The sequence below is a fragment of the Rhinolophus hipposideros genome, assembly GCF_964194185.1.
Source record: "Rhinolophus hipposideros genome assembly, chromosome: 1".
Classification (NCBI taxonomy): domain Eukaryota; kingdom Metazoa; phylum Chordata; class Mammalia; order Chiroptera; family Rhinolophidae; genus Rhinolophus; species Rhinolophus hipposideros.
In genome coordinates this window covers 58,061,099-58,349,456 of record NC_138047.1, presented here as the reverse complement: position 1 = coordinate 58,349,456, position 288,358 = coordinate 58,061,099, and the positions used below count along the sequence as shown (strand labels likewise).

The window sequence follows — 288,358 nt, the reverse complement described above, 5'->3', positions numbered from 1 at the left end:
GGAAACATTTCACAATTCATTTTATGAGACCAGAGAAGAAAAAGCGAATACAGTAAAAAAAAATCAACAGGTCAATATCCTTTATGAACATCAACACAACATCCCCAGTAAAATATTAGCAAATTCAATCAACCAATATATAAAATGAAAGTGACACTAAAGAAAAATGGATTTTAGCCAAGAAATGCAAAGCTAGTGCAGTATTTGCAAATGAATCAGTGTGCTCTACCATGTTAACATGGTTTTTTGAAGAAGAAAAACCCACATGATCATATGAATTGATTCTGAAATAGTATTTGACAAAATTCAACATCTATTCTTGATAAAAGCTCTCAGCAAACTAGGAATAGAGAGGCCTTCTTCAACCTGATAAAGGTTATCTACAAATAATCTTCGGCTATCATTGTACTTTTTGGTGTTAGAATGAATGTTTCTCTCCTAGGAATGGAAAAAGTCAAGAATGTCTGTTCTCAGTGTTACTATTGAACATCAGCCTAGAAGTTCTAGCCATTTTAATATGGCAAGAAAAAGAAATAAAAGTATATTGGGGGAGTGGAAAACAGAAGAGATAAAAGATGTATGGGGTGGAAATGAAGATGTATAGGGTAAAAAATGAAGAAATACAATTTAAAAAATATTTGTAGATGATATGATTTCCAACATGAAAAAATGCTGAGGAATTTACATTTAAAATACTAGTACAAAAATGTGAGTTAAACAAGGTCACTGAACACAGGTGAATACGCAAAACAGTCATTTTTACTACTAGCAATGAACAATTGGATACCAAAAAAATTCTTTTTAAATTACAAGTTCCCCACAAAAAAGGAAATACCTAGGAATACAGGTCTGAAAATTAAGTTCACGAACTCATCCTAGAAAAAGTGCTACATACCTCATTGCTGAATATCACTATGGTCACCTTTGAAATATTCCCCTTCAGAAGCTATGCACTGATGCCAGTGTCTACTCCACCCTTCAAAGCAATTTTGGAACTCTTTTTCTGGAATGGCCATCAGAACTGTCATCGTGATGTCTTGAATGTCATCCAAATGTCTTCTTTTCAACATTTCCTTTATCTTCAGGTAAAGAAAGAAGTCATAGGAGGCCAGATCAGGTGAGTAGGGAGGTGTTCCAATACAATTATTTGTTTACTGGCTCAAAACTCCCTCACAAACAGTGCCGTATGAGCTGGTGCTTTGTCGTGATGCAAGAGCCATGAATTGTTGGCGAAAAGTTCAGCTTGTTTTCGTCTAACTTTTTCATGCAGCCTTTTCAGCACTTCCAAATAGTAAATTTGGTTAACTGTTTGGTACAAATTCATAATGAATAATCCCTCTCATATCAAAAAAGGTTAGCAACATTGTTGCAATAAGTTCGCAAATTTAATTGTCAGACCTTGTAGATCAAATCAAACTTGCATTATCTATATGCTGAAAACTAGAAAATGCTGATGAAAGAAGTCAAAGAAAATTTAAATAATGGAGAAATATGCCTTGTTCATGAGTTGGAATACACGGTATACGAAAGTTGTTAATTTTTCCTAAATTAATCTATAGACCTAGCGTAATTACAATAAAAATACAGAGGCATATTTTGTAGATATAGACAAGAAGATTCTAAAATTTATATGGAAAGACAAAAGAAATAGAATAGCTAAAACAATTTTAAAAAAGAAGAATAAATACCTAGAATTTATAGTACCTGACTTCTAGACTTACTATAAATCTACAGTAATCAAGACAGTGTGGTATTGGCAAAGTAATAGACAAACAGATCATTGGATGGAGAGTTCAGAAATAGATTCATACAAATAAAAGCACTTGATTTCTGACAAAGGTACAAAATAATTAAATAGGGAACGAATAGTTTTTCCCCCCCCAATAAGTGGTCTTGGAACAATCCATATGCAAAAACCCAAACAGCTAAAGCTCATACTTTATTCCAATATTAATGAAAAATGCACTGTAGATCTAAATGTAAAACCTAAAACTATAAAACTTTTATAAGGAAATAAAGGAGAAAATCTACATGACCTGGGGTTAGGCGAAGAGTTCTTAGGCATGGTATCAAAAGAATGATTTATAAAAGAAAAAATGATAGATTGGACTTATAGATTTAAAACTTTTTCTCTATGAAAGGCACTGTTAAAAGAATGAAATGACAAACTATAGATCAAGAGAAAATATTTGCACATCACATATCGAACAAAGGACTTATATCCAAAATTGAAAAAAAACCTCTTAAAACTCAAGAAAACAAAGAGCCCAGTTAAAACATGGGTGAATGATTTGAAGAGATACTCACCCATGAAAATGTATAGATGGCAAATGAGTACATGAAATGATATTCAACATCTTTAGTCTGTACAGATATGAAAATCAAAACCACAATGATTTTCAATATTAGTATGGTTAAATAAAAAATACTGATAATGCCAGGTACTAGTGTATTAGTATTGGACTGCTATAATATTATTAAAAATACCATAGACTGGGTGGCTTAAAAATCAGAAATTTATTTTTCACAGCTCTGGATGCTGGAAGTCCAGCATGATCAGGTTCTGGTGAGGGCTGTCTTGCTGGTTTGCAGACAGCCACCTCTTGCTATATTCTCATATGGCAGAGATGGCAGGTGGTGGTGGTGGTGGTGGAGGGGGATATCTGTATCCTGTCTCTTCTTACAAGGGCACTAATCCTATTCGAGAGGGCCACTCTCATGAACTGATCACCTCCCAAAGGCCCCACCTCCAAATACCATCACATTGGGGATTCAGCATATGAATTTTGGATGGAACACAGACATTTAATTCATAGCAGCTGATGAGGATGCAGAGGAATTAGACCTCTCATATATTGCTCGTGGCAATGTGAAATTGTCCAGCCACTCTGGAAAAGTTTGACAGTTTTTAAAATAAAGTTCAATGTATACTTATTTGACCCAGCAATCCTATTGTTTGCCTATTTACCCTAGAGAAACGAAACTGATATTCACAAAATCTTATTCACTAACATTCATAACAGTTCTGGCAATGGGCATAATTGCCCAAAGCTTGAAACACCCAAAAGGTCTTTCAATGGGGAATGGATAAGCCACTTTGGTACATACATAAAATGGAATACTACTCAGCAAGAAAAAGGAACAAACTATTGATATATAAAAAAACGTGGATGATTCGATTTGCAGAGGAAGTAAACTGAGTTGAAAGAAGCTAATCTGAAAAGGTTACATACTGTTGTTTTTATTTATATGACATTATCAAAAAGACAAAACTGTACTACTGAGGAGTATTATTCACAGGCCTTAAAACTTAGTGGAATTTTTCTGTGTGTATTTCAAATTTACCTGGAACTTGTGACCCCTTTATTCTTTGCAATTTCTCCCGTTGGAATGAGAATGTTTATTCTGTGTATGTCTAATATCTGTGCTTATCCCACTATTATATTTTGGAAGCAGATAACTTGTTCTCTTGTTTTACATGTCCACAGAAAGAAAACTTTTGTTCCAGGATGGATTATATGATACTCAGTCTAACCCATACCTGATGTAGATGATGAGATTTGGGACTTTTCAGTTGATGATATTTAGATGAGATTTGGACTTAGAGGTGATGGCGTAATGAGTTGAGACTTTGGACAATGTTGTGATAATATGAATATACTTTACATGTAAGGCAAATGTAAATGTTGGGGGGCCAGGGAGTGGATTGTAGTGGGTTGAAAGGTGTCACCTTCCAAAAGATATGTCCACATGCTAATCCCTAGAATCTGAGAATGTGATCTTGTTTGAAAACAAGGGTCTTTGCAGATGTAATTAAGTTAAAAATCTTAAAGGTAAGACCACCCTAGATTACCTGAATGGATTCTTTTTTTTAAAGATTTTATTGGGGGAACAGGACTTTATTGGGGAACAGTGTGTAGTTCTAGGCCTTTTTTCCAAATCAAGTTGTTGTCCTTTCAATCTTAGTTGTGGAGGGTGCCGTTCAGCTTCAAGTTGTCCTTTCCGTCTTAGTTGTGGAGGACACAGCTCAGCTCCAGGTCCAGTTGCTATTTTCTAGTTGCAGGGGGCACAGCCCACCTTCCCTTGCGGGAGTCAAACCTGCAACCTTGTGGTTGATAGGATGCATTCCAACCAACTGAGCCATCCGGGAGCTCAGCTCAAGGTGCCATGTTCAATTTTAGTTGTAGGGGGCGCTGCCCACCATCCCTTGCAGGAGTCAAGGAATCAAACTGGCAACCTTGTGGTTGAGAGGATGAGCTCCAACCAACTGAGCCATCCAGGAGCTCAGTAGCAGCTCAGCTCAAGGTGCAGTGTTCAATATTAGTTGCAGGGGGAGGAGCCCACCATCCCTTGCGGGACTTGAGGAATTGAACTGACAACCTTGTGGGCAACTTTGTGGTTGAGAGCCCACTGGCCCATGTGGGAATCGAACCGGCAGCCTTTGGAGTTAGGAGCATGGAGCTCTAACCGCCTGAGCCACCGGGCCGGCCCCTGAATGGATTCTAAATCTAATGACAAGTGTTCTTAGAAGAGACACACAGAAGTATGATGTATAGGACAATAAAGAAAAGGCCTTGGGAAGATGGAGGCAGAGATTGGAGTTCTGCAGCCAGAAACTAGGGAATGCCTGGAATCATCAGAAGGTGGAAGAGGCAGGATGTTTTCCTTCCTAGATCTTCAGAGACAGCAACACTTTCATTTTATGCTTCTGGCCTCCAGACTATGAGAGAACTCATTTCTGTTGTTTTATTTAATTTAATTTTAATTTTTTTTTAAATTGGGGAACAGTGTGTTTCTCCAGGGCCCATCAGCTCCAAGTCATTGTCCTTCCATCTAGTTGTGGAGGGTGCAGCTCAGCTCCAAGTCCAGTCGCCATTTTCAATCTTTAGTTGCAGGGGGCACAGCCCACCATCCCATGAGGGAATTGAACCAGCAACCTTGTTGTTGAGAGTTCATGCTCTAACAAACTGAGCCATCCGGCCACCCCTCCAGGAACTCAGCGGCAGCTCAGTTGTCTTCAAGATAGTTATGGAGGGCGTAGCTCACTGGCCCATGTGGTAATGAAACCGGAAACCCTGTTGTTCAGAGCTTGCGCTCTAACCAACTGAGCCATCCGGTCATCCCCATTTCTGTTGTTTTAAGTCAGAGAGTTTGTAATAATTACTATGGCATCTCTAGGAAACAAATAAACCTGCCTTTTAATGTTTTTAAACTTAGAGCTCTGTCAAAGAAGGATCACACTAGCATTATAGAAGAGCCCTCATATATGTTTGGTTTCTTTAGGAGGTTAGAATTGTTGGTTCTGGAGTGATTGGGACATGGAAAATATAGCACCAAGTTTGCATAGACCTCTTCATATCCTCTGTGCAGAGCAAATTCTTAGGAAAAGCTTAAGATTCTGTGTCATACAATTTTGCATCGTATTGAACAATTCCTGTGACAAAGATATTTTGTTTTTAATCTCCTTTCAATTTGTGGTTGAATTACTTTTAGAATAGGATATAATTTTAATATATAGTTGAGACTTAATGACAAGGGGACAACCTTTCTGAGCTGGTTTTCTCATCTGTGAAATGGGAAAGCACCAATATCCAATTGTAGAATTGTTTATTTATTTATTTTTATGAGAAAGAATGTGAATGTGTTTTCAAAGTTGTAAAGCACTACTTGTGATGGTAGATTTTATGTGTCAATTTGACTGGGCCATGGGGTGCCCAGATTAAACATTACTTCTGGGTGTGTCTGTGACAGTCTTTCTGGATGAGATTAGCATTTGAATCGATGCACTCAGTAAAGTAGATATGACTCCCCAGTGTGGGTGGGCAGCATCCAATCTGTTGAGGGCCTGAACAGGACAAAAAGCAGAGGATGGGAGAAGCCTGCCTGCTTCGGCTGGGATAATTTGTTTTTTTCAGCCCTTGGATTAGGATGTACATCATTGGGTTCTCTGTTTCTCAGGCCTTCAGACTTGGATTGGTTTTCTTGGTCTCCAGTCTGCAGATGGCAGACTGTGGGACTTCTTAGTTACCATAATAAGGAGCCAATTCCTCATTGCCTGTCTATCTATCTATCTATCTATCTATCTATCTATCTATCTATCTAATCTATCTATCTATCTATCTATCTATCTATCTATCTATCTATCTATCTATCTATCTAATCTATCTATCATCTATCTATCTATCTATCTATCTATCTATCTATCTATCTATCTATCATCATCTATCTTGGTTCTGTGTTGGCTCTGTTTCTCTGGAGAACCCTGACTGGTACACTACACAAATCTAATTTAAATATATTAATATTGTTAGATGATTTTGAGCCAAAATATTACAACTTTTATGCTTTAATATTTTTGACGATTTACCTATTCAAGGCCAAATTCAGGCTAAGAACTTCCTGTTCAGTTTTTGAGACTATTAAAAAGAGTAAACTGCCTTTGGAAAAATTTGAATAAGCAGTTCTCTCCTGCAGTTAATATATTCATCAAGTCATTCCCAGTGGGCTATCAGTTACCTGTCACATACCAGAACCATCCAGTTATTTTTATGTTTATCTTATCGGTAAAATGTTGCTACGGGATTTTGTTTGTTTCTCTGCTTTGAGAAAACTAACTATTCATTTATGTTGATTTTTATTTTAGAGGCTTCCTGTGTCTAAGAATAAAAACAGAAAATGTAGATACTAGCTGAAAATCTCAACAAAAATCTAAATAATATTGCAAAATAATTTTTCTGTTTTAACCTGGATTTTTCCGTCACTGACTGTAGCCTTCATGTTAATTAAGTTAAATCAAATGGAGACTATGATTGTAATAAGAAATTTCAGAAAGAATAAGGTAAAAAAAATATGTCAACACTCACTATTCATGTTGCAGCCTTTAGCTCCAAAATAATAGAATGAAAGGCTATCTAAATTTATTTATGCAAAAACAATTACTTCTGATATCTGATTCATTACTATGTAGCCATGTTAACTCATGGTAGATTCATTTCCTTTATTTGCTTTCTCTGAAGGCATTTTTTTTTCACTTTACTGTTTACTGCTTGTCCAATATTTTGTTTTTTCTACTATTCTTTGTTCAAACTGCAAAAATCTGAAATAAAAATATAATATAGAAGTATAGGCATCAGCTAACATTTTCTATGGCATATGGTACTTCAGATGCCATATGTACCAGTGTTTAGTGATTCTGGCAAAGAGGCATAGAATGGTGAAATCCAACTGCCAGGATTGCTGAAAACAAATATGTAAATGCTCCAGGGCTTTTGTTATTCATAACATACCTCTAACACAGCACATACAATATGCTGTTCATTCTGTAACTAGTATAACTAATAAACCACATTTTCCTGTCTTATTTTTTGAAGACTTCTCCAAGTGTGTGTGGTCTTTTGCCTCTAACCTTGAACCCCAATACTGAACTCTGCATTTCATGAAGCTCGTATTAATGAAAGAGGCCTAGGGGAATACATCCATCCTTTTTCAAGGTTATTTATTTATTTATTTCAAATTCAAATTAAAAAGTCTTCTGCAGGCCTCTTCTTGAAACAAAGAAAATGCACTGGGCATGTTCTCTAGACATACGTAGTCATTGGGGGAAAGCAGCAAACATCAGAAAAGGCCAATTTGGGTGCAGAGCAGGAAAACGTTCTTCACTGTGAGGCTGTTCAGTGGTCTTCCCAACAGTAAAGTTCTGTAGGATGTAAAGTGAGAGGAGGTCTGTGGATAAAACTACTTCCAAAAAGGGAAATACTGATAATTTAATTACTTTTCAGCTGCTACAAGCCTTCAAGCCCAGGTAAAATGATCACAATTTAGAGAATAAAAATTGACCTTGTTTTGTTGTGTTGTGTTTTTTTCTACTGATTTAGACATAGCTGATGTGAAGCACTCCTAATTTCTCCTTTCTGTTTCATAGATGGGCAACCCACAAAAAGTGGAGAAAAGAGCAGACTAGTAACCAGCATACTTAGAGGTCAGTACTTTCCATTTGTCATCAGACAAGCCAATGAACCTCTTTGAGCCTGTTTCCCTATGTACAATGAGGATAATATATTCCCTGGGGCTATTACTGTGAGGATAATATGATATAATCTTTGTGGAAGTGCACTTATCTAGCATTATTATTATTATTAAAAACAAAGCATCTGTAGATTTGCTAGTAGTTCATAAACCTAAGGAGGCTTGTACTACTTACCACTGAGTACTTTCCTGTACACACAAAAACCTAGAAGGAATATTGGAAATGGAAACTTGTGAACTTGACAATAAGATGGTCAGCAATGAAAATGACTCCTTCTGGGCTTAATTCTTTTAGGATGAATCAAGTGAAATTGCCATTTTTATAAGTCAAAAGTGGTCTAACGTAAGAAATATCATTTGTTTCTTCGTAGCTGTTTTGATGGGTTCCCCATGATAACATAACATCACACACACACACACACACACACACACACACACACACACACACACCCTTTCCTTTCAAGCAGTACCTAGTAACTAGAAGAGCAGTATGATTTCTATTTCTGTTTAATAGCTTCTTCCCTTTCTATTCCCACCCCCCAATTAGTACCAAGTTATTTTGATTATAACTCTGAAATGCCTCTCAAATGTGAACCCTTTATTTCCACTGCTAAGCCTCAGTCCGGGTCTTCATTCTTATTTAGATTATTGAAATATTCTTCTATCCAATATTTACCATTGCTGTGGTAGCAGCAATGGTAATTTGAGGACATTGGGAAAGGTAGTGGGAATGTAGTCTGCAGGATCAGGAACCTGTCTCCAGGTTTAATCTGAGATCCAAGGTAGAATTATGAAGAGATGAGAAGGGCATTAACAGAAGGTTGGGAGGAGAAACTGAATGCTTAGGAGAGCTGTTCCAAAGAGGAAGATAAGATCAAGGAATCGGGGAGCTCTAGGATATGGTAACAGAACTTGCATTACAAGAGTTATTAAAACTATCTATGCTGTAGTCTCACTGTCAGACGTTGGGATTGGGCAATAAACCTCTTCTTACCTATAGGTGAAAAGCATCTGGAAGAATTGTTTCTCTGGGAAACGTGAGAACTTAGACTTCCTATAGGAAAAAATAGAGTTGTGTTACAGAGAACCCTATAGAAAAATTCCCAGATGCGGCCTAAAGTCCCTGGAATGCTATCATGTAATAATAACTTTTCCTTCCCAAGGGTACAGATAACACTGGCAAATTATGACTTTTTATTATTTTTAAAGCAAGATGGCTTAATGTTGCTGAGCTCTTTTTTTGAAAGTTATATCACTGAATTAAAAGAAAAAAAATGAGTAAAACCCCCCTTTAAAAGCTGTTTTTGTTTAGACATTATATTTGATTAGTATTTTGATAAGTATATATTCACATATAAAATAGGGAAAACCTTGTCTCTGAATACCAAAGAAGACAAAAGGAAGTTACAGTTGAGTCACCAGTGAAATAATTCCAAATTTCTACCTGGAAAAAAATTAATAAAAAATTCTAAGCATAAGTGTCTCTTTTCTCCTTCCTGGTATGGCATATTGGACAAACATGCAGAGAATCAGCAATTAGGAACAAGTAATCCTCTATCATTGAGTTCCAATTACCGAGGAAATAATGCCAATTCTGGGACCGTGAACAATTAAAATTTTGTGTTTTCAGATAGAGATGTATGACTTAGAGGAGAAAGCATCCTCAAATTCAGCAGAAATTACAACACATTGTCATCCTAATTTTATCATTGACTTAGGACTTGTTAGACATATCTGCTCTCCTAGAGAAGTCCTACAATCAGAAAAAGGTAATAGTGCTAATAGAAGCTCAAAATAGCTTACCTCTGATCATTAGAAGGAACCACTATAATGCAGACATACTGCAGAGAATAGCATCATCCATATTGATGCTAACAATTCTCAAGTGAGACTAGGTCATGATACTTGCTTAGATCTTAGTTAAAGAAGTCAGACTTCAAAAGAAGTTCAAACTACCTTCATGAACTTCTACTAAACACATTTTGAAAAATTCAGAAAGGACAGAGAAAAATGCTTCATTACAAAGTAGAGCTCCCAAGAACAGCAGGCACATTAACCCAGGACAGACACATTACTCACTGGATCAGTCAATCAGTCAATTAATTCAACACCCTAGGACTAGATTGTATAAGAGACACTAATGATAGAGTATAAATAGGACCTCATCTTAACCCTCAAGGAGTTTATAATCTAATAGAAGAGGAGGAAGAGAATGACCAAAAGACTATGCTAGTCTCATCGCCACAGTATAAGGCAGGAAATGACTGATTCTGTTTGTGTTGGCTAGAGAAGGCTTCACAAAAGAATTAACTGAGATTGATCTTGAGAGATGAATAGGAGCCTGCCAGAGCGAGGGAGGGAAGGCATTACAGTCAGAATGAACAGCACATAGTAGATTTAGAAGGCCTGAAAGAATCAGATGGGAAAAAGTAGGAAATAAAAGACTGGGATTGGCAAATATGGGTTATAGCACTAGGGAGATGAAGAAAAAAATAGAGATTTGGGAACTTGGCAATGCAGTAACAAGATTTTATTAGTAATTCACAGAATAAGGAATTTATTGATGGTCCAGTTATTGTGATCTGTCAACTAGTAGGTGCAAAGCATAAATGGGCTTAAAATTGGCATAAACTGGACACACTCTCAAATGGCAACAGGTAGTCACATATCTGTAATTCCGGATTATCCCGACCTTCGGATCCTTTCATTCCTTTTATCCCCTCACTCTCACCTCACTAAATGTAGCTAATCTACATCAATATGTATATTTAACCACTGTGGAATGGTTAACAGCTGAGGGTTTGAAAGCAACTAATTTTACCACAGACTGTTGTGTATCCCTCCAGTGGTTACACCAAGGACATTTCTTGGATGTCCCAGTGTTGCTAGTCATGTCCTTACTTCAGCCTGATTTTGCCCATTCTTGAAATGACCAAAGGGAACAAATCTGCTGATGAATTCTGGTCAAGGGAATATCTGAAGAACAAAGGCAATGGTAACGTTTCTCCTTCAGATGCAGAGAGAGAAATGAATTGAGTCAACCTTTTTGTTCATCCTCTGGACCAACAGAGGCTTATTTATATTTTTATATTTTAAGACATATTTTCTGTTTACACTACGACTATACCTATTCTTGTGGATCATCTTCTGAGACGCGCAGAGTTGCTGCTGGAAAGTACATTTTATTTTTACTGATTGATTTATTTTTAAATTTATGTTTCAATTATAGTTGACATAGAATATTTTATTTGTTTCAGGTGTACGACATAGTGATTAGACATTTATATTGCCAGACGGGAGGAAAGTTGGGGGGATGGGTGAAAAAGCTGAAAGGGATTAAGAAGTACAAATTGCCAGTTATGAAGAGTGGATTTTAAATAGAGATAAACACTGTACTGAGGACATAGGATCTTATTGCTTTTCCATTAACAGGATGTATTTTCTAAGTAAATAATTATTTATCATTATAATGGCATTATAATAACTCAGGTACGAATGTTACTATTAAGGAATTAAGAAAATATTTCTATATATCCATCTCTATATATTTTATAGAATATTTAGGTATGCATACATGTGTGCGTGCACATACACACACAAAATGTACTTTAGAAAAGAGCCCAACCCAAACTCCTTTATGACAAATTTGCCAAAGGAATAAACAATCTTGACTATAATGCAAAGCTTGCCAAGTCCTGTCAGAAAGCTCTTGTGTCTCAATGCAATTCTCGGATGGCAAGGAACCACTAAAATAACCCTTTCACTCAGACGCCTGTGATTCCCTGCAGGGAGCTTTCATTGCAGTTGTCACTGTGGAAAAGCAATAAAATTTAACATATAGATACAGGGAGTGAAGGCGTGTGTGTGTGTGTGTGTGTGTGTGCACGCACGCGTGCGAGCGCTGTCACGTGCATGTGTGTATGTATGTATGTATATAAAGGAACAACTGAGGTCTTTGCTCTAATAAAATATATAAGAATAATGGGCAGAAGGGGTATGTTTGGATTTCAATGTCTGTTTTTTTTTCACTCAATCGAGTTCAAATTTTATTAAAGCTAATAGAGATTTTCATTCATGTGTACAACATATTGATGGAGTTTTTAATCCACACCCCATAGGACAAAATAGTCACATAGAATAGTACTTTTCAAATCATAGGTTGTGATCCATTAGGAGATTATGAAATAAATTAAGAGAGCTGTGACCAGCATTTACAGAATACAAAACTACAAGAGGGTGCATTTAGTGTATAGTAAGTGTAAATGTTTTTTTGTGTGTGTGAAACCATTATGTGTGTGTGTGTGTGTGTGTGTGTGTGTGTGTGTATTGGATCACAACTTCCACTTTAAAATGTGGTTTTTAAAATGTTGAAGTTTGCTGGCTGTATTAGTCTTCCCAGGTTTTCTTAACAAAATACCATCAACTAGATGTCTTAAACACAGAAATTTATTTTCTGACAGTTCCATAGGCTGGAGGTCGGCCATCAGGGTGCCAGCGTAGTTGGATTCTGGTGAGAATTCTCTCCTTGGCTTGCAAACAGCTGCCTTCCTCACATAGTGGGGGAGAGAGAGTAAGCTCTTTTTAGAAGGGCACACTAATCCCATCGTGAGAATTCCAACCTCATGACCTTATCCAAATCTCATTATCTCCCAAAGGCCTCTTCTCTAAATACCATCATATTGCAGGTTAGGGATTCAACATATGAATTTTGGGGGTACACAATTCAGTTCATAGCGCTAACATAGAGTGTATATCTTAATTTTATGTTTAGTTTATAGTATTTTCATGCTGGAGACTGTAAAGTGCCTGAAAGCAAGTGTTGGATGTATGTCATCTTTGTACCCTCTACAGTCCTAGGAGTGTCATGTGCTTACTGGAAGATCACAAAATAGTTATCAAACAAATGTGGAGAGCTCCAGATGCCTGTACTTGAAAGAGTAATAAAGATAATAGTTTACATTGATAGGGCACTTACTACTTTTCAGAGTGCTTTCCATCAACGATCTCATTGATAATTCAGAACTATTCTGTTGTAAGGAAGCATGTAGAATGTTGCATTAATAAGTTTAATTATCTCCAAAGAGTATTCCACATTACAGAGATCTACAATAAGACTTTATTTACGTAGGCTCTAAAATTTGTGTTAGGGAAAGACCCAGGTTTTGTGGGGCGTGAAGCTTGTAGAGTTTTGGAGAACTTCATTAAGAACAAGAATAAAATATAATGAGTAGAAAATTAAGTACAGCAGTGAACATTTGTTTAGAAGGAAAAACAGAAATTGCAAAAAATTTTAAAGTTGACAAGTACCTAATTTTAATTTCCAAATGTGTATTCTTAGGCTATAGAAATACAGTGGATATTTTTGATTGACTTTGTATCTTGTGACTTTGCTTAGTTCATTTATTAGAACTAGTAGCTTTTTTGTAGATTCCTTAGGATTTTCTACAAAGACTATGTCTTCTATGAAACAAAGAAACATTTAAAATTTCTTCCTTTCCAACAAGAGTCCATTTTATTTATTTTTATTGCCTTACTTCCCTGGCTAGGGTCTCCAGGGCATTGTGGACTAAAAGTGTCAAGAGTGATTGTCTTTGTGTTACTCTGAATCCTACAGGTAAAGTAACCAGTTATTCACCACTAAGTATTCTACTGATGATAGACTTTTTCATAGATATCTTTTAGGTTGAGGAAGTTCCTTCCTATCTGTAGTTTACAGAGAGTTTCATCACAAATGGTGTTGAAGTTAGAAAAACATTTTTAATTTTTGCTTCTACTGAAATGATTATTATGTATCTTGGCATATTTTTCTTCAAGTTTGTACTACTTGGGGTTTATTGAGTTTGTTAGATTTGTGGGTTTAGTATTTTAATCAAATTTGGAAACTTTTCTTCCATTATTTTTTCAAATATTATTCTGTGTCTCTACCTCCTTCTCTCCTTTGGGGCTTTAAGCAATTGTATGTTTGACCACATTACTAATGCATTACCTGCTTATTTTAAAATATTTTTCCCCTTTGTCTTTCATTTCAGAAAGTCAATTATGTTTTCACATTCACTGATATTTTCTTCTCTAATGTCTAATCTGCAGTTCTTCCCCTTCCATGACTGTTTTTTTCCTTTTCAGATATGATATTTTTACACCTCTAGAATATATGTGTATATCTCCATCCTCCATTTCTCTCCCCTGGTCATGTTTTCCTTTACCTTCTTAAATATATGGAGCTTATTCATATTAATGGTTTTAATATTCCTGTCTGCTAGTTCCATCATTTATGTCATTTCTCTCTGTGTTTCTACAGTTTGACTTTTATTCTGGTTAATATGTTATATTTTTCCTGTTTATGTGAATATATTGTAATTTTTGATTAGATTCAGATATTGTGAATTTATGTTGTTGGTGGATGGATTTTTTTTTTTTAAATTAAATTTATTGGAGTGACAACTGTTAGTAAATTTACATAGATTTCAGGTGTACAATTCTGTATTACATCATCTATAAATCCCATTGTGTGTTCACCACCCAGAGTCAGTTCTCCTTCCATCACCATATATTTGATCCCCCTTACCCTCATCTCCCACCCCCCACCCCCTTACCCTCTGGTAACCACTAAATTACTGTCTGTGTCTATGAGTTTTTGTTTCTCATTTGTTTGTCTTGTTCTTTTGTTGTTTTTGGTTTATATACCACATATCAGTGAAATCATAGGGTTCTCTGCTTTTTCTGTCTGACTTATTTCACTTAGCATTATACGCTCAAGATCCATCCATGTTGTCACAAATGCTCCTATATCATCTTTCCTTAACGCTGAATAGTATTCCATTGTGTATATATACCACAACTTCTTTATCCATTCATCTATCGAAGGACATTTTGGTTGTTTCCATGTCTTGGCCACCGTAAACAAAGCTGCAATGACCATTGGAGTACACGTGTCTCTATAGAGAAATGCTTTCAGATTTTTTGGGTAGATACCCAGGAGAGCGATTGCTGGGTCATATGGTAATTCTATTCGTAATTTCTTGAGAAACCTGGTGGATGGATTTTGATTTATTCTTTCTTTTAAGTAATGTTAAATTTTGTTCAGGTATACAGTTAATCAGTTGTATTGTTTAAAGGTTTAATCTTTGTTTATAAGTGTAGAAAACCCTTTAGTCTGGAACTAATTTAGCCTCACTATTAAGTGATGCCATTAAAAGAATTTCATCTGATGACCATGTGTTATGAGATCTTTTCACTTTGACTGGAGGGAAGACAAACTATTCCCAGCCTGGTGTCAGTTCCAGAATTGTTTTGTCTATTCCTCTTTGGTACTCCCCCTGTCCCCCCACCCTGACCTTGCCTAGTTTTCTCTTACACATGTGGAGATCGGTACCTAGCTAAAGACTCAGTGTGATCCATGTACAGAGTTATGGGGCTCTTTCTGTATAGATCTCCCTCCTCTTCATAACTCTGCTCTGCAAATTATAACTGCCTTGAACTCTATCTCTGTCTCCTCAATTAGGCAATATGAATGGTCTTTACTTGGGTTCTTCCTTCTTGTTCTGTGGACTGGAAACTGTCTCTGAGCAGTAAGCTGGTGAAAATGTAGTGGTCAATTTGTTTGTTTCCCATCTCTCAGGGATCACAGTCCTGTGCTACATGCTACCCCATGTCTGAAAATTACTTTTTCATATATTTTCCCATGATTTCAGTTATTTAAAGTGGCAGAGTAAATCTGGGCTCTGTTATTTTTTTCTGGTCAGAATTTAAAGTCTAGAATATTTTTAATGTCTGCATGGTATCCCATTTTATATATGTATCATAATTGAACTAGTTACCCGTTCTTGGATACTTACATTTTTCCAATCATAGAAATTCTTATTCATAAATATTATGAAAATTATTATGCATACATATTTCTACACTTCTTTAAAGTTTTTAGATAAAATGTCTGAGTCAAAGAGTATAAAACCTGATACATTTTTTTGTATGGCTATTAGTTACCCCTTTTAAAATAAGTGCTGGGATTTCTTAGGAACTCACTAAATAGCAGTCTTCTTTACTACCCAATTTTCAAACAAACTGGCACATAATACAAAGGAATGCAGTTAGGCCAAAATAGAACCTTGTTGCCTAGAGAAAGTAAGTTAGATTGTGTGAAAGCTAAATGCACCTGCGAAATGAGCCCAAGGTGAATAGACTTGCCCAATTACAGATAATGCTGGACCGGGGTGGGACCTTCACTATAGGGATAGAGTCTATATCTGGAGGAGTAATGGGTGGTGTGTTCCCAGTGGAAGGCCACTGGCAACGGGTTTCCCGGAGGAAATGGGAAAGAGCTAATAACACTCCAGTTTATTATTCCCAAATCTACCAGTCAGATAAGTCATTCCACTTCCTGGGGCAGATAGAATAAAGTCGTGTAAAAGACACCAGTAGTTACACTAATTAAGATCTCTCAATATGGAAGAACATATCAGGAGGGAGGAAGAAATGTTTCTCTGCTAATAAATAATAGTTATTGATAACTTACTGTAACATGTGTTATTTCATTAAATCCTTACCTTATCCCTATGAAGTAGGTACCATTTTATAGCAGAGGCTGAAGATCTGCTGAGGGGACTGAGAATTCAGTAGAATTCACAGCGTTTGTCAGAGTGTGGTTTGTAGGCCACTGCATCAGAAGAACTTAGAGAGCTTTTTAAACTGCAGTGGGTAGCACAATTTCCAAAATATGTGGCAAAGTATAACTTTTATAAAATTTTCATATAACTGGATTTAATTTCTGCCTAGAGCCACTGTTCTCAATTGATGACAGAAAAATTAATCTACTGGCATTCAGTCAAACCCAGGAATTCATGGATTATTCTGTCATCATAGGTTTAAATTTATTCATATTCAGAGTTCTGTTCCACCCCGTCTTCTAGACGTTGTATGTTAAGTTCCAAAGTTAATTTTTAATGGTTCCACAGCATCAGAAGTTCGGTGTTAACTGTTCTCTAAGCTTCTTGGTGTTTGCTGGCCAGGAATTTCACATTACACACAATTCTATTCTTCCCTCTGCATGGTTCCTTTTCCTCTACTTGGGCCAACTCCATCTCTTCTTGGACTGGGTATGGATGGGGAAATGGGGTGTTATCTGACTGTTCTTCAAATCTATTGTCTGTGGTATAATCTTTGGATTTTGCTGTTCAAAATAAACTCCTATTTCCCTTTTAAAATTGTATGCTCTGTAGAACTAAAATTTCTGTTGAACACTGATAATTAGATTCTTCTTATTTTTGTCTAAGGTAATGCTGCTTCTGACTGACCAGGGGAAGAGAAATAAGAAAATTTAGTAATTGGGCGATAAATAGATAGAGAAACCTTAGTAGTTGTTACCTCAAAATGTTAGCCTCTTTTGTGAACATGCAGAAGGATATTTTGAATCATACCCATCATTTTTCTAAAATGAATTCCTAGGGAATCATCCTTTTACAGGGTTATCCAATTTGAACACTGATCTCAGATGGATTCCTCAGAGGATTTTGAGGATACTGGAGATGACCTGGTTGGTGTGATAATAATGTGAATACTTGGCTGCTCAGACAAGGCTGAATTTATCACGATGCATATGCTAGTAAATCAAGGAGCCTTTCATAACGTATTTTGTCTTTCAATCTTTTTCTTTCTCCTGGATTTCTGCTTTTTTTATCCACGGTACATTCAGTCTCATTTACCCAAGGTTTCATTCCTTCCCTTCCTAAATGTGGTGGAGTGTATGTGTTTGGATGGGGTGGGAAGATTAATAGTTATCTGGGCATCTATGATGTTCCTGAAATTTTTTATGATCTCACTTAATCTATACAACATCCAGCTAATTCTCAGAAGGGTTAAATAAATTGCTGAAGATTGCATAGGTAGCAGGGAGCAGAGCTGGGCTTCAAATCCAAGCCCATCTGGTGTCAAAGCGAGGCTGTAATTACTTTACTTTGCTGCTCTCCTTGGCAGAGGCTTTAGTGAAACCCTGATTCCCTCATCATCAACATCTCCCCTTCCCGGCCACATGGAAGACCTGATCCTCACTTGTTCTTTTTCCCATACTCATGATCAGACTGAGTCTGTAAAATACATTTTATATGCTGCTGTATTGCTTTTTCTGTTTTAGATTTTCAATAATAGTACTCTTGTTTTATGGCACTCCACAAAGTACTAAATGAAGTCATGATTTAAGGCATTTTAATTAATACTGGCATAGGTTTGAAGCTCAGACTGACAGTGGTATGGGCAAGTTAACCTCTGTGATCCCCATATTTCTTTTTTTCTCTTTTTTTTTTGTTTCTGTGTTAGGAATACACACACACACACACACACACACACACACACATATATTTTCAGGTCTGAGGTGTTTAAAGATTCCCTTTGTTTGTGATTATCTGTCTTAATGACATTTTGGTTCAGAGTGGTTGAATTACAGATTGTTTAGAGAAGATATAGGACAGGTATAGGAGTAGTGAGAGGACAAGAGTTTACAGAGAGAAGGAGAAGGGACAGGGACAGTTGTGATTTGCTGTTTGCCCTGTGGTCCTTCCAGGTTCTCTGAGGTCCAGCATTGTTTAGTATACAGCCTTATCATTTTCTTGGTCTCAGGTGGTGCGGCTGGCTGCATCCAGGGACACTCCTGTCTGTGCAGCCTGCTGTGCTATGCCCTTGCCTTTCTCTTTGTCTGCGTCTCTGAAATATGTAAGTATGACATCTTAGGAAAGTGTGTGTTCATAGACTTCTTAATGTTTCCAGGATGCATATTTTAAAAACTAGATATCAAAAGTATTTTCCCTTAATAAATAAGGAAAAGTGTGGATTCATTTACACGGGGAAGACATTAAATCTATATAGTGGGGGTAACATTAACATACAATTCCTCCTCGTGAGCCCCCCCTTTGCTGGATCGTGTGTGCTGTGCTACGGCAGCATTTACACTTGCCAGTTAAAATAATTTCAGTCACTTGGTTTAAAACAGTCCCATGTTATACAAATATTCAGACATCCCAAAGTTCAGCTTTCTAGGACTCCTCGTCTCCTATCCTACTTGAAAGATGCTCTCTGGATTCAAGAGGGCTTATGTGGCATGGTCATGGGAAAAGAAGAGATTGATGTATGTGGGGTTTGTATTCTCCCTCTCGTCTGCATCATGGCACCCCATGGAATCACCTGCAGAAGTCCGAGGCTAATGACCCCTGATGTCTGGTCTCTTGGTATGGCCAGGGCACAGTCACTTGCGGAAGTGGCTCCCCCTTCACTCTTGGTGGCATTGCTGATCCTCAGCAGCTTCAGCAATGATGCCATCTCATTTCTCATCTCCCTCTACCAGGTCTTCTGGCTCTTGGCTCAGTGATATTTCATTGAAGTTTCTAAATCTCTCATAAACCTCATAGAGAAAGACTCAGAAGGTGCTATTTCTTGTCCCCCTTTTTATTTGTGCCAAAGTGTCACATGAGAGTTTCTAATCTCTATCAGACATTCTGTGTTGATGATGATCAACTTAGGTGATGATCTGCTAGAATTCCAAGTGAGAAAAGGAAGAAACTTCTTACTTGCAATTCTCCTTACTTGTATATCTTAATATGTATTCCTCGCCAGAAGCAGCCCCAGAAGCAAATATTTGGATTCACATATTTGGGAGAGGATTTCTGCAAACACCAATAGGGGAGAGGGGAAGCAGGACCAGGAGGGGGAAACGGCTAATAAAGAGTGCATTATGAAGTAACTTATGATGTGGTTTGAAACAGCATAGAATGTATGCTTCAGAGTTATCTCGTTCAAAGGAGAAATGAGTTGACGTATTTCTATACCAGTCATTGGTTGAGGGTTGATCTTGGGGTCATTCATATTCACCAATTCTCTGTCTGTTTTGTGTGGAGGCAGAGCAGGCTTTGGTGGCCAGAGGAAGCCATCAGGCAAAGAGATGAAGGTACTATAGTTGGAAGTCAGGCTGGCATGCACAGATGGTAAGGGCTGAGGGGATATGGCATCTGCAACAGTCCACTCCTGGCACCACTTAGCTACACTCATGACCCGTGATGAGTTTGCTCTGTTCTGTCACCAATTCTTCAAATTTGTGGCTGGTCACTGTGTCAAAAACAAAGACACAAAAAACAATAGTAAAACCCCAAATAAACTATTTAACACAGGGGGGTAAGTGGGAAAATTATAGACCCCACTTCTATAGTTAGCACGGTGGTTATAACTGCAATTCATGTATTTCCCTCCTTTATTACACATTGTAGATTCTCCTCACCCATGGACAGCACTTCTGCTTCTTTAGATTGCTCACTCAGATATCCCAAACCTTCGCTCCTGAGGGGTCTGACGCCCTGGTTACTATGCATTTGTCTGGCTATGGTTCCTGTAATTTTTTACTTATTCAATTTGTGGTTACCATCAGGTGTGTAGGTACTAAGAGGCGCTTCAGTGAATTCCCTGAATTCCACATATACCTCTTCCTATTTTATATCTGTCAATATAGTGATTGATAATGATGATGATAATATAATGATGATCAGGTAGTAATAATGACTTTTTTTGAAACAACAATAGTGTCATTTCTCTGCAACAACTAGGTGTCAGCTGCAACTTTAGGTTCATTGGAAAACTTATTATATCTCCTGCTAGAAGGATTCACCTCAGGGAATCATGAACTCTAGTTCTGCAGAGTTTAAAATTATTGAATGGGAAGCATCAATTCCCTCCAGTGAGTCACTAGGAATAACGGTGTGAGAGACCCTTCCTACTTCCACCTCTTGGTGGCCACTGTTTCAAAGTATATATAGCCCATCTTGAAGGACAGGACCTAGTGCTCCAGTATGTGAACCCTAACTAGAAATTGCCTTCTCCCTTAAGAGGTCATTCCAACGTTCTGTCAGGCTTGCAGATTCTGGATGATGCTGTGTACAGTAGGTTAAGGGATCCATTGGTCACACGTCTTACTTCCTTCACTACAAATATTTGCATTGTATTCATATTATCTCAATCTTTGTATCCAATAGCCCTGTAAATATTTGGATTTTCCATATTTATCAGTGTAAAATTTCTCTTGAAAGTGGTTATAGGTCACTCTGGGAAAGAATAAGGGGGATCATTACTGTCTGTACTTACAGTGTGCAGGCTCCTTCCTCAAGGAAATTGGGTTCCCCTTTGATCAGGAAGCTCTAGGTCTGAGAACTGGCTGAGATTTGGAAACTGGGTGAAGAGTCATGACATTTCATTTCAGTGGCTAACACCAACCTGTTGCTTGCTTCCTCTTGATGTTTTTTGATTATAACATGAAACAATACACACCTTGTCAAGTTTGCCTCTTGGAACTCCAAGGTCTATTGCCATATGGTTTCTTTGGGTGAGGACCCGTCATGGTCATTCCAGTTTTTCTGCCTATGTTCATCTTGCTTCAGGAAGTTAAGTGCTACCACCTGGTCTCTGCTATTTTGGAATCCTTTCTTTTCCATTGAAACTAGGGGACCCAGTTCCATAAGAGCAAGTCCTGTGGTCATCTCTGACTTAAAGAAGACTGTCACCTCGGTTAGCGATGCTGGTGTCTTCCTTGGTACTTTAATGAAGGGGGCAGCCTTTGCGCCCTCCTAGGAACATAGCTGATGAGTTCTCTGGTCATATGCAATAAATCCACTTTAACGTGTTCACTTCTCTGAGCCTTTAGACTCGATCATCAATAGTTTGCCAAGGCAATCCTATCTCATTTACTGTAGACCACTATCATTCCACTTTTCAGTGAGCTACCCCAGCAGCATGTTTGGATTGGCTCAAAGCATTGTTTTTGTTCTCAGTATCCTGGGTCATGTGATAGTGGCTGCAGATCAACAAACTCAAACTGCTTTGTATCTGCTCCTCCCCCATCCTCTACTCTCAGATTCTTGGGCATGCTTTCTTGGTTCTTACTGGTACAAATTAGTCAGTTTCTGTGGCTTTTTTTGATTAATCACTTCTTTTTTCCCAGCAGAGACAGACAATACTTCCCTAATCTGGGCTGGGCTGAGAGTTGTTTCCAATTACTGTTCTAACACAGTGGTTCTGCAAGTGTGGTCTCCAGACAAGCAGCATTAGCATACCATGGGAATTTGTTAGAAATGCAGATTCCAAAGTCCCATCCTAGACCTACGGAACCAGAAGCTTTGGGGGTGGTGACTCAATAATCTGTGATTTAACAAGCACTCCAGGTGATGCTGATGCATGTTAAAGGTTGAGAACCACTTATCAAAAGCCATGAGCAGAAGTGAGGGCAGACGTTGAGAGATGCAGACATCATCTTGTGGGTCATCTACCTTCAGTGAGGACTTTTCATGCAGTGATCCTCTCACAAAGAGAGAGTTGCTTTTGCTACAGAGTTTTAGAGGACTGGGTGGTTCAATATTCTTATGTGTATACATCCAGATATTCTTATTCTGGATTTTAGGTCCCCTTCTTCCCTATCAGGGCCAGGAATTTAGCAGAGGGTCTTGCCAGGACACTGGAAAGTCAGCTCTTATTTGTAACTGCTACTTTTCTCATAAGATACATAGGCTGGTTTTCAGAGCAGTCTGCCTTCTGGCTGCTGAAGATGAGGGTCTCTTTAAATATTGCCATCACAGGCCAATGGTTTTCATATTCTGTTTTGAGTTCATAGTTCCCTGATAGGACCTTATGACTTGCTTCTTTTACCACTTGGATGGAACAACAACACCCAAACATCTCCACAGGTCTTATCCTTACCACTGTCTCCTGGCCTCTCAAAACCCAGCGATGTTGCATAAACCAGTTCTCCTCTTCTACGTGAATCTCATCCCAATTCACCAGAGGTGAGACTCTTCTTATGTTGCTGCAGTATTATCAGAGTTACCTCCGTTGCTGTCTTAGTTTGGGTTCCTCTAGAAGAATGTTCTAAGACAAGGATTCAGTTGTGTGTAGATTTAGCAACTCCCATCTCATTGCCCAGGATCGTGGCAAATGGTCTAATTGTATTGACGATGATTCAAGTGAGTATTTAGTTTCCCTACCTGCTGTAATGGGCAACAGCAAAAGAGGAGGGGGCTAGAAGTGGATATTGACTCAGCCAAACAACAGTGTTTGCCCCAGGAAATAGGTAAGAAGTATTACACACAAACACGCGCATGTCGGCTACCCTTGGGGATCTTGCACTTCTGGCTACCCAGGAACTCCAATTCGAATGCATGCAAGGAACTCAAATTCAAATGAAAGAATTCAGAGTAACTCATTCTTTAGTAACTTTTAAGGTAGATAATAGTGGCCTGTATTTACCTTGTAACCCACTCTGTTGTATTCACATTTACTTTGACAAATAAATATTTTCTTTCCTCACAGGAACTGGATGTAGACAATGGCAAGGGTTGTAAACGATTGTGTGATATTTCAGATAGTGACAGATCCAGAGAAACTTCTTCCCAATTTGTTTAGGGTGGTTATTTTGCTGCCCCGCAGTTCTGAATTCGAGTTCCAAGTGGAAGGTATTTAATTAGTGTGACATTCATGCCCTCTGCCCATGCTCTTACTCTTCCCTTAGAGAGGAAAGAGCAACTTATCTGATAGTTGGATTTTGCAATTTATCTGATAATTTATTCCTCTTATCTCCCATTTTTCTTGGAATCTAGCTGTATAGTTAAAACACATATATAACTTAATTTCTCCTGTCCTAAGATTTACAGGAGCATGCCTCTCCATTCAGGGATGGACGTCTGCAGTAGTAAATTATGATTGAGTAAGTATGAAGAAAGCCCCTGGCCTGTAAGTAAGTCTTAAGTAATCAAAGTGGTATTTTGTTTTTGTCTGCTTGATTCCTTTTTTCTCTTAATTAATCCAAAATGTGGTTATAAAATGAAGGGTGTTATCTATTATTCCCACCCAACATTGTCCTGCCTTCAAGTCATAGAAACAGTTTGAAATTTCCTGACAGACTTTTACTTTTTGTGTATAGTTTCTTAGAAATGACAATGATTATAATATTATGAAACTTCTTGTAATGAATGTCGTTATTCTTCCACAAATCTCACATCTACAGTTCGATTTGCATTTTTTTTTTTTTAGCAAATCAGGCATATATTTCCGCAACTTTTTTAGAGCTGTGATATACTTTTCGTCATTCTTCCATGATTTTACTTCACAAAATTGTTCTTAATAGATAAAAGCTATTTTTCTTTTATTTGTTCATGGCATTCATGTTATGACAGATTACCTTTTTTCAGGACGGTTCGATGACAAGACAAATGTATTGATAAATATGATATACAGATACTATACCAGCTTGAGTTCACTTGAAGCAGAGACTGAGACAAGCACTTTAGATGTTGCTAATTTATTTGGCTGTGGGTGCAGAGGCATTCTGGTTAGATGGTAGGGGAGGGAGGCAGGGAAGGAGGGAAAGTCCATAAGGGACATTTTACTGAGTTGACTTCTGCTGTGTGCAATAGGGGCTCAATCCTACTGGGATCCTCTGACGACTCATGTGGGATGCACTCAGAATTGTCCCTCCAAAGGATGGGAGACCAGGAGGCCACGTCATTTGTCTACTCTCTTCTTCAGTTGATTGAGGGTTGTTCTTGGGATAGTGAACTACTCCTAATTTCTGGGTCACCCCTGTGCAAGCAGAATGAGGAAAGGTGGAGTAATACAGCAGGGACATGGGTGGGGGTGGCACGGAAACTTGCAGCTTGCACAGGATCTGTCTACCACAGCTACGGCTGAGGCTCAAGATGAACTAAAGAGTTGTGGCACAGGGCTCTAAAAGTGTCTGCTTGCATTATTATTCAGACAATGTTCAAAAGACAGCAACCATTTGCTAAATTCATCCCATCAATATGGACCTGGTGTGACTAAACAATTGTTTGCTTTTTCGCAAATTCAATTTAAGTTGCTTTGAGACCTTCCAAATTCCAGAGCAGTCAGATACATCTCTATCTCTATCTCTATCTCTATCTCTATCTCTATCTCTATCTCTATCTCTATCTCTATCTCTATCTCTACATCTACATCTACATCTGTATCTGTATCTATATCTTCTATATCTACATCTATATCTACATCTATATCTATATCTATATCTATATCTATATCTATATCTATATCTATATCTATATCTATATCTATCTATATCATCTATCTCTCCACTGATCCAGTCAAGACTTCCTTTATCTTGCACTGACTTTGAGTTAATGATGTGTATTATTGGAATAATGTTTATGTTTTGATATTAATACTTAAATAACGTTAATTGACAGTTGATTAATTGGTCCTGGTAAGAAAATTGCTCCTCTTTACTCTTCTATGTGTGTATCTCTGGGTCAAAAGTTGGGATTGTCTTGTGATTTCAAGATGATGATTATCCTGTTGTGACTTACTTTACAAAACTAAAATCAGGGCTTCATAGTCACCAAGTGCTGTTGATTGATGCTGTTGACAGGGAGAGAAGGCAGACCCCAGGGAGGGAACTAAAAGTGAAAGCTTAGGTTATTGAATGGTGGGTGCCAAAGGAACCTATCTTTTGGAAGCCAGCCAGAAACTTAAGCTCCAGAAAAAAAAAAAAATATAGTTTATAGTCCAGCTTCTCTAGATTCAATTTCTTTCTATGTATACGAGACCTGACAATTAAGTTCGTGAACTTGTTGCAACGATGTTGCTATCCTTTTTTGATATCAGAAGGATTATTCATTATGAATTTGTACCAATAGAACAAACAGTTAACCCAGTTTACTATTTGGAAGTGCTGAAAAGGCTGTGTGCAAAAGTTAGGCGACCTGAATTTTTTCCAACAATTAATGGCTCTGCATCACAACAATGCACCAGCTCACACGGCACTGTCTGTGAGGGAGTTTTTAGCCAGTAAACAAATAACTGTACTGGAACACCCTCCCTACTCACCTGATCTGGCCCCCAATGACTTCTGTCTTTACCCTGAGATAAAGGAAATATTGAAAGGAAGACGTTTTGATGACATTCAGGACATCAAGGGTAATATGACGACAGCTCTGACGGCCATTCCAGAAAAAGAGTTCTAAACTTGCTTTGAAGGGTGGACTAGGTGCTGGCATCAGAGTATAGCTTCCCAAGGTGAGTACTTCAAAGGTGACCATAGTGATATTCAGCAATGAGGTATTTTCTAGGATGAGTCTGTGAACCTAATTGTCAGACCTTGTGTGTTTCTTTTGTTTTCCTATGGCATTAAGTATAAAACCTTGTTAATATGTTTAAGTCCATTCTCCATAGAGCTCATGGGTATTAAATAAAAGATTTGGTGCTCACAATTGGCCCTTAGTGTTAAGGGGCAATAACATCCACATCTTGTGTCCTGGTGATGGTTTATGGGAATCTCTAAGAGGAATGTCCAGTTCACATTTGCGGAGTAGTTTCCTACAGGGTCTCTCACTTTGAATGGTTAAGGGTCTCCTTAGCTATTATTGCACCTTCTATAATAGTTGATTTAATTCATTTCTGAATCATATAGATTCAAAACTGTCCCTTGCATTGTAATAAAAAATTTAGGCATTAATTCTTCTCCATAAATTGTTTTATTTTATGATCTGTTCAACCACTTAACATTAGGGATTGACTCTGGGGTGGCTCTTATTAACATCTTTGTAACTGATGTGGAAAAGGAAATGTTCACAATGAAAGTCCCAAGTTCGCCAATGACTCTAAACTCTTCTTGTTAATGAAATGCCACGCTGATGGGGGTAAACTGCAGGATGACTTCATGAAGCTGTGTTGGTGGGCAGAAAATTGACATATGACCCTCAGAGAGGACAAGGATAAGATAATGAGCCAATGTAGTTAGGAAAAACGTCCAAACTCTACTTGCAGAGTAATGGGCTTGGAATTATCCATTGCAACTCAGGGATCATTGTACACTCTTCTCTCAGTATAGTGATGAGTCTGTTAAAGGCTGATAAAATTCTGACAATCACCAGGAACTAAAGGCAAGGGAAACAAAATAAAACACAGAAAGTCATAGTGCAGATGTGTCTCTTATTTATAGGTCTGATCACTGTATTCAAGAATATGATGAAAAAGAAAGCACTAAAGGGTAAGATCTATGAAGCAACCAAGGAAAATGACAATGCTGCCATGTAAATGTAGACTAAAAAGATAGAAACTCCAATATAGATTGGCAAAGTTTGAGAGGAAATAGAGCTCAAACCTTCAAAATCCTTAAGGGGTTTATTTTGTATATGAACATTAGGTAACTCTCTTAAAAGAGCTAAAACAAAGACAAAAAAAAAAAAACAAGGGAATTTTTAAATGGACAGATTCAGCAGAGAGTGGATTTATGAAACTCATTCCCTGGAGAGATTGTTCCTGATGAAAGTAAAATTTCCAAAAAGAATTTAATAAGCTCTTGTGGTATACAGTTAAGTTGTTATTTAAGGGGAAAAATAACAATTATAGATTTATTTCTAGCTCTTTAAGCTTAATATTCTTATGACCTATCCTTTGGTGTCCATCAGAGACAGAAAAAAAAAAAAGCAGCTAATCAGGACCAGTAGTTTTATGAGTTGAAAAGTTAAAAGTGGGGACGTATAATTAGTACATGAGTTTCTGAAACATCTGTCACATCATATTGTTTAGTTACAACTGAGACAAGGCAGTGAACATCTAACAGATTTAATCTTGGTAAAACAGAAACACTTCTCAACATTTTTCTTTCTTAAACAAATTAATGAATTCTCATTTGGGGATAACTAACCAACATTAGTAAAATTCCTAATTTTACTGGAAACTGGAACAACTGGAACAACCTGGAAACTCAGGATTTCTTTATGATTTGAGTTTATGGTTTAAAAATAACTAGACCATAACCTTAATTGTTTCAGTACTGTTGATTTTCAATAACTACTTAAGAGTACCCTAGGGTAAAATCAGTCAACAATAGTGTGACTGACACTTGATGTTATTCAGAAACAAGCTTAGAATGGTTCTTTGACAGCCACGCATAGACACAGTCCAATTCAAAGGCAATTATACTTTGGTGGCTATGATCTCTTCTCATTTGGTAAAGATTTTTAAGGATGAACAATAGTAAAAAATGAACTAAGGCAGGGTCAACAAACATTTTTTGAAAGTTCCAGATAACAAACATTTCAGGCTCTCGACCATATGGTCCCTGTTGCAATTACTCAACTCTGCCACTGTAGCACAAAGACAGCCCTACACAATACATAGACAAATAAATAAGTGAGGCTATTTGTTCCAATAAAACTTTGCTTCCAGTAACCAGCACTACACCTGATTTGACTTGTAGGTCAGCTGACATCTAAACTAAGGGGTAGCTGATATTAATGAAATATGACTTATATAAGGTTTCCAAAGAAAAGACATTAAATTAAAGCCTATATTTCACAGGACTCCTCTTTAGTTTAATTGGTGTGTATAGTAGGCCTTTACTTTTAAGACCTGTTCTGCTCTGCCCAGGGTTTTATGTTGAAAAGAGTACGGGATTTGCCGTCAGGGGGCCTGGGGGCGGGTCCTGTTCTTCCACTTGCTACTTGTGTGACCTTGAGCAAGGGGCTTGACTTTTCTAAGGCTTGGTTCTTTCTTGATAAAAATGATACTATAATGTTTAGTTATGAGAATTTGAGATAATATTAATGAGAAGGACTTTGTAAACATCACCTATAAATACTTAAATACAGTAACAGATAGTTACTATTACCACTAGCCTGGGTCATTGGTTAACAAGTGCCATTTTCCTCTCTGTCATTATCTTCATAGGCCAATTAGTCTGTGTCTTCCCTACATGAGAAGTAGACCAATCCAAGGAGCATCTGGCAATATAATCTACTTCACTAAAATAATTAAGTTACCCATTAATCATAAGGTTTTAAGAAATGTACATTTATAGAGAAAAAGACACTCTAACATTTGTAAAAAGAAAATATAAAGGGAAGTTGTCATCGCTGATATAAATGATAATATGAACTTAAGAAGAATGTTAGCAGGCAAGAAATTAGAGAAAATAAAAGAAATGGAAGATGAAAATTAAGTCAAAGGTCAAAACCAAAATATGGCCAACAATGGGAATTTAGTAGAGAAAAGAATTAAAAAAGCAAAGTTAATGAAAGTAGGTCTAATTCAGGGTAAATATCAGAGTCTGCAGGCAAAGCACTGAATAGAAAGCTTGCAGCTCTGGGCTTATCTGTCCTCATTACCAGTGTGACCATTTTGCTTTCTACATTTTGTTTTAGTTATTACACTTGAGACCTTCCCATTTGTATCTGTATTTTATGACAGACATCCAAAGATAAGGACCAGGGAAGCATTTCAAATAATAGCCCACAGTTCTATTGGTTCTGCATTTCTAATCAGAGAAAGCTTCCTTGAAAAAATGACACCCATGTGCCCTGACTACAAAATGAGTTAAGATAAATGAAGATTAAATAACAGACTTGTTAATCAGGATTTGGGGTAGACTTAAATTTTCACAGTCCATTTTCTCGCTCTCACTTTCTCGCTCTCTCAAGCCTGTATTCCTGCTTATACATTCTCACAAAACACATCCACACCCACGCACGCCTGTCATACTTTTCTCTACCCAGATGGATAAAATGGATTGAAGTTGGGTGCACCAATGTGTCTTTTATAATAAGTATTCACTGTCTCCGAGTCAAACAAATGAGGAGAAAATAAAAAGCATACTTTTTTTTTGAAAGCATAAAGAAATGACATTCCTGGGTTTTTTTTCCCTATTATGACTCAAACTAATCCATTTAGGTACCACGTTCATATTAAGTAGGTAGGTATTCAGTTCCGCCATCTGGCAAACAAAAGGTTAAAAGTATGACTGTTTAAAGAGAAACAAATAATTCAAGAGGATTTTATTTTCATCTCAAAAAAGAAGTATTTAAAATATATCTCTTCATCCCCAAACATAGTTATTTTCAGCCACTGGATTATATGTGGACTTGGCTATACAAGCAAAAATATATATATAAAAAAAACACTGAAGAATTGTGTCTTTTATTATTTTGAAGTTGTAGTGGAGTTGGAAGTTTGGGCTAACTGGAAAAAGAAAAACAATTAGATATTGGTAAAAAAGAAGAATGGGAGTGGTTTGATATGTGAGAGAAAGGAATTCATTGCTTTGAGGAAAAACACTGAAAATTCTATGAAATATTTTCTAGGGGTCCTCAAAGATGAAAATCTTTTCAGAAAAAAAATAAGGTCAAAATATTAATGGCATTTTTATATTTTTTTAATGAGCTTAAGAATGGAGGAAAACGTGTTTTGGATACTTCCTAAATACCAATGGAGAAAATGCATATTCTGATGGTAGCACCATCTCTCTGTTTCATTTCCACCAATTTAGGTATTATTCTGTAATGAGAAGAATTTAATAGTGATTTCCTCAGGCCCCAAATCCCCCATCTTTAATAAGATAAATCATTTTGTATTCTTCTGTTACAGAACTTTCTTTTTCTGATTCCAAATTTACTTAAGCCCCAAATTTACTTTACTTAAGATTCCTAGGACTATGCTTTCAGTATATGTTCTTCCAAAAGGACTGAAATAGTCCATATAAATTCTTTTATTTTTAACCCAGTGATAGAGAAAGCAAGAAGACATAGTGCTAATGGTTTCCCCCAGAACTCTCCTCACGCCTGGTCAATTGTGGTTGCTACCACTAACTAGAAGTAGATAGCACAGGTATATACTCTGACTTTAAAATTTTATTTTTCTGATAGATCTTAATCTATCTCTATCACCCCAACTCACTCATAAAACAGTAATTTTCAAGCATAACAAGATCATTATTTTAATCAGTAAGTAGAGGCAGGAAGACTTGAAGGAATTACCTGAACTGAATTGAAATTGCTTAACTCAAAATTGCTTTTTATATAATTATATATACCTGAAGTAATAAAGAACGTGCACATACGCTTTGCAGAGCAGCTTGTCAAAGTCTGTTTGCTTAAGAATATCCTGTTTTTGCTCTTTTTTTTAATGCATTACAGAATAAACACTCCACTATGGTAACATATGATGGAAGTGACACTGATTTGGAATGTAAATATATGCAGGGTGTTTTAAACTGACAGTATTTTGTATGTAAAAATACTTTATATACATACATATATATATATATATATATATATATATATATATATATATACATACATATATTTAAAGTTAAATTGACAGAGAAGAAAACAATAACAATCATTCTATTCTAATTTTTAAAGTATATGTTGGAAGAGGATAGATACTCAAGGATATAATTTTTTACTTTGTTGGAAAAGAGTGACTATCTTACTCATTTTAAATACTTAGCTACGAAGTGGAGCTGGTTGAAAAATTGGCTTTTCATTAGATTGAATCACATGAAATTGCTGATGTTCAAAAATTATTTTTTAACCCACATAGAGAGTAATTTCACAGGATTCAACCTAAAATACAGGGCTGCCTCAAAGGAATAACATCTTCCAAAAAAAGGATACTTTTAAGACAGAAGTTCTTTCATGTTTTATATATTTTGATTAGTATCTTGAGTTTTGTGATTATGCCACTTGTCATTTTTCAGATAAATATTTGTTCATGTAACTTTCCGGTGTTATTTTTCTGGAAATCAAGTGGAAACATTTGGAATCCACATGGATTTAAGGCTCGAATCTAGACTCATATTTTTAATGTCTTGAATATAACCATTGGTTTGTCAGGACAATTTAATGAGATGTGTTACTTTTACACCCCTGTGTATGCACCACCAAAGTCAAAATATAAAACATTACCCCACCTTATGCTCTTTTATAGGCAATGCCTCGACATCCCCAGACAGCCACTGACCTGATTTCTATCACTATAGATTAATTTTACCTTTTATAGAACTTACAAAAGTGAAGCTATATAGTATGTCCTTTTCTGTTCCTGGCTTCAGCCAGCATAATGTTTTAGAGATTCATCCACGTTTTTGTATCAGTAGTTCATTTCTTTTATTGCTATGTTGTAGTATTCGACTGTATGAATATATCATAATTTTGGTTATTCACCTGCTGAAGGACTGCTATCAGTTTTCGGCTATTATGAATAAAGATGCTATGAATACTGTGTACAAGTCTCTATTTTTCATTTCTCTTGGGCAGCTACCTAGCAGTGGAATTGCTAGTTCATGTAGTAAATGTGTGTTTAACTTTTTAATGGATTACCAAATTTAGTTTCTCTTTCTTTCTTTCTTTCTTTCTTTCTTTCTTTCTTTCTTTCTTTCTTTCTTTCTTTCTTTCTTTCTTTCTTTCTTTCTTTCTTTCTTTCTTTCTTTCGTTCTTTCTTTCTGTCTCTCTCTCTCTCTCTCTCTCTCTCTCTCTCTCTCTCTCTCTCTCTCTCCCCCTCCCTCCCTCCCTCCCTCCCTCCCTCCCTCCCTCCCTCCCTCCCTTCCTTCCTTCTTTCTTTCTTTCAGGTGTACAAAGCAATGCAATAGTTAGACATTTACACCCCTCACAAAGTGATAACCCCCCCAATCTACTACCGCTTGACACCGTATATAGCTGTTATAATACCATTGACTATATTCCCTATGCTGTACTTTATATTATGTGTGTGTGTGTATGTGTGTGTGTGTGTGTGTGTGTGTAATTATAGTTGACATTCAATATTATTCTACTTCAGCTTCAGGTATATAGACCAAATTGTTTTTCAAAGTGTAAGACATTGAGTTTTGTCTCATAGCCTCTTTACTAATTTTCTTGTTGCTTCTATAACAAATTATAAATTTTGTGCTTTAAAACATTTATTATCTTACCGTCCTGAAGGTCCGAAGCATAAAATGAGTCTTCTGGGGCTAAGTCAAGGCGTTTGGTAGCGCTGATTCCTTATGGAGACTCTGAGGGGAGAATCTGTTTCCTTGCCTTTGTTAGCTTCTAATTGCTGCCTGCATGCATTGATTCATAATTACTGTCCTGTTTCAGTCTTCATATCTACTGTCTCTTTGATCTCCTGTCTCCATTTTGTAAGGAATCCCATTATTACATTAGACCTACCTGGATAATCTGAGATTGACCTCTTATGTCAAGATCCTTCACTTAATCATACATGCAAAATGCCTTTTGATATATAAAGTAACAGTCACAGGCTCTAGGGATAAGGACCTGGATATCTTGGTGAGCTATTATTCAGCTTACTACACCCTCTAACCTACAAGTGAGTCTCTTATAGGCAGCATATGTAAGGGTCTTGTTTTCTTATCCATTCAGCCACCCTATCTTTCGATTGGAGCATTTAATCCATTTACATTTAAAGTAATTATTAATATACATGTAGTTATTGCCATTTCATTATTCATATTTTTGATCTTTGTTTTCTTTTTTTTGTTGTTGTTCTTAAAAATGTCCCTCGAAGATTGCTTGTAATAATGGTTTGGTGTTGATGTCCTTCAATTCCAAATGATAGCTTTTCTAGGTAGAGTAATCTTGATTAGATCTCGCTTTTCATCACTTTGCATATTTTTTGCCAATCCTTTTTGGCCTGCAAAATTTCTGTTGAGAAATCAGCTGGCAGTCTTATGGGAGCTCCCTTGTAGTTAACTAACTGCTTTTCTCTTGATGCTTTTAAGATTCTCTCTTTGTGTTTAACCTTTGGCATTTTAATTATGATGTGTAGGCCTCTTTGGGTTCATCTTGCTTGGGACTGTCATGGGCTTGTATATTTATTTCCTTCAACAGATTAGGGAAGTTTTCCATCATTATTTCTTTAAATAGGTTTTCAATTTCCTGCTCTCTTTCTTCTTCTGGTACCCTAATGATACAAATGTTGATACATCTGATGTTGTTCCAGAGGCCCCTTAAACTCTCCTCATATTTTTGGATTCTTTTTTTCTTTTTGCTGTTCTGATTGGGTTTTTTCTGCTACCTCATCTTTTAAATCACTTATTCGATCCTCTGCTTCATCCAATCTACTCTTGATTCCCTCATGTAGTCTTCATTTCAGTTATTGTATTTTTTATTTCTGGCTGGTTCTTTTTAATGTTTTCTGTCTCCATTTTTATGTTTCCTATTTCTTTGATGAAGTTCTCCCTGAGACCATTGAGCATCCTAATAACTAGTGTTTAGAACTTTGAATCGGGTAGATTTCTTGTCTCCATTTTATTTATTTTCCTGGAGTTATGTTCTGTTCTTTTATTTGGGACATGTTTCTTTGTCTCCCCATTTCGGCTGCCTCCCTGTGTTTGTTTCTATGTATTAGGTAGAGCTGCTATGCCTCCCAATCTTAGTAGAGTGGCCTTATGTAGTAGGTGTCCTGTGGAACCTAGTGGTGCAATCCCCCTAATCACCTGAGCGGGGTGCTCCAGGTGTGTCCCGTGTATGGGTTGTGTGTGCCGTCCTGTTGTAGTTGAGCTTTGGTTGCTGTTTGCATGTCAACAGGAGGGATTGACTCTCGGGCCCATTGGTTGTGAGGAGTGTCCTTGATTATAGTGGAGGAGCTGTGGTACAAGGGCTGACCCTATAGAGCAGGGTTTGCTTTAGCAGGGCTCTGGTGCCTATCCAGTCTGCCTTTTGGGTATGTCATCCTTGTAGGTGGCCTGGTGATGGTCCAGCTTTGTCTGAAGGTGTGCCAACCCTGCACCCTCCTGGGAGGGGACTCACTGCAGGCCAAGTTTAGCTGCAGCCTGTGCTCTGCCCAGGGCCACTTGGTATAAGCCACAAAGCAATCTGTAGATGGTTACCACCCACACTGGGCTGAGAGGTGCCTCAGGAGGCCAATCTGTGACCTGAGTTTGACTGTTGCTAATGCCACGCTTAGGGCTGCTCAGCCAGAGGTGCCAGACATGCCAAAGCCAGATGCTGCTTGTTTGGGTTTCATGAATCTTTGAGAAATGTTATGAAAGTCCACAGCTTGAGCTAAGACAGATTGCTTGTATGGAAAAGCCACTGGAAGCAGCTTGAATGTGCCTGAAAGTTGGGTGGGATGTAGTCTCTGGGAATCACTAGGGCAGGGCAGAGGGAAGGTGATAGCCAGTTTTATGGAGACTCAGATACGGCATCTACGTCTACCTGCGTGTGTACGCAGGGAGTGGGGAAGGCAGGCAGGAAGGGGCAAGGGCTCAACAAAGAAACAATGGCTTCCGCCAGCTCCCTAAACCAGGAGAAAGCCTCCTCTCCAGCTCTCACCCTGAGCCCTACAACTCAGTTCTCCCCCAGCATGTCTACGGCACCCCTTGAGCTGAGCCACTGCCCCAGCGCTGGAGCCCAGAGAAAGTGTCAGTGAGTAAGTCCATGCTCAGTCCTTTAAGTGCCTGGTACTCCAGCTTCTCTCGGTCTCACTCAGCTACAATCCACACTGGTTTTCACAGCCAGAAGTTATGGGGACTTCTCTCCCTGGCACTGGAACGTTTGGCTGTGGAGCCTGATGTGGGTCTGGGACCCCGTGCTCCTCAAGGGGAACCTCTGCAGCCGACATATTCCTCCCACTTTTTAGTGGTCACACATGGGGGTGGGATCAGTCTGTTCCGTGTCTCTATCCCTCCTACCAGTCTCAAAGTGATGTCTCGCGGGGTGGCCTGCAGGGTCTCAGCTCCTGCTCCCCACATAAGAACGCAGGATATGGTGAGGCCAAAAAGGAACACCCACGGAGCCATAAGTAGGGGAATCATACCACTATATTCTCGCTGGTGGCTGGGTTGGAGACACAGGAAGCAGGAGCCACACTGTCTGCAACCCGCCGTCCTAACTGCAATCCACACTTGCCAGCCACCATCTTCTTGCTAGCCCCCATTTTTCTGCTAGAGTAGCCACAGCAGTTATATTAGTGGCCAATGGCTCACTGGTTACAGCTAATGGCCAACTAGCCACAGTTGATAGCCATTTACTACCTGAGCCAGCACCTTTCCATGTGAGGCCGAGAGCCTGGAAACTGCACTCCTGGCTCTGTCCGCACAGTGGCTTCTTCTGTATGTCCATAATTGTAGGGCTTTGGTTCAGCTAGACTTCAAGTAATTCTCAGTAATGGTTGTTTTGTAGTTTAGTTGTAATTTATGTGGTCCTGAGAGGAGGTGAGCACAGCATTTACCTACTCTGCCATCTTGACTATAAAATAGGTTCTTCAGTCTCTAAGTCACACAAGCAAGGCATTATTAGGTGTCTGACTAGTTGCTAATAACAGCTTGGAAATGTGAGTATCACTGGGCTGTGAGTATTTTCTGAAGTCCATCACTCTACTATTTTAATGTGAAATATTTTATAGGGGAGGAGAAGATGCAGATCTAGCTTCAATCTCCTGTTGATTGCAATCACGTTTGTCATTCACCTGCTTGAACTGCTAAAAACCTTGAGGAGCCTGATTGTAGAAGCCTCCTGTTAAGTGGAAAAAAGTCTCCCTTGCCTCTTAGCAAATCATGGAAAACATGTTAAGGGATGTGGTAAACTTTTGAATATGTGAACATCTGATGAGGAGATCTTTTTGATCGGAACTTTTATGTTGGTTCAATAGGCAGGACTGGTTATCCACTTTGTTAACTTTCAGGTGTCTGAGACAGTTATATACACATGCTGGGATTTGGGGTCAGCTCTCTGTGAAATGTATGGACACATTTAATGCATGGGCTTTTGAGTCTTCCTTGACCCCCACCCCCCGCCTTGGTATTTTAAAACAGGAGGTTCTGCCTCTAGGATAGTGATTAGATATTCTAAAATAAATATATTAAATCCCATATCAAATGTAGTTAGATTTTTTTTCCTGGGTGTTTGCAGCACATTTGTACAAGTTGTTAAAAGACTTGTTTTGCTAAATTTTCATTAGAACATTAATGCGAGATAGTAACATTCACTATCACTGACAAATATATTGGGCATCGCTAGTAGGACTTTTTCTTATTCCTGGATTTGTAAATACTCAGGAGTTGGCAGAAACTCTAAATACTGGTAATTTAAGGAATCCAACAGTTATTCTAATCACCTTAGTATTCCAACTAATAATTACCACAGCTGTACTTTTTGAGCACTTATTATATCCCAGGCATTGTTCATAGTGCTTTCCATGTGTTACTTTATTAATCACAACAACCCTATTAGATAGGTACTACTATTATCCCCATTTTAAAGATGAGAAAACTGAGGCACTAAGAGGTAAACTACTCTTTTCGAGGTTACGTAGCTGGTGAGTGGTAAAGCTGTAATGTGAACAGAGTCAGTCCAGCTACACAAATAGTACTGTTAATTTTGATGTTAGTAATTTGTGTCTTCTCTCTGTCTCTGTCTCTCTTTAAGTAGCCTGGAGAGAGGCTCATTGCTTTTATTGATCTTTTCACTGAACTGGCTTTTGGTTTTGTTGATTTTTCTCTGTTGATTTCCTGTTCTCAGTTTCATTGATTTCTGCTCTAATTCTTATTATTTTTGCCTTCTACTTACTTTGGATTTAATTTGCTTTTCTTTTTATAGTTTCCTAGATGGAAACTTAGATTATTGATTTTATATTTTTCTTCTTTTGGAATATATTAACTCCATGCTATAAATTTCCATCTAAGAAAGTGTTTGTTACATCACACACATTTTAATGTTTTATTTTAATTTTAATTCAGTTAAAAATTTAAAATATCTCTTGATATTTCTTCTTTGATCCACGTGTTATTTAGAAGTGTGTTGTTTATTCTCCATATATTTTGGGATTTTCTAGTTATCCTTTTGTAATTGATTTCTAGCTTGATTCCACTGTGGTCTGAGAAGAGACACTGTGTGATTTCTGTTCTTTTAAATTTGTTAAGTTTGGTTTTGTTGCCCAGAATGTGATCTATCTTGGTGAATGTTCCATGTGATCTTGAGAAGAATGTGTAGTCTGCTCTTGCTGAATAAACTAGTCTGTAGATGTCTATTGATTGATGGTGTTGTTGAGTTCAACTATGTCCTTACTGATTTTCTGCCAGGTGGATCTGTCCATTTGGGTAAAGGGGTATTGAAGACTCCAGTTGTGGTGGAGGTGGTTATGGCATGACTGTGGCTTCCATCCAACTCAGCCCTTCATGATTTTATGTAGTGAAAAGATAAAAGGATCTTAGTCTTCCAAAAACCCAGAGGACTAGAGGCCAAAGGCAATGTGCTGGAAGTTGAAACAAGATGGGTAAGAGCAAAACAGTCTGAGATTAAACTTCTTAGTCCAGACTAAGGCCTATCCCTTGAAAGAGCAGTAAACTCAGTGGGGACTGAAGAATTCTCTGAATCCTTGAAGAAGCTCGGGCAATGTGGAGTGGTTTGCATGTGAAATGATTGGTTACTCAGGATCCCAATGATGGATACTTTCAGGAGAAGTTATTATCATGTGTCAGCAACATTAATTCACTTGCTCAACAAATATTTGCACTGTTACACTGGCAATAATGAGAAAGACAGACTGACGGGGGTCAGACCAGACACTAGAGGACCAAATGTCAAGATTAAAACTGAAGATAAAGATCTTTGTTTTTGTCAGCATTATAGGTAATTTAATGATAAAAAGTTTTATCCTCAATTTTTTGCTGTTTGCCTAATTTGGGCCTTATTTTTAAAGAACCAACTTTAACATTGCTGATGCTCCTTATTGCGTGTTTATTTTCCATTTTATTAATTTTTTCTTATATATTTTCTTTTTCTACTTTCTTTGACTGTTTATTAAAATTGAAATAGGTGTTTAGATAATTGAATTTCAGCCTTGCTTTCTGTTGTATGTTCATTTAGTATTATAATCTGAGCTTTAGCTGCATCCCACAAATTTTGATAAGTAGCATTTTCACTATTGTTTATTTAAAATATTTTTACTTCAAGATTCTCATTTCTTCTTTGACCCTTTGATTATTTAGAACTGTATACATTAATTTTCAAACATGTTTTTTTTTGTTATTGGTTTTAGTTTATTTTTATTGGGGTTATACCTTATATATACATTGTATGCAATTTCAATTAATGGCCCAGTATATGTGAGTTTTTGGTAGTGTTCTGTGGGAATTCAAAAATAGTGTGTATTTTACAATTGTTGGATTCAGTGTCTGTTACATGACAATAGATTATATTTGTTAATCATATTGATAAAATCTTCCATAGCTTTACTAATCTTTTGCTTATTTATTCTATCAATATCTGAGAGAAGTATGTTATAGTATCCTATTATGGTTGTCGATTTATTTATTTCGTCTTTAGGTTCTCTCAATTTTTGTTTTCCATGTTTAGAATTGTTATCTTTCTGGTGAATTGAGACTTTTATAATTATGAAATGTTCTTGTCAGTCCTAATAATGCCTTTTGCCTTAAAATCTACTTGGTTTGATATTAATTTGGCTATACCAGCTTTCTTTTGGTTAATATTTGCAGTATATATCATTTTTAAAATTAAAAAAAATTAAATTAAATTTATTGGGGTGACATTGGTTAATAAAATTATATAGGTTTCAAGTGTATAATTTTATAATACATCACCTATATATTGCATTGTGTGTTCACCACACAAAGTTAAATCTCCTTATGTCACCATGTATTTGACCCCCTTTACTCTCTTCTGCTTCCCCTCACCTTACCCTCTGGCAACCACTAAACTGTTGTCTGTGTCTATGAGTTTATGTTTGTTTGTTTTTCTTGTTTGTTTGTTGCTTTCAGTTTATATCCCATATATGAGTGAAATCATATGGTTTTCTATATTTTCTTTCTGATTTATTTCATTTAGTATGATAATTTCAAGATCCATTCATGTTGTCACAAATGGCAGTATTCATATTTTCTTATGGCTGAGTAATATTCCATTGTATATAAGTACCACATCTTCTTTATCCAATCATCAATTGAAGGGCACTTGGGTTATTTCTTTGTTTTGGCCACCGTGAATAATGCTGCAGTGAACAACAGGGGAACATATATCTTTATGGATAAATGTTTTCCATTTTTTTTGGCAGATAACCAGAAGAGGGATTGCTGGGTCATATGGTAATTCCATTCTTAATTTTTGAGGAACCTCTGTACTGTTTTCCATAGTGGCTATACCAATTTACATTTACACCAGCTGTGTATGAGGGTTTCTTTTTATCCACAGCCTCTCCAACACTTTCTATTATTTGTCTTGTTGATAATAGCCATTCTAACAGATTTGAGGTGGTATCTCATTGTGGTTTTGATTTGCAGTTTCCTAATACCTAGTGAAGTTGAGCATTTTTAAATATGTCTGTTGGCTGTTTGTATGTCTTTCTGGGAGAAATTTCTATTCAAGTCCTCTGCCCATTATTCAGTTGGATTGTATGTTGTTGAGTTGTATGAGTTCTTTATATATTTTGGAAGTTAGCCCCTTATCAGAGGTTTTGTTTGCAAATATCTTCTCCCATTCAGTTGGTTGCCTCTTTGTTTTGTTGATGGTTTCTTTTGCTGTGCAGAAGCTTTTTAGTTTGATATAGTCCCATTCATTTATTTTTGCTTTTACTTCCCTTGCCTTTTGAAGTCAAATTCATAAAATCCTCTCTAAGACCAAGGTCCATAAGTTTAGTACCTATGTTTTCTTCTATGCAATTTATTATTTCAGATCTTATATTTAGGTCATTGATCCATTTTGAGTTAATTTTGGTGTACGGTTCTAAACAACAGGTTAGTTTTATTGTTTTGCATGTGGCTTTCCAGTTTTACCAGTACATTTATTGTAGAGGCATTCTTTTCTCCACCGTATACTTTTGGCTCCTTTGTTGAAAATCATTTCCCCATATATATGTGGGTGTATTTCTGGGTTCTCAATTCTGTTCCATTGGTCTGTATGTCTGTTTTTCTGACAATGCTATGCTATTTTGATCATGGTCACTTGGTAGAATAATTTGAAGTCAGTATGATACCTCCTGCCTTCTCCTTCTTTCTCAGGATTGCTTTGGCTATTCAGGGTCTTTTTGTGGTTTCATATAAATCTGATGATTTTTTTTGTTCTATTTCTTTAAAAAATGCCACTGGAATTTTGATGGGAATTGCATAAAATTTGTATATTGCTTTGTGTAATATGGCCATTTAAACTCTGTTGATTCTTCCAATCCATGAACAAGGAATATCTTTCCTTTCTTTGTGTCTTTTTCAATTTCTTTTAATAATGTCTTATAGTTTTCAGTATATAGGTCCTTCACATCCTATAGTAAGTTATTCCTACGTATTTTATTTTTTTGTTGTAATTGCAAAAGAAATTGTTTTTATAAATTTCTTTTTTCTGAAGTTTCATTGTTAGTATATAGGAATGCAATGGATTTTTGTGCATTGATTTTGTATCCTTTACTGTATTTGTTTATTGTTTCTAATAGTTTTTCTTTGGTAGAGTCTTTAGGGTTTTCTATGTAAAGATTCATGTCATCTGCATAAAGTGACAATTTGACTTCTTCATTCCCAATTTGGATGCCTTTTGTTTCTTTCTCTTGCCTGACTGCTCTGGCGAGGACTTCCAGTATTATGTTGATTAACAGTGGTGATAGGGGACATCATTGTGTTGTTCCTGATCATAGCGGAAAAGCTTTCCTTTTTCACACCATTAAGTGTGATATTATAATAACTGTGACTTTGTCATGTATGTCCATATATGTATTATGTTGAGATACCTTTCTTCTATACTTATTTTATTAAGCATTTTAATTATAAATGGATATTATATCATATCAAATGCTTTTTCTGCATCTATTAATATGATGATATGATTTTGATCCTTTATTTTGTTTATGCGGTGTATCACATTGATGGATTTGCATATATTGAACCATCCTGTGCCCCGGGGATGAACCCCACTTGGTTGCGATGTATACTCTTTTTAATGTATTGTTATATTCAATTTGCTAGTATTTTGTTTAGGATTTTTGCATCTGTGTTCATCAGAGACATTGGTCTGCAGTTTTCTTTTTTTATGTTATCTTTACCAGGTTCTGGTATCAGGTGGATGTTGGCCTCATAAAATGAGTTAGGAAGTATTGCTTCTTCAATGTTTTGAAAGTGTTTGAGAAAGAGAGGTATTAAATCATCTTTGAATGTTTGGTAGAATTCACTAGTGAAGCTATCTGGTCCTGGACTTTTTCTTTTTTCTTTTTCTTTAAAGTTTATTGGGGTGATAATTGTTAGTAAAGTTACATAGATTTCAGGTGTACAATTCTGTAATACATTATCTATATCTCACATTGTGTGTTCACCTTCCAGAGTCAGTTCTCTTTCCATCACCATATATTAGACCCCGTTTACCCTCTTCTAGAGCCCCGCTCTCCCTTCTCCCCTCGTCCTCTGGTAACCCCTAAACTATTGTCTATGTCTATGAGTTTTTGTTCTTTCAGTTGTTTGTCTTGTTCTTCTGTTGTTTTCGGTTTATATACCACATACCAGTGAAATCATATTATTCTCTCCTTTTCTGTCTGACTTATTTCGCTTAGCATTATAAGCTCAAGATCCATCCATGTTGTCACAAATGGTACTTTGGGAGGTTTTTGATGATTGTTTCAATTTCTTTGCTGTTGATTAGTCAGTCTATTTAGATTTTCCAGTTCTTTGTGATTCAATCTAGGAAGGTTATATATTTTTAAGAACATGTCCATTTCTTCTAGGTTATTGAATTTGGTGGCATATAATCTTCATAGTGTTCTTGTATGATCCTTGGTATTTCTGTGGTAACTGTCATTACTTCTCTTTCGTTTTAGTTGAGTCTAGCCAGCAATTTCTTTAATCTTTTCAAAGAACCAGCTCTTTGTTGCATTAATGTTTTTCTATTGTCTTTCTGTTCTTTATTTCATTTAATTCTACTCTAATTTTTATTATTCCCTTCCTTCTGCTGACTTTGGGCTTCATTTGTTCTTTTCTTTCTAGTTCTTTAAATTGTAATGTTAGGTTGTTTATTTGGAATTTTTCTTGTTTTTTGAGATAGGCCTGTAATGATATAAACTTCCCACTTATTACTACTTTGACTGCATCCCAAAAGTTTTGATAACATGCATTTTCATTTTCATTTGTTTCTGCATATCGTTTGATCTCTCCTTTTATTTCTTCTTTGACCCAGTTTTTCTTTAGCAGCAAGTTGTTTAATTTCCACATATTTGTGTTTTTTTCTGCTTTTTTGCAATTGATCTCCAATTTCAAAGCATTGTGGTTGGAGAATATGCTTGGTATGATTTCAATATTAAATTTGTTGAGGCTAATTTTGTGTCCCAACATATGGTCTGTCCTTGAGAATAGTCCATGTGCACTAGAAAAGAATTTGTAATCTTGTATTCTGGAATGAAAGGGTCTGTAAATGTTGATTATATCTTTTTGGTCTAACATGTCATTAAAAGCTGATGTTTATTTATTGATTTTCTGTTTGGATGATGTATCCATAGCTATCCATGAGGTATTTAGGTTCCCTACTACAATTGTATTTATGTCAGTTTCTCCCTTTAGTTCTGTTAATAGTTGCTTTATATATTTTGGTGCTCCCTCATTGGGAGCATATATATATATTTTTGGGGAGCATATATATTGATAAGTGTTATGTTTTCTTGAAGTATTCTCCCCTTTATCATTATTAAATGTCCATCTTTGTCTCTTGTTACCTTTTTTATCTTGAGATCTATTTCATAAGTTATAAGTATGGATACACCTACATTTCTCTGGATACCAGTTGCTTGGAGTATTGTTTTCACTTTGAGTCTGCATTTGTCCTTGCAGGAGAGATATGTCTCTTGAAGGCAGCATATGGTTTTGTTTTGTTATTTTGATCCAATCTTCTACTCTGTTCCTTTTTATTGGTGAATTTAGACCATTTACATTTCGGGTGATTATTGATATATTATATGAGGATTTCCTATAGCCATTTTATCTTTTGTTTTCTGGTAGCTTGGTGTCCCCATTGTTTCTTTGTCTTTATGTTTCTGTTATTTTAGTTTGGCAGTATTCTATGATTTTTTTCTTCTGTTTCTTCTTTTTTGTTATGTGTCTCAGTTCTGGATTGTTTTATTTTTTTGAGTGGTTACCTTTAAATTTATGTAAAAGAAAGTTTCACATATACCATAGTTTTTTTTTCTTCTGCATGCATCTTATCTGTATTCCCTTTTGCAAATTCAGACCTTTATCTCCTCCCATTTTATGTTTTTGTTGTCACAAATTCCCTAATTTATGCTGTTACTTCATTTCCAAGTTGCAGTAGCAATTATCTTCTTCTCTTTTGCATATATATATATATATATATATTTTTTTTTTTTTTTAATCTCTTTTAACTTTTATGTTATATTTAAGTGTATATTGTGCCCTATTCTGAATTGGGTTTGCCAGTTCCTGCTCCTGTCTGTTACTCTTCTTACTAATATACATACACACACACATATATATATATATATATATATATATATATATATATATGTATGTATATGTATATATACATATATAATATATATAATTTTATCTTTTTGTTTCAGGTAGAATAAATCCCTTCAGTATTTCCTATAATGCAGCTCTTGTGGTGGAAAATGCCCTCAGCTTCTGTATATCTGGAAAGGTCTTTATTAATCCTTCATATCTAAAGGATAATTTTGCTGGACATATTTTTCTTCAGTGGTTATTTCTCTCTTTCAATAGTATGAATATTCAATTCCACTCCCTCCTGGTTTGTAGTTTCTGCTGAAAAATCTGATGATAACCTAATGGGCTTTCTTTTATAGGTTACCATCTTCTTTTCCCCAGCTGCCTTGAGAAATCTTCCTTTGTCGTTAATTTTTGACAGTTTCAATATGATGTGCCTTGTTGATGGCCTTTTTGTTTTGTTTTGTTTTTGTGGACCACTTTGTTTGTTTTTTAAACTTATTTATTTTAAGTGTGTTTTTCCAGAACTCATCAGCTCTGAGTCAAGTATTCATTTCAGTCTAGTTGTGGAGAGCACAGCTCACATTGGCCCATGCAGAGGTCAAAGTGGTGACTTTGGTGTTATAAGCATCACACTCTAACTAACTGAGCTAACTGGCCACCCCTTGAAGGCCTTTTTGGATTGAGATAATTAGGTGTTCTGTTTGCTTCTTGGGTTTGAGAATCTAGTTATTTCCATAGATTTGGGACTTTTTTTGTTGACTATTTGTTTGAATGGGCTTTCTGTTCCCTTCTCCCTCTCTTCTCCTTCTGGTATACCCATTATTCTTATATTGCTCTTTCTAATGAAGTCAGATAGTTCATGTAGAGTTCTTTCATTTCTTTTACTCTCAAATCTCTGTCTTCCATCTGCATCATTTCCGGATTTCTATCTTTGCTATTACTAATTCTTTCTTCCATTTGGCCAGCTCTATTTCCTAAGCTCACTATTTCATTCTTCATATCCTTTATTGAATTATTCAGCTCCAGAATTTCTATTTGGTTCTTTTTTAAAATTACAGTCTCTTCAGTAGAGTATTCATTTTGGTCATTGATTTTATTTGTGAGTTTGTTAAACTGCCTATCTGAGTTTTCTTGCATCTTGTTATTTTCAGAAGTGCAATCTTGAATTCTCTGTCATTTAAGTCACATATTTCCTTGTCTTTAAGTTTATTTCCTGGAGATTTTTCATTTTCTTTTTGAGCTGCTGTGTTACCTTGGTTGTTCATGGTATTTGATGATTATTTCTCCTCCTAGGCATGTATGGGAATGAGTTTAGCGGCAGGTTGGTATGAAGAGGTATTTCTTTTGTTTTCCAGTAGGTGGCGCTGGAGCCTTTTACTTTTTTATTGCCTCTGTCTGGCTTCTGTTGGTGGAAGATTCCCTGGGGAGGTGGGTGTCTCCTCTGTGACCAGGTCTTCTCCATCTCAGGGCACCACCCCCCCGCCATGGGAGAGTATGGTGGGTGATAGAGCTCTGAGCCCCTGGAATCCCAGTGCTGCCCCTGCAGCCAGATGCAGTGCTGTGGTGCCTCAGCTGTCCCAGGTACCCTCACTGGGACCAGCTGTAAAAGGTGGGGACAGGGTGGGCTGGGAGAGGCCCCTGGTGTGTTTGTGGCTTTGTTCTCCTCTGAGTAATGGCTCTGCCACACCATAGCTGCTTTCTTTGCCTCTGTATCTCCACCCTTGTCACAAGGATTAGGGGCAGTTTGCATCTGCTGCTCAGGAACCCTCTCCAGTTTTCAGGGCTGGAGATATTCTACTCTTTAACCCAACACTCACTGTTACCGTTTCTTCTGGGGTGTGAGAAGGTGGGGAGAGGTGGCCAGGCTTTGTAGCTTTGGTTTCTGCCTAGCAGTGAGGGCTGTTAGAGCACTGCTGTCACACTTCTGTATTCGGTCTTTGCCCTGAGGTCTCTGGCCTGACAGCTGGGTTCAGCCATATTACATGCTGATACCTCAGGCAGAAATGCTGAGGCCAGCAAAGAGTGCACCTGCAGCGTGAATCCTCCCCTCTCTTGCAACCCACAGTGAGCTGCAGCCTGCGTCCATGGCACCTGCCTCTGCTCTTCTTCCTTTCCTCTTCCCCTGTTCACCCCGATTTGCCCGCCTTTACATGTTTTGATGTGGGGATCTCTCAGACCTGTTTGTGTGTTGCACAAGGGATCCTTTGTTGACTCATAACTATTCAACTTGCTGTAACTTTAAGAGGAGGAATCCAGGGGGACTTCTCACGCCTCCATGTTTCTGACGTCTGCAGTTATATCTTTTTTCTTTCTTCTTTTTACTTTCAATCTTTCTGTGTCCTTGTAATTGCTTATTTCTCTTGTATTTAGCAAAGAGATTTTTTTGTTTGGTTGGTTTTTTTGTTTGTTTTTTTGTTTTGTTTTATTTTTAAATTCTGTCTGGCCAATCTTCATCTTTTAATTGGAACACTTAAGCCATTTATATTTAATGCAGTTACTGGTATTTTTGGATTTAAATCTATCATGTTTCTATGTACTTTCTATTCATCCCAAATCATCTATTTTTTCCTTTTCATCTCGTTTCTTTCCTTCTTTGGATGGAGTCAGTGTTTTTCAAATTTTTCTAATTTCTCTAGTGTCTTGGTAATCAGACATTCTTCTATTCTTCCAGTGGTTGCACTAGAGATTAATACATCTATCCTTGAATTCTCAAAGTAATGTAAATTAATGTTATTTTCTTTTTCTGATGATACAAGGACCTTAGCACACATTAATTCCACCCCCGTCACAATTTTAATGCCATTGTTGCCATCTATTTTAATGCTCAGTAAATTTTAAAGTTTAAAAGATATTATTGTTATTTTTTAAACATATTTGTGTAGAATTGCACACATAATTACCTTTTTTTTTCCTCTCTCATTTCCTTCTTGAATCTCAGGACTTTTATGTGGGATCATATAGTCCCCCAGCTAAAACAATATGCTTTAGAATTTCCTTTATTGTGGGTTTGAAATCAACAATTCTCTGTTTATATTTGTGTTCAAATAATTTTATTTTTTCTTAGTTTTTGGAAGATATTTTTTTCTTAGTGGTAAATTCCAGATTGGCAGTTATTTTCTTTCAGCAATTTGAAGTTATTTCATGGTCTTCTATCTTCTATCATTTATATCCATCCTTCTCAATTCTCTCTCTTTCTGCCTTCTTGGTTCTTCAGTTACAAATGTTAGATTTTTTTCTTCAGTATATATTCTATGTCTTTAACATGTTTTTTTTTATTTTCCATACTTTTGTCTCTCTATACTTTGTGTGAATCTTCTGACTCTCTTTTGAGTTCATTAATTATCTCTTTACCTTATCTAATCTGCTCACAAACCCCTACATTGAGTTCTTAATTTTGGTTATTGCATTTTCACTTTCTAAACTGTAGTTTATTTAGTTCTTTTCAAAATTCTTTTTATTTCCTTTAATATTTCAATCATAATTATTTTAAAGTTACTCTTGACATCCCTGTGTCTCTTTTTTATTTTCTCACATTTTTCTTAGGTTTGATCAGATTGTTTTGTCTTCTCTGTTTCTCCTTAATTTGGATTGCATGTCTGACATTGGGTATGGAACATTGTAGAGAAAATTTGAGGCCTAAGAGATAATATATTTTTCTAGACATATTTTCCATTGGCTTCTCAGATTTAGGGACAATCTTCTATACCTTTAATTCCATCAGGGGTTGGGGTAATTTGAAGATGGACTACAAAAAATTTTATTTCCCTTCAGCCATCACTGATATTGTTCTAGTATTCTGAAAACAATCCTTTAACCCTCACTCTATCACCTGTCCCAAATCTTCAGAGCTTAAGATTTCAAATTAGTGTCTACATTCACAGTTCTCTTAAAAATGACTCCTGTCTACCTTTTCAGTCTATCTTCCATTATTTCTCAAAATTTATATCTATTTTGTGAAAATAATTTATCTAGAACCTCATATATAATCTTCCACTTTATCATTTCTGTGGCAGCATTTTCCTGACTGAAAAGCTCTCCTCTGTCTTCCAAATCCGTATCCCTTTCACCTTCTGGGCCTACTCCAAATTTTATCTTTATGAAGCCACTTTTTATAACAAGCTCATACCACTATTTGCCTCACCTTTTATTTAGCAAGTATGACATACCGACTGTAGTGCTAGTTATGATAACAAGTGATTTATTTTCCCAGCTAGGTGTAACCTTCCTTACAATAGATACTTTGACTCTCTGACCTCATTATTTCTGCAGCAGCCAAAAATTTTATATCTAATACTTAGGTGTATAGTAGTTGCTTGAACAATACAAATCTATTTTAAGCCTCCATTGTTTTCTTAAAATCTGGAAGGGCCATTGTCTAGGGTGCATATTACAGCCTGAAACAACCTTTCTGAGATTTAAGTAATGTGGGAATTCCTTCTAAAAGGGCTCTGATGGACCCTGAGAGACAAGTTAAATTATTTTATTATAATGATCTTTAGCTAATTAAAACAAAAATGTTGGGGATAAATTTTCTATGCTTATGGTTTTTATGTTAATAAAAACAAATTTGCCCATCAAATCTGAACAAAATTAGAAAACTAATAACGTTAATTTAATATAACAGATGACATTGTTTTACTAAGATTGAGCCACTGTTTGGTACAGATGATCTATAGATCAGGTTTTCCAGAGTTCAGAGTCCGTATACTGCAACGTATGTGGAATGGCTCAATCTTCCATCACTTTTCTCTATTCGAACACCACAAACAGTTTTAGAGCATGTGTGACATAACATGACTTTCTTGTCATAACATGAGTTTTTTTTGTCAAAATAATTAAGGTATTCATTTCATTTATTTATTTTTTTTAGCTTAATACTTATTCAGATAGGATTTGTACAAAGCCAATTTTAAATATGAAAGAAAATTCTACATTTTGGGCATCTATCACAAAGTGGTTATCAAGATGATCCATAATTAACTTACTACATATATATATATATAAGATGCTATATATATATAGCATCTTAGTTATTTGTAAATTCCTATTTCAGTCTTCAGGTAGAAGTTAATTTAACAGTATACTCTGGGATTACATAAAACTAAGAAGTTTTTTAACAACAAAGGAAACCATCAATAAAACAAAAAGGCAGCCTACTGAATGGGAGAAGATATTTGTCAATGATACATCTGATAAGGGGTTAATATCCAAAATTTATAAAATGCTCGTTCAACTCAACACCTAAAAAACAAACAACCCAATTAAAAAATGGGCAGAGGACATGAAGAGACATTTCTCTAAAGCAGACATACAGATGGCAAACAGACATGTGAAAAGATGCTTAACATCACTAATCATCAGAGAAATGAAAATAAAACCCACTCTGAGATACGACCTCACTCTGGTCAGAATGGCTATCATCAATAAATCAACAAACAAGTGCTGGTGAGGATGTAGAGAAAAGGGAGCCCTCGTGCACTCTTGGTAGGATTGCAGATTGGTGCAGCCACTATGGAAATCAGTATGGAGGTTTCTCAAAAAACTGAAATGGAACTACTTTATGACCTAGCAATTCCACTCTTAGGTACCTATCCAGAGAAATCCAAGATGCTAATTTGAAAAAATGCATGCACCCCTATGTTTATTGTAGCTCTATTCACAATGGCCAAGATGTGGAAACAACCGAAATGCCCATTAGTAGACAACTGGATTAAGAAACTGTGGTACAATTATACAATGGAGTATTACGCGGACATAAAGAATAATAGAATTTTACCATTTGGAACAATATGGATGGACCTAGAGAACATTATGCTAAGTGAAATAAGTCAGACAGAGTAAGACAAATACCATATGATCTCACTTATTTGTGGGATCTAAACAATAGAATAAATGAACAAACTAATCAGAAACAGTTTCAGAGATATAGAGAAAAACAGCATTGCTAGGTGGGAGGGAGCAGGGGATGAAGGAGAAGGTGAGGGGATTAGAAAGCACAATTAGTAACCACAAGATTACCACAGGAATACAAAGGACAGTTTGGCGAATGTAATGAATAATGTAAGGATTTTGTATGGTATCCGATGGACATTAGGGAGACCACCTCAGGGACGGTGTAGATGACTGGCCACTGCACTGTACACCTGAAGCTGAAGATGAATAATAATGAATATCAACTATAATTTAATATATATATATATATAGTCACAGGATGTGGAGTACAGCATAGGGAATAGTCAGTGGAACTGTAACAGCTATATACAATGTCAGAAGGGTAGTAGATTGGGTGTGGAGGGTTATCACTTTGTGAGGGGTGTAAATGTCTAACTATTACATTGTTTTATACCCATGAAACTAATAAAAGAAAACAATTTACTCTGGACTTCTTTTTCTTTTTTTGAGCATATGGTTTAAGAATGTTACTCAGATTGTGGCATCTTTATATGTTTGCACTGATTTTTAGGTGCCTTTCAATTTTGTTGAATAACTGAAAGAAAAGTTGCAATACTTGAGATATTTGATTTTTAGTCATCAGAAGATTATTTTCGTCCTGAATTTCCAAAATTACAGACATTCTCCTAGTTTCAGTAATTGGAAAAATAAGAACCACAATTATCTCTTTATTTTCTTATGTGTTGAGCAGATGCTTTAGTTCTTTGTTTCATATCCTCTCTGCCTGCTAATTTTAGCATGTTCTACCATATTTAGTTATGAGTAAACTCAGACTTACGTTGACAGCATCTACTATTCTGTGTCTATTTGCTTTCTTCCTTGGGCCTTCTCCAAAGTTCTGGGAATCTACTTGTACTTCTTGGAAGTGTGGGGATAAAAATGCTCCCAGCGTGGCCCTCAATCATCAGAGCCCACAGATAAATGCTCCTGCCTCCTGTTTCTCAAGTGGACAGTTCTACGAGTGTGCTGTACATAGCTCAGAGGTTCCAGGGGAATTGAGCTCCTATTACCTAGTAAGCATCCTTCATTATGAACCCTTATATTGGCTTTTACTCCTGTGCTAATTCATTCCCCCATTCCATCTTTCCTGCTTCCAGAGATCATCTTCCATATAAACGACCACAATTATCTTCCATATAAACTACCACAATTAAGTTCTTGTCTGATGCTATGCTCTTGGGGAACCCAAATTAAGCCAGTTAGATCATTCCTTTATGAGTTTAAGGATGGACTACAACTATATTTATTTAACAAATATTTACTGAGACCTACCATGTTCCAGGCACCACTCAAGATTCTCCTGGAAATGCAGAACGAAGAAAACAGACAAAGAATCTCTGTTATCAAGTTTATATTGTAGTACAAATCACAACCAAGTCCTCAAAGTTTTCCCGTAGTGAATGAATCTGGATTGGGTTTGTAAAGAGGCAAAGTAGGTAGGATTTGAGGTATGATTGGAGAGAAAGACCCAGAGCCTGAGGTAGAGGAGCTGATGTCCGTTCCTCATACAGAGAGAAGCAGGAAGCCACTAGATTCCTGGAGAGAGAGACACATACAATTACGGTTTGTTAAAAGTTTGAGATGGAAGGGGGCCAAACTAGAGCTTTGCCTATATCACTGTTTTTCATAAGGATTAAGCTTAGTTAATAAATAGGTACTTATGTTTTTAATTAAGCAAATACTTAATTTATTAGTTATATATTTAGTTATCTTTTATTGGCTTTAAGAAGAAAGACTATGCACTAAATAAAACTTTTTTTGATCTGACAAAAAAAAAATAAAATAAATAAATAGGTACTTAATAAATAATTGTTGATTTACGTACAAGTTGGAGGTTAAGTCCTGATTCTACTGCGTACTTTGAATATGTAATTTAACCTCACTATACTGATTTCTCCATCTATAAATAAGGATAATAACAATATTGACCTCATAGGATTACAGTACATATAAATAAAAGATTATAAGTAAAAATCACATTTTAAATTATAAAGCAAATATGAATATCATTTGTGGGGTCAGAAAGGCAAAAGAGTATGCAGGTTAGTGAATGCTCCTTTAGGTGCCAGAGAAGTTCAGAGCTCATCTAGAAGGTTCTGTGACTGTTGAATGAGTCATATTTAGATTTTTCCCCCTCAAAAATCATACAGTAGGTTTAAGCACCTCAGTGGTCAAGCTATTTGTTAGTTTTGACATCTGATATAGGTATTAGTTTGCTCTGGCTTATAGTCCATGCCTAATCACAAATGGTGCTGAATTTTTTTGTTGAAAATGACATTGTAAATGTAAACACAAGTAAAGCAAGAAAGCTGCCCTTTCAAGAACAACCATATAATGGCATTCTTTTCATTTGTAGACCTTGGTAGAAAAAGCCCAAGCCTCATTGATGTTAAATAGCATGGCTCTATCACTATGCATATTTTCTTCCTTTTCCTCCCTGTGTGCTTGAGATGTCAAATTAATGAAGAAAACAGCATCCATGTGAGCCATTGTTCTCAGAACTATTAGGCAAACGAATGAGTATTTCATAGACTTAACGTGACAATGAATTACACATCCAAAACAGGTTGTGTGTGTGGTTTAGCAAAACACAATTAAGAATCATTCTAGGGAAGGACATTGCCACAGCTTTGGCATAATTAGGAATCATCATAATCAAATATAGGAAATTGGCACATCTGCTTTTCAGGCTGTTGATCCAACTGTGAGGCTGCCTGTGTGCTCTGGTACAAGCGGTTCTGATGCAGCTTGATGTGTTCTGCAAAGCTGTCTTTGCATAAATATTTACATAATTTTCTCCAAATACCGCTATCAGCAGTTATTTTTATAACTTTTTCTCCTTTGGCTTATTCTTTCTTTCCATCCCTACTCCTGGTGAAGGAATGATCACTTGGTATTCTAAGGATTTCTCTTTCTTCAAGAGAAGCGTAGAGGCAAATCTTGTAACCTGATACTTTTATAAAATGAGTGAAGGGATACCTTTCATTTGGTATGTTTTTCTTAACATACAAAAAGAACTCAATCCAACCGAGCTGTGGGGAATGCAAATTAGAGGGACATGAGAGAAGCTGGAGAGAGAATCCACTCAGGGTTTGAGATGGATAAAGAACAGAAGGTCACATTAGGTGAAGTCGAATAGCGTGGACTTAAAGCAGTGATTTCCCTACACCCTCCATTTTCTCTAGTTATTAAAAGTTTAATAAGTCTTCTAAAGAAACATTGGTTGAGAAGTTCTTTTTTTTTTCAATTACAGTTGACATTCAATATTATTTTTTATTAGTTTCCAGTGTATAGAATAATGGTTAGACATTTATATAATTTACAAAGTGATCCCCCCAATCAGTCTAGTACCCATGGTTGAGGAATTCTTTCACTTTCAGTTGCTTAATAATTTTGATAGTTCTCTTTTCCTTAATGTGATCTAAAGGATCTCTCTTGTCTCCCCCAATTTGGATGCTTTGTTTTATATTGTTGAACTATGCATATTTTAAAATGACATATATTTTATACGTTTAAAAATCCAATTAAAAAAATCTATCATCTTCTGTTTTCCACATTGTTTTGCTTACCAATGTGCATGTGTCCTATTTTTACTGTAAGTTGTATTAATGACATCTAAATTGCAACAGAATATTTGATGATATTCTAAATATTTATAAGGAATCTCCAGTGTGGAAGGCAGAGTTGGCCTCTGTTAATATGAGCCCTTTGCCTTTGATGCAGATGTATTGGCATATCCCAGTGCTTGTGGGATTTGTACATTTCAGGGAGACATCGGATACATTTTATAACAAAATAATTAAAGGGTTTACATGGGTGGGGAAAGGTATGTTTATTTTTCCTCCTAAAGCATTAGAAAGAAGTAACTTTTCAACAATTTGCAAATTAAAAAAGAGAAAGGATTCAAACTAGGAAAAGTCAAGATATCTCCCTTAATCATTTCCCCCACTTCGACTTACATTAATATATAAATTATGAATTATTGGCAGTTATCAGTTGTGTGGTTTCTTACATGTATATACAAATGCTAGAATGTGAATGGAGTTGTCTGTGTAAGGTGCTTATTTTAAACGTTTTAAAATGAGCTTTATTTACATAGTTTCATTACAGAGTCACTTCTTTTCAATGAATTCTTAAATTATATTAAACCATAGTGAATGATAAGAATTTCTTCAAGTAATATTGTATTTTGCCATGTATAATGTGTACCCATATTTTTGGCCTAAATTTTCAGGGGGGGGAAATCTTTCGTTTTAATTTTTTAATTCAAATTTTTATTTGTTTACATTTAGGTACTTGTTTTTTTTTTTGTATTATAAAGGAATTTTAACATTTATTTTTTAACATATGGTACAAGAAATTTTATGTAACAAATAACTACAAAATACAAGAACAGATACAAGGTACAAGAAATTTTATGGACCGGTGACAAATTTAGTGACAAATTTACAATATTTACGCATCATAGAAGGCCAAGTTCATTGTAAGTTCGTTGTTAAGTTCAACAAAACCGATTATTGTATTGCAGATGGATATTGTTATTGATTTCTAGAGTTACAATTTGTAACATAAGCATAAATAAAAGAATTAAAAAATGTTTATATAGATACAGAATTAGTACTACCCATGTATAATGTGCATCCTTATTTTTCCCTCACAAACTTGGGCAAAAATGTGCACATTACACATGGCAAAATAGGGTATTTACAAAGGCTTTTTCCTGTTTTCCCTCTACTGTCCTTAGAGCATTGTTTTTTGTTCTCTTGCTTGTTTTTCTGTGCACCTCAGGTAACTGCTATGACACCAAAACACAAGTTAGGCAAAGGGTGAGAAGTGGGCTTTTTGATGGCTCCTTCTGCTGGGGATCCGTTTCTGCTGTCTTTTACTTTCTTTTCTCAGGGTGTCTGTCTTAGGCTTCGCATCCACACCCCGGGATGTTCTCCAGTTTTTCAGATTATTTTAAATTTCATGTCATATTTTTCTTCTTCAAGAGTTCTATTTTAGGCTTGCTGGTTCAGAAAAGGAATATTCATAATTTGAGCTGCATAACTGAAGTAATAGAATGTTCGAACTGGAAAGAACCTGTGTGTTTGTTCAATTCAGGCCTCTTCATTTGCCGAATGCATCTTTAAGGCATAGAGACTAAGAAACACACACTAAGTTATCATAGCTGGTTAGTGGTTGAGTTTGCACTAAATGTACTTTCTGATCCTGGTTTAGTGATTGTTCAGGGATTTCAGGCTGTCTTTTCATAACATGAGGATAAAGAAATGTACATTTTCATAGTATTTCATATCCAACTATCAGGAGAATAAATTTTTTTTAAAAAAAGAATGGAGGCAAAATGGAATAGGATAGTTTGTTTTGTTTATTTGTTTTGTTTTGGTTCTAGTTAGTGGTTTCACCATTGCGATAGTTATGAATGTTTCTCGAGTTAAAAACATAGACATATTCGCTCTTGCTTTCTTCAGGATACATTTTGATATTAATTATATATCTGTGCTAGTATTTTAATTGAGAAATAAATATTGTTTTAAGCTAATATGAGTCTGAATTTCTCTTTTTCCTAATGACATTTAATTTTCTGGTACTGTCTTTTAAGTTACAGATTAAAATTCTTATATCAGTTTGGTTGGCTTAGTTCTTAACTATGATTAAGAATTAAGGTTCTGGTTTAATTCTTGGTTAATTCTGGATTCAGTATTTATAAGTTATGTGACCTTCGGCAAGTAATGTAACTACTTTCTATAATTCTATTTCTTTACCCGTAAAAAGGAGATGAGGTTGTGATGAGGATTTAGTGAGATAGTTTATGTAAAACATTTAGCCTAAGCCTAGAAAAGGTTCACTGTATGTCAGTTGTTATTATAGTTATGAGTCATGAAAAGTTAAGTTCTCAGTAAAAATAATGGTTGGAGGTGGTCTCCAGAAACACTGCTTGCAGGAGTATTTGTCAAAGCCAATAAAAAACCAAATTTTTACATTTGTGGAATGGACCGAAGCAGTTTTGATATTGTTGTTACCACTGCTGTTGCTAGAAACCAGATTTAGTTTATGGGTCTTGGCTTCCAGATGAATGAAGCAGAGAGCCAATTTTTTATAAGTGGGCCCCTTGATTCCTGGGAGTGTCCGGAATGTGAGGAAGGCGCAATGTGTGTTTCTGTAGCAAATCTCTCTTCCTGCCAGGAGTGACATTATCCGGATAGCTTGGCTCAGCCTGGTTATCCCACCCTGTTGGCAGCAGGACAACTGTGAGACAGAAACAAACAGCCCAGGACAGGAGAAATAAACCACTGGGGAATGTAGGAAGGGGGTGCAGAGAGCTTGTGGAAAGACCACAATAAGGAAGAAGTTTGGGCAAGGATGTGATAAAATAAAGGCTGAAGTATATCAACCCCTTGGGATTTCAATTGGAAAAGGTGGGGCAATATTTTTGAGATATTAATCAAGTTTTTCTTATCATTTTCCATTCCCACTGTCTTTCCTCCTAAGCTGATCCTCCATTCCCTCCCCATGTGCAGACTGAAGCTGGTTGGCACATGCCATATGGACAGACAACCCTGAGGACCAGATTCTACCTGTCCTTTCTACACTCCTTCCATATATGTAAACACCTTGCCACTGAAGAAGCCCCTCTGATTGTAAATGCACCCTGAAAAAGGGAGTGGGGAGTCGCTGGGATTGACCGAGATTGCTTAATTACGTCAGGGGCTTATTATCCCAGTCAAAATTTAGTAGTTAGAACAAAGGAAATAATATACAATTTTTGAACATCTGGATTTGCAGATGAGATACAAATGTGAAACATACATACATTACATATATTTTTCCCCTTGAATTTCCCGTTTCTCTCCAAAGTAGACATTAGGTAGAATATTTTAAGAAAGAGTCATATTCTTGCAATACTCGTGAACAAAGAAGTACTAGGACATTTCTCATGAAGATTTTACTGCTGTTGTTCTCTATATTCATGGAGCCAGTATCGACACATTATAGCTGCATTTGAAAACAATGCTGACAATAAACTTTAAAACTTTCTTGCTGACATAAACTGAACCTATACCTGAGGGATGGGTCTTTGTGTTAATTCTTTCAACAGACGTTTTATTGAACACCAGTTATAAGTCAGGCGGCATGCTTGGCACTGGGGATATGCTGACAAGAAGCACACATGGTCCAAAGAGAGGGACCTTGCTTGTATGCAAGCAGACAAGCGAAGATTCTATGGGAAGTAGAAGGGATGGGGTTATGGTTCTTACAAGTAATTTTCACATACGGTTATTTAATCATAAACTCAAATGGAAATTGAATAATCTGTAATTTCCTCTCTCAAACCAACACTCTCATTCCCTAAATACCTTTGGAGAAGGCGAGGATACTGAGAACACTGTGGGCAAGTGTGTTCTCATTGGTGTATCTGGCTTGCTAATTCAAAGTATAAGACCTCACCTCTCAATTACTCACTTAACATTCCAGTACATTTTTGGAACAATGGATAATTTTAGAAGCTGCCAAGCAGATGGATGAGTGCTAACTGACTTAGCAGATCTAGAAAAGCTGAAACCTAAGCTTACGAGTGAGCTAATTAAACTGCTGAACCCTGAAAATGCTCCCAAAAGGGCTTTTGGAGGTGAGAATACAGGATGGGGCTGAAAGCAGGGGAATAATTGACAGTGTTACAAGAAGGAGTTTCCATTCTTCTTTATCCCCTCTCCTCCCTAAGCAGAAACCTAGAGTTTAACTGGCTGAACCAAGGATGTTTTGCTCTTGGAGATATACCAGCTACAGTTCGGAGTGGATATGGAGGGTAAATACCATAACAAAAATGGGGAAAATGTGCAAGTCTACATTCTGAAAAATGAGACCCTCAGCACCCCTTTACATGGGGCTCTTAACATCCAAAATACTGGAGGTCAAATTTATACTCCTCAGACAGGAAATTGTAGGATTCTTCTCTGTGGAAACAGCCCATAAAAAAAGACCTATCGATATTGTCAGTAATACAGCTCTTCTGGGAAGATGAGGGGAGGGAAACGTGTACACGTGAGGCAGGGGTATAAGGGACTTAAATCTTATCTTTTATAAGATGTAGTCATTAGTGAAAAATCAAGATACATCACAGCAAGCATGTTATTTGTTATTCCATAGTATTAGAACTACAGAGATAATACCAGAAGATGCTGCTAAAGTATTTGAAAATAGATTTATTTGTTTTGCTCTTCCTATCAAGGATTAGTAGTGGGGTAAAAAAAAAAAAAGAGAAATGTGTTACTTTACAAAAATGTAAAAACTATAAACACAATCAATAGAGTTCCATGGATTCAAATTTTAGCTTCTTCACCTGTGAGCTCTGTGATCTTGGTCATGCTGGATGTTTGCTGAACTTCAGTTCTCTCCTTGGAAAATGAATGAAAATGTAGAGCCAAGCACACAGTAAGCCCCATAAATAATATCTATATTTTAGGGTTATTTTGAATATTAAATAAGATTATATTTAAACACTTATAGTACAGAGTAAAATTTAACTAATACTAGTATGATAATGCTCTGTGAAAGAAGAGAAGAAAAATCAACTCAGATTAAGGAGAGGAGTAAATATTTGACTCTGAGAATACACAGAAGCACACACAATGTACGAGGTGTGATCAAATAATATGGTGAATGTTTAAATTAAAAAGTGTATTATAGTAAAGGACACATTGCCATTAATTTCCCTCAAAATACTCCCCCTCGCTTCGAACACACTTATCCCATCGTTCTTGCCACTTTCTGAAGCAGTTCTGGAAGTCCTCTTTCGTGAGTGTTTTTAGTTGTGCTGTCGTGGCTGCCTCAATGCCCTGAATTGATTTAAAACACTTTCCTTTCATGGTTTCTTTGACTTTGGGGAAGAGCCAGAAGTCACGTGGCACCAGATCCGGTGAATAAGGTGGATGAGGACACAACATAATGTTTTTATTTGACAGAAATTGCCATACTAGAAGCAATGTGTGACATTGCTTTGTGTGAGCATTGTCATAATGGAGGATGAAATAAAGACACTCACGAAAGAGGACGTTCAGAACTGCTTCAGAAAGTGGCAAGAATGATGGGATAAGTGCGTTTGAAGTGAGGGGGCATATTTTGAGGGGGATTAATGGCAATGTGTCTTTTACTGTAATACATTTTTTAAATTTAAACATTCACTGTACCTTTTGATCACACCTCGTGTGTGTGTGTGTGTGTGTGTGTGTGTGTGTATAGAGGGTGACAAAAAATGTATGCACATTTTAAGAAAAGAAAAAACTTATACATTTTTTTGGCAGCCCCGTTACGTATATATGTACACACACACACACATACACACTCACACACACACTCACACACACACTCACACACACACACAGAGGTGAATGAGGTATAGGAACAGTAAAACTTATAAGGGACAGTTATATTTGTTCTTTATGTTTAAGTTAAAAGAACCAGATTAAAAGGAACAATGTCAATTCTAGTAAGAAGGACATAGAGAGAAAAAGAAGTTCCTAAATAATCTTTTGTTGACTCATCTAAACTCCTTTGTCCAGAAAGTAACATATAAATAAATCCAAAGGATTAGTTGAGTACCTACAATGTGCAAGGTACTAATTCCAATTATAAAATTACATAGTTATTATACTTAATAAAAGTACTTTCACTTTTATTTTTATCATTTCCTGTGAAATAGGTGGGATAACACTTTCCAGTTGGTTTTGTTAGGAGGTAAGCATTGGGGAAGAGTGGTAAAAAGGAAAGGAAACTATAAAAAGGGAACTATGCTAGACATTAGCATAGCCGTGGAAGCAAGATAGAGGTAATCATTTTGTTATAGGTACTTGTTTTTATAACTCCGTGTGGCAATTTGTTTATTAATTTTCCACGAGAAGTACAACTGCCAAATGAACTAAAATACTGATGTCACCTGGTTTGCACATTTTCTGCCCTGTAAAAAAAATGTTTCTATGGAAATTCAAATTGGTTGGTAGAAATGCCATCAGAGCACAGGTATGGGATGAATGTAATGGGTAATGTCATCAAATTCTGACACATGATGTCCCCCAACACACTCTAAGTCCATATTTGCTAAGCAACCAGAATGTCCACATTAGCTGGCCAAATCACCTCCATGTCTGGGTGGTGTGGAAACTACACAGACAGAACTGTGTTCTTTGACTAACTTCATGCAGACCATCTGGTGACACTTATTCTTCAGATATATTTCAGTACAGTTGGTTAGGTTAAAGCCTTCTCTTATATCAAGGTACATTCCAGGCGTGCCATCTTGATGAATATTACATATTTTAAATTACAATTAGAAAATTCAGTTTCTCTAGGGATTAAAAATGAGTACGGTATCCATATGGTTTTCTAACATTCTTTAAGTGCATTAAAAGAAAACCCAACATTGAACTAAAATGAACTTCAGTTCATTCTGATAAGAATGAAGCTAAAGATGATTAATCTGTTGGACTAAACAAATATGCCATTAGAAGCATGGGCCCTGGTGTCAGAAAATAGAATGCACAGTCTGTGATATTCTTTATATTGTGTGTACATTTAAGATACTATCAAACTCTTTTAATCACTACCCTTATGTTGGAAGCTTTGTTTGTCTAAACTAGTGAAATGTCACTTCAACAAAACCAAAAGAATTAAAAAAAAAAAAAAACACCCACATGCTTGGAAAGCAGAAAATAGCAAAATGTGGGAAAAAAGTCATCTTTGCAAGGAAAGGTCAGCAGAAACATATGGATCCCAAGTGAAATTAAAATAAGGTTTCTGTACAGACTAGATACTGTGGCAGATAACGGTGTCACAGGCCAGACAGAAGGTTGCCAAGGCCCCAGGCTGCTTTCTTACTCCTGCTCTGCTCAAGACTTTATCCAACGTTGTTTTGGTGATAACACTTGTTATACTTCCGCTGGATCCTCAGATGCTAAATCCTCCTGGAATAGACTTCATCCAGGAAACCTAAAGGCCAGCCATATTTCATCATTTCTTAAGTTTCAGTGATTATAAAACAGCCATCTGTACATGTCTGGAAGCATATTTTTATTTGGGTTATTATTTGATAATGTACCGACAATCCTATCTCCAATCCTCTTGAATGTGTCTGTTAAAAAAAAGTCCATAGGAAATTTTTAAATGGTTACGTTTTATAAATTTGTATTCTATTTAGTTGAAATGCACATAAGACTTCTTGCATCCATATTAAATAGGAAGAGGAGAAGTAATTACATGGATAACAAAGAATATGTTCATTGAAAAATATTTGACTATATTATGTCATCGAGGTTTTCTTTTGTTTCTTTTTAAATTAAGCAAACTGCCATGTGCTTAGAGTTGGAGATCATACATAAGCAACCTATATAGAAAGCCCTCCTGGAACTCTCCGTTAAAGCATCTTCTTTTACTTTTGTTTCATATTACTGTGTTAACTATCGATTTTTATCTGTTAGATGCTTTTATCACCAACCAGATTCATAGTAGGGAGTGAGTTAGATGCTTTAAAATAGCTTTCACCTTCACTCCCTCCCCTTCACTACAGACCTTTGAGCCTACTTGGTCAAAAACACCTGACCGTAAGCCTCCTGCAACAGATGCCTGGCATTCTGCCATTACATGTTTATTCTTTGAGATTAAGGCAAATATGCAAATACTGTTGGTCAGCTTGGAGATGGAGTAGAAGGAAAGGTAATACATTAAATATTTATTAGTGATGCATATATTACTGTGAGGTTTTTTTTTTCAGATTTCTTTCAGTTTTCTTTTTATGAGGAAAACTTGAAGAGCTTGTTTGTCTAGAGCAAGAACTGAAAGAATGATACTTTAATGGGAGGAAGGGGGAGAGTAGTTGAGATGGAGCATGGTAGATATGGGAAGTGGGATTGGACGTTAGTAGGGAGTTGGAGAATGCTGTTTAGGGGTGGGCCGTACCACTGGAAAACATTCAAATTGGATAATCTAATGGAGAGGTGATGTATAAGGGACGGGGTAGGAATAGGTCAGGAAGGAGTAGAGAAGGAGACAGCTGTGTAGAAAGGACTGCCTGATTGAAGCTGTGCCCTTTGAGGAGAAGACTCTGCAGAACAAGAGCTAAGGCATGGTGGAAAGATACACTGGTTGTGCATTGGAAGACTTGAACTTAAATTTCTCCTCTGTGATGTGCTAGTTAAATCTGGATTCTCTGTGCCTCACTTTTCTCATCCAGAAGATATATTTTCCAGAAAGCAACTGTGAGTGTCAGATGACACCATTTATATGAAAGCTCCAAACAGAGCTCTACAGAGAAGGAAGGTCAGAAAAAAATGACCGTTTAATCTCAGGAGGATGCAAAAATGAAAAGCACAAGTAAAATGAAAGGAAGATCTCTTTACCTGAAACAGATCTTAAGGCTAATACACAGGAGATGTTAATCTACATGTATGTGCTCACAGGCAAATATTTCAGAGGCGTATGTGTATAAATATGGGATAAAGTCAGCAAAGTTAGGAAGAGAGGGGGACTGAGGGAAAATACCAAAAAACAACAACAATAACAAAAAAAAACAAACCCCAAAAAACCCCTCAAAACATTTTCCTGAATCATTAGGATCAAGAATATTAAATAACTGTGTTGCCAGTGGAGGTCTGACTACAGAGACAGCCAATCAACAATGTAGATGCAATTACCAGGTCCATCTCCCTCCCATACTGAAAATGGAATAGCTTGTAGTTTTTGGCAAAGGGATGATTGCAAATCTTTTTTCATAATTCTTTAGAACTTTATTTTATACCATCCTATACATTTTCAGTCTGCACTGTTAGCTTTCTTATTAAGCCATAGCAAAAGGACTTAAAAATACTTTTTTTTTTTTTGCCTTGTTTCCCTGTGGAACTAGCTTTCAGTTTAAATTCCCACATATAGTAATACATGAAGACTGTCAATGCACTTTATCTCTTGCAAGATGCTCTTGTAAGAAAAATTACTAGTTAAAAGGGATGATACACTTCTTAAGTCTACATCAGGGAAAAGAGAAATTATTTGTTTGATCTCATGAGTTTGGTATTGTGTTACGATACCACCTAACACGAATGCAGTTTAAAATTCTATGTGAAGTCCCTCTGTTTTGACTGTCAATTCAAGGTGGGAAACCATTTTGTTAGAAGTGTCAAGGATATGATGAATGGTGAAGATATCAATTTTGTTAGCTGATTTTTTTGACTGCCACATGATTCTTCTTGTACCATATCATGTATGAAGAAAAAAGGCATTAATTCAAAGACCAGAAATTCAATGAGTTTTAAACTGATCACCTCAAGGTGCAATGAATTTATCTGCGGGATCTTTTACATATTGATGTTTGTGCCTACTTTGCTCCCTTGGTTTATATCCAGTATTTGTGCTACAGAAGGGAAATCATTAATGAATGCTTTTAAAATGCAAATTTGTCAAGGTGAGAGTTTCAAAAACAGGAAGTTTTGTTGAACCATGCACTGCATTTTATTTCTCTTTAATCGTTGGTGAGATTATCAATCAAAATGTTCACTATAATTCTTAAAAATTAATTTATAAAAGCCATTATCAGCTTTTTCTTTGTCTAATTGAGCTTCATGTGAGAGAGAAACCTTTTGAACAGAGAGGAGATGCGAATATGATTGGTCTAAACAATACAGAGGTTGCAATCTATGGAATTGTGGTATCCTATAGAACTTGGGTATAAGCAGAATTTTTGCAAAGTGAATCTTGCTCCCTTGATGACTCTCTTTATAAAAGAGGGGCTATACTTCTTGTGGAGGACACCTTTTGAGGTATCTTCCTAGCACCCCATCTCTAGGAAAAGTCCTCTCGTCACCAGGGATGGGGCCCTGTCTGCCATGCTTTGGTTACATGTTCATGCCTTTGAACTTGAGCTGCAATCAAAGGTGGACACCACTTACAAACTAATTCAATACAACAAATCTTCTTTCCTGGGAATTTGAAATTGGGACCTGGGCTTTCCCAGTTAGGCTCTAGTCACATCCATAAGTTCTGTAACAGTCCTCGCTTTAGTTTCTATGAGATACTCTATAGCTTAATAATGCTTCCTGTTGTCTTTACCTCGTACACATTGTATCTGTTACTATAACCAAATTTACTTCTTCCTTGGGGTAAACCCTATGGATTGGATTGAAGACTTTGGTTTAGAAGTGGCAGGCTTACTATTGTCAAGACCTTGTGGGACCCTATTCCAACAATGAGATTACCCATGTGCTATTTCCTTCCTCTGAGCCTTCCCACCTACAGTCTCATGCACAGCTGCCCAGTCTCCAGCTTTTTTCCAGGCATATCTTACCTCCAGACGGCACGTATTTCCCTGAGGCATAGAAATTCCCTTACCTTCCCACTCTTAAGAGAGTCATTCTTCTGATTTACTGTTAAATTTACAGTTTTGAATCAATCTCGGCTTTAGGAGTTCATTGGATACAAGATATAAAGCAATAACATAATAGTAAATTTTGTCTATTTTGACAATAGTTTTAAGTGCTCTCAGCTCCTGTGTATCTTTCCTCTTCAACTTGTCTTGCCACAGTGCCTGATTATCCTTCTAAAAGCATAACTCTGTTCTTACCCTTCTGATGTTTAAATTTTATTATTGTCTTCATTTTATCTACTCAAAAATGTTCATACACTGAACGATTTTTATCTAAGGCAGAGTTTGGCAAACTTTTTCATTGAAGGCCACATACTAAATACTTTAGGCTTGTGAGCCATCTGGCTTCTGTCTCAACTACTCCGCTCTCCTATTATAGTACAAAAGTAGCTAAGGACAATATATAAGCAAATGGGCATGGCTGTGTCCAATAAAACTTTATTTACAAAACAGATGCTAGGCAGGACCCAAAGCCTTCTACGTATTGGACTTCACCCAGCTCTGTCACTTTACTTTCCCCTCCCTCCCTTCACACACTCAGTGCTCCACTGAAATTAAGTTTCTTTCTGTGCCCATTAGGTATTCTGTATATTCAATACTCTATGCTTCTGTTCCCTTGGATAGTGGCTGGAGTACGGCATAGAGAGACTCTTGTTTCTCCAAGTACATATTTCATAAGAGGTGCCTTTACATCAACTTTAAGGCAATGTGTTGTCTTATCACTTGTTAATAGGATGATAATATTCTGGAGAAAACATAATAAAATATATGACTAAAACTCAATACTAATACTATGAAACAGGTATTACTATTATACAGGTAAGGAAGGTAGTCAAAGGGTCATGACTTTTTAAAAAAATATATATAGTTCTTCTTCTCCCACCTTAATTAATGATGCCATCCTTTCACCAGCCCCTATCCTCAGATATGGGAGCTGGTTACGCCTTTCCTTTCTGCAATGTTTTTCCCTTCATCTGTGCTAATCTTAAAAGCATTACCCATCCTTCAAAATGCAGGTTAAATGCTCTGTCCTTTATCAACCCTGATCTTTCCAACTAGAAGTAATTTCTCCTTCTTCAGGATTCCTATTGCACTCCATCACATCATTTTGATCTTGACATTATGGTAATTTATTTAAGTATCTTAGTTGAATGGCTAGAATATCTCACTAGAGCACCTCTCTTAATGGACTCTATGAATCCCAAAGTACACAGATCAGTGCTCTGCAGAGAGTAGACAATAAATAATTATTTGATGAATACATTTTAAAAACTTGTAAAAATGGATTTCTTCAAATTGAAGCTCCCATTATTTGATGAAGAAGTATTAACTCTGTATAAAGATCAAGGTCAAAAACAAACCTCTGGTTTACTCATCTTTAAAAAATGTCCTCAGGCACTTGTGGTCCAGTGTTGTTGAACTTAAGGTGGTATTTTTTCAGCCATATTTGCTACGTATGAAACCCATTGGCCATTTGGGGATTGACAACTTTCCTACTGCTCCTTTCAAAGAACTCCCTAAGAAAACTGGGATAATCTATGTGCCATATGTGCTGTTAAAATAAAGTTGGATATGCACTAATCAAGCGGTTTCCATGAGAAACACTAGGCCTCCAAAAAACAAAAAATCTTTTTAATTGTAGTTCTTATTGTTGGCACTCCAAATAGCAAAATTACATTTCAAACTTTTTTAATCTAAAAAAAAAAAGAAATTTATACCAAAGCTTAAATATCCTGGAGCAGAAACACTATTATGGCTGTTTAAAATGTTATAAAACAAGTTTGAAACAACCAAAAGAAAGTTTTTTTCTTTCAGGCTGCCTGCAAAATCTTTAGTGCTTAGCTTAAGAGATTTTATTTTCTTTTTGAAAAGGCTGGAGACACAGGTGTAGACTATCTTTCCCACAGCAGATTGCAGGCAAGAGAGCAAGAATAGCCACATTTGAATTCCCTTCGCTGAAAGGATTGGCTGAGAACATCCTGATTTAGGTATCACACCTAGGATAAGCCAAGCTTTTTGTTTGTTTCTTGTAAGGAAGCTGATAGATTAAAAGGCATTGAGATTGAATACTGTTAATTTTTAATGCATACAGCGTCTAAAGCCAGCTGGTTGAAAACTGAAATTGCTGATCAAAAAGACAATATAGTAGAAAACACTGTAAAAATTATAAACGGTTATCCAAATTTGTTTCCATTATTATTTTCCAAGTTTTATATTATCATAACATATTGTAAAATAGATACTACTATGACAACTTAAATTCTTCTAAGGTATTCTATATTGTAACCTCTTGGACATAGACATAAACATGTAATTTATTTGTTTAAAGTTATCTGGAAGAGGCAGATTGAAAGATTATTTATGCCCTTTGTAATTTCAATTAATTTTGGCTGTAACTTGTTTCATCTCCCTTCTGAGTTTTCTGTTTCTACCTATAGTCACTCCTTTTCTTTGACTTTCATTATTTAAAATTCCTACCTCTCTGTCTGTAGGTAACTAAAATGATTTGTACTTGTCTTGCAATATTCTCAAAGAAGCAGATTGGATTTTGGTTTTTCTCAATCTAATTCTCTTTTTCCTCCCGGGTATCTGAGTTTACAAGGAGAGGAATTGTCGTGCGGGGTGTCCGGTGGGGCGGCCTGTGGGGTCTCTGTTCCCGCTCCCCACATAAGAACGCAGGACATGGTGAGGCCAAAAAGGAACACCCACGGAGCCATAGATAGGGGAGTCAAACCAATATATTCTCGCTGTCGGCTAGGCTGGAGACACAGGAAGCAGGATCTACATAATCTGCCTAACAGCAGTCCGCGCTTGCCAGCCACCATCTTCTTGCTAGCCCCCATTCTCCTTCTCTGCTAGCATAGCCACAGCTGTTATATTAGTGGTCAATGGCTTACGGGTTACAGCTGACGGCCAACTAGCCACAGCTGCTGGCATCTGATCACAGTTGATGGCCATTTACTACCCGAGCCAGCACCTTTCTATGTGAGGCCGAGAGCCTGGAAACTGTTTTTTGGGGTTTTGTCCCCACAGGAATGATTATCAAATGAGTGCAATGGATAATGTAAAAATTCACAATTTCTTATCTTTTTTCTTTCGTTTATAACCTTTTGTCATAATTATAAATGTCAGCAACATGAGTAATTTAAGGTTCATAGAGATTATAGAATGTTTGGACTTGTTAATGTCTTTGAAAACACAATGTACTCTAGCTTCTTTAAATGAAAGGGGCTTATTAAGATTGTAAATAGCTCACAGTCTTTTGGGTTGCTGAAGAAGAGTGAAGGCTGAGCTTTCAGTAACAGCTCCCAAAGTATACTCCAGCACTGAGCTGCAAAGGAGCTGCCCTCTCAGCTGTGATCAGGGAGGAAGAGGTGAACCACGAAGCCATCTAATGAGCAGCAGCTACTGCCTCCTGCACGCTGCCTCTGGCATGACCCACACCCGCAAAAAGGGCACCCCACATCCTTTCCTCCCGTAACTTAGTTCTGATTCAAAGTCTGACGTGAACAATATGGGTGGATTCTAAATCATGAGGAAACCTATCTGTAGGGGAGTCTAGGAAATGTCCATTTTAAGCTTTTTCTAGCATGCAGAAAGACATGTTAGAAGAGAGTTGGATCAGTGTTGAGTTCATCCACATGGCTGCCATTTCAGGCAACATTTATTTCCTCTTTTCTTTGATTCCCCCCCCCCATGTTGGGATGCAGATAAACAGCAAAATGACTAGAATATGAATCAATCAAGTTGTATCAACATGCATCAAAGACCTATGAGAAGAATAACTAATTTCCCGTTTCCTTCTGTAGAACTTCCTTCTCTGATGGTGAAAATGTGGCTCCCATTATCTACATTTACTTATCAATCCCCCCCGGTTTTTCCTCAGCACGGTTAGCCCCCCCAACATTGATTCCCTCAGCCTGTAGGGCTTCTGACATTGTCACCACCCTGCACCCCCACTCAGCTTCTGACAGTCTGTACATCGCTACCACTTTGCCTGGGCACTTTCTACAACCCATGTCTGGATTTTTCTGACACCTGATAGGGGCGAATGATCCCGGACAAAAAGCCTCCCGAGCGCGTTACGTGGGTTTGCCTCCCATGCCCCGCTGCCCCTTGTGCTGAAGCTCCGCACACCCTTCTTAGGTGCAGCCTCACACCAGCCCTCCTTCCTTGCACAGAATCCCCCTCGTACTGCTCTGCTCCAGCTCTTAGGCCTGCCCGGTGCTGCCCTGGCCCCTCTTCGCCCCCCTCATGCCCCAGCATTCTGAACAGCTCATCTTCCCTCCCTGCTCATGCTCTGACACCCTGCTGTGGGGTGGCCCCCGGCACAGAAGTCTAGACTTGGAGTCCAACTACTCCTCTGTGAGCTTCCTCCCATACAGAAGTCCTCCTCCCCTCACTTAGGTACAGAAACCACATTGGGCAGTGCCACCTCCACACACACATATCTTCCTCATATGGCTGGTTTTTGGACTCCTCACGCTGGGCCACTGCCCTCCCGTGTGAACATCTCTCACCCTTTGCGCGTTCCAATGCTCCATGCCAGGCTGCCTCTCCCTGCTCCAGGGGGATACTCCTCAGTCTGCTTGGTCTCTGAGGCCCGGTGCCAGACCACGATAGCTCCTCTCCACCCTGACACCATTGCTTGGCCTCACCTAGTGGTGTAGGATCTGAGTTGTTCATTACAGGAATGAAAGAGAAGAGAAATAGGAGATAGACATTGACACTTGGAACACCGTGTCAGGGAAATGGGGTTACAAAATGAGGTAAGACCCAAAGGTGTAATTGTGTATGTATATGAGGGACACAGTGACTGTCCTGGTTTCTCTGGAACATAGAGTACACGAGGTGACTTAATTTGTTAGCAGGGAGGATATAGAACTAATTTGTGATGCTATTGTGGAGAGCTTTAAATTGTTAGGAAATGATATCTCATTGGCAGTTATTAGGTTGGTGATTAATGTGATTGGCTTTACAGTTCAGAAAAATATATCACACTGAAGTGTGGAGGAGGTGTGAGGAGACAGAATACTATTAGAATAATTCCACTGAGAATTGAGAAAGTGACCGACCAGATCTATGATAAAAGGCATGAGAGGAAGGGATGCTGTTACAGGACTTTATCATTCTGAGATGTCATTCTGAGACTGACCAGGTTTGTGAAGGTCTGACATTGCCTGTGAGATGAATTTCATCAAATAAGCCCCCAGGTGTCTTGGCTTTTGTGGACATTCTAGATGCTGTAGTGGCGTCACCTAGATCCCTCCGTCAGGACTGACACACTCCTTCCCCACAGCCAGGAGTCTGGCTGCTGACAGCTCACCACTGAGTTCCTCATTGTAATTGCCCTAACCAAAGGGAGCCACCTTGACCCCAGGTTATGCTCCCTCTAAAGGGACAGACCACATTTTCATGACTGACCGATGAGGGGACACAAAAGCCTGGCCCCACTGCCGCAATCAAATCAGAACAACTGAAATACCATTCCAACTCCAAAGCTACCACTGGGGGTGGCTGAGGCCTCTCCTGTTATTGCATCACGTTCAGCTTCCCCTCTGAATGTGACGCAATAACAATTTCTGCTCACCCCTCCGTGTTTGCTCCTGAGAGCAAGCTCCAGTGTATCTCCTGTGTGCAAATCTCAGAGTCTCGGATTTGTTTTGGGACTCTGGATTTAAAACACACTGATTTCCAAATGCAGATGTGATTGACATTTTCTGTCATTGGGTGACATCCCCTCTTGTCATACACAGAGATACTAATTTAGAAGTAACTGCGCCTTCCAAAAGCATTTTGTTCACTCTCAGGAACTAGTTTAGACATTGAGGAAATCTAGTTCTTTAATGACAATACCTGATAAAAGTTTAAATAAGCTTTGTCATCCACGGGTACCAAAGATTTATTTTCTTTCTCTGAATCACTATAGATATCACATAATGAATCACTCCACATGTAATGTGAACATGAATCACTTCCAGTGTGGTACTTTCCAGGAGAGTCATATTTGTCATTATGGATGCCATACAAGTAGATATATACAAATATATCTACATGTATAGATTATATGATTTTTTACACATAAAGGATACATTTATTTCATTTTATTTTCCTATATTTATTGTTGTCGCTTATTTGCCCCTCCTATTTGTTGTTTGTTGGGATGAGGGAGAGATAGAAATAAATTAAGATAGGATGTTGGAAAGGTGAACTCCTGAGAGGAGAGGGTATAAGATTTGTGCTTAGAACATTACCAGATACATAGGAGGCATCCATACTTGTTAAATAAACGTCAGTAAAGAAATAATTAAATAAAATTTAACAAAAAGTCCATAGGAGCCTGGCAGGCCAAGGAGATAGTGATAGAGGGCCTAGTGAACACTTTTAGTCATCAGTTGTCATTCTCCACCTATTCTAACTGCACTAAACTAAGTTTAAAATGGTTTTAAATGGATTTACTAGCATATTTTATGCACTGAGGTGATAAATTCTATCACTGAATTCAAAGTTTTGTTTGATAGAAAATATGATTTTCAGAGAGTAGGGGCTTGCATGGATTGTGAAGCAAAATACTTTAGCAGAAATCTAGATAATTTGATGAAAGACAAATATTATAGATTTATTTATCTAAATAATTCCATCTAGCCCCTCTCTCTCCCTCCCTCACCCCCAACCCCTTCTTTCTCTCTCTGCTTAAAAATCTGCATTCCCTATTCCATTCTTGATTTAAAATGGAAAGAAACAGAGTTCCAGCATGTCTGTCAGGTGCAAAAGTAAGCTTGAAACCTTACCTGGCTAGCATCCCGCTGTCACAATGCCCCGTCCTCCCACCTGATAGAGGGGAAGAAAAAGTTTTCCTATTGTTGCTGCTCCTTCTTCATGGCTTGGTGAGATTCCCAGTTCTGCCCTCGTTATTGGAAAGTGGGAATAGTGACCAACAGCCCCCCTCATCAGGGACTGTCCTAGGGACTGCCCCATTTTAGGAGCACTGAAAGTCCCCTGTCCCTGGACATCCTCCATCTGGGACAAATCAGGACAGTTGTTTGCAACTGTCAGGACAGTAATTAATGACTTTCTCACTGACTTTTATTAGATGAAATTGATTCTGATAATTGTATAATTATTGGTCTGTGCCAGGTTAAGCCACTTCCCTGCTTTGCTGCGGATCTTATATGAGCAAGTGAGTGAAATGAAAAGAATTCCAGAACTGGGCTGAATGAATTACACAAAGAAACAAACAAAAGAATAGTGATGTGCTTTAGTATGTCAATCACCTCTGCTGGCTTTGTAGTCAGGAAAGAAGAACTGAGTGGGATGACTTGAGGAGGGCCTGGGAATTTTGAGGAAGAACATATTTTTTTTTCCATACAAAACCTCACTTTAATTGTTCCTCAATATGCTCTTATAATTCAGCTAAAAGGTGAGATTTTATTTATTTATTTATTTATTTACTTAGACGTTTATCATTTATATCCCTCACACTGTGAACCCCCCTCCCCCCATCCATTATCCCTCCGACCTCACACCGAGCCATCACATTATATATATAAAATTATAGTTGGCATTCATTAATGTTTAGCTTCTGGTGTACAATGCCATGGTCAGGCATCCACATTATCTCTGAGGTGGTCTCCCAAATAGGACGCATGTCCATCAGATACCCAACAAAATCTTTACAACATTATTGAATAAGTTCCTCAAATTAATTTTCAGAAAACCCTGAGGCCATCTTGTGGTTACCAGCTGCTTCCTAATCCCTTCACCTTTCCCCTTATCCCCCCCTCCGCCCCCGCCCATCTAACAACTCTCGGTTTTTTCTTTGTGTCCTCAAAACTGTCTCTGCTCAGTTCATTCACATGTTCTTTTTTTTAGATTCCGCATATAAGTGAAATCATATGGTACTTGTCTTTCTCTTTCTGACTTATTTCACTTAACATAATGTTCTCTAGATCCATCCATGTTGTCGCAAATGATAAGATTTCTTTCTTCTTTATGGCTGCATAATACTCCATTGTATAAATGTACGACAGCTTCTTAATCCAGTCATCTACCGATGGGCATTTCGGTTGTTTCCATGTCTTAGCTATTGTGTAAAGTGCTGCAATAAACATAGGAGTGCATACTGATTTTTGAATTGGAGTTTTGGATTTCTCCGGGTAGATGCCTAGGAGTGGAATTACTGGATCATAGGGTAGTTCCATTTTCAGATTCCTGAGATACCTCCATACTGGAGGAAGAACATATTTTAAGTTCAAGGTATTTTGCTTTAGGTTGGGCCTAAGGCAAGAGAGTTTCCTAGCCCAGTTTGTGGAGTTCCAGAAGATGAGCAGACAGTGAGTCAAGAAGCTTGGGAAAAGGAAGCCAATAAATCTAAGTTTAAAATACTTCCTGAGGATAGAGTACGACGTGGTAGTATCGCGTTTCACAATTCATTACCTTCTGTCCCCTTCTAACTTAACACCAGTTGTCATTATTTTTTGGTCCTTCCCCCCCCCTCAGCTTTTATTCAGTCATATACTAATAAGGTATTGCTAAATGCATATGATATCTTTGATTCTATCTTGATTAAAACTAAAGTTGAAAATGAAGACATTTTAACCAATAATAAATGATAAAAACCTTGAAAAGAAACTTTAACAAGCTGTTGATACAAGTTTCCTAAAAAAGTCAGTCTGTCTCAGCTTTGTTAGGAGAAGTCAAGCAGTTTAATGTATCCATGCTGGGCCCAAACTTGAACTGAGAGGTGGCAGCACATCCCAGGAAGCTTGATGGCTGCAGAGGAATCAGAATTTTAGAACCTCGAGCAAAGATGAAGCCAAGGAGGACAGAATTAGGATGATTTTAATATAGCCATCCCTCTGCTCCAATTTCCTTCTAGAGGTCAATTACTTGAAAACAATGGAGGGTTTGTGTTTCTTTCTAACAAAAGTATAAGTTATCTTCCATTCAATCAACCACTTGTCCCATTAGTACCTTCCCTACCCCTTCAGGTGGATCCAGTGGATGGTACTGGAATTTCCATCCCCGGGTGGCAGATATTTCCCAACTGAGGGTCCATCTGCATTTATTGAAGCTCTCACCCATTCATTCTCTCGGTTTAGCTGCTATAGGGATGATGGTCCAAGGTACCATTTTATTGTGCCCTGATATTCTAAGTCTCCTAACTGGTCTTCCTGCTCTCATTGTTGCTGCCTCCAAGTCCATTGTATCATGTCAGCTGAATGATGTTTAAAAAACATAGATCGCTATCCCCTACCCAACCCTCAGGGTTAAACTCCACTGGGCTCCTATCAGATTTAAAGTAAAAAATCTGAATTCTTTATCACAGTTTATAAAGCATCACATAATGTGGCCTCTGCCTACCTCTCTTACTTTATCTTACTGAAAAAGATCCAGCCACACTGTTTCTCTTTCTGTTTCTTGAGTGTGCTAAATTAATTGCTGAGGGGAGTTGCAGGAGTTAGGAATGTTTCCTCTTTTAGCTCCTGGAATAACTGCCTTCTTTTTGTTACCTGTCTACTCAGTCATTCTCTTTCATATTAGCATATTTTAAATCTCTGCAAACCACCTTCTAATCTGGATATGTATGTATGTATGTATGTATGTATGTATATATATGTGTGTGTGTGTGTGTGTGTGTATATATGTATGTATTTCTTCTTCAACCAGACGCCAAGCTTCATGAAAACAGGGGCTTGTCATCTTGTTCTGTGCATCAACTGTAAGTCCTAGAGCAATGCCTGATAGATAGTTGATAATACGTTTTTGTTAGGGTGACTGGTTTCTATACTCAGAACGCTTACAAATATGATTGTATGTCAACCATAATGTAAATGAAAAGTTGTATGTACATGACAACAAACAGAAGAGATACTATTAGGTTGGTGCAAAAGTCATGCGGTTTAAAAGGTTAAAAATAACCGCAAAACAGCAACTACTTTTGCACCAACCTAATAAAAGGCAACATGTGATTAAATACTAGATGAACATTTTATTATAAATCATTGATTTAAAGACAAAGGAGGAGGTGATACCTCATATTACTGTTAATTATTGTAAGTTCTAAAAGCCGGTTTCAACAAGGGGAAGGCAGAGGTCATAGGTGGAGGAGCTCAGGAGGAGAGAGGAGAAGAGTGGAGGATGGAGTGTAGAATGAGTACTCCTAGAATTTGAGTGCATGCGACTTTCAGCTTTGGCACAAGTTTGGTATCTGCTGCCTAGCTTGCCCCAAGATGAAGTTCTTAATATCTGGAGCTTGTGGTGAATGACAGTGGGATTAAATATTTGGTAGTACAATTCAATTTGCCACTCCTGAAGAGTTGTCTCCCCTTTCCCGCCCCCCCCCTTTCTTGGATTGGCGAGATGAAACTACAAAGTAGGCTTATAATAAAAGAGGAAGTTGCCTTCGTAGGTAGTGGTTCCCAAAGTAAAGAGGATGTGGGCTTATGCTAGTGGGGGTGGGGCAGAGCGAGGAGACCAGTCACCTCCGTTGGAATTGCTAGTCTTAGGTCTCCCAGCCACACAGAGGACTGTTCTGCACCGCTGCTAAAACAGGCCCAGCCTGCAGGATACGGTATATGGGTATTGTTTAGTTGCTACAGGACATTTGTTTTGTTAAACTAATTCTCCCCTTTCCAAAATTTGGCAAGCGTTAGTCATTTTCAACTCTGGCAAGAACCCCCAAGCGTGCGTGTGGCTCTTGGGCTTCAGCTCAGGCCCCGCCCTCGCCCTCAGGCTCACACTGACACACTTCGACAACACTTAGCCATTTCGCCGTTGGCCCAGATTGGAGTGGCTCGTCCGAGCCTCTAGCCCAGAGCCCGCTCGGCCTCCTCCCCTCAAAGGGACCGCCCGGCTGCGCAGAGCCAGAGCGGAGCACCGGGCAGAAAGTTTGGATGCGGAGGGGAGTTGGGCCGCGAGCGAGGGAACCAGAAGACAGGGGTCTCCACCGCGACTTTGTGCGCTGTCGCCGCGTCCCGGGAGTGCCCGCCCCGCAGCCCAGTGCAGCAGCCGGACTTGAGCCCCCTCCGGAGGAACGGCGCTCGCGGTTCGGGTCCGAGGCTGGCGCTAGGGGCTCGGCCAGAGGCTGAGGAGGAACTTCTCTTGCGCGCTGTCGCCGTGGGCCCTCATTGTCTGCAGGAACCCTGCGGAATCCGGAGGGGAAGGGCTGGATCGCTCTTCCACTGGGATTCGTCAAGAGTTCCGGCGGCAGCTGCTGTGGTCGGCTGCAGAGGCTCCCTTTGTCCTCCTAGGACCTCCCTCCCTCATTTTCCCCCTCCCTCTGTCACTTGGTGGATTCCGCTACCCCAGGCCCCGGTGCCCCAGCTGCCCGCTGTCCCGCACCCCAGGGGCCCTGGTAACTTCTACCACCGTGGCATCCCCGCCGAGTGGAGCCCAGGCGGCTGCGAGCACCACGGAGTCGCAGGCCCCTGGCCGCAGGATGGTGGCGGGGCTGTCCCTGGCTCGCAGTCCTGGGAGCTGGCTGGTCCCTGGGCTATGGCTGCTGGCGCTCAGCGGTCCTGGGGGGCTGCTGAGAGCCCAGGAGCAGCCCTCCTGCAGAGGAGCCTTTGATCTGTACTTCGTCCTGGACAAGTGAGTGCCAGAGGGAGGTCCAGGTTCTTCTGGTGCGGGTGGCAATGGCTGAGCTGTGGCTGGGAAGCTGAGATGCCAGCGCACCCTGGGGAGGGGTTTCAGGAACCCGCTGATGAGTGCCCCGTTGCTGTCTCGGTGCCGAGGGCAAGCACTTGGGGATCTGTGCGGGCTTGGGGGGAGGAGGGGAGAGGAGGAGCCCCGAGCTTCTTGACTCTCAGGGGAGGTGGGGTAGTCACTGCTTGCCTGTCAAGGGGCCTCTTGGGAAATGGGAGTGAGGCCACTGGGGGGTCCCAGGAACCCAGAATTTCTCGGCCTCTCAGTCCTCACCCCGTCCTGCTCGCTAAAGTTGGCCAGGTGTTATCCTCGTTTTCGCCTAGGGTTTGCATTTCCTGTGGAGAAGGCTGTGTTTGTTTTAAAGACCTTGGGATCTTACTCCAAACGATTAGCAGGCAGGTGGTCCTGGAAGATGGATTGGCTTCCTTTATCTCCCTGATTCTTGCAGCACCTAAGTTTAAGCTACTGATATTGTCACTTTGCTTTTAGAAGAGGCCAGGCTCCCCCCCATGTACATGTTTGTTTTTCTGATCAGTTCAATTTCATTTTTCAGGTCTGGGAGTGTGGCAAATAACTGGATTGAAATTTACAATTTTGTCCAGCAACTTACAGAGAGATTTGTGAGGTATTTCTCTCCCTTTACTTTTCTAAGCAGGGGAGTATGAGGTGGCGGGAAATAGACCAAATGTAGGGTATCCCTTTTCTGAAACCTTTTGCAGGAAGAGGATGCACTGAAATGTTGATTTTTAAGTGGCTCAAAATCGATGTTATACACATGCTGTTATTAGGACAGGCTTTCAGTTGTTGAGGGTTTATTTCATCTGGATCCCAGAAAGTTGGCCCAGGCGCTGGGGAAGTATCTTCAAATACTATTCCAAATGTCTTTTCCTTTCTGAGTTTTCATCTGTTTTGAATTTCAGTTATGCTTTCTCATAATTTATCACCTTAGAATTTTTTATGCTAATAGTATCCATAATATATTTTGCTTTCCACACAATTCTTAGCATTGTAGAGGTCATCATTAAAAACAGAACAAAACACACACACAAAAAAAACTGTTGGTAAACTTAAAATAAACATGTTAATAACCCACTACCAGGAAAGGCACTTGCATGTATGTGTAAAGAAATGACTTGTGTTTACACAATGTGTGGGTGTGTGACTGGTTTAAAATTTAACTGTTCTATATATGCAATAAACCTTACTAGGAAAAACTGGTTTCTCCTCCCATATAAAGCATAACTGCTATGAAATCCAGCTTAGTCTCTTATTTAGAGGTAACTAACAATTAGTGGCATCCCTATTTAAAAATAGCCCCAGGACACCAGGCTTTTGAGGTGTTTCTCCCCCTCCTTTTTCTTTTTTAAAGAAAAAAAATGCCACGAGCAAATGCAAGTTTATCAAGATAATGGAAAGGACATGAAAAGGAGCTGTATCATTAAATATTGCTTCTTTCAGTCTTGTTAGCCCAAATGTTTTCTGTAAAACAGCATTGGATGATCAAAACATTTTGAAAGTCATGTTGCAAGTAACTTCAACAATCTGTAGAGGCCTAGGCAATCCTTGCTTTCAGTTATTGGCAGCAGTAAACTTATCCCTATAAAAATGTATGCTTGTCCATGTTCAATCATCAGTCTCCTGTTTAAGAAGCCAAGCATAACACTCTCATTTCTGGACAGGGTCTGAGGTAAAACTGTCTAGGAAAGAAAAATAAACAAGGCCCTATGTCCTTAAATGTCAAAGGCAGAAGAGAGAGTTTTTATGAAATTTTCTGATTTAATCCAAGAGTGTGCAGAGAGTCTTTCTTATGTAGCTTTTGATCGAAAGCAATGGATCGTTTCAGTACAACATTTTCAAGAAGTGGGGCTCTTATTTATTTGGCCTGGTTTGAAAGTTGGAATTCTTTAATGCACAGTTCTCAGGCTCAAGTTTAGTTGCTCTGTTACTACAATACATTGTAGTAAGTCAGTAAAGGGTGACCATTGAAGGTAATTACTTTCAAGATATGTATTATGAGCCTTTGAGATCATTCTGATCGTCAGCTTAAAGATCTTCATTTCATATCATCAGTTTTAATTCTCAGTATTAGTTGCAAAGAATGTCTTAGAAACAAGAACCATTTTATGAGATAAATGCCTAAAGCTTAAAAGATGTAGCTAACTAGGGCAGCTGTTGACAATTGAAAGACTTGGAAAATTGAAAATGCCTAATTAAAATGCAATTTTTTTTTAAAGTCTCTTTCATGTTGTCCATGGCACTTTTTAGGTATTCTTACTTCAGGACAACTTCTGTGTGAAATCATATCATAATTGTGGTAATTAAATCACACTGAGGGTTCTATAGTCCTAAGTATGGCTATACTAAAGGGTCTGATTTCCTTCAAGGAGATGAGGTAGAACGCTAGCATTTTCTTTAAAAAAATTTTACACTGGCCTAGAATTTATCTTTCTAGTTGGTTTCTTCCTAAATGTCCCTATGGGTCGTGGAGGAGTGCTTGAGTGCTGAGAAGCTCTGACTAAATCCAAAATGACTTATGCAGTAATGTTAAGCAGAGTTAGTGTATCTACTTAGGGAGTTCCATTTAAAAGAAGCCTGGACCATTCAGTGAGACCTATTTTAAATGAGACTCTCTAGCTGTACATCTGTATTGTATCAATCTTTCTTTTAAAAATGTTTTAACTGCCTCTGTTCTTATTTTGCAGCCCTCAAATGAGATTATCTTTCATTGTGTTTTCTTCCCAAGCAACCATTATTTTGCCATTAACTGGAGACAGGTTAGTGCATTATCATTTCACTGCAGGCTTTTAGTAGAGACTAATCTTAAAAGAATGATTGATATTCCAATTGGTGATTCAGGCCTCTCAGTGGAATCAAGCAAATGCACAGACAATTTAGTTCTTTTCACTAATAGAGGGGAAAGGAGGGGTATGAGTAATATAAAAGAGCAGATAATCTGAAAATCAATATCATTCGGATTGGCTGTGGAATGTGCAATGAAACCAAGAACTCTGCCTTAGTCGTATGTTCACTACTTCCCACCTTTTCCGTCTCTGTTACTGTAAGTAGTTCTATTATCTTTCTTGTTGAGATGTAATATATTAATCAACTAGGAATTTGAAGAGCATTAGGGAGGAGAAAGACATGGATCTATATGGATAATTTACTAGATTCAGTAGACATCCTGGATTTCCAGTCCTACTCTGAGGTCTACACTGCTGAATATATTTACCTTTATAAAGGAACTTGCTTTCTATTCTATTCCATACACACACACACACACACACACACACACACACATACACACACACACACATCTCATATAATACACATATATCACATCTTTTGTAAAAGGTGTGGTTTTTTTTTACCAAGCCAATGTCACAATATTTCATATGACTATTTCTATGTCATTGAACCCATTGTGCCAAGTTGGAAGTAGTCATTGCCATATTTTAAAGAATATCTGCTTTCTATGGGATTAGTTTTATTTACTAGACTCTGAGTTCCATAGTGGAAGGGAGATTTTCTTCTTCATTTTTATACATCATTTAACACAAAGTATGCAAGATAGTTCTTGCTCAGTTCTTGTGGAATCAACCAATGATGTATTAGCATGATTTTGAAATCAAGTTTCTCCAAACTGTAGTTTTATCAGGGGAGGCTGGTGTCCTTTGTTTTGCATAATATGTGGATTTCTCAAAAGTCATGTATGAATACAGTTTTGTTATAAATTGATTTTTTCTTTTAAAAAATGTTAAGAAAGCATACTATTTAAAGGGACTCAGAACTTATGTAAACTTTTAATTTATTTGTGTTTTAAGTGTTACTTTTGGAGATGAAATCTCTCTGTAGGTGGGGAGTCCAGCTTACAACTTCAGTCTTCTCATTGATACTTCCCTTCCATACTTTCTTATGTGCATCTGGGTTTCTTCAAGGGCAGAGCGATAACAGACTCTTATAACCCCCATATACAATAGCTTCTATACCCAGTGATATGACAGTCCTTGCCTCCGTGAAAAGACATTTTCTCCACTGGACAGCTTAATTTCCAAAGAAACAGCTGTGGATCCAGCTTATATGTTAGGAGAAACAAACAAACAACGTTAACATTTATGGAGTGCATACATAGAGAAAAGCACTCAGCATAATGCCAGACACACAGTAGACTCTCAGTAATTGTCACCTGCAAGTGCTGTGCCAAGTTCTCTGTCAGACACTTTTCATATGGGTCCTCCAGCACTTTGAAGATGAAGTGTAGTCACTGGTGACAAGACGGATATTGCTTAGACACGCATATAAAAAGTTTAAATTGTTAATCTAAAGTAGGGATTCTTCCCTTATCATTGGTTGAATCTAATAGGGAAAAGGTTGGAATGGGATAGAGGCTTCTATTTTAAAAGGCAGCATAATGTTGCTGTTAAGAGTCACTGAACCAATTTACTAACTAAATGGTGATGGACAAGTTACTTAACTTCTTTGTGCTTCCGTTTTTTCCATCTATATAATGATGACAATGATGATGATGATTATAATACCTACCTCATAAGATTGTCGTAAGAGTTGAAGTCAATCAATGTAGAGACTGCAGGGCAGAGTCTGGCACATAATGTATTCAAAAGATGAAACTTTGTTGTGGTTATTACTAGCTAGAGCTAGGGAATGTGTAGTGTTTTAATGATCAGGGAGGAATTGTGCTGATATAAAGAGATTATTGTCTTAATTGAAAAGATTTATAATATTCCAGGTGGAATTTTGATAATGTTACTTGCAACTTCTTTTATATATAGTTTGCTTACCTGTCTCTTTAAATAGAAATACATTCAGTTTTAATGAATTACATTATTTGTGGCATGTTGAATTAATTTGGTGGGGGGGAAGAGAGGAAGGCAGAAAGCACACTAAAAATGCCTGAGTTAGAGTTCCAGTTTGACTACTTACTGATTTAGAGACTATTCAATTTATCTATTCAATTTTACTGTGTTAGATTTTTTATACCTATAAACTGCAGATTTATAAACTAGCAGTTTTTTTTTTAAGAGAGATGTTGTAAAGATCGAAATAAGATAATGCATGGAGAAGTACTTTCTATATCACAGAATAGTCTCCACTAAAGGATATTGTTTTCTGCTCCTAGTTGTTCTTTTACTAATTTTATTTAATCAAATTAACAACTTCTCAAATTTCTGTGCTCTTCTGTATTTGGATATAGGGCTTTTTTTCATCTATTACACACTTTCGAGTGTGTAAACAATTTGCATATTTAGATGAAAGATCACAGAACAAATGTTTCCACGACTATTATGGATCTTTGTATCAAAGCCTAGAAACTGGAACTCTACATACCAACTTTCTTGCTGTCATATATCACACTGACAAATAGATCTGAGAACATGAGAAACGCAAAGGTTGAGTATAGCAGGTTTCACAATTTTGGTTCTGTTACTCATAATTCTTCAGTATCTTGATAAATGTGAGAAGTACCTCTTGTGTTTCTCAGAGTGTTGCTAAATATTTTCAGTAGAGATTGAGCAAGATTGGAAGGCAGTAGGTCCTTATGTTAGGGCCATGTCTTTTGTTAGGGATTCAGCCTGGTACTATGTAAATGCCTGGTACTATTCTATAAATGAATAGAATAACAAACATGGCAAGAAATGATCAGTTATAAATTTTAAATACTCATCATTAAAAAACTTTCTTGTTCTAAATATTTCAGTTTGAAACACTCCCTTCTTTTCTGTTGTCCTCATGATTTTTATCCTCCACATATCTGTTAGTCCATCCTTCCACCTACCTACCTTCCTGCTTGCCTTCCTTATATAGGATGCATTGAACATTGTGGGCTCTGGGGTTAACATAAAGATGTATAATGTCGTGTGTGTGTGAGTAAGGGGTGTGAACATACACATACATAGTTCAGGGCTGTTTTATAGGATCAGTAAGAAGGAAGTGCTGAGTGTTGATTCGCTAATGAAATATCCAGACTCTCAATATTAGAGAATTTGAATCAGGACTAATCTTAAAGGATGTTTTAGTTATTATGTTGCATAATTGGGCCAGTGGGTTATGCTCAGTTTTGTTCAATATGCTCTTAATGATATAAAAGTGATTTAGTTGAAATCATTTAGTGAACAATTATTATGTGCTAGGCAGTGTGCAAAATGCTTTCCATTCATTACCTCATTTAATCCTCATATCAGCTCCATGTACTACATACTATTATTATCTCAACTTTATGAATGAGGAAACTGAAGCTAAGGAAGGTAATGTAGCTTGTCCAAGGACACATGGTTAATAGGTGGAGAGCAGTATATTAGCCAAAATGGTCTCTTAATATATAAAGTAGATCATGCCACTCTCACGCTTAATACAATCTAATGGCTTAGAATAGAATGCACACTTCTCCCAATGGCTTAAAAGTCCTACCTGATTGCCTCACCCAATCCTTTCATACAACGTCAGGTGCCACAGCCTCACTGGCCTTCCTTCCATTCCCCGAACAGGCCAAACTTGTTTCCACATTAGGAATTTTGCTCTTTCTCTGTCTCAGATCCTGCCCTGGTTAGCTTATTCTTGTCATTTAGGCATCATTCCACGTGTCACCTCCTGTGAGAGGCCTTTCCTGGTCATCAAGTCTGAAGAAACCCTGTCCCTCCTGCCCAGTAATTTCTCACAACACACTATTCGGGTATCACTTTTTGGAATTGTTCTGTTAATTAATCAATGAGATTAATCATGAGAGCGGAGGGATCTTCTTTGTCTTGTTCACCCATATATCCAACACCTAGAACAGAGCCTGGCACTCAGTAGATGCTCAATTAATATTTGCTGAATGAGTGATTGTTTCTGACTCTAGAACCTGAGTTATTAACTGTTATATTTTCTCTCTTTGAGAAATGATAAATGGTGTATAGTTGCTAATTTTCTCATTCCAATTCTTATAGATCAGTTATAACATTTCCAACTCTCTTTTCAATATACTTGTCCCCAAATTGAAAAAATTATATAGTTGTTTGACCTGAACACAATCGTCAATTACTTAGGAAAAACTGTTTCTTAGGCAAACTTGTAGGAAATTAAAGAGAAGCCACTTGATTCAATTTAGATAACACACACATTTATACCATTTCTATTATTTGAAAGAATTTCTTCTAATTCCTTATCATCTTAGTTAAAAATTTACTTGTGATAACGTAGTCCTTTTAAGAGTTGGTATCTCATAGTTGGTTCATTCATTTTGCTGGGAAATTTTACAGTATCTGTAAAAGTTTAGAAGGTTCCTATGCGGTTCTACTTTTTGAGACTAGTATGTCCTACTGAAATACTAGTACCAGTATGCAAAGATATGTATGTGCAAAATTAGAGACTGCAGTATTATTCATAATATATCTAAGATATATTAATTGAGAAAAGAAAGTTGCAGAACACTATTAAGTATGATTTTATTTTTTAAAGTAAGAACAAAAAATGTTCAACTATTTTTATGCTGAGTGTGTAGTTATAAATACATGGAAAAAAGTCTGGAAGATACACAACAAACTGTTAACTATGATACTGTGTTAGCAGTGAGAGTCAAGTTGGGGAAAGCCTTCATGTTTTTAATTTCCATATGTGTAGGTTATTCAATCTTGTTTTAACAATAATGTATTATGTAAAAATTAAACAAGTGCTTAAAGTAAAAAGAAATGTTACTGATTCAATTTTATTTTAACAATAAATATATTATGTAAAAATTAAACGAATGCTTAAATTAAAAAGAAATGTTACTGACTTTTCCAAGACAGAGATAACTGTCTTGGAAAAACAGCGAAGTCAGGGATTAGAAAGAGTAAGCATTAGGAACAGAGCATATCCAGCTGTTACATTGGAGCGTCCTGAAGGCTCCTTGTTAAAATAAAAACACCAGGATTAGGCTGTGGCCCAAATAGACATAAGAGCTATATACTAGCTGTGTGACCTTGGACAAGTTCCTTCACCTCTTGCTGCCCAATTCCCTTGCCTAACAGGAGCTAATCCTTCCTACCATATAGCAATGTTGGGACAATTAAATGCATACGATGCATGAGGATACCTAACTAATGACTGGGTGGGATGGAGGCTGAGGTTGGAATGGGATTGGAGGTTATCAGCGTATACGATCATCATCGTGTTCATCCTGATGTGCCAGGATTCTAACAGAAATTCAGCAACTCGACTTTGCTCCCGGTGACACAGCTGTCGGTAAAGCCAGGATTCACACTCAGACCTGACTCCTGAGCCTGAACACTTCACAGCTGCACTGCCCGAGACTCTCTCTGTTCCCCCTTTCCCAGTCTTCACAATTAGTCAGAATTTGTCATAATTCAGAGACATATTCATCCTCTAAATGTAAATGTGATGTGAGGAAGTTGGGTTTAAAAAAAAAAATTCGAATAGGGAAGTAATTCCTCCTATTTAGAAAAGTCAGCTTTGGCCATATCTGGTGCTCATCCTGAGAGGTCTGTGTATGGCAGCAGCTCAGATGCTAGTCACGGATATGTTAGTACTTTCCGTGAAGTCCTCTATCTACTTTGTGAATATGTTCTGGAAAACGGAACATTGTTATTCATGTCCGGGAGACAAACCCCGCACACTGAAGTGGCAAAACTCAGAGGTCATATTCTCATGGCTCAGTCAGGCATTGAATGGGGAAATGGAAGAAAAATATACAAAAAGCAGCAGGTATGGGCTTCAGGTGTGATCCGTGTACCCCACGTTGGTTCGCGTAGACTAAATTGGGGAAATAGTTTTCATAAAACCCAGGCTGTGTGGAGCATTTTGTAAGCAGATATTTTTGAATCAGAACTGCTACCTTGGGTTCAGTCGTCTGGACTCTGGACTACAGAGACTTTGGCATATGTTGGCATCAGAGTAACAGGTTAAATAAATAATAAGCACATTTTTATATAAAGTGGGTGCTAAATCTGCTGGTTCCTAAGATAGCAGAATGTATTAGAAATGTTTGTGTTTAGAAAATATCACTTCGCTCTTTTGAAGCTATAAATATTTTTAAGTAGAGGAGCTAATAGAAAAAAGTGGCTTTTTTTGCAATGTACCCTTCATGCAGTATATAGTGTAGCAGTATGTCGTAACACAATTAGATAATTAGAGTAAGTGTGTCTGAATGAATGAACAGATTTCCCCTTGTAAAATTTTTTTTCGTATTTTGTCAGCCTGGTTAATATTGTGGTTTATTAAAGGAAGGAGACCATAAAAACAGTACATAAAGTTCACTGAGCACTCACTGTGTATCAGACATTTTGCTAAATGCTTGATATGCAATCGTTCAGGTAAAGTACAGTGCTAAGTGGATTACAAATCATTAGTAATTTTGTATGGACATAAATAACATCTTGAAAACATTGTTTGGTTTCATATTCCACTCAGTCTACTAAGTTTTACCTTCTAAAACAAGCATTTAGTTATGTTATGTAACTGGCTAGCTATTATAAAATTCTTAAGTATTGCTATGTTTAGTTTGCCGTTACTGTTTATTTTCAAGGACTAGTGTCCCTGGCTAATAATCTCTTAAGGATAAAAAACAGAATTGTCCTATGATATAAATACCTAGACATTTATGTTTATGAAGTTTTCTAAATTGGCATTTGGCTGCATGGATGTATGAAACTTTTAGCTTTTGTGGTAGATTGTTTTTCTGTGACCCCCAATGAAGCACAGACTAATACATATACATACATATATACATATACAGGGGTGCCAGAAAAATGTATACAAGTGGACACTTTGGTCAATGTTGCTCAAGCAGTAGTTCACTGTAATCCGAAGAGTCTGGGCGCTGATGGTAACCACTTTGAGTACCTCTTGTCATTGCGGAAGTTAAATGTGACTTGTATTCATATTTTGTTATCGATATATATTGAGTATTACAATTTTAATACAGTTTTCCTTTCTTGAAATATGTATACATTTTTGGCACTCCCTGATTATATATGTAAAATGCATAATATATAAAATAAATATATTTATTTAGATATATAATTTTAAAAATTTGGGCTGGCCTTGTTGCTTACTTTAATCAATGGATTGCAGCAGACATCAACATGAAACTGTACCAGTTCCAGGCCTAAGTCTTAGCAGGGCAAGTTTCTTTGATAGTAAAAACTGGAAGTGAGCAAGTTGGGGTGTGGAAGTTTCCTTGTTTGTGGTCTGGGCAGCCAGCTGCCATATAAGCTTTGACTACCATGAGACCATCATGGTAGGAGGAAACCCAGATGAGCCACATGCAGAAGCCACATGGAGGAAACTACACATTCTGGTCCATAGTCCTAGCAGAACTCGTTGGCAATAGCCAGCACCAGCACCAGCATCAACTTGCCAATGTGAATGAGGTCATTCAATCTCTTCCAGCCATTCCAGGTTCCCAACAGTTAATGTATGAAACGTCAGAACTGTCCATTCAATGGGCAGTGTCACGAGAAACAATACCTTGTGTTTATACCACTAATTTTTGAGTAGTTTATTACGCAGCAGTAGATAACCACAACAGAGATTATGACTAGAGTAGAAGCTAAATGACCTTGAGGAAATTGATAGTAAAAACTGGAAGTGAGCAAGTTGTTATTGGAGGCTGAAGCAAAGATGACCATTTTATGTAGTGGTGGAAAGTTTGGTGGTAATGTGGAAAATAGAAAGTGTGCATAATGAACTTGTGGATAAAGCTAAGGAGATTTCCAGGAAGATGTTGGAGGTGTCAGTTGGCTTCTTTCAGCTGCTATGATGACGTATGAGAGGTGTGAGATGAGCTATAAAAGGAAATTTTCAGTTTTCAAACATTGTTTAGAGGAAATATAAAGAGACAGGACTTGATGGATTTGAAAATAAATTCTCATCCCCTGTCTCTTTGGCAAAAATACTACCCCGATTTAAGAAATAGCCTTAATTCAAGGATTAAACCCAGATTGCTGCCTGTAAAATGTGCCATCAGGGAAAAATCAGATTAAGGGTGCAATTGACAGACCCTTTGTTATGACTTCAGAAAGGTTTAAGAGGATGTTTTGTAGACCCTTTTATCTAGATCAAAAGGCTTAAAAGATGTGCCTCACAGACATTCTTTGGTAAACGTAGAGCTTCTGAATCTTTTGGGTGTGTGTCTCACCTGATTTACAGCCTAAAGTAGAGAGGAGCCTCTTTTGAGGAAATTTTTTGCATGTGGCTTTTGTTTAATAAAGTAGATTATAATTTAATACATAGGAATCTCACAAAATGTTCAAAGGGCTCTTATCAACATGAATTAAAAGAGACAGATATTTCAAGATGAAAGAGACTTCTGGACCCTCAACTTCCTATGGTCAGGAAGGAATCATTCATATGGGCTACTTCTTATGAAAAAAGGATGACTCAGAAAGTAGAGTCACAGTTCAGAGGGTAGAGTCAAGAGCCACAAAGATACATTCTCAGGTAGTAGGACTGAGCCCTAATCAAAGAATTGAGAATGTATGCAGCAATGAAATATCTGACACCTAGGGTAGCAATCCCTTCCTCCCTTCCTTCCTTCTTTCCTTCCCTTCCTTCCTTCCTTCCTTCCTTCCTTCCTTCCTTCCTTCCTTCCTTCCTTCCTTCCTTCCTTCCTTCCTTCCTTCCTTCCTTCCTTCCTGTTATTCAGAAATTATTTTGCATGAAAAAGCAACCCAAAACTTAGTGGCTTAAACAACAGTTTTATTATCTTGCACAGTTCTGTGTGCTGACGACTTTGCTGGGAGTTTCTCTGCCCTATGTGGTGTTACCAGGTGCTGTAATCACAGAGGCTGGTTGTTTGTGGAGCTCAGCTGGAGCTGTTCAGTGGAATAACTTGGTTCTCCTCCTGTGACCTCTGCCTGTGGCATAGGCTTCTCACAGCACGATGACTGGGGTCTAAGAGAAAGGATTCCAAGAGCAAATGAAGGAAGCAAAGTCTCTAATTCTCTTAAGAGTTGGACTCAGATGTCCAAGAACATCACTTCTACCTTATTCTGTTTCCAAGCAGTAACAGCTATGGCTGGTACAAGGGGTAGAGTGTCTAAATTCCATCTCTTGATAGGAGAGCAAGCACATACAAAGGGAAGCGATTGAGAGAGGTCATATTTGGAAATTAGCTGCCATAGTTTATATGAAAAGTAATAATGAAATTCCGAGATGACTCTCTTTCTGAAACAAACATGTCAACTTGGGGGGAAAATATAAACCTTGTATATAACCAAAATAAATTAGATTGGTAATTTTGGCAATAGTCTTTAGATTCTAGTGCAATTCATAACTCAGCTCAGTAAAATTTAAATGACAAATGTCCTTTACTTCTATTATTTATTGTTAACCTCTCCGTCTCATTCCTCTTATTTTTTCGTATGAATTAAAAATATTTGGTTATTAACAACATTGATATATTCTCTTTTACTGTTATTATTTTACTATGACCAGTATTTCCTTCTTGAATTAGAGTAGAATAGATCGACACGGTTCCCTTTACATCCATGATTTTCAATAGTATTAATTCAGGACTTAAGAATTAACAATATGTAGAAATACTTTGCTAGTACAATGTGAGGGTGGATGTTTCCTTAGAAATGACTACAAATTTCCCAAAATATTTTAAAAATCTGTGCTATAAAAGAAGTACCTTTTGAGATTCTTTATATTGAACTATTTATTCAAGAGCAATACTTAGGCATATGATTTACAGTTTGTACGACTTGAAGTTAGTATTAGCGTTACCTTTATTTATATGGGAAGCAACTGAAGGATGCCCACGTTAGAAAACTTGCCCAGCTTCACATGCCTAGTAAGTGGGGAGAGCAGTTGGCTCCAGAGCTTGGCATCTTATCCATTATACCTCAGATTCAGCCTGCCGTCATTTATAGGTTTTATAGCAGTGTAAAGGAGAAACTATAATGAAGAGGATTTCTTTTGGGTGCTACTCACTTCCTTTCTCCTCCCTCTCCCTAATACTCTTTCTGTCCACCCACTGCCTTCTGAATACTCAAGGCTGCCAAATAACGTTACATTATAAATATCATAGTGGGCACCTAATAAATATCTAAACAATGAATGATTGAAAACCCCATTGGGGCAGGCATTATTATTTACATTTTATGGATATGGAACTGAGCTCCAGGAAACTAAATAACTGCTGATGGTTACATAATTCATTAGTTGCAGAATTAGAGTCTCGATTCATCTCTGATTTACTCCAATCCCTGAGTCTTCCCCCCTCATATTATAAAGCTCTCCATATAATTCTTTTCTAGGACTTTCTACTCACCAATGCTTCAACATAACACTTTCCCCCTGTCTTCTCTTTCCTTTCCCCTCCTGTCTGGTCTCCGTATCAAAAAATTTCAACCCTCAGTTTGCTGACTGAGCTCTCCTTGGAATCAAAAAGAAAGTAAAGTGAGTGAACAGAATCCTTCTAACAAGGCAGGACTAATATCAACAAATGAGAACAACGTTAGCTACAACTTTCTCAGTACTTATTATGTGCCATATAAGCCTCAGAATGGACCCATTGGGTCGATATTTTCATCCCTCTTTTACAAATGAGGAAACAAGGTAGGGCTTGGAATTCATCTCTGTTCTCTCTGGCTATAAGCCATACCATCCCATAGGCTGTATTTTATAGTTTAAAAGATTACCCTAGTCATCCCCCAAACCCCTTCAATGGAAGGACTGACTGGCAAAATGTGTAAGGAAAAGAACATTCCAACAACATGGAAAGATTTTTAAATTAGATTGGATCAGAGGTTCTTAATTTGGGCTGCGTGTTAGAATACTCTGGGGAGTTTCCAAAATATACCCTAACCCCATCACAAACCAAGCAAATTAGAATCTCCTCAATTAGAGCCCTGAAGAGATTTTTTTAAAAGCCCTTTAGGTGATTCTGGTGTATGGCCAGGGTAGAGAACACGGCATCTGTAGAGATGTGTGTATGAGAATAGCCCTGGACTTTGTGTGAGCCATTCTCCTATCACCTTATAGAGTCACAGTGTTCACATGTGCTGGGTACTCCGCAGATATGTGTAGCTAGATCCACTGAAATCTGGGAAAAGCTTTGAAATCTGGGAAGTTAAGATGATTGAAAAGTTCAAGTACTATACAGATATGTTGTATAAATATAAATCCTTAGTCACAAGTAAAAGGTACTTAAATAAAATTGTGCCTTAATTGTGCTGGTTGGTAAAGTCATAATTCTCTGCCAACCCTTTTATTATGCTGCTCTTTATACAAATATATATTTATTTTAGTTATGACATCGTGAATACCATCCACAATCCAAAGTGTTATATGGATGGAGAAAAGCCATTGATGTGGCACAGTGCCTGGTAGTTGCAGTTGCTCTCTCCCCTCCTCTCCCCTCCTTTTTCCTCCTCTTCCCTCCCTCCCCCTCCTTTCCCTTCACTTCCTTTCTCTTCCTTGTCCTCCGATTCTTTCTTTTCCCTTTTTGTCTCTTCCCTACTCAGCAGAGAAATTTGAGAGATACTAACAGAGATGAAAGTGCTAATTTTATAGATTAAAAAAAATGAGTACGTATTTTTTTGTGCCCTCCCCCTTCAATCAATATAATTATAAATTAAATAAGAAAGAGTTGATGATTATAGAGTTTGGTCCCCTGATTTCTCAACAGAAACAACAACAAAAGCAGAGGTTTAATATACCATTTTGTTTAAATTCTTCATCTTTCCAAAAAGCACGTGAAGCTGCACAGAGCATAATATTTCAGAAATTTAATAACCTACAAAAATAAAACTAAAGATCTTGCAAAAGAGGATGTAGCAGTATGATAACCATAGCAACTTAGCAAAATTTTGTGAATTTGAAAGAAAGTTACTGTGGGTTTCCTGATCGGGGAAGAAACGGTTTAATAGTTGTAGTTAGCAGAAAGGAGGAAGTGTATAGCGATTACTCAGGGGATGATAAGAAACTTCCGCTGTGAGACCTGACAGGGGACATTGTGTGTCAGACCAGCAGCATCCTTGACGACAGCTTCATAACAAATACCAAGTCGTTTCAGTATTGCTGTTGCTGATAGTTGAAAACATAATGTCAAAGCCCAACTTAGTGAGATGATCTTCTCAGGAGCTGTTGGATTTGAGCTGATCTTTATAACATATCCATTTTTTCCCTTCATTTGGTTTTATCACTTCCCCCCTTGTTTTCTTTTAGAGATTTAAGTCACAGTATAGATGAATGAATTCTGTTTTTAACCTCATACTTGACTTTGTTTTCCCCAAGGTACCGTAGTTCCCCAAAAATAAGACCTAGCCAGACCATCAGCTCTAATGCGTTTTTTGGAGCAAAAATTAATATAAGACCCGGTATTATATTATATTATATTATGTTATATTATATTATATTATATTATACCCGATCTTATAGTAAAATAAGATTGGGTCTTATGTTAATTTTTGCTCCAAAAGACGCATTAGAGCTGATGGTCCAGCTAGGTCTTATTTTTGGGGAAACACGGTAACTGTTTATGAATAGAGACATTTAGAACTTATTTTTAGTTGCTTGGGATCCTTTCAAGGCCTGAAATGTGCCCTGTCTCGTTTTGGTTTTCATTTTCCTTAGAGACATTGGTTGATGGAGGGAGGTTGACAGACTGTAGTGATGCTGGAAGGAGACAAGAGCAGGACTTGTGTGTAGATGTTATTATCTATGGGTAGGGAACACCTTTCCTCCTATGACTACGCAGCTGCAAAAATAATGGTGGGAATACAAGTAGTACAGTGACAGGTATAAGTATGGATAGAAGAGCAAGAGGTGTTCTGCTTCTTCCAGTGAAAAAAGCTAGGAGAGACATACCTTCCCAAAGACTCTGAATTCCACATTTGGCAAGTTGTTTTTTAAGCTTAGAGTCTTCTGCTGGTGTTGTCTGGTCCTCAGAAGTAATGGTGAGCTGAATTTGAACTGAATGGGAAGGTGATTTTTGCTATGCAAAATCTGTTTGTGTAAACTTGAATTTCAGTTGTCTTTTTCACTTTCTTTTTGGCAGCAAACATTAATGCTTGAGGACACGCTGCCACTCATTTCTGGGAAGCACCAAATATTTGGTTTTTATCTGTATTCAGACAGAATCAGTTTCAAGTTGTTTCTGTAGATACTAAGCACAAATATTTAGATAAAACAAGTTTATAAATTATGTAATTTACTCCATCATCTGTGGAATTATGAATTTTCTTATAATAGACGGAAAAATGTATTGAGCACTTACTTTGTAAAAGGCATTATAATAAGTAATAAGTGCAGAGTCGGGGCTACATTATACATAATAGACATGGGGATAGCCCACTGTAAACTTCCAGTCTAGTTGAGAAGTGAAAATATTAAACTAAATTAGTTGAATTATTTTAAAGTAGAATGTGTTTAAGAGACAAAATTATTCATTGTAGTGAAAATTGAACATGCATATGTTTGGGACACCGTGGAAAAGAGACTGTAAGAAGTTAGAAATAGGTTCAGAATAGGTAAGATTTTTTTTTTATTAGTTTTAGGTGTACAAAACAATGTAATAGTTAGACATTTATCATTTATATCCCTCACACAGTGATAACCCCCTTCTCTCCATCCACTACCCTTCTGACATCACACACAGCCATTACATTTCCACTGTCTCTATTCCTAATGCTGTACTCCACTTCTTGTAAATATATATGTATACAAAATTGTATACATATATTGTATACATATACATGTATACAAAATTGTATACATATACATATATATGTATATGTATACAATTTTATATGTATATAAAATTGTAGTTGACGTTCATTATTGTTCAGCTTCAGCTTCAGGTGTACAGTGCAGTGATCAGGCATCTACATCATCCCTGAGGTGGTCTCCCTAATGAGACAAGTGTTCATCGGATAGAATAGGTAGATTTTTAAACCAAATATTGAAAGAGACAGTCATCATGGGTTAGTAGAGATGACTGGATCAGGAAGGAGGAAGATTAAGGTCATACTGTGAAAGTTGTCTTGTGTTTTCTGGAAACTTCTTGAGATGGAAAACTCATCTGATAATAATTTTCATTACAATATTAAAATATAATTAATAAGTTACTTTTAAAATATGATTGAGGCTCTGGTGAATGCAAGCGTTTGAAACACAACATTGCAGCATGCCAAAATAATAATTATTAATCTTTAATTATTTTTGACATGTGTTTTAATAGTATATGAAGTATATGTATAAAATTTTGTGTATGACCCCAGTAAGTTCCTTGATGTTCAGATAATACACTTTTTATAATCTGTGTAAACTTGAATTTCAGTTCTTTCATCTATCCTTTATCATCCTCAGTAGTGTGAGTGCTCTTCATGTTTTATTTAAAGCATTATACTTTAGTTTTATATGTCAAGATTTTTATTTAGAAAGGTATTTTCTTTGCTTCTATTTAAAAACTAAAATTCTAAAAAACAATATATTAAGATTCTTGATCTTTTAAATTTAAAAATTTAAGAAGTTTTAAGTTTATTTTGGATTGTTTTTGCAACATTATTGTATTTAACCTCTTGATATTCTTGTTTTAAGTTTTTATTTTTTTTGTCTCTTTTTAAAGGGGTCTTTCAATCTATACTAAAAACATCTGAAAAATAGGTCTTCTCTTACTCATATACACAAAATAGCTCTTACTTTTATAGTCATATTTCCTTTAGACATACTTCATTGGGACAACTAATTAGTCATGATGAAAAAGATTATGCTATGTTTTTTCCTCTTTTTAATTCATCCTCTCTCAATAATCCATTGTCATCCATCCATCTACTTATTCTTTTATTTGTTCTTCAAGTATGTGTTAAGTATCTACAATATTCAAGAGAATGAGCTGGTGTGTGGTTGGGTGAAAAGGTGCTACAAAAATGCCTACATCATGAGACTTGTGACTCTGGGAGACAAAGTAGAAAATGTTAATTTCCATAAGGGTTAAGTATCATGATTTAAGAACGTGTAGATAACAAAGAAAATTTCCAGTTCGTAAGAAGGTGGGGGTGAGTTCTTCAGAAATACTTTCTCAATTAAGCTGACCTACTCAATCCTTGTTTTTTTTACTCCTTAGCATTTAATGAAACAAATATGATTGAAGACATCTGTTCTCAGTTCAAAATGCCTAGAATATGCTTAGATTTTCAAGACATTTTACATTGTTAGCATTTTTATTTTTGTAGTTAAAATACAGACGTCATTAAATACTCATTAAAATGACAAAAACTATGAAGAGCTATCTGCTCTCAAAAACGCATGTTCTTTTCTTTTCTTCCTGAACAAACTTTAGTTGTAATGCTTCCACATTTTCTGAGAAATGATTATTGTGATCTTTGCTCATTTTTCTTTAGTTTAATATTATAATACATTATTTTCAGAGGCAAAATCACCAAAGGCTTGGAGGATTTAAAACATGTTATTCCAACAGGAGAGACATACATCCATGAAGGACTAAAGCTAGTAAGTTCTTTTACATTTATGAATATGGGAGTGAATGTTTTCTGTAATGAAATAAATTATAACTCTCTAGTAAAACTCAAAGACTGAATAACATGTTGATCTTAGAAATTTTTTTTAATGCTTTTAGTTGTTCTAAAGATGAGACTGATAGAAAATATTATTTATGGTGGCAATAAGAAAAGTTTAAATGGCATTTTTGCCTTTTAAGGAATGTTCCTTTTCTCTGTGGTTGTATTCAGACTAATCAACCAAAGTTAAAAATCTATGTCATTCACACTCAATAGTAACTACTCTATAATGTAAATATATGCATATTTCGAATACATAATTAACATAAATCGTGTGTTTTAAAAGTCAGTCCATAATATTTTGATTTTGTCAGACTTACAAATTTAGCTTAATGGAACATGCTGGTTTAAAAGTTAAGATTAAATTGTGAGTTAAATAATTATTCTTCATTTTCAGGCAAATGAACAAATTCAGAAAGCAGGAGGTTTGAAAACCTCCAGTATCATAATTGCTCTGACAGATGGTAAGTTGGACGGTTTGGTGCCATCATATGCAGAGAAAGAGGTGAGTATTGAACTGAAACTGTTATTTACACCACAGTGTACTTTGCTGTGTGTCTCTGCATGTATAGCCTGGTATTTGAATAATTCACCTCTCTCTCTCTCTCTCTCTCTCTCTCTCTCTCTCTCTCTCTCTCTCTCTCTCTCTCTCTCTCTCTCTGTCTGTCTCTAGGCAAAGCAATCCAGGTCATTTGGAGCTAGAGTTTATTGTGTTGGTGTCCTTGACTTTGAACAAGCTCAGGTGAGTACAGAAGATCTGCAAACTTGAATCTGAGTCACGTAATTGTCTTGAGGGTAGTTTATCAAATTCTTTTCTCATCTGATGACTTATCATGACACTAATCAATTGTTAAAGATTTTCCATAAAAATGGCCACATATCTTGTATTTCTTGATTACCAATAGAAAAATGGATGGACAGGTTTTGTTAGGTTTTATTACCGAAAACAAAACTCTAAATCTCTTGAACATTTATTTGATTTGGAGGAACTCATGTAGGACAAACATTTGCCCTGAAATAACATGGGTTCTCATGTTCTTTAATGGAACTGATAAGATGATTATTACCGTCTTATTGAGAAGTTTGAGTGTGATGTAAAACGGACCCTTAGGGGTGTAGAGATTTGGGAATTTCTCTTATGAGATATTTTTAATAATTTTCCTTACAAAAAACAATTTTTTTCATGAAGTTTTAAGGGTTTATCTGTTAATTTTTTTCCCCACTCACAAAGCGGTTTGACATTTAAATTTTGGGTTGAACTAAGACTCCTGTATGTCACGCCATTTACAGCTAATAGAGTGCAAAAAGCACTGTGTTGAAATTGAAACTTGAGGCCAGTGTAAATGGGCAGTGGCTAATCTCAGTTCATTTCCTTGTGATACATTTAGAGTAACATCAGTACCACCACCTTCAATTCCTGACAAGCTACACTAGTGAATTAATACTGTAGTGTAATTTTTTTCAGAAAAATATAACTGAAACATAATGAAGTTTATAAAGTGTTGTATGTCTCAACCAACCCTTAATTAAATTTTCTTCCTTTTCCTAAAGCTCGAAAGAATTGCTGATTCCAAGGAACAAGTTTTCCCTGTCAAAGGTGGATTTCAAGCTCTTAAAGGAATAATTAATTCTGTGAGTATTTCTCTGGGAGTAGGGAAGCCTCATAATTTTAGATATATTTTAAACTGTAAGAAGTAATCTTGATATCCAGTGCAGGTGGTCATTATCTTGAAGAAAGAGATTAAGAAGGAGTTTGTTTGGTATTATGAACACAGTGTAATTCACAAGATCTGGATTTTGTTTGTAAGTGAGACTTGGTATTAATTCTTGCAAATTGGGCTCTGTGAGGCTGGGTTTGTGATTTCAAGTTTAAGATTTTCATAAACAGTGTTAGACACTTCTACTCTTTCAGCATAGAATTCCTCACCGTCTTGATATCTTGAGAGTTTTATAGGCTTTATAGGAGAAATGTATAATAAAAATTTGGATTGGAATGTGTGATTACTCCCTCTTCCCAGTATGGTATTTCCTAGCTATCAGTCAGGCAACTTGTACCAGTGGCTGAGTATTTGACTGCTGTTGTTGTTCTTTCCATTTTAATGATTAATAGTTTCACTGGAGCTCATAATATTTCTGTTTCGAATTCAGTTGAGCTGTCTCTGTTGATCATTAGAATCTGGGCTATCCTGAAGAGGGTATGGGGAAGTGGAGTGATGAAATGCAAAGCAAAACTCCCGGGCTTTCACAGCTGAGGTTTATGTTTCATTTTATTGCCTTTTGCTAGAAGCACTAGGAACAGTTGCTATTAAGTATTTATGATATTTTGGTAAACATCCTAAAATGGAAGTGAATAATATATATTCTCTAAGCCCAAGCTTTTCCTTTAATCTTTAGGTATTTATTGAAGGGGGAAAAAAAATCTCGGTTTCCTCTGACATTTGGTTTTGGCATTTAAAATTTCTCTTTAAAGATCACGGTTTTTGGAAACACGATGTGAGATTTATTGAATTTGGTTTTGGTATCATGTAGGCTATTTTTCTTTTCTAATTAATAGAGCTTTTCGGAGAAAACACAATTTGGTCCTGTCACATTATCAGTACTTCTAGTGGACAGGCCAAATGTAAATGCAGAATAAAACAGAGATTTAAATATTTAATGAGTTTACATATATTACTGTGTTTAGTTTTTAGGAAAAAATGCAATATAAAAATAGTAAATATTTTTATAGCTAGATTCAAGATAAATACTCTACAAATGTGATTAGTTTTCAAATATAGGAAAATGGATGGACAGTGCAAAAGGGAGGCTAATTTGACCCTATAAATAAATAAATCAGTGGATTATATTTTAAATAGAACTTCATTGTGCTTGGGAATCTATAATTATTTTTATAATTATATTGGGAAGGAGAAAAGTCTTCTGGGTTATTACCTTTGGAATTTTATTTTCTATATATAAAAGGTTTAATTCAATATTCTCCAGATAACTAATGGCCTTTCAAAAACACTTTTTATGGGTTATGATTACAGATTTCTCCTTCAAGAAATTAGTAGTTGACTTCCAGAGGAGATAAAGCTGTTGTTGTTGGTTTCTTATATTTATTTGTTAAATTTCATTTTTTTAAAAATTGTATTAGGGAAACTTTAGAATGGAATTTATCACTACAGTCTTTCTTGCCTGAAGTTTCTGATGGACTTTAGCTTGAGAAAGTTATGTTGGAAGATTTAGCATGATATTAGATAGATTTGTTATTTTAGCTATAAATTGCTAAGCAAGCCTCTTGAGTTTCATCTGGCGGGGGCTGATGAGTGTAGCTCTCCTATCAATATAGTTAAACTTCAGCTCTTTTGTCACAAAAGGAGGAGTAAGTTATCACCAGGGAAGCCAGCCTCTGGGAAAATCCTGGCAGTAACATGGCCAAGTTACCAGGTAGACAGACGGAGCCTTTACAACCAAAGTTGATCTCACTAGTGGCTGAGATTTTTATCAACATGATGATGGTCTGGGTTTTTGCTCACTTTGTAGAAATTTAAAGCACTTCATGCACTTTATCTTTCCTCAAGGCAGAAGTTGCTGCACTCAATATAGAAAAGCTATAATTCTGCCTCAAATTTGAATTGCATTTTATATTTACAAAGTACCATCTTGTGTTTAAAAATTATGTTTGGTATTTAAAACAAATATAGTGTATCTATTTCAGGGTAAGGGCAGAGGAAGATAATATCCTTCTATTTTTTACGATTTACCAAACTAACGGATAAAATTGTACTTGGAAAGTATTTACACAAAGCTAAGCAAATGAAAGAAATTAGAAAAATTAAATCTTTCAGATATTTGGTACCATGAAGTAACAATATTTGCTAAATTGATAGATAATTATTTTTCCTGCTAGAAGTTAATTAAGTATATCAGCCCTTATTAATTAAAAGTACATTAATTTATTTCAAGTTACTCTATAATTAAGAAAAAATGATAACGTGGTTTTCTTGATTTCTTTGCCCTCCCTCCCCTGTCCACCAAAATCCAGTACTCTAAATGATCTGGTCCCCTTACTGTATAAGATACCACATTTTGTAAAGACATAGTATTATTGAACAGAAAGAGTTCATCCACCCAGCTCTAGCAGAGCCAAACACTAAACACCAATGATTGTAGTGGAGAAATATTGGCTATTTTATTATGAATGACACCACCCAGTAGAATGGGAAGCTAATGCTCAGAAGTCTGAATTACCTGGTGGTGTGCAGGATGCAGATTCTATAGGGCAAAATCACAAGACACCGTGGGTTAGGGGGCTTGGAGTTGTGTTGGGAGCTGACTGGTTGGAGGTGAGGTAAGGGTAATGAATAATTTCTTCGGGCCTTGAGGACAGTTCTGAGGTCTATCTGGTTTCATGGGAAAGTAGCCATGGGGTCCGTCCACTTTATGGCTCAGGAACTGGGGCTAATTTAGACAGTATCTTTAGATGTTATCTTTAGCCCTACAGAGGTTCAGACAGACTGTGTGACCATTAGTCAGGTCTGGGCTACCGTCTTCCGCTGCCTCGGTGGTGGCTGATGAACCGGAGAAAGGCTAGGTCTTAGAGGGGTATATATAGAGAGACATGAATTCTAGAGCTAGGATTTAAAGCTAAATTTAATCAAAGTCATAAGGACCCTCAGTTTCAATTGTTTGTCTGGAATCAACTTCGTAATCAGCAAGGATAGGTGTTTACATTTTGGAGCCTGTCTTTGTTGCAGCTAAAAAAAAAAAGAAACACTGTAGTAGTTCTGTCTTTCATGACTTCAAAAGCAAGGGACTGAAAAGGTCATTTGTTATGAATATTTTGCATTTTAACAACTTAATACCTTTTGTAAAATTTATTTGATTTAGAAAATCATTTTAATACTCTATTTCAATTTGGAGACATTATATCATTTCAAAATTTTTAGATTTCTATCCATATCTGTCTAATAGACAGATTTCTATTCTACGTAACATTTTTTTTTTTTTGGAATATTGGTTTAATCTCCAATCTTAATTAGTATATATGAAAGTTTAAAATTTATTGTTATCTCAAATAGGTACTGGTGAAAAACTTTCCTTCTTTTTCATCCTTCTTTTACCATTATCTAATTTATTCTTCTATTTACTCATTTATTGAGCTCTTACTATGCTTCGGGCTTGACTTAGCCTTGGAAGAGGGGACATACACTTAAATAAGACAAATTCTCTGCTCTAAAGGGGCTTGAAAATAATGATACTTTGAGATTTGGAATATGATGGTGTCCTGCAAGAATTATAAAGTGTGGGGATTTGAAAGAGGGAAATTTCCATGAGTCAGCCCCATGTGATACAAAGCAATCCTATAATTCAATTCATGTTAAATTGCCAATTTGGTTCAAGAAAAGTTGACAGAAGGATGGGATACGTTTGATTATCTGAAGTTATGACAGGTTTTTTGTGGTGGGATTTGAACCGCACGACCACAATTGGAGTATATTTAATTAGAAACAAGGAACACAGAACTTTAGGAACAGTCTTGGCTGCATCGCTGAGGCACAGGAGGGAGTGTGGCTTGGCTTGGATCATGGAGGGATATGTGGTATAAACGTTGACAGGCAGGCTGGATCCAGATCATGGAGACCCTCAAATGTTTGGATGGGGTATTGGCACTTATTTCATAAAGAATCAGGGGGCATGGAATATTATTAATTCAGAACATGAGATGTTCTGAATGTTTAGGAAGAATACTCTAATGGTAATATATAGGATAATTTGGAATATGGAAGGGTATGCTATAAATCTCTTGCAATAGCCTTTGAGAGACATAAGGAAACCTAAGTAGCGGAGACAATATGAGACTGGGAACAGGAAGACCTGAGTGTGAGTTCCAACAATGCCACTGCCTAGCCGTGTGACCTTGTGTACATCCTAAGATGTAATCTCTCTGAGTCTGAAACTTTTCATTAGTCAAATGGGAATAATGACTTTCATTTCATTGGATAGTTTTGTGAATTAAATGAGATAATGATTAAGCATGATCTAACTCAGAAGAGCTGGGCTTTGAAACATTGGGTAGGAAGTTAGGATTATGTAGGATGAGGTTATTAATCCTTCTGTAGGGCAGTTCACTGAGAGAGATGGCTAGCATTCTAAATGACCAATGACTTAGGTCTAAAAGGGCATAGATTGATATGTGAGAGGATCAAATCTAGCAAGTGGGCCATAACAAAGATTTCTAGATGGTGTCGTTACCCAAAGTTAAGTATTTGTCTGTGCCCTAGTGCCAAATCCTCAGGCCATGGGACTACATCCCAGTCAACTGGGAAAGGGGATTCAGTATTTCCAAGACAAAAGCTAGTAGAATTTCAGGACCCTGCATTCAGAAAAGAGCCACAATTCTCCTGAGGGAACCTATGGTCCTAATTCGTGATTTAGAGTAGCAACCTAGTTGTTAAGGGGGAAACAGCATCCCCAATGGATCATATTTCCTCAGGGGTTATTTCAGGCACTGGGATTCTTTTGTAATAAAAGTAGGTCTTTTGTAATAAAAGTAGGTCAAGGACCTTGAGGGAAATGACTAATAAACTCTCTGCCCTGGTCAGAACCTTGTCAGGGACAGGGTGGGGCTCACCCTCTAGTATAAAAATGTTTTGCTGAGCCAAGCTCTGAAGTCTCTGGCAAATACTAGCTGGCAGCTATTAGTTGTTGTTATTATTGTGATGACAGGGAAACTGGAAATAAAAGGTAAATTTGGGAAGCTCTGAAAAGTTAATAGAACCTGAGAGCTCCCTGGATTTATGATGAAAAGGATAGAGAGGGAGTCAAATGTAACTTGGGCCTTCTCCCTGTGACTCACAGAATAACTAGAAGCATTGAGAGTGGAAGCTGTTTTGTACAGAGAGGCATGGAGTAGTAGAGGACTGGTAGAAGGGCAGAGAGAGAGAAGTTGAATTGGGCCTAGGAAGAAATCCTGGTGGGGGGTTGTCCCTTAGGGAAGTGGAGGTCCAGTGAAATGTTCAGGTCAGAAAACTTCACAATTTCAGTCATTGTTCCTCCTCTTGTTCTTTCTCCCCTCCCATGGCCCACAAACACAACAAGGATTTTTGGTTTTTTGGAAAGATGAGTGCAGGACTTTTATTTGCAAATGGAATTTTATTCAAACTAGTATAGGTAAGACTGACATATGAGTACCATGTGGTTTCTGGTTCCATGTTTCATTATGCAGTGCTGTATTAGAAAACACTACAAATTTTAAAAAGCCAGGATTGGTAAACAATATGGAAAGAATAAAAATCAAAATGCTCTGTGGAAACCTCTCTCCCTTGTTTTATTTTTTTCTAAAAACAAGACCATGGGATGTTTTCTCTTTGCAATTATTTCCACAATTTTATTTTGATAGAGTACCTCAGAAAGTATTAAGCAGAAGAGATGAATCAGTTGTGAAACTGAGTTTTATAAATAACCCTGATCCAAAAGAATTAAGAACACTGCATCCCAGGTGATGGCAGCTAATGCCAGAGTTCCTAAGTACTTAATGGAGAGGTACAGGAGCATAAATAGGAAGGGAATGATCACTCATTCGTGTAGGCCCTTTACGTAACACTGTAATAGATTCTGTAATACATTTAAAATATTTTTGACATATATTCTAATAAGGCACTCCCTTCTAAATTCCAATGAACTAAAAAATAAAAATGGAAAATTTGCCTTACTCTTTTCTTTTGCTGAAATTTTATAATGTTATCTTGATGTCCATTGTCTAGTGCTGTATTTGCATTTGTACTATAATTTTACTTAATACTAACATTATTATTTTTCTTTATTTGGTTGGGATTGTAATTTAAGGAAATCAAATCCATTTTGAATAAATAATTATAGCTTTTTGATATTTTGTGAGAAAACAAAACTGGTGACATTGGGTTACATAGCCAAAATTAGTGCCAAATGTTTATTTCTTAACATTAATCTGTTGGGCTACAAAAGGAGATGACTTATAGAGCCTCACCTGTTCTGGCAAGTAAATTCAATTGAGTAGAAGGACATTGAAAAGGAAGATAAAATGGTTAAGATTTATGACTAAATGTGCCATCAATGTAAATTTCAATGGATAAATGCATGATTTCTCAGTTAGGTCTTATTTTTTTCACCCAATATTGTAATTCCTAATTTATTCAGAAGCATTTATTGAATACCTGGTATGTTCAAGATACTTTTCTGGGTATTGGGTGACAAAAATGGATGTGGTAACCCTGAGTTTCTGAGCTCAAATTTTAGGCATGTACGTTTGCTGGTAAAATTAAAGAAGAACTGATAAAGCTTTTTTTTTTCTCCCCCTCTATTCTTGTTGCGTAGGAAAATATTTTATTTGACACTGGAGTTTGGAAAATAAAATGGACCAGATATAGACTTAGAATGCTTGCCATATATGTTTCACGTTTCAGTTAATAAAACACAAGAGTGGGCAAATAGGACTATGTAATATGAAATAATATATGCATAAGAGTGAAAAACATGTTGGAACTCAATTTATGTAGATTGTGAAACACAGTGCATTTATGATTACTCTGTTCCATAATTTCCATGCACTTTTTGTGGAAAGTCTATTCATCCTTTAAGAAAGCACTAAATGATTGTTCTGAGTTTTTGCTAACCAAAAGAAAATAAAAAATAAAAAATGGAGAGGCAGATAAATTTTTGTTTCAAATTACAATTTAGTTTTGGCACTTTTCTTTGTTTTAGTGAGAAAGGAAGACCTAATGTGGTTTGTTATAAAAATTACAGTTGTGAGATGTAGAGGAACTTAAATGTCATTTGGGTTTTTTGTTTCACAATTTATGATATGGGCACATTTTCACCAACAGTATAATCAGAACTACACATCTGTTACGTTTGGAGCTGGGAAGAGTAAAAGGCAATGATTATAATTTACGTTCTTCCCTAGATGTTTCAGAGTAAAAGTTTGTTTAGAAATTTGTCACTTGTGCTTATATTACTCGCTTATACTTGCAAAAGAAAAGAGAATCCTTATTTAGAAATGGGTCAGGGCAGAACATGCTGAATTGAGCAACTGGTGTTTTGAAGTTCCAAGCATTTTTAAAAAACAAACTCAACTAAAACATGTGATTGATTACAAATGACAATTGTTTTTTATTGAAGTATTACCTCTTAGAGGAAAATATGCTTGGTAGGCTGTTTGGTAGCTAGAGAGAAAATAAAAATTATGTCTCTGTATATTGAAAGGTGAAAGGCAAACAAGAAAAGATTGTGAGAAACATCTTTCCAGCTGTTTTAGCTGCTTATTTTATGCACGTGTGGCTAATTACTAAAGCTTCATTTTGTTGAGAACTTTAGAATTAATGTTGTGCAGTGATTTTTCCTTAAGAGATTTAAACTTGGAATCCTTCATATTTGAGAGGAGCTCCTGTAGTGCTTAAAGCTGCTCAATGAGTCAGAAAAAAAAATGCTTGCGTTTTAGACCTTATTATCCTTACTGATATTTTCTGACATGCTATATGTCATGGAAATTAGCAGTTTATATCTGTTAAGAACACACCTAGGGTGCTTGTAAATTATCTGTAATGTTCTGTTGTAGGTTATATTAAACACCCAAAGTCGGTGTTAGAAAATTATTGCTATGATGAATATTTTGAATTTTTAATACAATGTTGAAAACGTTGGAGATGTTAGGGTATCATTGAATTTAAATATAAGGAAATAATCTATTTTGAGGGGAAAATCCTTATTATTAGAATTGACCTTAAAAAATGAGATCAGAAAGGAAATCATTCAAAAGGAGTTAATATCCTTTTTCTCTTATTACATGTCCTATCTAAATTAGCCCCTTTCTTCAAATAAGATATAAAGCTTAAATTTATGGGTTTTCATTTTATTGTTTCTTTTGCTTTAAAAAATTTTTCCTGCATCTGGCTCAGTCGGTATAAAGATCCAATTATAATCCTACAGACAAACAAGATAAGAAATCGCTTTGTAACCAGTGGGGTTCTTGGAAGACTTGTATCTCTGACTGAGCTATGGTCCCCTCCTCCTGAACAACCCCACCCCACTCCCAAAACCTTGCCAACTCTGGCTCCAGAATGCATGTCTGCCACTTGTTACCTAGTATGCAAATTTGGCCCACAGTGAAATCCTGCAATGTGACCACATGACACCAGATGTAGACTCAATCCAAATTAATTTGAAACACGCCTGGTGTCTAGAGTGAAACATCATTCTGATACTTCATTCAAGTTGGGCATCAGAGAAGGGACAACACAGTGGGATCTACTTTTATCTCCTGCCAAACATCTGTAATCTCAGGGCGGGTCAGAAGGCAGTATGGTTAGAGCTGACTCCCAAGGCTGCATCTGGTCTTAACTGCTAACCAGAAACTAACTCAGAGGGAGGCATTAACAACCTTACCTTATTCTACACCAACATTACCAAATAGAGAAATTCCATGAAATTGGTGTTTACAGTGTTTACTATTCTGATTATCTGAAGTGTACAAATAATGTATCAAAATTGTATACAACCAATTAGAAGCAACAGAAAATAAGTAATTAAAATTTGTTAAGGTGAATGACATTGTTCCACCTGAAATGACATTGTTCCACCAAACAACTTGGAAGATGGGAACTATCTGGATTTTAACTTTCTTACATTCATATATGGTAGGCTTTTTTTATAATTAGTTTCAGGTATACAAAATAATGTACTAGTTAGACATTTACACCCCTCACAAAGTGATAACCCCTCTCCCCCAGTCTATTACCCCTCTGACATTGTATATAACTGTTAAAATTTCGTTGACTCTTTAATCACACATTGTGAAGGCGACATTCAAGATCAATACATTTTAAATAGGACACAAAGTTTTGACGAGAGGATAGTGACTGTCATTATAGAGACTATATTTAAAAACATCTTTACGTATTTTATTCACAGTTTGGGACAACATGTTGGAATGTAGAATTTTTACACAAAGTACCAGAATTTGAATTCCAGTTACCAGAGGGAACGGGGGAAGGTAGTGGTAGAAGATGGTAAACGGGGTCAACTATGTGATGATGGAAGGAGAACTGACTCTGGGTGGTGAACACACAATGTGAGATATAGATGATGTATCACAGAATACATCACTTGAAATCATGTAATTTTACTAACCGTTGTCACCTTAATAGATTTTAATTTATAAAAAAAGAATTCCATGTACTTTAACATCTTTTCTATCATAGATTTTCACTGGATTATAAATACAAATTTTGCAGATGGTCTCGTATATACCAACCGCTACTCTGTCTAGACTCTTGGAAGTTCACGCCTTTATCTCCTATCCAACCTGTGCCCTGTGGGTGCAACTATAGGTTAAAAAAGGTTTAAAGACCCTGTGTTTCACAAATGTAGGAGGGAAAGAAACTAAGAAAAAGAAGAATAGAGAACAGGCCTCCTTCGGGAATACGTGTAGGCAGGCCTCATTTTCCAATGTTGGCATTCCATTTTAGAAAACATGTTTCCTCATGCTGCTTGCATAGCTTGCTTTACTAATGGTTATGCTGCCTGAATTTCCATGGCTAAAAACATCCTTTTGAGTTTTCCTAGGTATAATTCTATCTAGGCTCTTGGAAGGATCACATTCACATTCACATATTAGTATGAATGAATTCATGAAATGCAAATGGCTACATTGAAATGGACTATTTTAGGAGGTAGGGTAAACCTGGGTAGTGATTGTGTTTAGTAAAGGAGTACCCCTGTGAGACAGGGGTGTGGGGAGCAACAAAGACTAATTTATTCTCTGTTAAAAATTTGCTAAGGTCAGTTTCACATCCAGAAAAAAACCCAGAGTAAAACCAAACAAAATAAAAAACCCCAAACTTCTGCCTCCTAGTTCTAAATGTCTTTTCTGTCCCCAGGACTCAGGGAAATTCTACAGTTTTTGAACTATGAGACATAAATGCCACTTTAATGAAATTCATTACTTTTATGGAAAAAAAAATGTGTTCTAAGATCTAATACCAAATTAGTTTTTCTAAACACAGTTTGACATTAGTTGTCCACGTGCTTGCTGTGTCCCCAAATAAGAGTTTGGACCTCTGGTAGCCTGTGGTTCTATTATGGCCTCTCTTGTCTTTTAGGTTCTGGGTGATGCTGAGAAGTAAAACGTATAAATGTTTCATTTGTATAAAATAGCTTTGAGATAGAAAGCAGTAATAAAGTAATACAATAGAGAAAAAATAAATAAAAAGAGAGAGGGCCCTATGCATTTGTGTATCCCACATACTACTAATTCATAGGATGATCTAAAATTTTAATTTATTCAAAGTTGTGGTATTGGGAATTTTAAAACAAACCTCTAAAATCCCCAGCAAATAAAAGTCCAAGGTTAGTGACATACTTTCGAAGAGAAGAAATAAGCTAGATTGTAGATTGTTTTTGATAGCATAAAGGGAGTCCAGGCAAAACAGGCAGATACATTTCAATAGTTAGTTAGATATTAGGATTTATAATGGTTAGACCATCAAAAGTATGGAGGCTAGGAGAGTGCAATGGTTATAAGAATGGGCTTTGGACTCAATCAAACCTGAAGAGATCTGGCTCTACTATTTAAAATTTAGTTGTTCTAGGACAACTTTTAAAAATCTCTGTAAGCCCCTGTTGCCTTATCTATAAAACGGGTATAAAAACTATGTATTTATAAGACTTGGGAGAATTAACTGAAGAAATTCAGATAAAGTGCTTAGCACAGTCCCTGGAACATAATAAGTGCCCAACAAATGGTAATTATTATTACCTTCGTTGGAAATTCATTTGAATTTGTGACTACTGATATTTGTACTAAATTTAGAAAGTTTGACTTTTATCATCCATATTAATATTTGAGGATTTAAAAATAAGGATTAGGAATAATGTACATATTATTTGCATTTTAAATATTCCTTAATACTAATGTCACTTTTTAAAATGTTTTTATTGGGGAATATTGGGGAACAGTGTGTTTCTCCAGGGCCCATCAGCTCCAAGTCGTTGTCCTTCCATCTAGTTGTGGAGGGCACAGCTCAGCTCCAAGTTCAGTTGCCATTTTCAATCTTAGTTGCAGGGGTGCAGCCCACCACCCTATGTGGGAATTGAACTGGCAACCTTGTTGTTAAGAGCTCACGCTCCAACCAACCGAGCCATCTCACTGCCCCTAATATCACTTTTTGTGTGAACTGATAATTTTGTGTGAACAGATATTTCAATAGTATACTTTTTTCATGGTGAGCATCAAGTTCTTTGACAATTTATATACCGGGGGTGCCAAAAAATATATGTACAAGTGGACACTTTGGTCAATGTTGCTCAACCTGTAGTTCGCCATAATCAGAAGTGTCTGGATGCTGATGGTAACCACTTTGAGCACCTCTTGTAATTGCAGAAGTCAAACGTGACTTGTATTCATCTTTTATTATCAGTATATATTGAGTACCGTGTTTCCCCCAAAATAAGACGGGGTCTTATGTTAAGGTTTGCTCCAAAAGACGCATTAGGGCTCATGTTCAGCTAATGTCATTCTGAAAGATCATGCTATGGCTTATTTTCTGGTCAGGTCTTATTTTCGGGGAAACACGATATTACAATTTTAATACAGTTTTCCTTTCTTGAAATGTGTATACATTTTTTTGGCACCCTCGTATATATGTATTCCAAAATCTCCAATGATGCTCTTTTGCATCTAGAGTGTACATGACTTAAAGTGCCCTAGTTTCATTAATAGCATTTGACTTGTCTTTAAATTTAGTCTATGGTTCTATTAGCTCTCTCTGAAGTCAACTAAAGCTGACCTTTAGTGGAAATTATTTAGTGGAAACTATTGAGATCTAATGAAGACAGATGGCAACACATATTTGAAGAAACATCCTTACAAGATCTTCTGTTGTACTAATGATGGAAGTACAGAGTATGAAAGATAATGTATCAGTTATCATAGATGGGGCACCTGATCCAATGTTCCAACAATCAATAACAGTATTTAATTTGGTAAAAATTAACGAAAGTGTTTAAAATATTTGTCCCTCTCTGTCAGTTGTCATTTAGTGATGACAATTTTAATATAATAGACTCATTTTGATATCTTCAACATTTGAACTTGTGCAATTATTTGATGAGAATGGATTATGAACTATTTTGTATTTATAGAACTGATTGTTTAAAAATTTAATTATATAAACTTTTTGCGTACAAACATTAAATTACTTCGACTTCTAATTGTTGTTTTAATAGAAGAACATGGTAAATTCTAGATCGAAAAACTCAAATTAGAAAAAATATTATTATCTAAATTTTCTTACACTTTCTTCTTTCTCTTCTCTCCCGACAACATTCTCTTTCTCTCTCTGGTTATTTTTCATTTGGAAATGGTTTGGGTGAACTTAGTTTCAAATTGTGGGTCTGGATTTCTAACATTCAGAATTTATTGAAGGATTAGGTGCTTTTTCCTGTAAATCGACTTTCTTCTGCCTTGTCTTAATCCTAATATGATTGTTGTTTTGCTTCCTTTCTTAATATTCTCATTAATTCATGCATTCAATCTGTTACCTGTCGTGTCCTGCACAAGCGCTATGGGAAGCAAGAAGGGCGGCACAGAGTTAAGAAAGACAGGAGCCAAGAATAGAGTGCAAGGGGGGCCAAGGGACTCAAGTCTCAAGGACTGAGCCCCAAATCAGGCCAACCGCATAGCTTTCATTCATGGACATATGAGGAAGTAAAATTGTTTTTTCCATGGTCTGTGATTTCTGTGCCTGCTGGCTGTTTCCCCTAATTGTCCCCCTTGTGCTCCAACACATACTGTGCCTTCACACGCACACAATCCCGTGAGATGAAGTCATTATTTAGAAACCATCTGATAAGAGGGGGGATGACTGACATCATTCCATCGGGTCTCTGCTCAGTGGAGACACTTCCTTTGGTGCCACAGGATCTGCGCTGGGGAACAACCATTTTGGCAGCTGTAAGGCAACAGTTACCTATGCATTTGTTGGTTGTGCTGCATGTATAAAAACAATGGGTGGGTTCTGAAAGCGTTGTTTTTCTATACTCAGAGAGTTTGTCTTTTAATAGAGGAGGTGATTCATGTACTCAAATAATATGATGTATGGTTCAAAGAAATTTAAAAAATTAAAATACATTTTAGAGAAGGGCAGGTAATTGTCTGTGGGGAATTCAGCTGCTTTTCATCAGATGGTGATGCCACTTTTATGACTCATGGTCTAAACTGCTTGCCTTTCAATGAATGTGTTACCTGAATCACTTCTCAGTTCAATACTATCATTTCTATGAAAACTCATTTTATTAAAATAATTAAGTACAAATATTAAACAAATGTAAATGTATTCTTATGTATAAATGTATATTATACAAGTTACTGCAAGATATAACCAACCTTTAGTTATTCTTAATCTTTGAGTAATGTAAATTGACTTTTAAAATCTCAGACTTGAGTGCAACATAAATTGCCTAATGACCCTTAACTTTTTCTTTAAAATCAAAATACCTTAGAGGGGATTAACAGGCTTTGGCTACAGAGATGTAAAATCATCAGTAGTCCTTGAAGGTGTTTATTACTCCAGTCTTGAGAGATCCATAAGAATTGCTCATTTGATCTTGCTATTGGAACTATCATTTTAAAAATGTTTTGGTAGAGTACATCAAATTAAAATAGAAATCAATATACACACATTGGTCTCAAATATTATGAGACTTGATTAAATTATGGCCAATATTAGTATGAGAGAGAAAACCAACATAATTTTAGTTCACACAGGTCATTCTGGGATGCATGTTCTTTGATATGGCCTTTAGAAAATCTCTTTGTAATTTCTTGATTTACCTTGTTCTAAGGAATTTTTAAAAAATGATTTCTAATTCCAATAGATTCAGTCTTTAAACCTCTCTTATACTTTCCCTTGATGCTTGAAATGTTTTCCAATGATGCTAACAGAGGCGTGGCTAAAAACTAATAAAGAGCTTGTAAACTTAACGATGCAGTCCCTCGCCTTAATAGAATCTATTTTAAAATAAATTTCTTCAGAATCGCTAGCAGACAAAATAGATTTGGGGGCTTTGTGTTTTCCTTTGAACTTCCATTTTAGTAGCTCAACTGTTCTCACTTTTATCTCAGATCAACCAAAGTTGAAGTTATAATACCCTCCCCTCCCCGTTTTGTTAGTTGGAAACTTTTTAGCTCTGTATTCCTTTAGCAAAGCTTTTCTATTCTGTTCCCTTTATAGTCTTGTTATCTGAATTATGTCAAAATGTTTAAAGATGTTAGTGATTTGAAATACTTTCCCTCCAAGAGGGCACATTAACCTTTGACAATAGTCTTCAATTCTTAATTGAACCATGGTACTCACTCTTTGAAAGAGTGAGTGTTGATTGTAAGAGATCAAATAGCAGACCCAGAGCAAATATTTGGGTACTGACAGGTTTTTGGGTGCCTGTGCAATCTCTTTGGTCATTTCTGAATTTAAATAGACCTTATCCAGAATTTCTCAGATACAATTTTTACTATATTTGTTTCCTAATCACCAAAGCTTCAGTCACAGTGTGAAAAGTAGATTCACTGTGAAACAATCTGAAAACCCATTCCATGATGCATATTCAGCAATAAAAATTCCCTGATTTGACCCAGCTGATTTTCAGAGTCTGACTATTTATATTTTCACTGATATTAAAGAAAGCACCAAAAGCATTATTTCCTGCTACAGTCCTTCCTTCCTCTTCTAGTTATGAGCAGGAGATGCTAGAAAACACTGTACATCATCCGTCTTCAGCTTCTGTCAAGAAAGGAATGTCTTTCAAAGATCATCTGGAATTTGTCTGAATTTGATAATGTCATGCAGAGCAGTTCCAAAAATAAAGGCAGGATTGTCATGTCCTTAAAAACCAGCTTATTTCATCATTGTTGTTTTTCACTTGTAGCCTTGTGCCTTGTTTGGTGGTTTCTGTTTCTCAGAACAAGCTAAGAAGAGCCATTCTATTTCTGTGCTGTGGGAATGCAGGAGTAAAGAATCTGTGTTTTTGAGAATAATATTTGGCTCAGAAAAGGAGCCTGTGTTCTGCAAGTGTAATGTCTGATGGGAATGAGGAGTATTCGCATCCATGGGAATTGAGGCTGAGAAAGTGAATGGAAATACCCCAGTCAAGTAAAGAAATGTTTATTTATTGGTATTGTATTGAACCTCTTACAAGAAAATATTAAATTAGAATAAGTAAACAGGAAGGCTGATATGCTATCTTGTTTTTGCCTGATGGGAAAAGTTGATTTTATGGCTCTCAGGAAATTTTAGTTATCGTTTTGTATCCAAGGCTATTGGACTTGGAGGGAACACCTACTTTATCTGTGCTTATCTGTATTTACTTTAACCAAATAAGCATTCCTACAGAATGTAGTCTTAGAATATATACTGAAAGACAACACAGAAATTTTCTAACAGCTTGGTCGCTATATATGTGATAGTTAATAGATTTTCTCTGCCATCTATTGAAGTTAAGGGGAGGACCTCAAGGTTATTAGTAATCTTATAATTTACTTCACATGTTACAATTTACGTCCCTGTCTTGATCTTTTTTATTTCCTTTTTAGATACTCGCTCAGTCATGCACTGAAATCCTGGAATTGCAGCCCTCAAGTGTCTGTGTGGGGGGTAAGTGGTTAGAATTTAAAAATACCATGTAAGAAAATGTACTTTTTCCTCGTTAAATTATATGATTTGAAACTCATGTTGGAAAGAGAATAGCAAAATTAACTTTTTTGGCATCTTTTTCTGTAAGAATTTTTAAATAATTCCTTGAAATATTTCTATTTTAAATTCAAATTTTTAAGATTGGAGTGTTATTTTAAATAATGAACATATTGTGTGACAGGCTTTTAGAATCTTCTGTATATTTAGTTCATGTTTGAGACCTTTCCCATGACAAATAAAATAAAATATGAAATTTTTTCGTTTATCTGATTATACAGTCATGTATATGTAGACTTGGAGCTCCATGACCCAATATAATATATAATATAATATAATTAATATAATTATAATATAATATAATATAATATAATATAATATAATATAATATAATATAATATAAAATACCTAGTCGTATTTTACTATAGACTTTCATTGTAGACTGTGAGCTCCATGTAGACTTTGATGAACTGGCCCAAGTGCAGAATCAGCTGGTTCAGGGCACATAAGGAAGTGACTTATGGCTGAATGGCAGGAAGGAAGCAGGTGGCTTCATCAGCTGGTGCTAAGAACTCACTCAGGTTTTAACACTTCAAAGACATCCTTACCTTAAGAGAATGTGATTCTATTTGGCATATTCTATTTTGTCTTCAAGCCCGACCTGGAATTCATTTTAACCTGAATTTATTTAGAAAAGGAAAAATATTGGGTCTGGTGAGGGAGGAAATACGCTGTGTTATTTACCACAGAGCCTTCCAGCTGTAGGACATGGTATTAGTTCTGCTTCTTTTAGTCTCTATAATTAATGATGACTGAGATGTTTAAGAGAAATAGTGCATTTGAACATCCCAGCAGTTTTATAATCCGTGGTTCACAGATGGGGAAACTGAGGCAGCAATCGGTTCAGTGTTTGATATTAGGAATTGTTCTATTGGGAATTGTTCTATTAGGAATTGTCTGTCTGATTCTAAAGCTCATGTTCTTATTCTTTTCTACTATGTTATATTTAAACTTTTACCTGCATTTTATTTTAACTTACAAGTAAAGTTCCTTTTATACCACATTTCCCCGAAAATAAGACTTAGCCAGACAATCAGCTGTAATGCGTGTTTTGGAGCAAAAATTAATATAAGACCTGGTATTATATTATATTATATTAGTTATATTATATTAGTTATATTAATTATATTCATTATATTACATTACATATTATATTATATTATACCCGGTACTGTATGATATGATATGATATTATACCCTGTCTTATAGTAAAATATGACCAGGTATTATATTATACTATATATTATATTATATTATATATATTATGTTATATTATATTATATTATACTGGTATCATATCATATCATATCATATCATATCATATCATATCATATCATATCATATCATACCAGGTCTTATATTATAGTAAAATAAGACTGGTCTTATATTAATTTTTGCTCCAAAGGATGCATTAGAGCTGATTGTCTGGCTAGGTCTTAGTTTCGGGGAAATACGGTAACACACTCAATGGACAGCATGGCAGTATTTTCTTCTATAGTTAACTACTACATATGTGTTAAATTGTGTTAGATAAAGGGTGTTTGAGAAGATTGAGAGTCAATCACTGTTAAAACAGTTAATATACCATCTTGCAGGTAAGCAGCAAATATTTATTTGCCTATCAAAATATTTGATCAGTTAACTTCTAGCGTATTTCACTCTCTAATATTTAGTAGCTGCTCCTACTATATAGATAGAGTACAATAAGTTAAATCAACTTTCTTTAGTGACTGGCTATAGATTATGAATAATCCAAAATTCATCACCTCTGACGAGTTATAAATTTGTAAGCAACAGAAAATGAAACTGGGATTAGTAATATGCAGAAGTTATTTGAGAAGAACTCTGTATGGAGTGTCATAGATTAAAGAAAATACAACACATGACTGTTCCAAGAACCAAAGCACAAAAATAATTTTTTTCGCGTTCCCATACCTCAATTCCTGAAAGTAGAGAAACACAAAAAGGTTTCTTTTCTGATGATACTTTCCTAAGGATAGAATTTGGGGAAGTTGGTATGGTATATGTCTGGGAATGACTGGTATGCTTCAATTCCAATATCTTGGTCACTACTGGGAAACATTTTGTTTAAAAAATAAAATGCCTCCCTATGTGGCAGTGAATGGTATCTTCACTGTCTTTCCTTTAAGGATCTAAGAAAGCAAGTAGAGTTGGAAATAGAACCACGTCTTCTTTGTTATTAGTTGGCTAACAGTATGAAGAAATTCATTCTATGCACCTTGATACTTTCAAGTTATGTAGTTTATTTTCGTTTGTTTGTTTTGTTTTTTTGTAAAGCAGTGATTAAAATGTTTGTTTTTTCTTTTACTTCTAGAGGAATTTCAAATTGTTTTGAATGGAAGAGGATTCAACCTGGGCAGTCGGAATGGCAGTGTTCTGTGTACTTACACAGTAAATGAAACATACACAAAGAGTAGGTCCACATCATGTCAATGTTGCTTTAATACCTGCAAATGTTTTCCTCTCTTCCTCAAGTATTTTCCTGTCTTCCTCAACTGAAACCAGCTGTCCTATATTTTTTTAACCAAAGAAAAAAGAAGCAAAGTCCAATGATAATACAAGTAGTAATAAGAATTATTTAATAGCTATTTAATGATGACAATATTTGTTTATAACTTTATAAATGCTGGACCCCATCCTGAGTAGCCTCTTTATAAAGAGGATGATCTTGTGGGTAAACGAGTCAAATAACTTGCCTGTGGTGACACAGTTAATAATGGGCAGAGCTGAGAGTTGAACCCAGTTTTCCTGACTACACTTTGTATGGACTGTATCAACCGCCTGATTTAATTGCCTCTGTCTACAGATTTATTACTTGTCACTCTTGCCTGAAAATCTAACTAACTTGGATGACTCTACTACTTACTGCCTTATTTTATTGTCACTTGTTTTCTTTATCTGTTTTCCCAGTAATTTGTCAGTCAACTTTTTGAGACAGGCTTTTTGTCTTACAGCTATTTTATATCTCCACTGCCCACCCAGCACAGTTTGTTGATAGTTATTGTATTTATGGAATTAGGTTCTATTTTGCCTAGCTAGGATTTCAAAAAAGCAGATGAGTATATTTTTATCTATATTCTGAGAAAAACTCCTCTTACATGATCTTAGTATTCTGAGCATTTTGGGTTTCTATTAAGACATTATTTTCCTCATTGATGATTATAGAGTCTTCTAAAATTTCATACCATAAGGCAGATGCTGAAACTCTGTGAAGTCTGGTAGTTATTTTTTGAGAGGTTCATCTACAGTTTTTGCTGTTTATCTGATGGTACTAAACACTCCAATTAGCACAGCTTTGGCTACACACACAGTAACTGTTCGGTATGTGTTTGTAGAAATAAAGTAGTGATAAATGTTATAATGAATGCCTCTCTTTTCTATTAAGATCATTATTTTGGTAAGGCAAGACAATAAAATTTGTAACAAATTCTGTTCGTAGTAGGTACCACAATTGGAGAGGACAAAATAATGTTCTTTTTATTCAGTAAGCATCAGTATCTGAGCATTAGCTTTACCTAACTCCTTTTGATGACATATTTGAGTTGATTATAATATGAACATATTTTATACCTAGCTACATAAGATTAAGTTTAATAAAGTAAATTCTCAAACAAATAATTGGAGTCAGATTGTATTTTCATCATTTCCATCCCATGTGATTATGTAACTTTTGTGAATATTTATAGTCTGGATCATTTTTCTCATATATTATTAAAATTACAAGGACAATTTAAACATTCAGATTTATAAAAAAATGTTTCTTTTTGTTGTAGACACAACTATTTTATAACACTCTTGAAATAAATTCCTTCTCCTTTGGACATTCATCTTTTCCCCATCATTTTAAAATTCTGCTTTAAAATACAATTTTTAATATAAAATATAAATATTTTTACATTTTGAAATATAAAATGATATACAAATTATATACAAAATATAAAATGATATATAAATATAAAAGTATGTACATCATTTATCCTTAAAATATCAGAGATATTTGCAAACTTGAGGAAGTAGATGAAAATTTTATAGTATCTACAAATGTATATGGGCTTAGTCTAAGGTTAAAAAAATTGTAATATATGATTTATTGATACTATATATCAATGAGGCATATAATCTCTATTTTTCATTCTCTTTTCCTTCTCCTCTTTCTTTAGATGAGTATCTTTTTGGTTTTTCATGCTAATCTATTCAACGTTCTACACTTGGACTCTGATTGCCTCATGCTTTCCGTATTATTAATGAAACTGAGATACATAAAACACTTTATTAATTCAATGGCATTTTTTTTTCCAGGTGTAAAGCCAGTGAGTGTACAGCTTAATTCTATGCTTTGTCCTGCACCTACCCTGCATAAAGTTGGAGAGTAAGTACTTCATTAAAAATATTTTTAAAACATTGTGTTGGAGAGTAAGTACTTCATTAAAAATATTTTTAAAACATTTTAGCTACAAATTATTAGGAAACCGTGACAAATATACAGTGATTGTTTTATTGTATCTTGTTGTACAGATTAAACATGAAATAGTAAGCCCTAGGCAAACACTCTGGTTAGTACTTTAACTATATTCTTAGTAGGTTGAAAATGATAAAGTCTGTTTTATTGTGAATATTGATTAAAAGGCTCTATAAATATTTTTGGGGGGGTTGAGAACTATTGTTAGAGCTTTTATTTATTTATTTGTTTATTTATTTATTTATTTTATTATTAGTTTCAGGTGTACAAAACAACATGGTAATTAGACATTTACACCCCTTACAAAGTTATATCGCCACCAAGTCTTCTACCTCTCTGACATCGTACATAGTAGTTATTACAATACCATTGACTATATTCCCTATGCTGTACTTTACTTCCCATGGCTATATATTCTTTTAAATTATAGTTGACATTCAATATTATTTTATATTAGCTTCAGGTGTATAGTCAGTGGTTAGGAATTTATATAATTTATGATGTGATCCCCCCAATAATTCTAGAACCCATCTGACACCATACATAATTTTTACAATATTATTGAGTATATTTCCCATACTGTATTTCACATCCCCATGGCTATTTTGTAACTACCAATTTGTACTTCCTAATCCCTTCACCTTACCCATCCCCTAGCCCCCCTCTCATCTAGCAACATCAGTTGTTCTCTGTATCTACAAGTCTATTTATGTTTTGTTTGTTCATTTTTTCTGTTTTTTAGATTCCACATATAAGTGAGATCATATGGTATTTGTCTTTCTTATTCTGACTTATTTCACTTAGCGTAATAACCTTTAGGTCCTTCCATGTTGTTGCAAACGATAAGATTTTATTCTTTTTTTATTACAGAGTAATACTCCATTGTATATATGTACTACAATTTCTTTATCTAGTTGTCTATTGATGGGCATTTCAGTTGTTTCCATATGTTGGCTATTGTGAATAGCACTGCAGTAAACATAGAGGTTCAAATATATTTTTAAATTAGTGTTTTGGATTTCTTTGGATAGATACTCAGGAGTGGAATTGCTGGGTCATAAGGTAGTTCTATTTTCACTTTTTTGAGGAACCTCCATACTGTTTTCCATAGTGGCGGCACCAATTTGTAATCCCACCAACAGTGCACAAGTGTTCCCTTTTCTCCATATCCTCGCCAACACTTGCTGTTTGTTGATTTATTGATTGATTGATGATGGCCATGCTGAGAGGAGTGAGGTGATATCTCATTGTGGTTTTCATTAGGACTGATAAATGAATTTAATAAAGTAGCAGGACACAATTAATATTCAGAAATCAATTGCATTTTTATACACCAATAATGAGCTATCAGAAAGAGAAATTAATAAAACAATCCCATTTACTATACAATTACATAAAAAAAATACCTAGGAATACATTTAACCAAGGAAGCAAAGACCTGTGCTCAGAAAATTGTAAGACATTAAAGAGAGAAATTAAATAGTATACAGATAAATGGAAACATATACTGCTCATGGATTCGTAGAATTAATATAGTTAAAATGTCCATACTGCCCAAAACAATACATAGATTTGATGCAATCCCTAGCAAAATGGCATTTTTCACAGAACTAGAACAAATAATTCTAAAATTGGAACCATAAAAGACCCCAAATAGCCATGGCAATCCTGAGAAAGAAGAATAAAGCTGGAGGTATCACAATACCTGATATCAAATTATACTACAAGGCCATAGTAATCAAAATGGTACTGGCCTAAAAACAGACACATAGATCAATGGAGCAGAATAGAGAATAGAGAATAGAGAATAGAGAATAGAGAGCCCAGAAATAAATCCATGCCTATAAGGTCACTTAATCTATGACAAAGGAAGCAAGAATATATATTGGGGTAATGACAGTCTATTCAATAAATGGTGCTGGGAAAACTGGAGATACATGCAAAAAAATTAAACTGGACCATCTTCTTACTCTATATACAAGAATAAACTCAAAATGGATTAAAGACTTAAATGTAAGATCTGAAACCATAAAACTCCTTAAGAAAATGTAGGAAGTAAACTCTCTAACATTATCCTTAGTAATGTTTTTACTGATATATCTCCTCAGACAAGGGAAACAAAAGATAAAATAAGCAAATGGGACTACATCAAACTAAGTTTTTTTCACAGCAAAAGAAACTATCAACAAAATGAAAAGGCATTCTACTGAATGGGAGAAGATACATGCCAATGATACATCTGATAAGGGGTTAATATCCAAAATTTATAAAACAACTCATACAACTCAATACCAAAAAAAAACGAACAATCCAATTAAGAAATGGGCAGAGGACCTGAATAGACATTTCTCCACGGAGGACATACAGATGGCCACAGACACATGAAAAGATGCTCAACATCACTAATCATCAGAGAAATGCAAATAAGAACCACAATAAGATATCACCTCACACCTGTTAGAGCTTTTAAATAATCAGAGCCATAGTCATTATTTTGAATTTCAGAGTATTGAATTTACACATGCGTGCACACACACACACACACACACACACACTCACAAGTTCCAAAGTGAGATTTTAGCTAATTACTATAGTTTTTAAATATTAAGATTAAAGAGGAAAAGGAACATGCTATAAGACACACCGAAAACTTGGAAATATTTGTGTTTTAATTAGTTTATCAGTTCTGTTAAGGTCTATATTCTCATGTTCTTTGATATGGCAATAAACCATAATGATAGTTAGTTAAAATAAGGATGTTCAATTTGGAAGAAGACTTTTATTTGAATCACCAATATACAAGTGATTTCACTAGTATTTTAGTATTTCCAGTTGATTTTTCCCCCCTAATCTCTCTATTATGAAGGAAATGATTGCAAACAGTTCAAACGTTCCCTAGTCCAGTAGTAGTCAATGCAATATGTTTATGATAATAAATAGATTCGTTTTTTGGATCACTTTATACTGATCTTGAACCAAGAGCCAAGGAAAATAAAATATACAAGGCCCCATTTCAAAGTCTGGATTAGTGTTCAAACTGAAGATTATATTTTCTCCACGGAATCTAAGAGAATCATTTTAGTAATTTGAAACTAACTTGAGTACTTCTGTGGATGCTTAAACATTCAAGATATCTATTGGACATCACCTCTGGTCATGTAAGTGATAGAACAGTATGAGCTTTCTATTTTAAATTGATTAAAAGGTGCTGCATAATATAACTTATCAAAGCAAGACTATCAGAATCCTTTCTTTTTCCCCTATAAAAAAGCATTCATTGTCTGTGTCTTGTGAGAATCTAGTGTTATTGATAACATGCTTATGGCTATATTAGACTGTTTCTTGAAAGTTGAGGCAGGCCCATTTTGCCTCGGTCCATCTTAACTGCCCTGTGCACCGGGGGACTGCATGGCTTTCTGAGTAATCATGTCTTGTGTTAGTAATAATAATTCTATTGACTTAAAGTTGGGACCTATTTTAGCGAATCTACAATTCTATATTGATTCTTCTCATTGTTTCCCCAATCTGCTCCCAGAGCTGTTTTCTCTATCTTAGCCACTGGTAACTCCCTCCTTTTTGTTCCTCAGGTCAAAAACTTTGGCTCATTAATTTCTCTTACACACAGGCCATCAACAAACCTCATCAGTTCTAATTTCAAAACGTGTTCAGAATCCAATCCTGGCCCTACCACTTCCACTGATAGCATCCTAGACCAAGCTCCTTTCATCTCTTGCTTGGTTTATTATCCTATCCACTAGTTTGTCTGCTGCTGTTCTTGGCAGGAGTGATCCTGTTCAAACAAATTGGTTTGTGTCACTCCTTTGCTTAAAATTCTATCTAATGAGTTCCCCATTCCACTCACAGTGAAAATCTAATCACTACAGCACAAGGTTCTGCAGAATCTGGCCCCTCACGGTGTTTCAGACTTCATCTTCTCTTTGCCGCTTCTGTTAGGGTCACATTGCACTCTTTACTGTTCCTTAACCATGTCAGCTTACTCTCACATCAGTATTTTTACACTTGCTGTTCCCCTGCTTAAATTGCTATTCCCCTCATGGCTCACTGTCTCACCTTCTTCAAGTCTAATTCAAATGTCACCTTCTCAGTAAGCTCTTCTTGATCACCCTCTGTAATCATACAATCTTCCCCTTCCCTTTTTGGAACTCCCTCTTCCCTTTTCATGGTTTATTTTTTTTCTCCAAAGCATTTGTTTGTTTGTTACTGTGTCTCCTTCCTGCTAGGATGAATTTTGTTTGATTGGTTTCTTGCTATATCTCTAGCACCTGACACAGTGCCTGACATATATTATATTATATTATATTATATTATATTATATTATATTATATTACCCAGTCTTATATTAAAATTAGATCGGGTCTTATATAAATTTTTGCTCCAAAAGACGCACTAGAGCCTGATGGTCCAGCTAGGTCTTATTTTTGGGGAAACACGGTAACAGATTCACTAAATGTTTGTTACCTGAAAGGATGAATACATTTTTCTCAAATATTTTGATTGACTATTTATATACAATGCCAAAAGAGTGCATTTGGTTGCTGGTGGGGAGGGGCCTATATTGGGTAGGAGAAAAACGATCAGAATCCTATTTTGGAGGTAATTCTATTTAAGAGAGAAGAAAACTATCTTGTTTTTCTTAAATAGCAGTGACTAGTTAAGGAAGACAGCTTACTTTCTTCCCTGGAATAATTATCAAATGCAATATGCCTGTTCTAGCCCAGACACTGAATTTGTTTTCTCTAGAATTTGCTTGTTGGTGCCATCTATTTTTGAAGAGACTACCACTGTGGGGACAGAGCCAGGAGTGCAATTTCCAGGCTCTCGGACTCATGTGGAAAGGTGCTCACTCGGGTAGTAAATGACCATCAACTGTGATTGGATGGCCATCAGCTGTGGCTAGTTGGCCGTCAGCTGTAACCAGTGAGCCATTGGCCACTAATATAACTGCCTTGGCTATGCTAGCAGAAAATGGAGGCTAGCAAGAAGATGGTGGCTGAGCTAGCAAGGGCGGATTGCAGCTAGCCAGTGAGAGTCGGTCGGCTGGCAGGCAGAAAAGCAGACAGCAGGTTGCAGGTCATGTGGCTCCAGCCTCTAGTGAGACTATAGTGCCACCAGTGAGACTATAGTGGTATGACTCCCCTACTTACGGCTCCATGGGTGTTCCTTTTTGGCCTAGCCATATCCTGCATTCTTATATGGGGAGCGGAACTGGAGACCCTGCAGGCTGCCTCGCACGACAACCACAGAGACTGCTGACATTCTTTAGTGATTCGTAGATTGGCTAAATATTCAGGAGATGTGATTTTTAAAAATCATATAGAGCATAATAAATATCAGACATGAGAAGTCATCATTTGTTTGGCTTTTGGTATTAATATTTCACCTACAAGCCAACTGAAAATATTTTGGGGGAAGAGATCTGCCTAAAATAATTACTTTTGATTTTTTTTTTAATCAAGTACATGATAGCACTGAGCAAAACTTGAGAAGGTTTTATTTGTTAATGTATTAGGTATTTGGGGACATCATTATTTGTTCTGCTGAGTATGTTGCAAGTAATTTGGAGCTTTCCTTTGCCTTGAATTTTCTTTAGATACTTTTGTAGGTGATGACTTCTCTTATGAGACTGGATTGAAATCAGCACAACTGAAACAGTTTAGCCTTGTAAGGTGACTGATGCTTAATGGTTGCCTAATTAGCTTTTGGCTAAGGATTCAAACCCATTAAGTAGCTAGTTAGTCTATATTTCCAATAAACACATCTGGCCCATTGAATGAAGGTTTTTCCTGTGTGAGGGTGACAGATGTGGTGATGGTTCCCCCTGTTCTGTCACTTAAATAATTAACAACCACTGGTGAAGTAACCTTAGCCAGACAGCCTCAAAGCCAGATATGCAGTCTCAGAACTGGATCCACAGCCATGTGCCTCATCTCATTAGCCTCTTTTGACAGTTCCCTCCTTATCTTTATGTTATATTTCCGGAATTACATTTTGTTTGAGGATTATTTCTTTAGAAATCCAGGACTCACGGATTTTGGTTTGAAAGAGGGTTATCATGAAAATGTTTGCTCGGAGACAGAGACGAAGAATGTGGCAGAGTACTCAGGACATACAAGTAGGTTTGTATGTCCTGTATGACATCAAAAATTGATGTCATAGAGTAAACAAAAGTTAAAGCCACCTGGGCAAATCTTATGCAGGTATATGATTGTTTAGCATTGTTGGAATGGGTCTTTGAAGTACTTTCTTTGAGAGAATCTCTATTTGTTAAACTTTTTTATTTGACAGGGATTTTTAGACTCATCCTCCCCATTCCAGAGCAATCGCCTGTGGTGTAATGTGCAGGTGTCACCAGTATTTGCAATATGGGATTATTCTCTGACCCTTATTTAGTGAGACATCAACAATAGCACAGCTGCTCTGCAATAGTTGAGATCTCAAACCTGCAATTTGGCAAGGAGAACAGAACAAATTGGGTAAATACACATAAACACATTGTGAAGAAAGAAAAACAGAACAGAATGAACCAGAGCCTTATCCTACAGCTTGTTTGATAGAGATGATTTAAGGAGGCATATGGTATAGTTAAATGTGCTTTCAAAAATGTTGGCCAGAATCTTCTGGCAAATATGAAATAAATATCTAAATTAGTTGAAACTGATAGTATTAGTTCTCCTAAAAGGCAGTGTGGGAAGACACTTGCCAGAGTGTTTTGAGTAAGAAGTGGTGGTCACGTCAGTGTAGGTGAAAAATTTTAAGCATCTGATTCTGAAGGATCACTGAGATGAATGGTGCATCAGACTTGGATTTAGAGCCTAACTTGGTAATAGAATCATCTTATTTTCCTCGACATTGTTATTTTTCAATATAATCCATTTTCCTAGAATAAAATTGGTTAATTTCATTTCTCTTTCTTGACTGGACAAATTCTGCCTTTAGCCCAGCTTCTCACATGAACACTTCTTTTCAGTATACCTATGTACGTGTGTGTATGTATGTCTATAAAATTCCTAATTCCATTATCGTAGTAGCAGGTGATAACCACAATTTTATTCTTTCTTCTGTTTCCTATGAGGAATGAGAATCGGTTTATTTATGTTTATCATGGATACTAGGATATTAGTTATATCATTAGTTTGAATATAAACATGAGAATCTCGTTGAGATGGGTTAAGTCTGAGAAACCTCTCTGTTCCTCTACTTCTCGATCTGGCCCCCAATGGTGGAACATTTATCTTTACTTTTACATGGTGTATTGCTTTCTGATTATACCTATAAATGTGATAAATTCACCTAACTTGCATTGTATTTCCATTCTAAATATTATATTCAGTTTTGAAAATTGTATTTTAAGAGGAACAACAGTTAATTCAAGCACATCTAGTGGTGGCCTACAAGATGGTGCCAAGTATGGAAATGCGAAATAGGATGCAATTTAAAATTCTGAATAAGATATAATTCAGGTGTGACACATCAGCTCTCTTCAAACATCGGGTCTGTCATCTGAAAGACAGATTTGACTTATTCTTCTTTACTGCTTCAAGGAGGGAAGAAAGAGAGAGTGGAAGTCAAAGGGAGGCACGTTTCAGCTCAATATTAGGAAGATCTTTCTAACAATTAGAATTACTTAGAGAGTGTTTTGTTAACTAAAAGTGTTGAAAGAGGCATAGCTACAAGAGGTAGAGGACAGCCTTAAATGTATATTTAAATTCTCTTATATATCTGCTTCTAAATTTTATATTATCAACATTTTTACTGTTACTAACACATTTTACATTTTTGGATGAAAAGCACTAAAAAATGAGTGATTATTTCCATGTCTTTTAATTAAAATCACAAATCAATTAAAAATACGTTATTTTCAGTGTAATACTGAAAACATTAACAATACAACTTTAGGTGTGACATCCAGTACATCTCTGAAGATAGCTTTTATTCCTTCTGAAATATAGCAATCTTCCCGATTGCAATGTTTGTTTTAATTATACACATGTATTGAGATACCGCAAAAATAAATCATTTTATTCAAGGATCTTTATAACCACTTTGAAGAAAATATCCTTAGACAAAACATTAATTTATATATATACTCATAAATAGAAGTGGAATCTTTAAACTATTCACAAAAATGAAACCTCATTTTTCAACTCGTAATCTTTATTATGCATAGAACTAACTTTTAAAAACCTCTGCAGAGTATTAAATAGTAGCACTTGATTTCAAAATACCTTAAGTCACCGTAATTTTAATAACTTTTTGAGTAGTTGCCAGTTTAATTTTCAGTATGTGCACATTGGAAGTAAATTATTTAATGTTTCCAGCAAATGTTCTTTCACAATTTTATTTAATTTTTTCAACTTTTTTAATGGATCATAAAATGACAGTCTTTTAATGGATATGCATAAAAGTTAGTAGCAAGTGAATACTTTGCACATAGGTTACTGTGGATTGAAATGTCAATCATATTTCATGGAGTATGAAATTTCTCAGATCAGAGTAGCTCTGACATATGGCACTGAGCTATTCTCCTGTTTTGGAATTGTCGTATATCTTTAAACATTAAATAAAAGCACTGTGAGCATTAGGACTTACTGAATTTTATTTACTTAATTATATATCACAATACAATTTAATGATTTCTCATGTGGAATGAAGTTAGCTTTGTCACTAATAATTGAGTACCAATTAATATTAAAATGCACTTCAAACAATCTTTTTGTTACATAAGTTGTTTAGTTCTATCTGTCTGCTTTGTAAAACGTATTCAAAGGATGGAATAAAGAGTGGATTAAGATATTTGTAAGCAATTCTAAGCAATGTAGAACCAATTTTTGGAAAAGGAATTTGAGTTGTCAGTTCTTAGCCATACCTTCCCTGGCCACCCTGCATTATCTCCACCTTGGGCCAGTCCTGTCTCAGGAGGTCTTTCCTTGTGTTCATGACTTCATATCCTCACCTCTCTGGCTGTTTCTTCTCAGATGTCACCTCAGGCTCTTATTTTTACAGTCCTGTAACTCTTAACTTTCACCATTGTTGGATTCCTGACCCTAAAGTCATCTTCTCTAAGACTTCCTTTCCTTGCTGATGAGCTCCAAATATCCAGACAAGATCTTTTCCTTAGCTCTAAATCTACTATCCAAATGTCCACTAATTCCCTCGGATTTCCCAAGGACACTTTAATCTTGAAGTTTTCAAATTAAGCTCATGTATTTCTGTTCAACCCTGCTCCTTTTCCTGTGTTCCCTATGTGAGATTACCCACCCACCTGTGCAAGAAAGAACCTTTGACGTTATCTTTAACTATTCCTTCTTCCTCACCTCCTACATCCAATAAATGTCCAACCCCTTTATAGTCTTACTCCATAATATCTCTCAGTTTTCCTTTTCACACTACCCTTATTGTCACCATTTTAGAATTGCCACCAATTCTACTTTGGTTCGTATTTGATGAAAGACATTCGTTTAAGGTCAAATGACCTAAGACATTCGACCAAAGACAATGTCTAAAACATTCTTAATTGGTCTTTCTAGGGTAGAAATTTAGTCTTCCAACCCATACTCTACATGGCAACAAGAGTGTGATTTGTAAAACACAATTCTGACTATATTTCTATCTGAAAAACTCTTAAGACTAATTCCAAATTTCTAAAGATGGCATCCTGGGTTCTTCATGATCCTTGTCGAATGCCTCTTTTCAGCTTGAAGTCATATATTCTTGCTCTCACACTCTGTGCTGCTGCCATATTGAATGGCTTTTGGTTCCTTGACTGTCCTGTGCCTTTCTTGCCTTCCAGCCTGTCAAGTGGTGTGTTCTCTTCTTGGATCCCTTTTTAATCTCTTTTCCTAACTAAATTTAGATAATTCTTTCGGATTCATCTTAGAGGTGACTTCCTGCAGGAAAACTTTGTTACTGTTCTCTTGGTAAGGCTGAGTTAGTTGTGTCTCCCACATGGTCCTCTAGTACCCTGTGCATATACCTATTTTAGTAATATCACACACTATTGTAATTGTTTGTTTATGTGGCTGCCTTTCAACTACCCTGTAAAGCTGTGTTTTATTTGTTACTGCAGCCCTATCATCAAGCAAAGCCTACTGAAGGCAATTTATAAATATTTGTTTAATTAACTAGTAATAGAATGATTGAGTGATTAAATGAACTTATTGGCAAACATTCATAAACCAGTTTGGAGTGCAGTTTTAGGTTTAAGCACACAGCTCAACACAGCTTTAATGTTGGGTTTAATCAAGATAATGTTTTATAACAGGAAGGAAATAACATTGAAACATTTATTTACACGGATCTGCATGATATTATATACTAGGCATTTTTTGAACAGTTTAGGTCTCTATATTTTTATGTGGCAGTAAGTAGAATAAAAATTTTTAAGTTAAACAAAGTATTAGGTAACATTTATTGCTGCTATACATTCTTCTGTACTATTTGTGTGTGTGTGTGTTTTATTTTTTTTTAACTTGGATCGAAAAGCTTTATATAACAATGCCTTGATATAGTGAATACTCTGTTAGACAAATACGTGTTACAATTTACGGAGTAACTGCTGTGTTCTAGGTACTGTGTTGGACATTTTATGTATATTATTTTTTCAAACTTTTCTCCCCCAAATAATTCTGAAACAGGTACAATCATCTCCATTTTACAGATTGTGAAATGCAAGACTGAGAGTGTAGTGACTAGGGTTCAAATCCAGAGCTCCTTATACCCCAACATGTGGGCTAAATTTATCCCCGTTTTCAATTTTATTTGATTCTTGGGACAATTAAAGATGAACTCTCCGCCTCACTTCTGATACTAAGCAGTTGCCAGTGAGAGGAATTTAAATATAAGACTTTGAAATGTTTATTGAGGATTAAGGCAGTATATGGTAGAAGGGATAGCACTTTGACCACAGAGTCAGAGAAGTCCAATATTTGGGCGGGTTACCTTTTCAAGCGTCAGGTTTCTTATCTGGAAAATAGAGATCTGCGGCTGCCTACCTCAGTGGGTTGTTGTGAGAGCTAAATGAGAAGATGAGTGTAATGTGTCTGGTGTATAGTAGGGACTCTATAAATGCCGTCATTATCATTGTTGTTGATGGCAGTGTTTTGATCATGCTACTACTACTCTCAGGAAGGTGACAATTATATTGTTTCAGTTGAGTCCACATGTCAAAAGAATCATCAGGTGGCTTTCCAGGTCTGTGGAGACTTAACTTAGGTTTATTTGACACCAGCTGCTTTATACTAGACTGACATTTGGGGGATACTGTGCAGTTATTTTGGTTGCCTATAAGATCTCATGCATCAGCATGCATTTCTGCTTTACGAAAAGAATGAACTTTGTTATAAAATTAATACTTTGTGCTGCTGATCCCTTGAAAATTGAATCAATACGATTACCTGCAACGATCATACATTATTACAAATCAAATAATCTTCCCCCAAACTGAAGCCATGCCTACCATGTCAATATGCTTTCTGGTACATGCTTTAAAAGAGGGGAATTAGGAACTAGGAAAGATTATTTTTGGATTCAACTATGCTTAGTCTTCAACAAAACAAAACAAGGCACTCATTTCTGCAGAATAAGCAGTAGTGGTTTAAGTTTTCTTTTTAAAGTAAGCCACTTGGCATTCTGTGTTGGAATAGTTCAGAAGTTCAGTTAAGTTGATATAAACACCCAAAGTTCTCATTCTGTTCTGGATTTAGCTAAGGTTTTTATTTATTTATTTTAAATAAGGGCTTTTGAAGGGAATATTTTACAAGAAATAATCTCAGAATTCTTGAATTTTGAAGAAGAGTTTAGCTAGAACTTTACTAGTAGTATCTTTCCTGTTGGCTCTTTTTGCCTATATGAATCCAAAGTAAATATCACATTGAGAAAAGAAACACATTAAGGACTTACATTTCATCATGTGTCTGTAGTATAATGAATAGAGTTCAAAATCTATTAAAACCCTAGTTTTACGACTTTGGGCAAGGTAATTAACATTTCTGGGCCTTATGTACCCCATCTGTAAAGCTGTGAAACTGCTACTTACTTTAAGGGGTATTGTAAGGATTAAATGAGGCAATGTCCATAAAATGCCTAGGATAGCATCTGGCACATAGCAGGGACTAAATAATATTTCTCATCTCCCCTCTTTGGCATCATCATTGAAAATTTTACCAGTGGCTTGAGATTGTTTCTGTTTGATCCTAACTCTCCGTAACTAATAGTATTTGGTACTCGATTTGATGCATGGAAAAGAAATCTAAATATAACAAAATTTTACTAATTCAGAGTAATAAGGGCAAAGTTTCTGGCTGTTAACTTTTAGAATTTAGAATATTTTATGAGAATTAGAACATAGCATTGTATAGAAACCAGCTTAACAAAATGTTCCCTACTACTTTTGCTTTGATGAATGGATAGCTTGGATTTGTTGACAAACCAATTATTATATGATAATATTATTTGTCAATTCTTTTTGAAAAGAGCTGTTTCCTTAATATTTTACAATCTACTTGTGATTTTTTTCTTTGATATTTAAAAAAATTGCTAATTTCTGGCTGACTGACCCCAAATAATTAATTACTAGACTCTGAATTAATGAAATTTTGATTATTATGAATTGTTTTATAATTTGAAATCATATTTTCAAAATGAGAGCTGTATTTTAACTATGATGTTTCTTAGCCGTGGAAAAAATTATCCTTCTTTTTTCTACATTTGTCAAGCTTTTTTAATATTCTGGGACCATCTACAACAACTGGTTTATTATTTCCAGTTTCATATTCTTAAACAATGGTCTTGTGATGATAGTAATTTCTAGAGATAGGGAAAATAAGCTAAATAGGAATTTAGGACTTTTTTTCTTTTTTAGGTTTTTGTGAATCAGAAGTAATCTCAGCATTTCTCTGGATTAAGGAGTTTCTTTTTTTCTAGTTTATTTAAACTATAGAAGTCCCCCCTTATCCATGGGTGATGTGTTCCAAGACGCCAAGTTAATGCCTGAAACCACGGATAATACCAAACCCTATTTATATTATGTTTACACACACACATACACACACACACACAGTGCCAAAAAATGAACACACATTTTAAGAAAGAAAAAAAGTGTATTAAAATTACACTGATGGTAACCACTTTGAGCACCTCTTGTAATTGCAGAAGTCAAAGTGACTTGTATTCATCTTTTGTTATCAGTGTATACTGAGTATTACAATTTAATCTTTTGTTATCAGTGTATACTGAGTATTACAATTTAATCTTTTGTTATCAGTGTATACTGAGTATTACAATTTTAATACAGTTTTTTCCTTTCTTAAAATGTGTATACATTATTTTGGCACTCTCTGTATATACGGGAGTACTTAACGGCTTCTCTTTAACATATCTGAATTGCCAGCCTCACTGCTCCTACACTTTGGACCATTCTTAAGTAAACTAAAGGGTACTTGAACACAGTCACTGAGATACCTTGACAGTCAATCTGATAACTGAGAGGGCTGCTAAGTGACTAATGGGTGAGGAGCATATACCTCAGGGATAAACTGGACAAAGGAATGATTCAAGTCTGGAGCAGGATAGTACAGGATGGTGAAAGATTTATCATGCTACTCAAAAGAGCAAGCAATTTAAAACTTATGAAGTTTTCATTTCTAGAATTTTCCATTTAATATTTTTGGACCACTGGTTGAGCCCTGGTAACGAAAACTATGATAAGGGAGACTACAGATAAGGGGGGGACTACTATAAAAAATAACAACAGGAATCTCTTAATGTTAATGCTTCTTTTTGGAACAATAGGATCACTTAAGGAATTGGGTTCTGGCTATTCCAGTAAGGACTGGGACTAAGAAAGAAAAAAAGCTAGGATAACTGATCAATACCTTTGACTTTTTAAGTAGACTTTCTGGCTGATTTTGAATTATCCACAACACTCTAATTTTTAATTCATTTTTAATTGTTTATTCATTTTCTTTCAGAACTCTTGATGTTTCAGTGAGCTTTAATGGAGGAAAATCTGTCATCTCAAGCTCATTAATAGTTACAGCCACAGAATGTGTAAGTAAAAAGTTTGCATAAAGTTACTTTTTAAAAGTAATAATATCCAGAAATGATTTATGGATTCTCACAGTGTTGTTGCATACAAAGGGGGTACAAACAAAAACACTGGCGACCATTATAAGGAAAAGTTTGTGTATAATTTATTTTAGGTTATTTTTTCCCTGTAGTTCTTTAAAAGGAATTTTAAGATAGTATACATTCTATTTTGATATTTAAAAAACTCAAAAGTCGTATTTAAAATTGACGTAAGTAGGAGAATGATTTCCAAATTAAGGATTTTTTAAAAAGCATTAAACATATAAATGGAATACTGTTCTTGTGTTTTGAAGGTTGCATTATAGTATCTAAGACATTTATCCTGTTTTTGAAATTATTAGTGCATCCTAATGATTGAGTTTATTATTTTGACCATTTTAATGTGGGTGCTGTCTCATATGAATAAGGAATTTGATTTTGATAGCTTGATAATATCTTAGTTTGAAACTACACTGAAACTATATTTTAGTTGAGATGAATGATTTACATTACCCAAGATACAATATTTTGAAATGTAAACTCCATTGATAAGATACTGTTTTCCTTGTAGATTAGTTTTTGGGTTTATGGAAAATTTTTATATTAGATTGTTGAACATGAAAAAAGAAAGCACGAAAAGGGATCGATCACATGCCTATTATATTTATGAGTAAATTTTCTTCGTAAAAAGAAAAAAATACACACATATATACATATATACATATGTGCATGTATATATACACATACACATATGTGTGTGTATATATATATATATATATATACATATATATATATATATATATATATATATATATATATATATATAAATCAAAGCAAAAAAACAAACCAAACCAAAACAAAAATCTTGCCTTTAAAAAACCAAAATCCCAAACCTAAACACTTTCTCACATCTCATGTTTTCATAATTTTATATTTTGATCCTTTAAGAGATATCCTTCTTCCAGGAAACAAAATAACTCAATATTATCTGTAAAGAGATAGTTGTGTTTCTCATTGTAAGAAAGCATTGCGAGGAAAACAACATCCATATGAACCCTGGGGTCACTGTGGAATCCCCCGGATAGCTCTTTATCAACACCTGTTTCTATTTTGAAAATGGCTAGTTAGCCCCCCTCCCCCATCATCTGGAACTCACGCTGCCTTTTGTAGGTTTTGTGGATGTTGCAATTTTCAGGTTTTCTGGTCTCTCAGGATGTGGTTGATATTACAAACATTTGTGGTATATAGTTTGTCAGTGTTTAGCTTACTGAAATGGCATCCTTTCTCCATCCTTCTTCCTGTTCTGCACCTCCAACTGTCTTTTTTACCTCTCTTCCATGCAAGAAGGGAAATAAAGCTTGTCTGTATCTTATAAACACACACGATTGCAGTGTGCAGGGATGCTAAGATTAAATGACTCATCTGGAATTTACAAGTTGTGTACTTTAAGGAAGTCTTCCTTGTTCTCAGGAAAACGTAATGTGACTTGAGTTAGTTTAAGAGCAAGGTGATTTCAGAAAAAGGGACATCGGTTGTGCTAGAGATGGGGAGAGAATGAAGGGGCAAGTTGTAGTATTAAGGGATTAAAATAATTTTCATTGAAAAGAGATTTAAGCAAAGACTTAAGGAAGGTGAGGGAGTGAGCCCTTATGACCCCCCCCCCCCAAGGAAAGACTTTCATACAGAGGGAGCAGCTAGAACAAAGCCTAAGTTGGGACTGTGTCTGACATAGTTTAAAGAAGAGCAAGGGGTGAAGGTAGCTGAGGGGAACTGGAGTCTAGAGATGAGTAGGAGAGAGTGGAGAGCAGGGGACCAATCATGTAGCGTTTTCTAAGTCATTGTAGGGACTTGAGTTTTTCTTCTGAGTGAAACAGGGCGCCATTGGCAGGTGATATAGTATGACTTAATGTTTTTAAAAGGATCATTCTGGCTTTTGTGTAAAAATAGATTTTGTTGGTAGGGTCCAAAGTGTTGGTAGGAAAAACACTTTTGTGTTTTCCAAAGTGGAAACACAGATATCAATTCTGTGGCTATTTAAGTAATCTAGGAGAGGGAGCGTGGCTCCACCAGGGAGATGGCTGTAGAGATGGCGAGAAGCCGTTGGATTCAAATCTATTTTGAAGATGGAGCTCATGGGATGTTTAGACAGATTAGATGTGGATGTGAGAGAAAGACGTTAAGGACAGTGGGTAATATGAAAGATACCCAGGCATTGCATTTAAGTGATAGCCAGTCTTTCAGGCATAGTCAGATGTGATAATTAGGTGAAATGATGCTTTGGGTTTTCACAGGCATTTGGAAGCCAAACAAGATAAAACACTATTATTTTAGCAATTGATTAATCCTTGTGGAAATTTCACAGATAAAGAAGCCCTTCTGTGTTCTCCGAGAGCATCTGAGCTCAGTCCTGTTAAGGTACTTATGTCACTGAGTTGTCACTTCCTGTTTACTTCTGGGCCTTTCTCAGCAGTCTTGAGTCAGTAATAGTGGGGCTTCTGTCTTGCCTGTTGTCCCACTCCCTGTGTCTGGTCCTTACACAGGGCTTGTGTGCCAAAATTATTTGTTCAACGAATGAATGAAAGTAGCTAAAGATCTAGTTTAAAAGTGGGGGAAACTGAAGTCTAAATTTAAGAGATCTCAAATTAGAGCCTGAGGAGGGTTTGTACTTAGGTAGTCATTTCTCTTCATCTATTGCAGAAGATCTCCTAAATGTGTCTCTGCTTTAAAAAAACACAGTTAAAGATGTCTCCCCCTGCCCCCAACCACTGCTCTTCTTCTGACTCATTTGGAATAATATTACCAAGATCATGTTTTTCGAACATGTCTTAAGTGCAAGGAACAGGAAGCACTTTATGACTTTATGTCATACTCAAAACTCAAGAGTAGGCTCTTGCTTCACTTTAATTTTACAGGTGAAAAAACTGAAGAACTGAGAGCCACCTTATGTTGTTAGTGCACAAGTATGCAAACATGTTAGAAGGTGCTTCTTCTGTTAGGTGGACCCAGCCCTCAGCAGGGGTGCGGGGCTCGGTGAGCAGAATGTGGGCAGATTAAAGCCCACACTGTCACTGAGAGAGTGGAGGGCTCAGAACCTAGAGTCTCTGGAGGTAAAGTTACTTGCATACTGAGCAAGTAAACAGTTGAGTAAATTCTAGAATTGAGAATTGAATCCAAGTCTGCCTCCTCCTCCAGCCTAAACACTTGCACAATCTGCCATATATAACCAGGTCCTAAACTGATTTTTATAAAACAGGCGTTGTAAAAGGTCAGATAGAAAACATTTCAGGCTTTGGAGGCTGTATGGTGTTTGTCACAGCTACTCAACTCTGGCATGTAGTGCCGGAGCAGCCATAGACATTCTGTGCACAAGTGGGCGTGGCTGGGTACGACACAACTGTGAATACTGCAATTTGAATTTCATGTAACATATTCTTTTGATTTGTTCAGCTATATAACAATGTAAAAAACATTTCTTAGCTTGTGTGTGTGTATGTGGGGGGGGCTGTCTTTGTGAAATAGATGAGTTGATTTGGCCTTTGGGCCATAGTCTGCTAATTCCTGATATGGAATATTCCAAAAGAATCCAGTAAATAAAATGCCACCTATTTCATGATTATTTTTTCTTTTCCTAACTCTAAATTCATGGAAATAAAATTGTGGGGACCTAGTTCCCCCTTTCTGGGTCTGTTTTGTGTGAATGTGGTTGCTGTGATTGTTTTCTAGATAATTCCATGGTACTCATGCAATTTTGAAATTTTTGAGTGATTCCTTCCTTCCCATAATTATTTTGCAAGTACAGTAGTGACTCTCGTTTGTTTTTATACTTCTGTGGCTCTCTTAACTAGACTTTAGTTATATTTGGCAGAATCAAGTTTTTGATTGTACTTTATAACTTGCTTAAGGAAGGAAAGGAAATTAGATGCAGATGAAGTTTAAAAACTTAATGTGTCTGGGATAACTAGAAAATGTATTTCTTCTACTCTAACATCAAGATCAAGGTTTCGGTATGTCCCCAGTTAACCCTTATAAGAGTTTTGGCTTCATGCCTTGACCAACATCTGTATACTACCGGTACGTCTCTGATTGGACTCCTCAGCTAACTTTCACAAAAGACTCCTCAGTTGTCTTAGACATCTGAAAATGGTCCTTGTTCAGAACTATAGTTAGAAAGAATTAATCCAACAAATGGCCAATTGAAAAGTCATTCAACAAATGGACATTAATCCAACAAATGACCAAACGTTTTGTAATGAGAATTACCGCTTTGCAGAAATTTGTGTTTCTTATCTTTTCTTTAGCTTCTTCAGCTGCTACCGAGACCCCTCAAACTCTATGTTTCAGCCAAATTTGTCTCTTTCTTGCCAAAAGCCACTAATTCTGCTCCACACCCTCCCTCAGGCTTTCTTATACTTCCTCAAGGAGGTCCTCTTAGAACCCTAGACCAGGTTAGTTCCCACTTGGACATGTTTCTCTTGTAGTTTCCTTCCGTACTCCTCACATTTATAGTTATTTGTTCAGGGCTTGTCTCTCCAGCTAATGTAGGCTTCCTGCAGACTTGTTCAACATTATCACTCTGGTACCTATATGTATAACTCTCTAGCATGTAAAGAGAGGCGTGCCTAAACTGAAGGGAGAGACATTTAGTTCCTGCCTATAATGTGTTCTTTGTGTCATCATACCTAGTTTCATCTCACTCTTAAATCTAGTTTGCAGCACGGTATCTGCTCATAGGACTGAAGTCTATGTGTTTGACCTTTCCTTAATTTGTTTATAGAGTTATGTGAACAATGAAATTATTTCCCTTTCGTGACTGAGGTCTTTCATGCTCTGATAATGGCTCTGGCAAATCCAAACAAAGGAACTGGGAAAGTCTGAATTTGTATCCAGTTAACTGAGCCGATCGATGTCTGGGACCAGGCATCCAGAGCTTGGTCTCTCATACGTTTACGGCAAGGTCAGGTTGCATTAAACATTTGCTTCCTCTGACCTGTTTTCCATCATGTTTAGCTTAAATATGATAAAGATTAGGTCTGTGGGTCTTTAGAAAGTATATATTTTTGTTTTAATTTTATTGTAGACAAATCTTTGCAATAGGTTGAGATGATAATATTGTCATACTAAATGTATGTTTGCAGCTGGACATGCATAGTGTTTTGTCAATGCTCCTACTAGGGACATTCTTTCAGGGAAAATCAAGAGTTTTAACTGCCTGTCATGGACAGCCCATCTACTTCATGGTCTGTATGATTTTCCGAATTTCCTGCTCATGACACATTCCTAGAAAGAAGAAACTAACCACTAAACTTTTATCAGATTCACACCCCCCTAGTTGGATGTCTTTATTTCTGAACACAGGGTTTGATTCTATAAAGGAAATCAAAGGCTCATAGAAACATTTTTCTTTTTTTTAGTTTTAGATGTACAAAACAATGTAATAGTTAGACATTCACTCCCCTCACACAGTGATGACCCCCCTCCCCCAAGCTACCACCCCTGTGTCACCGTATATAGCTGTTACAGTTCCATTGACTCTATTTCCTATGCTGTGCTCCACATCTGTGGAAAAATAAATAAGTTACAAAAAAAATATATATGTATATATATGACATTCAATATTATTCAGCTTCAGTTTCAGGTGTGCAGTGCAGTGGTCAGGCATCTACATCGTCCATGAAATGGTCTCCCTAATAAGACAAGTGTCCATCTGACACCCTACAAATCTTTACAACACTATTGATTATATTCCCCAAACTGTCTTTCATATCCCTGTGACAATATTGTGGCTACTAATTTGTACTTTCTAATCCCTTTACTTTCTCCCCCATCCCCACCCTCCTCCCATCTAGCAACCATAGTTTTTTCTCTATATCTCTGAGTCTATTTCTGTTTAGTTTTCTTGTTTATTCTAAAGAAGAATGAAATCTTACCATTTGCAACGACATGGATGAATCTAGAGGATATTATGCTAAGTGAAATAAGTCAGATGGAGAAAGATAAATACCATATGATCTTACTTATATGTGGAATCTAAAGAATATAGAATGTTTTTGAACGTTATATAGCACAGCCAAATAGAGAGCGATTTCCCTAAGTGCTATCGATGGCTAGATCCTCATGGAGGAGAGGTCTGGTGGGGAATATCGTATTCATTCCATACATGAATAGTCACAATTTGGGTTGGGGGTGTCTTGTATAAGACCTTATATTTGAAAGGGATCATTAATTTATACATTTGACATTTCTGCCATAGGATGTTGAAGTTTTCTATCTATTTCTTTGACATTCTTTTCCTGTTACAGTCCTGTTTGCCTAGATTTTAGAGCTGAGCTTAATCAAACCTGTGGAGAGTTGCATGATTTTTTCATGAATAGTTTAGAATTCTTTGTAGAAAGATATACTTTGAGTACTTTCCTAAATAGCCTGATAGATGCTTTGAGTTGTTTCATTTGGTTTTCAGAGAACTTAGATATTTGCCTAGAAAATTTCTATGAAGTATCCGTCTTTCCTCTCCTCTCCTCCCCTCTCGCCTTCTCACCCTCCCCTCCCGTCCCCTTTCCCTCTCTCCCCGTCCCCTCCACTCCCTTCCCTTACCCCAGTGTTCTCTCTCTCTCTTTCTCTCTCTCTCTCTCTCTCTCTCTCTCTCTCACACACACACACACACACCCCTTTAGATGTTTAGGATACATCAATAACCAAATATAGAGCTTGTATTTTTATTCTACCATACTCTACATCAAGCAATTGCTGGATAAGTACATGTCTTTTTTACTTCTTATATTTCAAATTAATTTTTTATGGTAAATAGCATATAACATCTTTGAACTCTTTAAGAATGGTTTAATAGTAAATGGTAGCATTCTATGAAGATAGGGTATGTGTATGTGTGTTTTTATAGTTAGTTTTGTTGTCTTCTGAAAAATAAATTAAGTAAAATGCTCAAGGATTCTAAGTGATACATTGGTGGTATCTGTTTTGGTTAATTTGCAACCTAATATCATCTACGTTAATAGCTTATGTGGTTATTTCCTCTTCCATCCAGATACAAAATTGGAAATGAAAGGATAGCTTTAATTGTTCATGTATATTTGATTCTTAATCTTTTCCTGAAAATTTCTGAAATTAGAATGTTTTATGGTCTATGCTGCTCTGAAAATTATTTTAGAAGTTATTTTATAATGGATTTATTAAACCTGAAAGTCTGCTAATAATAAATATCTTTGAAAATTAATTTCTTTGGTACAGTTTCCAAGCCACTATCTGGTAATCTTTTTCTTTGTTTTTCATTGTGATATTATACTAACAGATGATACAAGATTTTTCCAATTAGCTAAAGCAAGTATATGTTGCTAATACTTCCTTGCTAATACTTTTGAAACCTACCTCTCTTCTCTTTTCAGTTATTTACAAATAACTGTCTACATAAAGATTGTTATCTCTTTTGCATATAGATTATTTTGTATTAGATTTCAAATTTCATTATAAAATGTTCTAATTAAATGCTACTACCATTGCAGTTTAAACATCGGAAAGTCTCTTAGCTTTGATCAGTCCTAATGTTTTCCAAAGTGGATTCTAGGGAATCCTAGTTCTGCAGGATATTGAAAATGTTGAGAAAACAAAAAACAGAAAACAATGGTTCTGTGATGCTATGAGTTGTACTTCTTTACTCCAGAAACATTCAGAGCTTTATTAATATGTTAGTGTGGAAAGTGGTTTTCTAAGAGACATAAAATAGTCATGGCTTTTCCACAGTTTCATGCTTTGGGAACAACTGTCTTTCTTATTTTGTGGGTTAGTCTAGAGGTCTAATTTTAAGCAAGTTGTTTAGTTTCTCAGGGTCTCCATTTTTTAATACTTTTAATACAATGACTTTCAAGGTGGATACTGGTGAGTTCTCTGCCCCTCCCCACCTCTCTCTGTCAGGTCTTGGGAATAATGTGGCTCTAGCCCTGACTCCTTAGTTAATACTTCCTATTTGTTTTGAATGACAGGAAATGGATCTGAAAAGCTGCCTTATAAAGTCCCACATTTTCATCCACACATTATATTGATTTATTATTTTTCTTTCCTGAATTCTTTCCCTTAAAACAAACAAAACATTATTAACGTGGATCCCACAGATGGATTAGGAAGAGATACCTTGTTCCCTGGGAAACTTTACACTGAAAATTCAGTGAATACTCTTCTTTGTGTTGGTGGCTTTTTCAGTCTTATTTCTTTGGAGTTCATTCTCTTAACAAATAAGCATGGAGGATACATTGGGAAGTGGGTTGGATCTAGCCCCTGCCTTCCGGGAGCTCACAGTGAATAGTGGCAGAAAAAAGAAATGAAATAAATAATTACAGTTCACCATCAACCAACAAACATACAAATTGTGATAAGTGTTAAAGATTAGACTACAGAGAACTATACATTGTTTCGTAAGGAGGGGTACTTCTAGTCAAAGAATGCAGGGAAAGCTTCCTATGGCTAAGATTTGTAGGATGAGTAGATGGTTGATAGATGAAGGGATTTGGACTAACAGCCCAGAACAGGGCCTTAGGATTTGAAGAATTCCTCATTCGGAAGTGAAAGGACACCAGTGTGGTCCTTGTGGGGTTAGTGCTTGCTTGAGCTGCCACGAGAGGTCTTCTGATACACGAATGAATGAGATTGCATCCATGTATCTGTGTGTATATACCATTGGCGGACAAGAACCACTGTTGTTTGTCACCTGCTTGGTGATTTTTGATATTCATCTGTCCTATCATTAAATATATAAAGTAAATAGTGTTCCATCGCCCACAAAGCTGGAAAAATTCTGCCTAAATTCTGCCTTGAGTTAACTATGCTTGTAACCAAACTAACCCTTTCCCAGAGACAAAAGATAGGGACCATAGGGACCGTTCCTATACCCCAAGTAGTGATTTTTTTGCTACATTGTTTTAAGATGATTTAAAACAGTCTCTAGCACTTTGGAATATTTTATATTTATTATTACCTGTCTCATAATAACATTATGAAATAGAGTATAAAGGAATTTACACAATTTAAAGAATTTAAAGGTATACAATATCTTCCTTTATTATTTTCTGGTGTTTCCTTACAAAAATGTGTATTGGGATTTGACCCTAAGCTTTGCTAACTGCCTCGTTTTTGTTTTCTTCCTACTCTAGTCTAATGGGATTGCAGCCATCATTGCCATTTTGGTGTTATTGCTACTCTTGGGCATCGGTTTGATGTGGTGGTTTTGGCCGCTTTGCTGCAAAGTGGTGAGTAAGGAGGACTTAGAACGCTACTTTTTTTTTTAAACCGGTGATACGTAAGGCCTGAAATATTAATCAATGCTACATTGCTCTACAACAACAAAGTTTCAATTAGGAAATTGAATTTTAATAGTTTTTATCACTGTAATCAATTCTAGAAAACATGCATGCCAGTAAATGTTTATTATAAAACTTAATATAAAAAAAATACTTCAAAATCAGGTTTGGAGGAAGAAGGGGAGAGGATGGCAAGAGAGGTCACAGGGATAAAAGGTTTTTCACTCAAGTACAAAAGAACTTCAAGTAAATTGAATGATATTTTCTACTGGATTCATTGGGAGAAACTGATAATGTGTCAGGCTCTTTTTCCAGTGCTTATTGAATTTTTCATTACCTCTTTGAAAAATCTGCTATTTCAGGATCTTCTTCGTTTGCCTCTCAAAGACATTTTAGAAACAAGTCATGTGCAAATGTTAGGGTATCTATTAAATGGTCACTTTTGAAATTAGGACAGTTGGTTTTAGTATGTCACTTTTTGTGTTTGAGTAAAACCTCTGAAAGAATGTGGGTACTTATTAATTTTCTATCGCTTCTGTAACAAAGTGCTACACATTTGGTGGCATAAAGCAATGCAAATTTATTATCTAACTATGATGTAATCCCAGATCCAGCATGGCTCTCACTAGGCGAAACTGGACTGAAAAGTAGCAGCAGGGATACATTCCTCTCTTAATGCTCTAGAGGAGAATCTATCTGTTCCCTTGCCTTTTCCAGCTTCCAGGCCACCCACACTCCTTGCCTCCTGGGCCCTCCCTCCATCTTCAAAGTCAGCAACATGCTGGGTCTTTGACCATTCTCCCTCTGACTCTGGGACAGGACCTGCAGTGCTAAGGAACAATGTGATTAGGTTAGACACTTGAATAATCCAGGATAATCTCTTATCTCAAGGTCTTTAACCATAATCACATCTGCAAAGCACCTTTTGCTCTGTAAGGCAATTTATCACAGTTCCAGGGAATTAGGGTGTAGACATCTTTGTGGGGCCATAATTCTGCCAACCATAGGGTGGAATGTTGAGTAATAAATATCAACAGATTTCAAGCAATCCAATTTGGATTCTTCAGGCTTCATAGAAAAGATTATCCTGAAGAAGCACTTTTTCAAAGGGTACCTACTGTTTATTTTGATAGTATTCCTTTTATCAGCACATTGTACAGAACCTCGTATTCTGTAAAACACAGTAGTGTTTTACATAATATTACTAGACTGCTTCCCCCACCCCCCCTCCCACTGTTGCTGACTGATTTCAGCTTCCTTGCAACATCAGGAAGTGCTTTGTATTATCCCTGCATTTATTATTAATTGTCCTTCAGTCTGCTTTCATGAGGCAACTTGACCGTCTTTTGTCTCAGAGCAGCTGGCCCAGCACAGCATTAAGGAGGAGGCACAGCATTAAGTTAAACAACAGGAGAGATGAGAATCACCCTGTCTCTTTGCCGAACTAATCAGTTTCCTGCCTTAGCCATGTATGCATAAACAGTTTCCTGCTCTAACCTTGGTTATCATAGATATGACTATCTTAGGGTGGCTAGCATTCTTGAGTAGCAAACTAAAAAGCAAAAAGGCTCCCTGAGGTGATGTGTGCTCCTTGTTTTTTTAAATTTAAACTTTGCAGTGGTGGATTTCCTTCCTTCATTACTTTGCAATTTCACTTATTATGGACCAGAGGGCTCAAAAATGTCAACATGTATGTTGTTTTAAAAAGATACTTGCAAAACCTGAAATGAGCTTCTTTGGGAGGTTGCTGGATGTGTTCAAATAAGGCCTCCACCATCGTTTTGGATGCTATAGGGAGGATTCAATCATCAGGTTATGAGAATAGATTCGTTCTGACCCTTGGACTCTGCAGACTGCAAATCGCGGAGTATATTTCTTTATGCCAGGCATCGAGGGACTCCTTTAAGGTGTGTTTTCAGGAAGTCAGGAGGGCTTCCCATCCTCAGAAACATCATGAATGCTTGCTAATTTCTGGAATTATATAATAGAGAGAACCACCTTTATATTACATTTAGAAATATAGATTAAAGAGCAGCTAGCCCTGAGTATGAGCTTATATTTTAATCTAGGGATAAACAAATCATAGCAACTGATTCCTAACGTAGGTTTAAAAGCAGGGAGAGGGTAGAGGTAACATTCTGTTTTCAGACCTTGGCAATCTAATAATATGTGTCCGTACTGTGCTAGGAACTGGGTGGGGGTACAAAAATGGTTATAATATGATATGGAAACTCAACATTTTAATACAGAAACACAGAACTTTGGGCAAAGTGTAACTAGAGGGTAATGAGTACTCCAGTAGCAACGCATGTAGAGTAAGAACACAAAGGAAAAGGCATTTTCCAGAGTTAAGGGACTATTTCAGAGAAACCTTACTGAGTTGCTGCTGACTTCAAACTGAGTTTTGAATAATGAATAAATTGTTGACAGTTGACAAGACACATTTCAGGTGAAATGTGTGCAGAACTACTAGTCATTCTGGCATGCTTTGGGGGAGCGGTGAAAGATGGCGTAGAATTTAGGCATGAACCTGATTAGAGAGGGACACCTATGTCTTTTAGGAAGTGTGAACTCACCCCAGGGATGATGAGAAGCCACCCACCAGAGAGATTTGATTAGGGTAATCCCCTGAAACAAGCTTTGCTTTCTCCTTTGTTAGTGATTCTGTGGTCTGGTCCTGGTGGGGATTAAATCTCTATCCAACTGAGTTCCATCAACAATTGAAATGGAAAGCCAGCGCCAGGTAATGCACCTTCTATATGACTGTTGCAAAGTATCTTAACAAAGTGCCGAGAGTTGGAGTATAACATGGGAGCTGAGTGATCTAGAGAAAATGAAGAGGAGAAATGAAATGAAGGGACAAAGGAGACTATAACCTTGTGAAAAGAAGATTGAGTGTATCAGAGACGGTGTGGTAGTAGGATTGCAGGATATTTATTTTATATTGTTTCATTTGGAGAATACATATGTGCAATGCTGGAATTGGAATATGGGAGTTAAATATTTTTTTAGCAGTATTGACTTACTAGGGATCAGTTTGACTTTGCCTATCTAGTGTTACTAATAATGTTACTTTTTAATGGGTAAAGAAATGCATTTATTTCAGCTTCATGTTGTACAACTTTCTTTTTGTTTGAATGTGCTTTAAGTACTAGTGGCTAAGATTTAAATTGAGTCTTTCAACTCAGATATGACTAAACAGCCTAAAATGTCTGTTCTCAGGCTCATTTAGATTGTAGCTGTGATCCACCTCTTTGGGAGTAACGTGCTCAGGAGCTCTTATCAAGATAGAAAAAAACCTAGAAAAAAAAAAAAAAAGCCCTGAACAGAGGCCTCAATATTTGTCATACATTCTTTATTCAATCATCTCATATTTTATGAAAATAGGTTATGAAATGATTTAATCATTCATTGTTCAGAGATTAAAATTTCATGGATATCTAATAATGACTCAAAGATGACAGTGTTACTTACATCTTAGACAGTGATTCTCAGTCCTTCCCCCCACCCCCACCCCCATTACCAAAGGCTTTTAGAATAATGGCTGTCAGATTTCCAATGGTGGCAGTTTGGAAAAGACCCTTGTGGTAGACTGAATAATGATCCCTAAAGTTACCTAGGTCTTAATTCCTGGAAACTGAATGTTATCTTATATGGCAAAAGAGACTTTGCAGATGTGATTAAATTAAAGGATCTTGAGATAGGGAGATTATCCAGGATGACCTAGGTGAGTTCTACCATAAGTGCAATCATAAGTGTCCTTATAAGAGGGAGACCGAGGGAGATTAGACTACAGAAGCGGGGAAGGTAGTGTGACCGTGGAGGTAGAGACTGGATGATGCAGCTTACCGGCCAGGGAATGCTCGCGGTTACCAGATGCTGGAAGAATCAAGGAACTGCTATAGCCCTGCAGCCCGCAGAAGGAACCAGCTCTGCAAATACTTGATTTTAGCCTTGAAAAATTCAGTTCGGACTTCTGGCCTCCAGAACTATAGGAAAGTTAATTTCTGTTGTTTGAAGCCACTAAGTCAATGGTAACTTGTTATAGCAGCTTTAAGAAACTAATACATTCCCGCAATGATTTTTATATTCCCCAGGGTTGGGAATCATTGCTTAGGGTTATGGATTTGGGGAATTTTTACTAATATGTTTTCAGATAAACTCATTACAAAAACTGTTCATGGAGTACAAGAGGTTGTAAAATGGAAGACAATGAAATATTCTTCAAAATGTTTGCAGTGTTTCTAAGGCTATTAAAATTAATATGTATTCTTTAAAATTAGAATTATTATTATATTTTATTTTAGGTAAAGTAAATATGCATAGTGATCTATATACTGAATTGAATTAGCTTACTGATTCAGAGTGACAAGGAATTTTTGGAAGAAACAGGTTTCTAAATTTCAGCAATATCCAAGGCATATATGTTGTTAGAACTAATAGACAACAGGGGTCCATGGACAACTTTTCTCAGGGTGCTTATAATTTGCTAAAAGAAGTCAGTACGAGTATAATTCCATTAATATTTAGACCCTGAACTATTGAATCACCTGAAAGGTAGAAATTATTATTAGTTCAAGGAAAGAACTTGAACATTTAACTAAATGCTCTGTGAAACTATGACAGATACCTCCTTAGCTGTACCGGGTTGGTATCAGGAACAAGAAACACATCAAAGTTACAAATATCTCCTCTACAATATTTTGTATTAAAATTTTAGCCATAACCCTTAAAAAGTTACTCTGCCAAGGTAGAAAATGGTACTTTTTTGGTGATACTTAAATGAAATCATTATTAAATGATTTATGTATTTGTTGAACATTTTTCTCACTTTAGAATCTGGTAACTTCATGAAGTCAAGTAGTGTGTGTTTTACTCATCATAAACTAGGCATGTTGTACAGTAAGCACTTATCTTTGTTTTCTTGAATTATCTCAATCCTTAAAATTGAGACCCTTCATCTCTTTACCTAGAAGACAACTTTAAAATAGGGTAAACCGTTGCCAGTTTTAATCAAAATTCTGTCAACTATGGGGAAGTATTGTGCATGAGAAGATTCATCGTACAGTCTAAGTTCCTTGGATGATTTTCATTGACTTTATTTAAAATGTGTCCCTTCTAATGTATACACCATAGGAAATGTGGCCTTTGTAATTCTATATAATAGGAACTAAGATAAAATTATGTATGAAATTTTAACTATAAAAAACTCTGAGGTTGAAGCAATTTAACTTGTTTCTAGTTGCTTCTAATATACCCCCACAAGGATTTCTAAGCTGAGGATTATGAACTTGGATGGAAAAATATAATTATATTTACTTCTAACTGAAATTTATCATTTCTATCTTTTATGCATGTCGGCCACAGTCCACAGAAGTATTAGCAGTTCTAAAGACTTTGTCACCAGTATTAACCACAGATATCCTACGTCACATTCATAATCTTTCAGATATTTTTGAAATATCTTTTACATGTATCACTACTTCAAACTTATGGTAGTTCCTAGGCCTACTATTATATTTCATTATTTAATGAATTAATAAAGAAGCACATATTTCTGTATCACAGATTTTTTTTTTACACATTTGATAATTACATTTCAACCTATTTGGGTTTCTTTAAGTCCTGTGTATTTTAAGTTAGCTTAATTATTCTGAGAAGAGGTTCCATAGGTTTACCAGATTGCCAAAGACGGGCATAGATTAAAAATCGTTAAGGAAAAACCCCCTGCAATAGAATATCTGGACACCCAAGATGCTTGTAATATGAGACTATTTTAAAATTTTAAATCTTTCAGTTCATTTTATTGAGTATTTTCAAGCATGGAAGAGAGATGGTATCATGTGAAATGTTGCAGAATAGTATGTCCTCTCTGTGCCTGGACTTTCCATGACAGGTAGAAATCTAAACCAATGATATTTGGAGAACTTTATCTAGTAATAATCATAACAAAAGAGCCCTCATGCAAAGCAGAAATTTTTAGGCACTACCATTAGTGAATTATGGAGTGTGTTGAGTTTGCAAACTATCCCATAAGAGGAAAAGTTCTCATTTTTGTGTGAAGTTATTTCTCACCATCTGTTAACGAGTCTGTATCCTGCTCATTGAGTATCCTAACATCCATCTTTTACAACTGCTTTTCTCCAACAAAGACATCACAGCACCCTTCCTTTTTCCTTAAATTAAAAAATGGGACCAGAAAGATTAAAAATAAACATATCGTGTACTGAATCGTGAGTGAAATAGCAGAAGATAATGATGCCTTCATCATTGTGTAGCTTAGAAGGTATGTTGAGTTTATAGCAGATTTGTTTTAGCATCAGGATGACAGAAATGACAGCCCTATAGCTGCATCATTTGGAATAAGCAGACACTCCGCAGAATTACAGATGTAAGGCTAATGAGGTGGCAAACAAAGGCTTTCTGGAGTATGGTCAATTAGAGTATGTCCTACAGCTGCAAATAAATATCTGAATATGCTGGAAATGAGAAATGTTCACTCTGCTCCAGTGTCCTTGGTCAAAGTTCTCTGTCCTCCAGGGAATACTGCAGCTCATTTTCCTTGGTGCATTTAAGACATCACATAAAGATCTCATAAATCTTCATTTAAAAACCATTTAAAAAGTTATCTTTTTAAAACCCAGTTTGCTTATAAGTAAGTTGAGCTTTCATGATGAGGATATATCTGACTGGAGATCTATAGAATCATTTTCTCAGCCAGCAACAGCTGTGCTGTTTTTTCTAAGTAGTAATAATGCTTGTACATTCACTTGTTTTCTATTGCTAAGGAGGGCTCTTGGTGCCTTTATTGAATTACTTTGAGAGCAGCCCAATTTTTTTTTTTCTTTTTTGGAATGCACAATAAAACAGAAGTAATTTAAATTTTAATATGCCTTCCTTGCACCATTAATTAAAATGATTTATGTTTGGTTGCCTCCTTGAAACAGAGTGTGATGTTAGTACTTATTGCTTCCATGGTGATGTTTTCCAACAGAGCATCATTTACAACACAGGGTATCACACTCTTCCTGGTCTTAGTTTATTTGCTTGACAGGAGCACCTTTACTTAACTCCTGGTAGAAAAAACTCTCACACTCTTCTTTCCAGTTCTCATTTATGGCATTTTAAATGCTATTTATTGTCCAGACTTCCCACCCATTATTTATTTGTTCAAAGTAAGAATCTTTGAACATTGATGAAATCTGCCAAATAGGAAAGGAAAGGGAGGATGAGGTAACGCAAACCATATTTTGAAAGCATCAAATTTTGTGAGATTCACAAAAGGACTTCCCAAACACCAATATAAGAGAATTTGTGTTTATGCAGTTCAGAGGAAAGGAACTATACTTGCTCTCTGATCTTATAAAAAAAGAAAAGAGAATGAAAGGAAGACCTGCCTATATTTTAAACAAATTTTTGCAACCACTACAAATGATTTCTCTATTGTCTGTGGGCTCTTAGGCATTTAGATGACATCGCTGACAAACTGAGCATTTGTTTTGTCACTGGTAAGAATGAGCTCAGAAACACTACTTGATCTACAGTTGTTGTACAGCTTCTGTTTTTTTCCTTTTTTTTTACTTTTTTAATCTAAGGCAGTTCACTGTTGACAGTTCTTTTCACTCTTTTCTGAATATCAGAACATATGATTACATCAAGCTGGCTGCAGGCTCCAGTGCTGACATTTTCTAGTGCAAAGAATGCCCACATCACTCGAACATTTGAAAAGTGTTAATGAGCAGATCAAAAGGACTGTTGCCTGAAGCAGCTAACTTTTTTCCCCCTGAAGAAATCGGCTCTCCTCCAAACTGAAATCTTCATTCTAGCAGCTAAGTAGATGAGATGTAATCCTCCCTGATGATGATAATAACAAAAGAAAAAAAATTGGAGGAGAATCAAATTCTGCATATGGTTCATAACGTGGTGAAAATGTTTTCCAGAATCTTCAATACAGAGCTCAAGGATGCTAAGTGGAAAAATTCCTGGCAACTAGGCAATATTATGCCTTTTAAAATCTGCAAATTCTCATAAAATATGGTGCATATGAATACATCTTTTTCAAAAATGAATGTGTTCTTGCACTAGTTAATGCAAGAATGGGATTCACATGACTGTTATTTTTAATGTGTTTGGACTAACATTAAAGTTTCCTTTTCTCCTGCACTGGTTTTACTGAAATGTACGGATATCAGTTGGACACAGATTTTTTGCCATTTTTAGCGTTTGGGCCAAATGGCTTCAGATTATTTTCACCCTCCTTTGTTACTTATGAGGCTGCATGGTAGAGTGAAAAGAGGGAGGCTTTTGAAACATCACAAAAAAACATTGTATTTCTTGTCCCATCGTTTCCAGGATAGTGATGTTGGGCATGTGAATTAGCAAGTTATATCTCGATAAAATGGGAATGATAACTGATTTCACATAATCATCATAAAAATTATATCTGTCTGTCTACCTGTTTATCCATTCGTCCAGGCATCCTAGCAAGTAACAGTTACTCAAGAAATCTTAAGCCTTTCCTTCTGCACCCTTTATTTTTGCAGTCTAAACCTTGTTTTAAAATGATGTCATGTGGCAGAAGAAGTTAGAGTTTGGAGATAGATAGACCTGGGTCTTGGGTTTGAATCCTAATTCTAATGTTTTTGATGTGTATATCCTTGAGCAAGTTACTAAAGTTAGAGCCTCTTTCTTCTTATATTTAAAAGGAAGATAAGCATAGCCACTGTATAGGGTTATTAAAATAAGGGAAATACAGTGTGTGGTATATGGTAGAACCAATAAAAGGTGCTTCTTGTTAATAGTAATAATAGCACAGACACAAGCTTCAGTTTCTGAAGGTGCTGTTGTTATTTGTTGTGATGGTTGTTGTGTCTCTTAATTTACCAGATCAAAATTTAACTTGGGCAGAGTTTTAAGGCCTTCAATTCTATTGTTAACAGTGTAGAAAATATACCTCCCAGGATTTCAAAATCAATTTAAATTTATAATAAGTCCTTATGTATAATAAGTACATAAGATTACTTACATGTTATTGGAAAAACAAACCCTAATGTTTTTGTTTGTTTGTTTCTTTCTGGAATAAGGTGAATATACATGCATTTAGACATATGGCCTATTTAATTATGGAAAGGCATGGAAGTAAAAGTCCTGGTGGAAATATTATAACATGTAGTTTTTTAAACATTCTATATGGAATTTTCATGTTGGAAAGGACCTACAATTAATTGCATTTATTTCCCAGATGAGGAAACTTACAGTAGCCTTATATCTTTCCATCTGCCATTGAGTTTCTTAGTTCTCTGATTTTATTGTTTGAAAGAGAAATTTGATGCTTCACTTTCTCAGAAATTAGCAATTTTTTAGTTTCATGGAAATCATCTCTGTTTATCATATATATATATATATATATACATATATATATAATTTTTTCCCCCTCAGTATTTTTACAAATTTTGAGGTTGGCTATGAGCCTTTGTGAATGTTCTCAGCTATTTCCTTCAACTCACTTTAAATCATATTTTTGTAATATGCTGTTTGCATAGCACTTTCTTAGGCACTGGTGATATTTATAAAGAAGAATAAATTATTATTCCCCTTAAAAAACTACATTCTTAAAGGGTAATAGAAAAATTCCAAAATAAGCATAGAAATGCAAGTTAATGAACCATGAACGGTTCACCTGGTGTGGCAACATATAGATGTAGAAGTTTTAAAACTTCTAGGTAAAGCACTCACAACTTGGTAGACTGGTCTGTGAAGGCTGGATGGGACTTAGCTGGGAAATGGTCATTATTTTTGGGATCTTTAGTCTGCCTGAAGTAGAGATAAATGTAGAGGGATGTTTGTAAACAGGCTGTTAGGGCAGAACTATATCATACTTTGATATTTAAACAATGAGAATAGAAGAGCTGGCTCAGCACTAAAATGGAGCTTTGGATTTCCAGTTTGTGGCTTAGGACACCAGATAAAGGGTGTCCCATAAAGTGAAAGAATCCAAAGATACTTCTCCGTATCTTGTTTTGAGTTTGTCAGCTGTGATCATAGAAGGATTTTAAATGTAAATTAATTTTGCCCATATCAATGCTAAAACTAGATGCTACGCAGGATAATGAGTATGGCCTTAAAAAAAAAATGTAGTCATGGAGGGGGACATTCAATAATTCTCAGGAGGTATAAAGTTGGGGATACTATTTATGCCCTCAGAAATTTACATACCAGCGTAAGATAAGATGTACAGGTAATAAGCAGAGTAAATTTGAAATCCTCAAAGGAAATGAAAATAATTATACTCAAATTTAGTGGACTGAAGGATGTATGTTGGTCTTTTTATAGTGAGAGAACTCTCAAGAACGTTTTATGTAATTTGCAGAACTAAAAGGAGAAGCATGATTTGTAAAGATGTTCAAATAAAATTCAGTAATTCATTGATTTCCATTGTGGTCATTGGAATCATTGACCCATTTTGAATAGAGAAATGATCGATTAAGCTTTTGTTAGAAAAATATTGACTTGGCTACATACTCGTAGGTTAGAATAAAGGATGGATTATTCAAACAACCAAACTAAATGTCTAATTTAAGTAAATAGAGCATGTAGACATTGATGCCAAAAAAAAAAAAAAAGCTATGGTAATTATAGACTATCAGTCAATGTTATCAACATATTATTAATTAAAATGCATAGACTGAGAGTGAGGATTGGTGGGGGTACATCTATTTTGTCCAAGCACCTTTCACACATATTATCAGTTCTGCAAACCACACTTTGAGACATTGATCAAATGAATGTATACTAAAGAAACTGACCAGGATAACCAAATAATTCAGAACAATTGCATGATAAATGGTTTCAATGCTTACCTTCCAGATGAGTGGGCTCAATAGGTATGTGTGTATTGTCCTAGTATTCAAGTATAGGAACTGCTCTCTTCTGGAAGAAAAGTCAGTTGTGTATGTGTGTTTCCATGTCCTAGGATCAGGACTAAAGAGTGGAAACTACAGAGAGGGAGGCTTTGGCTTCTTTGGGGGGGGGGGCAATTTTTCAAATGATGTGAGCGCCTTGCCAATGGAATGAGTTACATTGTGAGGTAGTGAATTTCTATCTATTGCAGGAGTTCAAACATAGTTGGACAACTTGGTGGGAATGTTTCAGAATATTGAAGTTTTGGTTGAATGCTTTGGAGAAGTTGAAAATGTTGCACTACATATTTTTAAAGTCCAGAGAATCTTGAGTTTATGATTTTAGGTAGTGACAGTGAGAATGGAATGCAAAGAATCTGTCCATCTGCCCTGGTTCTTCCTCTCCTCACCCACTCTACTCCCCTCCCCTCTCCAGTTCTTTTGAATAATTTCCCTCCCTCCTCTTTTTTACCTTTCTCACCTCCCTCCTTTCCTCTCCTCTTAATTTCCCCTTATCTCCTTCCTTTTTTCCTCCTTACAAAATAGAAACTTTACTAAATACTGGGAGTACAGTGAAGAACAAATACATAAAACCCATCTTCATGGAAATTGTAGTTTTTTGGACCCAGAAAAAGTTATCAATTCTGATAAATGCTAGGGAAGAACAAATAGGCATCTATGCATATGAAGGGAATCTGACCTGCTTTGGGAAAATTGAGGGAATTCATGGATGAGAGAGAATATTTCAAAGAATTGGATATGGTAGATGATTTAGTGAAGTTATCTAGAAGAAAGGATATATTATAGATATGTGAAAAATTTGAGCTTGTAACTAGAAAGAGTGATTTACTTGAAAGACAAGAAAGATAGAAAGAAGAATTCACTTTTAAATGAAGATGTTTAGGTTGGTTTTGATCCTATTTAAGTAACAAATGTTGATAGATCCTGTTTTCAATGATTGATTTTGGGCATAGAGTTGATAATGATATGAGGTGCTTTGTTTTTATAAAGGAAATGCACCTGTATCTTGATATCAACATTGTTGATAACCTTAACTTTATTTTATTTTTCTACAATGTTATTTTAAATATTAATCCTACTGGCATTTATTTCTTGGCTAACTATAAAAATTCAAAGATTTTTATCTTTCAAAATCATTAAAAAGAACTGGAATTTTTATGTTTATTGATAAAAATAGAATTGAATTAAGTAAAGGGTTAAATAGAAATAACGAATTTCAAAAACTTGAATGCTACCAGAATGAGTTAGTTTGAGATTCACACTAAGTTACTGTCCAGTTATGTGTGGTGGTAATTACTGTTTGTGTGTTTTTTCCTGAGATTTAGATCTAAGCTAAAATTAGAACGATGAAAATATTATATATAAAAAAGAGTAAGTTCTCTAAACATTAACATTAAAATTTTATAAACCTTTCATTAAGGAAAATTTCAAACATACACACAGAGAAAGACTAAAGTAATGAATCTTGCATGTCTCCTTCACTCAGTTTCAATAATTCTCAATTTATGGCTAATCTTATTTCATCTTTAATCCTATTCATTTCCCCACCCCAAATTATTTTGGTGAAAATATCAGAATCATATCATTTAACTTGGAAATATTTCAGTATATATCTTTAAAAGACAAGCAGTCTTTTAAAAAAGTATCAGGATAATAGTAATATACCTAAATAGTAATTCCCTGATGGTATTCATTTTTCAGAGTTGTTTTAAACTTTTGAAAATTTAATAATATAATTGAAAAGATTTGACATTAGATGAAGTGAAGCGGTTATGTTTTCAAACTTTTTTTTTTTTTTTTTTTTTTTTTTTTTTTAGTGTAGAGATTTGGATGTGTACCTCAATGGTCAGAAGTCATTGGCAAAAAAAAAAAAAAAAAAAAAGGAAAGAAATCATTGGCTCTTGGTCAATAAGTTTCTAACATGATGGTGAGAAACTCCAGATATACCAGTACCAACAAAGGTCATTTCAATTAGATCTCCAGCTGCATTCCTCTCACATATAGAATTAACTGTATAAAATTTCATGAAAGAATATATGTCGTGCGGGGCGGCCTGCGAGGGTCTCTGCTCTCGCTCCCCACATAAGAACGCAGGACATGGTAAGGCCAAAAAGGAACACCCACGGAGCCATAGGTAGGGGAGTCAAACCAATATATTCTCGCTGGTGGCTGGGCTGGAGACACAGGAAGCAGGATCTACACAATCTGCAACCCCCCCGTCCTAACAGCAGTCCGCGCTTGCCAGCCACCATCTTCTTGCTAGCCCCCATTTTCTGCTAGCAAAGCCACGGCAGTTATATTAGTGGCCAATGGCTTATGGGTTACAGCTGACGGCCAACTAGCCACAGCTGATGGCCATCTGATCACAGGTGATGGCCATTTACTACCTGAGCCAGCACCTTTCTATGTGAGGCCGAGAGCCTGGAAACTGCTTTTGGGGGCTTTGTCCCCACAATATATTAAATAATGATTTACAGGAAAGGAATATGGGCTAAAAAGTTAGTTTGTTTCTAGGTTAACAGCTGGGGCAACAGAGTGTGTTAATTTCCTTATCTGTCTCATCCAAAGCAGGCTACGTTTGTATTGTCAGTTTGTGAAAAAGTCAATGAATCATAGCAGGATGATTTTCCTAGCCAGTTCCTACTCTGTTCGAGGGGACATACTGTAAACAAGTGAAAAATGATTGCACTTTGACATTAGAAGAACCACTTGGTGAGACTTTGTGCAAGGTATTTCACAGTTGTTCTTGTTATTCACCTGAAAAATGAAGCTACTAATATATCTCTATCATAAAGATAAAATGAATGAACATGTGTGAAGGAGTTTTATGAACGTCAGGTGCTTTTACCTAGTCCTGCCTAACAAACGACTCCACAGCCTTCAGTCTTCAAACAATTTAGTGCCTTCACAGTTCTGTGAAGACTGGCTCAACAGGGAGCTTCTCACTCTGGTTTTTTCTCATGTGATTGCAGTCAGGTGGCAGCTGGGCTGGAGTCATCTGAAAGCTTACGAGGCCTGTATATCCAAGAGAGATTCTTCTCTCACAGGTCTGGCACCTCAGCTGATGACTGGCCTGGCGCCTGTTTCTCATCACCCAGCTTCTCCATAGTTATCCTGGGCTGCCTCACAACTCGGTGGTCTGAGGCCGGACTTCTGATATAACAGCAGGCTTCCCTCAGAATGAGTGCTCCAAGGGTGTCAGGAGAAGTGGAAAAACTTCTTTTGACCTAGCCTCAGAAGTCATGTGGTACCACTTCTTGTTTTTTTTTGTTGTTGTTGTTTTTTAAGGAGGGCACAGCTCACAGAGGCCCATGTGGGGATCGAACCCGCAACCTTGGTGTTATAGAGCACCATGCTCTAACCAACTGAGCTAACCGACTGCCCCCATGTTCTACCACTTCTGTCTCACACTAGTCAAAAGCCAGGCACAGGGAAGCCCAGTTTTAAAGGGAGGGGCATACATATTGGGAAACAAGGATCACTGGGGAAATCTTTGATAGTATTTTACTAATCTAATTATTTTTACAAATCCTTACTGATTGTTCCCGAGGCCACCAACATTTTTAACATTTGATTTTTTTTGTTTTTTGGATAGGTTATCAAGGATCCACCTCCACCACCACGCCCTCCACCAAAACAGGTAAATGAGTATCAGATAATGACGACAGTGGGTTTTTTTCTCTATTTAGTTAGTATCCCCAAATTTGACCAGTTACATTGTTGTTAGATAACTATGATACCTATGTATTGGCTTTTGAATTTATAAAAAACAATTGTTGTTGTTTGTCCTCTTCTGATTCCTCTCATGTGCTAGAGGAATGAGTCCTTCATACATTGATAAACGTAGACTGACCATCAAGTTCAATCCTTTATAGAGATTTAATTTACTTCGTAAATCAGTAATTCTAATGTCACTTATTTTGTTTACAAAAAGTTGGAAAATCCACACTGGCAGTTTAAAGAGATTACTTTCTTCAAAATGATTTTTATAGTAGTCCCCCTTATCCACTGTTTCCCTTTCTGAAGTTTGTTACTTGTGGTCAACCTCAGTCAGCTGAGGCCTGAAAATATTAAATGGAAAATTCCAGAAATGAACAATTCATAAGTTTTAAATTACATGCCATTCTGTATAGGGTGATGAAATCTTATGTCATTTAGCTCTGTCCTGACTGGGACGTGAATCTTTTGCCCAGTGTATCCGTGCTCTGTACCCCCCTATTAGTCACTCAGTAACCAGCCGTCTTACTTACCAGATCGACTGTCACACTGTCGCAGTGCTTGTGTTCAAGTCACCCTTATTTTACTTAATAATGGCCCCAAAGTGCAAGAGTAGTGATGCCGGCAGTTTGGATATGCCAAAGGGAAGCTATAAAGTGTTTCCTTCAGGTGAAAGTTCTCAACTTAATAAGGAAAAGGAGAAAAACTAATCATATGATGTGGTTGCTAAGATATATAATAAGAACAAATCTTCTATCCATGAAATCTCTTACTTTATAGATGAAGCTTTAGCACAGGTATGTATGTATAGGAAAAAACCTAGTATATAGTATAGGATTTGGTACTATCCACAGCTTCAGGCATCTGTTGGGGGTCTTGGAACATAACCCCCATGGATAAGGAAGGATGACTGTACTTTTATATTGCTCTGTTTGTTAGTCAAAATTGTGTTAGCAACCTGAAATATGAAATGTACAGTTGTGGATTTTCAGAGCTTCTCAACTGCCAATCTTTTTAGTACAAACTTCACAGAGTTCAAACTTACATATATGTTGATGCTTCTAATGATTATTGAAATACTGTCTAATTTTAATATTTTCTTGTTAAATATGAAGTGATGAATAGGCGAAAAAAAAAAACAAATGAGGCTCATAGCAACTTTTGCTAACCTAGTATAATAAGGGAGACTCCTAAACTCGTGGAAAGGGAGGAGTCCTCATATTCCATAGAACTCCACTTGAAATTTATGCATGTAAGCACAAATATAGCTACATACACTATATATAATTTTCAGTACATTTCTCCTATATCAATGGCATTGTTCAGAAAAATGGTTAACTGAGCCAGTGCTGACTAAGCAATATTTTAAGAATTTAATTTAATCAATTTTTAAAAATTGTATCTACATAGGAGGAAGAAGAACCTTTGCCTAACAAGAAATGGCCAACTGTGGATGCTTCCTACTATGGCGGTCGAGGGGTTGGAGGAATTAAAAGAATGGAGGTTGGTATCTTTAAAAATAAAATAGAAGCTGCTAATTTGGAATATGTATTCCTAGAACTATTAAGCCATGGAAACTGTGCTTTTTATAAATCAATATTACAATACATCCATTGTTCCTTAACACTGGGTCTTTTGGGGATATTTTTTTTCACTATGGAATCATCTTAGCCATTTCAAAACTGTTCAAGAACTGACTTCATTAGTCAAAGAATTTCATTGATAATATGTTTGAATTCTAAAGGGCGAAACAAAGTTAGGGTTTTTCTTACTATTTTGGAAAAAATTACAGCAGAGATCAACTTTGAAGAAGCCAACCACTTAAAAATTGTAACAATGTTCATCTTTGAAAAGATTCAACAGTTCTGTACTATTTGGGGAGAAAATGTTAAAATATTCAATAATATGGATATGACCTCATCACAAATGTAGAGGAAGCACATTTAAAGCTTTTTAAATACAGCTTTTAGTTACCACTTATGAATGATCATAATTAACATTAAGTATCTTTTATAGGATATATTGAATTTTTTGACTGGCTCAAATTGTGGAGTAAATTGAACTTTAATATTATATCTTAAAAAATCAAATGAGGTCTTCTGACTATTACAGAAAAATTTTCAAAGTGATTAATTAATTAATTAATAATAAGCAATCATTTCCAGCACTGAACCCTTAGCAACAATTTAGATAGGCCCCAACAAGCAATTGAAGGGATTTTCTGATTGATACATTGACTTTATTATTAAACACAGATCTTGGTATTTTTCTCTTTATTAGTTATCCTTTAACTTCTTGATAAAGAGTTTTTTTTTTTTCTGTAGTGCAGTTATTACACAGGTCTCCTACTCTCATATCTGCCTTGTCCCATTACTGCCAGAATAAAATCAATTAGCTAATTAACTAATTAACAGCCTCACAACTGTTGCAATTTTCTCTTTTTTATACATTTCAATAAAATTCGGATTCCCAAGGAGAGTTTCCCCTTTTCAGAATAAATTTCAATATTTTCAAAAGAAACCCCGGCCTACTTAACATGGTTGTCATTTCTAAATGGTTATTCAAGTCATCTGATAGTGAGTCTCACTTTCTTGAGCACATCAATCTTAAAATAATTCCCATTTCCCTGACAGCTTGCCACTGTATTGCTGAAATAGCCTCTGAGACAAGTACCCCACTGACAATAAGCCATAGAAAAGGCAAGTGCTAGAAGCTATTAAGTTTATCTTTTAGAGAAGATATTGCATATGTGTTTACATGTGGGTAATTGGGACTATCTAGTAGTACAGAGAACATGGCTGAACTAGCTTTTGTTGTTTGATACAGAAGACAGGTCATTTTCTTTCAGCTTGCTTTTGTTGTGTCATTCTAGGCTTGGAGGGGTGGAAAAAAGTGGATCAGATGTTCTTATGTATATAATAAAGTATCCTTGTAAATAAAAGTATTACATATGGATATCTAAATATTATCTGTCACAACCTATTTTTAGTTTATTTAGACTCATTCCAAAAAGATGTAAGAAGAAAAAAAAAAAAGATTTGACAGGATATACCACAAAATGTTAGAATAGTTTCTTCCGGATAGAGTGATTTTCAATTTGTGCTATATATTTCTCTGCGTTTTTTTCTAAACTTATTTGACATTGAACATGCACTATTTATATTCAGAATAATACATTTAATTCCATTTTGAAATTCACACGTGTAAAATATCACATGACAACAAGATGTGGGTGTGTGATGCATTAGTATATTTTAAATGAATAATGTTCTTCTTAAAAACACTAGGAATTATGCCAGATTTTTGTTAGTTCAATATTACAGTGTTCCAAAGATTGAACTATCTTTCTAAAAAAAAAAAGAAAAGCTTAGGCATGAACTGAATCATTCCTGAGTTAAAGGATGTGTATTATTGGTTTATGCTCAAGAAAGCCAAGGGCTCATGCAATTCTTGAATAATTCACATTTCGAGTTTTAAGCATTGACTCTTAATATGTGAAATTATATTGCCCATCCTGTTCATTGAGGAAAATTTATGAAAAGAACTCACTCACTTTTAATAAATTGAGGTCTATTTTAGCTTTATGTAATTCTGGCTACATTTTATGGATTATTCCATTAATGAGTTGGAAATGGGAATGAGAATGAAAAAAACGAGAAAGTAAATATGGGAAATACAAAGGAGACACAATACATAAAAATGTGCAATAAAAATTGAAGTGAGAATTAAACGTTGTTAAACTTTCTCAAATATGAACATACTTGAACTTGGAGAGGGAAAGTAGAATTTTAAAATTATGCCTATTCAAACTTATAAAGTATTTCCCTTTAAAAATATACCTTCAACTGAGGGAAGTAACAGGTATCATAGAAATTATGAGCACATTTGAATTACAGAACAAATCTTCATAACTAATGTTATTTTAAGCCAGTATAGGGATTTTACCTCGAAATTTTTTTTTACTCCTCTTTTAAATTAAATATTTAAACACTATGGTAATGGAAATTTGCAGAAAACTGGAAATGAGCTGATGCTAATAACAGCTGGTAGCACAATTAATCCACAAAACCCAATGACTTGAAATGTGCGCTTCTGCCAATTCAGCGTGAAACTGTTTTTGTTTCTTTGCTCGCTTCTGAAATCGCTCCTTTATGCTATAAGCTTCTAGTCATCCACATAGTCTCTGGAAATTATGAAATTTCATTGTTTATCATTGAAAGCCAAGTAGAGTTGAAAGAATTTAGCGATCAAGCTTGCACTTATTTATTTATTTGTTTTCATAGTTGAAAAAAAGCCAGATATATGAACTCTGCTAGGGCTCCTTTAACAATCTATTCTTGTTATTCTTCTATCCTCTTTGACTCTGTCAATGGGATCAAATTAAAATATTAAAATATATACATATGTGTATATATATGTAATTGCTTTTAAGAGTTTTAGGAAAACTCTATAAAGTATTTCCTAGAGTTAGTCTTTGAAATTGAGTAAGAGAATCGTTGGTTATGTTGTTTGTGGTGATGGTGATGTAATGAAACAGCTACTTCATAAACTAACACTAATGGATTAATGAGTTTCCTGTAGAACTCAGCAACTGTATTTCACAAGTATAGTCCTTTGACAGTTGGGGCCCTAGAAATGCTACGTTGGGTTAGAACTCCAGTTTAAGTAGCTTCATGTTCTTTATCTGAGAATGGTGCCAGTGAAAGTTGGAGGGAAAATATGATTACCATTACCTCTGTGATATCAACTGTGAAAGCTAGGCTAGGTAGGTGTATATGTTAAGATCTGTAATTTCTGAATAGATCTAGAATGTATCTTCTTATGGTTCTGTTCTGACTTCTCTGAGTTATGATATTCATGTTTACTTAACTGTATTTTCCTTCATTTTTTTCCCCTTAAAATTGAGACTTTACAACTGCAAGGATTTGTATCCTGGTTTTAGGGTTTTGTAGTTCAATACAGCTATTTCTAAAGATTGTAGAAGTTTTCGTTTATCTAAGTGAAGACACTGTGATTTGAGAGAGAAGGTCATTTCTCTGGAAAGAGAGCCAACTATCTACTCTAGCTCTAAAGGCTTAAAGGTATTTAAAACAATTTTAACAACCTCATAAAGAACATTCTAGTACCACTGATCACACTGAAAGATACAGATACATTTTAATGACTCAATAGGGTCCACTTGAAATTGAAAGCCTATTCTAAAATTGTAGTAAAAAAAAAAAAAAAAGGTGAAAACATCTAAGTAAGCCTTATCAAAAAGCTGTGAATAGTTCTTTCTATGAACAGTAATCATCTGTATTGATTCCTACCCACTAATCTCAGGTCATTAAAATGCTTTGGAAAGTATTTAATCATTTTTCCATTGTAGAAATCACTTAACTCTGGAGAGTCATAGTGTGGCCTGGACAGGCCTTCCTGTTTCCTTTTAGAGCTTCACTTATTTTATCTTTGTCATCTTTCATAATGTCGTTGGTTTTTGAACTTCTCCACTGCTCCTCGTTGGACAAAGCCACATCCTATTCACGTGCCCATACATGAAAAAGTTTGGCTCAGATTTAGCCCTTAATTCTTGTTCATTGAAAAATAAAGAAAACAACCATTTGACCGTGTGATTTTTCAATGTCCAGAATTTTCAGAGAACGGAATTCCCTAAAATCTGTGGAATTCCCTAGTGTCCCTGAATTTTTCTTTTCAAGGCAGAGATTTTTTTTTTTTTTTCAGATTTGTCTTCCTCAATGAAAAATTGATATGTCAAATAACCATACTCAGATGAGCTCAGGAACTAAAGACTGAAAGTTACTTTACAAAGTCAAGCTTTACAAAAGTAAGGAAAAATCATACATAATTATTTTACTTCCGAAGGCTAAATGTTTAAATCATGTTATACCTTAATCATTTATCACATTCAAACGTATTTGAAACTTTTAATCCATTTAGACTACTTGTATTCAATCCCTGACCTGCTACTTACTAGTTTTGTGGCTTTGGGTGTGTCACTTAACCTCTCTCTGTCTCCGTTTCCTCATCTGGAAGGAAAAAAAAATACAGTATCTTGTATTTTTGTATGGACTAAATGCAGATCAGCACATAGTAATCATTCAATAGATGCTTATTATCGTTATTGTCATCTGTTTCCCCCACTGCCATCAGTATATATGGGTATGAGTTTAGTTGGAACAGGAACCTACCTAATTGGAGAACAGAATTACACATTGCTATGCACTTCTCATGTAAATCACAAATTAACTCCTTATTTGAAATAATGGAGAAACAGTTGCTTCAAATTTTAATTGACCCTTTAATTTAAGGGTCTTTTTCCCTCTAGGATCCTAATATTAAATACATAAGGAGTGGTGAGAAACCTAAAAAATCTCAGAAGAGGAAAAATTTAGTTTACTGACTCATCTTTTTACTTTGCAGTGGCGAACTGAAGGACCATTGGCTAAATAAGAGCTTGTTTTTCTAGGACACTGTGTGCCTGATATGAGTATTTCCCCTTTGTTTTAAAGGTTCGTTGGGGTGATAAAGGATCTACTGAGGAAGGTGCAAGGCTAGAGAAAGCCAAAAATGCTGTGGTAACAATTCCTGAAGAGGCAGAGGAACCCATCAGGCCTAGGCCACCTCGACCCAAACCCACACACCAGCCTCCTCAGACAAAGTGGTACACACCAATTAAGGTAATTGTTCAAACTTTGTGTAATTTAACTGAACTTCCCAGAGAAACTGTAACTGTTTTAGTCCTCCCCACCCTCCAACTATCTGAAGGAGGACCAAGCTACATCAAATATCAGACATTCATTTTGCATTACAGTAACTGTATACTTTCTCAGCACCAACAACCTCCTTGTTTGTTTGTTTAATTTATGAAATATATTGAGAGTAGAAAATAAGGCTTTTCCTTCTTCACTGTAACCCATTTATTCAGTAAATAGAGGTTGAGTCTGTTCTCTAGGAATTTACAAATCTTTCTCTTTAGGGTCGTCTTGATGCACTCTGGGCTTTGTTGCGGCGGCAGTATGACCGGGTTTCTCTGATGCGACCTCAGGAAGGAGACGAGGTTTGTTGTGGGGATGTGCTGGGAAAGAGCTGATCCCTTGGGTCTGTATAACGAAAGTCATGAAATACTCAAAAAGAATTTAAAGCCCTCATTCCACTTCAGGAAGGAATTATTGTCTCATGCAAAGTCCTATTACAGAGGGTGCTTAATAAATTATTATCTATTGTTAAAAAGATCTTCAAGCTGCAATTTCACACAAGTCCCTTTTCAAGTAACACATATAAAAAGTATAGTCCATTGTACACATGGTTTAATAAGCACACTCATTGTTTCAGCCTTTGACTTGGACTACATCACATTCTGGGGTTTTACCTAGTGAGAGGACAGACTGGGGAGTAGGAGCCGAAGTCTTTCTCTAGCATTTACTAGCAACGAGGCCTGGAAAACACGCCTCAGAGCCTCCATTTCTTTAGGTTTAAATATGGTATTTCCCTGCCACCAACAGTGGATGTAATCTAATTTCTTGAATATATAAAAGTGTCTTTAAAGTTATAAAGCATTATACAAATCTGCGATGGTGATATACATGCATATATATGTATATACACACACACACATATATACATATTAAAAGCAAAAATACACACATAAACTCACATGTGCATTTCCTCTACCTAGGAAGTCTACTTGAAACTTTTTTGGTTTCGGAAATTTGTCTAGAATTACTCCAGTTTTATAATTTTTTAAAATACATTAGTGCTATTTCCTATTGTATCAATGTAAGAAAAAATGTTTAAAACCTTTTAATATTTAACAATGGGCAGGTTTGGTTCAGAGACACCATTGTGAATGATAATCACAGGATGTTTTCATTATGTGTCAACATGATCATTTTTATGTTTGAACAAGTCCATGAACTTTTTCACTTTAGCTTCAGAGGACTTTAGGTTCATTCAAGTCTGAGAGGCTATTTTTTTTTAAGGACGAAATAATTGATGATATTCATATTTATTTTATAGTGCCAAGGTAAGTTATATTTAGTGTTATATGATTCTATGATTCAATTTGAGAAAATGTTCATAGAATATTCCCAGCAATTCTTTTACTCTTTAAAAGGACCACAGGTGGAGAGGACCAGGTAAGTTATGAAGCAGACTCTTTCCTTACCAGACCACTATGATTAATAGAACGTTCTTATATTTAATGAAATTTGTGCCTTTGTTTAAACACATGCATGATTTAGACTTCTGTCTCTGGAACAACATACAGAAACTCTACTTTTCCTTCAACATACTTTATGTTTTAAAATAGTTTTCATGACATCTTAGTTTCATTCCATTTTAGTTTTTTCAACCCCCTGTCAGACATTAGTTCATTTGTTCAATAATTTTCACTTTTTTAAGTGTTGAGTATTGTGCTATCACTGAAGATGCATTCACCAACAGAAACAGTGGTTCCAGCACTCTTGCTGATACTTTATATATTCTTTTAACTCTCAGAATGAAAATTTAATTTTTAGTCTTTTATCATTCCTCCTAATTTTGATTTAATTCAAAATAAGTTTTGGATTAGAAATATGCACAAGTAACTGCATCAGAAAATACTGAGGGATGGGTACAAAGTATAGTCTTTGCCATTAAGAAACCTAAAATTTTGGAAATGAGATACATACAAAAATATTTATTCCAGAATGTAAAATAGGCAATAGTATAGTTAGACATCAAGTACTCTTGAGTGCATAGAAGAAGAGAGATTAACTCTTCCTGGAGGAATTTGGGGATGCTTCTTCAAAAGCAGGCCTTTTGTCTTTGAAATGGGTAGGATTTCATCAGATGGAGTTGGTAGAATGAGCATTGCCACTGATGAAGCATCATGAGCAAAGTCTCTGAGGTATCCAAGAATACAGTAATTTGTGGATTACTGGGTAGTCTGGACGTTGTGGCGTAAAGCCAGAAAGATAGGTTGGGAATAGAAAAAGTCTTTTGAGTTTGGATAAATTGATGTCTTTGATTTATAAATGATGCATTGCACTCATTCTTTCATTCATTGAACAAATATTTATCTAGTGCCGAACATGTACCAAGAACATTGTTAGATACCAAATAAATATAACATTCTTCTTAATTATAGTGCTAGAATATTCCACGTGTTGTCTTAACAGGTTAAATTATTTATTCTTCCATGATTGAAAACTAATGCTTCCATTATTTGACCAAGATTTCCTTTGATTTTTAATAATTTTGTCATACTTTTGTTTAATATAGTCTTGAAATCTGTTATTCTAACTCTTGAGATCAAATTGTTTCAAAATTCAGAATTTTCAGATTTTAAGGAATCTGATATAGTCCATACACCATATTTATGTAAAGTAGCACCTCCTGATCACATTCTCCAGACATCTTGCTAGGAAAGTATTAATTACTAAAACTGGATAAAAATAGACTATTAATATAAGTAGGCTTAAGTTAGTTCATGTAGGTTTTGCTTCTAAATGAATTTTGGTGACAAACTTAGCATAAAACTTTGTTTTCAAGTATTTTGTATTTCAAAGTTTAGATAAAAATAGTAGACCTTTGTTATGTGTGACTAAAACTCCAAGTTTTTCCAGTCTACACATAGTATGCTATTTATAATTTTTTTTTTACTTAAATGCAGGACTTTAAGCTTAGTAAACTTAAATCAGTTGTTGGTTCATTTAATTGAATTTATTTTTCTATCATATATATATTATGGTTCTATGTGTGTTTGACACAGTCTGACTTAATCTTTCTTCTTAATACCTATTTTTGATTTACTGCTTCCAACATTTTGTCACCTGCAAATTGTTGTCACTTATTTCATGCCACTGTTAAAACCTCAGTGTTAAAAGCATTCCATGAGAGCTTTTCCCTACAGGTTGAGACTCCATAGTTAACTGACATTAGTATGATAAAGCTGGGAACCCCAATTGTGCAATCTCAGATTACCATCTTATTCACAAGACTATTTAATACATTTCGTCAAATTATTTGCTGAATTTAAGGTATAATGTATATTTATGTATTCCCCATCCAACCAAACCAGTGATGCACAGTTACTTGATCATGGAAATCAGGTAAGCTTGGCATGAGTTGCTCTTTTGCTTCTGTTTTTTGCTAGTGATCCTTCATAATATTTATTATTTTTTAAGCTGGGGTTTGATATGAAATCTGTAATTATCAGCGTATAACTTTTTCCCTTTAGACAGGGAAAATCTTTGCCCTCCCCCCTTATTTCCCATCTCCTACTTTTCATGTTTCACAAAGATTATTAAGCATATCTGTTTCTGTCAACTCAACTTCATCAGCCATGTCCTCTTTATTTGATAGATTTCCAATGTAAACGTCCCATCCCACACACATACGTAACTATAACCTGTATTTTTTTCAGATATTACATTATAGTATTACATAGCAAAAATCATTCTAATTCTTTAGCAGAATTAGTATTCTGTACATTATTAGGATAACTGAAGAGTTCCATTTTTTTAATATGTTTATGTTTCAGAAAGCCATCATCTTAGTTTGGTTGCATGGTCTGAAAGGTCCTTCCTTCTTTCTTTCCTTCCTTCCTTCCTTCCTTCCTTCCTTCCTTCCTTCCTTCCTTCCTTCCTTCCTTCCTTCCTTCCCTCCGTCCCTCCCTCCCTCCCTCTCTCCCTCCTTCCTTCTTTCCTTCCTTCCTTCTTTCCTGTTCTTTGTGTTGGATTTCCTAGATAAGTCGGGGCATAACCATTGAATGAGAAAATTAGTCTTGGAGTTGTTTTGATTGCTTTTTAAATAACCACATTCATCTGTGATAGGGTTCCACAGCATAAGGAAGGGTAAAATCCTGTCTTCAGCCTTGCTCCTGGAAACCAATCAGTACCTGCTTAAACTAAATTTTTTTTCTTTTTTTTTTTTTAATTAAATTTATTGGGGTGACAATTGTTAGTGAAATTACATAGATTTCAGGTGTACAATTCTGTATTACATCATCTATAAATTCCATTGTGTGTTCACCACCCAGAGTCAGTTCTCCTTCCATCACCGTATATTTGATCCCCCTTACCCTCATCTCCCTCCCCCCACCCCCCTTACCCTCTGGTAACCACTAAACTATTGTCTTTGTCTATGAGTTTTTGTTTCTCATTTGTTTGTCTTGTTCTTTTGTTGTTTTTGGTTTATATACCACATTTCAGTGAAATCATATGGTTGCTTAAACTAAATTAAACATTGAATTCAGACTGCTCATGAAAGATTTCATGTGTATATGGACACACACGAGATGTTCGTTGTCCTTTGAAACTGTTTATCACTTTTACATCACAAATCCATTATTCCCATTAAATATTAGGAAATTTATAAATAGTATTGTGTCAGCTTAGAATTAGATACATTGATTCCCTCTAAAAACCTTTGTCTCTGTCTATCAAATAATTAATTGGAAGAGGTGTTATTCGTTATTCAAGGCCAGTTACTTTTAAAAGAAAGTTTATCAACATATAAATTGGTGAATAACTTTTGCAAATAATTTTATTTTCCTGTGCTTATAAAGGCTTCTGTGTGTTTACTATTGATTATGGTTCTTACCAACTATTTGTATAATGGCATAGGAGGTGTGTGTGTGTGTGTGTGTGTGTGTGTGTGTGTGTGAGAGTATAAAGCAATTTGTACATTGTAGATATTATGTAGACATCTGGGGAAAATATTTTAGTCGGAATTGGATGTAGTTATTTATATTGTCAAAAAAAAACCACAACAACACGAGAATACTTTCTCATTTCTGAATTTTTAAAGGAAATAATAGTTGCTCTTAATGCTGCTTAAGCCACGATAAAACAATTGTTTTCAGGCTGTGGCTGCTAGTTCCAAAATAACAGAACCTATGTCTATTTACAGCCACGTTTTCTGCCTTGGAAAACAATCTTGTCATTTATTTATAAATTGTTTACTGCAGATTCTGCCTCTTGAGAGTTTAGTTTAATAAACAAATCAGCGAATGTAGAACTAAACCCAGATTCACGCACATTTACTCTGCAAGTCTCATCAGTCTGAATTTCAAGCCAAATGCTCTCCTTTTATGGCTCAGAGGCCGCACCGGGCTCATTGGCAGAAGAATTCACTGCTGCAATGAAGTCCTTGATCAAGTCATTGAAGTTATGGCATAAAGTATCAAAGCGACGCGAGCCGGCTCTGCGTCCCCCGCCCCCCGCTCCCTTTGCGCGCCCCGGCTCCTGGAGAGGCGGCGGGATGCTCGGGCTGCACGCACGCCAGGCGCGGGCTTTCATTGTGGCCGCCTCTCCTCCGAGTCATGAATGTTTCAGCGCGCGGCGCGGAGCTGGGGGCCGCACGGCCAGGTGTAAGCTAGCAGGTTGTCGCCGACATCTGTTTGCAGCAGCGGCAGCGGCCTCCCCAGCCGGCTGCGCGCGGCCCGGTTGTCAGCAGAGGTGGCGGAGAGCAGCGACACCGTTTTGGTCTCTCCCTCGCTGCCTGGAGGCCCGGAACACCAAAGGTAGGAGTCGGGGTGGACACAGCTGCGCTCCCAAACTTGCCTGAGGCACAAAGGAAGAGATCTAATGCAGTTTGACTCCGTGGCGGTTGGGAGATGAGGACCGAAAGCCACTTCAGAGACAACTTAACGCTGCAACATCTGCCGCCAAGTTTCCCGGGAGTGACGGGGGACAGCAGGTACGGATCGGAGTCTCCACATAAACAACCTCCATTAAGCCACGGACGCTTTTGAAGGGCCTCCATCAAACAGGCTGGAGTCCGCAGCAGGACTTTGTTTGGTTTTCAAAGCAGTTTTGTGTTTGCAGTAACAAGGTAGTTTATAAATGATGCATTACCATGCGTCCTTTTTAGTAGTAGTAGTATTTGAAAAGAGGAGAGGTGGAGAAGCAGAAAAGCGAAGAAAGAAGAAAGCACAGCACTAGTTTTGGAGTTGTTCCACAAGCCCACTAAATCTCCAAGGAGCTTCTTGGCTGGAATTGAGGTTATGTTAACCTTCACACGGCGATCCCTCATTCACCAGGAAGCAGACATACATTTATATACTGCACGAGTGAATCCTAGTAATAGTAACACCCGCGAAGTACATCCACTGTTTGTTTTTTAAACTTGTATCACAGGGCTGCTGCTTATCACATGGAGGCGACATGGAATTAGTTTGTTTGTTTTTTTTTCCAGATGGATGTACATTTCCAGTAAAACAAAATTTAGAAAATTGCATTGGGTTTAAGTTTCTTCCCATTTATAAAGGCTTCATACCTATAGTTGAATATTAAAAACACAACTTGAAGTCAAAAGTAAGAATTACACGTTAAAGAATTTTTCTTTTTTGAGAGGGTTTCTCCCTCTACCACCTAGATGCAGCCAGAGGGAAAAAAACAATAATGTAATTTTCTCTGCAAAGAACTCACAATTGTGCACACACACATATAGGACATAATTTAGTCCAAATATTAGCCTGACAAGTGAAGCTCCAAGGTATGGTGAGATAATAAAGACTCTATGGTAATGTAAACTATTATCTTTAATATAATCTAGGCTCCCTCACTTGAGCAAACAGCTGCATGACTGTGAGATAAAGGAACGGTGTCAACTTAAAGGTGACCTTTGGAATGGGAGTAGCTATGGAGCAATGGTCAGAGAGAAGTGTGACAGCTTTCATCAGGGGTGAAATAAACAGTAAGGGTGCATAGTGAATTTCCAATTAAGTTAAATTTATTATGTTCAGAGGACTTTAGTTAATTATACAAATATAGTTTTAATTTTTTTGAAACGATTAATGGTAGCTACTTAAAAAGAAAGTCCGATCTGACAGAATTCAACGTCAGTCTTCGATTTAAAAAACAGGAAAAAAAAATCGACAGAAAAAATTTTGAGAACATAGCCCAGGTTCACTTAAAAGAGACCAGAGTAGCCTGATAACCTCAGTGGCAAATGATTCACGGCTGGTCCTCCTGTTTGCATCTCGAGCTCTAGATTTATGTTCACGCCTCTGTCAGTGCTCCTTCTGAGTTCTTATGCTCCAAACAAGCTGGCCTCACCCTCTTCCGTGGTGGCTTCTTTAGGGATTCTAACCTCCCAAGGATCACTCTGAGCTCTGTCATGCTTACAGATCCCCCAGCGCTCAGTGCTGTCAGCCTCTTCATCTTCAGACTGAATGAACATCCTGATCGCAGGGAGATTGTGCCACACAACCTATTAAGTTCCTACCACATTGGCAAACTGTAAATCACTTGTGGGTGGTTGCAAGCAGACTGAAACCATAACTCAAATGATTCGATATTTCAAATATTTTCAGTGCCTGGAGTTATGCTGTTAATGAGTGCATTTTTAAACATAGTTTTTAGGTTCTAAATATTGTGTGTCATATAACCAAACTTTGTAACAGATTTTAGGGTCTGTAAGAAAACCCTTTATTTTAGCATGAGTCAGTACAATTGTACACAAAATCCCCACTGTACTTTCATGCCTTCCCTTTTTTGCACTTAAATGAAAGAGTAGAAAAAAATACCAGAATTTTTGAAAACTCTAAAGTGATTGCTTACCTTTTAGTTCTGTAAGATCTGAAATTTTATATGGCCCTGTAGGCCAATTATGATGTTACATCACTAGGAAAGGGTACCACAGGCTTTTCTGTCTTTTATGTTATCTTTCCTATCTCTTGTTTTTATATTTCAGGGCATCCTTAAAATACCTTAAATATCCTATTTAAATCACTATAATTAACTTTGGTTTATACAAACTTGAAAGATAAATTTTTACTAGAATAACCCACATCATGAACATGCCATTACCACTACAATCCCAATGATTGATCTATGTGTGTGTGTATATGTGTGTTATCATGATTAATATAAATATATGCATATATATATTTCTGTAGAATGTATTTTCTCAGTGTGTGTGTCATCAACTAATGTCTGCTTCAGTGCAAAATAGCAAATTTATGAAATAGAGTACTATTTTGATACCATTTCTTAGCTTAAATAAAATCATCTATTAATTATATGTAGAAGATGCCAAGTGTTGACTCAGTTTGGTTCCCTAACGTGAAATACAGAATATGTGAAATTAATAATTTAAATTACCAAAGAGATTTATGTTTTTCTAAGGAAGTATAAATAGAACTTGGCTATATAATTGGTTTGTTTACCCCTCTGATGCAGACATAATTTGTATTTGGTGGTATCATATACATTTTATGTACTAACATAACTTTAGGTAGAGATATTTCTTGGTTAAAATTGATAAGCAAACTTTTGATAACCAAGAGACAAAGATTACTAGATGGGTGTAAATGTCCTCTTCTGAAATTAATGCACTGATTTAAGAAATAAACTTTTTTTCATCATTAGTGAGTTTTGACACACTAAAAGAATACTATAAAAATATCAAGCATTACCATTGGTTGTACAGGGCTAACACACGATTTTCTTAATCTTGATATACAGCTTTGATGTAGAACACCTGGAGTATCAATTACATCATCCATTTGGGAGCAGAAATGTCAGCACTGACACTATTTTTAACCTCCCTTTTTCTGTTTTTGTGTCCTTGATTTATAGCCTTTATATATTTTTAGTTACCAAGGATTAAATTCATTTATTTAAATGAATCACTTTACAATAGCTAACAATTTGCAAAAATCTGTATTATTCTGCATATGTTAAATATACTGTTTTCAATTTAGCTCTCAAAGGCCGAGTCCAAGGGAAGAAAAAGTTACATTATTTTGTAGACAGTTTATTATTTTAACAGAGTGCATTACGATGGTGCCTTTCTGTCTGCCAGACCCTACTTATAAGTTCAGTTTAAGGAAACCTTCATAACTCAGTTAAGGAAATTGGCTTGAATAGGAAACTTTTATTGCTCCTCCCCAATTCTTAAAAATGGATTTATATTAACACGTTATACAGACATATACTTTTAAGGACAAATAAATGTCCTTTTTGGCTACATACCTTTCATTTCCTATTCTATTTCTAAATAAAATGCTAGGATTTTTATAATATACATTTATAATCTATGTAAATCATCTTTAAAATTGCTTCACATAATCTTTACTTATATTTTCCATTAATTCCACTCTGAATAAAATCACAACTTCTAACATTTGAGACTTTGAAAATTTATGTAACTTTGAGGTATAAAATAAAAATGATTTGCTTTTCAAACTGTGCAAGAAATTATGTTTAAGAATACCAATGGAATTGTTTACCATTTTATTTATCTGACTTTGGATTTAAAATGAATGCTTTTATTTCAAAAGGTTACGTGAAATTTCTTTTTTTTTCCTCCTTATGTTTTTTTTTCCAATTAATGAAGTTGGTATTATTTTTACAAAGTTTTTCCCATTTCAAAATAATTTTATTCTCTGATATACCTCATATCTCTTTCCTTAGCTCTTCTCACTTCAAAAGTGTGGGAAAGTAAGATGGTTCTAATTTCCTAAACTTTAGATTCCCATAATGTTTCTTGGCAAGCAGATTAGTGTACTGAAAAGAATACATATTATGTATGCATTTTTTCATAATCTTGTCCAGTACTAAGCAAATTTTTGTTTAAATCAAAGTTAGAGTTTTCTAACAATTTGGGTTTTTTTTAAATCAAGCAGTTTCTTGCTTACAATAAAATTTTCTACTAGAGCCATTTCCTGACAATTATGATTTCTTAAAGAGTTTATTATGAATTCAGTATATTTCATTTAAATAGCATTAAGGTCTACCCTAGTGAGAACTGTGCACACACACGCACATACATACATACACACACAGGCTTATATGGATTTGCAATTATACTCACCTATCATATCATGTCTTAATTGCCTAACAGAGTTAATAAGTAAATCCGTAAAACATGTTTCAATAAAAAATTCAAATAGCACATTTATATACATGGCATAAAGATAAAAGTTCCAGAGTAAAGAGCAATTACTCTCCAATTACCTTTCTCTAACTCTTTCATTTCTCTCCCTTCTCCCTCCTAACCTTGGTTGATTCCTAAGATTTAACCCTTGGTCTTACGTTGTTCTCACATCTTACTTTTCTAGAGAGCACATAGACTTTCCCTGCTCTGCTGGTATCAGTAGGCACATCCCTTTTAGGCTAACTGTCCTCATCCTGAATTCTACTTGCATGTCTCTGGAAGCTTATATGCATTTCCCTTTAGGATGTCCTGTTGTCATCACATTATCTGTGTTTAACCGAACTTACCATATTCCCTATGTATGGCTTTCCAATGTTAACTTTTCTCTCAATTATCCTCTCTCTACCCTTCAGCTGATGTATCTAAGCTGAGGCTCTTCTGACCTCATGGTTCCCACCGTTCAGTGAGCAGGGTCGAGATTTTAACTTCCCAATTCTGGGTATGACATCCTATGCCAACGAGTCACAATATTTCCCTGTGATATATACAAGATACTGATTCAGTGAAGGGAATTGTGTCTCTCAATGTCCCTCTTAGTTTTATTATAATTGGCTAAAAATAAAAATGATCTGATGAATGTATGTGTTAGAATCTATTGATTCTTAAGAGATACAACATTTTGACTTTGTAGAATTTAAACGTTTTTGTTGCCAGGACTTATAATTTAACTCCATGATTCCACCTTGAAACTAAGCTACTGAGAAGATTAAGATATCAAAGCAATTCTTAAATTTGACAAATTTGAATTATTTCTTATAAAGATGTGGCTGAGGATGCTGGTACCTAAAATGTTATTTATATGGAATGAAGATTGATAATTTTTGGATGATGATTAATTTTTAATTTATAATTAAATCTTAAACATTTTCTGAGTTATAAAAGCATGGCACAATCATTTTCCTTTAGGTTGAATTCTGAGTAGATGAAGACTTGTAATTTTTGTTAATTCTCTTCATCAGGGTATTATTTTGTTGCCTGCAGTCGCATTCTTCTCATTTTTTTCTAAAGCACATTTAATCTTTGTTTCAATTTGCTCCAAGAAGAATTTTTAGTGATTGGAATTCTTGTGAGATCTCTGTTTTTCCCAGTGAAATCATACATTATAATGTCAGTCTCTTGCATAATCATCTTCTATGCAGGCCTATCTGTGGCTGATGCTAGCTTTCAGTATCTCATTAGTCCAGTTTACAGAAACACTGGCTCTGCTCAACAAATAGTGAGAAGAGGGCTGACAATTGAATTCAGTTCCTACTCTCCAGAATAGGTGTGATGGCTTTATCTGTCCTCCGAATCCAGATTTATGAACTAGTCCTATGCTCCTAACTAGATTAGTTCCTTTTTCATTAACTGCTTAAAGTAGGGCAGCTGTCTGAGCTGTTGGTTGTAAATTTGCTAATGTCTACTTTGTTAAGCTCATATACAAAAGGCAGCAGATAACAGGATCAAAGTTTCAGGACCTCAGGTTTTTACAGCCTGAAATGAGCGTGGAAGGGTCCAGAGTAGGGAATTGAAGAGATGGGAGGAAGTATTACATTGGGGGCAGGGGGATGACTTCTATCATTAATCTTAATTAATTGCCAAGAGTTTTAAAGTTGAATTATTAATACTGAAGTTAAGCTCTTAATACACTGTTTATGTTTTGGCATCAGATGCTCTTTTATGAGAGAAGAGGTCTAGGAGGAAGAGAATGTGTGTGTGTGTGTGTGTGTGTGTGTGTGTCTTACATAAATATTTTCATTTACATCTTTCAAAGATTTCCCTGGGTTAATATTCAGTCCTTCACATTTTGACAGTTACTGTAGGGTAGTTAGGAATTATAGACAAGTAACAATAAATCCAAATAAAATCTCTGGGCATAGCAACAGCAGTAAATCTGTGTAATACTACTTTCATGTTTACCAGCATACAAAATACTTCACTGAAGAGGAAATGTCAGATTATGGAGTGAAATAGAAGGAGGTAGAATCAGGAGCCAGAGGGGGAAATGAAAGGAAAAACAAGGCAAAAGAAATGGGGAAGAGAGATTATTCCTCTGAAAAACATGCAGAGGCCACAGGAAAATGAAGTGTTTACTTAAATATTGAGTTACAAATTATATCTTTGTACGATTGCATATTCCACTATTACAACCTTAATTATTTGAGATTCAGATTGAACTGGGAAATGACTAAGAAGTCTTTTCTTAAAATCTCTCTCTTTTTTCCTCCCCTGGTGGCTGTTACATGCATTTGTTGGGTTAAACTCCCTTTACTGTTAAATCTGTGTTATTATTCTAAGATACTTTTCAATGTGAAATTGTAACTAACTGTATTAATTATAAGTATTTTGGCCATAGAAAAATGCTTGTAACTCTTCAAGGGGAAATGTTTTAGAAAGATGATAAAGTTCAAGAATTCAGAAATGTAATTTCAGAATTAATATCTCATGTTCTCCATACATTTGGACAAAGTAAAACGAAAAGGTCCATAATGAAAACATACAATACACTAAATTGATTTAGCTTTTACATGTATATCATACTTTTGATGACTGTGACCTGAATGTCAGTAGCTAGTTATAGTCAGTGGCTTGAAATTATTGTCTACAAATTTAAAATTGCAAATTTGGCTTTGAGACTTATATTTCTTCTTCACAGCAGTTTTTCTTCCTTTTATGACCAGCTTTACATGTAAATAGAAAAACAAACAAACGTGAAAATGAAAGAGTATTTATTTATTTTATTTATTCGCCTACTTTTTGTATGCAGTCACTAATTATTGGAGAGACTGCAAAAATCTGCAGGTGTCAAGAATTTACGTCTTAATATGTTGGCAGTGAAGAGCCAGTAAAGTTTTGGAGCTGGGCAGTAACATGATCAAATGAAATTAGAAATAGGGTCTTGGACAGTTTGCTGTAAGTAAATGTATGACAGTAGTGAAGATAATATATGTTTTTTCTGTATAGCTTAGCCCCATATCAATGTTTTTATCTTTGTGTGTAGTTTTTCATCGTGAATCACACAAAAAAATATCACATAAAGTTTGATGCAGCAAGTCTGGTGTTGTAAAATGGTTTCTTGGATAAAATAATACTTTTGTTTTTCCCAACAGAAATCACCCTCCACCCGCCTTTTTAAAGAACACCAAGTTAGGTCCACCCGTTAAAATAAAAGTCAGAGATTTATGGCTTCAGATATTTTTCTTGATGTGTCAGAGGTTCCTTCTTGCTTTTTAGAAATACTTAGCTGGACAGCAGAAGCTCAGGCTTACAATACAAGTGTATGTGATTGTGTGTGTGTTTATGTGTACATGCATGCCTGTCTGTGTGGGGTTGGTTATGTGTTTGTGGGACTGACAAACCATTGTACTTGCTAAGGGCACTCATGATTTCAGGAGAGGGAACGATTTCTTTTATAGGAAAAGTTTAGAACTCCAATTCAGATAACGGTCATTGAGCACCTACTATTCTTAGCTATGTTAGGTATGTTCCACTCTTAACAGTGTTAAGAGTTAGGAGTCATATTATTCCCATTTTACAAATGAAGAATATGGGACCCAGAAATGTTTTGTGAATTTCCCAAGGTTACATTGCTAAAAAGTAACAGAGCCTAGATTCACACCCAGTTTTTTTTTTTTTAATTGATTTTCAATTCGGTGAGTGGTCCTTTAAGCCATACTGTCTGTCATGTTACAGTGCAGCACTTGATTCTTCTCCCGAGTCAGTGAGGGCTATTATGTAGAGAAGTACTTTTAAAATTTCAGTTTTGAGTCTGATTCTTTGGTGAGGAAATGATCAATTTTGTATCTATGTCTATATTGATAAATTATTTTCAACAGGTATTCAGGATGCAGGCGTATTTATTATACATAAAATTTAATTTTATATTTAACATTAATATTATATATTATATTTAATTCTGCATGCATAGATCAATAAAATGCAATATTTAGAAATGGCAATAAGTTCCACAGAAAGTCCATACGCTTCCTGGAATAAGGGAATTTTGCATGAATGAAAGATTGTGAATTCATCCCCTTCCTGGACTGCAATGTGCACTTCCTATTCAATTCTGTGCCTCCAAAGGAACAAGCGGGATGAAATTACTTATATATTCCATAACTTGCAAGTAGTTTTCTAGGCTGGAGCAGAAGACTGGTAGTTGGGGAGGTAAGTGATGGGAAGAAAGCAGAATTACAGCAATTCCTAAAACCCTTGTGGCATTTTGGTAATATCACTACATTGAGAATCAGAAAACTTGGGATCTCCGTACTGTCATTGATGAGCTCCAAACCTAGCACACATTTCCTCATCTCTCTGGTCCTCAGTCTCTCATTTGTATGTAAAGAAATAAATAATTACAAAGATACCCTTGAATTCCAGCAATCATGTTGTTTTATCTAATTGCAACCCAGCCAGCTCTATGAAGATGAACTTTTTCTGTTCTATTCACTAGGATAACCCCTTGTTATCTTAGGACCTTGTGCATTGCCTCTCAGAGAGTAAGCTTTAATAATCGTTGATGAATGAATTTATGTAGATAGAAAGCTTGGTCCATTGTTTACAAGTCTGCTTAAATTCATACTTTTTAAGTTATTAGACATTTTATGAGACCATCAATAATTAATAAATACACATAAACATTTTACTAGTTACTGTAAGAATTAAAAAGTGGCGTGTATTCTGCACAATATTCTGGAACATGTTTGAATAACAATACAAAATATCCATAATAGATATTTTGCTACCATTATGCTTAAAATAAATTGAAAAATATTATAACTGAATATGGAAGAAAATAAAGAGGATACAGATTTAAGAGAGCAGTATATTTAAATTTTATGCCCGTTTTCTGTCTTTATAAGACTTATCTCTTTCTTGCTGCTTTTCTTCTTTCAAAAAAAGAGAAGATATTAATGTGTAATGTTAGATTATTTCCATTGTCATTTTGATATGTTGCAATTTGCTGCTTAGTGTCACAACTGCAAAATTGCTTGAACACAAAGTTTCTTTTATTTAATACTATTATAAGCAACAAAATACTACTGTGTACCGGTCATTAAACGTACATAGCTACATGGAACTGTTCTGCCATTGGGTCACACTGAAATTGATTTTCCAACTTGGGCTAACAACAGTAGACAAATGCTAAATGAAAATCAATCACTGTGTAAATCAGCTAAATACACTTCTTTTATTAAGTGGCTTTTTCCCCTATAGATAACTAGATGACAGGTAACACTTGTGATGGCCTCTAGCCTTTGAATGCTTTTAACATAAACCTCTAAGGACAATGGCTTGAACATCATTTTATTCTTATATTAGAATTATCTTGCTCTTGATCAGTTAAAGTATATTTTAGATATTATTTATAAATATAAAAATTTGGAGTTAATATTATTTTAATTACAAATGCTTAGACTGTTAAGATCTCAAATGTATATCAGAAATATTTCATTATGAATACAATGTGGGTAGAAATAGCAACCTGTTTTTGGGAAATACAAAGATCTAGCAAGACATGGAAACACAGCAACCTTTAACTTCAGTTTTAGAAGAGGAAAAAATAAAAAATCAGGAAAGACCCCAATGTAACATACACCTTAGATAATTATAGTGATGTTGGGACAGTGTCAGGATCTAAAACTGTGACTGCCAGCATAGAAAGTCAGAAGTTTGAAGACTTAACGAAAAAATTGAGAATATAGTTCTATGGAAGTCAGCATACATTACCATCATTATTAATATAATCATGAATAATGAAGAAAACAACATAATCTATAGAGCAGCCGCCATGTGCCAGGCACTGTACTAGTAATCTGACATATGTTACTCTAATTCTCAGAACAACTCATGGCAAAGTACTTTTATCCCCATTTTATAGATAAGGAAACTGAGGCTCAGAAAGGTCAGGTAAGTTGCCAGAGTCCTGCAGGGAGGTGGTGAGTGAATGTATTAACTTTGTTTGAACTTTAAACAAGTTATTGGGAATTTCAGTTAACCACTTAAATTCTGCTTTAATTTATGTTTAAATTACTTAGCCAATTATGCAGAAAGTGTACCACAGTTTAGAATTCAGGGTTTTAATTGTAATTTATGGGCTCGCAAGTTAAATTGAGAAAATTAAAATAGTGAAATTAATTGAAAAGGCCAATATAGAAATGGGAATTACTAGTAAACTATTTAAATAACATAGGAATCGCTAGTGACTAATTATAAAATATCCAAAACATAAATGTTAAGTATTTTAATCACATTGTTGTAAATACTGGGGTTAGAAAATTATTTGTAGATTTATTTTTTTGGCACCTACAGATAATTACACAGTGGCCAAGGCTTAGGAACAATTATAAGACATATGATCCTTAAAAACTAAAATGAAATACAAATTAGTGGTAGAAAATAAATCAACAAGTTACTCTTAATATTAAACTTTGAAAATTGATTGTTCTTTCTAATGTATAAAATCAAACTAGAAAAAAGAGTTCCATCTTGAGGCTAAGATTATGACACAATCCCAAATGTGCTTCATAGCAAAACACATTCACTATAGAAAAGCTGTAATTTTTAGTTTAGGATACTGCTAGCATAATCATAGTATTTATTGTTTATACTTCCTCTCAAAATCTCGTTTTCAGAATATTTCATCATCATTTTAGACTTCAGTTAAATTTATATTGCATTTCCTGTTTCTTTCTCCAATCCTTCTCTCTTGCTTGAGTTCTCCTTTTGATCTATGGAGCTACTGGTTCCACTTGTCAAAGTTATCCTTTGATCTAGCTGCAAATAGTGTGCCCAAAATTATCCCCCAAAACCCTCGCTGAAATGGTTTGTAAAGTGTCTCCTCCGGTACATTAGTGAAAATTGAGGCAAACAGGCTGCCAGCCATTACTTTGAAGACAAATCCCTAGAGTGTAAGTAGTGAACATTGAATATTGAATGTCTGAATTTCTCTTCAGTTCGTTTGCCATCAGCATATGTGGGTTCTTCTGTTCCTTACGTGTCAAGTGGGGAAGCCGGGGTTGCTTCATGACAAACCTGTATTTGATCCTGTTACTTTGGCAGGGCATCTTGAAAGACTTCATCCCATGGCATGCTGACATTATCATCATTATTATTGTTGTTGTTATTTTGCTGAGAAAATAACTTTTTATCAAACTGTTAGAAACAATGTCTCCCTTATTCTTCAGGTATCATTCTGTATATCCTGTTTCATATAAAAATGTTAATATCAAAATAAGAATAAACAAAACAAAACAAACAGACTGAGATATAGAGAACAAACTGATGTTTGGGGGATGGGCAAAATGGTGAAAATGGTTAAGAGGTATACACTTCCAGTTATAAAATAAATCACAGGATGTAATGTACAGCATAGGGAATATAGTCAATAATATTGAAATAACTTTGTTTGATGGCCGATGGTTATTAGACTTATTGTGGTGATAACTTTGTAAGATAAGTGTCAAATCACTATGTTGTACACCTGGAACTAATATAATATTGTGGTCAACTATAATAAATTTTTAAAAAACAATAATAAAGAAAAAACTCCAAAATTAATAGTAATGATAAGACCATTTATGTAACTGAAGGCATAAGAAAAATGTACATATAAACTGTATTTTAAAACTTAAGCTATAACATACATACATTTATAGTAACCAGTTTTTCTAATCATCTATAAATATTTACTGCTTTATTTCTGAAGTCTTTAGGAATAAGAAAAAACACTGGAATATTTAATAGTATCAATGAAATTATATATAGGATTGCAGGTGAATATCTACTAGAATTTAAAATTATTAATGCTAGAATTTTTCTTTTTAGTATGTTGGAAAACATGAGCATTTAAACACATTTCTGACTTGTCTTTTCTAAATTTTTGGTTAGGATGTTTTTCAGTAAAATTAGACTGAGAAGAAAATGAACTATAATCTTGTCAATTGACAATTAGGAGAAATAAAATTTTTAAAAAATTTAACGATGACTAGAAAGACCTCCCTGCTAGGAAATTATGATCTAGTTGGGGCAAGAGATAAAGTAAAGCCTCAGAAATTAATTCAAAGCAGAGCAAGCAAAATACAATTAAAAACAGAAACAAAAAATAAAATACAATCTAGATGGAAATTAATTTCCAATATAATTTTCTATCATTGCATGACCTTGAAATCTATGATAATGCTGCTGTTAATAAATACTGTATTTGAAGAGTTAAAATATTTTTGCTTTATAATAGTTCTTACTAAAACATATACAAATGTATTAGATAATGTATGATGCATATTATACAGCAAAAAATGGTTTAAAGTATATATAAACAGATGTATCTCCACAAGTATAATTATACATCAAACAATTGGTAGTTTTAAAGAAATGAACTAGAATTAGGATGTGAGAAGCCTGCCTAGAAAGATTAATCATTTCTTCTTGAGCACCCACTATTTTTAAGCAGTCTTTGAGACTGTAAAATATTTACTACACATTTAGTATTTAATATTTAGTCCTCATTAAATTTATAATCTACTCAAAGAACCAAGAATTAGAGAAAATAAAATAATGAAATATTTAAATACCAGTTCAAGGCAGTAATAAGAGAAGTTGCAAAATTTTTGCCTAATTAATTTCCAAATGAGTGTTGTAGACATTAATTGGTGTTTGAGTTTTTAGAAAAGGGCGAACACTCCAGACTAGAAGTAGAAGGCAATAGAACAGAGATTGGAAGAGAGATTGGGCTTACCTTGAAGGAAGGTAAGAGAGATTGGAGGAAGAGAGATTGGAGTTACCTTGAAGGATTTGTGCTGTGAGAGAATGTAAGAAAGTGCACATTTGTTCTGGGACAGTGGCTCAACTATTTTCTCTAGCAACTTCCAAACTATATCTAGGAAATAATAGGAAATAAATCTTGGTCATATCTAATTCTGGAGGGTCTAGTATATGAGACTAACATTTAGTAGTCGATATCTGGCAAATATTTATTGCACTGTTTCTACAGCGTTTTAAACTTTGCCCCTCTAGACAAAAATATTGTATTGCATTTTGTTTTCCAGTTTTGTATTAGGATCTTAATGGAAAAAAAATTAAGTATTAGCTTGGTGACGGGCAGTATGCTTTTGGAAAGTACAGAAAAGCGCTGGGCTAATGCAGGAACCACCCAGGGACAACCCGCAGGAGGGCAAAGGACGATGGGATGCCTTTGGAATGGAAATCAGATTTGAAAAGGGGTCCCTAAAAGGACTTGATTACTCTGTGAGGCTAGATGTATGGCAGAGAGGGTAGGGAGGGGAGAGAGAGCACCTGAGGCTGGTTCCATGGAATTGAGCTTAAAAAAAAAAAAAAGGTTGGAAATGCTCAGTAAGAAGTTAGAAATGTTGGAATTGGCAGAAAAATCAGATCTGGACATGGAGACTGGATAGTTGAAATTGTGGGAGTGTTTAAAAGAGTGAGGATCAGTCTTGTCCTACATTAGTATCAGATGTTTTCTCTCTTATGGGTCAAAAGCAGCAGCTGTTTTAAATTTTTTTTAAATTAAAAGTAGCATCCTGACCTCTCCTTGTTATGATGTTTTTATTTTTCAATTCTGCCATTTTCGATAGCATGAAATATGCAAAATCTGAAGTATTTGAATAATTTTCAAAGGAGGAGGTGAGTGAGTAGACAGTGTGGGGGAAGGAGGGAGAAGAAAGAAGAAATAGTAACTTTGGTAAAATTCTGTTAAAAAATTTAACTTTTGTAAAATTCTGAAGCTACTGTGTTTCCATGAAAATAAGACCTAGCTGGACCATCAGCTCTAATACATCTTTTGGAGCAAAGATTAATATGAGACCCGGTCTTATTTTAATATAAGACCAGGTAATATAATATAATATAATATAATATAATATAATATAATATAATATTAGTGTAATATAATGCCAGGTCTTATATACTATAAGACTAGGTTTTAATATAATATAATATAATATAATATAATATAATATAATATAATATAATACTGGATCTTATATTAATTTTTGCTCCAAAAGATGCATTAGAGCTGATGGTCTGGCTAGGTCTTATTTTCAGGGAAACACGGTAGTAACTTTGGTTTGTAAAATTGTGATGCTATTAGCTTGCCTCGGCTATTTCAGCAGCTTAATTCTTTCAAGGGACAGATTTGTAGCTAGCTACTGGAGATGTGACCTTTTTTTCTTCTAAAGCAGTGGGAGTTTCAATTGACAACGGCAATAAATGAGATATGAGCATCTCCAAGGTCTTGTGAACCATTGTATCTGAAGAAGTGTTAAAGAATGATATGAATGATGATATTTGATGTTTTTAAAGGAATGGTACAAATAGTAACGGTTGAAGTCTCGAATGGACTAGGGAAAGAGTATGAATGAAGATATAAAGGCACTTTGGGCTGTTTTCTACAACTGTTTCTAAGACTGATGATCCATCCAGTGAAGAGCCAGGATGACTGTGAACAGAACGAACAGATACTGAACAAAAGAATGAAAATTGAGTGGGAATTTTTTAAGAATGGAAGTTTTCTAATAGTTTTCTAGACTTAGTTGGAATCATGCATATTCACTGATATGATAGCTATTCCAGTCCTTTCATAATCATAAAATATTGAATACATTCATTATTTTAGAAGTATTAGATCATAATTCATAAATTATAGAATTTGTACATTGATGTATTTTCAGCAAAACTTTATGAAAATGACACACATTCACTAACAGAAAGTGATTTTAGTCTAATTTCACTAACATGTTCACTGGTTTAGGGGATAACTAAAATTTATTCCATGCCTTCTATGGACCAGCTATGTTACACTGATTTTTCTGTGTAATCTTAATAATAAATAGGTTCCCTTTAAGCATGTAGAAGATTAACGAAGGTCAAACAGTTAGCAAGTGGTGAAATTTAAACTTAGAGTTTAATGATACCAAAGCTTTCACTTACATTACCCTGGAAGTAATGATTTGTGAAAGATATAATCTATCAACTAGTAAATTCTTGGGATATTGAGGACACTGAGATTTCATGTGTGTTTCTATTTACAGTAATTACTATTTTTATATTTTAACTGGCTCTATTGGCCGGCACTTTCTCCGGGAGACTTCCATCGAGAGAAGGATATGGCAATGTGGTCACCCACCTGGGATGGTGACAGCTGCTGCAGCTGAATCCAGCCCTTGTCATCATTAATGACCTGCATTTGACACTTTATTCCAGCCATCCTTGTTCAGTGTACAATGTATTGCATTAGAATAATTATTACCTGTCATCCTCTATTTAACAGACAGCTCTTAGTCATCCCAGACATGTAAGTGTCATACGATAATGTACCAAGCCCATGTTAGCTCCTTATTCTCAACCTATTTGTGGACACCTCTGTCCTCTGTTTTTCCTTTTTCCCCTCACAATGGTCAAATACATTTTATACCTAAATTGAAGCATTTTTAGTCTATCACTCATACTGAAAGGATTCGTCTCTTTAGTTTTTAAGTAATAGCCAGACATTTTATTAAGGGATTTTATTTTCTGAACATAAAGCAGAGCCGATGGATTTAGAGTCTCTATGCGTCCTGCTAAAAATACTGGAGAGCTAAAGTAGAAATCAGAGAAAGGAATAGCAGTGCTGACTCGAGGAAAGGATGACGACCAAATTCAAAGGGTATAAATCATGTACAGAGGGAATTAGAATGCCTATATTAAAAACTTTGTTTTAATTTAAAGATCTGAGTGACTTCCAAGGACAATTTTCTTTCTCATTTTTTCTACCTCTCATTTAGTTTGAGAAAGAGAAACACGGCATTCACTAAATTACTGAAACGGAAGAGACCTCCACCATGATTTTAAGTCATCATAATGTTGTTGAATATTTATTGAATGGGTTTAGAAATAACTTTGTCCACAGAGTGGAGATTGTGACTTTTTTTAGACTTGTATTATCTTTGTTTTGCTTAAGTCTCTACTCATAGGCATCTGTTATGGTTTATTTTACTTAGGAGAGTTAATCTAAAATGTGCTAGTGAATTTCTGTGTATCTTAATTTGACACTTTCAGAAAACAAAATAAATCATGCCTGAAATTTGGAATAACAGATGCCTTGTATTCATTATGTAATTTTCCCCAACTTTGTTGTCAAAAGTTTAGGTTCAAATATTAGCTTTTCAGTTTATCAGTTGATTGGCCTTGAGCAAGTTGTATAACCTCTCTGAACCTTTTTTTTTCTTAAGCAAAAGTTTTCAACTAAGGCTTTTGAATCACAGAACAGAGAAAATAATAAAAGGGACTATTTTCTCATTCTCCCAAGGATGCTACACAAGTAGCGTAAGGTTTAAGGGAGAAGTTAGTTTGTCATTTACAATAGATGTTTTCAAAGCTCTTAATGTATTCATGTAAGCCTGGTTGAGAAAGGTGAGGATTAAAATTTTTGTTCTACTTTACATATTTTTTACCACTGTTTTTCTCATTAATTGAGAAAAATGCCTTGCTTTTGCAATCGAGAGGTGAATGTGGTCAACTAGTAATTTATTTTCTTCAGTTCCCAGATTATTACTTAATGAAAAGGAGATTTCTCTGAAACTAAACTTAATATCTCAAATATGCACTTCTGGATAAGCTATAACTTTATAACAATAATGAATGGCGAGAACAGAAATCTGTTTTGAGATGGACTTATTCAAATCTATATTTGTGATACTAAGTTTATGTATACATTGTTAGATTTGGAATGCAACCTTTCTTAGAGTTTTACACTATTTACTGACAAGATACTTAATAGTAGATAATTATTATGCATGACTATATGTTTTTGCAATAAGTTGTAACATCACTCAAAAGTGACCTTGTTAGGTGAGGGGGAAGGCAAGAGAGACATACAGTGCCTCTTGAGAGCAAGTGGAGTGATGCGTATCAGGAGAAGACACTGAGGATTTATTGTCTGTGGCAAAGGAAACACAGATCTCTGCTTGTGCAATAAGTGTTTGTGACAGCGCCCACAGTAAAGGGTGATAGGAAGCTGTAGGTTAGAAAATGTTCTACTGGAGCAAAATAATAAACATTTTTATATTGTTTGTATCATGAGTTTATCTCACTGTTTAATATTTGTAGCACTAAAACATGAATGATGGTCATGCCAAAACAGTCCTTGTTGTAAACAGGACCTTGCTATCCCAATAATCAGATCCACCTAATTGAAACAATATGCAAGAACTGATTTGGTTATAAAAGGAGGTAGCAATGCAGACGGCATAATTATGATTTTTTTTCTTCTACTCTCATATTTTGCTATGAGAGCTGTCTTCCCTGTGTACATATGCTTGTTTAAAAAAAAAAAAACCTCATAAATGTGAGTGAGCCACTTAGCCTGAAATTTGAAGGAAGGAGAACGTTTCTTCTTTTTTTGTTTAAAGTTTATTGGGGTGACAATGGTGATTAAACTTACAAGATTTCAGGTGTATAATTCTGTAATACATCATCTATATATCGCATTGTGTGTTCACCACTTAGTGTCAGTTGGGAAGGAGAACATTTCTAATGGGAAGAACTGCAGACCTTCAGACAGCCTCATCTAGCTGAGAAGTAAGGATTATGATTCAGTTATTGGTTCCTACGTATTTGCTTCTGGCCAGAAGAAGGAAGCATCTTACACACAGATGAGATTCGTAGCAATTTGGAATATTGTCTATGTGGGTATATAAATCTTTACTTTAGTAAGAAAAGAGATAAAGCATTGTGCCCTTTTTATTTTGTATCTAGATCCTAAGGTTTTAGGATTAGGGCTTTATGGAATATAGATTTGCTGGCGCATATCTTCAAGTAGCCTTAGCCATCCTGAAGAAATACATGCCTTCAATTTAAAAACAAAGACAGGGAGGGTTTAGTACCTTATCACCTATTCTCTCTCTCCTCCTTTTCCCTCTCCCTCTCTCTTTTTCTCTCTCTCTTTCAGTTGGGCAGTTCATGAGATTATAGGATTATAGGAAAAATGTATTTCCTCTCATGGTTCAACAGAACAGTGCAGGGCGGCCCAGCCCACATTCAATGACTGATTGAGGTGGGGGTGCAAAAGCTTGGCTTTCTGCCTCGATTAAGAACAACTTGAATGGTCATTCCAGCTTCAGAGACCCCCATGAAATTGGTTGGGGTCTCTGTTGAAACTGCAACACAATACAAAGTCTCGCTTTGCCCAATCCCACTGCATTCACAAAAACAGGGGTTGTTTCTGAAAGCACTCCCTAATAAACGTTTTGCACACAAATATTTATCTTAGTCTATTTACGGACTAAGTGAAGACCCTTCACTCTTTCACACCTGGGTTCCATTTCTGATTGTGCTTCTACTTATAAACTCTGTGCCCTTAAGCACATTCTTAGGCTCTCTAAAACTCATCATTCTTTTTTAAATATTCTGAATGGAAATTTTTATATAATGGCATTTACCACACAAGGTTGTTTGAAGATTGAGTCAGTAAAGCACACAGCCCAGTGACTGAAACTCAGAAAGTTTTAAAAAAATTTTGCTGTCATTTACCATGCTTATTATTATGTTTCCAAAATTAGTAGTCTCTACAGTATTTCTCACCCACTCTACATTTTACCAGTTTATATATTATACTTTGGAAGAGCTTTCTTTTTCTGCTTTCAGCTTTTGGCGTTTTAATTTTTTTTAATGTTAGGTCATTATGAAGTGGGCAAATCTGGGATATATTTTCACCTGTAAGAACAAATAAAGTAGGGCCTATTTGTGATGACCAGAATAAATTTAATTTAGGTTCTAATTGGTGTGATTCAGATCTTTTTGACTGTATAGGTCTTCTTTATCCATTCTCGTATCAGAGGTGGGATGGCTAAACCTTCTGGAGGGGTGCTAAATGAACACCACAAAATGAATCAGAATGGCTGTGATATAAAAGTACTGTGTCTCCCCGAAATTAAGACCTAGCCGGACCATCAGTTCTAATGATGCAAATGGAGCAAAAATTAATATAAGATCCGGTCTTATTTTACTATAAGACCCAGTATAACATAACATAACATAACATAACATAACATAACATAACATAACATAACATAACATAACATAACACTGGGTCTTATATTAATTTTTACTCCAAAAGACACATTAGAGCTCATGGTCTGTCTAGGTCTTATTTTTGGGGAAACACAGTATCTAATGAAAACCAAGCATTTGGTTTCAACTTGCATCAGGGATCTCTCAAATCCGTAGACAGTAGGCTTCTTAAGGCAGAAAACATAAAATTGCTTCCCTGGCTTTATTTTATGCGATATTAATACCCTACTTCATTTTTGTAAAGATTATATGAATTAATATGTGAAACACTTAAAACGTTGCCTGTACTCAATAAATATTAAATATTTTAGCCATTAACAAAAGTACGCAGGAGATCAGTCTATTTCTTCCAACAAAATGATGTAAGATAGATGATGGTTGACATGGAAATCTGGAAGCTGAAATTGTAATGGGAATTTTGAGGAGTAAGATTATTCCATATTTAGGTTAACTACTGCTATATAAAGAAACTTTGGGCATATTCCTAAAGAAGAGATTTCCATAGTAAACTTTTGTACATATTGCTTAACATAATAAGTTGTCTTCTAATTGGGCAAGAAATCTCCACATATTTGCATTCTCCTCATTACTTTTAGTGGGCAGGAGGTTGAGAACTTCACGCTCATGGTTTCAGTAGCTCTATGAGGAAGAATCTGTCTTCATTAGAGCTGCTTGAAACTAAGCCTGGATTCACGAGTTAAATAATTCAGGTAATGTTTTAAAAACCAAGAATTATCTGTGTGAGTAAGCTTGATTTTACAAGTTTTAAAATAGAAAATTATAGTGTCACTAGGCAATTACAATACAGCTCTGTAATTTCAAATGAATTTCTTTATCTTCCTGTTGGCAGGAGGCACTGGGTTTGCTGAAACCTCCAGCTCTAGGGAGAAAATACTGGGCTGTAAGGAAGGAGAATCAAAGGAGCAGGAGAGTCTGGCAGCAGTAGTGGACATGCTTAAATGTATTTAAAAGATTAATAGGCTATTGAAATTAAAATTGCCAACACAAAGCATGTTATACCAAATTCACAAATGTATGTGTAGTACCCATATGGGCTACAGAGTAGGCCAATGGCTTGTGTTTATATTGTGACAGGCGTAGAGTAGGCCTTTTTTTATTGTGAAGGCTGAAAAAAAAATACCTTTTATTTGTCACACAAATGAAAACTATACACTTAAACACAAGAACTCATGTTCACATTGTTTTCGCCAAGTAGTGCAGTACATATTTTTTTGGTGTGGTGCCAGGATATGATACTGTAAAAATCTGACTGTTTTTCTCCTACTGCAGCAGTTTAAAATGGTCTTGTGATTTAGGGGGGTTTAATGAGTATAATAGTAGTAATGATTCCTATATATAATACAATATATTAACCACCATGGATTACAAACTAGCAATACTTAATGTAATGCACTACTTTTTTAGCAGTATTTAAATTTTTCTGTAGGGACTGAACTGGGTATAGAGAGCTTGGCATAAATATGCAGACGCGTTTTGGATCCATGTAGTGGGCTTGAATTCTAGAGCTCTCTTCTCTTTCCTGCTTTTCCATCACTGTTCTGTGGTTCACAGAGATATTCTCTAGAGGAAAATATTTTGTAATTTGTATGCGTAGCACTACCAGTGATGTTAGGCTTTGCAAAGCCTCTGGCAGGTTTTAATTAGCTTGATTCAAACTCAAAAGTGAATGACACTCTGCTTTCAGACCCTAGCAAGCAATCTTGCATTGTGTTTAGTGTTCCTGCCGTCTGACCATCTCTAGCTACATGGCCCATCTCTATCTAATGTTTGTAATCCACCTCATGAAAGCTTTTGCAAAGAGTTGAAACAACAAATTCCTGAAAATGAGGAGCGGAGAAGGCAGTTATTTATGAGTAAAAACAAGAATAAGATAGTAACCAGATGTCACAGTATCATTTCTTGTTTTTACTGAAAAGCAACGGATCATTCAGTACTATTTGGGGGTTTTGAGAACACCAGCACGGTACTAGGTACATGGCTGATGCTCGGTATGAGTACTTGGCTCAACAGACACTTAGTTGCTCAAGCTGTACTTTGTTAATGACCCACAGCATTTTATGATTTTTTATTTCTAGGTTAGGTAATGAAACAGAAATGTGTTGTTTGAGAATAGCACAATCCAGGCAGTATCTCGGTCAGGGTAGAAATAAGTTAGAGTTGGGAATGAGTAGTGAGTGGCACCCAAGTGAGTGGCAGAAAAAGTCACTTGGAGATGGATGATTTTCTGTGGATATACATACTACAGTGAGAATTTCAAGGAAGATACATCCAAGTTCAGGTAATCGGAAAACAGCCTTACTAGCCTATACTTTTATGGATATTGCAAACAATCTTCCGGCGAATTTTTTTTATTCTGCCCTATTTTGTGCTGTTTTCTAGATAGTAATATGAGATTGGTTTTCAAGGAACTTAATTGAACCGAATCTGAATCTTTTGAGGTTTTCCTATTACTGGTAAGTGCCTCATTAAGAAACTGAAATGGGCACCTTTTTTTTTTTTTTTAATGCTGCTGCTGAGACTATAGTGATTGGTCCCTATTCTTAAAATTGAATTAAAAGCTTAATTAAATTTTTGGATGTTTTCAAAACTCTGTAAAATTAAGGCTAATTAATTTATTAATTTCTTAAGACTAAAGCAAAAAAGTTATCATCAATACACTTTTTCTTCTTTGTAACAAAGATTAAAATAAGAAATGCCTTCAAATGATTGAGTGAATACATGCATTTTTCATTGCTTGCTGGCTTTGGGTCTAGAATTGTATAAGAGATAGAAAAAATAGAAAATATATTTCTTACCCTTGTGTAGTACTAGATAGGAATGATTATAATAAGTGCAAAGGTCACTATAATCCGTAGTACACTGCATAACCAGAGCTTTAAGTGAATTATTGTAAATGTGCAATAATTTGAAAATTAATTGCTTTCTAATTAAGTCACATATTAGTTTTTTTCTACTTCACTATCTTTTAGGTTTAATAAAAGATTTTTATTTCTTTTGCATCATCCTCTAATCTCTGAGACCAACTTGAATACTGTTGAAATATTTCACTATTTTCTTCCATCAGCAATTATATCTGAACTTTTATGAGGGAATATATTATCTTAAAAGGAAAAGAAACTTTGATAGAATTAGAAAAATATGAGAACATTTTGGCTGTTCATTTAGGTATTGGATGTGAATTAAGGGGGAAACTTCTTGTTTGGGAAGCCTCAAACCAGTTACCAATAATAGTGTTGATTTAGGAAAGAGAATGGAAATATAATAGTTTTGAAAGAAAATAGCGAAGTACTGATGAGAGAAGATCCGAAAATAGCACAGTTGACTAGCATTGTATCAATTTTAAAGTTTATGTGACTAGAGATTGAATAAAAATCCAGCAAAAAAATGCGCCTATGACTAAATAATTATGCCATTTAGCAGTTCTTGGGTAGGAGAGGTGTTTGAAACAATTGAACCCCTTTTGAAAGTAGCTTCATAATAATACAAGCAATGATGTTTAGTACTCCCTACATTTACAACTTTGAATAATATCTTACTATTAGAATATATGGTCTGTAATCAGATTGTATACATGTCAAATCCTAATAAATCCATCTTTTTTTTTTTTTTTTTGTAGAAGAAGCATTTATAGTTTGAGAGGATAGATCCTACTGGAAGCTAAGTCATCTCTTCAGAGTATATTAAAACTCAGTGTCACCCTTTAATATGGCCATACAACATCTAGACTCTGGTAGAAATGTACTATATATAATTGTAGTGAGTGTAAAGTAACAAATATTCCTTCCAAAAACAAGTAGCCAACTTATACACAAATGGGCACTCATCTCTAATTCCCTTAGGATTCCAAGTTCTTTGAATCGTAAACACATCTTAAAATTTCTTCACATTACAATATCTGTAGCCAAAAAAAATAAATAAATAATGACTCTTCCCATTTTGTTCCACATAACTTAGGCACGCAAGCATAAATATCAATGTGCTGTTTAGCTCTTTGGTTTCTACTTTGCTTCCTCATATTAGTGTTTCACCAAACCTCCCTAATCACTGTTCCTTCTAGTATTTCCCCCCAGTTTTAGGTTCCCTGTTTTCCAGGCCAGCTAGCCTTTGAGATTTTATTTTTCTGTTCAGTATTTCTCCCTAGATGATCTACCCCCAGCTCTTTGTCACTACTTCATTTTCACATTTGTCGTCCATGATGGACCACCACACATTATATATAATTTCAGAAATGCTGTTTTGAGTTGAGCAAATGATGTCCTGCATAAAGGTAGAAACTGAGGGAATAATGGTGGTGGTCACTGAAATCCAGCCCACTTTGTGGTCAGGCTGAGTCAGCCTGGAGGGAAGGGTGCTTGTTCTAGTTGGCCAAGGTCATACCTTTTTTTTTTTCCAAAGGAAACATACAATTTTAAAACTCTTCACATTGGTAGATGGCATGCACTTTAATTTTAAGAGCATGTTACCAACCTGTCAATTCTTAGCAATTGCCAGCCCTGTTTAGTTGTTTTAATAGAATGCCCAGAGTCCTCAGAAAGCATACTAGATCTCACTCCAACCAGTAGAGCGTATGCTTCATGAAAAGAATTGCTGAATACATAAATATTTCTTTGGTTTGGACTTTGACCAATGAAGGTTTTTTGTTTTTGTTCTTGTTTTTCATCCTTTGAAATTTTATTTGAAACAATGCTATGTATCAAACTATTTGCTGGTTCATCTCTGTTAGACAGACATGGTAGTAAGAATACACGGCGTTTATTAGAGTTTCTCATGTCTCAGGCATTGGGCCTCAGGTGCTTGTCTACAATTCTCTCACTAACTGTATGAGGCAGTACTACTGTTTTCCATATTTTATAAATGAGGAAAAAAGATGGAAAAGATACATTGCTGTAGAGTTAAATGACTCTCTAATTGTATGTTTGGTTTCCAAAGACAAAAAGAGCACACATTCCTGATCATTCCTTTCATCCTATTTAAAAGTATTGACAGTCATTTACTGCTGCTCTTGTCACAGAAATTCTGTTCTATTGCTTTTTACCGTACATGCTTTTTCTGTGCCACACTTTGTAGCTGAGAAAAAAACTCAAAATTATTAACAGCTATTTAGTTTCCTCCAGTAATTTGATTCAGTGCTGAGATGTGTGTGTGTGTGTGTGTGTGTATGAAGAGGTAGGGTAAAACCACTAAGGTGGTAAGTTTTCTTTTAATTTTTTTCTTATTACAAAACAAATCTGTACTTATTAAAGAAAAATTGCAAAAGTTTCAAGACAAAGAAGAAAAAAGTATCTTCTCATGTTATATAAGCCAAAAGTATGAAAGAAAGTAATACTTCATAGTTTTTTTTTTCTGAACCTGGTTTTTAAACATACATGACATATATAAATACTTTTGTCCTTTAAAATAATATTATTTTTTATATTGTTAAATAGGTCTCAAGATAACAGCTACAGAACATTTTACCAAGCATTTTACTATAGTCAATTTAGGAATCCTCTGTGTGTGGATATTTAATAATTTCAATGATGGGAAGGGCACCATTATAACTAATGCAGCAATGATTACTTTTATTACATCTTGGATATATTTAAGGAGAAAACAAGTAGGTTTATAATGAAGAATTAGAAAGGAATATCTTTCTCCAAGGAAAATGTATCCCTCCTTTATTCCATTAAGAGTTGTTGTGAGTCATTTAAATAATTATATAGGGAAATCCTTTCTTCCCTCCTATTGCTCCCTTCCTGGAATGCCTCCTTCACTCATCTTCCTGGTACCTCTAGACTGAATCATACACTAAATATTTAACACTTTTCTCTTCTTGGTGACATTCTTCATGAAACAAACTTAACTATGGGGTAGGCACAGATAGGATTACTAAACAAAGTTAATTTTATTAATGTTTTGCTTGTATTTAAAATTTAATTAAAAGTGAATATTGAAGACCTTAGTTAATTTACTTATATAATGGATATTTTGTGGGCATTCTAAATTTAGAGTATGGTGATATGACTTGGTAAAAAAAAAAAAACGGAGAAAAAATGTTAACTATTCTCCAAGTAACATTATATCAGCAGTTTACAATAAATTTGAATGTATATCAGAACACCTTTATGAGGTAAGAAAATAGAAAATGGGAAGGAAAGAGTTACAGATACTCAGATACACACAGATTTGTGAATGCTTTCAGACATTGCGTAAATTAAATTATCCTCATTTAGTATTATTTCTAAGGATATATCATTTATTTAAATGCCATCTAAATTAATACATTTGTGGCAAATAAATTAAATATAATCATTTGATCAAGCATTTCTATTGTTGATCTGGGAACAAATAGTGATCTCTCACAGTTGCAGCTTTAACCTTGCCAATCACAGACTTCCTGTAAGTGCACTGCAGTTATTTGGAACCTTTTCTGGGTTGGCGTTGGCATTCTTTTGCTAGATTACATTTATGCATTAGTACCATCTGTGCCTGCTGTACCTTCTGTGAGTTAGCCCTGGCCAAATGACTGGCATTTATCTGGAAGAAGTGGGGGGAGGGAGAGAGACAGAGAGAGAGAGAGAGAGAGAAAAGAGAGAGAGAGAGAGAGAGAGAGAGAGAGAATATGAATGAGAGATATCCTAGAACATTTATTTTACTCATTGTTGGCACAAGTAGAATTTAGGAAAGGAGACACATTGGTGAGCATAAAATATTTGCAGCTGGTGTCCCTGACTTCAACCCTTATAAAGTTAACTATTCATTTGCTTTCTCTGAAAAAAATGTATGTATAATAGCTATTTACATTTAGCCTGTGATATGCAAAAGAAGTTCAAACCAAGCATTTAAATAAGGAAATACAACAAAACACATTTGCAAAATTTTGAAGTTGAGAAAAATTATGTACAATTTAAATATGTGTGCACTTCTTATGTGACAATGAATATACATAATGTGAGTTTGGTTTTGTTGTTTAGATTTGGTAGACTGCTTCAATTGGACTCTATTTTGGTATATGTGTTGAAATGTAGACTTTAGAATATTACAATCATTTATAGGAAAAGTATGGTTCTATATTCAACATATAATCAGCACTGAATTTATTCTGTAGAATCTTTATGAGATTATGTATTTTTTTAAACTGTAGGGTATTGCAAAATAGATCAGCAACTCCTATATCTAGAGTACACTCTAGAGCTGTAAATGGAAATAAGTAGATAAATAACTCTCTGATCAGCAAAAATAGATGTAAATAGTTCCAGCTCATTACATTACTCTCTGTTTTTATTTTATAGGTACTTGTAGTGGGTCTCTTATCTGGTTTCCATGTATGTAGCAAATTAGAAGCAGTACAATAAAAAGAATTGGGAGAGAGGGTCTGTGAAAGATGGACACAGCACAGTAATGAGAGTTAAGAGTTGCAAGGGAGACAGTGAGAGGACTGATAGACGCAAGAATCACACAAACACTGCAATCTGGGGCCATTTGATGGAAGAAGAAACAGCTTCACATCCCCCAGAATGCCCTGAGGATATTGCTGGGCCACACCCTGGTATAGTAATCAATATTCATCGTTACAAAGCTTTGTCTAAAATATGAAAACATGTACAGACAACTCAGCGTAGGAAGATGGAAATGTGAATACATTCTTATAAAAAAGTCCATCCAAAATGGAAAAATATACGAAGTTGTAGGACTTAATGTAGTTAATCCACAGTTATCTTTAGGTACTAGTTTATATTGTGCTTTCACTTCTAGAGATCCAGAGAAAGTTCACTTTCTGGTATGGTCTCTTTCTCGTGTAAGTTTCCCTAATATATAATTATATTCCTTTTCATAATGTTCTTCAGACAATAATTTATAATGTATTTAATTTCTGTATTCAAACTGGATTTAAGTTTCATAAAGATAGACATTTTCCCCATGTATTCCCATCCAGTAGTATTTCCTTATCTCTGATGTAGTCTTAAAAGATCTATACAAACATCTAAGGTATAGAATTTTATGGTTATGAGTGTTGGAGGTTGACTCTCCTGAGTGCAGATCCTGGAGCGGCCATTTACATGGAATTTCGAGTAAATCGCTTGCCTGCTCTGAGCATCAGTTTATTCATGTGTATATTCAGGATATTAATACCTTCCACAGAGGACCATTGTAATGCTTAAATAATTCCAGTGCTTATAAAGCCCTTAGGAAAGGACTAACTGGTTTCTCTGCTTTTCTATTATGTGTATTTAGCTATTTATCCATTTGGAAAGGTCTTCAGAATCCCAGTGGTACTGCAATGTTAGCATGAGGAGAAAAATGCTGTCTCATTTGCTTCTGTCCTAGGCACTGGGGACTGTGTCAGTTGAAGACACTAGTGGTGGCAGCCACATTGAGAACAGCTAACGAAACTATTCTTTTACTAACAACAGTTAGAATCTTTACATTTTTGTCTTTGATGACCAAGTCTGTGAGCTCAGTAGTGGTCACCTACAATAGCAGAGAAGACTTCTGCTAGGGCCAACTCTGATGACTGAGCGAACAGTACAGAGGCTGGGGGAAACCAGTAACTCCTTTGCCTCCCACTCTCATTTATCAGCATAATTATTCTGCTCTGAATTACTTATTCCCAACTGTTACATATAGTTAAGATTTTGACTCTGTTAGCGTTGTATTCAGACTAGGATAATACTATATCTAAAATAGGATTTTGACTTAACTTTTGAAGTGTCATATTTTCTTGAATATATGTTATGCAAATACATATTAAGCACTAGTTATTTCTTTGTTATGTGTCATCATTAGTTTTACTTAATTAACACTAATTGACTAGCTTGGCATATCAAATAATCGTGATAAATATATAGAGAAATAACCACATATTAGTAATTTATAATAAAATCTATTATATATTTAAAATAAGTTAACGTTTTTATTTAAACGTAATTCTTCTGTAGTATTCCTAACTTAAAATTACTGTAATGTGGACACTTTTTGATTTTTGTATATTTTCAATTCACCTTATCACTCATTTCTGTAAATTATGTTAATATGTCAACTGATTTTAAAATACTATATGTAATAATTTTTGTTGTGGTAAAATATGTATTTTACCATTTTTAAGTATATGATTCAGTAGCATTAAGTACATTGACATTGTTGTACAACCATCCCTGCTAGTCATCTCCAGAACTTTTTCATCCTTCCAGACTGAAACTCTATACCCATTAAACAATAAATCCCCAATCTCCCCTCCCCGTAGCCCCTGGCAATTAACATTTAATATTCTGTCTCTATGAATTGTGCTACTTTAGATACCACATAAAAGTGGAATCATACAATGTTTGTCCTTTTAAGTCTGGCTGACTTCACCTAGCATAATGTTTTCAAGGCTCATCTGTATTGTAGCATGCATCAGAATTTCATTTTTTAAAAAGTCTGAATAATATTCCGTTGTGTGTACATACCACATTTTATGTATCCATTCATCTGTCGATGGACATTTGGGTTTCCACTTTTTGACTATTTTGCAAATAATGGGCATACAAATATCTGTTTTGTGTCCCTGCTTTCAATTCTTTTGGGTACACACCCAAAGTGGAATTTCTGGATCATGTGGAATCCTGTGTTTAATTTTTTGAGGAACCACCCTACTGTCTTCCACAGTGGCTGTACCACTTTATAATTCCTCCAGTAATGCATGAGGATTGTAATGCATGAAGATTCCAGTTTCTCTACATCTTCTCCAGCACTTGTTATTAGCTGTTTATTTATCAAATTTTTTTCATAATAGCTATACTAATGGGTGTGAAGTAGGATAATGGCAGGTTTCTTAGTGTCGACTTTTCTACTTTTTCCATATGTAAATAGGTAGTATATACTTCCAACTCAGGTATTTTGCTTGACTTAGGAATACAAAGATAAAATACTTATATGATAAATTATGGTAACCTCATAGCAGTTTTCTTATATAAGAAATATAGTTGGAGTACTTAGTTCATTTAAAAGTATCTACAGACGTCTTATGTTCAGTCATCTCCACATTTCGTGAAATTAATTTATTTTTAAAATAAAATAGTTACTTCCACATGCAAGTCTTTAGAGATCTTTGTAAATTCCCAGTTTTCTTTCTAAGCATAAAATCACATCTCTTTGTATGCTTCGGTGTGGCAACCGTCTCATTCCTCTTTCCACCCACATAAGCTAACACAACTTTCTAGATCGGATGTTGACATGTAGTTTGTAAAATGGTAAGGTTAGAACTAGAACCTTCTGACATCAAATTAGACACAATTCCTATCTCATTGATAACATGGTGTAATAACGTTTTGTAGACATGATTGGGATTTCTGTGTTTTGATAAGTTTAATATTCTGGTTAACTGAATGCTTTTAAAAACATACAACATATGAGACTTAAATAGAGTATTAATTCTTAAATTGGATTCAAATTCTTACTCAAAAATATTGGTTGACTTATTCAACACATATTAATTGCTATTAATTCAGCAAATCATGGGCAATGTTGAAAGTTTCCCAAAGCCATTATGGTAAAGAACGTAGGACATTGAAGTGGTTTTAAGAACACACTGATTGATGGTAGATAATTTCTAAGGTTGTTTTGTTCAGTATAGTTTGTGGTTTTTCCCATTGCAGTGAAAAGCAACAAAAGAAAAATGCCTTACATTTTTTTTTCCTGTCTAGAGAACTGAATGATGTTAAATTATTCTTTGTCAGGCTTTGTTTGCTCAATACTTGTTCATGGACACCACCTCTGTGATAATGCAATTGAGTGGATAGATGGATGTTGTTACACTAATAGTACTAACTGGTTGCTGCTAATTAATTCACTGGCTGATTTGTAAATGTGTTATTTTTAATATTGTTCAATAAGAAATGACCCCAAATCACACAAACAGAAGGACTCTTTTGATGTAATCCTTTTAAAATCTGGGAATGAATTTTTTTAGAAACTGAACAATGAAATATCAACTGTGGAAAATTTAAATCCTGAAGGTTAGTATGATTACAGCAAAGAGATTATGTTTCTGTTAGTTCTGTGTCTCAGTAGATTTCAGACTGCATGATTTTAAATTACTATAAAGTAAAAATTACTATAAAGTAGCTTTTGAAACAATATTTGTGCCTGGAACTCAGATTTGCTTTTTCTTATTTTCATATGCTCTGTTTTAAACATATGTTGAGTTGTATCTTTAAAGCTAGAAGTACCAAAAAGCCCACATTAAAATATGTTTCCATCATTATCAAAGGCTTCAATGCTATTGTCATTTGGGGGAAAAAGAAACTGAATATAAGACTGTAAAACAGATTTTTAATAGCACCAAATAGAAGGAACATCTGGCTTTCTTTTCGCAAGGTGCACTGATGTTGTCAAAAGAGACAAAAATGCTGCTAACGATTGTCCAGGTTTGGGGTTTGCCAATACAAGAATATTTTATTCATTCAGTCTTCCCTAAGTTCCAAAGATAAATATTGACGCTGATGAAGAAATACAATGATATATATTTACAAGGACCGATCTTTCAGATTGAAATCTAAAAACGTGCAGCTGCAGTTGGATTTTTCTCAGGGATGACATTCAAACAGCCCATTACACTGTCATCTCACATAGCCTTTCTGGATGCTAGGTTAGGGCCTGACAGCTCGACACAGCTTTTACTAAGGCATTGTGCTGGTGCATGACTATGAACACCTCTCTTTTGTTTCAAAGAGATGTTTTCAGATGGAATGATTTTGAAGTGGAATTTTCATTGTCATATTTAAAAAGTGTAGCAGAGACTGCATTTCAAGAAAGCAAGCTTTATGAACCCTAGGGTTTTTTTTTCTTTTCTTTTTGTGGGTTTTTTTTTTTGCAATTGAAAAGGGCAGTTTCTTTTCCTTTATGTTTCTGACTCAGAATTGTGTTCTGTGCTCCAGTCCTGCCTTAGATTTAATAATTTCTCTAATAATCTCTCACCAATGGAAGAACAACTCCAACAATGCATTGTAGAATAAGGACTTTTTCATTAATTTTAAGTAATATGTAGGAATTGAAATTGATTTATCGAATTATGTTATATTCTTTCAAAGATTGTTTTCATTCTTTTTAAGTCCCAATCTTTACTTTTTGATAAAGAATCCATTATCAACTAAATGTTAAACTTTCACATTTGTCAGCAAATGCCATCGATTTTGAGGGTGTTTTAAAAATAAGTTTTGGGAACTCTGAGTGAATTATGCTATATTGTTTTCAAATGTCATGATGTTAACAATTAATAAATGTGGAATAATTCCCCCTTGATGCGTAACGTGGTCTCTGGAATTTTATTGACACACATAGAGATACCAAACGGTATGTATGCCACTTGTGTGAAGAAAGAATATTGACTTCTTTGACAGAGAATAACAGAGGCATAGAGGAAAATAAACACTCATGAAATCAATTGACTGGGCACTGACTTAATGTTTCACTACTGCATAATATGGTTTGCATGTGGTTATGTTGCTCATAATGACCACTTCCTGCTTGTCAAAACATGTGTTGTATTTAGATCTAAGAATCATAATGGACTTAGAATATATACTTTTATTTCTATCTTCCCTGTCTGTTGGTGGTTTCAGGCCTGAAACTGTCTCCATTTCCAACCATCTGCTCTCTATTTAAAATTGACATCAAGTTCATTTCCTCTCTGATGCCTACTTGTTTCCCTGCTTCGAACACTTCTATCCTGCAGTTCAGTCATTACCCTATTATGCCTAGCCATTGAGCCAACATATAAGAAATGGGACATCTAGGAGTGCTTGAATATTCGTGCCACAAAATAAACCAGGAAGACTTTTGCCCATGGAACTATTGCTTAATTATAAGTCAGTTAGTAAAAACTGAAGTATAGTTTTGTAATTTTGTGTTTATATGTTTAGACTAGTGAACCATTGTATTTTACTTTGTAGCTTGCTAATCACTGTGTTGTTAGATTGAACTCTCTCAATATTCATACAAATCAATAAAAATTATACGTTTCAGAGATATTAGACACATAGATCAAATTTAATATTTCAAATCCAGTATTTATCATTAATTTGGCAAATATTTGTAAGAACTTAAACTGTAGGGTGAACATTGCGTTTGCAAAATGTTAGAAAAAAAACCATCATGGAGATTACAATCTAGGACAAAAGATAGAAATTAAACAAATACTTAAAAAAATTAGAAGAGTTGTCATAATACTGAACCAACTTTGCTATTATCTAGTCTAAGTATATTTTTGAAGTAGGATATTAGACTAATTATATTATTTCTTGTTTAGAAAATAATTTTGTCTTAGAACATCAGAATTTGTTTCTCAAAGCTATCTGAAAATGGAAATTTTATATTCACATCTATATATCTATGTTCTATCTATCTATCTATCTATCTATCTATCTATCTATCTATCATCTAAATCATCTATTTTGCACTAACACTAGACACCAATACTTTACTTGTAGATGGACCTAAACTTGTTTCTGTTTCTGGGACTTACGTTGAGTAATTATGTATAAACCATCAAGTGGAGATTAAATAATCAAAGGCAACCTCATTTTGTTATTTGATTCTTAAATGTAAATGTCTTTAGTATTTTTGAATTCTGTGGACTAAAAAGCAAACTATACTTTGTACATAGAAGTAACTGATTACACATGAATAAGTAATTACCATTCTGAAACACTATCACAATCATGTCCGTTTCCTTATTTGAATGTATCTAAATGCATGTACCTGTATAAATGTTTAACTTTGAAAATTTATTCTTTCCATTTTAGGGGGGTGAATTATATCACTAAAGATGGTTTAATTTTCACAGTTGTTTTAAGAGCTTGTTAGTTGATATGTTATTTAGACAAGGAATGACTGTATTGATTAAGGGACAAAATTGATGCAATTTTAGTTTCATTTCAAACTGTGAGCAAGGATTCACATTAAATGCCATTGTATACTCACTGATCAGTGAAATGACATCTGGGTCACAGTGGCGTCTATCTTTGCAATATAAACCCTGTGGCTATGTATGAAATGTGTGTTCAGACTTGCACCTGCTCATAAAAGCAGGGATAGCTGGGAATTTAGCCGTCTGACAAATGACCCAAAGAGCTGTGAATACTTTTAAGTGGAGACACCGAATGATAATCTGTATGAATCAAGTGTAGGCTGAATTCGTCAATATATTTTTAGTTATTAATTTTTTAAATTAAATTTATCGGGGTTACAATGGTTAGTAAAATTACATAGGTTTCAAGTGTACAATTCTATAACACATCATCTATATGTCACATTGTGTGCTTACCACCCAGAGTCAATTACTAACTTTTTGACTGGGACAACATATACTGTTAATTTAGGGTCCCAAAAGTTCTTAGAAACTTAACTCTGGGTTTAATTCTTAGAAATTTAAGTATGGGTAAATCATTTGCATACCTAGAGTCTTCCATCAGGAAAATCTCTCAATAAATGTTTTGCAGTGTTAGTGGTACAGAAGCTTTCAGGATTTCTCCTTAAATATGCCAAACGCAGTTTAACACAAATCATCTCAATGCCTAATTTTCTAGGAAAAATACATGAATTACCTAAAAAAATTTGCTGTATGGTATTGACATCTGAGGTTAAACTTTCAAGCCCAGAAATACTTTGGTGAAAATGAAGTGTTTTCATGCAGCATTCTTCCACATACTGAGTAAATTAATTTATTCTATTTCCCACCTGATTAAACAGTAGTGATGTAATATGCCTTTCATTTGGATTTTTCTAACATTTTCCTAAATGCATAATTTAAATATGGGTTTTGTTTTCAGTTAGTCATTATTTGACATAATGTTTGTTGTAGTTTTAGTTCTTTATTCTGATATTGTCTGGTGAGAGAGAGAGAGAGAGAGAGAGAGAGAGAGAGAGAGAGAGAGAGAGAGAGAAAATGAGAATGTATGTGTATGTTTGGGTACATGAGAATTTTAAGAACTTTGAAAAGTAAATCATTTAACATCTTAGCTCAATCTGCTGTAAAAGAGACGAGAAGTGATCCGGAAGTTAACTCTGTACAATTAGTAACTTTGCTTTTTAAAAAGAGGATTTGTAACAGTTATTGCTCCAAGGCTTTGCATGATAGTGTCTCTCCTTCTTTCTCATCCCCTCTTCAACTTTCTCCATTGCTTGATCTGCTCTTGCCACAATATCTATTATTTTTCTACAGGCATGGCAAAGATGCTTTCACCCTGGAGCCTTTGCACTTCTCCAGATAGTCACAGTTTCACTGACTTCCTTTGACTCTCTTCTCAAGTGCTGCCTGAACACTTTATCAAATTACAACTCCTCTAGCACTGGTCCCCAGCATATACTCGTATATACTCATTGCCTGTACCATTTTACTCTGATTCAGATTCAGCTTTTTCTTTGGGCATAGATTATTCATAACTGGTGCTCTGCATTTGATAATGCGTCACGTCAATTGTTCTACTATTAACGATGCTGAGATAAATCAGAGAAAGCAGGTGGTAAAAGCCTGATCAGTCCTATTGATTATTATATATTTTTGACTCGGTCCACATTTGTCTTTCATAAATTTCTTTTGTTGTGACTTAATATGTCCCAGGCTAATCAGCTATGTTTTCTATTTTAAAACTGGAATAAAACATTCAACTCCAAAGAGCCCGAGATGTTTTTAGTGGAGAATGATATGTAGAGAACATATTTTGGATAATAGGGGTGCTAATTGTTAATGGGTTGTCATTGCCTCCAAGCATTTTCAATAGGTAAAGCTAGGAAATTCAATTGTTTTGAAAACAGTTGTGAGTTTGTAGTGATAGACCATTCGATATTTTCCCACAAGTCTCAGATTCCCTCTAGTTATTCTTTTCTCTTAGTTTTTCCACTGGAACAGTTTCTATTCTCCTTCTTTCAAATCCAATGAGTTTTTCTTCTGCTATGTCCAGTCTAATTTACATGAATCAAAAACATTTGTGATACTGCATTTTCCTCTCTAACTTAGCCGTTTTGTTCTTAATTATAAATTTCATACCTCTGCTGAAATTCACCATATTTTATGCATGCTATCCACTTTACTCACTAGAACTTTAAATATGTCTATTATAATTATTTTAAAGTCTTTGTCTATTAACTGTAGATTTGCCTAATTGTGTTTTCCATTGATTGTAGGTCATATTTGCTTGCTTCTTTGTGTATACCATAATTTGTGATTTTTATGATAGACATTGTACATAAAAATTGGGAGTAATCTAGGTAATATTTACACCTAGAAATATGTAAACCATTTCCTCTGTCATTCCTCTTCATGTTGCCCCTCTGTAGTTGGGCTGGGACTTGATATCTTGCCATCTTAGTTATTTTCAGTTTACTACTCGCTTCAGAAAATTTGAGAACAGGATTCTGGATTTCCCTTCAACAGAACAACCCCCCCCCCCCTCCGTCCCCGCTCTGCTTTACAATATACCTGTGAGCTTCTTGTGTTACAGTGGAGTTCTCTTTACTGTCAGGATCCTGTCCCTCCCACCCCCACCCCACCCTCTCGCCCCCACCACCATTTTCTGTACCTTGAGAGACCTGTTTTCATATTGATTCCCTGCCTGCAGCCTTTGACTGGCCAATTCCTTGTTCTCTCAGAAAACCCCACGAGCCTTTGAGGGATCTTTCTCAGTTCTTCTGTTCCAAGGTTTCAACAGACCTGCTGCCTTACTGTTCAAGAAGGCCCTGGGTATCTCAAGGCTGTTTTTTCTCATTCCTCTTGCCATATCCCAAACATTCAGTGAGCTGTTTCCTATCCCCTGGGGAAGGCCACATGTGTCTTTGAAGAAGAAAATAGTTCTCTTTCTTCTTGCCTTTCTCCCAGGCTTCAGTTGACTACTTCCTTGTTCTCAAGGAACACCTCATTTACTATGGAGAGATCTCTCTTGGCTTTCCTGCCATATCCTCAGCTTTTGGCAGGGTTCTACCTTGCACTTAGCGAAGACTATTTTACTTTGTAGGGATTTCTTTTTCTTACGTAACATTTTGTTGGCAAATGTAAAATATTTACATGGTTGCATTTGATAGCATATAACAAGATCTATTCAAAGATTTGTTATTTACATCCTCATCACTCTGTGCCCTTTCTCCACCTATCAGTAATTAATTTTGTTTTCAAAGCAAATTTTGTTTCTTTCTTTCTTTTTGAAAATATAAGTATATATTAATTCTAATATATTTTCTTCCTTTGTAATATAAAATAGAACATCATGTGTGTACTATATGCACCTTGATTTTTTTTCCCTTAATAAATCCTGGTCATCACTCCACAATAGTGTATACAGATTTTCCTTATTCTTTTTAACAGCTGTATTTTATTTATAATATTCCATTATCTTGCTATGTCTTATAGATTATTCATCTTGTCCCTACTTATGGATTTACTAATTTACTATTACTAATTTACTATTTACTAATTTACTATTTACTATTACTAATTTACTATTACTAATTTACTATTTATGGATTTACTAATACCAGTCATGGTTTTATGTACATGTGCAAAACTTATTTTCTGTTTTTCTATAGCTTGAAGCTGTATTTTTTTTAAGTAGTTATTTTTTACTATCAGTTTAAGACCTAAGACATAATTAGTACTCTAACTGAGCTTAGAAAGAGAAAATAATTAGAAAGAGAAAATAATTAGAAAATTATTCCTATACTGCCTATGATATGTCCAACAACAACAAAAAAATATTAACCAGCTAAAAAGATATGGAATTCTTTTCTGATTTTATATATGCATCTCTTTTGGCATCTACGTTTCATTATGACTTATCATGAGGCCCAAGAGAAGGTATTACCAACAATGATTTCTGGATGTGTGTGTGTGTGTGTGTGTGTGTGTATATGTATATATTTTTAAAATATATAACATAAATATAATAAAATATGTAATATATAAAATATATATATATATATATATATATATTTAATATAAGACCCGGTATAATATAATACAATATATAATATAATACCAGATATAATGTAATATAATATAATAATACCAGGTCTTGTAATATGATATGATATGATATGATATGATATGATATGATATGATATGATATAATAAAATACAATACTATATAATCCCTGGTCTTATATTAATTTTTGCTTCAAGAGATGCATTAGAGCCGATGGTCTGACTAGGTCTTATTTTTGGGGAAACATGGTATATATTATATATGTATGTATGTATATTATATACGGGGTGCCAAATAATGTATACAAGTTGACACTTTTGTCAACGTTGTTCAAGCAGTAGTTCCCTGTAATCAGAAGTGTCTGGACACTGCTGGTAACCACTTTGAGCACCTCTTGTAATTGCAGAAGTCAAACCTGACTTGTATTCATATTTTGTTATTGGTATATATTGAGTATTACTTTTTTTTTTAAGTTTACTGGGGTGAGAATTGTTGGTAAAGATACATAGATTTCAGGTGTACAATTCTGTAATACATTATCTGTATCTCACATTGTGGTACAGATAACTCTACCACCCAGAGTCAGTTCTCTTTCCATCACCATATATTAGACTCCGTTTACCCTCTTCTAGAGTCCCCGATCCCCCCTTACCCTCTGGTAAACCCTAAACTATTGTCTATGTCTATGAGTTTTTCTTCTTTCAGTTGTTTGTTTTGTTCTTTCGTTGATTTCGATTTATATACCACATATCAGTGAAATCATATGGTTCTCTACCTTTTCTGTCTGACTTATTTCACTTAGCATTATAATCTCAAGATCTATCCATGTTGTCACAAATGGTCCTATTTCATCTTTTCTTAATGGCGAATAGTATTCCATTGTGTATATATACCACAACTTCTTTATCCATTCATCTATCGAAGGACATTTTGGTTGTTTCCATGTGTTGGCCACTGTAAATAAAGCTGCAATGAACATTGGAGTACTCGTGTCTTTATGTATAAATGTTTTTAGATTTTGTGGATAGATACCCAGGAGATGGATCGCTGGGTCATATGGTAATTCTATTCCTAATTTTTTGAGGAACCTCCACACTGCCTTCCATAGCGACTGCACCAGTCTGCATTCCCACCAACAGTGTATGAGGGTTCCTTTTTCTCCACAGCCTCTCCAAAGCTTGTTGCTATTTGTCTTGTTGATGACAGCCATTCTGACTGGGGTGAGGTGATATTTCATTGTGTTTTTTATTTGCATTTCTCTGATGATTAGTGATGCTGAGCATTTTTTCATACGTCTATTTGCCATTTGTATATCCTCTTTGGAGGAATGTCTCTTCAGGTCTTCTGCCTATTTTTTTAGTTGGCTTGTTTGTTTTGGTGGTGAGTTGTATGAGTTCCTTGTATATTTTGGATATTAGATCCTTATCAGAGGCACTGTTTGCAAAAATCTTTTCCCATTCAGTTGCTTGCCTCTTTATTTTGTCGGTGGTTTCTTTTGCTGTGCAGAAGCTTTTAAGTTTGATATAGTCCCATTCATTTATTTTAGCTTTTACTTCCCTTGCCTTTGGAGTCAAATTCATAAAATGCTCTTTGAACCCAAGGTCCATAAGTTTAGTACCTATGTTTTCTTCTATGCAGTTTATTGTGTCAGGTCTTATGCTTAAGTTTTTGATCCATTTTGAATTAATTTTGGGACATGGTGACAGATAACAGAAACAGTCCAGTTTCATTCTTTTGCACATGGCTATCCAATTCTGCCAGCACCATTTATTGAAGAAGCTGTCTTTTCTCCATTGTATGTTTTTGACTTCTTTATCAAAAATTACCTGTCCATATTTATGTTGGTTAATTTCTGGTTTCTCAATTCTATTCCATTGGTCTATGTGTCTGTTTTTCTGCCAGTACCATCTGTTTTGATTATTGTTGCCCTGTAGTACAAGCTAAAGTCAGGGAGTGTGATACCTCTAGCATTGTTCTTTTTTCTTAGGATTGCTTTGGTTATTCAGTGTCTTTTGTGGTTCCAAACAAATCTGACGATTTTTTTGTTCTGTTTCTTTAAAAAATGCCATTGGGATTTTGATGGGGATTGCATTAAATCTGTGCATTGCTTTGGGTAATATGGCCATTTTAACTATGTTGATTCTTCCAATCCATGAGCATGGAATGTCTTTCCATTTCTTTGTGTCTTCTTCAATTTCTTTTAAAAATGTCTTATAGTTTTCAGCATATGTCTTTCATATCATTGGTTAAGTTTATTCTTAGGTATTTTATTCTTTTTGTTGCAATCACAAAAGGAATTTATTATTATTATTATTATTATTATTTCTTTTTCTGAGATTTCATTGTTAGTCTATAAGAATACAATGGACATTTGTATGTTGATTTTGTATCTGGCAACTTTCCTGTATTCGTTGATTGTTTCTAATAGCTTTTCGGTGGAGTCTTTAGTGTTTTCTATATATAGCATCATGTCATCTGTGAAGAGTGATAATTTAACTTCTTCATTCCCAATATGGATGCCTTTTATTTCTTTCTCTTGCATGATTGCTTTGGCAAGGACTTCCAACACTATGTTGAAAAACAGAGGTGATAGGGGACAGCCCTGTCATGTTCCTGAACGTAGAGTAAAGGGCTTCAGTTTTTCACCGTTAATTATGATATTAGCTGAGGGTTTGTCATATATGGCCTTTATTATGTGAAGGTATTTTCCTTCTATATCTGTTTTATTAGGTGTTTTAATCATAAATGGATGTTGTATCTTGTCAAATGCTTTTTCTGCATCAATTGATATAATCATATGATTTTGTCCTTTATTTTGTTTATGTGATGTATCACATTGATGGATTTACATGTGTTGAACCATCCTTGTATCCCTGGGGTGAACCCCACTTGGTTGTGATGAATAATCTTTTTAATGCATTGTTGTATTGGATTTGCTAAAATTTTGTTTAGGAGTTTTGCATCTGTATTCGTCAGAGATATTGGTCTGTAGTGTTCATTTTTTTGTGTTATCTTTACCAGGTTTTGGTATCAGGGTAATACTCCCTTACTCATCAGGGTAAAATGAGTCAGGGAGTACTGTCTCTTCTTCAATTTTTTGGAAGAGTTTGAGCAGGATTGGTATTAGATCCTCTTTGCAGGTTTGGTGGAATTAGTTAGTGAAGCCATCTGGTCCTGGACTTTTACTTTTGGGAAGGTTTCGGATGACTGCTTCAATTTCCTTACTGGTGATTGGTCTGTTTAGATTTTCCAGTTCTTCATGATTCAGCCTCGGAAGGCTATATGTTTCCACGAACTTGTCCATTTTTTCTAGGTTATTGAATTTGGTGGCATATAGTGCTTCATAGTATTTTTGGATGCTCTTTTGTATTTCCGTGGCATTCATGATAACCTCCCTTCTTTCATTTCTGATTTCATTAGTGTCTTTTATCTTTTATCTTAGTGAGTCTAGCCAAAGGATTGTCAATTTTATTAGTCTTTTCAAAGAACCAGCTCTTTGTCATGAGTATTGCAATTTTAATAGATTTTTTTTCCTGTCTTAAAATGTGTAAACTTTTTTTGGCATCCTCGTGTGTGTGTGTGTGTGTGTGTGTGTGTGTGTGTGTGTGTGTGTTTATGTGAAAGAGAGAGAGAAAAATGACAGTATATGCCCTCTCTTCAGTCTTGTACCTCCAGTTGCTGTAGAAAATCTCCACTCAAAGAGCTTACTGTGTCCTCAAGTGGACATCCTTTCCTAACATTCATGATTTGCTGGACCTCTTAAATTGTCTTGTGTCTGTTTCTCTGTGTATCTGTGCATTGTATACTTTAAATTTGAATCACTGCTTACTGTTGCACAAAGCATAAAGGTTAGTAAACTCTTTTAGAAATGAGGATATAAATAAATCATCTATCTGTGTTTGAAAAGTCTAAACTGAAGTGCAGTTGTATGCTTCAGCTTGTCAATGGATATTTATGAGGTGAACATAATACTATAACAGTTCTAGCCATGAGATATATCCTGTTCAGATAGCTAGTAAAGGAGCTTGCAAGTGTTAATGCTAGCAGAATTTTAATGTTCAAGAGATTGGAAACATGACACTTGCTCTGGTTAATGCTACTCTTACTGGCTGCAGTGAAAATTGAAAAAAATGGGTGAAATCAGTTTTCAAATATTGCAACAGAGTTGGAGTCTATATAGTTAACCAACAGGAAATATGTCCATTTCTACTATTGTCTTATTTTCATCTTTTGGTTTAGTTAACTGCAGAGCAGTCACATACAACAAGACAGTTTCATTTTGGCCATCAACTTCCAATCCCTACTTATGAGACCCAAGAGAAGGAACTACCAAGAACAACTTCCAGAAAAATGTTAATGAAATTCTTATTCTAGTAGACAATTGTTATTGCCGGAAAATCACTTCAGTGAAGTTAAAGCTGGCAGATGCTAATTGTGAATTTAACCTTTGTTATGACCAAAGTTTGGTTTGTGATTTATCCTTGGCACATTCTGTTCCTTCTTATACGGAAGGACAGTGGGTAATGGAGTAAAGCTTCAGTATAGAGCTCTGCTTTAAGAGATGAACTGGGATGTTAATACATTTCTAGTATATAAAGAATCATGCTGCGCTTATTTTTCCTAGCAGCCAAAGAAAATGAAGTTAAGCATTAAGTTTTTAGACCTAAGGGATTTTTTTTTCTTGTAAAAGAACTTCTGGGATTTTAAGAAGAATAGTATAGTTTCAACATGCTTGCATGTATAAATCTCAAGTTCACATTTATTATCTATGTTAACTTATTTCAGGTTAAATTTAATTTAATCATCTTTTGAAATCAGCTACATGCAAAGTACTTCACTGACTCCTACCAGAATAAGAAGAGGCAACAGAGAAGAGAAATAGACATGAAATGATCTTTTTATATAAGATAGAGGTTGAGGTTGAGGGTCTTAGGTTTAAATGAATTTGGAGTCTTTATGATTAAGAAAGTTGAGAATTTATATATATATATATATATAACATATATACACATACACACACAAACACAGAGGGTATAAAAAATGTACACACATTTTAAGAAAGGAAAACTTTTAAAATTGTAATACTCAATATATACCGATAACAAAAGATGAATACAAATCACGTTTGACTTCTGCAATTACAAGAGGTGCTCAAAGTGGTTCCCATCAACGTCCAGACACTAAAAACTAATTTTTTAAAACTATCAAATATATGAACACGCAGAAAAGGTATATAATAGAATATAAGAAACCATATGCAATTCCACTACTTATAACATGTTGGTGTATTGTCTGTTAGTCTTTTACTAATTAGACGTATATTGCATGATTACAGTTATGTATATATACAATTTGGCATATTTTTCACTTAGCATTTACCTATATCTTTAAAAAGTTTTCTTTGAATTTTCTATTTTAATGGTTATATAATATTTAGTTAGATAGATGAATCATAATTTATTTAACTATTCTCTGATTGTTGGACAGAAATAAATACAAATTTACTGATTATGTTTTTCATTATTATAAACATCCTGTGGTAAATATTTTTAACTCTTTGTCTAGATATTTTATGGGGCTGAATCTCAACATGAAATTACTGTGTCAAGGCACATAAGCTATTAAAAACTGTTACTATATACACTGCTTACTATATAGGTTTTGCTAATTTATACTTCCACTAGAATGCATGAAGTTTCTTTGCTTGCCATGGAAGCTCATTAATTAGGTAATGTGGTCAATATAAGGTTGTATATGACTGTATACCTTAAAAGGGAGGGAGTTTATTCCTTTTAAACTATATTTTTATTAGGCAGATAAAGTGTTGTCATACCAAGGTCATATTACAGTGATGCCAATTATTAATATATAAATGCATCTCTAATATACTATAAAACATTTTGCTTTTAGTTGGTAAACATACATAGTAATCTTGTTTACAGTTAATTTGCTTAACTCATTATTTGGTATATTGAGAAAATAAACTATAACCTATTCAGCCAATATCTTATTATCACAATTTTGAAATTAGCATTCCTTAAACATGTTTGGCTATAATCTAAAGTCAGTAGTCAAATTCTGTTCATTCTGCCTAACCTTAATTTCTTTAAATATTAGGAAATTTTACTCCCAGTCTCCTGTTATGCAAAATGAGTAAATTTAACAATTATTTCATTGCATCCAAGGAATTCTGTATTCCCAAGACAAAAGAAGAAATGCACTCATAGTTCATTTTTAAATGAATGTAGTCCTCAGATACTAATTTAATTCAATTTTAGGTCAACTATATTGTTGAAGTTGATTGCCTAGTGATTTATAAAGCATGATACCAAATTCAAATTGATTGTATAGATTGTCTAATTGAAAAAGTAGTATGGGTGTTGCCTAAAGCATCACAACAGTATACTTTGATTTTGTCCATTATTTAGATGCATGATTTTACATCAAGAAATTTATAAAAAATGTTGAATTAAAAATTCAAAAAATAAGGAAAATTAATGTTATTTCTTCATATTAATAATTATAGTTCATAGTATAGTACATGTTATATCATTCTATAAATACTTATGTTGCCTGTGTTCAAATTTTTAAAATTGTTTTGTAAAATACAGCCTAAGTATAATATTACACATTTATTTTAGCTCTTGCTAGCAGAAATCTTGCATTCATCTATTTTAGCATATTATAATTTTAGTGGTTTATTCTAAAGACAATATAGGCCTGTTACCTGATACTTGTATTGATCGCTATATAGAGAATAAAATATTAAAATTATAAATATATGTCTCTATGTATATTTCTAGATGTTTAGATTACATTGAACAGTTTTTATTAAACCATTTAATTAACTTTTAAAAAAATTTAACACTTGTATTATCAGTAAAGAGAAATATTCTCAGAAAAATGAACACTAATAAGTAATACTCTTTTCCACTCTGTACTAATTTTTGATGAGTTGTATGTTCCAGCTGTTTTATGAGCATATTGCTTTGCTTGTTACCTTGATTAACATACCTTTACTGTGTAAGCACTGTAAGCATGAAGATATGAAATCTTGTAAACCTTGTCATATCCCATTTTCTGCAAGTAAAAATTGCTCAACATTGGTCTGGCTTAAACTGCTTGCTGTGACATCAGTGGTAGCCCAAACATCATGACCTTGAACATAATTAACATTATCACAATGGGTTTTATAAGATAGTATTAAGTAATGTTTGAAGGGCCTTAGATACCTAATCACAGTCACTTACAACCAGGGTGTGTTACCTTGGTTTTAGAATATTATAGTAAATAGATGGTAGCAGCTAGCATGAAATCATCCCCTGAGAGTAAGATGCCTGATGGAATGCTGAATACAAATTTCCTTTTGGCCAATAGTTTCTTCTTTGTCTTGATTATGCCTTTTCTAGCTTTTCTTCTTATGGTTTCTCTGTATTTTCTTTTCTCCTTTCCACCATTGCATTTTTCTCCTTTGTAATCCTCTTTTTCTCTCTAAAATTCATGCTTATTTTATAGTCCCATTTTTGATGTCTGATTCCTCCCACAGCGGAAGTCTGGTTATTTTGTATTTATTCATTTATACCCTCATCATCCATCCATTCATTTGTTTTTAGGTGATTATTTATTACAAGTCTGCTCCATGTTAAGACACTGTGCAGTGACACTGTAGAGGGACGATGGATAATAAATATCATTTTTTACTGTGAGTTTACCATATGCTAGGCACTGTTCTAAGTGCTTTATGTATAGCAGCAGATTTAATCTTTTTAACAGTGTTAAGAATAGGCCCAATCTTTAACCATGGTTTTACTGATGAAGAAACTGAAGTACACAGCAGTCAAATGTTGCCCCTGGACACACAGTTAACAAGGGTCAGAGTGGTATAATGTGGTTTGGCTACAGTGGAGATGCAGTAGGATCTTTGGGGAAGGAGTCCCATGACTTGGAGAACTAGGCAACACTCCATAGAGGAAGTAACTGTGTTTAGCAGGGGGTCTTGGGGTACTTGAATCAATAGACATTTGGCAGCTGATGATCAATACTTAATCACAAACTTCGGAGGAATTGAAGTTAGGATCTCAGGGTCAAAATAAATAGGGTTTTCTTTATTTGAGTTTCTGTGTCTTTAATTGAATCACACCAAATATGACAGAACATAATTTAGGTCTGGGATAATTTAGGTGTTGAAGTAATTTTGAGAATTCAGGTGAACTGTGAATCTCACTTTTAAAATGATCCAGTTGCTTAAAGTAAATGAATCAGACTCACCAAGATTAATCTGGTATGTAGAACAGAAGTAGTCAGAGAAGGAGCCTTATATCTAAATCTAGTTGATTAGTGATGAAACTCAAGTAATAGTAGAGATTCATGATAACTCTTTTCAAAATTAAGCATAAGAGAGAAACTACTGTTTTGGTCCATAAATATATGATAAAGAGATGTCATTAATTCATATCTTTGCTGTCAATATCATCCCTCATATATTTGTTTGATCCTGGAAAACAGCCAGAAGATAATATTTTTAATTTCCATCACTCTTTTAATTGCATAGTTAATATACATTTTTTATTGCATATCTACATTTCTTTGCATATCTGTTGTGGCTTAGAAGCAATGCTTTGATCAAATATATATTGTGTCATTTTCCTCCCTGCCCCCCTTGAAAAAATATTTGTAAAAGAGATGTCACAAAAATAACATTTTTAATGTTTTCTTGGCATTTGGTGTCATATTTAGCAAGTAGGGAGAAGAGCATATTTTCACTTAATATTCATTCTAAAGATCTTGTTTGAAGGTTTTAGATAATACAGAAATACAGTCTGACTGTCCGACCTATGACCATTGCATTTACCAACAAATTTTGACCTCATTTGAAGGTGCTCTTCTCTCTGCTTTTCTCCCACTTCCTTTTGCACAGATATTATTTGTAGACATTAGACACAAAGTAAGTAATAAAATTGACAATTGTAGTAATAATGTTGCTTTCAAAATTATTTAGAAGACAGATAATTTGATTAATGTTGGCCTTTGAGTGAAAAACTAATGGAAACTAGTTTGCCTCTATCTTTTTTCTGTTTTCTTCATTAACTTCTGTAATTGACTAATTTATTTAGTAGTCATTTTTGAAAGGAAAATGGACTAAAATCCTGTTTTTTATGTTCCAAGTTTTTTCCCATGTAAACATGGGAAAACAACAACAATATGTGTTGTTCTTTTTGAATATTACCATGGATTGTAAATGAATGCATTGTTCTTAGTTAAAGGGAAATACAGAGAAGTTCTATTATCCGAAATTAGAGAGCAGGTGTTATGAGAAATAGAAAAATCTCAATAGGGTGATAATCTTGACCCTAAACTAGAGAGTAGTATGTTAGCTTTTGGCTTGTTGAGGAATCTGGACATAATTTATGTAGTCCCGTGTATTAGCAGTGTTTTACCAAGGAGAGGGAAGGAGGAGATCCTTTATCACTAATTGGAAACTTGGTTTTCAAATGAATCTTATTTACAATTACATATGAAACAATGTGTCTCCACAACCTTTTATTGACTTGCCAAGGAATTGGAATGGCAAAGTCTCTTTGGAAATGTTTAATGCAAATAATCACCCTTAGTAGAGAGCACAAAATGGTGGTATGCAGTTGTGAGAACTGGTCAACAACAAAGGGCAAGATTATAAATAAGTCTCTTGCAAAAGTGTTTTATACAATCGAATCACAAAGAGATGGCATCGCTTCCCTTTCTCCCTGACTCCTTATCTTCAGTCTCTTACTACTTACATGTACTCCTCATGAATTTTAGAAGTACCCATTTTATATCAGTTTTAGAAGCACCAGATCGCATAAAGCAATACTTTAATTTTAATTCATTGTAGAAAGAAACCTATAAAGTTGTGGCTTTGATATTTTATTGCTATAATAGTAACACTATATTTTAAAAAGCAATAACATTTCTCTTCTCGTAGAATTTTTTTCAACTCTGATTTTACCATACCGTTGTGTGGGTGAAATTGCTGTGGAAAAGATCTGACTGAACTGTCATGCTTTGACTCCAAGGGAAAAAAACAACTTATGACTTCGTGTCTCATCTTAACATTGACCTTACTGTGGCTAATGACATAGTAAGGCAGGAAAAGTAGGTGTTCTTATGCTTTTTTATAATTGCTTAGATATTTCAATAAGGATTTGTTTCTTTCCTAGGGCCGGTGCATAAATTTCTCCCGAGTTTCGTCTCAGTAAAAGGAAAGCAGGAAGACTAAGAAGTATGAAGATGGTGCATTTTCACACTGCTGATTTTCAACCAAATAAGAAACAAATAAGTGCATTTTAGAAGTTTTTGGAAGAGCAGCTTTATTCCTCTCGGTCAGGAAATGTTTTCTCTGCCTTCTGCTTTGCTTGCACCAGACATTTTTAAACACTTGTTCTGCCATCTACATATTGAGTTGATGAAACCCAGCGTAACTCAGATTCACGACATTGAAAATAAAGAGGAACTTTAATTTACATGCTATGGTTTATACAAGAAAGTTTGAATGTGTAGAAGAGGAACAAAGCAGAAACAACAGCATGATGATATCAAAACAGAGACCACAAAATAACTGGCTGTGATGGATCTTTAATGGAGAAGGGAATTTCACATGGAAACATGGCACTTGTGTTTTTACATGGCAAGATTGTTTAGCCACAGGCAGACTATGAAATCTCCCACCAGGCTAAGCAAATAAAGGAGTCCATTGCCTTTTAGCTCTGTCAGATCACAAGTGCCTTCCAAGTTGCCGACCACTATGTGCCTTACGGGAAGGTTCCGACTAGAAAATCTTGTCATTCTAACACTGAAAAGTGCACACGCATGACAAAATGTAAACAGAACGCCTCAAGGTATTGGTAGCGAGCAAGATTTTGCCCTTTAGTTTTTGAAGACACCTTTCTTTCATTATGCACTCGGGAAAAGAAGAAAATTAATAAAGCGTTTTTCCAGAGGAAGACAGCCTCTAACCAGAGATCTGAGTGAATTGTAAGAGACTCATGATTTGAGAACTTGTCCCTGTGATTGGTAGATTTACCCATCTTTCTATGTTTAGGGTTTAGTAGTGCATAAAGCATTAATATCTGTAAACATACCTAGGAGTTTTGTTTGCTTTTAATTTAAAGGAAGCAGGAACCACAAAGCTTCCGCTCAGGGTTTTTTTCTTTCGCCAAGTCTCCGAGGGCTCCTCAGCGTCACAATCCAGCAACTCTCTTTCCATGAAAATTTCAAAGTTTAATTAATATAATTAAAGGCAACAGCAAGCAGCAGCCTGTGAAGATTTTGCTCATCTTTTTTATGCCTTTTGACATTGAATGACCTATTACTGTATGCGCAGTCCTTGGATTTTGAGGAGCACTTTACCTTGGTTATGAGATTCAGTAGAGAAAAAAAGACCTCCACACATCAATTTATAAATTGAATTTTCAGGAGGATCAGCCACCACAAAAACATCGAAAATTTATGTATTATAATTTTTTAGAAAAACCACCATTGTGTCATGTCGACAATGCCAAATTATGTTAGCGTGAGCGGAAACACCGTGGGGGAGGAAGAAGGCAGCAGCTGAAGGAAAAAGCTCAAATGATCTAGTCACTTTCGATACTGTACTTCAGATGCGAAATGGATATTTGACTGGAAACCTGACAAAGTGCGCCTGCTTTGATGTGAACTGGTATAGACAATGACCAGTGGCCAGGTCAGTGGGATGTCTCTCTATGAGCACAAAGGCTTTTCAAATGACACTAAAAATAAGTTCAACAACCATCACAGTGGAGAGAAGAAGGCGAGCATTTCATGTTTGGCGGGCATGTGAGTGCACAAGATGGAAAGAGCGATTTGGAACAACCCAGTATAATTACCCGCGTTTTCAAAGGATGGGAGTGATTTGTTGGTTGGTGTCCAGATTTGTGGCACTGCTCCAAGAAGCCTAACTCACACACACAAATATATATATGCATTTATGCATATACATATATGCATATATATATATATATATATATATATATATATATATATATATTCGCACACACACACACACACACACACATATCCTCTAGTTTGAATCTTTTGCTCAAGTTTATTTATGTCACTGGCTGGCTGGATCCAAAGTCATGTGTCTACATATTCATAAATAAAATTTTACCTGTGCCTCTGCTATCATGTTCTTTAAGCCTACATAAACTCAAGCCTTGTTTGGTTGAATATATAGTCATCCTGGTGGTCAGGGACAGAATGACATTGACTTCCAACATGTCTTATATGTTCACAAATGATCCTATTGGCAGTAACCATCCATATGTGCAAGTGTGACTTGGAAGCCAGATGCCCATCCAATGAGTTCTGGTAGATCTTTGTTCCCCATTGGCATCTGGGACAGGGCCTACTGCTCTTTCCTTCAGGTGGCGCTTCATTTCTGATCAGCGCACACCCCTAAATCGTGTTTAAGAGCATCAGGATGCTGAGAAGCTAAGGCCGTTAGTTTGATAGTTACTTTAAACTTGTCTAGTGTTAGATGGCATTTGTATGACACTTGTATTTTGCTACATGAGCATTGTACATAGACCTTTGCCCTTAAATGGCAAAATAGCTTTCTGTAGATTGTCATGCAAATGGATTTCCAGTTCTAATACCACTATGAAGAGCTGTCAGTGATGAGGGAGAGGCAACAGTCTCTATGTAGCCTAAAAAAGTACCATTCATAGAGTTCAAAGACAGATGGAATTTCATTGCACTTAAAGATGTGAATCAGACGTTTGTTACGATTTTCTCTGATTAGGCTGACTAGCAGATGAGAAGAATTTGCTTTAAAGAGTACTGTTGTTTTCACCAAAGGACTACATTGAAAACTTCTACATCTTTCAAACAGGAAAACAAAAGGTTAGGATAAAGTCATTTCTGTAAGTTTAATAACATTTTATATTTAATATAGAGAAATAGCTCCTCTTTAATTTTTTGGACATAATGTCAGTCAAGATCTTTCTGTGAATAAATGAGTAAGTCCTTATCCATACCCCATTTGTGTTGCATAAAGTTGCAAAAACAATTAAGTGGTAAATGACTCCTAACTTATGTGTCTACTCTGCCTGGAAAGAAAGTTTTGAAGGCATCTATATATATTTCATAACAATGTCTGTTCTTTATGGATTTGATCCATAAATATTTATCTATCTGAAAACTTTGATACTTGGAATGTTTTCCTTAAAGCATTTGGTGCTCCAAGAAAAAACATTTGGTGCTAAGAGTTGCCTCACTGATGCCTTTCCCCAAGTTAATTTTATTTTAAAATTTCATATTTGCTTCTCAATGAAATGCAGAGTAAAATTTGAGACCCTCCATTAAGTAGAGAGCAGCGTCTGTCACTATGGATAATTACTATTTTGACAAAAATATGTAAGGTTTAAACCTCCTATATTTCAAATTGTTGGAGAACAAATGATTTGCTTATATTTCTCTTTAACTTTATTCTAACCACTTTAAATCATAAATTATTCAGTATTTGTTTTTTAAATAAATCTTTACTGGATGTAAGATCTGGTGTCTGTGAACTTAATAACTTTATGTAAATATCAATGACCATTGTTTACTGCTCAGAGGCAATTTATTGGTTTATTTTTAAAAGTTAAAACACAATCTATATTATAGCCAACAAGGTGTCTAAAGTATTTTTTGATTCATCAGCTTCCTATTCTTTAATTTTAAGAGGTCAAAATACAATTAGGTCATATTAACAAGTATTATAAAGCACTGTAACTTCCTCCTTTATCGCAAAGCCTTGTGATTAACTTTTACTAGATTTTGTACAGTGTCACATTACTTTGGGAAATTTATTAGTGTTTTATTGCTACTGGGAAATTATGGTGGTTGTGTGTGCATAGGAAAGAAATGCATACATTATTTTAATGTGAAAGTAAATCTATAATCTAGATCCATGGACCATATCTGGTACATCCATTGCATGTTTAAGGAAAGAAACAAGGTGAGGTGAGGCTGGAGAGTGTTGTCTTATTTGCAAGGAATAAAGTGAGTGCAGCCGTGTATTCTAGTCTCAAAATTAGACTAATATTTCACTAAGTAAATTTCTATGGCATATTTCTGAGAACACTTTAATTTTAGTGTATCTATACATTTACTAGGATCTAATTCAGTCAATTTGGTAAAATAAAATAAAAGATTCTTTTTCATAATGTTGCAAGCTCTGTGCTGGTATTTTAGGTACTTTATTTTTGTGCTCTTCTTTAAAAAGAAAATGCTGATAAGAAAGTACACAATATAACATGCAAATTAATATTTAAATTTACTTGTTCAATTTTCTTTCAAGAACTATAATAAGGTAAATTTGTGCGTGTGTGTGTGTGTGTGTGTGTGTGTGTGTGTGTGTGTGAAAGATACCGACAGGCAGACTGTGATGCGTGCTACAAATCGCCTTCGTTTAGGAATCTGATGATGGAAACCCAGACCATAGACCTGGCCACAACTAGCTTGCTAAAATTGAACAGGTCAGCCTCTCAACCATAGGTTGGAGATGAACTGAAGAGATCTAAAGCTCTTTCCAGCTTTGACAGCATTTCTGGGAAGATAGTCAAATTGGAGGTTTTCATATTTATGTATCTGATATTTTTAATGACTTGCTTTACATGTAGAACATGGTAATATTAGCTCTGCAAACTGCTATTTCGTTACAAAAACATTGAAGCATACACATAATTTGATAATTAGCCATAATAGAGTAAGTTCTCAATTTCTTCTAACTAGAATTTGTCGAACTGATAATAAAATTTATGTCTGATGAAATGTCTCAAAAGATGAGTAAAATACTGGGAAACATTCATCTATTTCAGTCTGACTTTAGTCTTAACACGTGTCTCAAAAGCATATATAAGCATGTACAGAAATTGTCACAAGATATATATGCCACCGATTTTAGTGTTTGAGGTAGTTCGTACCCTGCAGAAATTTAAAGTATTAAATTCTTCTTTCCTTAGTCAAAATTGGGAGAGAAAAAATCTTAAATGAAAATAACTATGCCTATGACAAGTATTTTGTTAAGTTTCCCATAAGAAATATTCAATGGGGAACATTTTATTGAGTAATTTGAACACAGCTTAGGCCATGTAACATGTCAGAATTGCTAATCTAACTTCAAAAGTTACCATATTGTAGAAGAAAACAAAGTAAGAATTTTTTTTTTAAAAAAGGCCCTTAACATTGCTTCAAATTACTGTAAAGTTATCCATATCTTAAATGAATTATATTTGTAAGACTGTAAATGTCAATGGATAATCCAAATTAAACTGCAAAAGTTATTAAAATGTACATTTAAGTAGATTTCAATTTGATAGAAGCATCAAGAGTTAAACTTCTAGAATGTAGACTATCAAAAAGATACGTGTTGCTTTTATGCACTGAAAGTCAAAGGGATTTTAAAATTTAGATGCAGTACAAAGGAATTGAGAGCTTTCAAAGTCAGAGATGATAGCAAAAGGAAACATCATGTACTGAATTGTTACATCATGTACTAAATTCAAAACAAATCTGAGTCTCTGCATGTTTTTCTACTCCACCATTTGATTTGTATATGTAATTGGTGAAAGAAACACTGACAAAACAAAATAAGATTGATAAGTTCTAGCAGATGACACCTGTAAGTAGAATTTTTACTAGTTGAAATTCTAATTGTGAATTGAGATGATTATCATCACACTAAAGTTTCCTTTTTTGATTTTTTAATGTCCTCTAATTCTATTAGTCTCTGTTAATTAAACAGAGCAATGACAGACTATTTTCTTTACTTTGTTTGTGCGAGGCTGTCACATGAGAAGAAAGATGAAATTTTAAACAATATGTTCAAGTGTAAAAAATCTTCAACAAATTCTTAATATTTAAAAAGGAGAAAGTTCCAGGACTTTTGTAATTGACATCTTGGGATTCTTCATAGGGAACTGGATATTTCAGAAAGTTTGAACGGATTTGAAATAATTTTTAAAAAGGATATTAAAGACTAAATTATGCCCTGGAATGTTCGGTGTACTTTTTCTCATTTTAAGGGATGTTGATTGGTATGATTACAATAATATGGCACAACACTAAAAACAAAATTACCATGGCGTTAATGATTGTTCATCATCTCTGAAATGATATATCAATGATTTAAAAAATTCTAATTCAAAATAATAAAAGCCAATTCACAAGTGATTTCAAAATTATTCTATTGAAGTGGTAAAGTGAAAATAGTATATTTCTCAAATTATTCCTTTAAAATCATAGATTACATAGAAGGCATCCCTTTGCTTTAAAAATATTTCTTTTGACTCTTTAAATATATGTCTGATAAATCTCAATACATATATTTATAATTTCCAACGTTGAAAAAACACTTACAATATCAATTAAATTGATAATACAAGAGAGGGCTTGTATTAATTTTCTATTGCTGCTACAACAGATTACCACAAATTTAGGGGCTTAAAAGTCTTACAGGTCTGGAGATCAGAAGTTTCGTTGAGCAGAACTGGTTCCTTTTTAGGGGCTCTGGAAGAGAATTTGTTTTCTTTCCTTTTTCAGCTTCTAGTGGACACTTGTTCCTTGGTTTGTGGCTCCTTCATCTGTCTTCAGCCTCTGCGTCAGTCATCACATCATCTCTTTTCTCTCTGATCTCCTTCCTCCCTCTTATGAGGACCATTGTGATTACACTGGGCCCAGGAGGATAATATCCAGTAACTTCCTCATCTCAAAATGCTTAACATAATCACATCTGCAGAGTCTCTTTTTCCATTAAGGTAACCGTCATAGGTTCTGGGGATTAGAACATGGACATCTGGGTGGGGGGCGGGTATAATTCAGCCTACCACAAAGATTATGATAATTTTCCTTTCATTAAATATGTTGCTTGTACCTGACACCATAAGAAAATATACAGATTGAGTTCAGCTTCCTCCATTAGATCCTCACCTGCCTAAATTCTTTAGATCTTGTCTTCACACAAAGTGATTTTAATTTTGGAGGAATTCTACTTGTTCCCATTCTACTGCTTTATATGTTACTTAATATTATTCTCAGAAAAGGAAAAATGCCAGAGAATAAATTCTTGGAAGATTTTTGCCAGAAAAATAAACCTTACACAAGGCTGAGAGGCATATGGGCAATTTTTGTTGCCTCTGGAGCATTTGCCTAGCCTATTGCGGAAGTCCAGAAGTGCCCCTATGTTTAGTCTCTGTAATACTTGCTGCTGTCATACTTGAAAATCTATTTAGAAGTTAGAAGGTATTGAAATGTCACTAGAGACAAAGCATAAAAATAGTTGATGTTCTAACGCTAACATCAGCAAGAGACATAAAAAAGAACTTGATAAACAATTCTTAAATCATTAACTATTTTGTCTTAAATCATGTGGCATTCATTCATGGCACACCATGTGTTTACACAGGTTATTGATTTGAATCTGTCCACTCATACATGTATGTATGTATATATATATGTATATATACATATTATATGTGTGATAAATACATGAGATATATATATATACATAATATCTATATATATCTAAATATCTATATGTAATTTTTAAACATTATATTGTTTGCTTCAATGTTTGATGTTATTCCAGAACATACATTCCACAACAGAAAATGCAACAAATAATGCTTAAATGCCTACTGAGGGCTAGGCAATATGTGAATCAGTAAGGAAGTGGTAATGAGTAAGTCAAGTTTGCATTCTAGTGGAGAATACAAGTAACAAGAGGGATGAGCATTTTGGATGTTTAAAGTGCTCTGGTTGCATGTAACAAGAAGATTTAACCAAATGTAGGGTTTCAGGGTAAAATGGAATAAGCAAGAAGTTTGAAGGATAAAGACACAAAAGGAGGAGGAAAGAGGAATGTTGTAAACAGTGAAAAATTGTGCGCTAGAATTATTAGGTTGATGCAAAAGTAATTACGGTTTTTGCATTTATTTTTTAGTATATGTGCTGCCGAAGCGAGCACATGCATTTATTTTTAACCTTTTAAATTGTAATTACTTGTGCACCAACTTAATAATAAAAACAAGCTATTTTTGAGGACCAAGAGATGTGAATTACAAACTAGAGAGTAAGGAAACATGAAAATAGATGGGGCGCGACGATATAGGAAGGAATCATCAAGTGTAGGGCCATGTTCACAGTTTTTTACTGTATCTTCAAGATGAAAAGTCATTCAACAAGTATTTGAAGGTCTAAAGCAGGGAAGCAGTATTACTGACATTTGGAAGCAACAACAGATTAGGAGACCATAAAGGAAAGGGTGTATCACAGATAATTCAACATTTCTCCTCAAATCTCATGTCATTTTATACATTGTCTGGATATTATATTTCTGAGCTTGTCATAATTCAAATTCCCTTTGAATTATGGGAGCATTTATTTTCCACTGCCTAAAAACATATTCCCCTCAGTTTTAAACAGATGCCATGTGTTTAAAGTTAGAACTAGTCGTTCTTGCTTCACATTTGCATTTTTTTCTGTTACTTATTGAAGAGGAGCACTATTTTGAATGATTTGGCCCACAGTACTACCTCTCCCCACACCCCCATCTCTGTGGGACTTCTCACCCCTGTGCCTAGATCTCTGGGGTCTGACCTCCACCCAGGTGCCCTGTTGCTGCGCACATTGGCTGGAGGTGACCTGCTAACGCTACTACCGCCAGTTTCACAATATCAGCATGTCCTGCCCAAAAGACCTAGCATAATGCACATCAGGATATCACCCTATTGCATTACTCTTGACTTTTGGGACTTCTGCTGCAACTGAGACAAAACCCCACATAACATTGTGCTATAATTTATTAAGAAAGCACCATTCTGGGTGCCGGGGAAACAGTAGTGAAGAGACACAAGATCTTGGCTATCATGGGTTTTACATTCAAATAGGGGAACAAAAAATAAACAATGAGACTTCCAGAGACATACTTTCACAAGGTATCAAGTGTATATGCCATATGAGGTGTGAAGAAAATAAAGCAGGATGAGATTAAAAACAATTATAGAAAAGGATTCGTAGTTAAGGTGGTTCGGGAAGGTCTCTCTGAGGGAGTGAGAATTCCAGGTAGAGGGAAGAGCACATTCCCAGGTCCTGAGACAAAAATGAGCTTGGTAAGAACAAGAAGTTGAAAGGAGAAAGGCAGAGGGTTTGGAGAGAGGGTGTGTGATAGGAGAGGAAGGTGAGATAGAGCTTTGAAGGCCATGTAAGGAGATAAGATTAACTGTGACAGAAAGCCAGCTTTTGGAGGATTTGAGCAGGATAGTGATATGTTCTGCTTTGTACTAGGAGAAAAAAAAAAAAGACTAGCTTCTGGGTGGAGAGTAAGCTTTAGGAGGCAAAAATGGAAGCAGGAAGACATGTAAGAAGTACTGAAAGATCCTCTGTTTTTAAAATTCTGTGTAAGTGTAAGATCATTTATATATATTTCAAAGCACAGTGATTAATAATATAGAGGATCACATTTCAGGTTGTTCATAATGTTATTAAAGGAAATACCAGGTAATTAAAAGCTCATATTCTAGTTGTTTATATACTTGGGTAACTGGAAAAATAAACTGCCTTTCCTCTCCTCTTTGTAGTGAACAGAGGAGCATGGCAGCTTTTGTCAAAGAACTTAACTCAGTGAGGAGGGGCTCTTGGAAGTCATACATTCAAAATTTCATTTGAATTCTTACATACGAAGTGAATCTCAGATCTGAGTTCTGAAATAGTGGCTGAATAAAACTGAATTTCCCTGCATAAAACAAGTCTTGGAGGGTTTCCCCCTCTCCTAAAATGGAAGGGAAATGAAATGAAGGAAAAGAAAGAGCCAGAGGGTGGCTGAGCAGCATCATAAGAGGGTGAGCGTAACCTGAGAAAATGACGGGAAGTTTTAGTGTTTTTAAGAATGGAAATGTCTGATATTCCATTTTAAATTGTATGTACTCCTATATTGTAAATTCTTCCATCTCATAATTCCAGATGTCTGCTAACTCAGTTTTTGTGTTACTTAAGGAAGTTGGCTGAGTTCAGGGAAAACACCCAAGGGATGGTAAAATGATTCTTTAAATGAATATAAAAAATAAGCTTCTCTGAAAATTTGCAGAAACATTGAGGCCAAACCAAAACTGATGAGTGGGTTTAAGGTAATATAAGAATCTTAAACAGCAAGTTGCCCATACCTGTTAACTGTTTTTTTTCTCCATAGTTTTATATATATATAGAAAGAAAGGAGAGTGATTTTTTTAAAAAAAAGATTTTATTGGGGAAGGGGAACAGGACTTTATTGGGGAACAGTGTGTACTTCCAGGACTTTTTTTTTTTCCCAAGTCAAGTTGTCCTTTTAGTCTTAGTTGTGGAGGGCGCAGCTCAGCTCCAGGTCCAGTTGCCGTTTGCTAATTGCAGGGGACACAACCCACCATCCCTTGCGGGACTCGAGGAATCGAACTGGCAACCTTGTGTTTGAGAGCCCACTGGCCCATGTGGGAATCGAACCGGTAGCCTTAGGAGTTAGGATCACGGAGCTCTAACTGCCTGAGCCACCAGGCCGGCCCCAGGAGGGTGATTTTAAAGTTAATAAAACTTAACATTAACTTCAAACATTGTTCAAGTAATAATCTTGAACAAGACATCAATAAAATTGATAAACTTTAAAATGATAGAAATAAAAAGGATCAGATTCTCCAGCCAGATTGCCCTTAAAATATAACACCATGTGCCAATGGCCCTTGAGTTCTGTGGAACAAATTATTAAATTCTATTTATGCACTAGGAATTGTGTTTACATCTCTCATATTTTTGTTACTTTATATAACTACACACACACACACACTCTCTCCTTTCTAGGAAGTATATTTATATTCGACAATGCTATGAATGACTCATAACATGAACTTTTATGTGCTCCACGATCCCAAGGCTATACCTAATAATTCCTGTGAAGCAACTTGACATCTAAAATAATGATTTCTTACCATGTTTAACAAAAACCAGGCAAACCACTGGATAACATTAATAACTTGCATTTATATATCATTTTATAATTTTTCATAGTACTTACACATGTATTATTCATTATTTTATTTAATAAACATATGCTGGCTGCATATTAAGTATACCCTGCTAATTTGCCAAAATCTAGGCAAATTTAGTATAAAATTGTAGTGGAAGGGTATAAGTGGAAAGTGGAAGAGGTGGCCTTTACTCTGTAACAAAAAAAAAAAAAAAAGAAAAAAAGAAAAAAAAAGTCATACAGCATGAATCCTGAGAGGCCCATTTAAAAATAAACCCAACTCTCATCAAATGAGATTTAATGCCCAATGAGGGCTGTTTTCTATGGACAACCCCAGAGAACGTCTGTGCTGCTGAGAGTAGCTCACGTTGTTGCCCCACAATTTTCTGTGGAAAACAGCCTTCCTGAGGAAGCAAAATACTTTTAAATCATTCTATTGGTTGCAAAATATTGCTTTGGTCTAACTCATAGGTCACTTAAACACGTAAAAATGTAATATTCCCCAAGGGTAAACCAAACAAAATACCATAAAAATGATGAGGTTAAGAAGGTTGACATGACTCTTCAGAGTAAGGGAGGTTTCTGCAGGCATTTATTCTCAGGGTCAGCTGAAGTACCTTCTGACAGAGGTTGTTGCTTCACACAACGTCAGAGGCAGTTCATGTTGAACAAGAATGGAAAGAAAACCCAAGACAGTGAAAGGATAATTAATTCTGAGTCTTTTTAATTTCCAAGAATCATGATAAAGTGCCTCTTCACAGTGGAAACCTGAACTAGATTTATATGTTGCTTTTTTACCTGTGATAATTAACTGTACCAGGTATTTAGTCTGTTTTGACATCAGTGCTTCCTCTTCATTTTACCAACTGACCTACACAAAGCAGGTAAAGAGCAATGCTGCTTATGGTGAAGCCAGGCATGGCAGCCTTTCAGCCATCCCCAGCACCCTGGTCTTCAGATAGCCCGGGAAAGGGTGGGGGCGGTGTGTCTGGAGTGGAGTCCTGTGATAGAGGACTTAATGCCAGGAGTGTGAAGACGCCCCCCCCCATGAGTGCAAACCACGCCTACGCTAAGGGAGTTGGCTCTGCGCCAAGAGAAAGGAGCCAAAAACTGACCAAGAAGGTCAGAAGCCATGCAGCAATTGTACAAGGATGACAAGCAACAAGAACAAAGCCAGAAAAGGGAGACATTGCCTTGAATTCACACATTCATTAGCTTAAGTAATGAATATTGGTGGGTGTCTAGCTTGTGCAAGTCTCTGCACTGGGTGATGGGGTACGGCCTTGAGAAAGACAAACTCGTCTCGCCAAGCTTATTGGCCAGTGGAGACAGACACTGAACAAGATGAAAGATCATGAGTTACAAAAAGGGAAATACAAAGCGCTATAAGAGCGTGTAATGGGAAGGGGCTAACCTAGTCTGAGTCATTAGGGAAAGCAGTGCTGTTTTTGCTGAGATTGGGAAAAGAAGTATTCCCTCCCTGCCTCCCTACCTTCCTCCTTCCTTCTTCCTTCAGTACTATCCACGTAGCAACATAAGTACAGCATAAAATTGCAGAGTGTCTGGCACTCCTAATGAATACTTGTTAATGAGTTAAAAAGTGGTTAGTCAGACTTCTAGGTTCGAGACTAAGCAGCCCTGTGGGGAGCCATGATTTCTTGTTGCTCTGGAGCCTTGTGGACTGGCTCAGTATATGATTAACTTGTTTCTGCTCTCCGAGGCATTGTCTCTGCCTGCACCCTGAGGGTGCTTACAAGTTGCTGAGGAATGAGGTGGGAACTCCGGTTGGATACAGATAACTGATGGCTATCAGGATAATTGGTAGACTTTGTCATGTTAATTACTTTGGGGAGTTTTGTAGTGATTTTGTAGTTTCTTTGTAGAAGTTAAAAATTTACTTTCTGTGAGGTAATACATACCCGTGATTGTTAAACTGCACGTACGCAAAGGATATATAATGGTGAAGGTAAATAAACTAGGCGCTTCAGCATCACTGAAGACCGGCTGCATCATTATTTGTGTGAGTGTCTCTTTTTCATTCCCACTCCCCCATTCGGGTACTGTTCGATTCGTGGCGGCTGGCTCGCCACAGAGCCCCATTCCTCCCGTGTCCTTCCTGTTACAACTAAAAATCTCTGGAAAAACAGCAAAAAACATAGGAAGTCTCTGAAAGATGGAAAGAAGGCAGACTGTTTAAGGAGTTGAGGAACAACTGCAGGTGAGTGCCCTGAGTTTCCTTTTAACCTTATCCTACACAGGGTGCCTGGGGGAAAGACCCACTGGCCATGGGGGACTGACACCCACTATTGAAGCTGACCTTGCTCTGGGTCTTCTCTATGTAAGTAAAGCATGGTTCCATCCAGTGCTTCACTGCATTGTATTTGCCTCGCATACCAAAATGCAATGGCCAGAAGTGTTTAGAGTTCTCTCTCAAACAGGTAACTGGTACGCCACTTGACAGATATTTTTTCAATTTTTTTATAGTGGTAAAATACACAAAACATAAAATTTACCATGTTAACTGTTTTTAGGTGTATAATTCAGTGGTATGAAATAAGTTTCTACTATCCTGCCATGACTATCATCCATCTCCCAAATCACACAATTAAGCATTTTTGGAATTGCTGCAATGTTTAAGTGGTTTGACTACTTTTATCATTTTTACAGATTGACTGATGGGCTATTTCCTTTTTTATTTTCCCTGAATGGTAGAAGGGGTAAGCTTTCCTCTGCAAAGGGTATAATTAACACATTGCGTGTGTGTGTGTGTGTGTGTGTGTGTGTGTGTGTGTGTATACACTCTTTTGAACTACTTTAACTTGTTCAGATTCAACATTAAAAGGCCTCAAGGCCACAGTTATAATGAGATTCACATTTTGGAGGCTACATTAGTATAGTAATGCATTTCGTGCTGTTGTTCCATAATATGCCTCATCAAATAAAATGAGATCAAGCATTGTATTGGAAGGGTCCAACCTCTCCATTCATACAAAGTTTTACTTAGCTAATCACGTAAGAAATTACTCTTTTCCCAGGGTTTTGTTTGCATTTTTCATCTAGTTAGAAGTCAGAGTTTAATCAGTGTGTTCTCATCCTCTCTTAAAATCTAGTGAGAATATCTTCCCGACTAAGTAAAGTCAAAATAATGAGAACGATGTTTACGGCTTAATTACTTACTTAGTTAAATCAATAGACATATTGATTCTGGGTACCTTACAGGCACTTTGTTGGCCACATATTTTTACAGCAGTAAAAAGACAGAAACATGATTATCACCTTGCATGAAGCTTCTTATCTCTAATTTCAATAGTTTTCTATTGCTTCTGTAACAAATGATCATAACTCTCATGTCCTAAAATAACACGAATTTATTATCTAACTGCTCCACAGGTCAGGAGTCTGACTGTACTCCTTACGGAGGCTATAGGAGAGGATCTGTTTCTTTGAGATTGTAGGACTGAGGTCTCTGTTGGTTTGCTGGCTATCAGCAGTCGACCATCGCAGGTACTAAAGGCTACTCACATTCCTTGACTCATGGCTCTCTTCCTCCATTCAAAGCCAGCAATGGCAAGTTAGATTTTCCTCACTTTGGATCTCTTTGACCTATGCTTTCAACTTTCTCTTCCACTTTTAAGGAATGATTAGATTGGGCCACCTGGATAATCCAGGATAATCACCTCACTTCAAGGACCTTAAACTTACTCATATCTGCAAAGTTCCTTTTGTCACGTAAGGTAACATGTTCACATGTTCCAGACATCTGTGGGTGAAAGGAGCATCATTCTGCCTACCACACTACTACAGGAAATGAATTTAAGAATTAGGACTTTGAAAATGTTTTCTTGAAAGAAATTTATTTCAAGTAACAATTTAAATTCATATCGTATGCTTTAAGCATGGAACTAAATTAAAAATTACTCAAATTTTCATAGTGGCATTTGAAAATTTACGTTATATGTTAGTTTTAATTTCAGATGACTCTAACTTATTAAAACTATATATGAAAAAGCTGCCATATACTAAACCTGACAAGCTCAGGGGAGGACTACATGGCAGGCCTTATAATCTCAGAGGCAGAAAGTAACCACATAGGATGATCTGAACATAAAAATTGCTAACTAAAAGTGAATCATGCTGGCTAGTCACGTCCTAGGCCTGTAGGTTACTTGACAAAGGTAAATCTTTACCTTAAGTGATTCTGTCTATTGTCTTTTTGCATCTAAGATAACACACTTTTGAAACATCAGAGTAATCTGCTTTTCCAGACCTCTCAGGAGACAACCACTACACCAGAGCAGGAGGCCACCGAACCTCTCATCATTATCTTGTTCCCCAAATTGTTAAAGATTTTACGTCAGTTTTCAAAATTGACACTATGTGCTGTAAATGTTAATTATTAACTATCCTGTGCCCACCAATGTAAAAGAAGAATGTCTCTTCATTTCACTTGTTATTCAATCCCAGAGATTTCCTCACTTCACTTTCTTTTGCCCCCTTAATGTATTACCAATGGGTTTCATGTAACCCTCCTTACATCTCCTTCTTTTATTCTAGTGTATAAAATAAGCTGCAAAACTGTCATTCACCAGAGCTTTTTTCTCAATCCATTAAGATTTTGCTTCCTGGCAATTGTCATCAGTTTTGCTCAAATAAATTAATAAACATTCTCTACAGGTTTGAACAGTTCTTACATTGACAAAATCCAGGTGGAAAAATTCTGCTAACCTTTATGCCAACTAAGATCTCTTTTTAATAATTTTGAAAGGCTCAACATTCTCAGGTTCTTTGTCTATAGCCAGTTGGCCAAACCCACCACACAAATTCCTAGTTCTGAACTATTGCTTTGAATTTTCCTGTTACACAGCTAAAAAACACTACTAGAAGACATTGAATCAATCACCTATTAGCACCATTAAAATATACATGTGGTATTTTATATAGATATATAGATAGATACATACGTATATATATAATAGGTGAATGGTGCTAATAGGTGATATAAAATAGGTGATATAAAAACAATTAAAATCATATAATAGAAACAAATGCAGATAAAGATTTAGAAGTATAAATTTTAGATATAACAATAGATGTACACAAAAAAGTTGAGTAGTAATACTGAATGGTGGCATTTCAGGTAATATTATTTTTAAAAAAATATAATTTTATTCAAAAACAAATATATTTCCAAATGACATTTGAATTGCCATCTCAGATGCAGTCATTTCTGAATATCCATAATAAAATAAAATAATAACATTAAAAGTTAATTGGGTGAGATGCAAAGAATACAGAAGTGAGTTGACAGAATTGAGTCAGTTAAGGTAAAAATTGGAAAGAAACTGAAAATCTTAAAAGCTAGATCAACAAAAATCAACATTTCAGGAAAGATGCTACAAAATATTTAGTCACATGAAGTAAAAACATGAAGAAGCTCTTTTAACATTAAGAAAAAAATAAAAAACTACAATGATGATGAACTTGAAATATCCCCCCTCCAATTCACTCACCTCCCTTAATCTAGTAACTATTGTTAAAAGAAAATTTTCCACAATTTACTGATCAAATAGCCTTCTATTCAGTGATTCATGAATTGGGCAACATCTAATCTAGCAAATAGAAGGGAGCTTTGAAGAGCTGTACAAGGCAAGAGGGTTTTATAGCTCAGAGTGATCAGGAATTTGAAAGTTATACTGGGCATTTGCTTATAAGTTAAAGCAGAGTTACTTCCCTTGTAACAAAGGAAAGTGAAAAGAGCAAGTTATCTTGGAGCCAGTCAGGTAACTTGTGCTGAGCTGGCAAACACTGATTGATTGATCTAGTCATTCTTTTTCTGGGAGAGCTGAGCATAGAAACTTAGTTAAGATTTGGTGAGGTTTAGCATCAGTGACTCCATCTTGGGCCTACTGTAGATATTTCAACACTTTATTTTCATCATCAGACAGGTCTCAAATTAATTATCATTTTCTCTTGCAAACTGCCTCTGATCCTTCAGGTGCCCCTTTATTTCTCCTGTAATAAATCTATATTGTTTTTCTTTTTTCTTTTTAGTTTCTTGTTTATTGTTCCCTGCTGAACTGTAAAAATATGATCTTGAGATTTGTTTTATTCTTAATTCTCTACATACAGCACAATATCCCAATAAATATTTATTGAATGAATTAAGGTTATTAAAATGAGTGAGACAATGCATGGAACACCTAAAAAAGAAAAAAATAATAATAATGAGAAGAAATGGAAAAAAGCTGTAATCTAAGACATAGTTGAAGAAAATGTTTTTGCTCTAAAAGAAGACCTGAGTATACAGATGAAATGACCTTATCATATTCTCAGTAAAATAAATAAGTAGTAAAGAAGAAAGAAAATATAGACGTACAGCAGTATATTTTTTTAATTATGAGGTTAAGAAAAAATTATACATGAGTCTAGTTAGAACATAAGAAAGATCATCTTGGCCTCAGAATATCTGAAGAATTAGAGGGGCAACACTTTGGTAACTTCCATTTGTTACACATAAACATGTTTAAAATGTGAAGAAAACAGTAAGTTGTGAAAAATCCTATAAACCATTGCATCCATATTTCCTTCTTGAAAACTTGTTGAGATATAAAGAAAAATTAGTGCTCAAGAAATGGAAAATCAAGGAGTTAAAGAATAGTTGATAATGAACTCTGCTAAATTTTAAAAGTAAATTATTGTAAATATAATTATAAAACTGCATGCAAATGTACAGACAACTATTTAATGTAATACATAATGTAAAAATTTAGAGAAAGCTGGAAAATCAAAGGAAGACAATATCATAATTTAATAATCTGGTTATAAAGTAGAATTACAAAATTAATTCAAGAGCTTATTTTTAAAAGATAATAATAAATAATTATTTAAATCATAAAAAAATATGTTATATATAAATGACATATAGACCCATGATTTATACTCATAAAGCTTTCAAACATAGTATTGAGAATTATGATGTGGAAGAAATAAAAACATGATATAGCCTTGATTTTATATATGGGAGAATATATAAATGATTTCCTGAGTTTGATATTTAGAGCCATTTCTGTTGAAATTTTTCAAAAATCATTTCAAAAGTAGACACTTTTACAATGAAAAGAAAGTGTTTGTTTCCAAGTAACTGGGAAAGACAAAAACAAAGCTAAACAAAACAAAATTGCTTATATAGCAGATGATTTAAAAGTAGTGATGAAATAAACATAAAAGAAAGACAAAAAACAGAAACTAAAATACCAAAATGACGAAAGACCAAATGTATTATTCACAATTGCAAATAAAAATGATTTAAACTCTTTTGTAAAATTCAGTGGCTTGCATTTTATCTTTAAAAAATTAGAATAGAAATAAAAGTAAAATTTAATAAATCTAATTAAGTGACATACAAATATAACAGAGGAGATAAGTACAAGAAGCATAAATCAAAACAAAATACAGCAAATCTAATATGAATAATACAAATGTTGGTAGGTTAATAAAAGGTAAAATACAAAAATCAAAATTCAAATTATTCAAAGGCCAAGAAATCCAAGATGGTGGAGGAGATAAACGCTGTGCCTGCTTCCTTCCACGAACACATTAAAATAACAACTAAATTTTAGAACAATCAACCTGGAGAACTATCTGAAGTCTAACTGAACCTGTTTTATATAAGGATATAAGGAAGAAGCCACGTTGAGAATGGTAGGAGAGGCAAAGATGCAGAATCAGCCCCAAACCTCTGAGTGGCAGTTGAGAATCAGGAGGGATATATCAGCTGCAGAGGTTCCCCTGAGGAGGGAGGGACACCAGTGCAACACCAGGCTCCCCATTCTGGAGTACTGGTGCTGGGAAGGGGAACCCCCACAACATATGACTGTGAAAAATAGTGGAGATTCTGACCATCTAGGTGGGATGAAAGACTCTGGGAAACCCAGACGCCCTCTTGAAGAGCCAGCACAGACTCAACTCACTCGCAGGCACTCACCCTGAGCTCCAGTGGAGGAATGGTGACTTGAGGGTTGTTGGAGGCATATCGGGAAGGGAGGGAGAGACTGAGTTGTGTGGCTTCAGGTGAGGGCTGGAAGAGTCACCACTTTTGCTGTGTGGGGTCCTTTTCCCATGTAGCCAGTATATAGGTATTATCTTTCTTGTGTTGAGCCCTCCCACCCATGCACTTGGCCAAATCTGAATCTGAATTGGTCTGGTGAGCTCTGCTGGGATCCCACCCACCCAACTCGCCCAACACCAGAGGCACCAGCAGCCAGGCCTGACTGCATTGCACTCACTTGGAAAACCATCAGAGTCCACAGGCCCCAGATGGGCAGTGACTGGCCTCGGTGTACTCTGAGACTTTGGCTGAGTAGCTCTTGGCTCAGTACTGTCACCAAACCAGAATCTATATTAACCTGGTGACAACTCTTCCAACCTGGTGACTCCCTGAGCCATTGCCTCACCCAACTTGCATACCTCACGAGGTAGCTAAATCTTACCAATAGCTGAACCTCAAAGGAGCTGGCAGGTGGCAGCAAGCCTTCAGTTGAATAGTCTTTTTGCAGAGCTACTCCAGGCCTGATACTGGTAGCAGCCATCCTTTTTTTGCAGCATGGCCTCTCCTATGTGCCTCCAGGTTTAGCACAAGCAGTGAACAACCATGGATTGTTTTGTAGCGCCTATCAGGTGGTCCCTGGCTGGTCATGAGTAGTGGGTGACCTGGCCCTGCACCAGAGCCTCTCCCACAAGGTCCCAGAACCAACATACTGAGAGTTTGACTTCAGACCATAGCAGCACACCGCCTGATTAGGTACACAAGCAGCACACACAAAGGGTGGTCTCAACTGGCATCAGAGTCTGCTGGGGCTGAGTGGGATAAGTCTCCTACACAACAGCTCATAAGCTGTGGAGATGGCCAAACCCCACAATCAATTATTCTGAGGGTCAATCCCACCCACTGACATGTCAATAGCAATCAAGTCTCAACTATGAGTATGTAGGAGGGCACACTCAACCTACACAAGGGACACTCCTGTAGCACCTGGAACAAGTGACCAGGAAGACTGTGTCAGGATCCCACAGGGAACCTACTACATAAGGCCATGTGGCCAAGACTGAGAGATATAGTAGATCTACCTAATACATAGAAACAAATACAGAGAGGCAGCCAAAATCAGTAAACAAAGAAATATATCTCCAATGAAAGGAGAAAACTCCAGAAGACGAACTAAATGAAACAGAGGCAAGCAACCTACCAGATACAGAGTTCAAAACAATGGTTATAAGGATGCTCAAGGAACATAATAAAAATGTCAACAAAGAGATAGCAAGCATAAAAAAGGACACCGAAACCATAAAAAAGAACCAATCAGAAGTGAAAAATACAATAACTGAAATGAAGAATGCACTGGAGGAATCACCAGCAGGCTAGATGGAGCAGAGGACTGAATCAGTGATCTGGAAGACAAAGTAGCAGAAAACACCCAATTGGAACAGCAAAAAGGAAAATGAATCCCCCACCCCACCCCGCAAAAAAAAAGTCAGGATAGTTTAAGAGACCTCTGGGACAACATCAAGCATAACATTCGCATCAGAGGGGTGCAAGAAGGAGAAAAGAGAAAGCAAGGGATTGAGAACCTATTTGAAGAAATAATGACTTAAAACTTCCCCAACCTGGCAAAGGAAATAGTCATACAAGTCCAGGAAGTGCAGGGTCCCAAACAAGATGAACCCAACACCAAGACACTTTATAATTACAATGGCAAAGCTTAAAGACAAAGAGAGATTCCTAAAAGCAACAAGAGAAAGAACTAGTAACTTATGAGGGAGCGCCCATAAGATTGTTAGCTGATTTCTCAACAGAAATTTTGCAGGTCAGAAGGGGTCAGCATGAAATATTCAACATTATTTCAGCAAAGTTGATCTACAATCAAGGGTACCCTATCCAACAAAACTATCATTTAAAATTGAAGGAGAGATTAAGAGCTTCCCAGACAAGAGAAAGCTAAAGGAGTCCATCACCACTAAACCAGTATTACAAGGAATGTTAGAGGGACTTCTTAAAGATGGGGAAAAGAGATCAAAATTATGAATAATAAAATGGCAATAGCTACATATCCAGCAACAACTACTTTCCATGTAAATGGATTAAATGCTCCAGTTAAAAGGCATAGGAAGGTTGAAAGGATAAGAAAAAAAAAATTTTTTTACGTATGTTGCCTACAAGAGATTCCAGATTGAAAGACATACACAGATGGAAAGTAAAAAAAAAAAAAAAAAAAGGAAAAAGATATTTTATGAAAATGGAAGCAAACAAACAAAAAACTGGGGTAGCCATACTTATACCAGACAAAATAGACTTTAAAACAAAGTCTATATCAAGCAATATAAAAAGACCCAGTAATCCCAGTTCTGGGTATTTATCTGAAGAAACCCAAAATGTTACTTCAAGGGGACGTGTGCATCCATATGTTATTGCAGCATTGTTAACAATGTCCAAGATGTGAAAGCAGCCTGGGTGTCTGCCAATGGAAGAATAGATAAACAGAAGGTGGTACATATATACAGTGGAATATTGCTCAGGCATGAAAGTGAGTGGGTTCTTGCCATCTGCAGCTGCATGGATGGACCTGGAAGGTATTGTGCTGAGTGGAGTGTAAGACAGAGAAAGACAGATGTAATGTGATTTCACTTATATGTGGAATCTAAAGAATAAAATAAACAAACCAAACAGAAACAAAGTCATAGATACAGAAAATATTTTGATGGCTGCCAGATGGCTGAGGGTTTGGGAGTGTGGGTGAAAAAAGGGGCAGGGGTTAAGAAGTACAAATTGGTTGTTACAAAGCAGTTATGAGGATGTAGAGTATAGCATAAGAAATATAGTCAATAATTTTGTAATAACTATGTATGGCGTAAGATGAGTACTAGATGTATTGGGGTGATAGATGGGAGGCATTGGAGGCAGGGTGAAAAAGGTAAAGGGATTAAGTACAAATTGGTAATTACAAAAAGTAATGGGGGATGTAAAGCAAAGTGTAGGAAATATAGTCAACGATATGGTAATACTTGTTGGCAAGTGGTACTAGATTAGTCAGGGGGAATCACTTCTTTTTTAAAACAAGATTTTTATTAAAATATAGCTAGCATACAATATTATATTAGTTTCAGATGTACACAGTAGTTTTTTGATATTTATATACCTGAAGGAATGATCACCATAAGTCCAGCAAGCATCTGACACTGTACCACGCTATCACAATATTCTTGATGGTATTTCCTATGCTGTATATTACATACCCATGACTTATTTTTTTTTAATTTCTATTTATTTATTTATTTATTTATTTATTTATTTATTTATTTATTTATTTTATTAGTTTCAGGTGTACAAGACAAGGTAATGCTTAGACGTTCATCATTTATATCCCTCACACTGTGAACCCCCCGACTTATTTGTTTTTTACCTGTAAATTTGAACCTCCTTTTCCTATTCGCCTTCCCCCCTTTTATTAATTTTCAACTATAGTTGACATTCAATATTATTTATATTAGTTTAAGGTGTACAGCATAGTGGTTAGACATTTATATAATTTAAGAAGTGATGCTATGCCTCCTGGTCTTAGTAGAGTGGCTTTATTTAGTAGGTGTCCTGTGGGACCCAGTGGTGCAGTCTCCCGGATCACCAGAGCCAGGTGCTCCAGGTGTGTCCCTTGTGTGGATTGTGTGTAACCTCCTATTGTAATTGAGACTTGATTGCGGTTTGCATGTCAATAAGAGGGATTGTATCTCAGGCTGATTGGTTGTAAGAACTAGATGTGACTACAGAGGAGGAGCTGTTGTGTAGGGGTTGTGTAAAGTAAACCCTATAGAGCAGGGTTTACTTTAGTGGGGTTTTGGTTCCTGCCCAGTCTGCCCTTGGGTGTGTCGTTGTTGGAGGTGACTAACTGATGCTTTCGTCTAGTCTGAAGCTGGCCACTGGGTATGCCTGCCCCAGGGCCTCCTGGGATGGGACCCACTGCAGGCCAAGTTCAGCTACAGTCTGTGCACTGCCCGGAGCCATCTGTCATGAGCCACAAAGCAATCCAGAGATGGCTGCTGCAGCATTTTGCTTGGAGGTGCCTTGAAAGGCCAAGCTGTGAACCAAGGTTGGCTGTCACTATGTGCTAGGTTTAGGGCTGCTCTGCCAGAGGTACAGGACATGCTGAAGCCAGATGTTGCTTGTTTGGGTTTTGTTAACCTTGGAGGGATTTTATGAAAGTCTGCAGCATGAGCCAAGGCAGGCTGTTTATACGGAAAACCTGTTGGAAGCAGCTATGGTGTAACTGAAAGTTGGGTGGGGTATGGCCTCAGGGAATCATTAGGGCGGGGCAAACAAAAGGTAATAGCCAGTTTGATGAAGACTCAGACTTGGCATCTGCCTGTGTGTAAATGCAAGGAGGGGTATGGTTCAACAAAAAAATAATGGCTTCTACCTGCTCCTCCATCTGTGAGAAAGCTGCCCCTCCAGCTCACATCCTGAAGCCAGATTTGGTTCCTCCCCGTATGACACTCGTGCCTTTCGAGATGCTGCCCCAGCGTTGGAACTTAGAGCCAGTGATTCCATTAGTGAGTAAATCTGTGTGGGGAGATTTCTTTTTAAGAGGAGAACCTGGGAGTGTAGTTGCCCTCCATCTCACTCAGCCCAATCTTTGCTGGTTTTCACAGCCAGAAGTTATGGGGATTTCTCTCCCCAGCACTGAAACCCTGGGTCGGGATGGAGCTGGGACCCCTTTCTCCTCAGGGAGGGACCTCTGCAACCGAGACATCCCTCCCAATTTTTAATGGTCACACATGGGTGTGGGACCAGCTCATTCCATGTCTCTGCCCCTCCTACCAGTCTTGAGGTGGCTTCTTCTGTATGTGTGTAGTTGTAAGGCTTTGGTTCAGTTAGACTTCAGGTGATTCTCAATAATGGTTGTCCTGTCAGGGGGATCACTTCTTAAATTATATAAATGTCTAACCACTATGTTGTACACCTGAAATTAATATAAAATAATATTAAATATCTCAAAAAAAGAGAATTAGAGCTTTTATTTTTTTCTAGGAAAAAAATTTTCAAAGACCAAACATATAAGTTACAATTGTTAATGGAATAGTTTAATCATCTTTAAAATTCACTGGCTCATGCTGAGTGAAAGAAGACACAAAATAATAATTCCTCTTATATCATGTCCAAGGACAGAGAAAAACTGTGGTTTTTCTCTGTGGTGATAGTAATCAGTAAGTAGTTGGAGATTTGGGGGTGGGTAGGGTGTTGGATTTACTAGAAAAGAGAAGAAAGAAATCCATTGGAGTGATGGAAATGCACTATAATCAGTTTTTCTTGAAGGTGGTTCAATAAGGGCAACATATTACCTGGGAACTTGTTGAACATGCATAGTCTTTACCACACTCGACCTACTGATACAAAAATAGAAATTGTGAAGGTGAGACCCAGTAATCTGTATTTTAACAAGCCCTCCCTAAGATTTTGGATATATGCAAAGATTTGACAATCAGTACCTTGTTTTGGGTGGTAGTTACACATATGTGATAAATTATCAATAGAACCAAATGTTTAGAAACTTTTATGTAAATTATACTCATTTTATTTTTAAAAAGTCAAATATAAAGATTCACTGTTCAAAGAAAAAGAATCCAGTTTAGGATGAAAAGAAAAATAACATAAAAATAAAATCCACCAAACAATACAAATGCCACAAAATCATGAAGAAAAAAAAACCCAAAATAAATAAAGTTAAAAACACAAGTGAAAATAAAGAAGTAGATTTCCAGGAGGCACCTGAAATTAAGGGACTGTGATGTACCGTGACTCGTTTAAATACTCAAACCTGAAGAAAAAAAGTTTAATGGCTTATTTCAGGAATATCTATTGATTAGTATGTGTTATGGGGTTAATATATAAAGAGGAAAAAATGCAAGTCAGTTTTATTTAATTAATTGGACAGAATTCTGTATAATATTTAAGATTCATTAGAGAACATGAGATATCAAAGATCTCTTAAAACAGGTTTCTTCAATATCATGCTCAGGGATTTGGCTTTAAAGTACGGCTCAGTTGTATGAAACAAGGAAAGACTTTATATTCAGATAACTTAACCGGTTAATTACTGGTCAAGTGTTAAAAGCTGTACTCCACTATAGACAAAATATAAAATCTATGGTAACTCATCATACTTAATATATATCTGTACAGATCCCTGAATGCCTATTTACAGGATAAAGACTAGAAGTCTCAAAGGAATGTATTGAAGCATTTAGGGAACAGTATATCAGTGTCGTAAAAGTGGGAATTAGTGTCATATCATTCTAGGAGGAAATTTTAAAATCTTTTGATGTCCTTATGGGCATTTTTTAAAAATTCAAATGCTTGATAACTTTCTATACATTTCCCTGTATGATAACATTATGATTTCTTCTTAATGGTAAGTTTAATCCACAAGGAAAAAGTACTATTGAATGGAACAAACTAACCAAACTGATCTTCATAAAACTCATTTATTCTAAATATGGGATAGCATAAATACAATGAGAGTCCAGCATTCTTTGGGTTGTCTTTAAACTAAACAGTTGGAGAAACAATGTATGAACAAATACCTTGCCTGATATAAAGGCAAGGTATGGAACAGAGTGTTTGATATTAAGTGGGGGCAGTGATTTAGGAAATGTCCAGTTGGATGTACCACTGTCATCTCACACTCAACAACAATAATAACAACAATGAATAATCTCTCCTCTTGACCTCTACATAACTTGGCATTTCCTATGTCTATCAATCCATCAACCAATCACAACATCTAGAAATCATAATGAATTTTCTCCTCTCTTTATTTTCCTATTACTTTCTAGTACTAGTTTTTTTCATTCTCTTTTTTTGCTGTTCCTGTTCCAATCAATTTAATCTTAGGCAATACTATTCAATAAAATTCTCTGAGACAATGGGATACTTCCATAAATCTTCACTATCCCATGTGGTGGCCAGTATCCACAGGTGGCTATTGAGCACTTGAAATATAGCTAGAGAAAATAAATGTTCCATTTCATTTAACTTTAATTAATGTATGTCTAATTATCTACATGCTATTACTAGTGTCTGCTGTATTGGATAGCACAGGTAGAGAGCTTCATAAACTCACTTCATCCATATGTGATTTAGTCATTTAAAAATATCTTTTGGAGGAGACCTACTATGCACAAGGTGTAGTGGGGATTCACATTCCCAAAGGGTCTAGTGGCAAAGAAAAGAAAGTGATAGAGGTGTGTGGACAGGGTGTTATGGGAGAATGGACAAATACCAACTAGATGCTGAGAAAAGACTTGTTGAGGAAGCTGGCACTTGAAATCAGACTTAATGGGAAAAGAGTAAAGATGAGAGAAGAACAGATAGTGAGGCATGTATAATGTTAATGAGGCAAAAGAGAATATAGTCATTTGGGAGGAAGTTATAGAAGTTCAGAGTGGCTGAAATAGGAAATTTGAAGTAAGGAAAATATCATGCGATGTTTTGAAAGTTAATCAAAGACCCCCGAGTCAAGTCTAAGGTTTGTTTTTGTTTTTGTTTTCCTATTTTAAGGTGCTTAGAACATATTTATAAGGTAATGGACTAATCAAGGTTATTTTAGGGATTTTTTTTGTTTATTTTTAAGCAAAAGAGAGAGATAATTAGATGTTCATGTTAGAAAGGTTATAAGATGCAGGATGGAGAATGGGTTGGAGGGTGTAAAATTTGTAGGGATGTCAGCTGAGAGATTGTTCCATGATCTTTGCCTGTAATGGCTATAGAGAGAGAGAAAGTAATATATACTGGAAAAGTATGTTATGGAATTAGAATAAAAAAGATTTGCTGACTAATTACCTGTATGAGATGAAGGGAGGAAGGGAATCAAGACACCCCACAGGTTTCTGCCTCTGCGAGACTCGTGATATCATTCCTTAGTATGGAAAAGTTTGACCTGGGCTAACAATTATTTCTAAGTTAACTCACTCACATGTCTGTTGGCAAAAGACCTGAGTTCCTTGACAAACTTGTTGGTGGAGCTTTTTGAGTGTCCCCATGACATAGAAGTTTTCATCCCCCAGAACAAGTGATGATAAAAAGAGTGAAAGGGGGAGAGAGAGAGAGAGAGAGAGAGAGAGAGAGAGAGAGAGAGAGAGAGAGAGAGAGAGAGAAACAATGTTTTTTATGACCTAGTCTTGGAAGTTGTGCACCATCACTTCTGCCATATATTTGTTAGAAGGGAGTAACTAAGTCCTGCTCACACTTAATAAGAGATAATTAGGCTCAACCTTGTGAAGGGAGATGTGTCAAAGATTTGCGAACATACTTTAAAACTACTACATTAACATCGGAGAAATTTGAGCTTATCTATTAAAACAGTTAACTTTAATATAGGGAAACTCTGAGCTTAGTTCTAATCCTGGTAGTTTAAGTCTGTGAAATATATAAAAGACAGTTTTTAATAGACTGTCAAGTGTATGGTTTTACATATCAGAGAGAGATATTGGCTGAAGCATGGGAATAGATGAAAATAACTCAAAGAAATTTTGGAGAGTGGAAACAGAAGAGAGCCAAAGACAGAACCTCTCGTAGGAACCTCTTGTGGGAAATCTTTTGTGGGGAATAACTACAGAAGGAAGATGTTGATAGAAGCGGAGCCCAAAAATTATTCCAAAAATAATAGTCAAACTGTGCAAGGAGGACTAAGAAAGAGTGATGCACAAAAGTCAAAATCATAGTATTTTTAAAAGGAAGAAGTAAATATAATACACATTGACTTTAGGTTGTAAGCTCTCCTGGAGAGGAAGAAACTGGGAAGGGATGGGAAATGTTTAGGTATCTCTTATGCTTTATTTATTTTTTAATAAGGTAGAGTTCAAGAAAATATAACAATGTTGTATATTTGCTTCATCTGAATGGAAAGTAATCAATATCTATTATATTGGTTATATGTGTGTTTATACCTTGCAACTTGTATATTTTTAGTACTTATAATATTAATAAAATGCAAAAGAACTGATTAACTTTGCTAAATCCTGCAGAAGGTCAAGTAAGGCAAGGACTGAAAAATGTGCTTTAGATTTAGTAATAAAAATGGTCACTAGGGACCTTGATAAAAAGTGCAGTGAACTCGTGGTGATAGAAGCCAGATTCCAGTAGGATAAGAAGTTAATAGGGAGGTTCGCTGCAAAGGTCAAAAATAGAACTTTGTAGGATCCAAAGAAGTTGTTATAAAAGCTATTATACTTTTGTTACTGCTTCCTTCTAAAACTAGGTGACTTAAATTCATTTATAGACTAAGAAAAAAGAAGCTAGTATAGAGGAAAGACAGTCAATACCAGAAAGGAAAAAAGAAATCCTGAAAGAGCAGGACAAGATCCAGAGAGCAGATGGGGGCCTTCTCATGCAAAGGACATGGGGTTTTCTCTTTCTTTTTGTGTGGTAGGAAAAACAAGTGAGAGGGAGAAAATACAGGTTCCTGTCACAGAAGGAGAGTGAGGGAGACAAGGGGATAGAAAGGGATGACAATGCATAGGGGCTTGATGAAAATGATGAAAGTCTGGATGTCTGTTTCAGGAATCAGAAACTAACCTATTACAAGAAAACTTACTCCTAGTGTCTGGGAGCAACTGCCTGAGTTACATAGGCTGGTTTCTCAGAAGTATGTGGTGAGATGGAGTTTGGGATACAAATGATTACTCAGGGCTGTTACCTATGAAAAAGTGGAAATCATCTAATGATTTTTTTGTGGGCCACTTGGTGACTAAGCTGATGATCATTCAGATAATTAAAATAAGTGTACCAATGTGGATAAATCACAAGAATATAACACTGAGTGAAAAAAAACAACCTGCGAAATGATATTTGCCATACGTAAATTTAAAAACAAATAAACCAATCTTATGTACTTATGGATGGATACACATATAGAGAGTAAAAGTACAAAAGCATTTGTGGAAATGATACAAGTCAATTTGGTTCCCTCCCATAGGCATGAAATAGGAAGAAATGGGAAACTCTGGGCCGCTAATTTGTCAGATCTCATTCATGCTTGACCGAGAAAACACTATAGATGTTAGCTAATATTATAAAATATGTTAACGTGTTTTTTTCTCATTGGTGTATATACAGATGTCTGCTATGTTATTTTGTTTTACTGTTGCATAGTTGAAAACATTCAGACTTAATGATTTAAAAAATCACAGACCCTTTCCTAATTCTACAAAGCCAATAATACTAATTTCCAGTCTGGTATGTGACTTTAACCTCTACTTTCTGAGGTCCAAACCTCTATGAATTGGTGACCAAGTGAATAGCAGAGCCAGTTACACATGGTTAGCTGAACACAAATGCACGCACACATGCACACATATGGTGTAACACAATCCTGTTGGTGTAACACAATTAACCTCGTTTAAAGGTTAAGGCCAAGTACACATGCCTTTTCTCTTTATCTGATGAATTCTTCAAGGGTGAGGACTGTGTCCCTTCATGCTCTGCCAGCCATCCCTGGCATATTGTGAGTATTTAATAAATAATAATTAATTCAGTCTGTTAATAAATAATCATGCATTACTCAATAAATAAGTAATGGTAATGAAATGACTGAAAAGAATGGCAAAACTTAAAAAAAGGTGTAAATGCGATATACCTGTTTGAACCTAATTAAGTATAATTTTTGTGGAAGACGTACTTAGAACTTGATCTCTATGAATTTGATATAGATATTTTACACCTTAGATTTGAGAAAACTCAAATCTTTTAGTTCTTTTAGTTCATATTGTCCCCAATGCCTCAGCTATATTCACATACATTTATGTAAACCTGTATTATGCATTTGTGTATATACCGTGGGTGCCAAAAAAAATGTACACACATTTTAAGATAGTATCTCTTAATATCTTAAGATATTATCTTTACAAGATAATATCTCTTAAAATGTGTATACATTTTTTGGCACCCCTGTATATGTATATATACATATTCCTATATATATTTGTACATGCATGAATACACATTTGCCCCATCTCAATCTATATATCAGTTACACTTGGCAAGTCTGTGAGGCATTACATTTGTGTGTGTGTGTGTGTGTGTGCGTAGAATTGTCTCCACTTGGTAATACCATTGACACTGTAGAGGTCAATTTGTACCCCAGATCTTCTTTGCCCTGTGTCCTCAACTATCATAGGTGTTAACTAATATTATTACTATCACATTGCTATTTAGCTAATCTCAAATTAATTTGCAATGAGGTATTGAGGGATTAGTAGTTCAATGAATTACTTTCCTGCTTTAATAAGAGTTGTTTATGCTTTCCTCTGAAAACGTAATTAACAGTGTGAATTCCAGACATACCTGTGTTGGAAACAGGGATATCCTTTTGCTTCTACTCAATTTGTGGTATATTTACGTACTTTTGCTACTCAACTTAAGATGGCAAAAATAAATTCACCTGGTCATTTGTTTCCAGATATCTAGCTTTTCCATCAAGCAGATGAAACAATGCAAAATATTAATTTTGCTTTACTTTACATTTAGATTGTACAGATGTAATTTTATTAAAATTTAAACCCACTTTCAGAATTTCATTTGGTAAAAAGTGCAGCACACTAAAAATCATGTGAAATGTTGTAAACCGTGTAAGTCAATATGACCAGAATAATTTACTGAATTTCCCATTTTTCTCTTGGGCGTCTTATCTGAGACTCATTTATTTACTCATTTGCCTTCCATACCTGCAATGGAAATTAAGCACTGTTCATTTCATTCAGGCTCTGGTATATACCTCTCAGAAAAATGAATAAATTTCAGCCCTTTCTGAGTTGGTTCCCTAAGAGCAACTAAAAAGAGTGAACACCACGTTCAAAGAACCATGTAATTCAGACAAGGCTTTTACTGATGAGAACAATTGTACTAAAGTGTGAAGGTTTTTTAAAAAAAGGATAATGTAAGAAATAGACGTAATAAAAGGAATGAGCCTTTTAGATGACAATGGGGTGATAATAAGCATTTGATGGTGTGAGTTATTTTGTTATTTTATTCCAATGGCCTGAAAAGTCCTTTAAGAATCATATAGGTGGACATATGTTATATGAAGGTAATACAGCAGATGATGCTTCTATTTGACTTTAGAATAAACTTCAAAGTTAGAGAACTTCCTGTATTATGTTGGATTGTTGAATTTTGAAAGGCATGATTTCATATGCAAAACATCTTTCCAACATGTGCATGTTTTAAAAGAATTCTCTTACTCGAAATGTAAAAACACAAAAGTAACTACCTTAATTTAACCAAGAGAATTGGTTGAGGAATACTCTAACAGAAGAACGAGTCAACTCTGCCCCTTTAAAACCCACCTTTGTCTCTAATGCCTGAGCCATCATTGAAGATTAAAGATAGGATTCAAGGAGGGCTATTTTTCATACTTTACTTGCTCATTAAATGCCAACATAGTTTTTTACTCAGTTATACATCTGCCAATGAAAATGGTGAGCAAAGACAACACAAGGCCATGTTTTCACTTCGATCATTGTTCCCTAGTGAATTACAAGGTTGTGAGTTTTCCTACAACAATTTATATCGACCCAGGCTTCATAAATCTGATACAGCAGACTGGGTTGCTGAGCTATATGTTGTGATCATGTCTTTCTACTAACAACATTAATCACTTACTCAAGAGAAAGTAGCAGTTCAAGTGTGTTCATCAGAAGGGGCATCTTAATAGAAGGCTTTAATGTTGTCCTTTTCCTTCAGAAGACTCTAAACTCACTCCTCTACATAGGTTTTCAAGGTCTAGCCAATCTTAGACTCCTTATCAGGCAACATCAAAATGAACAATAAATATACAAATTATATGCCCATGAGAAAAACATTTGTAAAAAACACCCATTATATTTGTAAGCCAAAATTTTGAAAAATGGAGATAAAATTAAAAGGACATTAGATGTATTTGCACATGAGAAAAATTAATCTTCTGTGCCTAGATTCACTCAAAGTTGGAGATGTATTTGAGATAAAATGATTTTTATGTTTGCCCTTATGATGGACTGTTTCTAACTCATTTTTAAAATGAATAATTTTCTCCTTAAGGAAGTGCTAAACCGGAAACCAGCCAACACATCTGTCTCTGATATGTTCCAGGGCAAATATATTAACAATGAGTCTGGTAGTTTATACATCTGGTCACCAACATTTTATGTGGAAAAAAGGAGGGCTATGACTAATATACAGGAAATTATATCATTTGACACTATTACATTAGAGAACAAAACAAAACAAAAAATTGGGCTAGTATGAATGAATGAAATGAATGAGATCATTTTAGGTATCATATACACTGTAATTACACCATTGTTTTAGTGCAAAAACAGGAGCATAACTACGTATTTTTTACTAAAGAATTACTAAAAGTAATTAGATATTCTTCTACAATCTGATTTTTCACTTGGCCTCCTGCAACTGTTATTAGGTAACTCTTATGGGGGATTTAATTTCTTTTATGTGCAAAGTAATTTATAATCAAAAGTCAATTATTTTAAAAATAGGATACATTTTGTTGAACACTCTTCTCTCTGGCACTACTGGCTAGTCCGTAGGACTTTTCTTTCTTTCTCTCTCCCTTTCTCTCTCTCTCTCTCTCTCTCTCTCTCTCTCTCTCTCTCTCTCTCTCTCTCTCCTTTTTCTTCCTTCCTTCCTTCCTTCCTTTTATTCTCCTATTTTTTTTTAAACTTTCATGAAGTACAAAGTGTGTAGGGGACACTTAATTTTAGTTCTTAGGGCAAATACCCCTGTATGATGGAATTTTATTGGGGAGAAAGAAAAATTGAGTTCTCAGATTTTATTTATTTTTTTGTTACCAGTGTAGAGCACCTGTTACACTTGCAGAAAAATGTTCCCATCCTTGGTTCCATCAGTTGTGATAATTTTAGAAAGCCATTTAAATAAGGGTTTAATTGTATACATTTTATGAGACTGATTTTATTTCCTATGGCTGGCAGTTTTAATTACTGTTGATAATATTGATTTGCCAATTATACTGAGTCTGGAATAGGAAGGTCAATGGAGTTGACTTTTTAAAATATATAAAATGGTAATAATTTTCTTCTACCCTTTGTATAAAGGACTAAAATTTTAATCTCATGTCTTCCACTAACTGGCAGCTTGTTAAACCATGGATTCTCTCAGTTTTTCTGTATGATGAAGACCTTTTTTTTTTTTTTAATACAGCAATCTCATGATGAATACAGAACCAGATTGTTGAAAGATTTGTTCCCTGCTTATTAAGTCGTCTTTAAACCATCTGTACCTGGACTACATTTTGCTTACAGTAAAACCAAAATGAGTTTGTGTGTAATAAAGACATTTAAAGGAATGTTGGATTATATAATTCAAAGCACTAAAAAACAATACCAATGCCAACATTATTTTGGACAGATACAATGCAATGTGATAGTAAAACCACTGTATCAATAATATTTATTTTTATAATGTAAAAGAATGCTCACAAATTATAAAAGCACAAAAAAATGTAAAGAAAGAAAAAGTCCCTCACAATCTTGAGGGATACATGTATTTTAGAATGTTTACTCCCACTTTTTTTCTATGCATACACTACTTTGTATTGATTACAAATTTTTCAGATTAGGATGTCTGTGAAATCTTAAGCTACATTGAAGCAAGAACACTTTCCCTGATCAAGAAACTCTTCTTGCACACATAAAAGTAATTTAACTCACACAAAAGAATATGTTCAAAGGTTATTTTAAAGAGCAGTTTTTTGACAATATCTCGCCTCCTCAACTGTAAACCTGGTTATTTCACAAAAGTAAGATCAAAGTCCTTCAATATTGAAATATCAGCAGGTTTCTAGGAATATCCCAAGAGAGAACTTAAACAGTTAAAAGGAAAGATTGAGATTGTGATTGGCATTTTGAGTTTTTATGTAGGAGATTATTTTAGATATTTTTTTGTATAGAGGAGTTAAATGACAAAAAATGAAAGTATCTGCCTCAAGCAATGGATGACAATTAGCACAATATCAAGAAAATTAAGTTGATCCATCTTCAAAAAGCTAATCCAATTACTAAGTACAGAAAAAAACCTATTAAAATACTTGAACCCATTGTTCCTGGAAGCTCGTACAATATCCTCCATGTGCTAAAGAATTTTAAATCTTGACCTTCAGTGTGGTCTTTCTTTTCATTCCAGAGTTGTGCATCCAACTGCCCCAAACTAACTATTTGGATGATTCAAAGTCCCCTTGTACTCAGTGTGTCCAAAACTGAACCTAGGACATTTTGCAGAAGCCAGAAAAATAAAGGGGGAAACACTCTTCCTTTTAAACTCCAAATTGAATCAATAATCAAGTCCTGTCATTGTATTTAAACATCTTTTGACTCTGTTTCACTCTGTCTATCCCGTGTTGATCCTCACATTCAGATCATCATTGTCTCTCATCCACATGTGTTACAATAGCTCCTACCTGGTCTCCTGGTCTCCTGTTCTTCTCCAATCCACAAGGGGGAGGGGTCGAAGTGTGTGGGGGGGAGAGAGAGAGAGAAGGGTGGGATGGAAGCTAAGTGAAACTCTGATTGAGACCCCTCTTTAAGAAAAATCTTTTAATATTTTCTGCGCCTAAACAATTAAAAGTCATTGCAGTGGTTCTCATGACTAGGGTCTTGCTTTCCTATTCAGCACCATCTCTCAAAACATCCTGCCTTAACCTCAAAGTCCCAAACTAAAGGAAATACCATCCTTCATTGCAACATGCTCCTCTCTTCTTGAATTTCAGCATGTAGTTTTGCCTTTGCTTGAATATTATGTCCCTACCCTTCACCTTACACACTCCAATATGCTTCCCAAACACCGGTGCTTTCCTCACCAGAGGGCCTACCACACTGCACTGAGATTCCAGGATACTAGTCAGGCACAAGAGTAGGAATTGTGTCTTCTTAGCCATTGTACCCCCTGGCCTATATTTTCTAGATTTCTCCCATCTATGTACTTTGTCTCGATCCAGCTGAACTATCCATAACTTCCTGAAACTGCACCTACTGTCCTTCCTTTCCCCGTTACTTTCCCTTAAAATCACCCACATTTGCCAATATCTTACTTATTCTTCCATGTCCCTTCCCTGCTTACAAAGTACAGAACTTCTTAGAGCCTTTGTAACAATTATGTGACACTTAACCGGCCTTGTATGTTAGGTGAAATTTTGCTTATCTTTTGCCTTGGCAGAGGCTACATATTATATATCATTGTATCCTCCTATCAGTTAATACTAATACCATGAAATAAGTGTTTTATGTATAATTAAATGCCCATTAATCTCCAGGTTTAGGAACTCACATGCTAAATGTGCTAACCTCTGTCTCGGTATCTCTATTCCTGGCAGGCCTCTCTTTTTCATCTCTGAAATCCCTCTGCCCTTTTCCTGATTCACCTTCTTAAAGAGTCATTTAAAACGCCATATCCTCCAGGAGGCCTTGAACTCATCTGCCATATTCTAACTTCTCTTCCACTCTCCTTTTTTTCTGTGCGTCCTTAGCATTTTATTTTATTTTTTAGAATATTACTTTGCAGATGCTAACATATCATGCTGGTTGTTTACATGTTATCTCACGGATATTTATTTGTCTCCTAAAACAACTTTTAAGCTCTAGAGATGTGCTTTCTAACAGGACTTTCTGCTATAATGGAAATATTCGATATCTGTGCTATCCAACAGAATACTCACTAGATATGTGTAGCTCTTGAGCACTTAAAAAGTGTCTAGTGTAACTGTGGAACTAAATTTTTACTTAATTTAGATCTAAATAGCTACATTTGGTTAGAGGCTACTATACTGAACTTCAGTGCTAGAGACAATATGTTTTAAGTTATTAGTCTTCCCTAAGGTGTCAGGTACCTAAAAGTAAACAATGTCTCACTTTATTAGGTACTTTACAATAAATATATAAAATGTAATCAAATGTAGAATCCTACTTAAGTTTTAATATTACTTTGTATTACTTAGTATTACTTTGATGCCAGCAGAATAAATATTATTATATCCATTTTTGAAATATAGTAACCAGGAGGCTAACTGACTCATTCAAGGTCATATAGAAGCCATCGGTAGATTAGTACCTTCTCCTTTTAAAGTTATTTGAATGCTTATGCTATTCTCCTTTCCTTTTTAATGTTATATTGACATTTAATATTAGGTCTCCCAATACTTACTTTGTAGACTAAGAATCTTGTTTAGACCATGGAATCTTCACGACAGATCATTTATTTATTCATTCAGAAAATATTTATGAACCAGGAATGCTAGGAACTAGGAATAAAGTGGTGAATATATGGATCCTTGCTCTGAATGGGGCTGACTCTGTGTGTGTGTGTGTGTGTGTGTGAGTGTGTGTGTGTGTGTGTGTGTGTGTGTTGGGGGGATCAACGTATGACGTAAATAAGCAACTAAGTATGTGGGTAAATGTGTAACTAAATAAGCAAATGGCTACAGATATAAAAGTGCTGTGAAGACTAGAAACTGGGGAGTGAGGTGGAGAATAACTGGGGAAATCTCTTTCAGCTAACGTTACCAGAGGAGAGTTCTCAGAACTCTCTTTCAGAGGAGAGTTCTCTTGAGATGTAAAGAATAAAAAGAGCTGGAAGAGAATTCTGGGCTGGTAGAGATTTGATGAGCTTGAGGAGCATAAAGGAGGCTAATGTGGCTGAGGCATGGTGACTAGGGTAGGGGGCATCTTAGTCTGCTCAGGCTGCCGTAACAAAATACATAGACTGGGTGGCTTACACAGCAGAAGCTGCTTTTCTCACAGTTTGGAGGCTGAAGTTCAGGGAACCAGCATGGTCAACTTCCGATGAGAGTTTTCTTCCTCGCTTGCAGATGGTCCCCTTCTTGCTATGTCTTCACAAGGCGTCTCCTTGCTACATGCTCATGAAGAGAGAGAAAGAGCTCCCTCTCTTCCTTTTCTTACAAGGGCACCAGTGCTATTGGATTAGGACCCCACTCTTACAACATCATTTAACCTTAATTACCTCCTAATTACTTAGGAGTACTTAATTACTCCTAAAAGTCCTATCTACAAATATGGTCACATTGAGGGTTAGGGCTTCAATATATCAATTTGAAAGGTACAGAAATACAGTCCATAGGAGGGACATATTATAAAACAAGGTTAAAAAGAAAAGGATTGTGCTTGGTAAGTAATTTGGATTTCATTTAGAGAGAAAAGGGAAAAATATAAAAATGGGAAAGTCTTACATATTAAACTCAGTTTTCACTCCATTTTTTAAAAAATATTTTCATCCAGTGGACATGTGTTAAGTTCTTGTTTAAGAAAGACACTATGCCAAATTTTAAGATTGCAAGGATAAATCAATCATATCTTATCACTGAAGAACTCACAATTGAAGGAGCACACAGGTTAAAAAAAAAAAAAAGACAACTCACGGAAAAGAAGAGTCTTTTCAACAAAAGGGTTTGGGAACAACTTTGACTTCTATCTTGTAGTGTACACAAAAATTAATTGGAGATAAATCACAGCCCTCAATGTAAAAATGAAAGCTACAAAGCTTATAAAAGTAAATGTAAGAGAATATCTTTATGACCCTGGAGTCGGCAGAGTTTTTCAACAGGATAAATATATATAATATACTGAATTAATTGTTAGTCAATTATAATATATAATATAATACACTGTGCATTATAATTAGAAGTATAGTTAATACAATATAACATGATAGTTAAAAAATAGACTTCACCAAAACTACTAAAATTTTTTTTTATGAAAAGACACTGCTATAAAAATGAAAAAGCAAGTGACAAACTAGGAGAAAATATTTATAACACATTAATACATAAAAGACTTGTATCCAGCATGTATAAAAAACAGTCATACAACTGAATAACAAAAAGATAATCCATAAAAAATAGGCAAACAGATACTTTATAAAAATAAGAATAGTCAATAAGCACAGGAAAAGATGTTCAATACCATTTGTTATCAGGAAATGCAATTTAAAACCAGAGAAATGTACTACTTTCTCACGAGAATTGCTAAAATAAAGACAAACAATACCAAATGCTAGTGATGGTGTGAAGCAAGTTGACTCTCAGTTTCCAATTTCTAGTGGAATTGTAAAATGGTATAATCATTTAGGAAAACAGTTTAGAAGATCCCAATAAAGTTAAACCTATACCACCCTATCACCCAGCAATTCCACTACTTTGTATTTACTCAAGATATATGAAAACACGGATCCAATAAAATCTTGTACATACATGCCCACAATAGCTTTGTTCATAACAGGCAATAACTGGAAACAATCAAATATCCATCAACAGAAGAATAGATATCAACTTGTGTTATATTAGTTTGATGAAAAAAAATTCATTAATAAAATGGATACATTCAACATCATGAATAAATGACAAAAATATCATACTGTGCAGAAAAAAACAGTACAAAAGAATAAACACAGTGTGATTGTATTTATAGGAAGTTGAAATGCAAGCAAAACTAATCTTTAATGATAAATATATATTTTTTTAATTTCCAGGGAGGTGTGAGGGTGACTGGTAAATATTGACTGGACAGGGAACTTTCAGGGGTGAAGGAAATCATCTGTATCTTGATTGGGTGACGCTGACATAGATGTGTCATTTGATCTGACTTATTTGGGAACCCATGTTGGGCCCAGACACAGAGGACTGAACTCACTTGACAGCAGTATTCACTCCACCAGGTGCATGGATCAAGCTCAATGGCTGGATGCTTCTTCCATTTCTTCCCACCTGTTAAGTCCAAACAAATACTCCAACAACTACCAGGAGATTCTTTTTTCTTTTCTTTTTTTTAATTAAAGTTTATTGGGGTGACGATGGTTACACAGGTTACACAGGTTACGATGGTTACACAGGTTACACAGGTTTCAAGTGTACAATTCTGTAATACATCATTTATATATCACATTGTGTGTTCACCACCCAGGGTCAGTTACCAGGAGATTCTGATCTTAAGAAGACGATATTGAAATTTGTGATGAGATATGAACCCTCCCTTTAAGAGAACCCATTGGCTTTGTCAGGTCGAGTTTGAGCTCTGCTAGAACGGTGGAGAATCTTTAATTTTGGGGTTTGTTTCCGCTGTGATTCTGTCTCAGCCTGAGCGTGCTAACCTCCGAGGCACAGGGCGAGCCTCGTCTGTTCAGCCTCAGTATCAAGGGCAGGGCGGTTCAGCTTTAGTCTCTTTGGCAGGGTGGAGATGTCAGTTTTCAGTGCTTTTACTTGTTAATTTTAAGTACATGCAGAAGGCCAGCAGTTGAATGAGACAAATTAAAATTAATAAGTCCAAGATAGCATATTAAAACATCTACAGCTTTTTAAAGAACGATGCTGGAACATAAAGGAAGTTTAACTCTGCACAGACCTGGATCAATATTTGAATTCCTTGATACTCATTTGCACTCCTTTTTAAAAGACCTTTTATATCTGCTGATTTCCCTGGCATGCTTCGTATTCACCTACCATCTCCTCGAATCCTCACATCTGCTGTTTCACCCCAAAAAATATTAATAATAAAAAAAGGACAAGCTTTTGACACAGAATTTCTTCCAGGCTTATCTGTGTTTCGATAAATTACTAATCCACATACTGTGAAGTTCCAGGCATCTGAGGAAGGTATGTGGGAAGACGGTTTGGGATACAGGACCCGGAAGTGACACTACATAGTGGCCTCTTGTCCCCTCCTGTAAGGCTGCCACTGTGCACCTATGCAATGGAGAATTGGGGCCTACCCGGCCTTCTCCTATGCACGTTGTCCGGCAGTCTGTCTCTGCCGGGCCTGGTGATTGGTATCTAAACTTGGCATTTTACATTTGATTGCCTGACCTCTTTCTAACATTACCACTCAATCCATTTGGAAATCCTCTAAATTTGATTCTTCCTGACATCTGACCTGGACAGTTCAGACAAGGTAGCTCACTGACTATAATGTGATTAGTCTTCAGAACGTGCTGAGGAGAAGAGGGTTTTAATGTGTCTTTGGAATCCTTTTCAGTATATGATTTACCTAGTTAGGTTTTACTCAAGCCATTCTCTGGGCAAATATACAGGAAGAGAACCCAGATGGGAGTTGGAGGTCTAGCGAGAAACAGGCAGTGGGGATATAGTTGAAAGAGTGTGGGAAACACATATTGTATATGTATTTTTCAAAATCTTGAGACTTTGTTACTCTTCTTGTAGTCAATATATTAGATTTCCCTAAGCCCTATTTTCCTTATCTTTAAAATCAAGACATTAAACCCAATTTTTAAGATCTTTTCCTACAAAACATCTTCTTTTCTTTTTGTAATATGCGTTGTCTATATATTTTTGAGTTTTAAAAATATGTAGGAGTATAAATAGGATGGATTCATAATTTCATGTATTCATCTGGTTTTTTATTCCACAAATATTTATTGAGAACCTGCTAAGTGCCACGCCCCGTGTTGACTTGCAGCAAAGACAAACCGGACAGTCCCTGCCCTCAAAGAGACTGATGCGTAGAATCGAATAAATCAATACAGAAGGCTAATAAAATTCTCACAGGTGACAAACTTCTCACAGATAACAGCTCACAATGGCTCTTTCTTTCATCACAAAACGTACAAAAGGTCCTTTTATTTCATAAACCAACAGACACACATCATTCTATCAGTGCGCTTACCTTTTGTATAACTTCCTCAGAACCATGTTTTTAAATTTCTTTGTTTTTCTGTACATAAATGAATAACGCAGCAGACAACCAATAGTCAGTCGATACTCCCTGCTGTCCTTCCAAAGCTTCATAGCCCAAAATAAAGGTGCTGCGGAGGTGGAGAACCCAATTTCCATTCTAAGTTTCACACAGTGGGTTTCAGTCAATTAAATTTTCTGTTCCTAAGATACAGTTGCTTATGGAGGCAAGTAGCACCCACATTTTTTGGAAATGATGATCTCGGTCTATAGAAACTGTCTTCCCCCAATACTTGCTGAGACCTAAGTCAGGGGATTCTTCTCAGTTGCTGTGGGGGTGTCATAAAGCCGATTTCATCTCCTTTCTCAGGCATCAACTTCTTATTACCTGGGTTTTGACTCCTCTAAGCAACACAACAAACATCTTGGGGGAGAAACAACATGTTTGTCATTCTTTTCATCCTCACTAATGCATTGGAACTAGGCCATCTGGCTGCCTTTTGGGTAACTCCATTTTATAACAAGATTTTTTTGTGTGTGTGATTCAGTAATTAAACCCCTTTGGATAGAGTTCAAGATGGACCTACCTTATGCTGAATTTTGCTTTATAGCAAACTGTTAGTCACAAGTGCCAGTGAATTTATAAATCAGGATGAGAAATCCTTTATAGATTTCAGAAAATCTGTCATCTCCCTGAATTTCCTTCAACCTTAAGTTTGGCTCACTCTTCAGAGGTGACCAAGGTGAGAATGTGCTTAAAATTGCACCCCTTCCCCCCACCCCATAGCATTACTAAGATTGTTATCTGCCATCTTTATTCTAAATCTAACCCGCTAGTGCTGAAATGTTGAAATTAAGACAGGAGAATCTTTTTTTTTTCCAAAGTAGTTCTTTTTAAAAAAACTAAATTTATTGGGGGTGACAATGGTTAGTAAAATACATGGGTTTCAAGTGTACATTTGTAGCACACATTATCTATATATCACACTGTGTGCTCACCACCCAGAAGGATGGAGGTGTGGTAGAAGAGGGTAAAGAGGACAAAGGGGGTCAAATACTCATATATGGTGATGCAAGGTCGACTGACTGTGTGCTGAAGACAGGAGAGTCTTAATCTTGTTACTTATTGCCAAAGTACAGACAGCATAATAGACTTATCTATTTACTCATTCATTCAATAAGTATGTGCTAGATACGAGGCCGAAGACTGAGAAATAACTAAAGAAACTTGTGAGCTCAATTTTATTAAAACATGATTCATTAGAGACCCACTGTTCCTCTCTTGTTGTCATTGTGATGTGGGAGCTTCAACCATCAAAATAATGATTTGCCATGACAACATCTTTGGAATACTTTCTGAGACTAATTCATTTCCTTTTAGCAAGTTACCTTGACATCTCTTAAACTCAAAAAGTATAAATCAATACACAGTGTGGTTAAAAGCCAAGGGACCAGTCATGTTTTTCTTTTTCCAGTGAGATTTTTTAAATCTTTTTGTTCAAATTAAATGTATTGAAATGACAATGGTTAGTAAAATTACATAGGCTTCAAGTGTCAGTCATGGTTTTCTTGATTTCTTGTAGGAAAAATTTCAACTTCTTGGCTAGTGGTGCTTCCAGTTTCTTTTGCCACGAGTCATGGGAAGTTAATAATCAGTTTGAGAATTTTCTTCCAGTCATTAATTCATATGAAAATCCTTTTGCAAACTATTGGCAATTTGATTGGATTCTAGTTCTCTGCCTTTCTTCTTGCTCTTTTTTACCACTTTCTGATTGGGGGGTGGAGATGACTATCTCTCCACATGACTGTGTTTCTTAGCTATGATCTAGTTATAATGTCATTCATATCAGTAGTACTGAGAGATTGTTTGGCAAGGAAAGCAACCCCCCTGTGACAATTAATTGGGTGACAATTCACTTTTGTATAAAGCTAAGTTGTTGGAATCTTTTAAATAGATAATGAGCTTGGAACTTCTCCTCAGGCATAAGAAAAATTTGCCTTGGGAGAAGTCGGCAATTTGAATTCTGGCATTTTTCCTGCTTGAACATAGATTTGCTTTTCTTTTTGAGCCCCTATGGATGCTTACTGTGATCTAGCCTCCTTGAGTAGACACAGAATGTTTCTGAATTCCTGGAAATGTATCAGATGATAGTAGACTTCAGAAAACCAGTGGTGACGTTGCCCTTGTGGCTTCTGTGTTGACTGTCATAAAATGCACCTCTATGAAGGGATAGCTGATGTTTGTAATTAGAGAGTAATCTGCTATATAACTTGGATCCTGACTCTGCAAGGACAAATGGGATAACGCAATAGGTTTAGGGGCACAAAAACCAACCCATCATTGGAATTACATCTGGGGCCACACTTGGGAAAGGTTTTCATCTTGTTCATGCTGAGGTTCTAAAAAGCTGCTTATACAATTGTAATTCACTGTGAAACTTCCTGGAAAACAATGTCACATCATGACATTTTAATTTTATTATTTTATTTTATTTTGCTTAATAGAAACTGCATTTTATTCTAATTTTACAGATAAGTAATCCTCAGTGATGAATTCGTTTTTCAAAAAGTCCAAAGTCTTTAGTTCATCAGTTTTTTAAAAATATAGCTTTATTATTCATTTCAGGTATACAAAACAACATAATGATTAAATGTTTACACACCTCACAACATGACATGATAATCCCAACAAGTCTACAACCCGTCTGACATGTACACAGCTATTAAAATACCATTGACTGTATTCTCTATGGTGTACTTTACATCCCGTGACTATATGAGGTGTGATCAGAAGATATAGTGAATGTTTAAATAAAAAAAATTAATACAGTAACAGACACATTAACATGAATCCCCCTCAAAAAACTCTCCCTCACTTTGAACACACTTATCCCATCGTTCTTGCCACTTTCTGAAGCAGTTCTGGAAATCCTCTTTCGTGAGTGTCTTCAGTTGTGCTGTTGTGCCTGCCTCAATGTCCTGAATCAATTCAAAACGTTTACCTTTCATGGTCATTTGGACTTTGGGGAAGAGCCAGAAGTCGCATGGTGCCAGATCCGGTGAATAAGGTAGATGAGGACGCACCGTAATTTTTTTATTTGACAGGAATTGCCATACCGGAAGTGATGTATGACATGGAGCTTTTCCAGTTGTGATCAAAAACTATGGTGAATCCTGCTGCTGAGTGCCAGACAATGGAAAGGCAGGGATCTTCGATATGGGAAGTAGTGCATCAAACCTTAGTAACAATGTGTGACAAGTTTCAAGTTGTTTGTTGCAGTCAGTCAGGTGTGAGCTACAGTTGAGAGAAGGTGTGTTTTAAAATGTGCCATAAATCATCCTCCATCACGATATTGCTCATTGTCACACATTGTTTCTGGTATGGATACACACACACACACACACACACACACATGTATATACATGTATATAGATATATATGATTATAGTTGACAACAAATATTATTTTATATTTGTTTCAGGTGTACCGCTCAGTGGTTAGACATTTCAATCTGAAGTGGGTCTCTTGTAGACAGCATATACAAGGTTCTTGTTTTCTTACCCATTCAGCTACCCTATGTCTTTTGATTGGAGCGTTTAATCCATTTACATTTAAAGTGTGTATTAATAGGTACCTAGTTATTGACATTTTATTAGTCATATTTTCTATCGCCTTTTGTTTGCTTTTTTTTCTCCTTTCTTCTGCTTAAACAAGTCCTTTTAACATTTCTTGTAGTATTTGCTGGTGGTAATGAATTCCTTTAGCTTTTACTTGTCTGGGAATATTTTTATCTCTCCTTCAATTTAAATGATAGCCTTACTTGGCAGAGGAGTCTTGGTTGTAGGCCCTTGTTTTTCATCACTTTGAATATTTCCTGCCACTCCCTTCTGGCCTGCAAAGTTTCTGTTGAGAAGTTTTATGGGAGCTCCCTTGTAAATAAGTAGTTGTCTTTCTCTTGCTGCTTTTAGGATTCTCTCTTTGTCTTTAACCTTTGCCATTCTAATTATGTGTCTTGCTGTGGGCCTGTTTGGGTTCATCTTGCACATCTCTGCACTTCCTGGACATGTATATTTCCTTCACCAAGTTAGGGGAAGTTTTCAGTCATTATTTCTTCAAATAGGTTCTTGATCTTTGCTCCCTTTCTTCTCCTTCTGGTACTCCTGTGATGCGAATGCTGTTATGCTTGATATTATCCCAAAGGTCCCTCTTAAACTATCTTTTTATTTTATTTTATTATTTTTTGTTGTTACAATTGGGTATTTTCTGCTACCTTTCCTTCCAAATTGCTGATCAGTCCTCTGTTTCATTTAATCTTGTGTTGATTCCTTATAACGTACTCTTCAATTATAATATTCTTTATTTCTGAGTGGTTCTGTTTAATGGTTTCATGTGCTCGTTTATGCTTACTATTTCTTCATTGAAATTCTCATTAAGTTCCTTAAGGATTCTTATAACCAGTGTTGTAAATTCTATCTCTGGTATGTTAGTTACCTCCATTTCATTTAGTTCTATTTCTGGAGGTTTCTCCTGTTCTTTTCTTTGGGACATGTTTCTTTACTTTCTTGTTTTGGTTGCCTCTCTGTGTTTGCTTCTATATGTTACATAGATCTCCTGTTTCTCAGTCTTTGCTGGGTGGCCTTATGTCATAGGTGTCCTGTGTGGTCCAGTGGCACAGTCTCTCTGATCCCTCTGTGTGTGTTCCAGGAGTATCCCTTTTGTGTGTTGTGTGTGCTCTCCTGTTGTAGTGGAGACTTAATTGCTTTTGGCAAGTCAGTGTGTGAGATTTTCCGTCCTAGACTGACTGACTGAGGATTGGCTTTACCCACAGTGTATGAGCTGCTGTGTGGGGGCTGACTCCTCAAAGGGGGATATGCTCCTATGGGATCTTGTGCCTGTTGAGACTACTCTTTGGGTGTGCTGCTTGTGGGACTAGCCACGTAGTGCTCTAGTGTGGTCTGAGGCTGGCTTCTGGCTGTGTTGTTTCTGGTGTCTCTTGGAAGGGACTCCTGTGCAGGTCAATTTCAGCCTTGCCTGTGACCAGCCTGGGCCTACCTGGTAGGAGCTATAAAGTTATATGTAATTGGTTGCTGCCTGAGCTGGACCTGGAGACATGTGAGGGTGGCCTCACTGTGAACTGAGCCTAGCTGCCACCAGTATTGGGCCTGGGGTAGCTTAGCAAAAGGTCCAGGGTCCCCTAGGCCTGTTACTACTTGCTAACTACCCATAAGGCTCAGCCACTGAAAAAGCCTTCTTAGGTATGTGGGCCCAGCTGATTAAGCTGGTGTTGAGAGTTCCTCTGATGATGCAGCTTTAGGTGGGTGGGACTGGGTTGTGGGGAGTTACAGGGTACGAGTGATGGTTTTTACAAAATTAATACAGTATTGGTTCTTGTACCAATGCCAGCCTGTAGGCACTTCTCAAAAATATCCTGAGAACAATGTGACCAGCTACTGCGCACCTCAGGCCCACAGGTCTCCAACAGCTGCCCAAGAGAGGCTATGGCACAGGTTGTGGCTCACTGCCCACCTCAAAAGTTCCCCAGGCCACTGTGGGCCATCTGCTGTTGTAAAATGGTTCTGTAGCTTGTGGGTTGTGTCTAGTGCCCAGGAGCCAGGAGGACCCTGGGCAATGCAGTACTAGCAGTGTGGGGCAGTGACCCAGGGCATCACAAGGTGGTGTGCACGCACAGATTTTACCAGACCAATGCAGTCTCAGATTTGGCCCTTTGGAGGCGGTTTCAAAACAGAAAAGATGGCGTCCTCCTATAGGCTACATGTGAGGCAGGCTTCACATAGGGACAATGACTCCTGTTCTTCCAGCCCTCTCATTAATCCACACAACTCATTCTTTCTTTGTATGTCTCTGGCGCCTCCCTAGTTGCTGCCCCCCACTGGAGACCAAGTGAGTGTTTGCAAATGAATGAGTCTGTGTGAGGGCCCTTTAAGAAGGTGTCTGGGTTTCCAGCTGCATTCTGTCTCATTGGGACATGAGTGCTGATTTTCACTGCCAGATGTTGTGGGAACTCCTCTTCTCAGCACAGGATTCCTGGGCTGGGATGGGGGTACCTCTGCCACTGAGGTATCCCTCCCAGAGTTCAACCACTATCTGTGGGTTTGGGATCAGCCTGTTTCGCGTCTCTACCCCTCCTACCACTTGCCCCTCCTACCAGTCTCAATGTGTCTTCTTCTTTATATCCTTATCAGGTTCTGCTCAGCTAGTCTTCAGATGATTCTTGAGGTGATTGTCTATAATTTATTTGTAATTTTGGTGTGACCCTGGGAGGCAGTAGACATATCATTCAGCTAATCTGCCATCTTGGGCCTTCCCATCATGAGATTTTTAAAGGCGTTTTTAGTTCTGGTGGGGTCCCATACTCTAAAATTATCTAAAGTGGAAGCCAAGATATGCTGCCATCTAGGCATGTTTACAAAGAGGCAAAATATCACAGGTGCTAAAACCTCTCAAGAGCTCACTGAGTTTAGATAAAATTAAAAATAGTTAATTGCAGTATTGTGAAATTTATTTTTGTCACATTCTGGTGAGCACCATGGCATGATTATTTCAAGGGATTATCAAACTGATCTGCTGTTCACAGGATTTTTGTGTCAGAGATTTTTTTGGCTTGTGGGTTTTGTTCTTGTTGGCCACAGTGGAATACTCTCAGTATAATGTATGGATATTGGAAGGGAGTGAAGGCATATTGATCAATTTTACAACTTGCTAGCTGGAAGCCCTCCTTATTAGTGAGTGGTAAACTCCAAAGATTCCCTTGGTGAAAGTAAAATCCTGAGGGCATGTGCTTCCTCTGGTTTGTGTAAGACAGCTCTTGCAGACTAAAGCATCCAATGTTAATGATGTAGCTTTGCATTGGTAATTCTTATGAACAGGGATAAGAGGCACAGTGAATATTTGGAACTGCAAACAGAAAATGTGCATCAATAAGATTGCCTGTGATGGTCAAATTAGTAACCAAAGCAGTGGAGTGTGTCACTGTGTAAATTAGTTACCTGTTTTTCTAAGAGTCAAACCTATGATTAAGTACCACAAGGAGAATGACAGGTGGAGTTCCAGGGAATGGACCAACAGAGACTTCTTCCGTTGCAGAGTTGGCAGAAACTATGCCCTTGGTGGAAAAGTCCCTATTGCATGAAGAGGCCAGGAGTCTTTGAGGGTTAATAGATTTTTCACTTTTATATTTCTTCTTACATACATTAAACTATGCATCTTAATTTTATTAGAATTAAAATATGCACAGACATTATAATTTAAACAAAAGTGATCACCACTCACACTCAATCCCCACCCCTGAGTTCCATTTCTCAACATGAATCCTTTCACTATTTCTTCTGGTAGTCCTCTCCATTTGTCTAAATAGCACAGTAATATTGTTGTTTTTTTAAAAGGAAAAAGATCTATTTATTCTTTGTGATTTGATGCACAAAGGAAACATATTGTTATTTCTTAATTTAAAAATTTTGCATTTTACTGTTTGATTTCTTACACAGACAATAAGTACTTACATCCACTCCTCTACTCAGGCACCCCTAACTACAGAGTACATGTTTCCTTCTACCATTCTAATATAGTTGCTTTACCACTTTTCAGTAAGTCAATATTTAGTATGTACATTACTGTTATTACATAGATATTAATTACTGTTGAGCTGCTTGACGTAATAAAGTGGCTTTCCATTCTTGTACAATTTTTGCTTTTTCTAGAGTTAATAAGTGTTTATTTATTTATTTATTTATTTATTTATAAAATATTAGTTAATTCATAAAATTTATGCAAGAACTGACCAAACACATCAAATAAGCTATCTGTTAATTTTTTTTCTTTAAGTCTTCTATATTTCTCCAGGAGTTTTCAATTTTCTTGTCCCAATCTTGACTGTCAATCAGTAAATCTTTTGAGATTTCTTTATCTTGTCCTTTTCTGTCTTGGATCCCACATTGCCGGTTTTCATATTTTCTGCCTTAATGATTCACTCTCTAATTGTGTCAAAGTTCATCCTCCAGGAGCCTTCTGAGAAAGGTTGTGTGAGAGATTGATGTTTTGAAGTATTGCATGTCTGAAAATATTTCTACTCCATTTTCTCAATCATTGGTACTTTGGCTGGTGGTAGTATTTTAGGTTGTACTCTTTTTTCACTGTCTTTTATTTTATGGCCTAGTGCTGATGTTGAGAAGTCTGATGTTGTTCTGGTTACTGATTCTTGGCTAATGACTAGTTTTTGTCTCTCTGGAAGCTTTTTTGATTCCATTTTCCCCATTCCTGGTATTCTTTAAATGTGAAATCACAAACACATATTCTTAAGTTCTAGAAAATAGGAAACATTTATATTCTGTCTTCCTGTTTGACTTGTTAAAATTTTTATTTTTTGTAGAATACCTGTAAATTGGATGTTCATCTCCTGGTTTGATTTTTTCGCTTTTTTTTTTTTTATTTTTTTTTATTTTTACTTTTTAGTTTTACTTTGTGAGTGAATCCCTCATTTTATTTTATAATATTCTTACTAATTATTTATGTTTCTTCTCTCTTGTTTTTAAGTTCCCAAAGCATTTTCTCATTATCTGAACATTTTCCATTTATGTTATCCTGTTCTTATTGCATGGCTGCAAATTCTCTACTTACTTCTGTGAGAATATTAATTATAGAGTGTTCTTTTTATTTTATTTTGTTTTGTGACCTCTATCTTTTTATGTTAAAAGTGTTTTTTTTTTTTCCCTCAAATGTCAAAGCTGACATCTCTTTATGGTGAAGAGATAAGATGTGCACCTATTTCTGGAAGTATGAAAGGTTAAATATTCTAAATGTTTCTCTTAATTAAAATAAACAAAATTCTAGAAAAGATTTATATAAAATTTTAATTGAATGCATTTGGGGCTTACATAAAAGAGTGTACAAAGGCCAAATACAAAGTGAAGAAGGAACCCTTGAAGGTAAGATACACCCAAGCCTGCCTTTTTCCTGAGGGATTGAAAAGAGAGAAAGAGAGTGAATGAGATTTCTGGGTTTCATGGGAGGATGGAGTAGTAATTCCAGCCTGACTACACTTTGGATACAGCTTTAAAAATATTTTATGTCATTTCTCATTGCCTTACATTTAACTTCATAACATAAAGTTTGCCCCCCCCCCACCACCAAACTTATACCCATGTGTAAATCTATGAGAAACAAATGGATGGAGTGAAGGTTATGGAAGAGGGCCAAATATCAACAGAATTCTTGGTGGATAAAGTTTTGGAGATCTTTAGTCTATTGAGAGCAAGGGAAAACTTTCCACCACTTATCAACAGAAACTGAGTGAGCTAAGAAATATTTATTTTACTTTCCTTCCACCCAAACGTTTTCTTAAGGGTAAACTGAGTTAGGTTTTCCATAAGTGATAAAGTCTCTCCTTTTCCAACTTAAATATGTTATGGTTCAGTATGGATTTCTTGTTGTAAGGTAATATTCATGAGAAAATTCTTTGTTTAATGTTAAACCAAAGCTCCTCTCTGATGCTTGCTCAGCCCTTTCTTAGTAACTGATCATTTCATACTTTCCAGTTGAGATGACATGTCTAAAGCAAGAAGCTTTTCTTTTCTCCATTTAAATCATAGGTTCCTATTTAATTTATCTTTTCATGTTTTTCTTTCAAACAAAATTTAATGTATTTAACAAATGAGCCAAGAGAAACAGAAATTATCCCTCATCCTTTGAGTGTAAAAGAACAGTAATAATTTACTACTGAGAGATGTTACAATAGTGTCTACTATAGAAGTATTTCAGAAAAACAAATGTTAGAAGAGAGAGAAGCATATGTCTCAGGAAGCAGGTGGCTGTACAAGAAAAGGAGCTCTATGATGGCTGGTCTTCATCTGTGGAAGTTTGAAATACTGTACAAGCACAGCCTTAATATAGCTACAACAGACAGCAGTGTGTGACTTAATGATCAAAAATAAAGAAAACAATTCAGCTACAGGTGTTACACGGTGAAGCATGAAATGGAGGCCCTGAACCATGGAGCTGAAGTAACTTAGCTAAGTAACTTTAGCACTTCTGCAGGATATTTAAATCTCTGGATTGAACTAAAATATTTTTAACAAAAGCAATGTTATTTTTTCAGGACATGTTTTATTCATATGTACTGTATCTATTATGGTAGAAATAATTTCTAAGTGGCTAATTCATTCAGTTATTTACTTAAACCTTAATTGAGTACTTATTCTGTGCCAAGCCTCATGCTAGGCACAGTGAATGCAAAGATGTCCCAAAATTCATATTCTAGTAGTAAAGGCAAACAACAACTTTACAACTTTACAAATCACACTACAGGATAAGGAGTTCTGTGATGAAAGGAAGACAAGGGTGCTGTGCAAGCAGAGCCACCTAACTGAGCCTGGGAGCTGGTACTGAGGCAAAGTGAGATTAATTTGGAGGAAGAGTGATTAGGAGGTTCCTCCCAGGGAAAGCAAGAAGCATGGACAAAGCATGAGAAGCTTGGCTCAAACCAGTAATTCTGAGTGAACTGTTACGTAGAGTGCAAGGACTGGGTAGGAAAACTTAGATAACATTATGAAGGGCCTTAGCTGAAGCCCTGGTGAAGCTACTGTAAGATTTAGAAAGATCAAGCTGATGACAATGTGGCAGATAAGTTAAAGGGGATTTCAAGTGAAGGTACAGAGACAAGAAAAAGGCTGTTACAGTGAACAAAGTGAGAAATCATAAAGGTCTAAACCAAGGTAATCACGAATATAGGCAGATGTCAAAAATTTAGGAAATATTTTTAACAGTAGAGTCAACAGAAATTGATGACAAATTTGATACGGGATACGGAAGGAAGGGAAAGTGGTGGTCAAAGATGATGTTCAGGTCTCTGATTTGAACAATGGGTTCAGGTGCTGTCATTCACTTAGAGAGGGTCGTCTAGGAAGAGAAGCAGATCTGGAGGGAAACTGATGGGTTCGGTTTGAGATGGATTCTCTTTAAGTGTCTTTTTAGGTATCCAAGTGGAGATTCCCATAGGTGGTTGTAGTATGTAAAAGCCTAGAGGTCAGGCAGGAGATCTGGGTTTAGAGATGTACAATTGGGAGTTATTGCACAATAATAATAGTTGATATCATTAGTATGAATATATTATCCAGGAGGAAGCTTAAGAGATAAATTTAGAGAAATACCAATTCTTAAGGAGCCGATAGAGAAAGAGGAGATTATAAGAGAGACTGAGAAGGAATAGCTGGTGAAGTCAGAGTATAAACAGGTGAAAGCGGTCTCCCAGAGTCAAGGAATTCAAAGAAAAAGCCTGGGTTACAGAGCTAATTGCTGCAGTGCAGTGAAGCAAGTTAAGGATTGAGAAGGGAAGCATGATGATATAAATTATCATTCAATATAGACAAATTTTAGAATGAAAGGGACTGTAATGTTTGATTTTACATATCAACTTGAATGGGCCGAGGGGTTCCCAGGTATTCACTAAACACTATTTCTGGGTGTGTCTGTGAGGGTGTTTCTAGATTAAATTAGCATGTGATTCAGTAGACTGAGTAAAGCAGATTGCCCTCTCTTATGGGGGAAAGCATCATCCAATCAGTTGAGGGCCTGGATAGAATAAAAAGGCAGAGAAAGAGGCTACTGAACTGGAACATTTGTTTCTCCAACTCTTAAACTTGGACTTACATTATTGGCACTCCTGGTTCTCAGGGATTTGGACTTGGGCTGGGACTATACCACCAGCTTTCCTGGGTCTCCAGCTTGCAGGTGGTAGGTCTCCTCAGCCTCTATAATCACATGAGCTAAATCCTTACAATAAATCGCTTTCTATATCTATATCATCTCCCTATCTATATTCTCCTTTGTCCTTCCCCCTCTCTCGTTTGTATGTGCACACTACCAACACATTCTGTTGGTTCTGTTTTTCTTGAGAACCCTGACTCTTACAGGGATTGCTACTAAAAAAATGATAGGCTAACAAGTAGAAAACAGAAATTCTCCAGGAAAACCAGGATGTACGGTAATCCTACATTTGGAAGAATTATTTCAGTGAAGTGGGAGGAGTGGTGGCTGTAAATGGCAAGAGTTAAGAAATGAAGTGAATGATAAGAAATTAAAGTGCCTGTGTATAGACTATATTTTTGAACTAGCTTATATTTAAAGGGGAAAACTGAGTAGATGTGCCGTTGGATGAGTTTTCACCTGATTGTATCTGTTTTCTCTGTAAAATATGAGAGGAGGTGTGGGGACAGAGCCCCAGAAAGCAGTTTCCAGGCTCTCGGCCTCATGTGGAGAGGTGCTGGCTCAGATAGTGGATGGCCGTCAGCTGTGGCTGGTTGGCCATCAGCTGTAGCCATTGAGCCATTGGCCACTGATATAACTGCCGCGGCTACGGAGGGGAGCCGAGGAGAGTGAAGGAGGAGACTGAAGGAGAGTAAGGAGAGTCGAGGAGAGTTGGTCGGTTGGTCGGTTGGCAGCAAAGCGGACAGCAGGTCGCACGTTATATAAACCCAGCCTCCAGTGAGACCATAGTGGTATGACTTCCCTACCTATGGCTCCGTGGGTGTTCCTTTTTGGCCTCACCATATCCTGCGTTCTTATGTGGGGAGCGGGAGCAGAGACCCCGCAGGCCGCCCCGCCAGACACCCCGCACGACAGGAGGTCTTGTGCTAAGAGTGAATGATGAGATTATGGGGTAGGGAGCTTGTGAAGAGCAGGTAAAGTTGGAATGGTTACTCTGGATAGGACAGACAATCTGATTAGGAACATACTACAGGGTCTTCAGGCAATAGTAAGGGCCAACAGGACACCATTAACTTAGAATGACATAGATCTACACATTTTATGTTGCATCCCCCTCTCATTCATTTTATTTAGGTGGTGGGGACTGTGGCTTTGGCACAATGAATGGAGGTACAAAGGAATGATTCAACTTCTGAATAATGGTCCACATAGGAAATGGGGGACAGGAGGAGGCTAATTGATGGGTCAGAAAGGAATAGCCAACAAATTTCAAGTCTCATCGAGGTTAGGAAACAAAAAGATTAATAGTTCAAACAAGAGAGCAAGAAGGATAGGTGTGGGGACAAAGCCCCAAAAAGCAGTTTCCAGGCTCTCGGCCTCACAATAGAAAGGTGCTGGCTTGGGTAGTAAATGGCCATCAACTGTGATCAGATGGCCAGCAACTGTGGCTAGTTGGCCATCAGCTGTTACCCGTAAGCCATTGGCCACTAATATAACTGCTGTGGCTACGCTAGCAGAGAAAATGGGGGTTAGCAAGAGCGGATTGCGGAGAGGCGGATGCCGCTGGGGAGAATATAGTGATATGACTCCCCTACTCATGGCTCCGTGGGTGTTCCTTTTTGGCCTCACCATGTCCTGCATTCTTATGTGGGGAGTGGGAGCTGAGACCCCGCCAGACGCCCCGCATGACAAATGGTGCAGCGAGCAGGGTCCCCTGCGTGACAATAGGAAAATCTCTTCAGACAGTGGATATAGAACTTCCAGATTTCAGAAGTGTTAAGTCTGGGTGATGGTGAAGTCCCGGCTGTGGCCACGGAGTTTCTACAGTGGAGAGGAGATGAGGTCTGGAATTGTTGTTGGCTGATTCAGCCCCATGGACGTGAAAATCACAGGATTATAACAAAACTTAGAGCAGAGATGAAAATTTTAAAATAAATACCAAATTAGATGGCTGACATGGACAATATGGAGATGGTGTAGGTAATATAGTCAGACATATTTTTTTTTATTAATTTCAGGTGCACAAAACAAAGTAATACTTAGATGTTTATCATTTATATCCCTCACACTGAGTGAACCCCCCCGCCCCCATCCACTACCCCTCTGACATCGCACAGAGCCATTACATTTCCACCGTCTCTATTCCTAATGCTGTACTCCACTTCTTGTAAATATATATAAACTTGTAGTTGACATTCATTATTGTTCAGCTTCAGCTTCAGGTGTACAGTGCAGTGATCAGGCATCTACATCATCCCTGAGGTGGTCTCCCTAATGAGACAAGTGTCCATTGGATACCGTACAAAATCTTTACATTATTGATTACATTCCCCAAATTGGCTTTTGTATTCCCTTGGCAATCTTGTGGTTACTGACTGTGCTTTCTAATCCCCTCACCTTCCCCCTTATCTCCACACCCCCATCTAGCAACCCTCAGTTTTTTTCTCTCTGTCTCCGAAATTGTTTCTGATGAGTTCATTCACTTATTCTTTTCTTTAGATTCCACATATATAAGTGAGATCATATGGTATTTGTCTTTCTCTGTCTGACTTATTTCACTTAACATAATGTTCTCTAGGTCCATCCATGTTGTTGCAAATGGTAAGATTTCTTTCTTCTTTATGGCTGCGTAATACTCCATTGTATAAATGTACCACAGTTTCTTAATCCAGTCGTCTACCGATGGGCATTTCGATTGTTTCCATATCTTGGCTATTGTGTATAGTGTCAGACATATTTTTATAAGAATTTCAAGAAGCAAAGGTTTGGCATGGCCAAGTAAATTGAAACTGCAAATGCTGTCTTTCACCTTAATTCTCAAGAGGGCTCTAAGAGGTATGGTATCATCAGTCAGATCAGTAAGATTTTTCACAAGGATATTGGAATCTAGGAAATATTTGAAGAGGAGAGCAGAAATGTTTGCCAGAGTAAGACAGTAAGAGAACTGGTCAAGAGCAAAGAAGAAAAGACCAGCTGGACATAATAGTATGGAAGAAAAACGTATAACTGAGAGGTCTGTCTGCATTTTTGGAGGTGGACAAGGATGATGAGAGGCCCATCTATGTAAGTTTCTACCCTGTTCTAGTCTTCATAGCACTCAGTAGCACCTGACATGTATGTGTAGAATGTGGGAGGTAAGAGCTAAGAGATCAGGTACTTGTAATATTTTGTTTACTGCTGTCTCTAAAACATACCTGCTACATAGTAAGTATGCCACAAATATTTTGTTTACTGCTGTCTCTAAAACATACCTGCTACATAGTAAGTATGCCACAAATATTTGTCAAAGGAAGGAAGGAATCTTGGGAGATGGGACAGTATAAGATCATGGTTAAGAGCATGAGCTCTCAAATCAGAGAGTTCTGAGTTGGGAACCTATTGGGGAAACTTGGGCAAGTGGTTTAACTTCTTTAAGTTTTAAGTTCCTCATTGATTAATTATAGTTTATATTAGTAACTATGCTTGAGAGTTTCTGGAAGAACCAGGAACTTAGTTAGCACTCAACAAATGGCTACTGTTTGTCTGCTACTCTTAACAGTTTTCTTGTTGAGAGGAAATCTGGTATAACAATAACTCAAAGCTAGATCTCTGAGATTTCTAATTAGGGTTTCAAGCAGAATATTGGTAAGAAATCCTAGAAAGGGGACTAAAGGTTCAGAATTAGTTAACTCATTAGAAAAAGAGAATACCTTCTTAGCATTTTAATAACAACTACAAAATTTCTATCCAGTTACTCTTAAGTGTTCTTTCAGATACAAACTTCCTGGGTAAACCTTGGATTCCCTGGGCAGATGATAAGGATGCTTGCTTATTCTGTGAATAGTGCAGTTATTTTTTCCCATTTCAAATCTACTCTTACCTTGGAAAATGGTAAAATATTGACGGAGGGTGTGGTTGTGTCTTCCATTTAATTTGTGCTTTTTCTGGATTTTCTTGGATTGTGTAAACCCTTGAATTTTGCTGACAATTGCTGTCTATAGTATTTACTTTTCTCAGAAATCCTGGAGATATCCAAGTCATGAATAAGAAATCTTAACAATATTATGTTGTCATTTAATTAATAGGTATATTATATTGTATCATATGTGCACATGGAAAATTTGGATCATCTCTATCAGCAAACCCATTTATCTTATTTAAATCTACTGTTTTATTCCTTACCTGGGTTTGCCTTGGGATTTTGTGTCTTAGTTGCCTCTTGGCTTTCTTGACTCTATGTTTTGACTCCAATTCCTTCTCTATCGGCCCTGGAAACACGTTTGTGGGGGATAAGTAACTCACTTCTGCTCCAAAACTCACTCTAATAATGTTAGAATATACATGACGCATGGGGAAGCCAGGAAAATCATTTTCAATCCTTTTACCACTGATTCTGGCCCAGAGCACGGTTTCCTCATGCTGTGATCTTTTTGCTTTAAAAATCCACAGACTGAAAAATAGCTCTTACCCATCTAAACAAGTTTCCACACAAATCATCAGAATTCACTCTGATCTTACCAAATGGGGGAGGTAACTTGGTTCCTTTCAATGTCAGAAACCACCTTAATGTCACCAGTTCTCTCATTCCCCTTTCATCCATCAGTAAATTTTGGAGCATTCTCAAGATCTTAGTCCAATGCAAATAATCTAGTCCACCCAAGTAATACTTTCTTTATTTATGGTAGTGGGGTTTTCCAAATAATATAAATATTCAACATGAATATTTTTAATTAAAACTGGAAGATTTTTTTCCCAACAGAGCCTAGTCACAGATCTCTCATGTCTGTTCTTTAAATGTTAGTTTGTACTACTGGACATAGAGCTCTCCTAAAAGTCCAGACAGTGCAGGGGTCTTGACACAATGAGGTGACTGTGTTGCTATGGTGATTCTACAGCTGGCCCAGTGGTCACTGGTTGATTTACACAGCAGGAGTTTTTGCGAAAATTACTTGGATGTAAATAAAATAAAACTCTTTTTTTTTTCTCCCCTGGAAGCTGTAGGAAAGATGGATCAATGGATACATTTTAATTAACCGTGATGAGAAAATGATAGAAAAGTAAGGAAGGTCATTCGTCAGGGAAGTTTTTGGAACCCTATTGAAGCAAGTGCTAATATTGTTTTCAAGGTGAAAGACTAGAAGACAGTGAAGTTAAACTTGGCTTGCCTCTCATATGGTATGGCTCAGAGGAGAGGTTCAGGGAAATTTAGTCCCTTTTAAACAGATTGAATTATGTGATCATGAATTTCTGTAGTACTAATTAGCTTTAATCCAATGAGAAATAATTTGATAGAGTAAGAACATAGTGCCCAGAACAACGAGAAATCCTGAAAAATTGTTCATGATATGTTGTAGCTCTAAAGAACACTGTGATATTAAGCAAAATGAGATAAAAATTGTTTACCTATTTTCTTTCTGCTACTTGATCTGTTATTCAGTGTCCTCACAATCACACATGCTAAATAACCTGTGAGGGAATTAGGGTCTAAATCAGGCTTATGTAACTGTACCTGTTTGCACATAGATGTAATGTAGCATTAAGGATTCTCAAAAAACCTTTTTTGGTTTGTTTATTTTACTGATTAAAAAATAAACTCATGCACCCACCCACATGCACACATATATTCCTAAATTGATGATTAGATAAATATTTAAGTATGTAGTTATTCCATTGCTGTGTATGAGTAAACAAATGAGAGAAATTTAAAGCACTGAAGTCGCCTCAATGAAAGTGTAGTATTTTATGTACATTAGTTCTTCAAAAATGTCTGATGAATGAAGGAATAGATGAATGAAGAAACATATTACTCTTAGTTGACTGGGGTGCAGTTTTACTTAAAATATTATGTAAATTTTGTATTTTACTATGTGTTTATATCTGTCTTACACTTATTGTAAGTGTAATGTCTTACATGTGTAATAATTTCTTGAGGAACAAAACAATGATGAAATGTTTTCTTAAATCTTTGAGTAAGACAGATTTTTCCAGAATGACGTGTTTAATTTTTATTCGATAGTTCTGTGTACCACTGGGCACACCTGAGCATTGCCCTAATTTGGCTGAACAGTAGATACACTAGGTAACTTTTTAAAAATGCCAGTGTCTGGACCTAGCTGAAGTCCAGCTAAATCTGAATCTCGGATAGATTTCTAGCATTGATTTTTTTTTCTTTTTGTTTTATAATAGCACCATATGAATCTAATATGTTCCCAAGGGTGAGACCCACTGCTGTAGCTGGAGACTTATTCCACTGTGAGAAACACTGTTGAGGTTATATTAGACAGTATCCATCATCATACCTGTCTGCACATCATCGTACCTTGCTTTGAAATTCTTTCATCCCTGGGACCTTAGAATAGCTGTAAATACAATGGCAAACTGATTTCAGGGGAGTGGAAACTCAGTTCACATTAAAACCCAGACCCAGTGTGTGATCCCATGTGACACCCCCCCCCTTCCCGTCCTGAAGATTCGCATATAAGCTTTTTGTTGAGACTACAGTAGAGAAATAGAACTACTACTTCTTAACTCTTTGAGTATCGATTTCCCCCCTCATAGTAACTGCCCATATTTAAAAAAAAATTTATTTTGACAAAATCCAAATGGTTGATTTTTGGAAGTATTTAATAATTATAATTTTATCAGTTTTGACTTTTTAAAAGCCCACCAAATTCTCCTACATATTTTCAGTATTTGCTGAAGGATGACATCCCCCTTGCCTTAATCATGTGCCAGATTACTCGTAAACCTGGACCATATGCCACTGCAATTTGTTGATGGGCCCAAGCTGTTTTGATAGATAAAAATCCAAAGGGATTAGAATGGCTCGATCCTCACTGTGAACAGAGCAACGGCAGGAGAGGAGCTCTCACTTGGCTCTTTCTCCCGTCCATACATCACCTCTATTGTTTTCATTTAGATCCTAATAACCCAAACCTGGAGACCACATCAATGCTTGCAAAAACATATTTTACTCTAATAAGACCTTTATTTAGATGCTTAGACAGAATCCACATTTCAGAGACACACAGATCATGCAAGGGATGGAATAGTGATCATTATGTGCAAAAGTAGGAAATCCTTTCTCAATTTTGGCTTTAGGTTGGTCCTGGGGGAGAAAAAGCACTCTTACACTGATGAATGACATAAAGCATCATGCTCCTTTATTTGGCCCCTGTTTTCTGCTCAGCACAGTTAATGGTGCTATTCTCTGTCATCAATAGTTGAGTGACTATAAGTTTTCCTGTTTATAATAAAATAAACCTTTATGACTCTTGACTTAAAATCAGAATCAGATGGTTGATTAAAGCATTAAAATTATAAAATAACATTTGGGAAAATATAATTTTCTACAAGACACTTTCTCACACTCCACTTTTCCTTTCTATTTCAAGCAAAATTTCCCCCAAATGATCACTGTAATTTATTTCTTGTGTCTTGAGACCCTTGACATGTTCTTGATGGCACACTTGTTTTAGACATCTGCCATGGTGTCTCTAAAGATGAGGCAATAAAGCACGTTGATTTAAAGCCTACTAGTTTTTCATACTGTTAGGAGCGCTTTAGACAAATATAGACCACTGGGAAATACTGGTTCTTCAGATTTCTACGTTGCTCTTTAGGAACTTGCATGCTGAACAGTTATATGTGGATCTTGGAGGATAGAATACTTGAAGTTTAAGGTTGAAAGCAGCATAGAAGTCATTCAAGCCAATGCAGGAATCATCTTTGTATTTTCCTCTGTCCAAGTCAAGAATCCTCTCTAAATTTTCCTGAAAAATCTATTTGAATACTTATAATGATGAGGAATGCTAAACAGTCATTCTTTTTAATTGAATCCTACTCCCTGTAACTTTCATTCATAGTTCTGCCTTTGAGAGCTCAGCAGAATTATTTTAGTTTTGTTTTTCCCCATGACCACCCCTTCAATATTGGTCTGAAAGACACAGCTCTATCCTCAGGAATTTCACAGTCATGATAGCCAAGTTGATAAATGCATTTGCTTTTCACTAGAGACCCCACTCCCCATATATGTGGAGTGATATTGTCACTTAAAGCTGTTCAGAATGAATTGTGCACATAGAGGACAGCTGTTCAGTCACTTACTAATGACTGAGGGTCTCTTTCTGAGCAGTCAGAAAGAGATCGTGTTCTCCTGGGAATTCTCATTGTCTTTGTTGTTGAACATAAATTTATTGGCTTTAATAAATTTATGGCACCCCCGGTATTTAATAAATTTTTTGGCACCCCCGGTATTAATCAAATAATTAATTCACTAACTACTTACATCTCTTATCAAGTTTTTTTTTTAGTTTGAAAGTAACACAAATGTAAGTCCAACTGACATAAGAAACAAAAGGATTATTATAATTATTCTTGCATAAGCATAGCTAAGGTGTAAGACTGTAGTACAATATTCAAGGGATGTAATCAAGACTTCCTTTCTCCTAATCTCTTTCTGTCTGAGGAAAAACACACTGTGTTCTTCTTTACTCTCACATTACCACCACACTTATAGCACTTTTGACCCCAGATGCATGCGTTTATTCCCAACTGATCAATTCTCCAACATCATTTCAGTTGTCCTATGTTTCAGTTCACTTCTGACATGATCTATATTTCAGTTCAGCTCTGACATGATCTACCTGGAGTTAGCATCAGATGCCACAAGTTAAGGGCTCAAATCCACAAGACTGTCCCCTCTTCAGGTGCCAATTCCAAGTCCCAGGTTGTCACTTGTACTTCTTAAAGCCCAGCTATAAATCAGGGTTCCCATAACCCACTCATTGAGTTTGATAATTTGCTAGAACAAAGGGTTTTAGGAGCTCTGTGAGAGGAATCAGGTGAATGGTGAATTGCAGATTAATGGGCTGGAAACAGGTTAAGTAATAGAGAAATAGAAACCTGTTTCAAATCTGTTTCCACACAATGACTTACAAAATAGCAAAGAGTAAAGATTGGCAGGAACAAGAGGCAGAGACATACATATCTTTCTCTCAATCTCTATCTCTATCTCTATATCATATATATATATATATATATATATATATATATATATATATTTTTTTTTTTTTTCCAGTTAGAGCATGAAGATAGCACTGCCCTTTGAAGTCTCTGGAGAATATAATCGTCATCTCTTACATCTGTGTTTAATTAGAAACCTGCACCTCAGGCCACAGCTGTGAAGATAAGCTACTAGACCTCTTTCACAGAAAGACTTGGCATTTAAGTCGCTGCCTCTGCACTGGACCCGTGGGTAGCCAAGGTGAGTTCATATAACCCACTGAAGAACTGTTTCTCAGATCATTATAGCCTTGTGAAAGCCCCATTGATTTTCAAAGCTAGAGGTTTGGGGGGCTTGTCTCTCAGGTATAGATTGTAAAAGTTGGAATGCCAGATAAGAGGTTCAAACCCTTCAATCCTCAGGAAGAAGCTTGGAGTTGTGAATTCCTTCCTGATTGTGGGTCACCACGCTGGGGGTGGGAGTTATGGTGAGACTGTGTCTCAGCCTCTCTTACCCGTTTAGATGTGGGTATATTTTTTGTTGGCCCAATATTAGGAATAGCTCAGCTAGATTTGGGGTTACTTTCAGAGGAAATTGTTCTGCTCGTGTATGTAGCTGTAGTTCAGTGTGTCCTGGGCAGGAGTTGAGTTCCAGAACTCCAACATTGTCACCTGGAATCTCTTTGGTTGCCACATGCCGTATTTTCCCGAAAATAAGATCTAACCGGAAAATGAGCCCTAGCATGATTTTTCAGGATGCTTGTAATATAAGCCCTACCCCAAAAATAAACCCCAGTTAAGACGTCTGCCAGACGAACGCATTTAGTACATCCGTTGCAACACACGACAGATGCATTGAATTATAAATTAATAATATTCATATATAAATATAAATACTATTATTGACATTAATACTTAAAATAAATGATAACATAAATTATAATTAAGTATTTGTGAACACCCAAGCGGGGCCTTGGACAAGAGGTAAATGCCTATGTAAACAGATGAACTTGAGACTTATTGCCAAATGACCAGAGTACAGATACAATGCATGAATAGGATGAGAACTTGATAATGAACGGATGTGGTTGTGTGTGGGGACAGAGCCCCAGAGAGCAGTTTCCAGGCTCTCGGCCTCATGTGGAGAGGTGCTGGCTCGGGTAGTAGATGGCTGTCAGCTGTAACCGTTGAGCCATTGGCCACTGATATAACTGCTGGAGCTACGGAGGAGAGTGGAGAAGAGTGAAGGAGAGTCGAGGAGAGTCGGCTGGCAGCAAAGCGGACAGCAGGTCACATGTCATGTAAACCTAGCCTCCAGTGAGACCATTAGTGGTATGACTCCCCTACCTATGGCTCCGTGGGTGTTCCTTTTTGGCCTAGCCACATCCTGCGTTCTTATGTGGGGAGCAGCACCAGAGACCCCTCAGGCTGCCCCGCATGACAAATGATGCAGCGAGCAGGGTGTGGTGCCGGCCAAAGCTCTCCAAAGGGCAGTGGAGCAGTTTGTGCCTATGAACACTCAGTCACAGGAAGACCATGAGGAGCAGCTGCCGGAGAGCTGGACCCCCGTGGAGAGGTGGGAAAATGTGGATGGTTCCCCAACCAGCATAGGCTGGAAAAAGCAAAGGTCATTGCGGCCCTGTGGGCTGGGAAGTGCTTGCTGAGGCCCTCACCCCCAGGTTGGGGAGGACTTGGAGCCCTCGCCCTGCGGAGGGGGCACACATTGTGAGGCTCACAGCCCTGGCGAATGACTGTGGACTATGGGGAATGGCCTTCTATCCCTAATTTAATGGACCACTTGACTGTTTGCTTGGGAACAGATGTGGGTATTTTTTTTGTTGGGAACATACCACCATGTACTGGAACTGGCGGATGTTTGCTTTTGTGTCTCGACCAGCCACCATGGGGAATATGTGAAAAAGACTTGCTTTGCCCAGGAAGACTGGCTGTGCCCAGGGAGAGTGGCAGTGCCCTGAGTGGCCCTGGCTGAGCCCAGGAAGTCTGGCTGTGCCCAGAGAGAGTGGCAGTGCCCGGAGAACACCTGGATGTGCCCGGGGGAGACTGGTGGTACCCTAAGAAACCCAGGAAGTCTGGCTGTGCCTAGAAGTACTGCTGGTGCCCTGAGAAACGCTGTCTGTGCCCAGAGAGGGGGGCAGTGCCCTGAGAGCCCTGGCTGTGTCCAGAGAGCCTGGCTGTGTCCAGGATACTGCCTCCACCTCCAGGCTCCTCGCACAGGCACCCTCGCGGAAGACGCTTGCCACGTAGATTGTGAGGAGAGATCCTGTAGGGGTGGAGTGTGGGGACAGAGCCCCAGAGAGCAGTTTCCAGGCTCTCGGCCTCACATGGAGGGGTGCTGGCTCAGGTAGTAGATGGCAATCTACTAGTTGGCCATCAGCTGTAACCAGTGAGCCATTGGCCACTAATATAACTGCTGTGGCTACGCTAGCAGAAAAATGGAGGGCTAGCAAGAAGATGGTGGCTGGCAAGCGCAGACTGCAGTTAGCATGGCGGAGTGCGGGTTGCAGCTTGCAGAGAAGTGGACAGCAGGTTTCAGACAGTGTGGCTCCTGCTTCCTGTGTCTCCAACCCAGCCGCCAGCGAGAGTATAGTGGTATGACTCCCCTATCTATGGCTCCATGGGTGTTCCTTTTTGGCCTCACCATGTCCTGCGTTGTTCTGCGGAGAGCGGGAGCAGAGACCCTGCAGGCCGCCCTGCGTGACTCACTGCATGACATTGTGTCTAATGTGAATATGCATAATTCAATATGTTGTATGTTGTAACGGATATACTTAACGCACTCCTGTGAAATACAGAAACGTTTTCTGAATTTTGGTGCCTGCAAATTTTGTCACTTTTCTGTGGACCATCATTCTTAATTGTCATCATGTTTGTTACCACTCCTGTCTCATAAGTCTTCAATTAACACTTGATTTAATGGTAGATTTAAAGAGAATAATATTTTGACCCCCAGACAAGATTAGTGCAAAAAGAAAGAGTCATTCTGTTGAGTAGAAGAAAGGAATTGTGGAGGACTCCCAGGGCAAGAATCTTATGGCTTTCTGCAAAGAGAAGAAGTTGGATCTCCAAATGGTCCGAAAATGGCAAGCAGGGTACAATAACCTCAGTCAACAGGTGGACGAGGGAAATGCTAAGAAGCCCAAGTATGGATCAGGTGAGAAATCATTATTTCCTGAGCTGGAAGACATCATCTGTAAATGGTTGCTGATAGGAGAGCAAAGACTTTGGTTGTGCGCAGATCTGATATTTAAGCATTTGCCCTGGCAATGGCACTACAGTTAGAAATATCCTCAGAAGAATTCAAAGCATCACAACACTGGCTGTATGGCTTCCTTCAGCGATATGAACTGTCTCTAAGACCAACAACACTGTTCAAGGTGGAAGATACTGAAGTTATTAAACATGCACTTGCATTCAAGTCGTTTATTGATGGCGTTGACTTTTCTTAATACCACTCTCCAACATGATTGCTATGGATGAAACAGTAGAGTTTATGGATCAAGGATCTCAAACGACGATTGATCAGAGGGGTGCCTCGTCAATCTACATTCCCTCCACTTGTTATGAAAGTGCACATGTTACTTGTATTTCCTCTGAATGGAAAGAAAGCCCCACCTCTAATCATCACTAAGGGCAAGAAAGATAATGTGTGTTTCAAGCATTTATGTTCTTGAAACCGAAGAAGCATGGTGCACTCAAGCAGTTATAAGGAAGAGGGTTGACTTAATGCTACCACTTGTTTTGTGAGATGGCCAAAGAGGTCTGCTAGTTGGGAATTCAGCCAGCACTCACCGTGCTAAAGACATGAAGAACTTCCTTGCAGAGAGAAGAATAGGTCAAATAATGATTCCCGCAGGAATGACTGCCTATCTCTAGATTCTTGATATTGCAATAAACAAGCCATTCAAGGACAATTTGCACATGGAAATCAATGACTACATTGAAAATAGAATGCAGAGAAATTAGCGTGGAAACTTTGTGAAGCCTCGTCTGCAAGAGGTTGTGACTTGGGTGAAGAATCCATGGGATAAAATCACTGACAGCTGCACTGCCAATGTGCTATGAGCAGGCTACGTGGACAGGAAGTGCTCATTTAATGAGAGCTCTATTGCTGGACATGAGAGATTGGGGCCAATGGTTCTCCACGAGATGGAATCGCAAGAAATTCAAGCTGGAATTCAGGGTTTGGAGAGTTATGACGATGTTCCAGAAGAAGATGACGTGACTGTATTTGAATAAATGTAGATTTTTGTACATGAATAAAAGTAGATTGTTGTCATGCAGGGTGTCAGGTGGGGTCTCAGCTCCCGCTCCCCACACAAGAATGCTGGATATGGTGAGGCCAAAAAGGAACACCCACAGAGCCATAGATAGGGGAGTTATAGCACTATATTGTCACTGGCGGCTGGGTTGGAGAAACAGGAAACAGGAGCCACATGATCCGCAGCCCTCACTCCACCACTTGCTAGCTCAGCCACCATCTTCTTGCTAGCCCCATTTACTGCTAGTGCAGCCACAGCCGTTATAGTAGTGGCCAATGGCTCACTGATTACAGCTAATGGCCAACTAGCCACAGCTGATGGCCATAGAATCACAGTTGGTGGCCATTTACTACCTGAGCCAGCACATTTCCATGTGAAGCTGAGAGCCTGGAAACTGCACTCCTGGCTCTGTCCCCACAATTGTTGTACATGAATAAATGTAGATTGTTGTACATGAAAAAATAAGACATCCCTTGAAAATAAGCCCTAATGCATCTTTTGGAAAAAAAATTAATATAAGACCCAGTCTCATTTTCGGGGAAATACGGTATCTATGAGCTGGCTGGATCCCCAGCATATCCAACTGGAACTGTAATTCACTTTACATGGCCTGGAGGAAATTCAGGTTTCTCATTCATCCAGAATACTTCTTGATCTCGTTCCCATTTTCTGCAGTTATGGCTGGTGCTATAATATAGAGGGGGAAGCAACTCTGTTTGCGGGAGAGTGATATATTTCTTATTATTTCACACTTGCCTTTGTTAGTTCATCCTTTTGTGATCCAGTAGTCGTTCTCCACATGGTAGGTATTATGGTTTAAACAGCCTTGGATTCATATCATTTCAATTCAGTGACCTTATAGGAATGAACATGTTCCTGTAAGACTCTGCATGAAAAATTCTAAGGATGTTGGGGCCACTTGTACATTCTTGAGCTGGTGACCATGACCATTGGATGTGACATCACCGTTGGTCAGGCCAGACACATGCCACACTTTATACCCAGGTTCCAGTAACTGGGTTCTTATCTGATCTCTACCTCTTTTCCATATTCCTATGGAAGGCATGGTGGTATGGTTACATGTGCACATAATTATTGTGAATGTGTGAGCTTAGGATTTGAACTTCCTCAGTGATTTTTGGAATTTTGCAAGCTGGAGAAACATGTTTCTGAAATTATTATGCCTCTGCTGCTGAGCTCCATCTCTGCAATGACCTAAAAAATTTCTTAAAATATTTTTTTTTTGTTCTGAGAGTAATTATACCATTAAATCCACACACACACACACACACACACACACACACACACACACCTCTGTCATATGGAAAAGATAAAGGGTGGATTTATTTATAGTGATAAGAAAACAAAACAGAATTTACGATAAGTATTCTGAGTTATGAAAAACATCTTTCAGCTATCAATTTTAAAAGATTTCAAGTCCCATTTTGTCAAATGAAAGCTTAGCAATACCAAACTGTATAATGAAGTATTTATTTAGTTTTGAAAGTTACATAAACTAGCATTTAAAATTTTTCTAAAATCTTAAAACATCTTAAGCAATTCTTATAAACAGAGTACAAGATGTGGGATGTGTGAAATTAAAAATGTTTTCACTCATTAGAGATAACCTTATATAGTTTCACCACTTACGCATTATCAGGACATCTGTAACTTGTGAAAGTGATTTTCATTTCTTATTTCCAAATATTATGTATTTTCATTTTTGAAAACATGTAAATATGCAAATGCACATATTGGGAGAGATTCTTTTTTATATTTACTTAGTTAAACCACGTTGTTAAAATAGGAGTTAAAAATCCATTCGTTAAGATATCTCAACAAAACTTAACTACCAAGATTATTTATGTCCTTGCTCCTTCACTGAAAAGGACACTTTCCCAGAGGCTCAACAAAATGGTGTATGGGTTATAGAGAAACATCAATAATATCAGATACATTTTTTTACTTGTGTACTGAAGGCACAGTAAAGTGAACATAGATTTTTCAAAAATTTTAAGTAGATGATAAATGGCAGATTAATGGGCTGGATAAAAGAGTGAAGTAGATAAAGAAATGGAAATCTGTTTCAAACCTGTTTCTAAACAATCACTTTTAAGAAGAGGGCATGAGAGGCAGTGTCTTAAATAGACAAGTTGGGAAAACCAGGCTGATGTTTTGGTATGATTATGCTGTTTGGCATCTAAATTGGGTGCAACGCATACCTTGCCTTACATCTTCTTGGGACACTTTTCACTCCAGCCGTTGCTGCAGTAACAAGTGTTGTGTAGTAGTAATATGACAGGACTTTGCCTCCGCCGCACAGCATATCTGTGCCTCCACAATGTAGGGTGAGGCCGAGATGATGTCAGCTGGTGCTAAATGTAACAAGGAAGCAGAAAAGGGTGCCAGAGTGGGGAGAGGGGCAGGTTGCAATTTTTTAAAAGGTGGTCAGTTAGGACCTCACTGGGAATATAGTGTTGCAAAAAAGACCTGAAGGGAGTGAGGGAGGGAGTCTCCCTGGAGGGAGAGACTTCAGGCCCAGGAAAGAGAATGCAGAAGGTCTGAGTCAGTAGCATGGCTGGAATGTGCACAAGTGTAAAGGAAGCCGGGGTTGCTGGATGAGAGCTAGGCAGAGAGACACAAAAGCAGGAAATTAGGAGAAGAGGTACAGGTGCCAGAATGCAGACAGCCTCGAGGCCTCTCTAAATATGATTGCTGGAGCTCTAAGGAGATAGGAACTCACTAGAGAGTTTTGAGAGAAGGACCGACATGACGTGGCTGGTGTGTTGAGACTAGACTAGAGATTGTGTGGGCAAGTGTAGAAGCAGAGGCATCTGTTAAGAAATTATCGCAATAATCCAATCAAGAGATAATAGTGGCTTTGTAAAAGGTGGAAGAAATAGATGCAGGAAGATGAGGCGAGATTTTAGGTACATTTAGAAGGCAGAGCCAATAGAATTTGCTAACAAGTAAGATGGAGATATGAGGAATGTTTTATTTGATTCTAATGTTTTAATTGAGAAACAGAAAGATAGAGCTTGCTATTAACTGAGACTGGGAAGACTTTGGCAGAAGGTAGGATTGAGGAGGGGGTCAGATTTTGGATACAATAAGTTTGAGATACCTATCAGATATCAAAATGTAAAGGAGCCAGGAAAGAGTGGACACTGAGCTGGAGGGAAAGTGAAATCTTGTCAGCCAGTGAAGAAAGAGTTTCAAGTATCAAACACTGAAGGGAGGTATGTGAGAGGAGGAGTGAGAATTAACCGCTGGATTTAACCATGTGGAGGTCACCTATGACCATGCAGAGCAGTTTCAGTAGAGTGGTAGGGGCAAAAGGCAGAGGGAGTTCCAGAATAAGAGACAAGAAAATCAAAGACAGTGAACACAAACAACTTCTCAAGGGAAAACCAAAGTGGAGTTGTAGCTGGAGGGAGTCCATGAGGTCAATAGAAAGATTCTTTTGTTAGTATGGGAGAGATAGTAGCATATAAGCTGTTGGGAACTCTTCAGTAGAGAGGGGAAATTGATGATGCCAGACCAGAGAAAGAATTGCTGGAACTCTGGCCTTGAGTAGACAAGAAGTCATGTGATCCAGTGTATAAGGGACCTTAAATAGCAACACATTTTGTACAAAATGACAGGATGACAGGAAGCTAGAAAGAATATATGGGCACAGATGCAGGAGGGTGGTTAGGTGTGGTGATGTAAGCTTGTGGGAGTTGTTGTTCTTTATCATTTCTTTTTTTCTGGTAAATAGGAAGCAAGGTCAACAGCTGAAGTGAAGATAGGCGAGGAGGTGTTGGGTGTATGAGGATAGAGAAGGAGATTTGTAATGGTCCTCTAGAAGAGTGGGAGAATGAATGGATTAGGGAAACATATATACTCCTTGAGCAACAGCAGGGACCCATTTGATAGTGGGGCACAAACACTTCAAGTTGTGTGATTTTTCCAACTATGGTCAGCTCAGTGGAGGAGCAGAAAAACCAGAGAGTTGAATTTAACCAGTATGGGAGTTTTGCTAGTCTAATATGCTAAAACGAGAAAGGTGCAAGAGAACTGAGGACATACACAGGGAGAATTTTCACAATAGCAGTTTCATGTTTTCTTTTAAATTAATTTCCTCAACTGACTTCAGTCTTTCTACTAAATGTACCACCTATCATTCATCCAACTTTGGAATCCTGGAATCATTTTTGTGTCTTCCTTCCTGTCACTGGCTCAATAGACTCAATCACCAACAGCAGCTGTTCCATCATTCCCATTCTCACCAGTGTCGCTGTCACAGAAGGTAAATGCAGGAACTGATGATGCAAGGAGGGCGGTAAAGCAGGGTAAGGCTGGAAAGGCAGTCTAGTGTCAGAAGATGGAGGTTCTCGAAATCAGAGGTAAAGAATACAATCTTAATTAAACAGGGAGCCATGGACGTCTTCCCTGGTGACAAGCTACTCCAGAGTATTCTGCCCGGAGAACCAGAAGGAAGCTGCATGGCCCTTTTGGACCAAACCTCAGAAATCTGAGTTAAAGAGTAACCTGTTTTTGTAAATAAATCTTATTGGAACGCAGCCACATTCCTTTCCTTACATATTGTGTACGGCTATTTTCAAACTTCCACAGCAGAGTTGAATGATTGCAACAGAAACTGTATGGTCTACAGAGACTGCATGGTCTAAAAGAGTTACTATTTATTGGAAAAAGTTTGCTAAGCCTTGCTCTAAAACATGAAAGAAAGTATCCTCAGTGGGAGCTCTCAACCTGATCAGTTATGGCCTTTGTTGTAGAACTGGACCTCAAAATGTGTAATGAAAATGTACGCTATTTATAGAGCCGTATCTACAGAAAGGATCAAATTTCTCAGTGAGATGAGAGAGCAACTCCTACCCTTCATTTCCTCTTTCCAGAGATGTTCCCTAAGAGAAGACAAAACACATGAACTGCACCCAGATTTAAACATTAATTTTGGGATGTTTGCCAGACCAGATGGTTAGAAAAGCTAAATACCATTGATTTATTTCTTACCCTTTATGAAGCAACATTAGAGACAATGGGCCTTATCAGAACAAATGAGAATAAACAACAGAATGCAGATCAGAGGAGACTTAAGAGCAAATGCTATTGGATTTTATTATGCTATAATTAATTTTGTGTGTAGAAAAGCACTAATTATTAGTAAAGTGTAAGCTGCAGGAACCAAGCTTTATATAATGGCAGCTGGGCAAGGATGGACCTTTCCGTTTCACAAATGTTACTTTTCCTCCTGCAGTATTGTTGCAATAATTTCCAGTACCCTAAGAATGCTCTCTTGTGAATGCAGTTCATCATCCATTAAATGCCTTTTCAGCACTTAGTACACATTCCAAGCTGGGAAAATAGCGATTTATAAAACGTGATCCCTGCAAGCAATATTGCAGTATAGTGGTGATTTGCACCCAGAACTGCAACAATAGTTCTTACATTGTTTTGATCACAGACCCTTAAGTGATTGTGATCAAAGCTGCAAATCCTATTTTTAGGAAAAAAAAATGTGCAAAGACACATATAAAGAAAATGTTACATATAATCTCAAGAGATTTTTTATTTTCTAAAGATCATTTATGAAAGTCTACATGAGGGTCAATCCCGTTTTTTAGCATCTTTGTGGTACAGCATGGGCACAATTGACAGAGTGTGCCAGTATGTGCCTACGTGTGCACACACACACACATGCAAGTGCCTTAGTTTCTTCAGGAGATTAATATGGAAAAAATATTTTGTAGGTGGGAAAAATGGCTCATGCAAAAATTATGAGGCATGGTATGGCAAGCAAATTCAGGAAATCAAAGCAGTTTGGTGTGATACATCCTCAGTGAGGCAGGAAAGCCTTGAGACAAGAGGCTGAAAAGAGGCTAGAGACAAAAGTTTTATATATTGTATGAGTAGTCCTATCTCTTTTCCTTCATAGATTATATGTCCTTAAGGGGGACACACACTTTTGTCATGTCATTTGTCATAGAACACTTAAAGACACACTTTTATTTGCTTTTGGCGAGTTCATTTTCTCTTTCTTTGATTATTCTTGCTTTTTTTTGGTTTGTTTCTGAATTAAAGTATATGCTACTAAACAATGATCTTTTATGTACTACATTTCATAACTTAATTGAGTTTTGTAGCATTCCTGCTGGGTATATTTTATTTGACATATCTACCTACAAGAAACAGATCCAGGAAATTACTAACTTGAGCAAACCTGCGCAGTTGAAAGTGGCATAGCTGGGAATTAAATATTCTTTTTTTTTTTCTTAACTCTAGGTTTTATATTCTTTTCTCTGGGCTTATTTATACTGAGCCAAATAAAATTTTATTTGAAGAATAACCGATTATTTCTGGCTAATATAGAATACTCCTTTAGGGTAAGTGAGGTTGTCAATTGCAATCATACTTATTATTTAGTATTATTATTTGGTAGTTTAATTTAGGCCAAGAATTATAGAGGGAATAGGACTTACTTCTATTTTTGAGTGATCCTTTACTCTTACTTTGGTTTTTACTTTAGTAAAGAGAACATTGGAGGAAAGCTTATAGCTGGGGTTCCACTGAGCAAACCGGACAGACCAGAAAAGGATTGGAAGGGCTAAGACGGTTTACAAGGCACTGGAAGCTCCTTCACAACACAAATTCCAAGCAATACACAAAGTGACTGTGCTGAACAAAGAGAATTACACATAAAGAATTGTTTGAAAACTGTTTGCAGCCTTCTCTAGGGGTGGTGGAAAAGTATTACACAATCACCAAGCAGAGACGGCACTGATGTCTGAGGATATGTAGGAGAAACCCTGCGTGTTCACAAAGACAGTTCTCTCCAGGGTCAGATGTGGCTTCAAATTCTGTTACCTTTGCTTTTGGCATAGGAGATTATTTCTAGACAAGCTTTCACATGAATTCCTATTGAGAACTAAATGCTAATTAAAGACTACAGTTCCTGAGGTTATAGAGAGAGAAGGAAGGGACAGTGCACATACAAATTTTGGTTGTGAGAAGATTTAGAACATTAAGCCATGAGGGAGATCAGACTAAGACATGGCACATTAATCTCAGATGAGTGCAGTTTAAGGACATTGAAACTCTAACAGAAAAAGAAAAGACAATGGTGTTTGAAGATGTCAAAGGAAGGAGGCTTCCCTAGATGAATCTGACTGGCTTCATATTTGTGCTTAGGGCCTGCTTTGAATACAGTACAATAAGATTCATCACTTGGTGAAATAATTTACTGAGAGACATTGAATCATGTTCACAAGAGAGAAAAAACATGTCAAAGGCACTTCCCAATGTTGTATAAATGAAAGGGAAACATTTCTGGAACAGAACATGTTGAGTGTTATTTGTGTGTTCCTCTCTGAAGGACAACCTCTAACCCTGTTACCCCAGAGCCAGTCAAGTCACCCCTCTGTTTATGTGGATGTTTCTGTGACCTTTCCAGCATGATTTCCCCTCAGCTGGATCCTAAGCACAGTCTAATTTCACAGCCTTGCATCATCCTCGGAACCCGGCCAAGGGGAGAGGGATTAGCTGGGAAGGGACGATTGGGAAAAACCTCAAGGTTTCTATAGAGGGTCCAGAAATCCCCTTCACTAAGTAAACTTAAGGGTCTTGAGGGCACTTCTTATC

General features: G+C 36.2%; 1 protein-coding gene across 1 annotated transcript; it reads left to right on the top strand.

The window, feature by feature from the left end:
• Positions 1–75,274: 75,274 nt before the first annotated feature.
• Positions 75,275–216,422, top strand: ANTXR2 (ANTXR cell adhesion molecule 2). Its single transcript, XM_081047791.1, has 17 exons — positions 75,275–76,190; positions 76,798–76,869; positions 78,947–79,018; positions 94,616–94,697; positions 95,163–95,270; positions 95,439–95,507; positions 96,317–96,397; positions 112,371–112,431; positions 114,863–114,961; positions 116,848–116,917; positions 130,996–131,074; positions 140,248–140,343; positions 154,909–154,953; positions 156,441–156,533; positions 161,540–161,707; positions 162,007–162,087; positions 215,152–216,422. Exons 1-17 carry the CDS (start codon positions 76,039–76,041, stop codon positions 215,188–215,190), a joined length of 1,467 nt encoding a protein of 488 aa, XP_080903917.1. The 5' UTR covers positions 75,275–76,038; the 3' UTR covers positions 215,191–216,422.
• The last annotated feature ends 71,936 nt before the right edge of the window (positions 216,423–288,358 follow it).

Bases quoted from the DNA above. Each gene is read 5' to 3' on its own strand.
- ANTXR2 (XM_081047791.1), top strand. From the start codon at position 76,039: ATGGTGGCGGGGCTGTCCCTGGCTCGCAGTCCTGGGAGCTGGCTGGTC. The intron at 76,191-76,797 runs GTGAGTGCCAGA...TTCATTTTTCAG, and splicing joins CTGTACTTCGTCCTGGACAA to GTCTGGGAGTGTGGCAAATA. The intron at 76,870-78,946 runs GTATTTCTCTCC...CTTATTTTGCAG, and splicing joins CTTACAGAGAGATTTGTGAG to CCCTCAAATGAGATTATCTT.